Source organism: Oreochromis niloticus, linkage group LG18 (assembly GCF_001858045.2).
Source record: "Oreochromis niloticus isolate F11D_XX linkage group LG18, O_niloticus_UMD_NMBU, whole genome shotgun sequence".
NCBI classification, from domain to species: Eukaryota; Metazoa; Chordata; class Actinopteri; order Cichliformes; family Cichlidae; genus Oreochromis; species Oreochromis niloticus.
In genome coordinates this window covers 870624-1158981 of record NC_031982.2, presented here as the reverse complement: position 1 = coordinate 1158981, position 288358 = coordinate 870624, and the positions used below count along the sequence as shown (strand labels likewise).

General features: G+C 41.4%; 5 protein-coding genes and 1 long non-coding RNA gene across 18 annotated transcripts; 3 read left to right on the top strand and 3 right to left on the bottom strand.

The window, feature by feature from the left end:
- Window positions 1-16602: 16602 nt before the first annotated feature.
- LOC102077612 (uncharacterized) lies at window positions 16603-67933 on the top strand. 7 transcript variants are annotated; one of them, XM_025899999.1, is made up of 11 exons: window positions 16603-16727; window positions 21750-21807; window positions 24499-24660; window positions 40738-40935; window positions 41294-41452; window positions 50645-50722; window positions 50975-51131; window positions 51978-52022; window positions 52168-52635; window positions 64251-65710; window positions 66909-67933. In XM_025899999.1, exons 1-11 carry the CDS (start codon window positions 16666-16668, stop codon window positions 66954-66956), a joined length of 2895 nt encoding a protein of 964 aa, XP_025755784.1. In that variant the 5' UTR covers window positions 16603-16665; the 3' UTR covers window positions 66957-67933. The 7 variants fall into 7 exon arrangements, with proteins under 7 accessions (XP_025755784.1, XP_025755783.1, XP_025755786.1 ...); XM_025899998.1 differs by having other exon boundaries at window positions 21750-21834; XM_025900001.1 differs by lacking the exon at window positions 16603-16727 and adding an exon at window positions 17644-17688.
- LOC109194895 (uncharacterized) lies at window positions 33340-39444 on the bottom strand. The gene is made up of 4 exons (XM_025900004.1): window positions 36307-39444; window positions 35972-36139; window positions 35755-35850; window positions 33340-33740 (listed from the first exon to the last, which is right to left on the bottom strand). The coding sequence occupies exons 1-4, from the start codon at window positions 36406-36408 to the stop codon at window positions 33423-33425; spliced, it is 684 nt and encodes a 227-aa protein (XP_025755789.1). The 5' UTR covers window positions 36409-39444; the 3' UTR covers window positions 33340-33422.
- Window positions 67934-73806: 5873 nt separating the features above from the next.
- LOC100709933 (tissue factor) lies at window positions 73807-87541 on the bottom strand. Its single transcript, XM_003459502.5, has 7 exons — window positions 87365-87541; window positions 85734-85848; window positions 80408-80497; window positions 78115-78206; window positions 77714-77892; window positions 77211-77376; window positions 73807-76302 (listed from the first exon to the last, which is right to left on the bottom strand). The coding sequence occupies exons 1-7, from the start codon at window positions 87429-87431 to the stop codon at window positions 76178-76180; spliced, it is 834 nt and encodes a 277-aa protein (XP_003459550.1). The 5' UTR covers window positions 87432-87541; the 3' UTR covers window positions 73807-76177.
- Window positions 87542-117128: 29587 nt separating this feature from the next.
- On the top strand, window positions 117129-119670 carry LOC102077976 (uncharacterized). Its single transcript, XR_268197.2, has 3 exons — window positions 117129-117264; window positions 117459-117600; window positions 117694-119670. It is a non-coding gene; the product is annotated as an uncharacterized LOC102077976 (long non-coding RNA).
- Window positions 119671-124806: 5136 nt separating this feature from the next.
- fam110b (family with sequence similarity 110 member B) lies at window positions 124807-266267 on the top strand. Of its 7 annotated transcripts, none has more exons than XM_019345845.2 (11): window positions 124819-124953; window positions 155054-155162; window positions 223498-224087; window positions 231515-231918; window positions 245123-245210; window positions 252023-252127; window positions 252213-252365; window positions 252441-252615; window positions 253066-253163; window positions 253218-253335; window positions 266215-266235. In XM_019345845.2, exons 3-10 carry the CDS (start codon window positions 223965-223967, stop codon window positions 253299-253301), a joined length of 1230 nt encoding a protein of 409 aa, XP_019201390.1. In that variant the 5' UTR covers window positions 124819-124953; window positions 155054-155162; window positions 223498-223964; the 3' UTR covers window positions 253302-253335; window positions 266215-266235. The 7 variants fall into 7 exon arrangements, with proteins under 7 accessions (XP_019201386.1, XP_019201390.1, XP_025755788.1 ...); XM_025900003.1 differs by lacking the exon at window positions 266215-266235 and adding an exon at window positions 266015-266036; XM_019345843.2 differs by having other exon boundaries at window positions 124820-124953; window positions 253238-253335; window positions 266215-266267.
- Window positions 244079-251714, bottom strand: LOC102081911 (THAP domain-containing protein 6). Its single transcript, XM_005464507.4, has 4 exons — window positions 249668-251714; window positions 245624-245816; window positions 245458-245544; window positions 244079-245376 (listed from the first exon to the last, which is right to left on the bottom strand). Exons 1-4 carry the CDS (start codon window positions 249745-249747, stop codon window positions 245164-245166), a joined length of 573 nt encoding a protein of 190 aa, XP_005464564.1. The 5' UTR covers window positions 249748-251714; the 3' UTR covers window positions 244079-245163.
- Window positions 266268-288358: the final 22091 nt, after the last annotated feature.

Here is a 288358-nt window from a genome sequence, read left to right as displayed (position 1 = left end):
AATTATTAGGCAACTTAACAAAAAACAAATATATACACATTTCAATTATTTATTTTTACCAGTGAAACCAATATAACATCTCCACATTCACAAATATACATTTCTGACATTCAAAAACAAAACAAAAACAAATCAGCGACCAATATAGCCACCTTTCTTTGCAAGGACACTCAAAAGCCTGCCATCCATGGATTCTGTCAGTGTTTTGATCTGTTCACCATCAACATTGCGTGCAGCAGCAACCACAGCCTCCCAGACACTGTTCAGAGAGGTGTACTGTTTTCCCTCCTTGTAAATCTCACATTTGATGATGGACCACAGGTTCTCAATGGGGTTCAGATCAGGTGAACAAGGAGGCCATGTCATTAGTTTTTCTTCTTTTATACCCTTTCTTGCCAGCCACGCTGTGGAGTACTTGGACGCGTGTGATGGAGCATTGTCCTGCATGAAAATCATGTTTTTCTTGAAGGATGCAGACTTCTTCCTGTACCACTGCTTGAAGAAGGTGTCTTCCAGAAACTGGCAGTAGGACTGGGAGTTGAGCTTGACTCCATCCTCAACCCGAAAAGGCCCCACAAGCTCATCTTTGATGATACCAGCCCAAACCAGTACTCCACCTCCACCTTGCTGGCGTCTGAGTGGGACTGGAGCTCTCTGCCCTTTACCAATCCAGCCACGGGCCCATCCATCTGGCCCATCAAGACTCACTCTCATTTCATCAGTCCATAAAACCTTAGAAAAATCAGTCTTGAGATATTTCTTGGCCCAGTCTTGACGTTTCAGCTTGTGTGTCTTGTTCAGTGGTGGTCGTCTTTCAGCCTTTCTTACCTTGGCCATGTCTCTGAGTATTGCACACCTTGTGCTTTTGGGCACTCCAGTGATGTTGCAGCTCTGAAATATGGCCAAACTGGTGGCAAGTGGCATCTTGGCAGCTGCACGCTTGACTTTTCTCAGTTCATGGGCAGTTATTTTGCGCCTTGGTTTTTCCACACGCTTCTTGCGACCCTGTTGACTATTTTGAATGAAACGCTTGATTGTTCGATGATCACGCTTCAGAAGCTTTGCAATTTTAAGACTGCTGCATCCCTCTGCAAGATATCTCACTATTTTTGACTTTTCTGAGCCTGTCAAGTCCTTCTTTTGACCCATTTTGCCAAAGGAAAGGAAGTTGCCTAATAATTATGCACACCTGATATAGGGTGTTGATGCCATTAGACCACACCCCTTCTCATTACAGAGATGCACATCACCTAATATGCTTAATTGGTAGTAGGCTTTCGAGCCTATACAGCTTGGAGTAAGACAACATGCATGAAGAGGATGATGTGGACAAAATACTCATTTGCCTAATAATTCTGCACTCCCTGTATATATATTAAAACCAAATTATATCAACTTCACTAAACCACCACTGGCGTGTCTGAAGGATCTCAAGGGATGGATGATTTTCAATGTTTGAAATTTCAATGAGAGTAAGGCTGAGGTTATTGTTTCCAGACCCACTGGTGTGTGTCCTGCTCCTTTCTTGGACCATATGTTAAACGTACTGTGACTAACCCTTGGTGTCAAACTGGACTGTGATTTTATACTAAGCAGATAAATTGTATTATTCTTTTTCTCTATTCTTTTATCTTTGGTCAAATTTGCTTTGTCTTTTAAAATTTTGAATGTCTCATTCAACTCTACGACTACTCTAATCTGCTCTATATTGGCCTTAACAAAGCTTGCCTTGCTTGCCTGCAGTTAGTTCAATGACCTGTCTTCCTCATGTGATGTTTGTGTAATGTATGTATGGTCGGAAGGGTAAGACGGCGCTGGCACGGCTGGCAGCCTTAACCCAATTTCCCCTGGGATGAATAAAGTATAATCAATCAATCAATCAATCAATCAATCAATCAATCAATAAATATGCCTTAGCTCAGCTTTTAACCAGTACTCACAAACACAAGCATATTTCACTCAACCTGGCCTCCCTCCACTGGCTCCCTTATTTTAAGATCCATCTTAAGATTGTTTAATTTGTTTTTAAAACCACTAATGAGGGAAACCTGCAGTTTTACAGGTATATCAATGGATTACAACAAGAATATCTAAAAAATTGAGGACTGTATACAAAACAAGAAGGAAGGGACAAAGTAGAAAGGCACACATTAGAAGAACAGGTTGCAAAGTGCTTGAAAGTAGTGCAATGGACTTGACATGTGTATAGTGTCCATGTGTGAGTGGCCTGAGTGATGAGGGTTCCTCAGACCATGATCAGATTGGTGAGGTGAGTGGGCAGGGGTGGGGTTTGTGGGTGTTTGTTAACAGCCCAAATGGCCCAGGTGGCGGGTGGGATGCAAGGATAGGTTAAGGTTACTTTATTTATACCCATAGGTAAATTTGCTTTACAGAAAAATGATAGCATTTGGCACCCCTTCACAAACACACACCTAATGAAGGATCTGGCGATTGAGGCCAGGGTTGGCAGCGGGCAGCCAATGATTCCTCCTGCCACCAGGAGCAGGTGGCAGGAGGAATGTGAAGGTGGTCCAGGATTGTCTGATTGGGGTTTTCTCTGTATTATTGTAGGGTCTTTACCTTACGATATAACGTGCCTTTAGGCAACTGTTGTTCTGGTTTGCTGCTATATAACTATAAATTGAATTGAATTAGAATTTTTGAAAGCTTTTAGCCTGGCAGCAGTGTAAGGGGAGGGATTCCCAACAAGATACAGAGTGATGTAGATATCACTGAACCGGAGCTCTGGGATTGATGTCACCACTTTCAGTGATTTAAATAAAGTTAAGTATAATGGGAGGCAGACACTTCAGCTTTCAGGCCTCTCTTCTGTGGAACAATCTGGCCGTTTGGATTTGAGAGACAGACACTATCTTTTAAGACTAGACTTCAAACTTTCCTATTTCAATTCAATTCAGTTTTATCCATTTAGCGCCAAATCACAACAGCTGTTGGTTTAATGTGTTTGACCAAGCATATAGTTAGAGATGGATTAAGGTGACCCTGAATCCTCATTTACTTATGGTGCAATAGGTCAAGGCTGCTGGGGGTTTCCCATGATCGCTGCGTGTCTTTTCTTCATGTGTTTATACACCACTGATTAGCAATGAGCATTAGTAAATGCCCCACAGTAATAAATGCAATTGATATTAAATGTAATGGCATTCATTTATGAGGAAGAATATGTCAGGTAAATTAAACGGGACTCAGTGAATTCCTCTACTAAAGAATAGGAAAATACAAACCACAAAACTATACTTCCAGAATATACTTCCAGGTTCCAGAAACCCAGCCGACTCCTACTTTCCAACATCCACTGTAGACTGCGAATACGTTTGGAGATTTGAGGCTCTGCTGTGTTTTGTAACAACGTGTGGGTGTGTATGTTTGAAGACTAAACTAATGCCCCATTATGATTTCTCTGAGTCTGCCTCAAGCCTAGCCTTTCACCCTGTTCTCTGCAGCATTTTCTGAGCTCTGTGTTGAATGAATGAGGAATGAATGAGGACCACAGTGTCTGGAACTGGCTGCCATTAGCCTGCCAATCAATTTGTTTAACTCCCCAGGCGAGGGCAGTGATTGGTGGACCCTGCGCACACACTCCCTTCCTGCCAACAAAGCAACCCATATGCCCTCCCAGCAGGGGCCAGCCCTGATATGGGGCCCATGCATTTACAGAGCCAGTTATTGGAATCTGAAGCTAACAGGATGAAAGGACAACCATCAGTGAATTGAATCTCTGAGCAAATCAAGTGGAATGCACATTCAGGGTGTCACTCATGCTCCAAGTCTGAACCTCTATTCCACAACTCACAGCCACACCAGTCTGCTGACAGGAAATAAAACACTCTCAGCAGCGTGGTGGGTCACATAATTTCCACAAAACTATTTGAATTAAACGAGGTAAATAATGAGGTCAGCATTGTAGCTGTATTACACAGTCTTATATATAATATAGTTTTTGAATAATTATAAGAACAAAGATGTACTTTGTGAGGTTGTTGTGATTAGTTACTGATTGGGTGGTGATTTTTAACAAGAACATTTTAGAAGAGCATTTTACAAATAAATATACAGGTACATATAAATGCAGGGTTTTTAGAGAAAACTACCAAAACATTCAACATTGGACATGAAAAAAATGCACGAGGGTTCAGAAAACAAACCATCAACGTGTGATATTGTGGTGGGACAGGCTTCCAGACTGATTCATAATAAGGCCATAATATTGCTAAACTACAGGAAACTAAAACCAGTTTTAAGCTTCACAGCTTCAAAAAGGCTTCTGTCTTCATAAATGAAGTGTGTACTTTTACTTCCTATCTATTGCACATTAAAAAAAAAACAGGAACTCCAGCAACACTTGAGGAAAGAAGAACAACTTTAATAATTGACCAACGCGTTTCGGCTTGTGGCCTTCATCAGGGGCATCTAGCCGAAACGCGTTGGTCAATTATTAAAGTTGTTCTTCTTTCCTCAAGTGTTGCTGGAGTTCCTGTTTTTTTTAATTCTCTCATCTTCTCCATGCACCTTGGAAGCAGGTGAAGTTGTGCCAGGATTTTTTGCTGTGATATATCTATTGCACATTGGCAATTTTGGGGGGATTCGAAACATACACACAACTGTCAGTAATCAAAAAATATTTTTTTTGATGAAAGTTTAAAAGGAAATGACAAAAAGAAATGTATATTTTCAAATGAAAACTTAAACTGACCCCATGCATTTCTACAAGTTATTCCTTACATAGCTTATATTGTAATATTTGGCCTTTTGTTGTCTCAGATCTGGTAATCCTGAAAAGTCTGTATCTGAATCAGAGTAATCCAATCCAATGGACCTTTGGAAAAATTGGCATAAAAGTAAGATAGACTTACTTTTATGCCAGTTTTTCTGGACAGCAAAAACTCTAATTCCCAAATCTACTATTATGATTATTATATTATTTTTAAGCTTAAAATGGTGTTCCTTAAATCTGTGTAACCTGTTTCCATTTGTTTTAAATTCTAACCTCAATTTACTTTTATATAGCAGGAAAATTGGGCTCTTGAGATTCAGGCTTTTTTCTAGAGTCCTGACTGAAACAAATATTAGTTCAAATCAGTATTGACTGGATAACAATTTACAATTTATACACACAAATACAAGATAAATATACACATATACATAAGGATGACAGACGATGAAAGAAATAGAGTAAGTAATTTCCACATTCCCTTTAAAACAGACCATAATATTTCTGTAACCACACCAAAACATAAACATAAAAGTTAAGTTTCTACATGTCGATATTATGGCAGAAAACAAACAGTAAAGTGGGAAAAGTGTTGACTGGCATTTTCAACTGACACTTCAGTGGTGTATTTACCTTTGTTGTGACTTTCGATATAGAATGTCTTTCTTTTGTTGTATATAATTTTTTTTTAAAATTTGAACAAATTTAGGTATACATATACAAAATGAAGATTTCAAATTGAAGATAAATGTATAAGCCTGAGATTAAGAGATGCTGAAAAGCTTGTTCATTTACAGATTCAATACACCTTGGAGGCCATCAGCTTGTGGCTCTGCTAAGTTGTCATTGAAGCCCAGGTTGTGTTGAAAGCATCCTTCACCTTGTCTGTATTTTTGGGTCACGTGTTTCTCATCTTCCACCTGACTAAAAAGAAACTTAACCCTTATCTAAGCTCCTTTGGGGGAAAAAATCTATATAAGTTAACACTATAAAAGTCCTGGGTTGAGCTTCCTTGTCATTTGGGACTTTTCTGTGTGTAGTCTGCATGTTCTCCCCATCTCTGTGTTGGCCACCTCCCCAGTCTATGCTTTGGGAGAAGACATGCTTGTTAGCTTAATCAATAACTGATTAATCTAAACTTGCAGAGTGTGAATTTCAGCAGAAATGACTGTCTATAAATCTTTCTAGTACACAACTAGAGGTTAACAAATCAGCGAAAAAAGACAAGGAGAAATAGACATAACTGAGGAACAGAGACTGCTGAAACTATTCAAGACAATGAGACAACATAAGCAACACTAAATGCAATAAAACGGGAAACAAATGACTACCAAAATAAAACAGTAAGTGAGAAACAATCATTTGAAACAGGCAAGAACTTTTCAAGGGGAACAGTGAGGGAATAACCTAAACTCTATAATTACAACTACATTAACTTTAACCAAATTTTCATGTGGGTCCTTAAAGTACTGAATCAACTTCTTTACTCAAGTAAAACTTAAATTGCCTGCTTTAAAATGTACTCAAAGTGAGAAAGTAAAATAAGTCCTTGAAGAACGTTTCTACGTTTATGTAAGGTGAAATTAACATTGTGCTATATTCAAGTAATAACAAAATAATATTAGTAGCTAGGAATACAAACTTTATTGTAGTCTAATATTTAATTCTAATTGTACTCAGCTTGAACCAGTTAACTAGAACATGACCGGAGAAAAAGGAAGGAAAAAATAGCTCTATTTTCCGTTGCCTACATTTTAAATACAAAAATGAGTAAAGTCAGGGGTTTAAGTGGGATTCAGCAGGTGGAGGAACCCTAAAATCAGTTGCAGTGGCTCAGCGAGGGAAAAAGAATCACAACTAAACATAATTACTATTGAGTGGCCTAGTAGATTTTCTTAATTCAGTCTGTGATCAGCTGACCTGTGCTACTGAGGTTTACTGCTCTTTGTGGATTTACTAGACTTGTAGTCAAGACCGCCTAAACCAAGACCAAGACAATACCAAGACCAGAGGGTACCGAGACCAAGACAAGACCAAGACCAAGACAGACCGAGTCAAGACCAAGACAAAGTCGAGATGAGACCAAGACCGAGACCGAGACCAAGACAAAAAAGTCTTTAAACTGCAGCCAGATGCTGCTACGTTTACGGGTGTCAGGCATATTTATGTGTTTTTGCTTTCGCACAGCCCTCCTCACCGCTGTCTACTGTCTCACTCACGTACTGAGAGGACAGACGCACGCTCCACTTGACTGTCGCGTCTCTCACCCTCTCTGTTTTTCACATAATGATATTATCCTAGCTGAGCCACTGTGTGAGAGCTGAGCAGTGAAAGGAAATTAAGTGAGGAGCCGGCTCTCGCTCAATGGGAGTCGACTCTTCTGATTCACTACAAAGCACTCTCTAAGCACGGCTCTTAGAGCTGATGCTTTGCACATGACACATTATCAAACGTTACGTTGTGTGTCATGGATACTGTTGACTCCAAATCTCCCGACCACTATGTTGATCTGAGACAGCAAGACCGAGACAGCGAGACCAAGACAAGACCGCAACCAAAGTCCGTCAAGACCAAGACAAGACCAAGACCACGTAAAAGTGTCTCGAGACATCCAACTCTAGGATTTACACAACTGAATTCAATAAGATATAAGCAGATGATTTATGAATTGTCCTGGCTGATTTCCATCCTCTACGCTATATTTTTCATGCTGTCTTTATACTAGACTGAATAAAGTTGGTATGAATGTGGAATTCAGTGAATGAATCATCAGTTTCATTTCAAATTCATCTTTGCTACACTTGATGTAACCTCACTCTGACCATGAAGCCACAGCCACTGTGCACCACACACTGTTCTTCACTTTAAATCCATCACAGTGCAGCAAACTAACCTGTTTATCCTGCACTAACTTGAGGGTTTTTTATGCAACCTTCGAATAACATGGTTAGTCTGCCTCAGTTTGTTTTGCAGAAGGTTTCACAATATGAAAAAAAAACATAGTGTCACATGTTCAAAACCAATATTTGATTTAAAAAACCCAAGGGCTTACATGCAAGCTTTACATTAACAGTTTATCAAGTGTCACTGAACAGTCCTTACCTTTAAATATAAACTCTGTTCTTCCTCTCCTGGCCTGTCCTTCTTATCTTTCTCCATCTCTGAGTGAAGTTATCTTGCATTTTTCTCTCCCTGTAAAATACAGCAGCTTGGCCTTTAGCTAGCAACACACTGTGCGACAAACTGCACACAGTTTGTTTGTTTGTTTGCTGATGTTTGCTGAGCTGATAAAAACACTGAATTTAAAATTACCTGCCACAAAATGTTACTCCCTTCATGTTTGCTCTTCTTCTATATCACTGGCTAAATGCTGAAGTATGAAGACCACAACTTATCGACACCACATCTCTTATTATGCGACATCACCTGGTGATTAATACAGCAAACAGGCTTGGCTTTCATGTGTTACTATTTAGGCTCAAATCAGTTTGATCATGTTATGTCTATGTGTTCTCTTTAACCTAATAAATTAAAAAGTACTTTGATATTTTTAGTGTTACAAGTTTCATTTACAAAGTATTTATATTTAAAAGATTATGAATGATAAGGATTGTCTTTTGATTGAAAAGCCTATAATTATAGACATATTTAACATTTGTTTTTCAGACTTATTAAATAAGTTGTGGATATGTAGTATATAATGTGCATTTTTTTAATTTATTGTTACATTTTTGTAATTTTACCAATTTTGGTCAATAATTTTAAAAGAAATGTAATAAACATAAGAAACACCATCTGTCATTATACCAGTTTTTTTAAACAGTTTTAACAGTTTATTAATACTTGTTATATAACAAGTATAATGTTATATACCTATACTAAAAATAATATTTATTTATTTATATTTATACCATTTTTTGCCATTTTAGTAGGGAACACTTTCGTAACAAATCCACGTAAAATTACAGTCTATTTTTTTCCTGTCATTTTTGTGTCCTTTTTACTCAGTGCATCAAGTTTTATCTTTTAAATGGACATTGTATATTTTTTATGTTAAATTTGATTTTTACAAGCTTTTTATGTCAAAAAAACATTTTCCTAATACAAAATTTTATTTTCATGTTTTTCTCACAGTTACATGCTTTTTTGTCATTAATTAGTTAATTGTAATTCACCGGCTATTTTTGGATTATTTTCTTGATAGCTCATTCATTTCAAAATTAAAAAAAAAAAATCTTTTAAATCACTTTTCTTTTCTTCATATAATGAACTTCACAGCTGATACTGTCAAAGTGACAACAATACAGTATTGTTATTAATTCAGCAATTATTTTGTTAATGCCATACAATTTTTTTTAATCTATGCATTAGGAATAATCTCATCATTTGGTCAGTTCAGCTTGGATTAGGGTTCATGATACTGTTAGGATTTCTAATTATACCCCACAGACATATTTTCAGCCATGCTAATTGGGTGCTGAAAGCTTTCCAATAATATTTTTTGGATTAGTAAAGTCAAGCCAATTACAATCTAACCTCCGAAACATATTGAAACCAATGGATCTAAGGGGATTTACAGGGCAGATTTATCTTCCAGTACCGTCGCTTTTACATCTGTGTGCCATTTAATGCCTGTACCTCATCACAAAGCTGATTGTTTTCACCCAACAAAACTATTTGGAAATAGTTATTAATCTCCCTCCACAGTGGAGTCTGTTTTGCTGAGACATAATCTGCCAGAGTCTGATTGAGCTACATAATCCCAGCCCCTCGAGTCTCTATTGGATGTCTCTGATGGTGGCTGGAGATGTGACCCCACCCCCGCGTCCTCTGGCGTAGCTTCTCTACTGTATGAGTCTGCCCTGGGGGCTAAACAATATGCTCCTATGTTTTTTTTCTTTTTTTAATTAATCAGAACCTAAATCTGTGTGTCTGAGAACAGAGCTGCACCATCTGACTAATGATGATTCTCACACATTCTGTTAGCTTTTCTACATTGATTTCCTACCTTCTTCTTTCTCCCTTCTTCCTCTCGTTCTTTCCTTCTTTATCATTAACCACCTCACCCCGTGTTTGTTTCTTTTTCTGTCTCGCTTTTTCATCCTGCAAATCCACACTGCTATCTTTCCCCCTTTGGCCTGACCCTCACCACCAGTTCATTGCTCCTTCCTCAACTCACACCCGTACCTTCTTTCACCCTTGTTGCCCTGTCTACCTCCTTTTCTGCAACCAAGTTTTCCAACAGGAGCAGATTCAGGGTCAGTAGTTTTTATCCTGGATCATTTGTATCAGTGAGCGTGCAAAGTGCATAAGTGAGCTTAAATCATCACTTGCTGTGACACTGCGCAGCCGTTGGAGATGCACTGACGTGGAAGTGAGTGACAGCTGGGCTGGTCTAGGAATGAATGGAGGATCAATGACACATATCAACAGACAACTCTGAGCTGTGGGAGGGGAGGAGGTCTGTGTGTGTGTGTGTGTGTGTGTGTGTGTGTGTGTGTGTGTGTGCATGCGTGTCTGTGTGTGAGAGGGAGACAGAGAGAGAGAAACATTTGTACACACTTCCATTACACAGTTAAAATATTACTGATGACAAAACTTCCTAATATCACCTTTTTATGATCTAAGAAGGGCAAGTTGAAAGTTAGAGTGAATATAAAATGCAGGACCTATGCTGCTATATGACATAAACTATTAAATGCAAAGAAGAAGATATTAATTGATAAAGTATGTATTTGTGTTGTGTCAAAATTCAAATTTACCTTTAATGTGCCTTGTTTCAAAATCAGGATATACATTATATATTGTTAATATTTATTCTCCAACCAGCGGTCAAAAACAAATAGTGTTTAAATTGCAAAACAACCAAAAACTAAATATATGATCAAATTAAAGCTAACAACTTTCTTTGTTTTGTTTTGGATGAAAGTTTCTTTTTCTGTTACTGGACACACTGATTATTGTACAGCTTCTATATTTAAAGAGTTATTTTTTTTTTATTTAAAAAAAAAACCCTGCATACTGCACACTAGTATATTGCAAAAGCTCACTCTCGCATGAACGTTGTATCCTTTTACAAATGTGATCACCTAGTAACAGCAGTTCTTCATTCTGTGAGTCTATTATAGCCAATCGATGAGCTCCCTCTGCTGGTAAGAGTGGAGCAGCACTCCTTGGTCATATGACCAAGGAGCCCACAAAGTGAGTGGTATGTCAGAGACTTTGTCTTAGTAACCACTCTGTTCATTTATCTTTTGGTTTATATTTTTGAACCAGTGGAGAAGTATCTTTTTAAGATCAACTGGTTTTTGAGTAGTTTCTGTTGACATTATGATTTAAAAAGGGCAAACACAATTGTTTGATAATAATTCTGAACCTCGTCAACCATAGCTGAAAACTCAAACAGTTTGATTTGTTCTTATCTATCATCCAAAACGGGCCTTACTCAGAGTTTCTGTCTAAATTCTTCAGACTTTTTATCTGATTTAATGCCCACCTCAAATAAAATAATTATTCTGGATAATTGTGATATCCATGTAGATAATGAAAATGACAGCTTCAATGTTAATCTATTATTAGACTCAACTGGCTCATCAAAATGTGAAAAACCCACCCACCACTTTAATTATTGACAATATTCCCTGAAATCCCCTCTCATTTCCTAACAACATTTAAAATTACAATAATGGATTACACAACAGTGGGGAATACCTTTCATTACAGTAGGTGTCTTTCTGAAAGTGCCGTAACTAAATTTAAGAATATAGTTCATCCACTGTTGTCTTTTTCAATGCCATATGCCATCATAGTGCAGAGCAGCTACCTGAACTCAACTCGATTATTGAGATAGATTATTTTGTTAATAATTTTACAGCTTCACTGTGTATGACTCTGGAGACTGTAGCTCCTCTAAAAAACTTCAGTGTAACCCTCAAATGCAGATAATGCATAAGCTGGAGAGGAAATGGCATCTTGCTCATTTAGAAGATAATCATTTAGCCTGGAAAAATAATTTGTTGTTCTATTAAAAAGTCCTCTGTAAAGCTAGAACATTTTATTATTATCACTCATTAAAAAAAGTTTTTTCTTCAGCACTGTAGCCAGACTTACAAAAGGTCACAGCACTGTTGAGCATAGCATTACTTTAAATTTAACTAGTAAAGACTTCATGAATTTCTTCACAAATAAAATTTTAACCATTACAGAAAAAAATGCTCATATCCACCTCACAGACATAACATTTTGTACAACTACTTTCAATACCATTTATTATTTTAAAGAGTCCTTCTCCGATTGATTTTTCCAAATTTTTCCCATGGTTCAGTTTGTTTTCACGCAGAGAAAAATCCAAGTAAACTCCAAGCAAACCAAAATGCTTCACTACAAAGCACATGAGAATGTTTAGTCCGCTCATTAGCCAATTGTGTCTGAGGCAGGAGCAACCAAAGCAAATACAGGAAGAAGGTGCTGTGTGAGAAAATTGAGACTTTACAGTTTGTGAAAGTGTTCACATCTTCCTGATTTCATTTTTTTTGCATGTTTGACTTAAATGTTTCAGATCATCAAACAAATTTAAATAATACACAAAGATAACATGAGTAAACACAAAATGCAGTTTCTACATGAAACTGCAAGACAACACTAAACCACATGCAGGTCTAGTGTTGATCCAGTCTGATAAATGAACCAAATGCAAATTGATGTTGAACTGCTTATGAAGACTTTCAGTTTACTTGGTCAAATGCTTTGCCTGCATCTAAAGAGACAACTTCTAATTTGTTGATAGAGCAACTATTATATTTATTAGTCTATGTGCATTATTGGCTGAGTATCTAAAACCTGTCTGATCAGGATGTATTATAAATGGAATGATTTTTATTTTTGTTATCTTATGATAAGGAGGTTGATTACATTTTTTGTTCTATTTCCAATAGATTTTCACCAAAATACTACCGTAAAATAACAGAAAATAACTTCCTCATAAAAATACAGTTACTTTCAGTAATGAAAATAGAGTTTGTTGCTCTAATTTTACATGGGATTCTGCCTTTTCCAAGTGCTTTTAGACACTAAATTAGGAACATTGTAACGTGATTAAACAATGAAATTACCTATAAACAAGGTCAATGAATGTGGCAATAGAATAGACTAGAATAGAATAGAACAGCTTTTTATTGTCACTGTTACAAGAACAGTGAAAGGCAGTTTGGCATCTCTCCATGTGTGTGGAGGACACAATAGCGTAAGTATTTACATAATAACAGACAAATTTACATTTACACAAGAAAAGATATGTACAAGTTATACATACACCTGCAAACATACACGCACATACATACATATATGTATATATACATATTTGCATCCGTACATGCATACACACACATATTTCCACATACACACTTACATATATATACATACACATACATGCCATCTAACTAGCAGGTGCATTGAGAGGTGCAGTGTGTGTGTGTGTGTGTGTGTGGGGGGGGGGGGGGGGGTGCTGTTGGAACTATACTGAATAATGTTATAATAAATACAGTTTAAAGAGGTAAAGGTCTTGGTTGCATTGAAGTATCAACAGAAATACGATTTATAAATAAGGTGTAATATGAATAATATGAATAATAATACATAAATGTACAGAAATATACAGTTTACATAATAATGGATTGCGTGCCCTGGGACAGAGGAGAGGCTGCCATATCGCACCATTGGCCCCTCTGGCCATCACCAGTAGGCGGTAGGTGAAGAGTCTTGACCAAGGACACAACGACCGAGAGTGTCCGAGCCAGGGCTCGAACCGGCAACCTTCTGATCACAAGGCGAACTGCCAACTCTTGAGCCACGATCGCCCTCAATTAAATAAATTGTGTTTTACTATATTTACAGTGATTTTACATGATGTTGACATGTAAAATCACTGTGTAAATTTAATGATATTCTAGAAAAACAGTACAAAACTGTAAAATATACAGTAAGATACTTTGACATTACTATTTTTTGGAACAGTGCAGAACTTCACCACTCTGGTCCTCCAGACTGAAGTTGGTTGGAATGTAAGTATAATTCCTATTGTTGTAACCGTAAAAGCTGTCAAGGAATAAACTGGCAGATAAAAATAGTGGCCGAAATGTTTTCAGTGGGGCGCAATGTTACCTGTTAATAAGATTTTGCTATGTCTCACATTACTCCAGCAAAGCTCTCCTCACTTACCTAACACTTCCTCTGCAGCCTGCTCACTTGGCCCGGTTCTCCCGGATCCACCTCTGTCTGCCTTTGGCTCCTGGGGGGGTTATTTCGACTTCCGCCTTCATTTTCAAAGACAAAGACACTCACACTCACACCCAACATTCTCACTCTTTCTCACACTCACACACTCCACAAGAAGATTGTTGATTTATGTATCTGTGCATTTTCAAATTTGTGTGTTCCAGGTGTTGTATGTTTGCTTTTCTTACAGGTGCGGCAGTTCACAAAAGCTGACAGATAGGACAGGATTTAAAAAAATAAATAAATAAAAATGCTGATGATGACGATGAAGCTGTGATGGATTATTAGAGATCCTTCCGGACTGTGTGACCTCTGTGTGTCTGATTCAGCAGTTGTGCTAGTCTCATCTGTCACACACCCCGTCTTCTGAATTTTGCTGGCTGTCCACCTCATTCATGATTCATGATTATAAAAAGAGTTGAATGAATTTTGTAATTCATTCAAATATTCAAGCATGATATACTGGACTGTAAAATCACTTTTACTGTAAATGACCATTCTAATATTACTGAAGAAATTCAATTATTATACATATTGATGATATAATCACACAAAATTATTCATAAAAACTCAGTTTCATCTCAACATGAGTTCGCAGAAATTAAAGGATGTTTCGGCTCAAATTAACAAGCTCAATGGAATATGATTACAGCATATAACAAATTCATAAAAAATCATGTTTTACAGTTGACAGGAAAATCTTAGTGGAGTCATCTTTTTGCTCACCTACTCTACGTGTCTGTATAGCTTCATTTCAAACAACTGCAAGGTTCCAGAGAAATGAAGGGGCAATTCTGCTGAAACTGAAAAACGTCACAAGAATGCAATAACCTCATATTAAAATATTTTTTAAAAATCATGGGTGATGGCTGACATGGAATTCTCAATTGATTCCTCTTCTCAGCCACTTGCACTACATGTCTGCGACTGTTTCAGCTTCAACCACTGCTGTATTCTTCAGAAAATAAAGGACAGTTATGCTCATATTTCATTAGGTTATTCTGATCAAAAATTAATTAAAAATGTTCCTTATTACAATATTCATTTCTCTTATTTAAGATGATTTATCTTGCTCATACTAATGTAATATGCTTTATTTTTCACTTACAGGGAGTGACAAAGGACAGCAGAATACAGACAATAATACACACTGGATAAACTAAACTAACCCAACTAAACGGGGAACCAGGGTTAACTTACATAGAGGAGAACAGGGGGACTAGACAGCGGAAGATGGAGATGAGACTGGGCCACTGGGGAACACACAAGTGGACAAATCAGGATTATCGAGATGCGCGAATTAAACTCAATACCAAACACGCAAGACATGAGACCATCAAAATAAAATGGTAACTAAGACAAACACACACACACAATTTCACATCAACTATCAAGGATTATTTTTACTGAGTTTTTGATATACTTTTGTTGTATTCCATTAAATGTCTTAAATTTGAGCAAAATTGTCCATCATTTTCTGTGGAATAAAGGACAATTTTGCTCATTTGAGTTTAAACCGTGCACAACTGTGGTGTAGGTGAGCCAGAGGAAGAAAAATGTAACCGAAAATTTAATGTCAGCTTTAAAATAAATTTTGCTAGATTCAATTCAATTCAATTCAATTCAGTTTTATTTATACAGCACCAAATCACAACAACAGTCACCTCAAGGTGCTTTATATTGTAAGGTAGACCTACAATAATACATACAGAGAAAAACCCAACAATCACATGACCCCCTATGAGCAAGTGCTTTGGCGACAGTGGGAAGGAAAAACTCCCATTTAACAGGAAGAAACCACAGGAGAACCAGGCTCGGGGAGGGGCGGGGCCATCTGCTGCGACCGGTTTGGGTGAGGAGAGGAAGACAGGACAAAAGACACATTGCGGAAGAGAGCCAGAGATTGATAATAGCTAATGATTAAATGCAGAAAGGTCTATACACACAGTGGTAAAGGTGAGTGAAGAAGAAATACTCAGTGCATCGTGGGAATCCCCCAGAAGCCTACACCTATTGCAACTACAGGAGGATTCAGGGTCACCTGATCCACCCCTAACTATATGCTTTATCGAAAGGAAAAGTTTTAAGCCTAAAAAGCAGAGAGTGTGTCTGTCTGCTGAATCCAAACTGGAAGCTGGTTCCAAAGAAGAAGGGTCTGAAAGCCAAAGGCTCTGCCTCCCATTCTGCTTTTAAATACTCTAGGAACAACAAGTAAGCCTGCAGTATGAGAGTGATGAAAATGACAGTTCGCTTGACAGCATTGTTGATCCTGCGTCAGTGAGACACAAAGGTTGCTCTAAAACCACCGTGGAGACTTCTGTGGACCCAACAAGACTAAAGAAAAATTCTCATATGAGAGACGTTTTGTAACTCTCCACAGCTGTGGGTCAGGGTCAAAGAGCATGAACTGGAATCAGTACAATAGGTGGGCTGCTTGGGAGGACAGTCATGGCAGCCAAATGTCAAACTCTACACTTAAGTGCTGTTTTATCAAGCCAAAATCCAGCTCAGGTTTGTCACGGCCTGGTCTTATTTTGAAAGGTCAGACAGGAAGTCCTGTTTATTTCCTTAAGTGTCTGCTGCTGACGCAGGAGTGACCGCTCAGTCAAGGAGTGAGGAGGCTGGGCTGACGCTCGGCCAGTAACACTGCTGCTGCAGCAATGATGCGATTTATTGTGGAGTGTCGGAGGACGCTGCGAGCGAGAACCCCCGAGGATGGAGGGTAAAACAGCAATACTTACTCTCTGCGGCTCAGTGCTCATTTCCATTTCTGTCTTTAATGTAGACTCCAGAAGACTGACACATATTTCTCCAGTCCTTAGGCAAGTAGTTTGTAGTACGCTTTTATAATATTACATATATAACTATAACTATGTATATGGCATATCCTGACATACTTACCCAGAGGTACAGAATGTGAATATGCTAACACGTAATGAGAAATGCTCTTTGTTTTTGCACATGTAACAGCGGAGCGAAGAAATGGGACAAACAGCTGACAGTTGACAGTGGGGATGTGGAGGCGACTTTGGCAGATCAAAGTGAAATTAATTGTACTAATTTAATGTTCTTGGTGATAAATAACCCACTAATGCAACTGATCAGTTTTCTAGTAGCTGGTAGTAGCTACAACAACAAATAACAGCATTGTAATAGTTTTAGCAGCAGATTTAGATTGAGAATAAAAAGATTTAGATCTTTTTTTTGCAACATGTGTTTTATTATCAAGTAAAAACTAATTTATATCTAATTTTGACATACTCACAAATGTGTGTTTGAATCCACATGAAAACAAAGCAACTGGAACACTTACAAGTATTTATGAAATGGGTATATAAAACCCCTTTTTAAAAAATATGGTTATGTTTAAATGAGATGATGAGATAGCCTTTATTTGTCAGTTGCAAGTCTTTTGCCCACAACCAAGATGACAGACCTTGTCAACTGTACATACAATACAAACATCACATTGGGGAGACAGGTCAGGCCAGGTAGCGAGGAAAAAAACATCGAAATATGTAACACAAAAGGATAATACAGGAATGCACAGATATCAACACACCATAACACAATAAACACAGACAAGCAACATGGGAAAGAGTTCCAGTGTGTACATCTGATCTGGGACCGCTGTAATCTTCGACTGCGCCTCCAACTGACCCGATGTCCACATCAGAGGGGAGGTAAGCGTTGGAGGTGGCGTTGGGTAGGGAGGGTGATGCGTCAGTGAGTGCTTATCAGTATCAGTATATGTATGTGTGTGCGTGTCCATAGTTCAGCTGAGACAGTGTCCTTCGCCCTGCCAGGCTAAGTAAACAGTCTTCCAGCCAACCCAGGTGGCCTTGCATGGGATGGGAAGGAACAGACTCAACACAGTCGTTATCAGGGTGTTTTGTTCAGCTCCGGCCTTGAGCCCACAGCTGGCGCCGAAGGGGTAGCCACATTACGATGGTGATTTTTCTTTTTGCAAACAACTCATGAGAATTTCAAGCTGTTTTTAACACTCTGTCACTGGTCTCTCAATCTCCCGTTGGATAGCTGCAAGTTTCTCCATGATGTTATTAGCCGTCGATTCCGTGATCTTGTCACTCTTTTGCTCACAGAGCAGATTCTGAGATCTCACGACTGCAGCCAACTGATCCGTGATGTAAATTGTTAACATCTCAGATAAAACACAAAAGTATTCACTCATCTGCCTTCACACACATATGAACTTGAGTGACATTCTTAATCCATAGGGTTTAATATGATGGCGGGCCACCCTTGCAGCTATAACAGTTTCTACTCTTGTCTGTGAAGGTTCTCAGTCATCCAGGTCATCGTAGTCAAAGGAGTTTGCAAAGAAAAGCGTCTGGACTTCTTTGAGTTGCTTGAAGACGTTTCACCTCTCATCCGAGAAGCTTCTTCAGTTCTAAGGTCAAATGGCCGAGAGTCCCAGATTTAAACCCAGTGGGAGTATCCCCCCAAGGAGGGACAAAGGACCCCCTGGTGATCCTCTAATCACATGCGCCAAGGTGTGAAAGCGGGTGTGGGACCTAATCAGCCAGGGTTTCGGGTGAGCTCATTGTCAAACCTGGCCCCACCCTATCATGTGATTTCCTGAGGTCAGATGGCCCAGGATGTGAGTGGGTGTTAAGGCGTCTGGGGAGGGAACTCAAAACTGGATTATAGATGGCAGACAGTTGGTGTCGTAAACCACCACCTCTGTTCAAAGATGGTCGCTCACAGTGGACATAGATGGCCTCTTTCACTCCTCTTTCAAACCATCTGTCCTCTCTGTCCAATATGTGAACATTGGCATCCTCGAAAGAGTGACCTTTATCCTTAAGATGCAGATGGACTGCTGAGTCTTGTCCTGTGGAGGTGGCTCTTCTATGTTGTGCCATGCGCTTGTGAAGTGGCTGTTTGGTCTCTCCAATGTAGAGGTCTGGGCATTCCTCACTGCACTGTACAGCATACACCACGTTGTTCAGTCTGTGTTTTGGAGTTTTGTCTTTCGGGTGAACCAGTTTGTGTCTGAGTGTGTTGCTGGGTCTGAAGTACACTGGGATGTCGTGCTTGGAGAAAACTCTCCCGAGTTTCTCTGATACACCGGCTACATAGGGGATGACAACGTTGTTGCGTCTGTCTTTCTTATCCTCCCTCGCTGGTGTCTGATCTTCTTTTCTGTGCCTCTTTGCTGACTTTATGAACGCCCAGTTAGGATAACCACATGTTTTCAGTGCTTTCTTTACATGTGTGTGTTCCTTCTTTTTCCCTTCAGGCTTAGAGGGAACAAGTTCTGCCCGGTGGTGTAGGGTCCTAATTACTCCAAGTTTGTGTTCCTTGTGTTTCTACTCTTCTGGGAAAGCTTTCCACAAGGTTTAGGAGTGTGTGGGAATTTTTGTCCATTCTTTTAGAAGTGTTTCTAGAACTGAGGTCAGGCATTGATGTTGGACAAGAAAGCCTGGCTCACAGTCTCTAATTCATACCAAAGGTGGTCTGTCGGGTTGAGATGAGCACTCTGTGAGGCCAGGCAAGTTCTTCCACACTGAACTCGCTCATCTTTATGCAACCTACTACGCCCAAATTACTCTCCAATATATCGATCAGAATATGTGTGAATATTAGATAGACCACTTTAGTTGCAGTCATGGACAGCAGCACAAATCATAGTAGATAGTGGATAGCTGTACATTAGAAATTCCTCACACAGTGAAACTTCTTCTCAAATGAATAAGTGCTGATGAATTGACAAGTAAACTATAACTTACAGTCACTTACACATTTTACATCACATTTGATTAGGCTTGTACCACAAAGGGTTTAATTATTTATGGAGAAAACACCATGGAAGACTCATAAGAACTAAAAACCATCAGTCAAAGTGATTAAGCTGCAGTGACTGTAGCCTAGCTAGTTAAAGTCAGTTGCTGAGATAGCCTTGGCTATAATTTCAGGAATTAGGAGAATGTGAAGGAAAGGAACATTGTATTTTTACGCTACACAAAGTAAAAGGACAATACAAGAAATTATGTTCTCTCGCGTTAATGACATCAGGTTGTGGTTGGGTTAGCAGCAGGGTTGGAGTAGAGGTGAGCAACAAAAATTAAATTAAATCATGTTCCAAAACAATTAAAGTGTTTTAAGTGGAAGGAAACAACATTAGAAGCTTCCTTTCACTTCCCGGGGTGTCACTGTGATGATGCGTGACTACTTAGAGTAGCAAAGCTAGAAAAAATGATTTGTCCTCTATAACTAGTACACTGAAAATACAGGACAACACTACCACACTACATGCTTATGAATGCTGTGTCAAGAATGTCAAATGACATAGTTGTTGTTGGGAACATAATTATCATGACACAGGATTCCTAAGCATGTAGTGTGGGTGCAGCTGAGCAGCTGACATGAAGGGAGCAAATGTTCCAGGATGGCACTATCTGTTGTTAATAAAAGCACCTCTGCTTTTTATCGTGCACTTTTCAGTTTTCTGCCTGAACCATCTGCAAGCCTCTGATGGTAACAGTGAGAGTACTGTCCTATGGCTTTATCTCCCCTCCTCCATCTGTGTCTCTGATGTGGTCCTATCTCTTTTCTGTCACCTCATTGTTTCTCTACATGTGAAATGGCTGCGATTTTCATTCTGGTCAGAAGGCAACACAGTTGATTCAAAGTAATCAAAAAAGCACAAATCAGTTACTAAATCTTAGCTTGAACTGAGAGAAAAGGAGTTCCAGGTTAACCTAATCCCGAAACATGCTAATCACACAAAGTAAAGTTATTTACTCCAAATACGGTGACATTTTATTGGCTGATAAACTGTTTTACCCTACCTGTTTCTGCTTGTAGAGGAGCAGCATCCAAACTGTACATACTTGAACAATTTTGCATTTCTACTTTGATAGCACATTACAGTGCTTCGTTCTAGCTCTATTTTGATTAAGTGCACAAACAATGTGGGAGATAAAGCCACCATTCTATTGAAACTTTAGCTGTTCAGGAGTAACTACACAGAAATACATGAGAGGTAGCTGATGATCTGAGTAGTACCTACAAAATGGCAATGCACCTATTCTCAGAGTACCCCTTCACCCAAGAACATTGGTTTTGCTTGTATAGTTGTATTTGTGCTCTTGAAAACTATTTGATGAAAACGCCAATGCGGTTGGCTAATGAAGTAGGGCAGAATGAATATTGAGTGATATTGATTGCCGGTGCAGACTGCTGCTGCTGTGCTCTAGGATTTTTATGGATGGCTCTCTCTCACACACACACCCACACACTGTGTGTTGTGTATGAACCGATCATACTGCAGAGGCCAGTGGTGATGGAGAGGGGGAGAGTATAGAGAAGGACATGAAGGAAACAGTGGTATGGGAGGAAAATGAGGAGGAGGAAAAACATGAAGAATGGAGACTTGTACAGGAATGGGCGTTCTTCCATGGATGCATAAGTCTGCTCTACCCTTTTCTTCTCTGGTCTGACTCATCTTCCACACTGGTGCAGTCTGCCTGTGTGCATTTTCCAGCACACACACACACGTGCGTGCAGGCGATGACACGTTAACAGAGGGAGCTCCGCCTCCTCTGCAGTGTAGCGACAGCTAGAGAGGGGCAGCAATGGAGGAGCCAGCAGTACAGCAGGAAAAAATAGAGGGATCGTGGGAAGGAGGGCATGATGAAGGAAAAGCAGACTGGAAAAACGAATGCTCTCTCTCATCCCTCCTTAAACATTCCTGTCTTCTTTGCTGGTCATCTCCCAGGGACACCGACATCACGGAGACTGATGAGAGAATCCTTGCCAAGACGGCCGAGATCAGAGTAAGAAGACCACAGCACCTAGCACTGGTGTGTGTGTGTGTTTGAATCTGTGTGTGTCTGTGTTTTTTGTCGAAATCATATTTTCTGTTATTTGTGAGATAATTTGGACAGTACCTATATCATTTTTATGTATGTGTGTGGCTGTAAGGTTTCCAGTTTGGGACCCTTCCATCACTGCATTTCCCATGATGCTATCATGTGATGTCATGATGCTGTAGGACTAGTCTCACAAAGATGAAGCTGTAAACACCCACGTGTTCAGCGGAAGTCTGGATTGCCAGACTGTCCTGGTCCTTGAAATGTTCACATTTTTATGGGCTCAAATTGTGGTCATAAATATTTTGTACTTGTAAATCAGGATTTGTATGTGTAAAAAGAATTTGTGTGTGTGTAAAAAAGATTTGTGTGTGGACTTAGCCAAAAAATACCTCTGAAACTCTGCACTCATTTTTGAAGTTACAAGTACGAATTTTGACCCTATTTTTCTTGCTTTCATCTGATTGGCCAATGTCATGTCAATCACAAATTTAACTATCCAATCAGAGAACAGATGGGTTTGGCTATTGGAGGGGTGCTTTATGGAGCTTCAGGTCCTTGAAGGGAATAAATGCCCTTTTACATGCCAGCCCAGCGCAGTGTTGCCAACTTAGCGACTTTGTCGCTATATTTAGCGAGTTTTCAAACCCCCTTAGCGACTTTTTTTCTAAAAAGTGACTACCGACAAATCTGGCGACTTTTTCTGGTGTTATTGGAGACTTATTTATGACGACTTTTTGACGTGAAAGCGCGTATTGCTTTTACTCTCAACAAGCAGCGGGTGCTGCCGTGGGCACCTCGCCCGTTCCAAAGCGCTCACAGGTGGAGGATAGTCCTCCCCCAGCTGCTATCAGGGCAGGAGATGTTCACACCTACAGTATGCGTCCAAACTGCAAATGAATCGCGCATGAGCGAAGCCGCTGCTCCCGCACTGACTGTAACGCAGTCAGTTCTTCTTTTACTCTTATGCTGTTTTGTGGATCACAAGGTTTAAAACTACTTATAAACACACACACACACAAAGTAACTCCACCAGAGTGCCTATTTCGGGTCACTTTTGCCGGTCCAAGCCCGGGTGAAGGAGCAGGGTTGGAATTGTGACATTAAAAAAACAATAATTGCTAAAAGAAATTTAATTTGTAGTTCTAAATAAACTCTAAATGCATTTAGGACGTTTTTTACTCAATTTATGTCTCTTCCGCGATGTTATTTCTCTCTCCAGCAACATAGGTTACAATTACATTAGCATGACCAATTATGCAATTAGGCGATGACGTCATTTAGCGACTTCTAGCGACTTTTAGGACAGCCAATAGCGATTTTCCTTACTGAGGAGTTGGCAACACTGGCCCAGCGTTTTCCTTCATCACCACGAAGAAATAACAGTCTGTGGTGGTCCGAGTTTTGTGATTTTTGTGTCACAGGTTTACGTGCTTAATACAGGGACCTCCAGAGCCTTTTCAACAGCGCTGCGGACCTCGGGGGAGGGGGGGTATTGTGGAAATGACAGTCTTCAATAGTGGGGATAGTTACAAAGCTTTCTTCGTTATGAATTAGCATACATGTTTTTATTGAACATTTGAAGAACTAGCAAAAAAAAACAGAAACTGTTGTAGAGGACATAAAGTCAGAGATAGAAACGACAAGGAGCAGGTGCATCTAGTACAGGTAGAGCTGCTGCAAAAACCCACAGAGCTCAGCAGCCAGCGTAACAAATTCTGGATCCTTGGCTTTTAGTTAGCATTAGCAGCACATGCTGCGTCCAATGTGAAAGGACCTTTATGCTGCGCACTGTGACTCACAGCAATGGTCCCGGGTCAGCCCTGACTTTGTGTTAAACTAATCCTAAAGTAATAATGGTATTTCTAACCACTGATATACCAAAACTTTATCCTTTCAACAGCTGCTGAAAGTTAGGGGACCTAGCTGCTATCGGATATTTATATAGAGATCCCCCAGCTTCAAACTGTATTACCCTTCAAGGACCTGCAGTTCAAAAAAGCGCCCCTCCGACAGCCAAACCCATCTATTCTCTGATTGGATAGTTAAATTTGTGATTGAGATGACATTGGCCAATCAGATAAAAGGAAGAAAAATAGGGTCAAAATTTGTACTTGTAACTTGAAATTTGAGTGCAGAGTTTCAGAGGTATTTTTTGGCTAAGTCCACACACAAATCTTTTTTTACACACACACAAATTCTTTTTACACATACAAATCCTGATTTACAATTACAAAACTGATTTACAAGCACAAAATATTTATGACCACAATTTGAGCCCATACATTTTGGTGACTTCTCTATGAACTTTAAAAAAGGGGAAGTGTGTTCACACCCAGGTAACATTTCTGATACCAGACCAAAAACCAACCAAGCAAAGGGAAAATCTCTGTACAGTAATTGGAGCTAAATAAGACCTTTTGTCTTTCTTTTTTTTTTGTCCCTAAAAATCAAAACTCTCAATTATTTTGTTGGATTTTCAGTTTGTTGGATCTCTCTCTAAACACACAAAATTAAACCCACTGATGGATAACTTGGGCTGATGTATTTTCGGAATTGTGTTTTTTCACCTGCACTTTGTGTGTGTAAATGTTTCATCATCCCAGCGTTTATATCGTTCTGCAGAGTTTAACTGTGTCTTTGTGTGTGATGTAGGAGCTGGAGAGCGCAGTGGCAGTGGAAAACTTGGAACTTCAGGAGCAGAGGTCAGACCGCAAAGAGCTGGAGGAGACCCTAGTTAAATTAGAGAAACACAAAGAGAAACTGATACAGCAAATAAAGGCAACCAGACAGCTCTGCTATGAAGAAAGTCAGCAGGTAATGATGCACAGTACTGCTGCTCGGGCAGCGTGTGCTCTGTATTTTTTCAGCATTCACGTGATGCACAGCTGTGTGAGTGGGTATCTCGTCTCCTCGACTGACACGCCGCCTTGAAAAGTACAGTTTGAGGGATAAGTTGATGTTAACTGTAGAGTTTTTTAGAGGTGGGTGAAACTGTTGAGCGCACAGTGGAAGTGTTTAGAACCTGCCCAGAGAAGATGACTTTGAATAACCCAAAGTTTTTCAAAATTCCAGACTGTGTCATGGTTTGGGGTTTGTGACACAGCTTTTTTGAGTTTTCCTTTAGGTTTATGACGTTTGCTTTATTGGGATGTTTTAGGGTTGAGTTGTGCTCCACAAATGTTTTGAGTTATTTTGTATTCATGTTTCCTGAGTCTGTTTTGTTCCTGTGTGCGTTCCTTCATCCCGGCCCCTGTGTCAAGCTGCATGTCTTAGTCTGCATCTTGGTGTGTTTTCTGTTTTATTTTGACAGTCTCTTGTCCCATGTTCAGTGTGTTCAGTTTTGCTTCCCCCTTCTCGTCTGTTAGATTATGATCTGCTGTGTTCCCCAGGTCTCTCCTCTTTGCCGTGATTTCCCCTTTTGTATATATTGTTTATGTTTTACTCTGTCCATCATTGTGATCTCTCTCTTGCTGTGCGTCCTGTGTGCGTGGTAAATCTCTGTACTGCTATGTCTGTTTAGTTTCTGTCAGTTATTCAATTCAATTCAATTCAATTCAATTTTATTTATATAGCGCCAAATCACAACAAAAGTTGCCTCAAGGCGCTTTATATTGTACAGTAGATAGCACAATAATAAATACAGAGAAAAACCCAACAATCATATGACCCCCTATGAGCAAGCACTTTGGCGACAGTGGGAAGGAAAAACTCCCTTTTAACAGGAAGAAACCTCCGGCAGAACCAGGCTCAGGGAGGGGCGGCCAGGGCGGCCAGGGAGCCTCCCTAGTTTTTTTATTTCTCAGTAGATCCAACAATAAAACTAAATTCAATCCTGCCTGCATGTATGCACTTTGGGTCAGAAACTCTGCCTGTCTGAGACATAATTTACAGTAAAAAATGTGATGAACTGCAATATACGTTATTGCAGTTGTATTGTTATAATATCGTAACATGGGGTGTCTGTTGATTTCAACCTCTTTTTATATATTTTTATATATACATTTAAAAAATTCCCTTTCCCCCCCGTGGGTGGTCTATCATTCAAGCTCTGGTCCTCTACCAGAGGCCTGGGAGCTTGAGGGTCCTGCACAGTATCTTAGCTGTTCCAAGTCCCAAGCTAGCCACTCGCCTAGCTTGGGACTTGCTCCACCTAGTGCTCTGATTACCACTGGGACCACTGTTACTAGGGCTGCTCGATTATGGCAAAAATGATAATCACAATCATTTTCACTGAAATTTAGATCTCGATTATTTGACGATATTTATTTAACAATAACAATGTATTGAATAATGGCTTTAAAGATTGTCAAAAAATAGTATAAAATAGTGTGCAAATACTGATTACAGTGAAAATGTTTGCAATATAAAAAATAAATGAAAAATGTAAACATCTATGTTTAGTGAACTTCAAAATACTGCACAATATTTGATCCACCTCTGACTCCGCGAACCCATAATGTTTCCACACCACTGAAGTCGTTTTACCTCTCTTTTCAACCAACGGCATTCTTTCTTCAGCAGCCATTATCCTCTCCTCTCCAAATAACTTCTGCTTAGCTTCCTGAGCTTTCCGAGCTTCCCTCGGGTCCTCTTAATTGTTGTGACGTGTATTCGAAACGCAGAGAGGTGCGCTCGATTTGCCACACGGAGCAGCGCGAGAGTAAAGCACGAGGGAGGTGCTAATAATTGGCTCAGTCATTTTTAATGATCGTTGAAAGCCCAGATCGTAATCGAGATTAAAATTCGATTAATTGAGCAGCCCTAACTGTTACCTTCACCCTCCACATCTTCTTGAGCTCTTCTCGGAGCCCTTGGTACTTCTCTAGCTTCTTGTGTTCCTTCTTCCTGATGTTGCTGTCATTTGGAACCGCTACATCTATGCACTTGTCTACCACTACTATGTCCAGTTGGTTAGCCACCACCATTTTGTCCGTCTGTATCTGGAAGTCCCACAGGATCTTAGCTCGGTCATTCTCCACCACCCTTGGGGGCGTCTCGCATTTTGACCTCGGGACTTCAAGCGCATATTCGGCACAGATGTTTCTGTATACTATGCCGGCCACTTGGTTATGGCGTTCCCTTTATGCCCTGCCTGCTAGCATATTGACCCTGCTGTTATGTGCTGGATTGTCTCAGGAGCATCTTTACACAGCCTGCACCTGGGGTCTTACCTGGTGTGATAGACCCCAGCCTCTATGGATTTTGTGCTCAGAGCTTGTTCCTGTGCTGCCATGATTAGTGCCTCTGTGCGGTCTTTCAGTCCAGCTTTGTCCAGCCACTGGTAGGATTTCTGGATATCAGCCACTTCCTCTGTCTGCCGGTGGTACATACCGTGCAGGGGCCTGTCCTTCCATGATGGTTCCTCCTCTTTCTTGGGTTTCTGTTGGCTCAAGTATTCACTGAGCAGGCAGTCAGTTTGAGCCATCATCCTAATGTAGTTCGTTGTCTCATCCTGGACTGTGGTACTGACACTCACCAGTCCCCAACCTCCTTCCTTCCGCTTACCATACAGCCTAAGGGTGCTGGACTTGGGGTGAAACCCTCCATGCATGGTCAGGAGCTTCCTGATCTTCATGTCAGTGGCTTCTAACTCCTCCTTTGGCCAGCTTATTATTCTACCAGGGTACCTGATCGCGGGTAGGGCATAGGAGTTGATAGCCCGGATCTTGTTCTTAACATTCTTACCTAACGGCCTCTTCAGGTACTTGTAGCTGTCCTCTATGTCTGCATTGTTGCTTTCTGGTAGTTCAATCCCCTCAGTTCTGACTACCTTCCCTCTCTTTGTTATTATCCGACTACACTTTTCCAGCCCGAACGACATTTCGATGCCATTGCTGTATATCCTGGTGGTTTGGATCAGTGAATCGATGTCTCGTTCACTCTCGGCATATAGCTTGATGTTATCCATGTAGAGGAGGTGGCTGACAACTGCTCCATTCCATAGTCAGTATCCATAGCCAGTCTTATCAATGATCTCACTGAGGGGTTCAGAGCAGCAGTGAGGACAGAGCATCTCCTTGGTAGATCCCGCACTTGATGATGGCTTGTGCTATGAGCTTGAAGTTGGACTCTAGCATTGTCTGCCACATCCCCATTGAGTTCCTGATGAAGGCCCTTAGGGTCATGTTGATCTTGTACAGTTCTAAGCATTCCAGGATCCAGGTTTGGGGCATCAAGTCATGGGCCTTCTTGTAATCAATCCAGGCAGTGCACAGGTTGGTCAGCCCAGTCCTGCAGTCTCAGGCGACTGCTTGGTCTACCAGTAGCTGGTGTTTTGCGCCTCTGGTATTCTTTTCTGTAACCCACTCATGTATTGACCCATGTGCCTGTTCATCTTAGCCGCTATGCTTCCATGTGGTGCTGAGGACGTTATTGGCTGGTAGTTGGACGTGACCAATTCCATCTGTGGGCCTTCAGTTAGCCATTCTGGGTGTCTCTCATTGACTAGCAGCTGGTTCATCTGCGCTGCCAGATGCTCATGTAGTGCAGTCAGCTTCTTCAGCCAGTAGGTGTGAACCATGTCAGGACCTGGTGCTGTCCAATTCTTCATACTGGTGACCTTTTCTTGGCTGTCTGCCACTGTAAAGTTACTGGATCCTGTTCAGAGAGGTTGCTGTGGTCTGTTCCTAGATCCACTAGCCAATGAGCATTGCTGTTTTGGGTTGCGTCTGTCACGGGGTGGAAATGGACGAGTTACTTTGGTTTTTTGTGCATGTTTTGCTGTGTTTTACATTTTAATATTTTAATACTGTACAGTGGTTTATTTTTATGAGTTTTACTGCATGTTTATTGTATTTATTGGTGACTTGTCCGGAAAGACTCCGCCCCTCCCTGATTATGAACCATATACACCTGCGAGGTTCCCGGAGGCCAATAAGAGGGCCTACCAGCCGACAAACAGAAAGGCCTGAGAGAGAAGCAGCAGTGATGGCGATCTAGAAGTGGCAGCTGACGGCCACAAGCGGCGGCGGCGCCGGAGTTGGCGTCAGTGCGGGGCTGGGAGAGCTTGGCGTGAAGCGAGCCAGGAGGATACAGCGCCGATACGCAAGGACGCAGGTCAAGGTGTCCGACTGCTTCAGCAACTGGAGGCCAGATTTCGCGTCTGCGGAAACTAGAGGTGGCGAGGCGGGCCGGTGCCGATTGGCAATTACAAAGAAGCAGCGGGCAGAGTTAAGAGCTCTGCCCACTCGGGCGCACCGGGGCGCAGAACGCGAAGAAGGAGACGAGGACGCCGCCGGGTTTCCCTCCTGCACCGCTTCACTGGATTTTTAAATTTTTAGTGACTTCTATACCGTGGCGATCGCCACTGGACTTTTAATCTTGTGTTATTGATGTTTATGGTGTGTTCTCCCCTGGCCAGGGCTGTTTTAATCTATTTTACATTTTTTTTTACTGTTTAAATGTAATAAATTATATTTTATCTTTATGGTTTTTAAATTTGTTGTGCATTCCCTTGGCTGCCCCACTGCTCTGTCCGTTTTAGGAGGGTTTCTCTCTTTTTAATATCTGTGCAAAGAAACGCCTTCCCTCCCTAGGTTACATAATTGGCGTTGTCGACAGGATACGGTGTTAAGAGCAGTTGGGTTAGTCAGGGGAATAGTAAAATGATGTATGTGTATTCTGGTGCCCCAGTTTTGCTGTAGTTTAAAAGTGATAGGCCAAATAAGAAGATGGAGGATGGACTGTTGGAGCCAAAGCCAGGGACCACTGAGCAGATGGGTATGGACAGTGTGCGCAGGTATGAGTGTTTGGCCACAAGAAGCGCGAATAAGGAACGTCCAACGTAGGTTGTCATGGGAGGTCGACTGCAAGTTTGCGGGACGTGGGCAGCAGTGCTTGGGATTAAGCACGAAACCTAGGTTAGGCCTGGAAGTATTCCCACAGTAGCAGCTAGGTGCAGTTTAGGACCTAATGACTCAAGGGTAGCTATGCTATGGGGACATGAAAGGGATTGCTCGTTGTGGCATTTGACTGTATGGCGCACTTTGTTATATTTTCGCTTGGCGGTAGGAGAAGGAACTAGACTCCAAGAAGGTCATGGCTGGGAGATGGAGCATTAGCAGGGACTGCTAATATTTCAGTGTGGGGGGGATGTCACGGGGTGGAAATGGACGAGTTACTTTGGTTTTTTGTGCATGTTTTGCTGTGTTTTACATTTTAATATTTTAATACTGTACAGTGGTTTATTTTAATGAGTTTTACTGCATGTTTATTGTATTTATTGGTGACTTGTCCGGAAAGACTCCGCCCCTCCCTGATTATGAACCATATACACCTGCGAGGTTCCCGGAGGCCAATAAGAGGGCCTACCAGCCAACAAACAGAAAGGCCTGAGAGAGAAGCAGCAGTGATGGTGATCTAGAAGTGGCAGCTGACGGCCGCAAGCGGCGGCGGCGCCGGAGTTGGCGTCAGTGCGAGGCTGGGAGAGCTTGGCGTGAAGCGAGCCAGGAGGATACAGCGCCGATACGCAAGGACGCAGGTCGAGGTGTCCGACTGCTTCAGCAACTGGAGGCCAGATTTCGCGTCTGCGGAAACTAGAGGCGGCGAGGCGGGCCGGTGCCGATTGGCAATTACAAAGAAGCAGCGGGCAGAGTTAAGAGCTCTGCCCACTCGGGCGCACCGGGGCGCAGAACGCGAAGAAGGAGACGAGGACGCCGCCGGGTTTCCCTCCTGCACCGCTTCACTGGATTTTTAAATTTTTAGTGACTTCTATACCGTGGCGATCGCCACTGGACTTTTAATCTTGTGTTATTGATGTTTATGGTGTGTTCTCCCCTGGCCAGGGCTGTTTTAATCTATTTTACATTTTTTTTTACTGTTTAAATGTAATAAATTATATTTTATCTTTATGGTTTTTAAATTTGTTGTGCATTCCCTTGGCTGCCCCACTGCTCTGTCCGTTTTAGGAGGGTTTCTCTCTTTTTAATATCTGTGCAAAGAAACGCCTTCCCTCCCTACGTTACACGTCCTTCTCCCATATGCTCTTCCAGTATTGCTCTGTCTTCCAGCCTTGGTGGTGCTATTCTTACGATAGCACAGTGGTCCCCTTTGGAACTTCACATTGGGGGTTCAACTCCCAACCAGGCGTGTATCCAGTAAGGGTCAGCAGGCTAGGCACCCATGCTAACCAAGCCTATCTTGGAATATTTGCGATATATTTAACTGAAGACATATCGGCTCAGACTTCACCGGGTCAGGTGTTGAGGAACCTGGACTGTCAGGAGTAATGAGAAATGGACCAAGATGGTAGATAGTTGTTAACGAATAAGTTCAACTGGTTTGGTTTGGTGAGTGATGGAGGGAAGTGACTGACCATTGAGAGCATTTACAGCTACCAGAACCTCAAGAGCCCTAACCGCAGTCACAAGTTGTCACACCGAATCTCTGTTAATCAGACTCTCCTCGGCACCTGCCTTCAAAAGCACTTGTAATGAATAGGTCCTGGTCTTGCCACACAGGGTGGTAGGGAGTTGCATACGGGGACCCTCAACATCTGGAGAGGCACTGCCCACTTAGTATCCCCACAGTTACTGGTAGGCACTGTCTTTTGGCCAGGCAGGGCAAGAGGCCAGAAAGTGGCCCAACAAACCGCAATACATACACAATCGCTCCTCAAACCTCCTCCAGCATTTCTCTGATGTCAACCTTGTGCATCCCAGTTGCATTGCCTCAGCGGGAGTCAAAGCAAATGCCAACAAGGAAGACCGGTCCCATCTGGGGGTCCTTGAGGATCAGGACTGTTCAGCCTTCAGTTAGCCATTCTGGGTGTCTCTCATCGACTAGCAGCTGTTTCGTCTGTGCTGCCAGACACTCGAGGAGCTAGTAAGAAAGGTCCGAGGAGCAAAACGAGTGGAGAAGTGCCCACCCTGGTCACTGTAACCTCTAACCCCCTTCTCTCTCTTTCACGCAACCGATTGTCAACCTGATTGCAAAATCTGCTAGGCTTTCAAAACACCTGGGTTCATCCCGAGCAGCGAGCTCATCCTTTTAAAGTGGAACACAAAGTGTTTTCTTACCCCCCTGTGTCTGTGCCCTTAACACGAAAATTAATGGAGAACTCGGCTACAGACAGGGTACTGTCAGAGGCTGAGTAACTGATGGGCTGCTTTATCAGTGCACAAAGGATATTGGAATAAAACCTTGAAATCTTGGAGGAACTGTGCATAAGTAAGTATTTCTAAAGAATGTCAGCAGGAGGTAAGATTTGGCCCATTACCAGTCAGGGTCCTGAAAGGAACCAACAATTATTTATTCCCTTGAATTAACATTAGGAAAGGCCCTGGGAGAGTGCTGGAATAGCAGAGCAGAATGAAGAAGAAGCCTCTGACCTGGCCCACCTCCCCTACACTGTAAAACCCAATAAGTTAATTTAACTCAAAACTTTTGGTGAAACTGATTACATAAAATATTTTAAGTAACTAAAACTTAAAAATAAAAGTTAAATAAACACACTTTATTTATTAGCTTTAGATAAATAGTTTTAAGTACCACTGATAAATGTTTTTTATGTTATATCCACATTTTTGGTTTAGTACTCTCTACTTGATATTTTGAGTTTCAAGTACAAATCTAGCTCAAGTAACTTTTAGGAATTAATATTTAATTTCAAAATGTTAACCATTTTAAGCTAATACAACTCAAAAATTTAAAATACAAACGCTTATAATATCCAAATCTATTGTGTTTTGAATTTGATATATATATAAATGTGCCCAAAATAATTACACTTGTAAAAACACAAGACAGAAAATATAAATTTAAGTTACAAATTTACTGAGTTACTTTAACACATAGCCTTTCTAACAAAAAGCCCAAAGACATAAATCCACCACATTTTATAGGGAATAATGTCAGAAATGTCCAGTTTTGGCACAAGGTTACAATATTAGAAATAGAGAATTTCACAACATGTTTTAAGAGTATTCAGATTTGATTAACACATGAGTATGGCCTTTTTATTAAAAAACAAACTAACAAAAGGAAAAGAAAATCCTGCATTATTAGGTGGGAAAACCGAATGAAAGTATAGTGCAGCTAATACACTGAAATATAATTGGTAACCTTTTTAATATGCCAATACTGTGGTTATGCAAAATGCACATTTGTAGAGTGCAATCACAGTCTCAACAACAAAGCAATAAAACTTTAAATAGAAAAATACAAGAGACATAAAACAAAGTGTTATAAACCTCCTTAGCACCTTATGTCAGTTATCAGTAGTTCAGGAGGAACGTTCCTTAAGTGACATTGAAGATCCCACCTAGAAGCCAGAAATGTAGTGAGACTGTCCTTTATTTTCTCTATGGATTTACAGTTATCTGACTAAAAACACAATCAAAATCAATTAAAACACAAGTGATGATGGGGGAAAAAATAAAAAATAAAATAAAATCACCCCTTTTACTTTGGATGTGGCTTTTAGATAATGAAGTATGAAACAGAGTCTGCAAAGATTTCTTTATTCTATTCTCTCTTTAAAAAAAAAAAAAAAAAAAAACTTATCCAGATTTGGAAACATGATAAACTGAATTACTTGCTTTAACAGGCACGCGAGGGCTGTGTAGGAATCCTGGACATTATTCTGCTGCCAAAAGATCATTTTTAAGACTCAGCACTTTGGGCTTCAACTTCCCACCCTGCAGACCCATCAAAACTTTCTGAATAAAGTCAAAAATGTTGGCCAAACATTTTGGGTAGCTTAGGTGCAGGCCGTAGGTCAGTCCAAATATTACTAGAAATGCATCAGCCAGGGTGGTGAAAACAATGATCATGTTACCCTCGACCAAAACTGCAGTCTTCTCAGGGCAGAAGAATGTTGCATCACTGGAATTGTCTCTGATCAGGAGGAGTCCAAGTGGCACTTCACTAATATCTGGTCTATCAGAATGCATCATCTACAGAAAACAAAATTACTACATGTTAGTGCATTCCTATTTCTCTTAGTTTCATCTATACAAGTCACATTTCTGGATTATTACTAGCTCAGAAATCAATTGTTTGAACAACAAAAAAGCCACAACACAACAAAGATTTGAGAAAACAAACTGACAAAAATAGTACTTTTAGTAAAGCAAAGTCATACCTCTTCGTAGCAATAACAACAGAAAGTCAATAGGAGTTATATATTTTTTTCATTTGTACAGTGATGTATGGTTGGGCTAGGAACATTATAGAAGGTCTACACACATTAAAAACATGTAGTGTTTCCCATTATGTAACATGGACACTGTTGTAGACAGATCCAAGCATGGAGATGCTTCTCACACTGTCAAAGTGTCATACAGGGAGTGCAGAATTATTAGGCAAGTTGTATTTTTGAGGAATAATTTTATTATTGAACAACAACCATGTTCTCAATGAACCCAAAAAACTCATTAATATCAAAGCTGAATGTTTTTGGAAGTAGTTTTTAGTTTGTTCTTAGTTTTAGCTATTTTAGGGGGATATCTGTGTGTGCAGGTGACTATTACTGTGCATAATTATTAGGCAACTTAACAAAAAACAAATATATACCCATTTCAATTATTTATTTTTACCAGTGAAACCAATATAACATCTCCACATTCACAAATATACATTTCTGACATTCAAAAACAAAACAAAAACAAATCAGCGACCAATATAGCCACCTTTCTTTGCAAGGACACTCAAAAGCCTGCCATCCATGGATTCTGTCAGTGTTTTGATCTGTTCACCATCAACATTGCGTGCAGCAGCAACCACAGCCTCCCAGACACTGTTCAGAGAGGTGTACTGTTTTCCCTCCTTGTAAATCTCACATTTGATGATGGACCACAGGTTCTCAATGGGGTTCAGATCAGGTGAACAAGGAGGCCATGTCATTAGTTTTTCTTCTTTTATACCCTTTCTTGCCAGCCACGCTGTGGAGTACTTGGACGCGTGTGATGGAGCATTGTCCTGCATGAAAATCATGTTTTTCTTGAAGGATGCAGACTTCTTCCTGTACCACTGCTTGAAGGTGTCTTCCAGAAACTGGCAGTAGGACTGGGAGTTGAGCTTGACTCCATCCTCAACCCGAAAAGGCCCCACAAGCTCATCTGTGATGATACCAGCCCAAACCAGTACTCCACCTCTACCTTGCTGGCGTCTGAGTCGGACTGGAGCTCTCTGCCCTTTACCAATCCAGCCACGGGCCCATCCATCTGGCCCATCAAGACTCACTCTCATTTCATCAGTCCATAAAACCTTAGAAAAATCAGTCTTGAGATATTTCTTGGCCCAGTCTTGACGTTTCAGCTTGTGTGTCTTGTTCAGTGGTGGTCGTCTTTCAGCCTTTCTTACCTTGGCCATGTCTCTGAGTATTGCACACCTTGTGCTTTTGGGCACTCCAGTGATGTTGCAGCTCTGAAATATGGCCAAACTGGTGGCAAGTGGCATCTTGGCAGCTGCACGCTTGACTTTTCTCAGTTCATGGGCAGTTATTTTGCGCCTTGGTTTTTCCACACGCTTCTTGTGACCCTGTTGACTATTTTGAATGAAACGCTTGATTGTTCGATGATCACGCTTCAGAAGCTTTGCAATTTTAAGACTGCTGCATCCCTCTGCAAGATATCTCACTATTTTTGACTTTTCTGAGCCTGTCAAGTCCTTCTTTTGACCCATTTTGCCAAAGGAAAGGAAGTTGCCTAATAATTATGCACACCTGATATAGGGTGTTGATGCCATTAGACCACACCCCTTCTCATTACAGAGATGCACATCACCTAATATGCTTAATTGGTAGTAGGCTTTCGAGCCTATACAGCTTGGAGTAAGACAACATGCATGAAGGGGATGATGTGGACAAAATACTCATTTGCCTAATAATTCTGCACTCCCTGTAATGTTTTGTGAAATCTAAACAAGGATGCTACTAAGATATTGTTCACAACTTTGTCCAAAACGTACATCCCACGTTTTGATGAAGGTAGAGGTGTCTTCGTACAAATAGGCAGGGAGGGCATGAAGCACACCAGCACGTTGGGCATGGATATCAGCTTGTTCCTACATCACAAGAAAATTTTTCTTTTAAATTATTGGCTTACCTAGTCAAGAATGGTAGTTAAAATTGAAAAATTGATCAAATTAAATAAAGCTCAAAAAACAAGACAAAACCCCCACTAACCTGGAGATTATAGCTTCTGAAGAGCTGAGACAGGACATCAGACACGTTCCCTGTGCAAACAGCTTTCTTTCTGAATAAGCTCTCGAGCCGGGGAGCATGTTGGTCCAACACAGCATAAAAGTGGTTCTTCGGGTGGAGGTTTGTAATCCTGTGGCATTCTGCACAGATCTGAACACACAGGATAAATTTATCTTTACAAGTTTCAATTAGTCTATAAATCTTTGCAAAATACATCAAAATCCTTACACTCCAAAGGCATAATTTGTTCAGACAGGCCAGATAACAGGAGTTGATATAAAATACATCTTGTTAGATACATCTATATACATTCTTACCTGGGACTGGGATTTCAGAGTAGGCCAGCAATCCAAGATCTGACCTACTGGTAGGTCATCATTGATGATCTCTTTGCATCGCAAGGCCAAAGTTGTGTGCATCAGCTTTGTAATCAGGACAGGATTCTTTTCACTTTTCTCGACTTCATCTACAATCTGTAGTCTTAGCTGGTCAAGGTGAAGAGCATCTTCACCCTAGAAAATTTACTTCTGCCCTGGCATGGACATAACAGTAAAACACAGAAGACAAGACAGACTACACAGAGAACAGAAAAGACACATAACCAAGGAGACACAGATGAAACATAACTAGCCCAGAACTCAACTAAACCTTAACTAATATTAACAACAATACAAGAACTTCACCTCATTTCAATATAACATAAGAAAGCAAAAATACAAAATAAACTCAAAATGCTGGGTCACAGACCCAGCCCCTGACAGAAAAAAACCTAAGTCTTTCACTAATGAACACTGGGCATCAGAATAAAATAAAACGAAAAAATAACTGTTTGGTAAATATATTATTGATGGATTCACCCTTAAGCTAACCTAAAATAGACCAGGCACAACAATTTTACAGTTCAGAAGCTTCTACATTTCAACTTAGTATACATAACTATTTGCAATTTAAACCAAGTTCTACAGCCTAATTATGTAATGATTAATAACTGCTTTTGTAAGTATGTCCTGTGCCTACAATTTTGCTGCCCCAGTTTTAATATGTACAACTCCAGAGAACTAAACGTAAGTTTCAAGTTCCACCAGTTAGCAAACGGGTTAGCCAAAGTCAATATCCATGTATGCGCTAAGTGTGAAGCAGCGCAGCAGTGCATATTGATTCAACAATTTAACCACAAGGCAGTTTATAATCTGCAAATCCAGAAACACCTTCTAAAGACTTCTTTTAAAATAGTAAGAGATTAGAAAAGTTATTAACACATTATTAGTCCCAGCCTCTGCTGGGACTAATAATGTGTTATACTAAATATAAGCTTATTACCATAATTCATGCAAAACACTTTGGGGCCAAGGCGACATGGATAAAACAACGCATGCATGTAATTCTTAAATACCTGCTACAGTTGTACATTTATGACGATAAAAACCCATATTACAACGGAGAACTATAGTTTCAGAAAAAATAAAACTTACCGCAAAAGCGCTCCTGAAGATGCTGCAAAGGCGGTAAATGCAGCTAGCCAAGTGCAGAGCGTTATCTGTTACGGTTCAAAAGTCCGTAACATACCATAGCACGTCCTCCTTTATCCAGCGTCAAAAGCAATGCCGCAAAAAAACCCCTTCACAAATGTTTTTATTTCTGTTCGGATATTAACGCTCCACAAGGTTCTTTTGGAGTAATGAGCGGGCATTCGCACTCGAAGCGAGGAATCCAAGATGGTTGCCAGCACTTCATAAAGAAACAGGTGGCGCACGTACGTACGTACGTAGGCACGTAAGTGACGTCAGTGTTAAAACTCAAATTATTTGAGGGCAATGTCAGAAACCAATCAATATATTCAAGTACTGATAACTTGAAAAAACAAACTTGTTCAAACTACTCAAAAAAGTAAAGGTGTATATGAACTTATAACAGGTTTTTAAGTAGTTGGAACTCATTTCATTTATCAAACTATTACTATTCGGTCTTACAGTGTATAAATGGTTCAGGAGAGGGGAGCGCAGAGAAGCGGAAGCTAAGAGTGTGGGTACACTAGCCAGGGACAGGAACTCATTGCAAAAAGGTTTCTCGGGTGGTCGACAGGGTGTTTTTCACCCTGCCTGCCCATTGCTCGGACTCACAGAACTGTCTAACTAGACTGGAAAGCATTTCTTCATGGTGATCAGAGTGTTGGAGTGTGTGGCTGAGTCATCTGCCGGGTCAGTGTTTTGTGGCCGGATCGTTCTGTCAGGAGTAACAAGAAATGCACAGACAGAGCATCTCCTTGGTAGATCCCACACTTGATGTTTACTTGTGCTATTGGCTTGAAGTTGGCCTCCAATGTTGAGTTCCTGGTGAAGGTTCTTAGGGTATTGTTGATCTTGTACAGTTCTAGGCATTCCAGGATACAGGCATAATCAATACAGGCAGTGCACAGGTCGGTCAGCCTAGTCTTGGCAGTTTCCAAGGCCAGTATAGAAAGCTGCCTTTGGACAGCTTTCTGTTCTGGCTTTCTTCTTCGGCACCTTCCTAATTGCACCTTTTTGCAGCTCCAATTGTTAGCTATCCTCCCTCTGTGCTACCTTTATCGTGGCCTGTAGTCTCCTTCTCCATGGAGGGTACTGCTCCTTGTGGCTGTTCAACTTGTAGCCAAGATTCTCACTGATCAGTGCTGCCGTGGTGTAGATCAGCTTGTTAGTCTCAGTAATCAGCTATGAAGGATCCAGGTTTCAAGCTTCGCGATGATCCTATCTTTCACTCAACAATCCTCCTTCTATTTCACATAGGCTTGGTACCCAATTTCGGGTGGGGGTAGTGGTATCTGCCCCCTGACCTGTCGTCCTGGCTCCCCCTAGCTATAGCATGTGTGTTGTACCTCTTCAATGAGCTACTAGTTGTTTTGCCATCAATGTGGATGCTGGGTACTGAAGATTCCATAAGAATCTTAATCCTATTCGTGTAACCCCTTCTACTGGGGTTACTTGTGTAGTAGCATTCCAACAACGCCCTATTTTTGTCTCTTGCCCACTGATGCCTTCTTGTTCCTGTAGCCCACTTCTCATCAGGGTGCCCTGGTTTCTTAACACCTGATGCGGGCCTTGTTAATCCAGGCGATGTCCGAGCCAGTATGGCTTCATATTTATCTCCCTCGCTCATGTCTGCAGTAGGCTTGGTTAGCATGGGGGTCTAGCCTAGGACTCTTATTGGAGATAGACGCTCCAGGCGGAAATCAAACTTGCGACTCCTGTTCCAAAGCAGTGCAGTCTTACCATTACACTTGTAACCTTCACTAAAGCTGCTTCTTAATTAATGCTTATTTAAATAATTAGTTACTGCTAAACGTTCCTCCAGGTGTTTCTTTTTCATACCACTTAAGCTTGATTTGGACTTCTGCAGGAAAACTCTTCTTTGCAAAACAGCTCCAGCTCAGTCAGATTAGATGGACAGCGTTTGTGAACAGCAGTTTTCAGATCTTGCCACAGATTCTCGATTGGATTTAGATCTGGACTTTGACTGGGCCATTCTAACACATGGATATGTTTTGTTTTAAACCATTCCATTGTTGCCCTGGCTTTATGTTTAGGGTCGTTGTCCTGCTGGAAGGTGAACCTCCGCCCCAGTCTCAAGTCTTTTGCAGACTCCAAGAGGTTTTCTTCCAAGATTGCCCTGTATTTGGCTCCATCCATCTTCCCATCAACTCTGACCAGCTTCCCTGTCCCTGCTGAAGAGAAGCACCCCCAGAGCATGATGCTGCCACCACCATATTTGACAGTGGGGATGGTGTGTTCAGAGTGATGTGCAGTGGTAGTTTTCCGCCACACATAGCGTTTTGCATTTAGGCCAAAAAGTTCCGTTTTGGTCTCATCTGACCAGAGCACCTTCTTCCACATGTTTGCTGTGTCCCCCACATGGCTTGTGGCAAACTGCAAACGGGACTTCTTATGGTTTTCTGTTAACAATGGCTTTCTTCTTGCCACTCTTCCATAAAGGCCAACTTTGTGCAGTGCACGACTAATAGTTGTCCTATGGACAGATTCCCCCACCTGAGGCTGTAGATCTCTGCAGCTCGTGCAGAGTCACCATGGGCCTCTTGGCTGCATTTCTGATCAGCGCTCTCCTTGTTCAGCCTGTGAGTTTAGGTGGACGGCCTTGTCTTGGTAGGTTTACAGTTGTGCCATACTCCTTCCATTTCTGAATGATGGCTTGAACAGTGCTCCGTGGGATGTTCAAGGCTTGGGAAATCTTTTTGTAGCCTAAGCCTGCTTTAAATTTCTCAATAACTTTATCCCTGACCTGTCTGGTGTGTTCTTTGGACTTCATGGTGTTGTTGCTCCCAATATTCTCTTAGACAACTTCTGAGGCCGTCACAGGGCAGTTGTGGAGCTGTTTTGCAAAGAAGAATGGGCAAGAATTTCAGTCTCTAGATGTGCAAAGCTGGTAGAGACATACCCTAAAAGACTGGCAGCTGGAATTGCAGCAAAAGGTGGTTCTACAAAGTATTGACTCAGGGGGCTGAATAATTACGCACACCCCACTTTTCAGTTATTTATTCGTAAAAAATGTTTGGAATCATGTATGATTTTCGTTCCACTTCTCACGTGTACACCACTTTGTATTGGTCTTTCACGTGGAATTCCAATAAAATTGATTCATGTTTGTGGCTGTAATGTGACAAAATGTGGGAAAGTTCAAGGGGGCCGAATACTTTTGCAAGCCACTGTACATTTGTTGTTGTAGCCAATTGGACTGACTGAGTCCTGTCTTGCCAGATCCTGTCTCTGCAGGCAGAGGAGGCACAGAAGGAGAGCCAAGTGGAAGAGTATGAGAGGGAGCTTTCCAGAGCCAGATGGAGGCTGAGGAAGCTAAGAGAAGAGGTGAAACAGGCCAAGAGGAAAGTGGAAGAGGCTGGAGAGCGGAACAGTCCTCTACAAGACTCAATCAGACAGTCTTATGAAGAGATCCTGCAGGTACAACAATCACTACAAGGATGTTTGAGTGCATCTGTCCATAAAGTGTTCATATCAATGATTTCTATTTTATTAATATCACTTATCCCTTAATACTTTAAAAAATTGACCATTTTTTTCATTCAACCATTTTCATCTGTCCATGACTGCACTAAGAAAGTGAATGAAGTAAATAACTATTCACTTTCTTGGTAGGAATACAGGTTTTTTTTCTGATATCAGAGAAACACAAAAAACCACAATTTTTGCATTTAATTATCTCGATTAAAATATGTGTTGTGAAAAGAGGAAAACATGTATCTGGTTTAACAATACCAGCTTTTCATGTTCACCCCACACCTGTGTGTGTTTCTTGCAGGAGGAGCACACGCTGTATTCTCTGTCAGGAGGTGCAGTCACTCCAGAAAGCCATCTGGATGAATCAGCTTCTCCTGCAGACACCACTGAAGATAATCTGCCTTCTCTGAGGCCATGGGGAAGGAGCCAATCACTGCCTGCCTATGCTGACCTCATAATGGTAAATGGCAATGATGATGGCGAGTACAACTTACTGAATATGAATGAAATTTTTGGAGGAAAATAAATATTTAGTCTTCTTTGACAAACAGATGTCATTAGTCCAACAAAACTATAATAAATTGAATATTCTTGTATGGGAAACATAAATACACCTGTGGTCAGAGAAGCTACTGTTTGTACAGATTTACATGGCTGCCTCTAGCACAGGTCATACAGCTGTGACGTGTCTTTCTCCCTGGACACCATCTGTGAACTGTTTCAGATTATCTGCTCTAGGGCTGATTAGTCAAGTCCAGTTGTTTGATACACTTCAAATAATTAATTAGTATTTTTTTTTTATCTCTTTCCATACTCTCAGGGATCTACAGCCTTGTATTCTGTGGAATACAAGAGATGTTTTAGGCATGATAACATGACACACTTCAACAACAAAAAGAACAGCAGATCCTGAAAGTTTAAATAAGACATATGTTACCTGCCACTCCCTAAATCTTTGCAGGGAGCCATTTGCAGTGGTGTAATAACCAGAGACCAAAGAGAGTCAGTGACACTCTGATATGATATGATATATATTTTACACATATTCATAAATATTGCATTTGTCAAGACAAAAATCTGTCAAAAAGACTGTACAGAATGTCCTCTTTTGTCTTTGTAACAGCAAAATGAAATAATAATAATAATAATGATAACTGTGGGACTTCCAGTTTGGTGAGCTAGACCAGTGTTTCCCAACCACTGTGCAGCGGCACATAGGTGTGCCATCTGAAATGATCAGGTGTGCCGTGGAAGATTATCTGGTTCCACCTGATTAGTACTCTAAGCGATCGGCATGAATAACGGGCAGAACAATTAAGCTTTCCTCCACTAGAGGGCAGTACAACTACCTGCTCTAATTAAATGGGTTGCCAACTGCCAGTAAAACAGAAGAAGGCGAAGAAGAAATTACATAATAGTCATGCTGTGAGACGACACAGCGCGTAATAGCAATAGATAAATATTTGAAAAGATGAAGTAGTCAATCTGACCTGAGTCCTGGAGAAAACTCCAACCCAGATGAAGACCCTAGCATGAGTAGTGGTCAGAAGAAAGCAAAAAAGGTATACTGGGGACATTCCGCTATACCTGGTGTGTGGGGAAAAATTGTCAACATGCTTTTTGTGACAGTTTTGTTTGGTGGTGTGCCGTGTGATTTTTCTAATGTCAAATATGTGCCATGGCTCTAAAATGTTGGGAAACACTGAACTAGAAGATGGCAGGATAGAAGAGCACATTCCCGATGTTTGAGTTAAAAATAGCACAAGGCAACTTGATTCAGTAAAGTTTCTTTTGTGAAAATAAGAAATAAGAGTGAGGGCTTCAAAATGCCAAAAAATAGGGAAAAAAAGAGGAAAAATAGAAAGAACTCTATGCAACACAAGCTACATGAGGGAGACACAGATGACCAGATCTCACCTGCTAACAGCATCATAGAAGATAATGGCAAGCAAGCAGAGGCTAGTGAAGAACAATCAGAGAACTAAAGGAATTCAGAAAAGACAACTGTGCATAGCTGAAAGGAATCAGAGAGGATATAAGTAAAACAAACAAGAAAGTGGAAGAGGCTGAAGAAAGAATCATGAAACCCGAATACAACTTAAGGAGGAAGCAGTAACAGAGATGGTGAAACTGCAAATCGAAATGGACGACAAGCTGATAGACCTAAAGGGACGATCCAGAAGAGAAAATATTAGAATATATGGCTTATATATGGCAAGGATTGTAGGAGTCTCCATCACTAGTGGATTTGCCCGACTCCACTGACCTGCAGGTGGAAAGAGCACTAGGGCTGCCACAAATGATTATTTTGATAGTCGACTAGTCACCGATAATTTTTTCAATTAGTCAACTAATCAGATCATGCATCCATTGGATGTAAAATGTACAGCTTATTGCATCAGCACGTGTCTGCTCTTATATAACTATCATTAGCTTACAGCTTGAAGTGTTTCAGGTATGTGCTAACTAAAAATAAAGACAAGATGATAGTTTATTAAACTTTTAATGAAATTTGCAGATTGTTTTGGTGGAGTTTAATAAAGTCAGCCGTCTGCTCCTTGCCATCTAAAATATAACAGGACACTGGAGTATATTCTCGATCATCTCACACTTCTGTTTAATCAGTTGTCTGCTTGACGTTTATTCAGCTGTGTGACAACTATAACTTTAATCTCAGCCAAATCGATTTACTCAGGAACAAATAAAACACTGAAAAAAGCCAAACAATAACATTTTTAAGTTATCTAAGTGACTTATATATCATATTTAACCTGAGTAGCGAAAGACCGCGGGGATCTGAAAATGATGTGCCGGGAGTCTGGTGTTTTACGCCGGCTCTGGTGAGCCTTGAACCCCGGCTAGCTATCGAGCTGGTGGGTAACAGACGTCTCAGAAAATGTCGGGGCACTTTTACAAATATGTGATGTCTTGATAAACCGAACAGATATTTGAAGTTTACACAGTTACATTCTCGCCTGAAAATATGTTAAAAGTTTATTTTGTGACCCAGAAAGAATAATAAGAGTAATATTAAAACTAACTAGCTGCTGCCATTGTTGGAAACTGGAATTGGCTGAGCCGCGCTATGAATTCTGGGATAGGTTGGTCCACGAAGGACTCACCCAACCCATCCTTCAAATCTGGGAAAAAGGAGGATGCATTTGGAGGAATCTTCAAATTTGGAAAGCCTTCGTCGTGTCGCTGTAACGTAATCGGCCTACAAATGCGGCCTCCAAAGGATGCAGCCTGAAATTTGGATACAGCTACGATACCGGAGACTGCTTTTTCTTCGGGGTTTAATGGCAGCTGGCATCCTTGTACATGCAGTGCTGCCACCTACTGTTTCAGTCAGTTATTACACTCTTACACTCTTAAATCCTACTATTTATTCCTGCGTCTTTCTGAATCTTACAAAGCTTCAAACGACGCATCGACTATTAAATTTGTTGTCGACAATTTAGATAGTCGACGTAATCGTGACTAGTCGTCTAATCGTGGCAGCCCTAAAGAGCACACTGCGCTCTGGTGCCAAAGCCGCCACCAAACTTCAGATTGAAAGAAACAATACTGAAAGCAGCCTGGCAGAAACATGGATTTGGATAGATTTGAAATAGGATTAACCTAGATCATGATTATGCAGCTTAGGTTTTAAGTCGGCGAAGGGAATATGGAGAGGTGAAGTCTGTGCTAAGAGAGAGGAAAATTCAATTTCAAACCCCATTTCCAGCGAAGATGAAAGTTTTTCTGGTCATTAAACACCTGGAGACTTTATTGGATGTTATCGATGGTTAAAAACAAAAGCCCGAGGGAGTCGGGAACAGACTCAGGACGACAAGGAAAGACTCCAAGTATTTGGATGCCAAAGGTAGGGATGACCAAAGAGTAAGTTACATATATTAGTAAAGATTTCTATATTATAAAAGGTATAATGGGGGAGGCAATACAGAGAAAAAGAGAGAAAATTCAGGGGCTCTACCAATGCAGCTAAAAGAACGGTCATTGGCCGGATAATGGAAGAGGGCCCTTTCCCACCGGAGGGTGAGAGAGGCCCGCCTGAAGCCCCCCTTACACCAGGGCTTTCATAGGGTCGCTTTTTCTTGATGTTCATTTAAAATCAAGAGTTCGTTTTATGGCTGATGTTCTGGATAGCTGTAATATTTATGTATAATGTTTACATATGTAGGTTTAGGGAGTGGACCGATTATACTGGGTTCTACTACCTCAAGAAGAATCAGTCAAAGCATGATATCTACAGGAGACCCACCTAAACTACAAGGAACAAGAGAAATTAAAAAGAATGGGTTTTACAAATGTATTTTCATCATCTCATAATTCTGGATGAAGACGAGGAGTTGCCATCCTTTTATCAAGCAAACTGCATTTTGAAAAAACATTTGTGATAAGAGATAAGGAGGGGTGATTTATTTCAATAAGGGGAAACATTGAGAGGAATTCAATTACACTGCTAAATGTGTATGCACCACCTGACAGTGATATCCCTTTCCTCAAGAAAAATATTGGCATGATGGTATCAGAGACAGTAGGTCCTCTAATCTGTGGAGGCGATCTAACGATAAACTTAGAACCAGAACTGGATATCTCTAACAGAAATGTGCAACATACAAAATCAAGCAAAACTAAGAAAATAAAGATACTACTCAACAATAGATTTTTTTTTTTTAAATTTTTAATATTCGGAAAAGATGAAGATTGAATAAATACTTGTGAAATTGGGAGGCTAGATTTAAGCGGTCATGCACCTGTATACCTGTCAATTGACTTAAACTTATAACCAAAAATAAAAAATTGGAAATTGAATTCGAGCATACTCAAAGATCCCCACATTAAAGAGCAGACCCACTTTTATTTGGAAACCAATGACAATGGTGACATGCGCCCGATATTCCATGGGATGAAAAAAGCAGTTCTAAAAGGAAGAATCAGAGCAGTATCAAGAATCAAGTAAACAGCTGCTGGACATGTTTGCGAGGGAAGATAGCCCAAACAAATATAGAGGCATTATTTCTGGCTTATACAACTGGCTTAAAAACATGGAAACACACTCAACTCTATATATTAACGTAAAGTGGGAAATGGAGGGAGGAAAAACGGACAACATTATGGACATATCAATGGAAATGTAGCGGCTCACAGAAAGTATAGCAAAATATTTTATTACCCCTTACCAAATATCTTGCTGTGAGGGCAATTCACTGGGTAAATACTAAAGGAAATCATTGTCATGTCTTCTGGGATTGTCATGGTATTAAAACCTAGTGGCAGGAAATACACAATGCAATACAACTTTAGGAAGTCATCTGCCTTTGGAGAGCAAAATTTAACTTTTTGGACTAATGCCTGAAGGATGGCCAAAGAGAGACAAATATCTGTTTATTATTTTGTTGGTGGCAGCCAAGAGAGCCATTACAAAAAATGGCTCTCACAGAAAGCCCAACTCTTAGCATGTGGATGGACATCACTGTACACTGTAAAATGTAATATTGTGTTTAATTAAAAATATTAAATAGGCTGAACTCAATTTTTATCAATTTGTTATTAGAACTCAATTTAAATAAGTTACCAGTACTTTTTATGCAAAAATGCTGATAAACTCCATTTATTTGAGTTGTCTTAACTTAGAATAACTAAGTAAGCTGGAAGTTTTGCTTCTCAGTGCGGAAGGATGAAAGATGTGTTTTGAAAATGCCACGTGACTACCGTCCTCCTCCCTCTCGGATCAGTCCGCATGTTCACGGTGCATTTTTTATGGAATATGTTGAGCAAACCTGGAGAAGCGTCAGCTCAAGATATTATTGTTGTCATTGCTGTGGATCTTTACCTGATACACTGACTTGGTGAGTAAATGTTTACTCTTATTCAAACTGATTTTGTGGCTTCTCTTAGTTTAGCACCAGGTTTAAAATCTTGCTAGCTAGTTAGTGTTAGCCTAGCGTTGCTGCTGCCGCTGGGCTCATGTTACTTAAAAATTAACACCACAGCCTTAAAAACCTTACATAAAACTATGTGGTGAAATTTTCTGTTGATTGTTTGAAATAAATAAGTGAGATAAGAGCCCAGACAAAATTCTTCGGGAGGTGCAGCCGTTAGGGGTGGGGTAGGTGTGGGACGTGGGGGGGTGGATAACAGAGCTCTCCGAAAACGTGGAAGCACTTTTGCAAATATGTGATATTTTGATAAATTAAGTAGATATTTGAGCATTACATAGCTACATTGTCGCCTGAAAATATCTTAAAAGGTTATTTTGTGACCCAGAAAGGGTAGTCTGGGGAAAAGGAGGATGGCATTTGTCGCCGCGGTTGTCAGAGCCTGTGCTTACTTGTAAGCGCGGCAGTGGCGGAGGAGCGCCGCTGAAAAACTTATTACTTTTTCTGGGTCACAAAATAAATTTTTAAGATATTTTCAGGCGAGAATGTAGCTGTGTAAATTTCAAATATCTGCTCGATTTATCAAGACATCACATATTTGCAAAAATGCTCCGACGTTTTCGGAGACGTCTATTTTTTTTTCATGCTTTGTGGCAGCTTTAGAACATCTGTGGCATCTATTAATGTCAAATCTAGCCTTTATTTAACAACATAAGCAAACTCTATGTTACAATGATTGCACAGCCATTAAGGATCAAATCAGTTTCTGAAAAATGTTGTTTTTTCTCCCTCTGCTTGCTTCTTACTGTCTTTGAGGCTCGGGACCAGCACTCCTGTTGTTGGACAGAAAGACATCAACTCAGTGGTAAGTATTTTGGTTTTCCAATATATTAGCAACTGTCAGTGACATTTATATTAATCAGGCTGAACTTTAATCATACTTTAGATCAGCCTGTTTTACTTATTGTTTTGTTTGTGCTTTGGTTTGGGGAAGTTGTTTCTTTACTGATCTTTTCCTGTCTTCTGTTATTAGACTTGTGATATGACTGCACTGTGCTGTTGCTGGTGACTCCAGTTAATTCTACAAGACATGCTGTGTAAGTAAACAAACAACAACAACAGTTTGGTCTGCATTTCTTGAAAGATCACATCCCCCAAACTTAGTTTAGAGGGTCTACACTGTATATAGTGAAGTCTGCAAGTTTTCTAACAGCAAAATCTGTTTTGTGCCCAAAATCATTTTGCACATCATTAGAATGAAAGTTATTGGCCATGTTTGCATAGCCCTTTTTTAAAATGATGCTTTCATGACATTATTGTGTGTTGGGTGGTGGTCAGGGCTATGCAGACTGACAATTTGGGACATTGAATGTCACCTCTCCGGTGGGGAGGGAGCCTGAAATTGTCTAAATTGGAGTCTGTTCTATACCAAATGCAGAAAAAAATGTTTTAAGAAAGCAATTAAGTTCATGTTCCAAAAAATATGATTGTTTGCTTGCAGGACAACAGGAGAGATGAGTCCTCCGTCACAGATGGTGTGGTCAGTGAAGATGGTCGCCTGCAGGTTCAAGCTCATTGCATTTCCAACCCACATCCACTGCCACTGTACTGAAGGGAAGTTAAAGACTTTCTTCTGCACCTACATTTGGATCACCTCGATCCATGACAGTCATTCAGGCAGTAATGTCTGGACTGGAAACAAGCCATCCTTAAAATAATACAACATTCCAGCTCATGTGTTGGAATGGAAAACAAATGTGTTGTTTAAATTAGAGACTGCACTTGTGACAGAACAATAAATATTTTATTTTGATTATATAAGTAATGTAAGTACAAAACAAACTGTGGTAGACCTAAACTTATTTTCAGAATAATTACATCTGAGACTTTGTTTCATTGTAAAATTATAACAGTGATGGCAATATAATTGTTTGTTGTTCAGCAGAACAGTGTCCAGTATGTTGGCTGTTATACTTTGTTGTGTTTGAAAATAAAAGTTGGGCTCATTTTAACATCATTACAAAAATTGTTGTTAATTATTTTTAATCATATTCAGGTTACCACAAATTGTTTTTTCATTTAGTTGAACTTAACATGTTTGTCAGTAGGTAAACAATTAGTATTGTACAGTCAGAAATATCAAGTTATTGTTAATACTGCAGATTTGCAATGTATAAGTTGTCCTAACAGTCATCTTAAGTAAGCTTTACTTAGTTTTTTTGAGGCAACGAGTTTCCATAATTTTTTTGAGTTCTGGGAACTAACACGGCTGTACAGTGTACTCAAAATGAGTAAGTTGCCCTAACTTGGTCATCTTACGTAAACTTGATCCAATTTTTTTGAGTTCTGGGAACAAATGAGCTTGTACAGAGTACTCAAAGTAAATAAGTTGTCCTAACTTAGTCATTTTTAGCTAAGCTTTACTCAATTTTTTTGAGGCAACGAGTTTCCATAATTTTTTTGAGTTCTGGGAACTAATTAGATTTTACAGTGTAGACATTTACAGGATGGAGCAAATGACAGACGTCAAATATAAGAGGAACCTGTTTACTTGATGCTGGAAGAAATGGATGGACTGTCTGATACTACACAGACCGGACATTGACTTTGGATTGTACTAGTCTGGAATCGGATTTGGTGTAATAACAATTTTATGTCCATTAATGTTCCTGTTTTTGTTTTTTTGGGTTTTGGTTTGGGTTGCTTTTTTGTTTTTTAATTTTTAATTTTTAATTATTTTTTTTTGTGGGTCATGCATGTAAAAAAAAACCAGGACATTTAGGCTGTTACTTTGCAACTACTGATTAAAATGAAAGTGCACCGTATATTGATTGCTGAATGTCAATAAAAAGTAAATAACAAACACTCTTCTGTGTTATATTGCACTTTGACATGCCTAATGAGCATATATAGTTCAAGTGCTATATAACGATCAATTTATATAGCACTTTTCTGCACTTTCTGGCATGACTGTAGCTCCGGAGGCAGAACAGATCATCTATTAATTTGAACATTGGTGGTTCAATCCCTGGCTGCTCCAGTCATGCCAAATATCCCCTTTCAATATACTAACCCCAAGTTGATCACTAACACATTCATCGGAATGTAAATGTGTGTGGATGTTAAAAAGAAAATGTATGTAGAAAAAAGTGCTTCTGTGATTGAGGCAAGTTTTATAAAGCGCTTTGAGTGCTCAGGTAGAGAAGAAAAGCGCTATATAAGAACCAGTCCATTCACCATTTCACTCATTTACGCACACATTCATACTGCCATTTGTGCACTTATGCTATATCCGATCCAGTGGATGCACTGGGGGCTGTTTGGCATGAATTATCTTCTCCAGGGCATTTCCACATTTGGACTGGAGGAGCCAAGGCATTGAATATGAGACATTTTAAAAACACTGCTTAACAAAGTTATTAGACCATAAAAAGATATTTATAAAATCAAAACAAAAAACACAAATATTTTAGAAATCTATCAAAAATGAATTTAAAACTAATATCAGTATTTAGCAGGGAAATATAGATATGAATTCACATGTATTCTCTGGGGAGTCAAAAATGAATCAAGCTCACACATGTGGACTATTAGTGTGTGATCTAGAGTTGTTTGTGATATTTTTTCGTCAGTATATTATTCTATGTCTTTCATATTTATGCTACAGTTTTTGCAGGTTTTTATCATGGAGAATATTTATGTGTCTTGTGTTTTCTTTTCTGTGATATTTTAGTAACTATCTCTCTCTGTTCTTCCAACACCTCCAGGGGGGCAGTGGTTCACCTTTCTGCAATAATCTAGTCGGTACCAGAGAAGAAGATGACAGTGGGACCAGCTCACCAAAGGTAGCTTCGCTCTTTCAGAACATGTCGTGTCATGCATAGCACGAATTATGTGCAAAACATTTTAGGCTAAAATCCATCCAAAAACTTGACATTGTCATCAGTGCTGACTTTATTGATATGAAATCAGAATTAATTTAAAGACCTTTAACCAGTCTAACTTGGCAGCACCACCTGTCACTACTCAAAGACATCCTCCTTAGTTTTGGATAGAGCCATGGTGTTGTGACCTCTGGTTGTCACCCATGTCCACAGATGGATAGGTCTGACATAGAGGATGGCCTGGAGGAAGGGGAGCTCAACAACGAAGGGGAAAACGAAAGAGACCAGGAAGAGTTCACTATGAACCCCAACCCTCTCAGCCAGCTGGACTTCTACCAAGCCAACCCCTTCGCCCGCTGTCAGTGTGACCGTATGTAACAAATTCAGAGGCTGAGCTACTATTACTGTTGTGGATTTCAGACTTTGGCACTCTTTTTGCTCTACTTTACTTTGAAAGAGGTGACACACATTGCTGAATTGGAGTGGGTATCCGTTCACTTTGCATTGCAGTACTGAAAAGTTAAGAAAAGTTGCATTTCTCAAACATCAACCTAGCCCCCAGACAGTTAAATCTGAATTATTCAAATGCTGTGCCAATGCATCTTTCCAAGCAAATCACTGAAGAGTGTGACTTTGTTTGCTTGGGTAGTTTGGCATCAATTTGAAGAAGTGGTTGATCATTGCAATACCTAATCTTCCTGTTAGAATGTGAACACACTCAAGCACTACGGCTACACTCAAAAGTGATGTAATTTAATTGTTTGAGGGTTTAGTGATTTGGCCTTAAGGTGGTGATTGGAACTGGACATGAACTATGGCAGCCAGAGGACTGGGAATCAGACTTGTTAAAATCCAGCCTCTGGGTTTGATGAAGACTACAGCTTTTTTTCTGTCAGAAGGGACAACTTAATTCATGCACAAGTAGAACTTTTCCCACTAGGACACCAGGCAGCTCTGATCCTGGGGCTGTGTATGTGGTTTAAACTCTGGAGTAGGTGAGGACTCGAGTAGGGGTCAGAAAATAAACCAACCCAAGCTGGGCATCAAAACTCCTTCAACTCTAGGGACTGGAGGGAGCTAGGCTCTGACATGGTGTGATAAATGATGATTTTTCTCTTTGGCAAACTAATCATATATGCTTTTTTTACCTGTACTTTTTGTTGCAGTGGTATTAATAAAGTACACTGATTTCATTTCTTTTTCACATTATTTATAGATGACCTCTTCAATGAAGACCTATTCCTTAAAACAGACTCATCTGGTGAGTTATAATAGACCACTAATCTAAACAGTACTTCACTTGACATAAAGAGGCTCTTGTTCATTTCGTTGTTTTGTTACTCAATTTAAATACTGTTCTTAGCAAAATTTACAAGCATACACTCTTTAAATATTCTGATTTTCAGATGGCTTTGGTTCTGACCCTTTCAAAGGCAGCGACCCCTTCGCAGCAGATATTTTGTTTCCGTTGACGAATACTGTCACTGGTGAGGGCACAGGAAATGCCGGTGACGAAGCAGACACCAGTCTGTCTTGTGTTGAAAACAAAGCTTCAACGGGAACTCAGTGCTTTGAGTCAGAATTCCCAGATGAAGACAGTGACATAGAGATTAGCTACAGTCGAGAGGACCTGGACACCATTGCTATGGTAGATGATTCTCATGGATTTAAACCCATTCAGAGTTCGTCAGAAGAGCTGGGGCCAGAGCCTATCCGAGGCTGGCGTTCCCAGGGACAGTATTCTGTAGAATCGGACCCTAATGGGTATGAGCTTGATCTTGGTGCTGTCTCCCCACCCTCCGACATAGAAGAACATAGTCTGGGATCTCTGGCTGGAGAGGCTATTACTCAGTCATCAGCAGGATTAGAGCAAGGTAATTTATATTTTAGTCACATCCCCAGTTATCAAACATGACAGTTTTTCAGTTTTACTTTTTATTATTTTCATTTACAGTATCTCACAAAAGTGAGTATACCCCTCACATTTTTGTAAATATTTTGTTATATCTTTTCATGGGACAACAATGAAGATATGACACTTTGATACAATGTAAAGTAGTCAGTGTACAGCTTCTATAACAGTGTAAATTTGCTGTCCCCTCAAAATAATTCAACACACAGCCATTATTGCCTAAACTGCTGACAACAAAAGTGAGTACACCCCTAAGTGAAAATGTCAAATTTGTGCCCAATTAGCCATTTTCCCTCCCTGGTGTCATGTGACTCGTTAGTGTTACAAGAGCTGTGTCCCAAGACGTCGGCTGCATCCTTCGGAGGCCACATTTGAAGGCCAATTACGTCACAGCCAGGCGACGAAGGCTGTCCCAATTCGTCGACTCCTTCAAATGCGCCCGACAAATGCGTCCTTCATTTCTCTGAATTTGTAGAATGGGTCGGGTGTGTCCTTCGTGGCCCACCATATCCCAGAATTCATAGCGCGGCCCAGCCAATTCCAGTTTTCAACAATGGTGGCCGCTACTAAGTTTTAATATTACTCTTATTACTCTTTCTGGGTCACAAAATAAACTTTTAACATATTTTCAGGCGAGAAAGTAGCTGTGTAAACTTCAAATATCTGCTTGCTTTATCAAGACATCGTATATTTGCAAAAGTGCTCCTACATTTTCTGAGACGGGGATTTCAATGGTCACTCGAGCCAGCGAGAGCAGCAGACTCCCGGCTTCATCGTTTTCAGACCCCGCTGCCTTTCGCTACTCAGGTTAAACATGAACTATATAAGTCACTTGGATAACTTAAAAATATAATTGTTTGGCTTTTTTCGGTGTTTTATTTGTTCCGGAGTAAATCGGTTTGGCTGAGATCAAAGTCATTAGATTAGATTAAATAAAACTGTCCATCAGGTGGGTTCCTCCAGGATTTTCACACAGCTGAATAAACATCAAACAGAAAACTGACTAAACAGAAGTGTGAGACGGTCAAGAATTTACGCTAGTGTACTTTTATATTTTAGATAGCAAGGAGCAGACGGCTGAGTTTATTAAACTCCACCGAGACAGCGGTGACGCAAATCTGAAGGCTAGACCGTCCCATTTCACAGCCTCGCACTTCCGGCTTCTCGGTCTTCGAAGGACCCGGCCCACGTAGACCGCGAAGGCCAGGTCCTCCGAAGGATGCGGCCTACTTTTTGGGACACAGCTAAGGTCTCAGATGCAAATGGGTTGCAGGTGTGTTGAAATGTATGCATGTATTTTTATGTATGTATAAAAATGTATGCCATGGAAGAGTTGGGGTCTTAGGAGGTTAAATCTCAATTTCTGCATTATTCATTCGGTTATTACACACCAGTCTACCATTGTTTACAGCGCTGTCGGCCGCTATCTTTTGTTTTTTTATTTACTTAAGCCTAATTTTTGCTGTTCAATACTGAAAAAAATTAAACTTTTTAAAATTATGCAATTTTGCAGAATATTTTTAAGGTTATCTGCTATAAAAAGCCAGACCAGGAAAATCTGCTTCATGTTTTTCTGTGTTTTATTCTCAGTTACTTTGACACAAAGGCATCTGCTGTGATGTTCACAATTCTGATGTAGTCTCACATGTATCAGTGCTGATAAATGATCAGAATTATAATATTTCTGACTGTCTGAGGCAAAATTGAATCAAATCGGGACCTTGTGAATTGGAATCGAATGGATTATAGAAATCAGTGTTGATACCCTGCCCTAGTGAGCAGCCTAGGCCCAACAAAAGTGGATGTAGCTGTGGGTTTGTTAAGTTAAGCCCTGATCCGTCTGAAATTCATAGGCAGCTCTGACACGGAGCCATCAATCTCTGAACCCTGAAAAAGCACAGTGTATCCAGAAAACACATTATATGCTGCAATAAATGCACTGTCTCCCAGCAAACAGGTCGTCAGAGGAGGCCGATGTGATGATGAAGTTTAACATTGCCTACAGTATTGCCAAAGAGTGCCAACACACTTTAAGCACAAGCAGTTTTTCAGTAACTTATCTTTCTTGTAGAAATGTGCTCCAAATAAAGAACTTTGTGTTCACAAGATTTTTAATTAATCATTTATAAATTAATAGTATCTGTCTGAAAAATTTGGGTGCGCCTAACTTTTGTGCTGGTGCGCCTAACTTTTTTTCTTAGGCCCACCAGAACGGAGCAACCGTGGCAAAAAGTTAGTCTCGAGCCCTGCCGTACAGTGGTTTAATAGGACAGGTCCACTCAGAACAAATCTCGCCATAGTCGACCAAAGAAGTTGAGCGCACATGCTCAATGTCATATCCAGAGGATGTCTTTTGAAAATAGATGTATGAAAGCTGTCAGCATTGCTGCAGAGGTTGAAGGCATGGAGGGTGAGCCTGTCAGTGCTCAGACAATACGCCCACATACACACTGCATCACATGGCTGTCGTCCCAGAAGGAAGTCTCTTCTAAAGATAATGTATAACAAAGCCCACAAACATTTTGCTGAAGACAAGCAGACTAAGGACATGGATTACCTGTGGTCTAATGAGACCAAGACAAACTCCTCTATGATATCATCATGAAGGAGTGGAAGAGGATTCCAGTTAAGAGAGTTAAGGCAGTGCTGGAAAATAATGGTGGCCACACAAAATATTGACACTTTGGACACAGTTTGGACATTTTCACTTAGGGGCATATTCACTTTGTTGCCAGCAGTTTAAACATTAATGGCTGTATGTTGAGTTATTTTGAGGGGACAGCAAATTTACACTGTTATCCAAGCAGTACACTGACTACTTTACACTTTATCAAAGTGTCATATCTTCAATATTGTCCCTTGAAAGGATATACTGAAATATTTTTTTTGACATTTAAGCTTTTTATTGATTTTACAACATATACCTGTATAAAAGGGAGAAAAACAAAAAAACAAAACAAAAGAACAAAACAAAACTGCTGGTGTGCACCCCTGCCCTTACAAGTCTAAAAAAAAAAAGAGAAACTAACTAACAGTGGGTTCCAAGAGAAGAAACACAGAAATGGGCAAATGAAATTGATGGTAAAGTAACATTTGGACCGGGGGTCACAGTTAATAGTCCTTCAGATTATGATAATATGGTCATGATTTCCTGTTTGCTTCAGATAGCTCCAAAAGTAGTCCCAATGTTCATCTTTGTCTTCTGTATCATTTTTAAGTTTATTCAGCATGGACTCATAGGAAGTAGTCTCTGTCATTGCTTTGATCCAGTCTTTCAGTTCAGGACGTACTGTAGTCTTCCAGTGTCTAAGGATAATCCTCGATGCAGTTACCAGTCCAACCATAACTGTAAAAATATTATTATGAATTCTTGGAATATGAGAACGGTCTCCTAACAAGCACAATTCAGGAGTTAAGGGCACTTCTAATCCTGACCAAAGTGTGACGACTTCCTTCCAAAAAGGAGCTATAAGGGAACATTCCCAAAAACAATGTAGGAAAGTCCCCGCCTCAATTTTACATTTCCAACAAAGATAGTCAGGCACAAGCTTCATACGGTGTAATCTTCTTGGAGTATGATAATATCTATGCAGAATTTTATATTGTATGCATTTGCTCCTCGCCTCCTTAACATAAATCCCATTTTCCGCCAAAATGCCCATCCATTTTTCGTTTGGAATTGGTGCATTTAAATCTTTCTGCCACAAAGTTTTAATGTTCGAACATTCCCTACTTCTATTATCATTTACCAACCTATAAAAACAAGATGCTGTGTGGTGCTCCTGAGGCATATTAATAAAATTTAGAACAAGATTTTCATGTCCCCTTCTGAACTTTGACGTCACACAATGTCTAATTTGCAAATATCTCCAGAAATTTTCCTTCCCTTCCAATTTGTATGTTTGAACAAGGTCTCTACAGGACATAAATTCCCCATCTTTAAATAAGTCGCTAATAACATTTATGCCATGAGACTGCCACAATTTCCAAAACACAATTTTTTTCCCTATACGAATAGCTGGATTGTTCCAAAGAGATGAGTAAAACTGCACATGAGGTGATATTTTAAGAATTCTATGTATACTGAGCCATACCTGGCTAGAGTGAAGCAAAATTGGGTTCGTTGAAATGCAGCTTTAAGACAACATACCTTTTGGATCGAAAGGAGTATAAATCTCAGACTCTATACTTAGCCATTCCTGTCAGGCTTGATTTTTCCCCAGTAATTAACCAATTTTGCCACCTCGAATGAGACTGAATATAATTTTGGATCGGATAAACTTAAACCAGCCTTCTCTCTAGGAGAATATAATTTACTTAGCTTGATTGTTGCCCTTTTCCCATCCCATAGAAACTGCTTAATTAAGTCTTCATACTGTTTAAAGAAACCTGGCGGTATCGCAATTGGTAACATCAATACTACATAGTTAAATTGGGGAGCTATAATCATTTTTACAATATTTATTTTGCCCCACAATGAGATTTTTATTTGCCCCATTTTGCTATATTTGTTTTTATTTTTAGAAGGACTGGGTCAAAATTAAGTTGGGGTAGGTCCTGGGGTAGGTCCTCCATATCTTGGCTTAGCCTAATCCCGATCCTTAGCCTACGTCACGCCGCGGAGCACGGCGCCATTTTCGGGGTCTACGAATCAAAAGAGACACTGTGTTGGAACGACGTCGACAAGAATCATGTTTAAAAGCAGCTCCAAAGAAAACGGACGGTATAGAGACCGATTGCGTCCAGAGGCGAAGCGGCGGTACTTAAAAAAAATAGAGTGCATCGCAAACTTGAACCCATATGAAATACTGCAGTGGAGTAAAGACCCAGACGACTTTGGAGAATGGACTGTATAGAGACCGATTGCATCCAGAGGCGAAGCAGCGGTACTTGCAGAAAATAGCGTGCATTGGAAATGTGGACCCGTATGAAACACGGCCGTGGAGTAGAAACCCTGAAGACCAACCGCTACTGACATAGCCTGACATATTTTCGTACCTTATCTGTGCAGTCAGCGAGTACAAGTCGTCATTCAAACAAAGGTAAGTCAGCTCGAGTACTGCATGTGAAATGCGTTTGATTTTCCCCCAAACATTCAGATTAGTGCAGCATAAATTCATTCATGAGGGGAAATTACAGTGAGAACATGTGGAGGCTGTTAGGTGGATAACATAGTGAGTTCAGTGCATTGATGAGACATTGTCCTGAAGGATTTAGTTATTCTTTATGGTTAAAGAAATTGCAATGATTTATTCATATTTATTATAAATAATTTAAATATACATCTTGCTTCTGTGTTTGTATCCTGTGTCACTAAAAATACATTTTATTTTAGTTTTATACATTGATTAATGACCTGCAGAACTCCTTATCATATTAAGTGATTCATAATTGTCACTTTATGCTTTCTCCATCTCTAAAGTGATTACATCCTTGCATTACATACTTTAGGTTCATTTTCTGCAGGCAGGTTTCTGAGAGAGAACAGGCAGATTTACCCTATAAAATGCAGCGTTTTATAGATGGACACATAAAGAAATGAAAACTTACATGTATGTGCTAACTTTCTAAACACTGTCACATTTATGATAAAGTAGATAAAACACATTTATGTCGGCCTTGGCTCATAGTTCTTGTCTTTAAATGAACTTTGTCTGTGTGTGTTTCAGGTGCTGCACTCTCAAAGACTGAATGAACCAGCATTGCAGCCATGGGTCACTGTGAGCATCACAGGGAAGGTTGAAGCCGCCCACTGCACCTGTATGGCCGGAGTCGTGGAGACCTGCAGCTCTTCTGTTTAATGTAGAAGCAACAGTGCGGATCTGTGGCACGAGGACTGTTACAGATGAACCTGCATACTGGGTTTTGCCTGGTAATATGACCAAGATACAGCCAGAGGTTGGCCATAAGATAGACTTCTCCTCTTCAGCTGCCCAAAAAAAGGCTCTTGATCAAAACATAAACAGACCATCCGTATTGAAAGGTAAAAGGAGCCGTCCTCAAAAAAGAAAAATCCCACCTGCTACTGTGGAGGAGTTGTCACTGCTATAATGCCATAATGTTTTATATAGGGGTCTAGATTTATGCCTGAAGTGCACTGCCATGTAAATAATTTGCATTTACTGAATATGTACTGACTGAGTACCACTGTTCAAAAATTTAATAAAGAAACAAACTAAGTTTTGCCTCTTTTTTTATTATTAAAACCACTTTATAGAACATCACATCAGTTACAGTGTAGAATCCATGTCATTTATAGTTTATAAAAGACAAAATGTTTACATAAAATCATGACAGTGTTTACATGATATCACCCACTACTAACATTATTTACTGTATCTTTTGAAAAAAAATACCACTATTTATACAGCAAAAGAATTAAGAATATTTAACAGGAGCAAGTTTCATTTTCCCTGGTTTTACTACCACACTGTTCAACAAACGCAGCAAACCTTCACCATCTTATCCAGAAGGGTCACCTCTTCACCCTCACATGGAAGAAGTAATCTGATTGGCATGGTGGTAAGTTTGAAGCAGGTCCCTTGTGTAGCGCTGGAACCCAGTCACGATGTGTTTCATCCATTTCATAGGCTGGTTTGCTGCAATAATGCCAAATAATTAGAAACTCTATAAAGAGAAGGTAGTTCTGCAAAATCACTCAGTAGGATGTTTGTTCTAATTTGCTATGACCTCAGAGCGCATCGAAAATAAAACTAATAGGCTATAAAGAGTGATATGAACATATTTAGAACTTACCGGAATGAAAATGTCTGGAGCACCAACAGATATTTGGAGATGGAAGAGAGCTGGATATCAGCTCGTCTCACAGCTGCTATCCAGGCTAGACGCCTTCGTTTGGTAACATCGATACACGAGCTGCCTCATGTTGCTTCCAGGTTGGGAAAGAATGAAAAGATAAACCCTTTTCAATCTTATTCTCTTGCCGGTCGTGCGATCGAACATTGCAGCCGACCAGACAGCAAATACGAACCATGGCTGTTGTGTGTGCCTTCGCTCCCTTTTCACTTGCGCTAGACCCCCAAAATGGCGGATGGGGCCAAAATCCTTTCCACGCCCACCCCCGTGACATCACGCTCCAAAGCCCTATACTTCATCCCTCTAGGTACCCATTTAAAATTGAATTTTTCTACCATGTACAGATAGCATAGTGGGGATAGTGGCATTACTTCAGACTTTCCCCAGTTAATAGTATAACCTGACACCTCAGAGAACGCCTTTATGGTGTCCATTAAATGCGGCACTGATAAAAGTGGGTCTGTTATAATGGCAAGAATATCATCAGCATAGAGGAGGAGTTTGTGTTCCTGCTGCCCACCTATGATGCCTTTAATCTCCTTGTTTGATCTGATACTCACTGCCAATGTTTCTATAAAAATTAAGAACAAAAGGGGGCTTAAAGAACAGCCCTGACGAGTTCCACGTGACAAACTAAAGAAGGGTGAAACCATACCATTTGATATTACCGCCGCCTTTGGTTCTTTGTATAGCACTTTAACCCAGTTTAGAAAGTGTGGACCAAACCCAAACCGCAACAAGGTTGAAAAAAGAAAGCTCCATTCAACTTTGTCAAAAGCCTTCTCCGCATCTAAGGAGAAAGCTGCTATTGGAGTATCTTTAGACTGGCTCAGCCACATCAAATGGAGTAGCTTTCATTTGTTATCTGAGGAAGAGCGTGTTTTCATAAATCCAGTCTGATTTGGATGTATGATGACACCCAGAACCCGCTGTAACCTTAAGGCTAGAACTTTTGTAAGTATTTTGCAGTCCAAATTCAATAAGCTTATTGGTCTGTAATTTGATGGATCTGTATTGTCTTTATCTTTTTTTGGTATTAGTGATATCAGAGCCTCATTAAATGTAGCTGGGATCTGCCCATTTTCAAAAGCTTCTTTATACACTTTTTGTAGGTAAGAATGTCAATAAATGTTTTATAATACTCAGCTGGTAGGCCATCGTTACCTGGTGATTTCCCCGTTTTCATCAAAGTTACTGCCTTTCTGATTTCTGCCTCAGTAATCGGACCCTCGAGCCATTCCATTTGATCCCGTTGCAGTTTGGCGAGGTCCAGTTTAGACAGAAAAAGGTCTTCACCTGTTTGATTTCCTGAAACAGTAGATGTATATAAACCTTTGTAGTAATTCATGAATATCCTATTTATTTCTCTAATTGATGTGACCAAATTATTTTCATGTTTAATAGCTGGAATGAAGTTTAAGAAATCCTGTTTCTTAACCTGTCTTGCTAATACTTTACCTGTCTTTTCACCACCTTCATAAAATGTAGTATTCAGGCAAAGCATAGAATATGCAACTTTTTTGTTGTATATCTCATTCAACTGAAATTTTAATCCACATATATCCCTAATATAATTGCTCTGTGTAAACCCCCGAAAGCAGGTTTTCTTTATATTTGATTTCTTTTTCCAGTATTTGGATTTTATTTAAACTTTCTTTCTTCTTTTTAGAAGCATATGCTATTAGCTTCCCCCGAATGTATGCCTTAGAAGCTTCCCACACTGTTCCTATATGTTTAGTGCTTCCAATATTAATTTTGAAGAAATATTTGAGGTCTTCCTCAAGTAAGGTCTGGAAAGGCTTATCTAATAATAGGGAGACATTCATTCTCCATCTAGATCCTACTCTGTTCTCTGTACCTAATTTAATACACAATTCCACTGCTGCATGATCAGTTAACCCAATACTCTTAATATCACAACTTGTTAGACAATTAAGCAGAGTATTTGAGACCAGAAAAAAATCCAATCTAGAAAAGGATTTGTGAGAATGAAAATAGAAGGCGTACTCTCTTTTAGTTGGATTACTTAACCGCCATACATCCGTCAGCCCCATGTCGTCTTTTAACATGTGGACTGCCTCTCTGGTTTTATTACCAACAGAACTCCCGAAACTACTCCTGTCGAGGGCACCATCCATGACTTCATTAAAATCTCCAGCTAAAATTATTTGTCCTTCCATCTCCCCCACGATTTTATTAACATTGTGATAAAAAAGTGGGTCTCCCTTATTTGGGCCATAGATATTGCAAAGAATCATCATCACACCTTCAATCCGTGCCTGAACACATATTATTCTTCCCTTTGCATCTTTAAATTCCTTTACCAGTACAAAGTTAATATTTCTTCTGATGAGGATGATAACCCCATTGCGAGCACTTGAGAAGGAGCTGTAGAAAATGACCTGCCCACCCAGTTTTAAATTTTGACTCTTCACCTTGATTTAAATGTGTCTCCTGAAGAAATACTACGTCCGCTTGTGTTGTTTTTAAATAAGACCATATTTTACTACTTTTAACAGGACTACCACATCCATTTATATTCCACGTCATTATTCTAATAAATTTTCCTGTCATTTTGCGAGAAAATTAGCAGTAATTTGGAACCAGTGCTCCTGCATTTTGGAGTGATCATTCTCCCTTCCCAACTGACTAACCCCAGAAATTGCCACCAGCCAAAACCCCTGAACAGAGAAAACATTTTTATCAACTTGAAATGGGAAAGAAAAAAAACTTACAGTTTGCTGCGACGCAGTGTAAAAAACAGAAAACAAAAAACAAAACCTTATCGGGTCCGTGAGAGATGCAGACCAGCTTCGTAGCTTCGTCCCAGATGACAGGCAGCACAGACCCCTCTCCCACCGACTTATCAACTACACGACATCTGGTTCGTAGCTCAATTTAAGAGCTAGCCCGCCGTCCGCGTTTCCTCATTCCCGTTGTTGAAAAACTTCTCCGCCGCTGCTGCCGATGTGAAGCTCAGATTCCTTCCCTTCCATCTCACCTTCAGTGTGGCCGGGAACGCCAGGGTGTAACGCGCATTGTGTTGTTGTAGTTTTCGTTTCACCGTTGTAAAGGCCTTCCTCTTCTCCACCAACTCCTTTGTCATGTCGGGAAACACAGACACTCTGCTCCCTTCCCATTCAAAGCCGTGTTTTACTTTCGCGGCTGTAATAACTTTATCTCTTGCCAACTGACGCAGGAACCGGACGAGCACTGGCCTCGGAGGTTTTTCCGGGTCCGACATAGGAGCCAGGGCCTGGTGAGTGCGCTCAATCTCCAACTCGGGGTTATCCATATTTAATCCCATCCCCTCAACCATCATCTTGTGAACGCTATTAAGCAACGCCCTGTCAGCACCAACAGTTTCTCTTAGTCCAACTATTCTTATGTTATTCCTTTTGCCGTGGTTTTCGAGGGCTTGTATACGATCCCACATAACCTCACACCGTTTGCTCATTTTAGCTTCCTCCGTCTGTAGCCATGCTGTAACATCTCCCACACTGGAAATGCGTGACTCTGCCTCAGTCACCCGTTCTTGCACATCCGTGACTACGGTGGTTAATTCCATCAGTTTAGTCTTAATCGAAGTGATATCCGCCGCAACAGTCTGCAGCGCGCTTCCAATTTTTAATACTTCAGTCAGCATATTGTCTGCATATGGAGACTCCTGGCCTCGCTGTTCCACTTGCCCTTGTTGTTCACCACCATCTTGCAAGCCACTGTGGGTGCCGGGTTTCTCCCTATTTTGCTTGGAGCCATGGCTGTCTCGAGCTAGTTCTCTTTACGAAGGTGACAGCAGCACCTTACACGGCTTGCGTTGAAAAAACAAAGATCCAAAATATAAGCTACGAATTTGCAATATTCAATACATTATCATGTCGGAGGAAGGAGCACTTCTAACCAGCTGCCATCTTGCTTGCAATGCCCACGTGACTCAAGAACTCAAAACCTCAAGCGGATATACTGAAATATTTACAAAAATGTGTCTCACTTTGGTGAGATACTGTGCATGTGCATATACTGATGGTGGAAGTCGGTTTCCTGCTTAAGTGGTGTCTACTTTAATTGCTGACCTAGGAACACATTTCCATTACACAAAAAAGTTCCAGACTGAATTTCTTCTCTAAAATGGCAGCCATCAGTGCTACTCCTCAGCCTCCTAGACCTATGGTATAAATGTGAAAATCCTATGTGGCTTTGAGCTGACGGTAACCGGGATTCAAACTCATCTGAGATTTTTAGTAGATGCACCTATGGTATAAATTAGAACATTCTAGATAACGTCCTTTTTTGAGCTATCACATTCAGAAGATTTTCAGAAAACTTGACCTTGAGGTTGAGGTCACCGGGATACAAACTTTAGAGAATTTTAGATACCGATGGTTTCAGTTTGAAAATCCTACATCGCCTCGTTCTCAAGTTATTGCATTCACAAACTTGAGTGTCCACAGGGCCCACCCAGAGGCCTTAAGGGGAAAAAAATATGCCCCCTATTGTTTTACATGTTGCATGTGATGAAAATTTTAATTAGTATCGCAAATCTTTTTTCTATGAAAATGGATTGACAGCATTTCTGGACATTGACTGCCTTCAATTTTAGATGTGCAATTTTGAGCAATATAATCGTCTTTATAAACTTTTAAACCTTTGAATACTGTATTATTTCAGACTCTTTAGTCTGTAAGCTTAATGTCTTAAAATTGTGGTCTTGTAACTGGGTCATAATTCTATTCTTAATTACTCACTGTTTATTTCTGCTAGGTGAGTGTCTTGGTTTGACTCAAGCTGTTGGCGAACCTGTCCTGTTGGAGCCAGGTTGGACAGGCAACAGAGAGGAAACTTTGCCCCGTGATGTCACTTACAGTCAGCAAACAGAACAGGTTAGGAACATCAAAGAAGAAATCCAAATCCCTGCTGTTCCACAGAACTTGTCCCAGAACATTTTCACTCAGCCTGACTCACATCAGAACAGCCTTGAGTTGAACTATGAACCAACCAGTCAGTCTTCCTTTGACCCATATGGCTTTAAACTCAGCCCAGAGCATTCCAGTCACACTCTTTTAGACCCTGATGAAGATGAGTTGAGTCCAGAACCTGCTGATGATGATCTGACCTTTGACCCTGAACCCTGCTCTTCTCAACATCAGCTGAACTTTGATGCCTATGGGTTTGACGTTACCTCCTCCCAGATGATACGGGACTTTGACCCTTATGGCTTTAAGCTAAGCCCTCAAGAAGAGAACCAGGAAGTATTGGACCCCTGTGGCCATGACAACCATGATGCAATAGACCTTTGTACCTATGAAAACAATGAGCAAAGAAAGCTCTCAAGCTATAATAACCCAGAAATACTGAAACCTCATACCCATGAAAACCAAGAAGTGCTTGAAAATGATAGCCACAATAACCAGGAATTTCTAGATTTGTGTAATAATGGAAACCAAGAAGTGCTGGAACCATCTAGCCTCGAAAACAGGGAGGTGGTTAACCATAAAAACCAAGTCCTGGAACTCTGTAGTCACAACAATCAAGAAGTTGTGGACCTCTGTCGGAATAATAGCAGTGAGCAATTACTTGAACCTTGTGACTGTCATAACCAAGAAGTGCTGGAACCTCATAGCTTTGGCAGTCAGGACGTCCTGGACTTCTCCTATCCTAAAAATCAGGAAGTGTTAGATTTAGATAGCCATGGTAACCAAGAAGTTTTGGATTTTAATAGCAAGGAAAACCAGGGCGTGCTAGTTTCAGGTAGCTACAATAAGCAGGAACTTCAGGAAAATCAGGAGTTACCTGACCAGGAGGGATTGGACTTGTTGAGTACAGACATTTTGCCTGAAGCAAACAACAACCAGTGCATTCTGGAACCAGAACAGGATGTCAGTTCCGTTAATGACAGCTCAGACAGTGATGTGGCATCCGAAAATATGCTGGGACTGCAGCTCAGTAACCCCAGTATCTGCACCTCGAATACCACAAATACTAGTACTGCTGATACTTTAAACATGGCCATCAGTAGCATGTCTGCCAGCCAGGACCTTAATTCGTCTGCTGCCCTGATCCACCACAACCTTTTAGAAGGTGATCTGGGTTCAGTGTTTGGGGCTGGAGGATACATTGGATGTCCTGATGTAGCTGATGACCTAGAGCCATTGCAGAGAAGGCAGACAAACCCAGTACCAGAGCCAGTACGACCAGTTAGGCCTCCTCGACCATCTCTCGGGGTAAGTTGGACGTTATTTTTCTTAACTTGGTATAGCATTTAACTGATGGCCAGTTAGTTTGATATATCCTGTGTAATCCTAAATTTCAGGTTTACTGTCCTTACTTTATTTATTTTTTGCTTTTATTTGGCCCATGATTGTCAACATTTTGCAGAACTTGGAGATTAAGAATAAATACCCAACATTTAATATTAATATAATTCAAGCTATCATTACTGTGTTAGGGTTAGGGATTTGTTTTTTAAATATGTTATGTGTTAAATTTGAACTTTGAGTTGAAATAATTACAACTGTAAATATTTCTCAAGCTGTAGAACCAGGTATTTAGTAATTTTAGCAAAGTTAGAAGTAGAATAGCATCCATCCACATTTTTCTGATCCAATACTTTGTGACTATCTGCTAATACACATCAGTGTACCAGTGTTAATAAGACGTTTTCCTCATTGTGAGACTGGCCATAACTACTATATATCTGGCTCCATTTGAACACCTAACTTAATCCTAAGAGAAAACATTTACTGGATTGTTGGTGTTTATTTGTGAAATAATAAATGAGAATAGGATAAATACATGAAAAAAATATTTTTGGCTTGATTTATCCAATTTAACTGTCAGACAATGAATTGGCTCCCCAATATTCCATCCAGGTTTTGAACCAATATTTGATCCAAATCTCGCATCACTGCATCCATAGCTAGAATCATAGTTGTTCTGTTAGTCAGGTATTTCATTAAACTGCTCCACAGTCCAAAACCTTTAAAACTTCTTAAAAGGTTGAGATGAAAACCATTTCTTGTAGGGGGTGGACAATATGCCAAAAGTTTCCATCCAACAGCCAGACATTGCTGATATATTTATTGTTGGTTTGTGGTGCCATGCATACATGTTTTTCTTTGTACTGAACATTAATTCTGGTTTCTTTGGCTAATGGTTTGCACCACTACTAAAGCGCCTGCTGAACATCCCTGCAGAGCAGGTTAAATGGCCAGAAACCAAATTCCAGAACCTATCTTCAAGAAAATCTTTTTTCATTTTGTTTGAAGTTCAAATGATTATTTAACATAACTGTTAAAAGTCAGCGTGCCTCTCGAACAAGTGTAATTTAGATGAATATAATATCAGCTGCTTTGTGCATAGAAAATTATATTTTTTTTAAAAGCATATACTTAGGTTTTCATCTACCTTCATGTGTTTTAGGCCAAGGACAAGGCCCAGTCCCAGACTCAGGTCATCGATTTAAAGTGATCTCTCACCATGAAACATTCAAGTGAGGTTTACTGTGTCACCATGGTTCCTGTGATGACAACGAGGCAAGAAGTGAAGATGATAAGGAATAAAGTAAGACAAAGGGAAATGCAATGGAGGAAAAATGGCTAAAGAGCAAGAGCTCATTCTGTTGTTAATTATCACAGTAAATTAGTTCAGGTTAATCAGAGGAGAAACAATGGAAGGCAAGATGAAAAAACTACCAAGAACCAAATGATAAAAAAGATTTCCTGGTTGTTATATTAAGAAACATGATTTTATCCAGTTTATTTATTTACATCTGTCAAGGTTGCAAAAGACTGTCTGACCTACTATCTTGTCTTTTTATGATTTGATGAACTTAAGAAGATTTTGACAGACCTGACTGGTCTGAAGTGAAAATAATGTCCATGTTTGTGATGTGACATACAGTAAATATTAGGACATATGTTACAAGACTTCAAATAGATAAACTGTATATAAATGATACAATGTAACCTGCTGTTGTGGTTTTGAGATTATCTATTCAATTAGTAGTTTAGATCTAAGTTGCATATGAACTGTAGAGAGTTTATAGTCGGATTTACCAATGAGTGCATATCCACGCTCACAACAGTGTTTTCACACATCATTTAAGAGTGCTCCTTAAAGAGAAGCAGTGGTTCACTGCCATTCTAGGCTGGATTCTTCAGTTTCACCAGTGACAAAGCATGGCTGATGGCTGTGGTCAGGTGTGTGCTTTGTTACATGTGTAGCAGGCTCAGTAGTGATGTTGGAGTCTTGTGATGTGAACCTGTGCATCACTGCTGCAAGTCAAGGGTGAGTAAAACTATATTTTTAGTTAGTTTTAAGTTCCTGTTTAAAGTGCGATGCCACCCATGTTTGTAATTGGACTGTAACTGAAAAGATGGCCACTTCATTCTTTGTCCCAATTTCATACTGTACACTAATGCTGAAAATAAAAACTATGCAGTGATTTTGGTTGTGTACTGTTAGTTAGGTAGTTAGAGACTTAACTACCTAACCAACAGCGCAGGCTGTCAATTTTTTCTTTTGTTTGGTAGCAACAAACAAACAACAGCAAAGCTGTGTCCACCCAGGAAATGTGGGTGAGCAATGAAAGTCAGCGACGTTCTCTGACTTAAAGTGGCGATGGGCAAAAAGCCCAGGATGAACTTTTCTCATGTTGGAGGCCACTGAAGTGACTGACATTGGACAGGGTTGTAAATACATGAGGTCACCTAGGCAACCACAGCCTGGAATGTTTACTAGCGATCAGATCTCAGCTTCAAAGCGATGCATGAATGAAGCGCTGGGGTGGGGACACAACACCAAAATACAGATAGTCACATCTGAGTGGAAGAGCAGCGATGTGGAAAGACTATTGCCTTCTACCATTGTCATCAGTAGTAATTTAAAGACACCAATACAGAAGTACTGTATGTAACTTTAAGAAAGCAGTGTTTCTGTCCAGCAGTGAATAGAGACAAGTTTCTTTTTAAGCTTTAAAAAGAATACCTATTTTCTTTATTACACATATTTAACTTGTGTCATGAAAAACAAACTGCACAATATATACAGTGATCTTTTTTTAGACTCAAATGTTACTGCTAATAAATCCCCTGTTAGTACTCATCTTTTGATAGCACTGCCAGTGAAACTTTATGAAGTAATTAAGATATGTTTTCATTTGAGAATGGCGCACACAAAGTTGAGCAGATTTACAGTGGTAAGCATACTGACAGATCTGAGCATTTCATTGGTGTAAACACCTGCTTAGAAATGGTCTGAAGCGTGGAACCAGGACACAGCGAGGGTAAATGTGGAGTGGGTCTGGCACCGGTGCCGCTGTTACGCTGCCCATCCGGCAGTATCAGACCTGATAGGCCAGCAAGAAAAGTCTGTTCCAACAAGTTTACTGTGATCAGACTAAAGTAGTCAGAACCAACACAGCCAGAGTACAAAACAGAAATCCTTGAGCTGATCATTTTCTATAGGTTCATCACTCCCAGAGACCTCTTTGACACTGTTATATCATTTTCAGGTTATAATTAGATATCTAATTATATATAAAACACTGTTATTCCTTTTGATTGTACCCACACAAGGTCACACACACAACTGCTTTTTAACAAGTACATGATATTTACTGGTATGGTAGCAGAGCATCAGTGTAACCTGTTCAGAAATGGCACATAGCGCTTTATTCCTCTGAGCACCCAAAGCCTGTTCTACTGCAAGCATCATTTAACCAGTCGCACTCACATTCACGCAAGCATTTTTTTTCTACACCTAAGAGCTTTTCTCTAACAGTCACATGCACATGGACCTTGGGGTTCAGTGTTTTGCTCAATGTTATTTCAACTTGCAGACTGGAGGATGAAATCATCAGTCTACCTCCTGAGCCAACCTGAAGTACAATACCAATTCCAAAAAGTTTGCATGCTGTGTAAAATTTAAAATAAAACAGAATTCACGGATTCCCTCAGTGTTTAAACTGAGAAAACATATCATTTTAAGAGAAATATTTAATATCTGAATTTGATGGCAGCAGCACATCTCAGAAACAGTCATGCTTCCCACTCTGTAGACTTTGGGAGAGGAAAGCTGTCCCATTCTTGTCTGATAGAGATATTTTTCACTTTATGATGCTCCACCAGCTGGTAAAAGCAAGGACTCTTCTACTATTAAGGCTTTCCCTGAAACACATGTCATCTGGATGGGCGTATATGCTGCTCTAAAACTGCCAACTCCAGAAGCACTAATGCACTGCCACACCGTCAGAAATACAGGTTTTTGAACTGAGCACTGACAGCAAGTCGGATAGTCTAGAGGACACAGTGTCCATGTTTTGCAATTTCGAATTAAAATTTCTTCACTTTGCTTCAGTCCATTTTAAATGAGCTGTGGTCCAGAGATGATGGCACTGTGGTGTGTGTGGACAACACAGTGAGCTGTGTTCACAGACAGTGATGTCTGGAAGTGTTCCTAAGCCCATGCACTGATTTCATAACAGAATCGTGTCTGCTTGAGGACCTGAAGATCAGCTGCATCTAATGTTGATTTTCAGCCTGGTCCCTCATGCACAGAGATTTCTCAAGATTCTCTGAATCTTCTGAACTTATGACTTTGGATGATGAGATATTCACAGTCTTTGCAACTATTTGTTGAGGAACATTATTCTGAAATTGTTCTACAATTTTGTAGAAGCACTTTTTTGCAGATCTCTCTCTCTAAGATGTTCTTTTTTTTACCCAGTCCTGTTACTGACCTGTCATCAGTTAGCCTAATTACGTATAAAATGTTTCTTTTTCGTGTCACTTACATTTTCAGTCTTTTGCTGTCCCATCCCGGCTTCTTTGAAACATGCTGCTGCCATCAAATTCAAACTGATTGTTTTTACATGGTAGTATAAATATCGTGAGTATATTATTATATTATATTATTACATGGGACACTCAGCAGGCACTGATTGAACCTTTCAGTTCACACAAAGCTTCAGTTCAGCCTACCTCACTCTTTTACCATGATTTCATGACAGCAGCTAGAACTATTACAAGCAAGTATTCAGTGACTTTCATATTTGTAGATATGTACATGAACTCGCATTTTCTTTTGACTGTACAATGGTACACATGATATAGCAAAGACATTAAAGTGAAGTCCCACATTTTACCTGCTTCAAACGAGATGCTTCCACTGAATAATTAGAATGGTTCCATTGAAAATGGAAGAAAACACAAGCTGGTTCACAAGTTAACATCAAGGGTCTAATAATTTTAAACAGAACCAGATAAAGAACCAGAGCTAATTTAATATAAAAGAGTCAGTGAGACAGATCAGACCCTGAAGACCAGCAATTGTCACCCTTACCAAAGTGCTTACTTCCAGTTAAAAGATTATTGACGTGTCCAAAAAGGTTGATTCTGTTCACCTGAACGTGGCGTTTTCAGTGGGAGAAATATTTCGTCACTCATCCAGGTGACTTCTTCAGTCTCAGCTGACTGCAGGTTTCCCCAATCTTATAAACACTACATTTGCACAATGAGTGAAACTAGCACTACTGAATTAACAGTGGGCTGGGAGATGAGTTCCTGGATCATTAATATGCAAATTGTCATAACCATTTTTCAAAGCCCACTGATCAATGGCCATGAGTACCACTCACAGAGAGTTGGGGAATGGCATGCATCAAGACATTATTGATGTGCGTTTTGCAGTATACCTATGCATTTTGGTCTTTTGTCTACATGGAAACCATGTGGGTGCAGTGTAATGTGAGGGTACACACCTTTACAGGATATTTAGATCTAATGTGTGTTTCTGTATCATTTAGTATCAAGTTATTGGCAAAATCTAAACCGTGTTTGACAAATCTACGGTTCACTAGCGTGAATCACAACACTTCATATACAAGCACAGTGCTCCATGTATTAGCTTTGTTTTCAAATATACAATCATGTGTAAAGAAAACAGAACATTTAGAAGACTTATTTTGTTCATTTGTTGCATTTTGGAACATAATTAGTTACATACACAAAACTAAAATAACAGTTTGCACACTGCCAGCCTGTTACTACACCACAGAAACTATGACGTGTTGATCATGGTCTGCTGCAGAAAACTGGATTATCTTTTTCAGAAAGCAGGCTAAAACTATGGTGTCTCAAGCTAATAGACTGTAAATCTAACCTGCTCGCTGGAAGCTCAGCTTCAACAGCAGTTTCCTGTCTGACTCCCACCCCCGGACTCATCCACCAGTGGCTGTATTGGTGGATGAGAGTGCATTGTACCATGATGTGCTTACAGTTAAGCATATTCCATATAAAGTAGTCTCACACATACACAAGCATGCATCATTACAACCAGTAACATGTAATTTAAGATGGTGCTGCCTTGTATCTTATGTGATAAAGAGCAGGTTTGCTCAAAATGTCAGACTTTTTGTGGTGTAATAAAATAGCAAATCTGGAGCTCCACAGTGTGCCAGCTGTTAATTTGTTTTTCATTCATCTTTGGCCCAGAACCTGCCCTAATTCTGGTGTGGATGTGTGTAGATTTTTTTAGTTATGCATATAAACTTACCTCAAATCTTAGCAAAATATTTGTGTCACCCCCTTGAACTTTCCCACATTTTGTCACATTACAGCCACAAACATGAATCAATTTTACTGGAATTCCAGGTGAAAGACCAATACAAAGTGGTGTACACGTGAGAAGTGGAACGAAAATCATACATGATTCCAAACATTTTTTACAAATAAATAACTGAAAAGTGGGGTGTGCGTAATTATTCAGCCCCCTGAGTCAATACTTTGTAGAACCACCTTTTGCTACAATTACAGCTACCAGTCTTTTAGGGTATGTCTCTACAGGCTTTGCACATCTAGAGACTGAAATTCTTGCCCATTCTTCTTTGCAAAACCGCTCCACAACTGCCCTGTGACGGCCTCAGAGGTTGTCTAAGAGAATATTGGGAGCAACAACACCATGAAGTCCAAAGAACACACCAGACAGGTCAGGGATAAAGTTATTGAGAAATCTAAAGCAGGCTTAGGCTACAAAAAGATTTCCCAAGCCTTGAACATCCCACGGAGCACTGTTCAAGCCATCATTCAGAAATGGAAGGAGTATGGCACAACTGTAAACCTACCAAGACAAGGCCGTCCACCTAAACTCACAGGCCGAACAAGGAGAGCGCTGATCAGAAATGCAGCCAAGAGGCCCATGGTGACTCTGGACGAGCTGCAGAGATCTACAGCTCAGGTGGGGGAATCTGTCCATAGGACAACTATTAGTCGTGCACTGCACAAAGTTGGCCTTTATGGAAGAGTGGCAAGAAGAAAGCCATTGTTAACAGAAAACCATAAGAAGTCCCGTTTGCAGTTTGCCACAAGCCATGTGGGGGACACAGCAAACATGTGGAAGAAGGTGCTCTGGTCAGATGAGACCAAAATGGAACTTTTTGGCCTAAATGCAAAACGCTATGTGTGGCGGAAAACTACCACTGCACATCACTCTGAACACACCATCCCCTTCTTTGGACTTCATGGTGTTGTTGCTCCCAATATTCTCTTAGACAACTTCTGAGGCCGTCACAGGGCAGTTGTGGAGCTGTTTTGCAAAGAAGAATGGGCAAGGATTTCAGTCTGTAGATGTGCAAAGCTGGTAGAGACATACCCTAAAAGACTGGAAGCTGGAATTGCAGCAAAAGGTGGTTCTACAAAGTATTGACTCAGGGGGCTGAATAATTATGCACACCCCACTTTGCAGTTATTTATTTGTAAAAAATGTTTGGAATCATGTATGATTTTCGTTCCACTTCTCATGTGTACACCACTTTGTGTTGGTCTTTCACCTGGAATTCCAATAACATTGATTCATGTTTGTGGCTGTAATGTGACAAAATGTGGAAAAGTTCAAGGGGGCCGAATACTTTTGCAAGCCACTGTAAATCTCAAGGTGGCAGAAGCTTTACTGACCTCTTTGAACAGATCTCTCTTCAGTTTTCTTCTCCGCCTGGAGAATGGATCTCAGTTCTGATAGGCTCATGAATATACATATTAATATATATCTCCATGTTTGTACTATCTGTCAATAACATCATTTAGGAAGAAACATTTATCAGTAGAGTTTAAGAATCTTAAGTATCTGCAGGTGGAGCCGTCGTCCTGCTTAAACCATGTTTTGTTTTTTATTCTCGCAATATAAGCTACGACATCTTTCATTAAAAATTGCTACTGGTACAAATGAAGTGTAACAGACAGTTTCATAAACAGATGCTAAGGAGTAAGCAGAATTCCCCACAAATTATCCACATGTCAGGAGAATAATCTCAGCAGACTGCCACTCTCCAGGGCTAAAGTATGTTTTAATCGATTGCCAAGGTAACATCCAAAAAAAGCAAAAATGCATCACTGTACATAGACACATACAGCACACACTAAAAATGACAAGGTCTGCAATTAGTTGTATTATATACACAGAAAGCTGTTCATTTCTCTGATTTAAAATATCTATATGCTCATTTTACCGGCTGCCTTTACTTACCCACACAGGATAAGAATATTACCCAAAGCATTGGCAGAGCTGTTCTACTGTTCAGAGAGGCAGACATCAAGTTCCCTGTGGAGCTTTTCATTCTTTGAAGTGTGTGTGTTTTCTACGATGTATATGTATGTGCTCCAAAGCTATGGTCGAAGGACAGCATATTCAGAAGAAATTCTGTGTTTTGTCATGATGCAGCCATGGTTTATTGTGATGATGATTCATTTATGTCTAATGTACGATTTGGTGTCTTAAATGTGTGATGAAAAAACTAAGAAATAAAAGTCATCTGCAAGCCATAGTGCGGTCTGCTTTTCCATCTCTATTGTCTGTTCCTGCTGCCAATACAAAGCGAGAACTATCAGATGACCCCTGAGTGTCAGCACTTGGCAATGGTGGGAAAAAGGAACTCCCTTTTTAACAGGAGGAAACCTCCAACAAGACTGGGCTCTGGGAAGGGCAGTCATGAGCCACCACCAGCTGTGGGGTAAAGAGGTGCGTAGTGAAAGGATAAGATTGGATTGATAAGGAATTTGGAGATGTTTTATTAATTGTGCTTTGTAAGAAAGAATTGTTTCATATCTGAAACATTTTTACCTTCAGATAGTCATAAATCAAAGACTAGGTGTCTTTGATTACCTGTTCTTAGGCAATTCACAGACAATTTCAAAGACAAGGATGGAAAGCTTCTGTTCAGACAGGTAGGGGGCCAGTTCTGCTGTAGCGCCTTTGAATCTGGCCTGAATGTTACATAGTGAAAGCTGAAAAAATGATCTGTCAGCTGCATCTGCTGACACATGGCTCCAACTTAGGAAGCGCTGAATTCCTGGTGCTGGGGCAGGCCAGCTGGGCCCAAGACCAGCCTTTGTTTACTGAAAATGAGTACAATGGATACAAGAGGGCTCACCAGCAGTGGCTGTTGACAGAAGTATGAAATTGATGTTTCTGCTACATTTGGGATCTGAATTATCGATGAAAACAACAAGATGAGATAAAAGTAGTAAAGTAATCTTCAGCTTTTATTTAACGCTATTTATATACAAATAGAATAATTCATGGACCTTTTGTCTCCCCCCACTCGGGAGAAAATAGCTGCTAAAGAGTCCACTGTGTTCACTAGCCAGCAGTGGTGAATTATAAGACCTGAACATTCAAATTTGAAACATACTGGGTCCAAAAGAAGAAAAAGGCAAAAGATTTGGCTCAGACACACAAATATGTTGGAAAGTCTTCCTAAGTAACTCCTGACAAAACAGCACATCAAACTGATGCAGATATGACATCAAAACGAACTTGCAACAGCTTCAATTACCAGCTGTCCGTCCATCTTCTTCTGCTTAACCAGTTCAGGGTCACAGTGGGCAAGAGCCTGTCCAAGGTGCCATGGGGTGAAAGGCAGGGTACACCCTGGACAGGGTGCCAATGTTTTGCAAGGAGAAATGAGAGACAGACAGACAACTATTCACACGTATGGGCAATTTACATTCACCAAACTTAACCCCAGTAACTGCATGTCTTTAAACTGTGGGAGGAAGCCAGAGTACCCAGAGAGAACCCACGCAGACATGACGTGAAAGGAAAGGCTCCAGGCAGATGCTGGAACTAAACCCAGGACCCAGGTGCTAACTACCCCACCACTGTGCTGCACATTTACCAAAATACTTGTCAAACTATTTGCTTTTTCTATAATCTTAAACCATTTAAACATTTTTATAAATGAAGATTACAGATAAACTGTGATTGTGACTTAATAATATATTTCAGTTAATTTAGAAAAAGAAATGTTGTTTAATGAAAATGACTTTACAGTAAATGAGCTCCATGCAAACTAAAATTGAGTTGGACGCAGATTCCACCAAAAGACAGGCTAATAAATGATGCTGTACTTCAGGCATGAACATTCTAATAAGCTCACTCAGTTTGACAAAATCCAATCATTTAGACACAAATCATGACTTTGATGTAGCAGACTGGTTTTGGTTGCTGTTTTCCTGATGTACCCGATGATCGCACAAATGAAAGGACAAGCACGGGTAAACGTGAAAAACCAAATTCTTGATGAAGTCTTTTACTTTCAGTGTCAACTAAATAAAGAACTTGAATATGAAATAAAGAAATAATACCCATAATACAGTGTAAACTTGGCTTCAGAGAGCAAACTTAACCCAAGCACTTTACACTGGTGCTGATGACTGAGACGTTTGGAGAGTTTTGTTTCTCTGGCGACAGCAGAGGACGGTCACTGTGACGATGACGATGAGGACTGTTAACATGATGAAGCCTGCAACAACAATCAAACCTGCAGAAAGAATGAGGGTCACTGTTAAATGGACTGGTTCTACCTGAGCACTCAAAGTGCTTTATACAACATGCCTCATTCACACACACACACACACACACACACACACACACACACACACACACACACATAAGCACTCTTTTCTTTGTCTAAGTGCGTTCTATCTAACATTCGCAAGATACTAACCCCAAGCTGCTCTCCGATGCATCTATTGGAGTATGAATGTGTGTGAATCTTAGCTAGGAGGTGCTGAAAAGCATAGAAGTGAATGTGGCATGTTGTACAAAGCACTTTGAGTGCTCTGGGAGAGTACAAAAGCACTTCATATAAATCAGTCCATTATCTTGCCCGAGGATAGTTTGGTATGTATGCTGGAGCAGCTAGGGATCAAACCATGAACCTTCTAATTACTAGATGACCCGCTCTACCCCACAGGAAATGTAGACAATCAGTGTTACCACCTACACGCTTCTTAATGTTTAAGACTTCACATCACTTAAATCACATCCTTTCAGCCAGTCCCTTATGTCTGAGAAAGTTGTCACAGTGGATGACTCCACACATTTGGCACAGATGTTCAATGCCCTCCTATTTATACAGCACTCGGAGTACACTAGCTTATGACCCACTGAGGCTGGGTGTGCCTCCTCCTAATCTTGAGCTGTTGATTTTTCACACAAGGCTCCAAGTGTTAACCACTATACTATGAAGCCAATGGAATCAAATCAAATCTGACAAAATACCAAATTAAGGTGTCTTAATTTCCAGCAGAGGGCAGCACTCTCCCTCTTATGCTGATATACACTGGTTGTTTATTACTCCGGTGTTGAGTACTTAATGAGGAAGAAGCTGCAATTGTAACAACTAATGACAAATAGTTTACAGAGTTGCATGTAGAATATGTGTACCTAGGGGGATGCCCGAGGCTCTTTCTGTGCACTGTTGCATGCTCCAGGATCCCTGCTGAGTGGCTTTGGGTCTGGAGATGATGAACGCTGCCACCATGAAACAGTAACTCTCTCCTTCATCCAGCCCCTGTATCTGTGTCATACTTGAGTTTGATATCACATCTCTCTAAGGGGTAACAACAGGACAGATTACTGTCATTCATCTGTAAACATTTAACCAACTTACCAATCAGACATTGAATGGAAACAGCCATAGGCCCTAAATCTAAAGGTCCAGATGAACTTGTTACTAACTAACTAACCACTATGTAGGTGCCTATAGAATGGGCTGACCACACTAAGCAGAGAGGGACCCATAGTAAGGCCCATTGCTAGCCCATATTTTTCGTGTGAGCAAGCCTAATACAGAGCACTAACAGAATTACATGAAAAGAGTATAATTTTTTTCAGTTTAACAACATAATTTGCAGCTCATTTTACTTTTAGTGTTAACATCAGATTACCTTTCCTGTGCTTCCAGACTTGTAGTAGCTGATCTTATAATTAAGATCTTTTTTGAAAATGTCCCTGATGCTGAGCTGCTTCTGACGATCATAAATGGAGGTTAAAGGATCTGTGATGTTCACTATTACTCTTCTATGATCCAATGGCTCCACAGTGAATCCCACAGCACTGATGTTACCTGGGGACAGGAGTAGCCAACAGTTATGCTGAGACTGCCTGCAAAGGCTTATTCGCGCGCTAAAAGTCAATTCAGTTAGTTACAACATCATTACTAGAGTGAGTGAGTTGTTGAGTGGATGGGTACTCTACTAAACATTATGCAGAATGGAATGCCTGATTGGTGCAGGTATGGTAGCGCGTCGCGCGTGTGTGTGTGTGCGCGCGCGCATGTATAACCTACTCTCTCTATAGGGATTGAACTTGGAAGAATAAGTGTGAGGGAGTTCATAGTCCATGTCCGTGATTTCTGTTAGAACATCAGCAGAGTAGGCCCTGTGAAATAGGGACACAAAGAATACATATGCTTTGGAGGCACATTCATCTGTACTTATATAGTACATTACAAGTTAAATGTTTGGACACACCTTCTCATTTAGTCGTTTTTCTTTATTTTCATGACTATTTACATTGTAGATTCTCACTGAAGGCATCAAAACTATGAATGAACACATATAGAGTTATGTCTTGATGCATTCTCAATCATCCAGGAAAGTAAATCTCCAAAAGTTGAATCTGTTCATCTGGACGTAGCGTTTTGTGGGAGAAACGTTTCGTCACTCATCCAAGTGACTTCTTCAGTCTCAGCTGACTGCAGGTTTCCCCAAACCTTATAAACAGTACATTTGCATAATCTCAGGACGTACTACATTTCACGGATCACATAAACTCGGTGGACCGACACATCAAATTCACCAGGGAGGATATGAAAAGTGGCAGGTTGGCCATCTTAGACTGTGAGATTTCCATCAGTAATGGGGGACATCTAAAAGCTGACGTGTACCGTAAACCTACGCATACGGATCAGTATCTAAGGTTTGACTCTCATCATCCACTGGAGCACAAACTGGGTGTCATCAGGACGCTACAACACACAGCGAACACCATCCCCACTGACACAGCGGCCAGGGAGGCAGAAGAACAGCACATCAAGAAGGCCCTGAGTAAATGTGGTTATCCCAGCTGGACTTTTGTCAAAGCTGGGAAGGCACCTAAAGAAAGCTCCAGCCGATCCAGGAGAGAAGGACAACCGCTGCCCAGGCGAAAACCTGTAGTGATCCCATATGTGTCAGGAGTATCAGAACAGTTGAGATGCATTTTTTCTAAACACCGGGTCTCTGTGGCTTTTAAACCCCAAAACACGCTGTGCCAAAAACTGGTCCACCCCAAGGATCAGGTCCCCCGACACAAACAGAGTAACATAGTGTACGCTGTTAAGTGCCAGGAGGACTGCCAGGATTTATACATCGGGGAAACCAAACAACCTCTAGCGAAGCGGATGGCACAACACAGAAGAGCAACCTCGTCAGGCCAGGACTCTGCAGTCTATTTACACCTACAGGCCAGTGGACACTCTTTCAATGATGAGGATGTAACATCCTGGACAGGGAAGAACGCTGGTTTGAGCGCGGAGTCAAGGAGGCCATTTACGTGAAAAGGGAAAGACCATCTCTGAATCGAGGAGGGGGCCTAAGGGTACATCTGTCGCCATCTTACAATGCTGTGATTGCAGCCATTCCCCAACTCTCTGTGAATGGTACTCATGGCCATTGATCAGTGTTCTTTGATCAGTGGGTTTTGGTCAGTGATTGTTGATCAATGGTCATGGGAATTTGCATAATTATGAGTAAGGAACTGACCTCACAGCCCATTGTTCCTTCAGTGGGCTGGTTTCAGTCATTATGCAAATGTACTGTCTATAAAGTTTGGGGAAACCTGCAGTCAGCTGAGACTGAAGAAGTCACTTGGATGAGTGATGAAACATTTCTCCCACAAAACGCTACGTCCAGATGAACAGATTCAACTTTTGGAGACATATAGAGTTATGTAGTAAACAACAAAGTGTGAAGCAACTCAAAAAAATGTTACGTATTTTAAATTCTTCAAAGTAGCCACTCTTTGCTTTGATTACTGCTTCACACACACTTGCCATTCTATCGATGAGCTTCGTAAGGTCGTCACCTGAAATGGTTTTCCAACAGACTTGAAGGAGGAGATGATGAGAACTTGTTGACCTTTTTGCCCTCATTCTGCCAACCTGATTTCTGCACAACACAACTGATGGTCCCAATCCCATAAAGACGGCAAGAAATTCCCCCGACAAGTCACACCTGTGAAGTGAAACCATTTCAGGTGACTACTTCATGAAGCTCACTGAGAGAAGGCCGAGGGTTTGCAGCGCTGTCAACAAAGCAAAAGGTTATTTATCAATGTTTTTTTTCTTGCTAGATAATTCCATATATGTTGCTTCATATGATTTGATGTCTTCAATTTGTAAAGTAAAGATAAAGAAAAACAATTAAATGAGAAGGTGTGTCCAAACTTTTGACTGGTAGTGTACATATAACTTTTCTTGAGTAAAATCACAGAGCACAAATATTGCTGACAATAAGAAAAAAATCAAAAGTAAAAGTATAAAGTAAGCTTGATGTAAACCTACCAGATGTCTTTAAGGGTGATGGAAGTATTGTTCTTACCTATCCGAGGCTTTTAGGGACTGTGTCAGGTCACATTCTGATGCTGATATTTGGATACAATTAGGACTTTCTTCCCAGTTAGCTCCTTCACTGCAAGTCACACAGCAATTACTGTCATTCTGACATGCGCTTATGAATACAGTTTTTAAAACTCAATTGAAATGTTCAGCTTGACATGTCTGGATTGAGTTGTTTTTTTGGCAAGCAAATATTTCCTCCTGTAGACATAGTGATAATATATGCGAGCAATACATCTAGGTTAATTCACTTTTTCAGTTATTTATTTTAATCACTCTATCACTGTGACTGTCTGCCTGGAGGTGTGAACTCTTTCTTTAGGTTCTAGGTGTTCTTCCTTGATGACAGATGCAGGACACTTGAAATATTTGGGCTGGACCTATTTAAGTAGTCTTCCCAGCTCATGGGGCTCTCTGGCTCTCACCTGCCACCTTGACTTCCCATTGAACCCCATGAGTTGTATGATATTGTTAAAGATGTTCATTAGAAACTAACATAGTGTTGTGTTGCAGCCTTTCAAGCCAATTATAACATAATTGAAGCTTGTCTAAGGACACAGTTTATTAATAATTTAATTGTAGCCTTGGAGCTGTGTTGTTTTTTTGTTTGTTTGTTTATTTTTTGTTTATGTTTTTGTTTGTCTCTGGGCTTGGTGTGGCCTTAGTAGTTTGTTGGGTTTTTTGTGTAGCAACCCCGGGATGGCTCTGGCATGGGTTAGTTCATCGGAATTTCAATCTTTCAGATAGAGAGTAAATTAGGTCAGTTCTACAGTAGGTTAGGTGGCAATATAAATTTTTAATTGATCAGTATGTGTGAGGTGTCCTTCAGTGTTGGAGTCATTACTCAAAAAAAGTAATGTATTAGACATTATTCAACATATTATTCAAGAAATGAAATATGTCATTAATTAAGTTTTTCCCCTCACTCTTAACTAACCGAAGCCTTTCATTGAACTACCAAATAAACACATTGGTACTCTCTCTGTGGCCAGGACACGTGGCAGCACTTCTGCTATCATTTGCTCCTTGCTCCTTACATTGCACTTAAGTTATTTTATCTTCTTCTCCTATTCTAAAAGAATCTGAATGTAAATCTACATGCTGCCAATGGAGAGATGTCAAAATGTGTTTCATTGTTCTTGTAACAGTGACAATAAAGATCTATTCTATTCTATTCTTCTATAATTTTGTTCATATTTAACAAAATAAAAATGCAGACACAAGTTTGTACTCTCTGCTCATATTGCCTTCATATTAAATAATTTTTTGCATTTTAAAGAACTTAGTTTAACTTTGCACTGAACAACAAACAAATCCTCCCTAACAAAAAAGTAACTTCAAGAGCCATATTGCGTTATATTTCTTCATGTCAATATATGGGCCAGAAGTAGGGGTGAAGTGGGCTGAAAGTGACCCCCGGGCCGTGAGTTTGAGACCCATGTTCTAAACACTGTGTCTCTATGGCTTTCAAACCCCAAAACATAGTGCGCCAACAATTGGTCCGCCCCAACGATCTGGTCCCACAGCTCAAACAGAGTAATATAGTGTACACCAAACCTGTTTAAAGGGCCACATGCCCAGACGCAACCTCAGAGGGGCCCTGCCTGTGGCCATGGCAGAAACGCAGAGTAAAACAAACAAACCACACAACTGGCAAGATAATCTTTGAGAAAATGTCAGCTTTTTTTGAGGACAGTGGTCTGGATATGAAGCATGTCTCTGTGGCAGGAAAAGTGAGTGGTTTGGCTGTTGCACCTCAAATGAGAACCTTACATTGCATTGTGCAACAGATGGTGTTGTGCGCAAAACTAAGCACGGAGCTAAAAACAACAATGGACAGTGTGATGGCTACAATTAATTTTATTCGCTCAACATCAAGCCTCCAGCACTGCTTATTCCGCATGCTGCTCTCAGAAATGTCTGCTGAGCACCATGACCTGCTATTGCACAATGATGTCAGGTGGCTGTCCAAAGGCAGGGCACTGGAGTATTTCTGTAATCTCAAAGAGGAGATCACAACTTTCCTCTGCAACAGCAGGCGAAAAAAAGCAGAAACACATTTGAACTGCATAATGGACAACAGCTTTATGGCTAGTGTCTGTTTTCTGAGCGACATACTCAAAACATGAACGACCTTAATGTGGGACTACAAGGCACCGGCAAAACTGTCACTGAACTTGTGGAACAGATGCTTGCACTCCAAGCCAAGCTGAACCTTTTCGCCACTGACTTGAGCACAGGCGGGATGCTGCATTTTCCAGGACTCCGCAAATGCATCTCATCTCCGGCACAACTCATGGATGTGATGACTGATTTCATTGCGAGGTTGAAAGAGAACTTTTCTGGTTGATTGGATGGACTTGCTCTACGCACAAAGGTGATGAGTTTTGCCAGAGACCCATTTAGTGTTTTAATAGAAGGGGACTTATCCGTCAGAGCAAAGGAAGTGATCCCTTCCATTAATGAGGGGAAGAAGAGGTTGACATACAGTCATCTGTAGCCAGGGCACAGGATGTTTGCACCAACAGATCTTTGGAGTGATGTCAATACACACCAGTTCCCTAACATTAAGAAAGTAGCGGTCGTCATCCTCAGTATTTTTGGGTCAACGTAGACATGTGAATCAAGCTTTTCCCACATTAACACAATAAAAAGCAGCTCTCGTTGCTCACTGACTGACAACACGCTTCACCATTGCCTTCAAAGGTGCACTGACATCTTACGAGCCAAAAGTTGCCTCTCTTGTTCAGAAAAAAAATGTCGGGGTAACTGTAGCCTAATAAATCAACATAATGTGGAATGTCTAACAAGGTGTTTATTTATAACAAACCTGTATTCCCTCAGTGTGCAGCCGTAAATGTTGTATTCATATGTGTTACTGCTATGGGTTTGTGCACTGATAGCTTTGATAGGACTGATTGTTCTTTTTTAATTCTGTTAAATGCACTTTAAGATGTGTCTGGGTCACAAAAGCATGAACTTTATTTTGAAAGGGAATTGTCCAAATATATATTTTTTTTTTTATTTTAAATGTGAATTAAAAAAAGTATTGCTACCGCAGGCTCTCTTCAGCTATAGCTCATATGTATGTTTTTTTCGTGTGCATGCGTGAGATGTCGCCAGATTTAAAAGGGAAAAAATGAATAAACATCACTTTTTTTCAATACATTTGTGTTGGTTTGAAGCTTATCGTGGTCTACTGCTTACTGGCTGCTTAAAAATATCTGGCCCAGATATATTCCTTGGTTTGAAAATCTGACCTAACTAACTTTATAACCGCGGTGTACACTCTTGTGCCAGGAGGACTGCCATGATTTATACACTGGGGAAACCAAAAAAACATCTGGATCCATTTCAGTTCGCATACCCGTCAAACGGATCGACCAATAATGCAATTTCAACTGCCCTTCACTCAACCCTCACACACCTGGACACTAGAGACTCATGTATCAGAATGCTGTCCATAGACTTCAGTTCAACATTCAACAAGACCATTCCACAGGAACTCATATATAAACTGGATCTGCTGAGGATCAGCACCTCGCTGCTTCCTTAATGGTTGCTGGATTTCCTGACAGGAGACAGCAGGCAGTACAGGTCAGCAGCAACGCCTCCAGCATACGAACGCTGAATACGGGTAACGGAATACATGTACCGGCATTATGTATTTAAAATACAAAATATTAGTAGCTAACTGTATTCCGTTACAGTTACCACTTAAATATGTTATAATTAGAATACAGTTACTTTGTTGAAATAAATGGATTACACAGCGGTCTTTTCCTGTTTCATATGTTAGGCTATGCCCTCTCTATCCTTTCTCTAATTTTGGTAATTCCACGCATTGCCGGAAGCCCAAACAAAACACGGAATAAGAGGCTCTAATGTAAGTGTCCTGTTAATGTTGGTGGCGTCAGAAGACTCCAAGCTAAAAAGCGCCTTGAGGGAAATGTTGTTGTGATTTGGTGCTATATAAATAAAATTCAATTGAATTGAAAAAAAATTCCATCTGGAAGTAAGTTCTTCTTTTTAAAAAAACTAACATTAGCCTACTGCAGCTAGCTTGTTTTAGTTGTGGTAACTACCTGGATTATGTGCAACTTCAGTACCTTCAATGTACTATTGCTGTGTAATTTATTACTATTAATGAAGGCTGCATTACAACATGCTAGCTGCAAATAATCATGTGTAGTTCTGAAAGAAGACAGAAAGAAAACATATTACTGATAAAGAAATAGTTTTCTATGTGAGATCACTGCAAAAAGTGCAGCCTTACCTAATCTCCACCCTACTGTTACTCATTTTATATTAAGATTTAGAAATCTAGTTGGTATCGTTTTCAGAACTGCACATGATTATTTGCAGCTAGCAGGTTGTTAATGCAATCCATCAAGTCTAACAGTCTGCAGTCTGTGAACTAACCTCAGCTAACGCCAGCAAACAATGTTAACTTGGTGGCGAGTAGCCTTCAGTAATAGTAATAAATCACACAGCAATAGTACATACATGTAGTTTTAAATAGCATGAGAATATATCAAGTAATCCAAAGTATTCAGATTACATTACTGACATTGAGTAACTTAACAGAATACATTACAAACTACATTTTGGGCCATGTGCTCTGTAATCTGTAGTGGAATACATTTTAAAAGTAACCTTCCCAACGCTGCTCCCCAAGGATGTGTGTTGAGCCCACTTCTCTTCACTCTGCTGACCCACGACTGCACATCATCACACAGCTCCAACTTCTTCATCAAATTTGCAGAAAATATAACTGTGGTAGGTCACGTCAGCAACAACGATGAGACCTACTACAGGAGTGAAGTTACTAAAGGAGTTATTAGTGGTGCAGTGACAACAACCTTTCCCTGAACTTGGAGAAGACTAAGGAGATCATCATAGACTTCAGCTCAAACCATGTATGCTCCATTAACCATCAATGGTGCTGCTGTGGAGAGGGCAAGCAGCACTAAGTTCCTGGGCGTGCACATCTCAGAAGGTCTCTCTTGGTCAAAGAAAACAGCCTCACTGGTCAGTAAAGCCCAACAACGACTCTACTTCCTCCACAAACTCAGGAGGAAGAGCCTCAAAATGCCCATCCCCGCGAGTTTAAAGGCATTTTAGTGTCAGGGTTACAATTAGATTATGGTTAGGTTTATGCTGAGGGTCAGGATTAGGCATTCATTTCTGATGGTTAGGGTAAGTGGCTAAGGAGAGTCTATTGTCAATAGGATGTCCTCACAAAGATATGAAAACAAGTGTGTGTGTGTGTGTGTGTGTGTGTGTGTGTGTGTGTGTGTGTGACTCACCCAGAAAACCTGACAGTGTATGTGTAGTCAGAGGATGTCACACTCCAGCGAAGATGGGTGGTGAAGTCCAGAGACACCCAGTGGACATTTTGTGCTCTGGGGACTGAGTTCACATCTGTGAATAAAATAAAACATCGTCAGTATTTTCCAGTTTTCCATGACTCCTGCTTCCTGTTTTCTTTGGGTTTTTGTGTTTGTTTTACAATAACTGAATCAAATTAAGTATCTTAATAAACCATTTATTAAAGCTGGACAAAATGCTCACACTCCCTCCACATCTTCATGCTCGTAATCAGAACCAAATTAGAGTCAGATTGTGACTTTGATTTGGTTCAAATTAAAGTCACAAACAGAACAAACAAATTCAAACATAATTTTCAGGCTTTAAAGAGTGAGAGAATCAATATTTCAAACATGGTGTGGGAAAGAATTCTGAAGATGAGGGGCAAATCGGTTAAAAGCTCTAAAGTCCAGAGGTGGTCAGATGAGCAGATGGCATAATGACAGTAAAAGAGGAGGATCTCAGAGTACAGGAAGGAGAGGTGATGTGATGAAGATCACATTATTACACAACAGTATGTGTACCTACCAGACGAATCTCACTTTGTCACCGTTTGACTTGAGAAAATTAGCAAACAACTAGAAAAACTTGCATTTCCTGCGAAAATGCAGTGTGAATGCTATTTAGTGGAATCTGCTGAAAAGAGGTGAAGAAACTAAAAATTTTGCTGAAAAGAGGTGAAAAAGCTGAACTTTGCTAAAAAAAAAAGAGGTGAAGAAGCTATAATTTGTGCTGAAAAGAGGGGAAAATTTTGAGCTGTCTGGTGAAAAGAAATTTTGGCATGGACGAGATTCGAAACCAGCTCTCCGAGTCTCAAAATGGCTGCTCATCTCACTGAGGTAAAACACAGCTCACCCTGGCGATCTAAATCAGCGAACACACTTGTAATGTGGTCCTATTCATCAAAATAGGCCAAAAATGGCATAAAAAGCTTAACATTTCAAAAAGTATAAAAGTTATGAGCACCAAACGATATAGTAGGTATTAGCAGAAGGAGCAGAACAGTTTAAAGTTTGAATGGTGAAAATCGGATGGAAACTGAGGGAGTAGTTATAATATTACTTGCTCCGTTACTAATATTAGTTGCCTTACGGCATTCACACAATCAATATTTAATTTTGCATAAGCAGTCAATGAGAGCCAAACTTGGGTGGATGGAAAAGGTCTAGATGGACGGAGAAAGCTAGATGTCATCAGAATAAGAATAAAAATGCAAATGCAGTTATCTTTCAAATGTGATCAGAAACCAATAGGACCATACCACTGCTATTTTCTAAATACTTTTCCATCAGATTCTCTGCCATATTTCAGTGGATTTCTTAATCTATTAGTGTTGGACATTTTACTGTATCATAATACTAAGCATGAAACTTCTGTCTGTGTTCTCTATCAGATGAAGTAGAGCCTGGCGTGTTTTAAGGACAAAACTTTGATATGTCATATGCTAAACTGAAACAAGATATGACACTGGTGTCTAGGTAAAATGTCTAACACAGCCTCTGTCTGTCTGTCTGTCTGTCTATCTATCTGTCTATCTATCTGTCTGCCGATCATGTGCTGTGTGTTTTACCTGCAGTGGTTATGCCGAAGGCAGACAGAAAGAGTCCCAGCCAAAGCAGAGTTTTTACAGTTGCCATGTTAGTACCAGTGTGTCCTTTCTCTGTCCTGATCTGTTAGCTGAAGAGAGCAGAAGGAGCTGAAAAGGATTGGTGCCGCTTCCGTTCAGCTGCACACACAAGGGTAATGGGGTGGGGTATGCTGAGCCTTCCCACATGTTTGCCTCAACATTGGGGAATGGGGGAGGAGATGTTCTAAAACAATTTGCTCAATCCGAACTGTTTTCCTTCTTATTCATCCCCTTTACAACATTTACTGGAATTGAACTGTGATCATGCAGTGTGCAAACTTTCTACACAGCAAAAGAATACTTATATTTACAGTTAACCTGTCTTATCATGAAGTTCTTCTTTGTGGGAAGGAATTCGCCTGCACTCCACGGTCTGTCTGTTCAATGGTGTTTTTGTGCGTGCATGCAGTTTGATGCCCTGTTGCCTTGACAACCAATAGGCTTTGTGTGAGTGGTTCAGTTTTACTCACTTCTAGGTTTCCGGGAAACTTGTTTCCTTCTAGTCTCACTCAGCAGCAATGCATACTCAGTACATAGAAATACCACATTATTATTACATTGCATTATTACAATTTTTGCTCAGTCGCTTTGAAACATTTCCCAAAACACTTTTAAAGTTCTCAGCAGTGAAGAAATATTTCCATAAACAGCATGTATGAAATACACTGCAGCTCACCCAGAGCATCAATTCATATTTTAAAGTCACATGTTTGTGTCAGTGAAAAGGTAATTGCCAACAAAATTAAAGGTTTAGAAATGTTGTAATAATAATTTCTCATCTTCCAATTTCACAATCAGGTCCAAAACATTTGTGACAGTATACCTGAGCTTGAAAAAAACTGTTAGGAATGACTGGATGTTATTAGTGGGTCCAAACATTGCAGTAAATACTTCTCCTTACTATGGAACAGGTGAAGAACAAGCAAGTACACACTGAATCAGTCCACTGCAATGAGATTTATCTGGTGAGCACTCAAAAAGCACTTGATTCAATGCTATTTTTAAGAGCTTATGTATCTCACATCAGACAACCCTGGCTGATTAGGTCCCACACCCGCTTCCACACCTTGGCTCATGTGATTAGAGGATCACCAGGGGGTCCCTTGTCCCTCTTTGGGGGGGATACTCCCACTGGGTTTAAATCTGGGACTCTCGGCCATTTGACCTTAGAACTGAAGAAGCTTCTCGGATGAGAGGTGAAACGTCTTCAAGCAACTCAAAGAAGTCCAGACGCTTTTCTTTGCAAATTCCTTTGACTATGATGACCTGGATGACTGAGAACCTTCACAGACACAACATAGAATCACCAGGTGAATACCATGTTTACCAGTCCCATCAGGACAGAAGGTTTCTTGGCAGGATGAAGGAGATCCTGCTTTGAATCAACACATGAAATGTAAATTGTTAATTTGGTAGAAATGTTAATAATGTATATTATAATTCCAACAAAGCTTCATCTTGGAATATGACTGGCAGCTGTAAGTGTGACAAAATGTCAGCATATTTATGTGCATATAAATGCATGGTTATCATTTGATAATGATATTTAATCTATAAAAACATAAATTATTTAATATTTTAGGAAACTTGGGGGAAACTAAGCTATTGAAGTAACCGTGAGGAAGAACTGAGGCTTTTCGTTCGTTAAAAAACTAAAAATATATCACTTTGTTTTTCTAATGTTGGTTGTACAAATGCAACAAAAAAAACAAGACATTTATGAGAACTTTTGCAGACTCTACCTTCCCTTTGCTCTCTATCCATTAGTCCCTTGGGTGAGCAGAGCAGGGAAAAATGCCAAGGAATGTGGCTGTGAGGAAAACAGTAAGCTCTTTTATATGCTTGTGGGAATTCATGCTTCCCATGATTTCACCTATTTCAGATAATCTAAAAACCTCACTGGGAGCCAGTAACTATGTGGGAAAAGTTCAGCCGTCTCAGTCATTTCCATGAAACCTTCTGGTATCACGTAAGCATCAGAGAGACAAATGTTGGACCCCTCCTCCACATGTACACAGGAACACACACTTACTCCAAAAACCCACAAGCGTACAACGTATTTGTCTTTTTTGGTTAGTTTTACTCCAGGATTGTTTTGTACATTTCACTTTGTCTAGCTTTTTTAATTTATGTTCGAGCGGATTAAATATTGGAAACAGCTTTACGTGGTAACGCGTGTGTCGTTTCTACTAGGATTTCCTGCGTTAAAGTGTCTGAGTATCTGCTTTGTTTCTTCTCAGCACTGGTTAATAAACAAAGCATTGCTGTAAACAATGAGAGCCCACACACATGTTTCTGATCACTGCAGCACCAACACCAGCACACACATGCAACATGAAATCAGTGTGATGGTGCAGCCAGTCTTTTAAAATTCACTGCTCAACAACCAATTCAGTGTTTACATCAAGTAAACATAGTGATAGGTCCAAAAGTAGTTGAACCGCAATGGATTATTTTTCCTTTTGTAAGTGCAGTTTAACACTAAATGAAGGGTTTAACAGAAGTATTGCATTACCTTTTAAAGAATGAACACCATTTCTATGTGCAGTGCTTCATTTTCAGGGGCTAAAATGCATCATTAACTGGAAAGTATTTTCCTGGTGTGGTGATGCCTGCTTCAACATTATTTCATGAAAAATAAAGCAAATAAAACATATGCAGTTGATTCCAACTCTGGAATTTGCATCTGGTAACTTTTAAGGCTTTTAATTCTCAATGAGGCCCAAGGATGGTGATGCAAGACGAAGAGGCTGAAAAGCCCAAACAGAGAGAGAAAAACCTTTAGCAGTGGCCAAATCAACAATCTGGTACATTGTTAAAAGAAGGAATACTTTAGTAATCACAGCAACGCCGTATGTTGTGGGCTGTAGCCCACAACATACAGTGAGCTCTCAGTCTATTTGATGCAGTTCTTGTAAACAGAAAAATCACGTGGCACTGTAGAAAAGTGAGCTCCAAAGGTGCATGCCTGCCTGCGTAGTTGCAGTCACACTGATGCTGTTCTTCTCTTTTTAGAATAATAAACATCCACCAAAGCAAACTCTGAAAAAAAATCACCACTAATCTGTTCTGTGCTGTACTCAGCCAAGTGCTGTCCCGAGAGCTTTAAGTGGTGCCTTACTCTTAATTTGTAGACATAAGACAGAAAGGCTTGAATAACAAAAGTGTAATATTTCAGCAGTGTCCTCCCTATGCTGGAATGTCGAAATCTAATGAGTGATAGTCATGTAAGGAATGCCAGTTTCACGGAAGGAGTCAGCATGGTGTTCACAAGGTTACAAGGAAATTTAATGACTCACCCAGTCACTCTGACACATCTCACTCAAGTTCCCCGACTCACTTCGTAGCAGTGTACATGTCTGCCTGTGCTGTTTGTTCGCACCAGGCTGTTTTAAGTAACCCCAGAGTAAACATTCAGGTCTCCTGCTTTGCTGTGTGGATTCACAATGTTATGATCTCGCAGTCCTAAAATGGCTGTCAGCTGCATTGCAACATTCAAATCCCAGCTGGTGTCTTTCTGTTTTCAAAACACATGTACTCGTTAAATCCATGGAAAATTTTAAATAAAATGGACAATAAATACAGCACAGTGAGGAGTTTATCTCTTAAAACTGGGACTGTGTCAAATTAATCAACATATTAGCTGCTGCTTCGCCAACAGTAGAACCAGCAGGGTTGGGCAAGTTGTTTGGAAAAGTAATTAATTATAGTTACTAGTTACTTCTTCAAAAAAGTAACTGAGTTAGTAACTGAGTTACAAGATTCTAAAAGTAATTAATTAGTAGGAAAAGTAACTATTGTGTTACTTAAAAAAAATGTTTAACCCTCTGGGGTCCAGGGTATAATTGGCCATTTTTGACTACTTTTGATGTTTCCTCTACATTTCACCTTTAAAAACTATTTACTTTGTCTTGTTTGGTATCATTCTTTTCAGCACAACCTCACATATCTGAATTTACAGTTATGTTTTCATTTTGACATACTGTGTTAAAACAATCGATCTAAAATCCAAGAAGAAAAAGTTATATTTTTTGCTGTAACAACCACAAACACGTTTAATGAATCATATTGCATAACTTTAAATGTAAATATAATTTATAAATTTTAAAATCCTGTCACGGTCTGGGGAAGTGGGGAAGGAGGACCCAAATGCTGGACTCTGTGCAGTGAACAGTGCGTTTATTTACAGTGCAGAAAATGATAATAAATCCCCGCGTGCTCCCTTGACTTCTGTATCATGTCTTCTCCCAAAAATCCGTGTCTTTGTACTCCCTGTGCTTGGTGCCCTCCTGTTTCTACGCTCCTCATGGAGTCTTACGCAATAATACCACGTTGGAGGGAGCTCCATCACTCTCTTAAATCGCTCCCCCGACGAGCCTCATCAGCAGCAGGTGCGTGGCATGGTCTTCAGGTGTGGCCAGCTCTCCAGCGGGGCCACACCCACCAGGCCTGCAGGTGCTTGTCACCCAGCCTACAGGAAACAGCCACACATGCACACTGTTAGATTTGTATTGTGATTGTCATTTATGCTTAGAAATATCTACTTATATATTCTTAGAGTTTTATAATTAGGTGTAGATTGGTAGAGGTTTGATCCTTAATAGTCTGCAAGCTTTGTGTGCATTCCAGAGCTCTCTGACTTTCACACCCACATTTTAGGAGCATGGGAGAGGTCGTACCCTGTCTTATTGTTTTACGGTAGGATAAACTGTTTTAGTCTAAGTGCCTTTTGTTTAGATGGACGGCTCTGGGGAGTCTTCCTGGGGTCACAGTTTGACCCCCACACAGGGATACACACATACACACACACACACACACACACACACACAAGGTATTCTTTGTTCACATGTATACCTATAAGAGGTCATATGTTAATGAGCCTATGCATATTCATGGAACCACAATAAAAGAGCAGTGTTACGGGAGAGCGGATGAGAGCAACTGGGGTCAAGCGAAGGAACGGCGCCTGTCCAGTTCTCTCCCGTGCACGTGAAACATAAAGAATGTTGCCTACTCGTGTCTTGCTTGCTGTGTAATTACATTGTCGTCAACGTTCCAGCGAATAGGTTCAAGCTACAAACCTATCACACACACACCTGCGTATACATACAAATGTGGAACAAAGAATGGCAACACAGTGCAGCAAAAATACAAATCATAACAATAATAATAATGAGAGTCCACACTGCTCAAGGACACTGGGTCACTTAGACCCAGGTCCCTGACAAATTCTATGCACAAGTTTTGCAGCCATTTCCTACCTACCATTTTTTATAACCATTTCAAACAATTTACATAACAATCAGCTGTTCTGCATTAAATAAGATGCCACACAAATTATTTGTGCCACTCCAAAAAATATTTTTTGTCCACTATAAAGGAGAACATCACATGCCTAATATCTGCAGGGCTGACAACAGGAGATCTATCACTCCTCCTGTTTTCTACCTGGAGACACCGTTTATACTGTAATCTGCCTTTGGTGGCTTTTTGTGACATTCAGCAGTTGCCTCAATGTTCTGACACACAAAACAAAACTATCCACTACACAACACACTAACTGCACACTCACATCATGCTAAACGTCACAAATCTCTCACATCTCAAAACTCTCTCTCTCTCTCTCTCGCTCTCTTGCCGTCACTCCTAAAACTTCCCCCTCTACCTAAACAACCAAATGTCATGTTGCCATATCATTTTTTGATTGGTCAACATTGTACATTTTTCCACCAACACGAAAGGGCAGTTTTTTTGTTTTTTGTTTTTTTTATTTTTTAGTCATAAGCAGAGAGTGCTTGCTAGCGCTGTCCTTAGACAGTAAACGTGATGAAACTATTGAGGAAAAAATGCCGCGTATATATTGTTTATCATGACTCTGGTTTTACGTGGCCTATAACACAATTTATAAACTGGTATATATCACCTTGTTGCTTTGTCATCTTAAAGTGGTCATGTGATTGGCTTACCACGACTACTTTATTCTTCCTCAGTCAAACAGCAGCACTCATGCGATTGTTTTGCCCCCTGAGCTCCAGGTGTTGTGCCAAAAAGTGATCACAGCTGCTTAAAGCTGTAGCGCCCAGATTACTTATGTAGACAGCTACTTCCATGCACCTGATATAACTTACGGTAAGCTGAACACAGCTTCAATTGTCTGTTTGTTGAAAAATAGTAACACGACCGCACCGCATTTTCTTCTTAATAACGGTAACGGCGTTGTAACGATAGAAATAGTAATTAGTTAGATTACTCGTTACTGAAAAAAGTAACACCGTTACTTATAACGCTGTTATTCCCATCACTGAGAACCAGCAACAACTAATAACAAGCCCTCACAGTCACAGGGGGCTGCTGTTGTAAGCACCCTGCAGGAGGAGGGACAGCAATCCCAACAACAGAGTTAGGAAGTGACAGAGAACAGTGAAATTAAGGTGGTAAGAAAATAGTAATAATAAGGAAGGGAGATATTCAAAGTTAAGGTAAAATGAATCACTGTTTTGACCATAAGCCGCTCACACGCTAAAGTTTAGCTTATAATTGTCACATCCTGCACTGCTGCAAGTGTAGTCGGATGGTAACAAAGAGAGGGAAGGTACTCAGAACTAATGGGATCGCACTACGAGAAGGCAACATTGAAGACATTGAGGAAAGCTACAAGTGTCTTGGAATCCCACTGGTAAATGGGAAATACAAAGAGATGCTTGGAAACCTGGAATCTCCAAATGCTTTGTTATGATTTAATGTTGTCAGTGTTTTGTTTTATGTTATGTTTAAGGATTTGTTCTCGTTCCTGTTTTATTGTGAAGGTCTGCGTCTCATGTGAGTGTGTTCAGTTTTACCTCTGTCTCGTCTTGTTGATTATTCCCAGCTGTGTTCCCCACCTGTGTGTAATCTCCCTGTGTTTCCCTGTGTGTATTTAAGTCGCGTCCTCTGTCTTTGTAGTTTGGCTGGTCCGTCTGTGTATCCACCGTGTCTCATCCGTGTGTTTCCCTGCTGCCCAACCGTCATCTGTTTTCTGCTGGCTGTTATTCGTGTTCAGGTTTGTGTTTCTGTCATCAGGTCAGGGGGGTGATATCATCATCCCCACCCAAAGATAAGGTACCTTAAGCACAATTGTTCATATATATATATACTCTGAGGATCTAGATGATGTGAATGCAGCACTACGGACAATACCTACTGCCACCATTACCGAGACTAACAAGTAGGGCTGGGCATCATCACTGATTTCTAGAATATATTCGATCCATGATTCGATTCGATTCAATTCTATTTGAATGTGGGAAATTTTGCCTCAGACAGTCAGAAATATTATAATTCTAAACACTTATCAATACATATCCATATTTTTATATCTATAAAAAGACAGCTGACACTTGTGAGATTTTATCAAAGGTGTGAGCATCACAGCAGTTGCCTTTGTGTCAAAGTAACTGAGGATAAAACACAGAAAAACATGGAGATTTTCCTGGCCAGGCTTTTTATAGCAGATAACCTTAAAAATATTGTGCAGTAGAACAAAAACGAAAGAAAACCATTAATCAACACATGAACATTAGCTGATGCTGCTGAAGTGAAGCAGAGCAAAGTTACACAGGTTTTATTAGAGACACAGCTAAGCATTTTGCAATTTTGGAATTCACGAGGATGTTTACGTGAAGCAAAATGTGAAGCATAGTTTGGATCTTCTTTTGTTGATGGTTCAGTCAATATTGTTTGGAGAGAGATAAAACCTGCAGCTTCAGAATCTAGCGCAAAAAAGACATAATGAAAAATGATAAATAATGGCTGTAAGCTCATAAAGCTTATAGGTAATTTTGAACTAGAATATTTACTAATTTTCTTCATTTGCAGAAGGTAGCAATGACTACTGAGTAGATTTCATAATGAAAGAAGGTGATGAAGGCAGTTTTGGTACTGGTTGAATCCAGAAGGCTGATTAGAGGAGAACCACTTTCCACCTTGATATATCAGCTGTCCCGCTTGATAGTGGTTATCAAGCGGGACAGCTGATCATCACAGAAGATGATCCCATTTGAGATGCACATGGCCACTGAGTTCTATGCAGTTGTTGAATTTACGCACAAGGAATTTAATTGTATGAGTAGCACTGAATACCTGCGCGTGTGAAATGAAATGATTTGCTGCAATTATGAATTTTCCTACGCACAACTTTTGACAGAAAAACAATTCCATAGACATGTCTTTTCTTCTTCCTCTTCCTCTCCAATACTGCTGTCCACCAGCATCTTGACCTGATGGACTATGTTACATTGGATGAAGTAGATGGCACTGTGAGGCAGCTGTGGCTCAGCTGTCTACAAACTGGAAGTGCTGGAAGTACTGATTCCTGGCTTCTGTGATCCGCATCATTGGATGAATGAGATTTTTTCAGTGTTTAACTTGAGTAGAAAGGCACTACATAGTATATTTACATTTATAAGTACATTATTTTATTATGTTTTACCACATTCATTCAGTTATGCCAAAAAATGGTGTCTTTCAGATTGGTTGGCTTGCACTATAACATCATGTGGTGGTTTTCACATTACTACCTCAACACATTTGCTAACAGTAAAACTTTCTCACTGTTAAAGCTCAGATCCATACTAGTAAGGTAGACTGCTTTATAATATAATATAATATAATATAATATGATATAAACAATATAATATTTTTAAAAAGAAAACATCTCTGTAAAACTTCTGTCTTAATACTTTTCGAGGCGCAGTCTGTATTATGAAGTCACTTTATCTTGTCTTACTTCCAGGTATTTTACAGGGAAGGAGACAGATTACATTTTAAGTAACTTTAAGTACTTAAAATTTAAATTAATTATCAATGCAAATTGCTTACAATGTAGTTAAACACAGCAAATCCCGCATGTCCAAATTAACACTATCAGATTTGATTTCAACTCTATTAAAGTGTCTATATGGGTCCACACCAGAGAGAGTTAATTTAACTGTTTTTGGAGAGTTGGTACGTTAACTCTGACTCTAACCCGAACATGTTTGTTAAAATGGTGCTCTCTCAAACAACTGAAGAACTCAGACAACAGTTGATGCTGAACTAAATTTAAAACCTCAATCTTTTTCATTTTTACCTCAACCGTGTGTACAAAACTCTGGAGGGATCTAAATGTTAACATAGAACCCAGTCAGGACATCTACTACTGCTGTTTGCTTGTTTTTTTGTGGGAGATAGTTTTCAGGCTTCAAGTAGCACCATTATACCAACATTTCACGATCTAGACACTGTTTTGGGTGTATTTAAGTTAACCAAAAATTTGAGTCAAAATTCATATGCAAGCTTTTTTTCAAGGCTGTAGTATTTGCCTGCAAACAATACATTTCAGCTAGCTAAAACAGATTATTATGCTATCAGCGAGCAACATGGCTAATGCCTTTCACACAGCTTTGTCTCAACTCCAAAAAGCCACAGAAGTAAAAGCTAATAATAATAATTGAAACAATCTCAGACCAAACATGGCAAACAACTTAGAAATATGTAGAGGAAATTGTTCTGAAACGACTTCACTTCAGCTTCGATTGGAACCTGTGGTGCTGGGGGCGGAGTCTGTGACTTTACTCTATTAGTGTCATAGCCCCTCTAGGAGTTCAGAGTTAAGAGGTCAAGAGTTAATGTTTCCATTGTAACACCTCCAGATTTGACATAGAAACACTCATTTTTAACACTCGATTTTAACTAATATCATTTTACACCTTAGAGTTGCATTAAAAGAAGGTGACTCTACTTAGAGTAAAATTAACTCTACTTTTGCAAGAAGTCTACTAACACCAAAGCATTTAACGCTTTTGACTTTCCTGTGAAGTTACTTATGTTGTACTTTGTGGTGTGACTGAGACACGGCGGGACCACAGATTCGGTGTTAGAGCCATTTTATTTATTCTGGCTGCAGCTCTCGGCTGTCAGCCACAGATCACACCACAAAACTACTTGCAACTCTCACCCAAACCCTGATTCCCCATGTTTTAACATGGGGGGCGTGATTGCAGATGCCATGCAGGTGCCTCCGCATGGCACCGCAGACCACGCCCCACCACACACTTAAACTTACTTAAAATGCAATCTGTGGCTGTGTCCGAATTCAGGGGAAGGATGCTTAAAATGCCATATTTGGATGCAATGACGTCACAGCTACACGACGAGGACTGTCCGAATCCAAAGAGCACTCAAAATGTGGCGACAAATGCGTCCTACTTTTCTGCGAATTTGAGGCTTAGCTGTGTCCGAATTCAGAAGAAGGATGCTTTGATGCCATATTTGGAGGCAATGACGTCACGGCGATGCGACAAAGGCTGTCCGAATCCAAAGAGCACTCAAAATGTGGCGACAAATGCGTCCTACTTTGCCCTGAATTCTAAGGATGGTCCGATGTATCCTTCATGTCCTACTATATCCCAGGATTCATTGCGGGTCATAGAGGAGATTTGTTTCTGATAACGATGGTGGTCGAAGCAGGAGAGGAAAACACTTTCAAATGTAAGTATATGAAAATCTGGTTGTACAAAAGTTAAATTGTTATATCGGTCGTTTTGTTAAGCTTTGGGCATCTGCATAGACTGTCACGGCAGGGTGCACCGGTGTGAGGAAAGAGGTAGACCCAGGTGCAGACACGGTGGAGACAAAACGTAGTTTCAAAAAATAAAGCGAGCCTTTATTGGCTGATGCAGAAGAAAAACAGGCAACTAGGGAAACTAAGGAGGCTATGAACACTGTGTTACAAAAGGGCTGAGACACTCAGTGAAAAACTATGACAAACTATGAACACTGAGTAAACTAGAAAACACAGAGAAACAACGGAGTAAACCTATGACAATCGTGGTGGGGTTAACAGACGATCCGACACTGACTGAGGGGAACACGCAGACTAAATACACATGAGGAATAATCAAGGGGAGTCGGATCACATGGGAAACACGGCTGACAACAATTAACATAGGACACGTGAAACTAAATACAACACACCAGGCTCTTTCAAAATGAAACAGGAAACATAAGACACGGCCATGACTTGAATCTTACAACCAAGGAAAACTTAGACACAAAACATGGCAGAAATGAAACTAATTAAGCTGAAATGAAAACTAGACTAAAAAGAATAACAAAACACCAAAAAACTCAACATACTGGGTCGCATGACCCAGGGCCGTGACATAGACATGTTTCTTTTCTTTAAAATAACCATAAACCAGCTTGTATCGGGGGTCCCGCGATTTTTCATGTATTGCCGCTTACATACAGCTAATTTTGATTTTTTCGAATTGGTGATATGTTGTGGGGAACAAAGACCAAACGGCTTAATTTATTAAAACGAGGAGAAAACGATCACCTCTTCACTGGGGTGAAGAATTGGGCCGCTACGACGTGGATGTACAAGAATAAATCAATGTACACATCGTATTCATATGAGTGCGGTCCTATTAACCCTCATGCTGTACAGCAGCGGTCCCCGACCTTTTTGCGCCACAGACCGGTTCATGTCAGACACGGAGCCTTTAAGGTATCGCGGATAAATACAACCACATAAAATGATCCGACCAAGACAAAAACTGTGGTATTTTGTAAATATAATAATAAACGTGACTGTACTGTGTAACTGTGTAACTTCATTAGCAGCGTCCTCCTGAAAATGCGCCAATATTGACAGTAACATCCTCCTCTCTGCCGCTTAATGCTCTCTGGTCGCTATGGTAACGTGTAAATATTTCTTTCAAAATAAGACACACAACTACAACAAGGGAAAGACCCAGGGAAACCGAGTTAACGATAAAACCCCTGAAAACCATAAATTTCACACCGGAGCCTTAACTCTCGTGGCCCGGTACCAAACGACTCACGGACCGCTGCTGTACAGAACCTGTGATGTCCAGACGGTGTTCCTCTGGTGTTCTGCTGTGAAAACCTTTGGGTTTAGGGATTAACATAGTTGCCATGGTGTCTTATCTTCTCTTATTTGTTGTGTGTGATCAGGACAATTCTGGAGAGGATGGGCCTGCAGGGGAAAGTCACCCCCTTGCAGGCCAGAAGACATGAGATAACTTTAAAGAATACAAAGTACGTATGTGTGTTATCAAGAAGATAATTCTCAAGAACACAAGTTAATAAATGTGCAGTTACTAAGAGTTGTGGTGGTGTTTTTATTTGCCTGCTGTCATTTTTGATTTCCTCTGCCTTCAGGATTGCAAGTATCCAGGCTCAGGAGAGGGGGTCAGTGGGAAGCCCACTGCTGCTACTTGGCCCTGGTTTGCCCTCATGGATGAGGTGATAGGACAGATGCCTTCCATTAAGCCTCCTGTCCTAATTTCCTCTCTCCCTGAGGACACTCCAGGGCCAAGCGCAGCTGTGGGTGACCAAAACGACAGCGATGATGAAGCGGCTCAGCCACCTACGACAGGGAGAAAGAGGAAAAGAGACGGGGATGATGAGCTGTTAGACCTCATCAGAGAGGACATGAGGCAGCAAAGAGAGGCTGAGGAGAGGAGAGCAGGGAGAGGACGGACAGACTGTTTTCACTTCTAGAAAGATTAGTTCCCAAATGAGTTATGTATTGAGAAATTTATTTATTTGAATATATTTGTTACATTGTTATATGTGTTGCATTAGTTTAAAGGTTTTATGTTATTAATAAATTGATTCAAACAAACAGTAATTGTCACTGAACTTGTTAAGAGATTTTTTAGGATTTTGGGATTTTTATTATGTTATGCTTAAAAGTACGTTTCATTATCTAAATGTGTTTGCTCTTTTCAGTATTCAGCTTAAACTCTGCAACTCTGTGCAGACTCCTAAATGGGGAAGTTACACAGGAAGCCTGCAGTTCTATTTTCTCTCTTCCTGTATGTGCTCTCTGAATAAAGACTCTTTCTTTTTATTGCACGGTGCGAGTCTCCCTGAGTCTCACCCGTGTACACGTTAAACCTGTCTGAGCGTTTTTATTCCGACCTGAGTTGCAATACAGGAAAACTCCTGACATTTCTTGGTCCTTCGAGCCGGATGGGACACAGCACTTTTGTGTGACTCCACAGGAAAGCCTCATCGAGTCCTGCCGTCGTGAGAAGCCCGCGCTGAAGTCTGTCGACAGCTCCTGTCCAGGTACAGGATAAAGTCCAGAGACGTGAATTCGGGTTCTGGCCGGCGTTCTTATAAGTGGTCCACGGCGGTGGGGGTCGATGAGGTAAACCTGACAGACCGGCAGTGAATCAGCAACCAGGTGAATATTAACACTCAGACACCTCGCGTAAAACGTCTAGGCTCGGCTCGCCCAGAGGGGTTGGTAGCATTCCTAAAAGTAAACGCTCGCCTGAAAAAGGGGCTGGAAGCTATTTTAGATAAACCTGGTCCGTAAGACGCAGTACGCGTTGAAAAGGTATTGTTGTTGTTTTATTTTTGTTGGTGGAATAAGTTGATTTTACAGCACAATAAGGAGGCTGAACTATTCCACTATTTTGTTTGCTGTTGGCCACCCAAGTACTGGTGAAAAGAGAGAAACAGGTCGTGTTTCATCACGTAAAGATGACACCGCTTTCAAGAATAGCTTGAAAGTAGAAGGCTGTGTCAACTACCTCTCTCGATTCTCGTGCCAGAGAAGGTGCCGCAGTTGTGTAGTTGTAAAGTATTAAAATTAAGAGGATTAAAATGGGTAACTCACTGCTGACGAGCAGTGGTTAGAAAAGAAATGTCCAGGTGCCGGACAAATTAGTGCATATAGATGGAGAAATCCAAAGAAAACCTAAATGTCCCACGTGGGAGGGAAAATGCATTGACCAAATTATAAGTAACCCTCCAAGCAGAAATAAATACTGAAAAGCAAGCTAAAAAGAAAACAAAGCATACACAAGAGTTGTATTTTAAAGCATGGAAAGAGGAATGAAGTGGAATAAACAAAAGGTTAAGTTAAGGTTAACTTAAAGTAAAGTAGAGCTTATCTAATGTATTCAACATGATGATAGGACGGTTAACAACCTGTAAACTGGTATTAACAATGAAACATAGTTGGCATGACGACCGTGCCTAGAATGAATAGAATGCATGAAACCAGATAATTCACACGAAAATATATCAAATAAAAAAGAGAGATGCATAAGGTATATTAAGGCTGTGTCATTGTTCAGCCAAGGAAAATGTCTCCAGCTTGGGAAGGTGTGAAGCTGCAGATTCACACAGACCCGTGATGGATACATAATAAAATATAAACTAATATACTATTGTATATTAGTAGTGAAGTAGTGTATTGTAATATACTATTGCTGTTATAAAAAAGGAAAAACAATACAATGATAACATTAATAATGACATACTATTAATAAGAAGGGGCACCTCAGTCAGTTATGATGTGAGGTGGAAGATTGTTAAAAGTAGTCTGATTGTAGCTGCCGTCATAGGCAACTCTCGCATTTAAGTTCATTTTATTGGATTTGATGTTGAAACAATTAGTAGTTGAAATATTAAGAAATAATAAATAAATAGTAATTCATGTTTGTTGATTAGATTTATATGTTTAAATGTGTATTTGTGCTAACTCTGCAATTAGATAGGAACCTTTTCTATAGTTCCGTCTGTTGTTGCTAAGAGGGTATTTTTTGGCTGTCACACTCAGCAAGCTAATTAAGAGACGAGCCACGAGGTTTGCACGTCTACAGTAAGATAAATAAAAGAGTGCCTTTTTTGGACTACCCCACGACGTAAGGATTAAAGTTTTATTCCCTTTGAGTGAGGCCAATGAGGTAAATGTTTTCTTTTGTTTATTATTGTTGTATGTAAATATGCTAGTATTGCGTGATATTTCACTGCAATTACCGCAGTGTGAAGTGTAATGTGTATTTTATTGATCCTTTTGTTAGAATGTTTCGTTTTATATAATGCTTAAGGACTTTATTAAGAATATTCATTTAAGTTTGTATTTCTTTTTAGTTCTGACGGCATTGTATCGGCTATGGTTGGACATCATTACATGTTAAGGCATGTCGAAGAATCCTCCTGTCCGAAATAAATGTCAGTTTAAAAGCAAAGAACAAGTTGAGCTTTATTAAGACTCGAGGGGAGTAACACTGATTCAAGCTTAAGGTTTGCTCAAGCTCAGTACAATGATATATGAGATGAAGAAAATAAGGAATTAACTACTAATCAGGTGCATAGAGACACTTGACCTGCTTGTAAACCTGTCATCTTAGATGAGACTTTGTTAGGATGAAGAGCAAACCTATACTAACAACTAATGAGCCAAACCCTGTATACAACAGCTACAAGATTGAGAAGCTGAATTAAATAAATATGTGGACACTACCAAGCTAATGAGGAGCGGTGACGCGCATGGAGATGCTGGTTTTGCTCACTACAATTGTATAAATGGAGTTTGAATTCATTATAATATGAAAGCATATTTTGAGTGATTCTAACTGTGTAAATGCTGTGAGTGGTAGGTTTTGAGTGATTGGGTGTGATTTGTACAAAAATAATTTTAAAAAAGTAATAAAAGTAATAATAACACTACAAAGGTTCATAGTGGAGTGAGCGAACAAGTGGAAGTTTGAGAGAAAAGGCAGTGTGTGTGATGATTCCTGATGTCTGAAAGAGCTCCATTTAAAAGTGTGTGTGAAATAAAGGTGTATCGTTTTTAGATCAAGAGATTTAGATTGTTTTTAGTAGAATTAAAGAGGGTTTTTAGACTATAAATACAATGAAAGACAGAGTCTGCAGAAACAGGAAATGTGTGCCTGTCGGTGACAGGAAACTGTGTGTGTGTGAGGAGATAGGTTGAATTTAGAACTCAGTGATAAGATGCATGAATTAAACCGTATTGTAATAAATACTTGCAATGAAGAAAGCAGCTTACACTCAATTAATATGAACGCAAAGCCTTGATGATGCCATAGGCAATTTGTTTTGTTTTTGTTTGCTTGCTTAGTAAGTTTGACTAAGTTGGACTAAGTTTAAGTAAGTTGGACGCAGTGACACATAATGGTTTGGGCATATGATTTGCTGATGCCTAGTTTTAGAGCTGTGAGCTATGAGCTTACACTGTCACACATCAGAATTGCTGTATGCTGTATCACGCGCTGACCTTCACAGCACCCTACAGGCTGGTGTCGTTGATATCTTTGTAGATATCAACAAAGTAGCCTTGGGCGGAACTGTGTGGGTTATGCGGTAACCACAGTAGACACAATTTTAGAAGCAAAAGCACTAACTTCCTCACACTCTGCACAGGGTGCAGAACTCACAGCTGTCATACGTGCCTAACCCAACTGCAACATGGAAATCTTTTGAAGGCACTGTTGGAAGTGTTTATATTGCCAAACAGTTCAGAGGTCACTGAAGGCAATAACTTCGCAGACCAAAGCCGCAAAAGCAGCGGCACAACAAACTATAGACACATTAATGTCTGACTCCTCAATGCAAATACCACTTGATGTGCTTATAAACGAACAGAAAGCCGCACCAACTAGAGAACAAAAGAGGTGGTTAAAAGGTGGAGCACAGCCAGAAAATGATTTGATGACCTGTAATAGCAAACCAATACTACCAAAGTCCCTACACATATCAGCAGCATTATTGTCAACAGGAGGGGGGGTAGGAGTGGTAGATAAAATTTCGGAAATTTGTCGGACCATGCATGATTTGCCAAAAACATAATGCACATAATGCACACCACCTCATCCTTTTCATACAATCCACATGGGATTTATTGAGCTGAATGAATGCCAAGGCTCAGAATACGCTCTAGTGATCATAGACGTGATCTCAAAATGGCCAGAAATCTATCCAGTAAAAAAAGCAGATGCCAGTAGCAAAATGTTTGTGCAACCATTTTATTTCAATATATGGCATCCCCACTCTGATAAGATCAGACAATGGGACACATTTTGTTAATGAAGTAATCAGTAAGGTCTCTGAAGCACTAGGAAATAAAACAGAGACTGAGAAAATGCATGGAAGAAACAGGGAGACCATGGCCTGAGTGTATAGGCCTGGTAAAAATGTGGATGAGACTGACACAAAGTTCTCAGAAACTCACAACTTGAAATTACTTGAAAATAAAGAGATTGTTCTAAACAACTCTCCAGTATCTTGCAGGTTGAAACCAGGTGATTGGATCCTGATCAAAGTACTCCAAAGGAAAAATTGGAGTTCACCAAGGTGGGAAGGTCCTTATCAAGTGCTACTCACCACACCTACTGCCTGCAAAATAGCAGAAAGACCGTCCTGGATCCATCAAAGCCACTGCAAAAAAGTGAGTGACGACCTAAACGTTTAGACGCCGACATCCCTAACTCCTGTATGGTGATCTATTGGTGGAGGGAGGGCTGATCGGGTACACCCCGCCTTCTTCTTCTTGCCAGTAGTCTACTCATCAGAGGTCACAGGTGTGTCTGGTCATCATGAAGACACTCGTCCTCCTAGTGGCTAATGTTGCACTCCTGGTGAGTTTCTTAACACTCACCCGAAAGAAAGAAGATGAACAACGCATGGTATCGATATATACATGACAGCACACCCAGAAAGGACTGCTATGTTTGCTCCTATATGCCCCCAACGACACAGTACGCCACCTTGTATGCGAAGGGAATGGACATAATTCAGGCAAAGTGTGCCGCAAGCTACGCCAGCCGTGGGCATCAATTCCAGGGAATCGTGGTCAACCATGAGGAACCTCTCCAGATAGGATGAAATGGCACATGTGACGAATGGTTCTGGGTTGACCTGAAAGTGAAGCACAGAAGTAAGGCTAAATCATTCCCAGTCTTTCTTGGAAACAATGGGAATTTGAGCCACAGCCTATGCTACCGCCAAGAGAACGGATCCACGCCAATGGAAACACCACCACCAACTGCAAAGCAGTACAGACACACGCTCCTGGAGGGCCCGTGAAGAGCAGCAACATCTCAAATGGCACCTTCTGGGTGCAAGGGATGGCCTGGGATATCCTTCCTGGGAATTGGACAGGTCAGTGCGCTCCCATTTTCATATCTGACCACACTTTCAAGATAACCATGGACGCCACGTCAACTTCAACGTCAACAACAAGGAAAAGACGAAGCACCCCAGACCTCAAGCAGCATGATTCCATATGGGGTTCCGATGTCCCAGAGGAATTTAAACTTTGGACTGAAAGACAAAAGGTTCTGAATGCTTCATGTAAATTCAACGACGAACGGGATCAAGAGATTGACGCTCTGCGCATTGCAGTAATGCAACACAGGGTAGCATTGGACATGATTCTCGCCGAGAAAGGAGAAAGGTGTCCTCCTTAACAACACATGTTGCACATACATTCCAGATAATGTGCACTCACCGAACATGACTGATGCTCTGAAAACACTCAGACAACTTCGGGATGCACAACAACGAGACTATGCCGCAAACACAGAAGACTGGCTTACGTGGCTTTTAAGCGGCTCTTGGAAGTCCCTGCTGATTAAAGGACTTGGTTTTGTTGGTGTTATAATACTGTTATTGTGTCTTTACACTTCATGTGTCATACCTTGTTTGAAGAACATGGTATCAAAAATGGTAACTGCTTCAATTCATGCTTGCATCACCCTGTCACAGAATGAAGAAGGTGATAATGAGATAGACACTTGGATATAACATACTCACGAAACCCATTATTTTATGATGTCTTGGCTAAAAATGTTTACAAGTGGCCATAGACTGATACAATAAGCTATGAACTGTACATATACATATGTGCAACAGGAGGGAATGTTAAGAGATTTTTTAGGATTTTAGGATTTTTATTATGTTATGCTTAAAAGTATGTTTCATTATCTAAATGTGTTTGCTCTTTTCAGTATTAAGCTTAAACTCTGCAACTCTGTGCAGACTCCTAAATGGGGAAGTTACACAGGAAGCCTGCAGTTCTATTTTCTCTCTTTCTGTATGTGCTCTCTGAATAAAGACTCTTTCTTTTTATTGCACGGTGCGAGTCTCCCAGAGTCTCACCCGTGTACACGTTAAACCTGTCTGAGCGTTTTTATTCCGACCTGAGTTGCAATACAGGAAAACTCCTGACAGAACTCAATTTGATTTACAGGCATTTGTAACACGTATGAACACAACGCTAACTTTGAACAATATTACTTGGATATTTATTTGATAGCAATAAAGTAAATAACAATAATAATTAAACAAGAATATTTCAAATACACAGTATGTAAAGATGGAAAAACAATATTTTCAGTTGTTCACACAGGGTTAACCTGAGTGACCTGTTCCTGGACCGTTTCTTGAACAAATGTAATAGATTACAGGAAGTCTCTGGCAGTGTTGCTGAATCTGCCCGAGCAAGGTCAGACATGGATGAGCTGCTGCAACTGAGACCTGCGGTTTGTCTTTTCTGGTGGGCGAGTGGAGAATCACACAGGGTGGTCTGCAAAGAGAGCTTCAGGATGCTTCCTCCCACTGTCCACTGCATCGTCCATCCACAGGGTTTGCAGGGCTCACTCGTGGCTGCCACACCACTAAGATGTTTTCAGAAATATGCAAGCAGGAGATGGTGGATGCTATATTATTAGTATAATACTTGTAACTCTGTAGCAGACAACAGTTTGATAAAGTGCTATGTAAAAAAAACAAACAAACAAAAGATTAGATTCTATACGTTTCATAGATATTTAGTTTATATATTTTATATGATACAGTACATGTGTGAGAATGACCGATGTTGTGGCAAAAAATGATCGTCTGCCAAAAACTGATTTCCGGTTTTTGCCCTAAACTGATTGCTCGTATTTAACCTGCTATGAATAACTTGTTGGTCTATAATACGTGAAACATGTCAAATGTGTCCCTCATTAATGATATCAAGTCACTCTGAGCCACCAGCAACATTCCTGTAACAGGTAGAAGCTGCAATCAGTTTTTGGCAGTGACTTTTATATATCCTTTATTCATCCAGTTAAAAAAAAAATCTTATTGACATTAGAAATTTATTTTTAAAGAGTAATCTGGCCAAGAGGACAGCAGACAGCGCAACACATATATCAATTGTACCTACATTATAACCAGAGTTATAAAGATACTTGAACAACAGGTAATTATTGTATATATAAAACCCCTTAGTAAACCATGTTCATCAAAGTCTATTTACCAACATACATAAAGATATTACACATATTACACTGGGAAACATTGGAAATCAGTTTTGGCAGGCGAACACTTTTTTGGCACAATGCCGGCAATATTTCAATTATCCGTGTAATTAGCTACGTAATTCCTAAATGCGTGTAGATTAAAGGAAATGATTTTACCTGGATATGATTGTCTCTGATGAGCCTAAGGTACAAAATGTGCGGGCGGCGACGATAAGGTTTTTCTAGCTCCTCGAGAAATAAAATTGTCCAAACAACGAGCAACATTTCTGGGTCCATTTTAAAGTTTTCGCGCTGTGGCGCCAGCGACCAGAAAAACACGCAAGTAAGGGCGGAGTTGAAGGCTAGGAGGCTGTCCACAGCCCATCTGTTATGTTGGATACTCATTGTTTGTTCAATAAAGTTTCTATGGAGAAAAAAAGGGGGCTGTCCAAGCCGCTCACTTCCTGACTACCCGTCCGTCTAAGGACACTACCTTGTGACGTAGGTAGGTAGTGTCCTTATGAGCATCCTTCCCCTGAATTCGGACACAGCCTGTGTCTCCTTCCCTGTAAAATAACGTGGCCATTTTCCAGAAAACAAGCAATATTTATACATTTTACATTGTATGGGGCATAGGCTGCATTTATGGAGTCACTTACACATACACAACTTCAAGGTATTTTACAGAGAAAGAAACACTAAGATAGATTTCTGAAAACTGACTTAGTGTGAGGCTGTTCCTCCAGCACAGAGAGCTGCAAAGCCCCTCGGGAAACTCTGACTCTCCAGTCACAGACAAAAAACTCTAGCAGGGACCTGGAAAATGCTGTCTGGGTTGATGTTGGATGTTGCTGGTCTGAGTCCACATGTTAGCAGAGTGCTTCTGACCCATGTGGACAGTGACTGTGGAGAGCTGCCCTGGCAAACTGAAAAGAGACGTAAAATGAAAAACCCAAACAGGATTTTAATGAATGCCATCTTGGAATCAGTAATCAAACAACAAATATAAAGAAAATTATTCATTTATCTTTCAGTTAAATATGAATGTGTTCCTTAACTGAAAGCAGTTAAGATGTGGTTTGATTTACATCCTTCATGTACCCAGCACATTTGTCAGGGCCTCCAGGTAAATATAGGTATAATCTCAGGGGAAATGGCTTATTGTAGGGATTCTGTAAGAAAGATTGCTAGCTCTAATATTAATAGCACAAAATCCAAGGACACACCGACAGCTCAGATTTCTAGAACAATTTAAAAAAACATCCGTCTATCCATTCATTTTCTTCTACCCATTCAATTCAGGGTCACAACGGGTTCCAGTCTGTGGCAGGACTTACAGTGAGACAGACATTAGAGTAGCAAGTCTTTTTAAAATGACTGCAAGCTGGCTACAACTATATGTATGACCATGTGTTTCTGTGCCCACAGTCCACTTCTCAGGAACCTGCAGTTAATTTTTAGTCTACTTTAAACAGACCTCACAAAAGGCTGATTGGGCCAGTCCAGTATTTTGAATTGAGTATGATAACTTTGGTCATACATCTCCTCACCACCTTCATTTTAACAATTCTGAAATGCAACTTGAGTATTTTTGCCACACCTGAATAAAAAATACTGATATTTACACATGGGGCGATCATGGCTCAAGAGTTGGGAGCTCGCTTTGTAATCGGAAGATTGCCGGTTCGAGCCCCGGCTTGGACAGTCTTGGTCATTGTGTCCTTGGGCAAGACACTTCACCCGCTGCCTACTGGTGGTGGTCAGAGGGCCTGGTGGCGCCAGTGTCCGGCAGCCTTGCCTCTGTCAGTGCGCCCCAGGGTGGCTGTGGCTACAACGTAGCTTGCCATCACCAGTGTGTGAATGTGTGTGTGAATGGGTGGATGACTGGATGTATAAAATGCTTTGGGGTCCTTAGGGACTAGTAAAGCGCTATACAAATACAGGCCATTTACCATTTACCATTTAACAGATTCAGCTGATCCAGCCTGACTCCAACCTGATTATAAATGTTTCAGCACAGACAGACAGCCATTGTTTAAAGTTAAGGACAGCAAATGTTTGTATGGCAGTCTTTGCATGATGTAAACGTTACTGTAAGTTTCTAGCTCCAGTGTAACAGGTGTGCCAGCAGTTAAGAGGGACCTATACACCATAACGTTAAGCCAGCACCATAAAGACGGTAAAGCACGTGATAATAATACTCCATGCAACCATGTTAACATTACCGACACTAGCTGACTTATTATAGTCCCTATAAATGCTCTCCATTGTAATGGTCTTACCTGTAAACACTGCCATATCCAACAGAATCTAGGGAGTCTTCCCATCCTCCTGTTAGTGATCCTCCATCTGAATGGATGATAACAACCTTCTGAACAAACTAGGCGTAGAAGGCCCCTACTGGCCCATATCTAAGGGGCTGATTTCTGCCCATTGTATGGACTGATAACATGTGAAGCAGGTGCCCATTGCCTTTTATGGTTGACTCCAAGTATTTAAACTTATCTACTCCTTGCATCTTCAGTGTTATACAGTACCTATCTCCCTCTCATTCACACACATTGCAAAGAAGCTCTAATGTTTAATAGTAGTAATACTATTCAATTCTGTGTGTGATTTTCTACATCCTGGCAGAGCAGCAGCCTGTGCTCACAGATGGTGACGGTGTGAGAGACTGTGGTGTTTCCTCAGAAGAACTACCAGAGGGCACAAGTCCTGTGCTGTGTTATGAAATGTATATTCTACATCTTCTATGCTTACAGATATGTTTTTCTTGACAGAGGCTCTGTAGAGGTTAGACAAAGCAGAGAAAATGAAGATTCTCGTCTGACATCCCATCGGAGGCAGCAGATAAACCATCCACAGCTAGAAAAGAAATAGTTGTGAGTTGTAGAATTTATAGCTGTTAAAAGAAAATTGTACATAATGTGATCAGCTACATGAAATGTGCTCTTTTTTGGATCACTAAGCAAACCACATGTCTACGTGACTTTTCACCTAATAACTCTTGTGATGATGAACTTATTCAGCTACTAACCGCTTCCTGTTTTCAGAGAACATTCAGATGTAGAAAAGGGAAAAACGTGCTGCTCTGAGTGACGCTGTTATCTTTGTACACACACACACACAGACACACAGACAAGTATAAATAAACCACGCAGACAGTAATGAGACGCAGGTCTTGCGTTCCATGACTGCCCCTCGTGAGTGAAAGACAACTGCAGTGTTTGTGTTTTCTAACTCAGGTGTCTCAGCTGAAGAACTACGGGTGATTTTTAGAAATCCCCTGTCATTTAAATTGGTCCTTCGAGCCTAGCGATGGAAACAACAGACATGTTTCTGTGACTCCAAGGTCTGACTGCTGTATCCTGACGTCGTGGGAAGCCAGCACCGAAGTCTGTTGACAGCCTTCTCCAGGTAGAGGAGAAAGACCTGGGACGTTCAAATTCGGGTCCAGGCCGGTGAGCTATTTCTGGTCCACGACGCTGGGGTTCAGCCAGATGACCTGAACAACCAGCAAAAGACAACTGAGGGTGAGAAAACACTGTTTAGGTCTAACCTGCCGCAAGGGTCTAAGTTATGCGCAATAGGTCTAATACGCCGCAAGGGTCTAAGTAGGTCTAACCCACCGCAAGGGTCTAAGTAGGTCTAACCCACCGCAAGGGTCTAAGTAGGTCTAACCCGCCGCAAGGGTCCAAACAGGTCTAACCCGCCCCAAGGGTTTAAAGAAATAAACACGTGAAATAGGGTTTACATTCGCCGGAAGGAACTAAGTTTAGACTGGCTTCAGAAGTAGCGACAATTACTTCATGACAAATTTGCGCTCAAATGTCTATCTGTGTATGTGTATGTAAATGTGTTTGGAAGTAAGTTGATTTTACAGCACAAATAAACTGCTGAACTACTTCCATCTTTGTGTATCCTGCAAGAGCCCACGTACTGGTGACAAAAGGGAAAGGTTGAGTTCCGCCTCATAAAACTGACACCGCTCTGTGCGCGGAGTAGAAGGGCGTGTCAGCAACCACCCTGGAGTCTTGTATATCAAAGAAGGCTCTGCAGTTCTGTGATAATGGGAATCAGCCCACCAAACTCACTGCTGACGAGCAGTGGCCAGAAAAGAAATGTCCAGGCGCCGGACAAATCAGTGCTTGTAGATGGAGAAATCCTAAGAAAACAAAAAGGGCTGGATACAGACCCAACTGAATACATATAAATACAAGAGGAATAAAGTGGAATAAACAAAAGGCTAAATTAAATTAGAGCTTATCTTTAATGTACTCAAACTAATAATAGGAAGGATAACAACCTGTAAATTGGTATTAACAATGAAACATAGTTTGGATGACGACCATGCCCAGAATGAATAGAATGAATGAAAGCAGATAATTCACACGAAAACATATTAAATGAAATAGAGAGATGCATAGTGTGTGAAAAGGAAAATTTCTCCAGCTTGGGAAAGGGTGAAACTGCAGGTCACCCGCAGCCCTTGATGGATACATAATAAAATATAAATAAAATATTATAATAAACTGTTGTATATTAGTAATATTGTAATATACTAATTAAATATTGTAATATACTATTGCTGTTATATAAAAAAAAAGGTAATAACATTAATAATAAGAGGCACCTTAGTCAGTTATGATGTGAGGTGGATAATTGTTAAAAGTAGTCTGATTCAAGCTTAAGGTTTGCTCAAACTCAGTACAATGATATATGAGATGAAGAAAATAAAGGAATACCTAAACTAATCAGGTGCATAGAGACACTTGACCTGCTTGAAAACCTGTCATCCTAGATGAGACTTTGCTGAGAAGTAGAGCACTCCTATACTAACAACTAATAAGCCAAACCCTGTATACAACAGCTAAAGCTACTAGATTGAGAAGCTGAATTAAATATGTGGTCACTACCAAGCTAATAAGCAAGTTACACATTTATTATTTTTTATTTTTTAGAGCAGAAGCTGCATGATATTAAAGCTCACACATGCAGCTGTCTGTGAGCTCAGTTTTTTCCTCACACTTCTGCTTTGTTTCTGGCAGCAGCTTTTTTCTTTTTGTGTCCTGACTCATGTGTGTAAAGCGTTCATGCTATTAGCAACTTGTTTTTTGTTTTGTTTGTTTGTTTGTTTTGCTGAATTGAAATAAAAACAAATTTGTGATCATGCTTCTGGATCGCAGTGACACATAATGATTAGGCATATGATTTACTAATGCCTAGTTTTAGAGCTGTGAGACATGAGCTGTGAGTAATGCAAGGTTTTTTAAAAAAATCCTAACTTAAAAGTTTGAAATATGTAAGATGTGTGAGATTATGAATTCTTTGAAAAAATAGAAATGACCTAAAATACCTTAAGTAAAAATGTAGTGTTGCATTTACAAAGAAATAAAACAGAAGAAGCATTCAGTAACTTGAAACTAGCCTTTCTACTTACGTGTAGATGGAGGAGCAGGTTACATGAAAGCAGTTTTAACACAGGCATTTGAAGAAAAGCAACGCCCGCTTGCATTTTGCTCCTGACTCTGTTTCGTCAGGCCTGCCTGCATGTGCAGGCCTGTGCAGCCGCAGCAGAGGCAGTAAAAAAAAAGTCCGCTGACATTGTTTTAGGGCACACTTTGATCATCAGAGTACCACACGCGGTGACTTCAATTTTACTCCGAGCCACTTTGTACTTCCTCACACATGTGAGACAACTGTCGTATGTTGGAATCTTATTGTCGCAATCACACATTAGAATCGAGAAATGTTGTCAGTTGAACCCGAGCACACTTTTGGCCTCACCTGAAGAAGGTCATCGACACTGCTGTATGAAAAAATTAGATGAAGAGACAAAGCCACGTGGTGACATTCACAGCACACCACAAGCTGGTTTCACTGATGTTTTTGTAGACGGCTCAGCGTCTAAAAATGGCCCAAGGTATGCGGTAACTACAACAGACAGAGTTGTAGAAGCGAAACCGTTGACATCTTCACACTCGCAGGCCAAGATATAAATATATACACCGACAGCCAGCATGTTTTTTCAGCAGTACATCACTTTGCAAAAATTTGGCAGAACAGAGGAATGATTACATCTACTGGACACCCAGTACAACATGGAAATCTTTTGAAGACTATTAGAAGTAATAATGTTGCCAAAGCAGTTAGCATTATGTAAATGTGCTGCACATCAGAAAGATAACTCAGAATTAACTAAAGGCAATAACTTTGCAGATCAAGCAGCTAAGTTAGCCGTACAACAAACTGACCTTACCCTTGCTGCAAGTTAAACTGTGTGTTTCTCCTTTCTGACTCTCAGCTGAAGAAGTGTTATTTAGAATAAATCTCTTGACAGGGACACATTTTGTCAATGATGTGATTAGTAAAGTCTCTGAAGCACTAGGATTCAGCATAAGAAACCATTGTGCTTATCACCCACAAAGCGCAGGGTTAGTGGAGAGACCTAATGGCGCCATAAAACAGAGACTCAGAAAATGCATGGAAGAAACAGGAAGACCATGGCCTGAATGCACAGGCCTAGTAAAAATGTGGATGGGATTAACACAAGGCTCTCAAAAACTTACACCATTTGAGGTTGTTCATGGGAGACCTTTTCCACTACCAGTGACAAGTGAACCTCTAGACAAATCTGTCAGAGAAACAACTCTGGCAGAATGGATGGCAAAACTACTACAAAATAAGGATATTGTTTTGAACAATAAACTGCCGTACGACTCTTCTCCAGTCTCTTGCAGGTAGAAACCAGGCGATTGGGTCCTATTACGTGTGCTCCAGAGGAGAAATTGGAGTTCGCCTCACTGGGAGGGCCCATACCAAGTGTTATTGACCACACCCACAGCCTGTAAAATTGCAGAGAGACCCTCCTGGATACATCAGAGACACTGCAAAAAGGTTGAGGTCCCGGGAAGCCCCGACACCAAGGAGGAAGCACATTAGGGAAATCTCACCCATACTTGGTTGCTTCAGTGGTGAGGGGGAAGTGCTGATTGGGCGCCTGTAGGGAATTGCTCGCACTTCAACCTCTAAACTCTGATCATCTCTAGGGCAGCCAAGTGACCGGGTGGGACGGACCTATGTGCAACCATGGTTACCTTGACTACGAAGCTCACCCTTACAGGACCCCAGTTGATGCCAACAGCAGCTGAGCCACGAGGCAGACAGAGAAGATGGACACACGACAACCTCCACTTAATGGACATGACACAAGACTACATCCATTCTTGGATGAAAATGCCTGATACAGATACGTGTTTAACAGAACCACAGAGAAAGACTGTTACGTCTGCTCGCACATGCCGAGCATATTAACACACCCAACCATATATGAGAAACACCCTGGAACATGTGCACCAATTCTGATCTCCGACCACATCTTCAGAATGACTTGTGTAAAGTGCACAACAACATCGACATCCTCATCCAATGAACTGAATCATTTCTTCAACAGATTTGATTCAGCCATGAGGCAATCTCCAACATCGGCTGCAGACTCACCCACCCCCACTGCTGCTGTTCCACCTCAGACACTTCACACCTCCTCTACTCACCCTGCTCACTCCTCCCAACCCCCAACAACAGCATCCAATACACACTCAACACAAGGCTCCAGCCTGTCTCTCTCAACCACCCAGGTTAGGAGGGAACTGAGGAGGATTAAAGCCAAGAAGGCAGCGGGTCCAGATGGCATCAGCTCGAGGGTCGTCAGTTCCTGCGCGGACCAACTGTGTGGGGTGATGGAGCACCTCTTCAACCTGAGCCTGAGGCTGGGAAGAGTCCCACAGCTCTGGAAAACCTCCTGTGTTGTACCAGTGCCAAAGACTTCACGCCCCAAGGACCTCAACAGCTACAGGCCGGTGGCTCTGACATCCCACCTGATGAAGACCCTGGAGCGGTTGGTCCTGGCTCAGCTTCGGCGCCTTGTGAGCTCATCACTGGACCCACTTCAGTTTGCCTACCAGCCTGGCATTGGAGCGGATGATGCCGTCATTCACCTCCTACATCGTTCCCTCGCTCACCTGGAGACCGCTGGGAGCACTGTGAGAATCATGTTCTTTGATTTCTCCAGTGCCTTCAACACTATTCTTCCCTCGGTTCTGAAGGACAAGCTGGAGAACTCTGGAGTGGACCATCACCTCACTACTTGGATTTTGGACTACCTCACCGACCAACCACAGTATGTGAGGACTCAGGGCTGTGTGTCGGACAGGGTCGTCTGCAGTATGGGGGCCCCACAGGGAACGGTTCTGGCTCCGTTCCTCTTCACCATCTACACTGCAGACTTCTCCCACAACTCCACCCAGTGCTTCCTGCAGAAGTTCTCTGATGACTCTGCAATAGTCAGCCTCATCACTGATGGGGACGACAAGGAGTACAGAGGACTGACTCAGGACTTTGTGGACTGGTGCCAGCTGAACTACCTCCAGATCAATGCCAGTAAAACCAAGGAGCTGGTGGTAGACTTCCGCAGGCACAAACATCCTCCACTGCAACCACTGAACATCCAAGGTATGGACATTGAGGCTGTGGACAGCTACAGGTACCTGGGTGTTCATCTGAACAGCAAACTGGACTGGACTCATAACTCAGACGCCCTCTACAGGAAAGGGCAGAGCAGGCTGTACCTGCTGCGGAGACTCAGGTCGTTTGGAGTGGAGGGCCCACTCCTGAAGACCTTCTATGACTCTGTGGTGGCCTCAGCCATCTTTTATGGTGTGGTCTGCTGGGGTGGCAGCATCTCTGCTGGGGACAGGAAGAGACTGAACAGGCTGATCCGCAGGGCCAGTTCTGTTCTAGGATGCCCTCTGGACCCAGTGGAGGTGGTGAGTGACAGGAGAATGGCGGTTAAGCTGTCATCCCTGTTGGACAACATCTCCCACCCCATGCAGGAGACTGTGACAGCACTGAGCAGCTCCTTCAGTGGGAGACTGCGGCACCCATGGTGTGGGACGGAGAGATTTCGCAGGTCTTTCCTCCCCACTGCTGTCAGACTCCACAACAAAGACTTTAACTGATCAAACACACACATCCACACATGTGCAATAACACTAATGTGCAATAATCTTTTCTGGCATCGTTGTATTTTTTACTCAGTTGTATATAGCATTTGTATTCTATTTTTATCTTATTGTATATTTTATTCTATTTTATTCTACTGTATATAGTATTTTATTTTATTCTATTCTGTACAGTTGTGTACTGTATTTATTCTTATTTTATTTTATTCTAATTTTTGCTTCATAACTTTTGCACTGTCCACTTCCTGCTGTGACAAAACAAATTTCCCACGTGTGGGACTAATAAAGGTTATCTTATCTTATCTTATCTTATCCAGGAAGAAGCGCTCAACTTTAACAGGTTTTAAAGAAACTGTTGATCGGCGTTGGATTTTTCCTGGTTTTATTTTGCTTTTCTTTACTTGTGTTATTCCTTGTTTAAAAGCTGTAATACCAAAATCAGAATAACTAGAACAGAGGAAAATATTCATAAAACACAAAACACAAAACCCAGCACCATGACAGGAATAAGATGCAGATGTTTTCACAGTTGTGTAATGAAGTGTGTAAATCTTAAATAATATTTATTTGCTGGTCACTTTAGGAGTGTTTTTCTGAACATGGAGAATTTCCAGTCTCCTGCTGCAGATGATGGCTGTAACCCCAGAGCCAACTGGTCTGCAAATCTAGAACAGGACTGAGAGAGAGAGAGCAGTCTTCATCCAGCTTCAAAGAAAACATCCAGGTAAAGTGAGATCAGTGGATAAACTTGTCTCCACTTTCAAATGAGATACTCTTAGAGACAGACGATCTGAGCCATTTTAGCCTTAAATTCTAGTACTTTCAAATACACAAACATTTTTAAAGGACAAAAATTAACATCCAACTTTGACCATAACTCAGACAAATCATTGCATGTGTGTTTTCAAACTTCCACAGATGGGCAGGATATCGCTGTCAGGCTGTCCAACCAGCCAACTTCAACAAAAGAACACGGCAGCTCTTGGTGATCACCACAGACGAATGTGTTCCTGCAACATTCAGCATCTGATTCTTCTTGGTCTGTCTGCTTCTGCTATTGGTAAGTATAATTACCTAACTACAGTAACCATCATGCGGTCACTCTAAACACACACAATATCACTATTTCTTCTTGTTCCATTCAATCTTGAAGTGTCAAACAGCTGCAAAGGAAACCATCCCAGTGTGCTGTGATGTTTCCACAGCATGAGCCAGATGCTGTTCCTGCCATTCATAGTTACATCACCAGAGACAGCCCTGCCCACCTCAGGACCTCCCTGTGTCATGTATGATTATGAAGATGAAAACGAGCAGAACTAAGACTGTAAAAATCCATGAACAGAATGTTGAAATGCTTTTTAATTATTTATGAATCATTTGTATGTTTGTGTGTTTTGTCTTGTTTTTTGGCATTGTTACTAACAAAGTTCACCAAACTCAGACAGTTTACATTCTGTATGTGTTTTCATCTTTACCAGCCACACTCTAACTGCAATTAGGAAGAAAACTTTAGAAATTGTTGACTCAGTGACTTAGTGACAAATATTCAAGTAGTCCAGGTATTATCTTTCATGAGGTAAATTTGAAAGTCCAGTATTTCAAAGCAGATGGAATTAGGAACAGTACTTTCACTTATTTACAAAGTGTCATTGTTCTAGTTATGTTAAGAAATATGCTATCAATAATGCTGTTAGTCATGTATAAATTAGAGATGACTCTAACTTTACAGAAGCATACAAAACAAGTACACAACTCACAATCTAAGCCTTACTAGTCTAAGTCATCATAAATAGTGATCGTTCGCTATGAGAGTATGACAAGCATTTTTCTTGTTAGTTGGGAAGATAATGACCTCAAAATGTTAGGCTGTTTCTATTTTGCTTTTTCTTTTTTTTTTTTTTTTTGTTGTTGCTCCTTTTCCTTTTCTTTTACAATGGAAACTTTAATCAAAGTTACTCATGTTCACAACATGTAATAATATTATCAGTCCAGGGCATTGATGTTTATTAAGCTAGGGTTATGTAATCCATATTACTGTTAACAATAGGAATTTGTATTATAATTCAATTTGCATGTAATATTCATATTCAGTATCAGTCCTTTCATTTTATAACCACATATCCTCCCAGGCTCATGGTGGGGCAGGGCTCTGTCCTGGGATCCTTGAGTGAAAGGCAGTGTACATCCTTATCATAATTGTATTCAATATTTGGTTTAAAGAATATGAATGTAAACAAAAATCAAAGTAGGATTCTTGCAAATGAGAAAATGGCTGTGTGTATTCAAGTCTGTCTTTGACTGTATGGTCCGCCTGATCCATCAAACCTCCAGCCAGTAAACCTTAGTCATGACATTATTAAAGGTAACAATGTAAAAAATGACACAGTCTGAATATAAAGTGCATTCTAAACTCCACTTCAGTGAATTATATGAATGTCCAAGGAGTCATTCAGGCCTGTAAAACATTAACTAAAAAGCGTGGTCTTTATCATTAAACTTGTAGTTGCTTTATTTTTCTATTTTATATCTGGTACTCTAAAGGTTTTAGTAAAGTTGCATTGTTATGGTGAGGCAAAGTGACAGTATATATGTGTGTTAGTGTGTGTGTCACCAACAGCTATAAAAGGCCTTTTCTTAAGGGAGAAAGTGGGGTTTGAATCCGAGTTACGGCAGACTGTCGGCACTTTGAAATGGAACGCAGCCCTCCTACGGTGGACAGCTAACAACAGGAATCGGATGCGCCGTCCACCCAAAAACAGCAAACACCATAGCAACCGCCAAGCATGACCTTACAACATATCCAGTCTTCATAACTATCAAAAATATGAAAGAATTAGCAAACAGTGAAAGTGTTACAGCTGCTGAGAGCTATGGCGGTATCTTTGGAAGCTGCTAACATGTAATAATGTACAATGTGATGTAACCATGGAGACCATGACTCAGTCATGTTAGCTAGCACTGACTGAGGTGATCATGTGTACAGCCTCCACAGCACAGGATAAAGACATTTCTTGAATATAGTTTTGAGGTTATGGTCAACATAAAGTAAATATATATATATTTGCTTTCTGTTGACAGTTTCAGCCTACAGATGTACACTGTCTAAATATTAACAGTCGAAGAATAAAGTTTTGTCTCAGAAATAAACAGAGCTGTTCGTGTTTGCCATTACAGTTTTATTTGTTAAGAGAATAATGAATTTCACACTGCATATCTAATGAAAGACAGTTTGAATAGTCTGTTTCATTCCTTTGCCCTCTGAGAGCTGGGATAAACACTGACAATTATAGTTTAGCAAACTTCAGTTAAATCCTGAAACAGTAGATACAGGTAGAAACTGGGTCCGATTTTTGCATAGTCAAAAGCAGATACCTCAGAGTTCAGTCTGTCAAATTAAAAAAGAAACTATATGTTGCATGTACTGTTTGCATACACGGTCTCATAAATAGGCAACTAAAATGTCTCGAATGTAGACGTGTACCACAGTAAGCATTAAAAGATCACAAATGAAACAGCAACATTCATGTAAAACTAATTTATATGAAAATGATCAGACACTGAAAACAACATGTTTTAAAACAGTATTGTGGGGTGTAGGTGGTCATCAAAACAGAAAACAGAACAGGACAATGTTCAATATCAAACCCTTGCATGCACTGATATAACACATCTCTAAACAAAAATAAATATTTCACAGTTTTTGATCAGTATATTGATTGTTGTAAAACCACATGCAGTGTGTTACCATGATTGGCACACTGTGGATTGAGACAATGAATGTCACTTCTTTGAAGGATTCTCCTTCTTCTTGGCATCAGCATGGAAGCAGAAACAGCACAGAGTTGCTTTCATCTACCAAAAGGAAAAAGCAGAATATCTGAGCTGAAACCAGTCAGGTGGAATAATTAGGATATAAACAATAAATCAATCCAATGTCTCAGGTAGCTTAGTCTGTTACAACTGTTGATATAAGCTCAGTACAGTTAATAATTTGTATCAAGGAACTTATGTTTTTATTGTTTCAGTCATCTAACTTCCATCCATCCATTCATTTAACTTAGGAGGAAGAAATGTCAGGTTGGTGCAGGCCAGTTTGCTGCATTTAGTCCCCTCTTGTCTTTAAGTAAATGACTTGGTTCACTTTCTGACACAGCTGTATGTGAGTTTATATCATGTCAATTTGGGCAGGAGTACTTTGCTGTTAGGGTTAGTGAGTTTCTCCAAGGTGTTTAACTGGCAGTGAATGTGAGCAGGGCTTCTAGCTCGGAAGCACATCTGTGGCTTACCCCCACTGGTTATCTTTGGTTGCAGTTAACTTGGGAGGTAGGTGTGGTCTCCCATGTCAAGATGAAAAACAATTATCTAGGATACAAAAATTTCATAATGCGTGCATATATCAATTAAATCTGGCTTGAAGTCTGCTATATTTTAAATTCAGTCTCGTAGAAATTTGGGATCTTAATTGCAAACATGTTACAGTTAAATTGTCGCTGGTTAGTGCAAATGGCTCATTGGGACATAGAAAACTGATATCTATGTCAAAGAATATCCAACCTGTAAAAGCTGTTTACGGTCAGAATCTTTTCAAAAACTGTAATTGTTAAATCCAGAATTGAATTCAAAATCCTGCTCCTCACATGCATGGTCTTACATAATGAGGAGCCTTTTTTTTCTTAATGACCTTGTAGTACCATATCACCCTATCAGAGCACTTTGCTCTCACACTGCAGGCTTACTTGTTGTTCCTAGAGTATTTAAAAGTAGAATGGGAGGCAGAGCCTTCAGTTTTCAGGCCCCTCCTCCAGTTTGGATTCAGGAGACAGACACTATCTCTACTTTTAAGATTAGGCTTCAAACTTTCCTTTTTGCTAAAGCATATAGTTAGGGCTGGACCAGGTGACCCTGATCGCTGTATAAATAAATTGATTTGAAAAAAATTCAAACAAGTGAGCTTTTCTCTTTCTGTCGAATATCAACACCGGGACTTCTTAGACTGTAAGCTTTACTTAAGCACAACCAAAAACTAAGTTGTAGAAGCTGTCACTCCAAATGTCCAAAAATATATTTTCAGTACTCGGTCTTAAATATTTCTTTCCCAACTTCTTCTGAATTCTATCGACTTTGTCTGATGATTTGAAGAATCCACAAAAGAAGAGGATTAAGTGATTTTATCTGCATCATGCAGCTTCAGTGTGTCGTGTAATGATGTTGAATGGACACAGTTATCTCTCTCTTGTGTCAGTAGGATTGTACTGTGCAGCATCTGATCGATATGTGAGGGAATGCTAATGTAATATGATAACAGACATCTGGTCTTATGTCCATCATTGTGGACAACAACGTACATGGATGCAGGTTTATTGTTAACTTTTCTAAGGTTTATTTATTGAACATATCCAGCTGCAGTCCCACTGTAAGCCTGAACTGGATAAGCACTTAAGAAAATGTGTGAACAAATGGAAATAGACCAGCTTACCGGTACTGTATTCATCCAAACAGACTGGACCAATTATGGTTTACTGAATTAGAGACTTTAACAATCTCTTATGTAAAAATGTCTGGTGCTGATATACCAGCAAACTTGACAAAACTGCTGTTTTTCAGACTACATGTAGACATGCATGAACCAAGAACAAGCCCATTTGTGGACAAGTCCTCAAGACCCTCACAGTTCAAAGATTATTTTGATAGGAGTTATGGACTTGGATTTAGAAGTAGTTTTTCAGCAAGTGCAGCAAGACAAATTTGACAGGGATTTGTAACAGAGTAACAGTATGTCAGTTTTTACTGCTGTCTAACCTGAAGCTGTTGGCAGTTGGTGAATTTAAATGTATGGGAATAATAGAGCATTCTGATTGGCACCTTAACTTCAGGCTTATTTTTCATTGGTGGATTTGTCTTCATCAGACAGGTGGTTCAAATCTGGACTGGCACCATTTACCTGTTTGTGGTAAACTCATCTAACCTCATTTAATGTCTCTGTTTTAAGTCTGTATAGTTTATCTTCCCACTAACATACAGTGTGAAAATGAAATACACAAACCAGTTAAACATTAAAAACTATTTTACCTGCTGCCAGTTCCTCTGTTTCTCCTTATGCCACTCACTCGGTGGTATTCTCACACACATCAAATATTGTGCAAATATTCTGGTTTTTAGATATTTAAAATACATAATAGTACTCTTCAAGTGATTTAAAGAATATACGCTTTTAATATTCATTCAGATTATTTGTTGGTTCCAAATTTTCTTTTGTAAGTTTTTTTCTAATGTACACTTCAAAGATGTTCAGCTACTTTCAAACGTTTAACCTTATTGTAAGAAATAAGTATCTTCTGTGTGAACTTCAGCTTTCGACAGTTCTGCACTTTGGGTTTCATGTGAATGATCTGGCGTATTCAGTGTACACACCGTAAGATTAAGCAATTATAAAAATTCAAGTCGAACCATTCAGCTGTCAGCATTCACACCACATTTTCTTTAGGAAACACTTTCTCTAGTACTTGTTTTATTAGTCTTTCCGTATCCACCTGTATGCCATAAAAATAATACAAAAATCAATAGTTACATATGTTAACGGATTTTGTATTTATAAGGATTTCTTATTAAAATAGCACCTCTCTCAGCATGTTTATATTGTTTTCCTTTCAGAAATGTAGCATAAAGCAGAATTATAAACATTTATTATGAAGTAGCAGCTAAATGTTGTAAAATGTATTGTAAGGATGTTGCTAAAGTGTAAAAATAAATGTTTCACCAGGTATATTTACTTTAATTCAAAAATATTTGTGTGTTCATTTTTACATTCATGTATGTGACAAGCATTTTCTCTGCTAATCATTCTTTTAAGAAAATATCGCAATGCAGTAATTTGCTTGTTTTGTTTTTAATATACAATTTTCCACCTTTAAATTTTATAAAACAGTTATAAAAGTATTATGAAATTAATTTTACATTCACTTGGGTTCTATTTACATTTTATGAGACAGTTGAATGCAATACACCAAAATAATGTTTAGTGTAATGGACTTTTACTTGTGCACCTATTCTGTGAAGTACACTTGTGCCGTCTGGATAAACAGCACGTTTATTGAATACATTATTGCATGCATTAACTGCTGTTATGTAAAACAGTGACAATGGATTGAAACAGAGAAAAAAGCAAAAAAGAAATTGCAAGCACAAAAAGAAAAAAAACTGTAAATGTAAAAAGTTAGTGTCAGTGTTTGCTTTTTCAGTTTCTGTTTTGTTTTTTGTTTTTTGTTTTTTAATCTTTCAGTGACATTTTGTTTTCAGTATCAAAACCAGATGCTGTTCTGGCTTCATGTTACCCACCCAGGATACCAAAGTTGCCTGAAAATTCCTCTAGCTCTAATAAAAACCTTGCAACACTCCATTCCTGATAAAAACTTGAATAAGTGTTCATGTGTTTAATGGGACAGTTTACAATGAAATTGTTCAGCCAGTTTTGGGGTGCTGCTGCAAGAAATGCAAAACCCGCTTCTCATTTTAGTTGTTAGCACATGCATGTGATCCTCCCAGCTGTCAAAAATAAGATTCACACTGGCCCTTTAATGACTGGACCGCTCCATTCATACCACAGGGGAGAACTCACCAACAAAGAACTAGATATGCCAAAATCTAACATAAATACAAAGAGTCAAGGGGGAAAAGTGAAGGACACCACGTAGAAAATCGAGATAAAAGACTGTCTATGCTAAGAGTGGATTTAAAATTAAGTAAAGAAGCAGACAGTCCAAGGCTGCTTTCCCGTTCAGCCGCATCTATCTACTTTATTGCAGGGGCTGAACCCCCGTCAAGGTAGCCGTAGTAGTGGATCACTAAGCGGAAAACAAGGGTTTTTTTCCTTTCAAAATAAAAGTAAAAGTAGGCCAAGCTACAGTACATCAAAGCTATCTGTATATTAATTCATTCACTCATCACTCAGTTATATTTTCTTTAATATAGTACCCTCATGAAAATATAGTGCCCTCGTGAAAATGAGGGTACTATATGCTACATTATTTGTTACGACTAGTCTTTCTAAATTTTTTATGCTTTTACGTTCATTGTAGTTAACTGCTGTTTTTACGATTGGATGTATCTTATGATTGGATTTTATAAAATGCCAGTACGCCAACATAAACAAGTTATTAGAGGTTCACTAAAATATGTTAGGGTATAATGAATATCTTCTTTGTCCTTTATAAATAGACAACTATATAAACGTTAGCGAGGGTCAAAGTCGACCATAATGCTTGAAGTTGTGACCGGAAGCGGCCTTCGTGCTGCCGCGCAGCCTCACAGCGGTGCTGCTGACTGGAAACAGGATGCTGTCAGGCCGAAGAGACGCTCTGACCTAACGGAGAGAAACCGCAGCATCATCCTTTGTTTTCTGGAGCTGGATATCCAGGTAAGGACAACTAACTAGCTTAGTTGTGATGCTAACCTGTCTGCATTTCATAGCTGCAATGGCTGAAACGGCACTGACACTTCTGATGAAACGCAGAACCTGTCATTTTTCTTCATTAGCAGTCTTGTCGTAACTAAGGCTATTGTTCGGGATAATGCGATCCAGACAGGCGCTGAAGTCAAATCATATAACGTAACACTTATCCGTTGTACTGACGAAGCCGTATGAGAGGTGCTGGTGTGATTTCGTGTGAGGTTTGGGTGGTGGTGCAGAGCTAGCTTCCAGCGCAGGAGCACACAGGCATTCCGAGGTGTAACATCCATGGCTGTGCTGCTGTGACGGGGGGGTCGCATTGCATTGCATTGCATTGCACCGCACCACCCCCACCAGCAGCAGCAGTAGCAACGCGGGGACGCGGGCGCATGCAGGTGTAGTTGGTGTTGTCGCTTGTAAACAGCTCGTGACACATGGCATCACAGATAGGGACACCTCTGAAATGCTTTGGGGACGTTTGTCTTCCTCCTCCATGTCACAGTGGCTTTACATATATCTGCAGTATATGATGCTTATGCTAGCTTTGAGGGAAGAAAACATTGTTTGTTGGTATGCGCACACTCACTTCTCTCTCCCTCTCTCTCTTTCTTGCTCGCGCACACACACACACACACACACACACACACACACACACGCACGCACGCACGCACGCACACACATCTGCCTTTTCACTTACTTGTAGGCAGTTGCTTGTACCTGACCACTTTGTGCTTGTTCCACCGTTTAACCATAAGGAACACTGTCCACTTTCACTCTGTCTTTAGCAGTATGTGGTTCTTTGGCTAGCTGCAGTTACACGGGAAATTCCACCTGTTAGCTGTAATGTGGTGAAGGGCTTTCTAAATGACAACAGTGTGGAGCAGAGTCTGTTTGAATCACCAGACCAAAAAGCCGGACCAGTGTAATCAATGTAACCCAGGGATCATGCTGACGGTAGATGGCCCTAAGCTTTAAGCACTTGTTCTTAACTTCAGCCAAACAGACAGTGTTACATCTATGTCAGCTTTTGGGAGCATGGTGTAAATAAACCTTTATACATTTAGTGCTTCGTGTCCACTTTAATGAAAGGAAACAGGGAGAAAAGGCTGCTGTGGCAACAAGTCGCTGTCAATATCATTCCAGTTCAACGGGGTAGAAAAGTGCTATATAGGAACCAGTCCATTGACAATTTTTTAGTGTTGAATCAAAATTTACAATGTGTGCTTCATCATCAGTAAGTATGGAGGAGGTCAGGAAAGTGAGTGGCAAACACGTTAGAGGTTCTGCCATGGTTTAGGGTTGTATTTAATCCAGTAGTGTTAAAATTCATGGATTTACGAAAACTGAAAAGTACCATCAGATTTTAGCTACCATCTGATAGCATCTGAAAACTGATTTGTTACAACTTCATTCTTCAGCCTGACAATGATCCCAAACATGCTGCCACTGCGGTAAAAGCATTCATGGATTTAAAAACAAAATCAAACACAAGAAACTCAGTGGAACATCACCAGTCATGGTATCATTATTAGTAATACAAAGTATTAGCTTTCAAGCTTGTTAACATTGTGCAGACTCTGTTATGCAGCATATATAGAATAGAATAGAATAAAATAATCATTTAATCGCCCCCACAAGGGGAAATTTGGTTGTAACAGCAGCAGAAGAAAAGCACTTGTACAAACAGAACAGAAACACACAGTTTTTACAGAAAAAAAATATTTACATCATGGAATTGATTCAGTAAGTCACTGTTACCCATTTTCCTAGATAAATATAAAGAAATGAGGAGGGGCTGAAGAGGTTTGAACAGAAATGAAATCACTACTTTTACAATGTATGCTCTAGTACATGTGCTCAGCTTAAAAATCACAGCCAACAGTACAACAGTGCTTTTTACATTATTTGTAAGTTTACATTAAGTTCATTAAGCTTGTCACATAGAGCAGCAGCTCTTTGTAGAGCCTAGAAAACGCTGCTGGCCCACCGTCTGCTCTCTGGGCATAAGTCCTGCAGCTTATAGTCATTTAGGGCAGCAAATAAGCCCTGATCAGTTGCTTGGAGAACATAGTTTTGTGTGAAACTGTACACAGAATACAGTTTAGTATATAAGATATAGACCAAAAATAATGTCTCTGTATTTTAAGGCTGAATAGTAATTCATAGTACAGTGTTTCCCACACAGACATTACTGGGCAGGAACCCCAGGTATGCTTTATGATTTAATTTTTCAGCCTTCTGAGAAAACGGCACCATCAGTTTCCTTTTAGGCCAAATTTTTAAGCTCAGTCACTGCTGGACAGGCTCTCATCTTGCAGTCAGATGGACTCTGCTGCCATGGACTGATTCTGGCAGCAGTAGTCAGTGCTTGTACTTGGAAGGTCACTCTGTCCACAAGCTGCAGGTGGAAGACTGGTTCATGCATTGCTAAGCTGTAGTTCAGTGAGGCTAAAGAAAGTTCCTGCTAACTGCAGATCATGATGTTGAAGATTGAGTTTTTGTTTAAAAAAGTCCTTCAGATTAGACAAAGTTTAATCTGTGAAAATCCCAAGGCTCTTTAATCTCCAGCACTTTTCTGGTTTTAGTAACCAAAGTGTGAAAACTGCAGGGGTCAGCAATAACCAGCATGAGTGTGCATCACAGAACTGTTCGTGTTTTGAAGGTTCAAAGTATCTTTACATGAAATGTGAAACACTTTACTTTCAAAATGTCTGAATGTGAAGGACATGTCTTACCTTTGTAAATGATGCTGTGCCTGTAAGGACTGCCAGTTCTTCAGTCGTGTACTTTATTAATACCAGATGAAATTACAGTGGTGTGAAAAAGTGTTTGCAACCTTCCTGAATTCCTATTTTTTGTATGTTTGTCTAATATAAGTTCCATGTTTTCACCATTTGTGGATAAATGGCTCTTACTGTGTTTGGCTGAAGTCACACAGTTTTAGCCTTAATAACCTTTTCAGACTCAGAGACCTGAGGTTTGTTTCTCATTTGTTCCTGAATTTTCTTGGATCGTCTGGCTTTTGAGAATCTTTTGCTCTACTTCACTTTGCCAGGCATTCTTGATCGAGAACAGGTGTGGCAGTAATCAGCAGCAGCAATAGCCTTTATACATCTAGTGTTTCATGTCCACTTCAAGAATGGCTTCTTGACAGCCACACTTCCACTGAGTCCATTTCTGATGAGGCTTCAGTGAACACTGTGGTGCAGCTGAAGTACATCTTCATGTCATCTGTTGCTGGGTATTTTAGTCAGGACCACCATAGCCAATAGAAAAGGCTGACGTTTTCCATCTGCACCTTCACGCCTTTCCATGTGTATGTACATAGAAAACCAGTGAAAGGGAGAGCAACTATACTAAAGCAGCTATACCAGACAAGTGTTTTCATACACAGAAGGCTTAAGGTAGCAGTGAAACCACTGGACAACTATTCCAGGAAAACCTTCTGCCCTTTCGTGTGAATGGGAAACCTTGAGGGAGGCCAAGCAGCAGAAGACATGGCCACAGGGAAGCCACTAACTCCTTTGTATATCCCCAACCAGGAGGTCTGAGTCAGAAGTGAAAAATGTTGAATTTGACCAGCGGTTATTGAATCAAATTCTGGCTTACTCACAGAGTCTAGTTTTTTTTTTTTTTTCTCAATGAGCTAAAGTCTGCCTAAAAAAGCAAAAACATCTGTGAAGTGTGTTTGCGTGAAGACGATGCTATTTCCACTTTAAAAGTCAACATCAACATGACTGAAGCTGGTTTTACAGTGCTGTCATTAACAGTACTGCACCAGTATTAAGTTAGTTTTCTCACTGTGTGGTCAGCAGTTAACAAGTAGTGTAACTTCCACTCTTCATTCAGATCAATGCTACATTGAGCCAGCATCAAAGAAGCAAGAAGAAAGCTGGAAGAGCCCTTTATAAAACCTGACCTTTGCTTTGGTAACACTGCAGGGCTCTCACCTTGTTCTCCCTCTTCATTCTGTGCAAACTTAAGTGATACAATAACCTTTTACATTTGTCTGGGCAGTCAGTTGCACAGTCTTTCCTTTGTTGTACAAACAAGCCTAGAGTTTAGTGCTTCCAGCTTCGACTGAGATATAGTTTGAGGAAGTTTTACCTGACAGCCACAGGTATCCTTCCTCATAGTGCACAGCTTCTGTCTGTTGCCTTTATGAATTCTGCTGTGAATGATTTAGTCAGGCTGTTCCTCTGCTCTGGCTGGAGCTTTAGATTGCAGTTACCAGGAACAGCTGACAGAGATTTAATCAAATGCATGAGATGATGGGTTCCCAGGTATCTGTGATAAAACAAGTGAAGTTATAGACATCATGTATTAGCAGTTATTGAAAAGTGTTTTCTTTTTTCCAAAGACAGTGCTGCTTCTTCTTCTTCTTCTTCTTCTTTAGAATCAGTTCAGACAATCAGGCTACACCTACTGCAGCAATGACTTGACCCCTTTAGAAGGAGCACATTCAAATGATGGAGGTAAATGAAGCAAACTGCAGCGACCGCAGTGAAGGCAGGGCTAACTCAGGATGTGACACTACCCAATACTGGAGCGTGCATCGCTTTGCTAAGGGAGGTTTCCAATAAAGTTTACTGTACAACCAGATCCGCTATCAGTGGTGACATACAGAGAGCTGTGCAGAGTAACTGTGAAACAGCACTGACTCTGAATTTGTACTCACACATGTAAATGATCACCAGTGTCCAGTATTTTTACATTTCCAGTGAGACCCTGCTGCACTCTCAGATTAAATAATAAAAGCAGAGTGTGTGCTACATTGAGCCTCTCCTCCTTTACAGCTCGGCGTCTGTCTGCATTGTGTGTGTTCTGCAGTTTGAACTGAACATTATCAAGGTGTCTGACAGTGAATGAAGAGCTAATCATGGTCTCTGGAAAAGTTCTTTTTCTTTGCACTGGCACATTTTTGGCAGCACGGTCGTGAGTACTGTTGCCTCAAAGCAAGAAGGTCCTAGGTTCAATTCCACCATCAGGCCGGGGTCTTTCTGTGTGGAGTTTGCATGTTCTTCCCGGGTTTGCGTGGGTTCTTCCTCCCACAGTCCAAAGACATGCAGTTAGTGTGGTTAGGTTAATTGGAAACTCTAAATTGGCCATAGGTGTGAGTGCGAATGGTTGTCTGTGTCTGTGTGTTAGCCCTGCAACAGACTGGCGACCTGTCCAGGGTGGACCCTGCCTCTCGCCCTAAGACAGCTGGGATAGACTCCAGCCCCCCCGCGACCCTGAAAGGGATAAGCGGCAGAGAATGGATGGATGAAGGATTTTTGTTAGACAAAAGTTGTTTGTTGATGTCATAGATGATTCTGTTTGACTTTGAGTGGGTTTATGAGTAAATACTACAGACAGTGACTTTGTTGCTGACCTACAAGCATCGCATTTGGGGGTAAAGACAGCAAATCTCATGAACAGACCATAACAGGAAATGGAATATCTTTTATTAACAAACTTATTTGTGGATAGCCTGCGTGTTGTGCTCTCAAGCAGTAGTTCTCCAGCTTTCTGAGCCTCTGTCAAAGTTCTTCTTTGGACATCGGCTACTTTTACTCATTTTCTGTCTGGTCCTTGTACCTGAGATTTTCAGAGTATTGTTTCTTTTTATTTGCTTGTTCACACAGTATGAGGTAGAAAGGAGGGAGGCATTGTACCAACTTCTCCACAACGATGTAGATATCAGCTGGCTTATTATGAAAAATGTGTCAGGTTTTTGAAATAAATGTAATCCTTCACAAACGCTTCATCAAAAAAACTGCAACATTTAAGAACATTTTTGTTGACATCTGGTTATTTGTACATAATGGCTGTACTCACTATTTAATCTGAACAAGCCCCTAAAATAAAGTCGGAGATCACTGTCAGCCTCTCTCTTATGATGTAACTGCAGCTCAGCCCATGCAGCAATGTATGAATGACTAACTTCGTATTGTGGATGGATTATCTCAGTTGTAAGTTTGGTCTGTTTACAGGGTTCTGCTATGTGATTGCATTTGTCCCTAACCGTCAGGAACTTTTATCGGGTGGAAAAAAGTTAGCGTTCATCCTCCAGCTTCACTGTGTTTATATTATGCTAACCATAGCTGTGTAGCTAGCCACCACGTAGCACATCATTATATACCAGCTAGTCCAACTTCAGTAACCCTAGAAACGTCACTGAAGTGATAGCAGAGCTGTACATTTTAATTTCTCTGGCTGAGAAATCTCTCAGCCAGAACATGGTATATCATGTTAAGGTGGAAACTAGCGAGCTAACTTCCTGCTAACTTCTGTTTTCATGGATGCCTGGATGTTAAATTTAATTGTTACACCTGGTAAAGCAGCATCCCTGATCATTTTATTACAGATGAAAGAATTTAGACAGTTTTTAACTCTCAGTAAACCCACAGTGTTCGTTTGACTTTGGGACCTGAAGCGGAGTTTGGACCCAGAATCCTGTCTGTAAGTCTGACGTCATTGACTTACAGACAGGATAAGGTAAAGAAGACATTTCAGCATCTGCAGGTATATTTTCTAGAAATGGAAGCAAGATGAACATAGCAGTGTAAAGGCAGTATCCAATGAAACTAAAGGTTATATTCAGCATTTGTACAGAGGAAAAATAAGGGTTTTTTACATGTTTTAGGCCACCAAAAAAAGTACACAGAAACATTTGAAATAACAGTTGAACAGCATAACAAGCACCATCTGACAAGTTAATACACTCTCTCGGTGCCCACATATTCTTAGGTTATGTATGTCTTAGCATTGTTGACAAGTGCAACATGAGAGCTGTCTCAAGTACTTTTATTAAAACAGATCAAAATGAAGTGCAAAAAAGTTTAGTGCAACCATTTAGTCACCACAAGTTGTAATCTGTCACAGAATGTGAACAAATATCAAACAATCACCAGGCACCACAATTCTTTTTGTAAAAGCGCGGGCGTTGCTCTCCTTTTTACTGCTTATTCCGTATAAGGAGGTAGCTTTGTCATGCTCAGTGCGTCCAGTGTTCAGTGTTGGATGGTTTTTCAGCTAATGTTATGTCGAGATGGCGGTGCAGGAGATGAACCCTCTTGTTTGTAGTATTCCCAGAGTATTTTTTTTTCATAAAGTATTTGGAATAGGTTTTCTTAACCACTGCCTTGGTATGCTGAAAAAAAGGAGTAGGATAGAGAAAATGTGTTTAGTTATAATCATGGAGATGGTTTTAATACTTTTTAAAAAGGTGTTACAACCAGCCCCACTGTCAGCTGTTGTTTAACTAGCCATTGCACCATAGCAGCCTGAAATTAGAATCAGTTAAATGTGTCACATTTTACTGCAGACACTACTCTTTGAGATTCTACAGCAAAATATTTTTAATGTTTATTCACACCGTGTATGTGAATAATAATAATAATAATAATAATAATGATAATAATGATAAAAGTGATGATGTAACAACTGCTCCTTTGTCACAACCATCCCCGATCTCATGATATGATACAAACCAGCACAGTACCTGTAATACGTACAGCATGTTCTAATCGCTCTAATAGGATATTATGGTCGACAGTATCGAACGCTGCACTGAGGTCTAGCAGGACAAGCACAGAGATGAGTCCACTGTCAGAGGCCATAAGAAGATCATTTGTAACCTTCACTAAAGCTGTTTCTGTGCTGTGATGAGCTCTGAAACCTGACTGAAACTCTTCAAATAAGCCATTCCTCTGCAGATGATCTGTTAGCTGTTTGACAACTACTCTTTCAAGGATGTTTGATATGAAAGGAAGGTTGGAGATTGGCCTATAATTAGCTAAGACAGCTGGGTCTAGAGATGGCTTTTTAAGTAGGTTTAACTACAGCCAGCTTGAAGGCCTGTGGTACATAGCCGATTATTATAATAATCTTGGTTAGATCCACTGCCTTGTTCCATCTAGTTTTTAAAACACCTGATGGCTTAGCACTTAGCTTCACAGTGAGACATCAGAATATCACATAGCCATGTCTGACCGTTATATATGTCTGATAATTCAGATATACTCTTGATTTATTATAATGGTAAATGGGGTTATCATGATATTAGAATTTAAAACTTAATATGATACCCAGGAAAATACAAAATGCAAGGTTTTTATATAAAGAGTGAGTTAATAGTTGAGTAATATTTGAAAATGTAAGGGTGGGGGGGGTGGTATGTGTAGTTTTTTTCCTTATGTCTCTTTATGTACAGTGTAGCACGTGAAAGAATGGGGAAAACGCACACACACGCTTTCATATCTTCGTGAGGACATGGCATTGACATAATGCTTTCCCTAGCTGCCAACCCTGCCCCTAACCATCAAAAATGAATGCCTAATCCTAACCCTAACCCTAACCCGTACGCAGAGATTTGGATTCCTGTAATCAATTACTCGCCTGGTCTCCCCCTGATGGAACGGAGCACTCTGCAAATGTTGAATGCCCACCTGATCAGGAACCAGCCATTTATCCCAGCACTCAGGAACTCAGCGTTCCACACGGAGTCGGATAATGTGCATTGGACCAGGGAAACGGCTAGAGCCATGTTCCGGCATTGGGTCGCCTATTTAAACTTGGAAGCCCCGTAAGCCTTCCAGAGGAGGGGCATAGTGGGGTTAGACCCCAGTTGGTTAACAATGTGATGGTGTTGGCCAACAATTTCAACCTCACTAGCTCACAGGCGGACCTACTGAACCGCGGGTTGACCTTCATTCCCACGCTTGGCGTGAACAAAAAGCAAAAGGTACAACTTCTATTGGATATTCAAAATTATCACAGGCGGCTAAAATTGGCAGCATATTTTCGAAGGAGAAGATATCGAGACCCACCTCGGTTCACACCAACATCATATTGGGTACCACCCTTACACAAATTGCCCCCAGAAGTTATTTTCCTACTCAAACAAGATTTAAAACAATTCAATACACATTTCAAATCACAACAAGAAAAAACAAATTTATCACAAGCTGAACAACAAGCACTAAGGGAATTGGCAACATACAAACATATAGTCATCAAGCCGGCAGATAAAGGCAGTGCAGTCGTTATTTTAGACAGGGAGCAATACATATTTGAAGCGAATCAACAGTTGGAGGACAAAACATATTACAAAAGATTACAATGACCAATTTATTTACAGACAGTCCCAAAAGTATATGACATTGTGGAAGATTTACATAAAAACAAATTCATCAATTGGAAACAAAAACAATATTTAAAAGGGGAACTAGAACCCCGACCCAGGAGGTTTTACATGCTCCCAAAGATCCACAAGAATCCAGAACAATGGACAGTTCCATTCAGGATACCTCCCGGACGACCGATCGTCTCCGACTGTGGTAGCGAAACCTATCAAACGGCAGAATACATAGATTATTTTCTGAATCCTCTTTCGGTTAAACACCCATCATACATGAAGGATACTTACCATTTCATTGGCATGATTAAAAATTTAAAAGTTCCACGCAATTCATTATTCTTCACGATCGACATAGACAGTCTTTACACTAATATTGACACAAAAGCTGGATTGACAGCAGTTAAAAACATATTTCAGAAGTATCCCCAACAAGACAGACCGGATCGGCAATTATTAGCCCTATTGGAAATTAATTTAACTAGAAATGATTTTGAATTTAATAATCAATTTTTTCTCCAAATCAAAGGGGTGGCAATGGGCAAAAAGTTTGCCCCTGCCTACGCCAACATTTTTATGGCGGAGTGGGAGGAAGCTGCTCTAGGAAAGTGTCCCAAAAAACCCTTCCTTTATGTAAGATATCTGGATGACATATTTGGGATCTGGACCCACTCACAGGAAGAATTTGCGGAATTCATCCAGATATTAGACACTCACGATCCCTCCATCAGACTAAAACACAAGTTGGATCATCATTCCATTGATTTCTTAGACACCACCGTCTACAAAGGAGAATCGTTTCCACAAGATCAAAATTTAGACATCAAAGTCTTTTTCAAAGAAACGGACACACATTCACTGCTGTTCAAGACCAGCTTCCACCCCACTCACACTTACAAGGGACTAATTAAGTCACAATTGATTAGATTTCAACGAATCTGCACACAAGACTCTGATTTCATGGGGGCAGTAAAAACACTGTAAAAACAACGATTGGGAATAATACTTTCTGAAGGGATTTGGATAACAGAATTTTAAAAAAAAAAACACTGCTTGATTGTAGATTTTCATTTCTTTCTTTTTATGATTTTCTTTTATCGTTTATGTTGTTTAAATGTTTATTTTAATGGTTTCACCTTGTCCTTTAGTCACAGTGTAACAATGTTAGAGACAGTGTTTTACTTTGCAGTTATTTTTGTGTGTATCCATGGAAATAAATCCTCCATGAGCTATCTGTCACATGGTCTCCATGTTGCAGAGACTATGTATGTGCATGAGGCGCACTACCTGTCAAATGTGTGAGCTGATTTTACCTAGGAAGTAGGATCCACACACAGCCTCACTCTCTTTGTCTCTCACACACACACACACACACACACACACACACACACACACACACACTTGCAGTTGAAGAATACACTAACTTAGCTTCCTTCTTGTACTTGCTGGACTCTTTCAGGTAATTTAAGATTAGAATCTGATGGGTCACATCAGGGCGTCTGGGTGAAAATGAATGCAGGGATGTGTGGGCATCAGGCAGATGAAGTGGGGGAGGGGCTTTTACATATCTACTCCAATCAGATTAGAGATGTTAAACCTTTCTGCTTTGCCATCCTTGGAAAACACAGCAAGCACTGTCATCAGTCTGTGCTTCAGTTCAGACTGCAATTCATGAATGGATGCTGCAAGTATTCCCTGGTTCAGGGCAACAACAAGTACCACTCCTAGGGATGGTAATGGAGAACTGGTTCTCTACAAGAACGAGTAGTTCAATTTAAGGTTGGGCGACTGGACGAATATATTGACGATAGGCTGAGCCTTCTGCTGATTGTTTTTACAAGACTGATTTATTTATTTGCCCATGAGTAAGTTTGCTAATAATGTTGGTTGAAGCTAAGAGAAGCAGTCAACCGTAAAAATAATAGCGCTGTTTTAACGGCACCCTCTTCCAGCTGCGAACAAATGTAGCACTTCATTTACTCAGACTCATAACAGAAAGAAAGAAAGAAAGGCAGTAACCTCTGTTCAGAAAACATTTTATTAAAAAAACCAAAACACAATGGTGGGGAGGGAAACAAAGAAGAAATGGCTTTTTTCCACTATAACTGTGTTTACAGGCTGTTCCAGTGTTTATGTGTTTTACACACTCGACCAAACAACAAATACAAAATTAAACACAAAGTAGGTTAAAAATAAAAATGTCTCTGCCAGCGAACATAAAAAAAAATCTCTGACGTAAAGTTAAGTCTTGAGCTCTTCTCTGACCAAGGGCTCAGAGAAGAGCTCGAGAAAATGTGGAGGGTGAAGGTAACGGTGGTCCCAGTGGTAATCGGAGCACTAGGTGCGGTGACTCCCAAACTAGGCGAGTGGCTCCAGCAGATCATGGGAACAACATCGGAGATCTCTGTCCAGAAGAGCGCAGTCCTAGGAACAGCTAAGATACTGTGCAGTACCCTCAAGCTCCCAGGCCTCTGATAGAGGACCCGAGCTTGAAGGATAGACCGCCTGCAGGGGCGAGTGGGGAATTTTTTTTTTTTTTTATATATATATATTCTCATTCAGCAGTCAGTGTACAAGTTATTGAGCCTTGCATTGGCCTCTATGTTTATATAGTGACCATTGCAGGGAGAATTCCTCCGCATAGTGGAGGTGGAGCATCCCTACACTGACTCCTTTACTGAAATCTGACATGCATGTGTTCATCACGGTGTGTTAGTGCCATTCATTTGGTGAGTTAATAACATTACATAACAGCTTTTTTCAGCAGTGTCTGCAGTACTGTGAGGGAACTGAGGCTGCAGAGTTCATCTGTGTTTTCAGTTAGAGGCCCGTCACAGTATCTCTATAGGACCCACAGTATCTTAGCACATGTGTGCAGGAGATTCGAAATGTACTGTTTACCCTTTATCTACCTTATACCTTTATCTAATAAACTTAAACTAGTGCTAACACTCTGGTGAATATTGTGAGGATTGTTTTGTTCCAGCTGATGTCTATATTTCAGAGGAAGCTATACAGATTAACACTATTTATCTTTTTTAGAGGAATCTTAGGAAAACCATAATCAGTGCAGTTTTTTTGTTTGCTTGGTACTTATTACAGATCAAGGGATTTTTTTGTGTCCAAATTACAGTCCCTAGGGTTTCTCTGTGTGTGTTTCAATGTGTATGTGTAGCAACTAGATTGAGGCCATCAAAACCACAGAGTTCACAAGGCTGTCAGTTTATTTGTGGCACAAACCCTGCCTGAATTAACATGTGCTGCTTTGATTTGGCTCTTAGCACTCTAATGTCTCTGATCCCAGTCAGTCTGTATGTGCAGAATAGAATAGAAATATCCTTTATAAGTGACCAGCATGGAGCAAAAATAACGAATAAGAGACTGTACGGTCTCTTAAGTGAAATTTAAAACATAAGAAAAAAAAATACTGCACTGTTATTAAAAATAGCATACCGTAGTTTTCGGGTCATAAGCCGCTACTTTTTTCCCACACTGTGAACACTGCGGCTTATACTGACGTGCAGCTAATGCATATTTTTTTTCATGCGGCCAAAAACATTTCACCTGGTAACAGTAGACAAATCAAAATGATAAGTAGTATATATACGGTAAAATCCGGTGCAGCCTGTACAAGTACAAAATTGATTTTCTTTCTACAAGTAGAGCATGTGGCTTTTAATCAGGTGCGCTCTGTAGTCCGGGATTTACGGTACTTGGATTCAAAGAAATGTGCAATGAAGTAAGGTAATTGTTTTTAAAAAGAATGTACGAAATGTGCTGTATATTTGTGCTTAAAAAACCCAGACTTTTTACAGACAATGGAAAAACTGTGTAAGTAACAGCAGGGATGTAAACAACGTATTGTGTGAGCAGTGATGGCTATAAAGTCTAACAGCTGCTGGGAGAAAGGACCTGCAGCAACGTTCCTGTGTACACCTAGGATGCAGGAGTCTGTTACTGAAGTAGCTCTCCAGTTCTGCAGCAGCTTCATGCATGGGGTGGAGACATTGTCCAAGAGTGATGTTATTTTTGCCACCTGCACTCATGTGAGGGGCATCCTAGGACAGAGCTGGCCTTCTTGATTAGCTTATCCAGCTACTTCCTCTCAGCTGTAGATATGCTGCTGTTCCAACACACAACACCACAGAAGATAGCTGACGCTACCACAGAGTCAGAAAAGGTCTTCAGCAGCGCCCCTTGCACTCCAAAAGATCTCAGTCTCCTCAGGTAGAGTCTGCTCTGACTCTTTCTGTAAAGTGTGCATATATGTTTGCAAGTGTGGCAAAACACGGTCTTGTGAACGCTGTGGTGACTGTGGGTGAATAGTGGGCTTCTTCAGCCTTCTATTGCCACTCTTTGGGGTTGCTTTCTGCAGGTTTCTTGAAGTTTTCTTCAAGAACCTTGTTACATTTGCCTGAAAATTATAGTTTGCTCAAAGAGATGGTGCCAATTTTTGCCTAACTCGGGCAACAATTTGTACAGTAATTGTGTGCTTCATAATTCGCCAAGTCATCAAATGTGTGAAAACTGTGTGGAATTTAGCAGACTTATGGTAAGTCTGCTAAATTAAATGTTGGAGAATATTAATCTTTCATACAGTTCCACAATTTGTTGGCCAGCAACACAGTTTTGTCATGTTGCCTCTGTCCACCACCACAGTGGATTTTAAAGTGCAGACTTTAAGCTTTAATTTAAGATGTTCAACAAAAGATTTGGCTTAACTGTTTATAAATTGCAGCCATTTTTTTCACGGTCCCCCATATTTGGAGCCTCAATGGGACTTAGACAGTTGAGTGGCAAGTAGGGCTGCCACGATTAGTCGACTAATCACGATTACGTCGACTATCAAAATCGTCGACGACTGATTTAATAGTCGACGCGTCGTTTGAAGCGTTGTAAGATCACAAAAGACGCAGGAATAAGTAGTAGGATTTAAGAGTGTAATAACGGACTGAAACAGAAGATGGCAGCACTGCATGTACAAGGATGCCAGCTGCCGTTAAACCCCGAAGAAGAAGAAGAAGTAGCTCCGTCCCAGAATTCATAGCGCAGCCCAGCTCAGTTTCCAACAATGGCGGCAGCTAGTTAGTTTTAATATTACTGTTATTATTCTTTCTGGGTCACAAAATAACTTTAACATATTTAACATGTTTTCAGGCGAGAATGTAGCTGTGTAAACCGCAAATATCTGCTCAGTTTATCATGACACCACATATTTTCAAAAGCGCTCCGACGTTTTCGGAGACGTCTGTTACCCACTAGCTCGATAGCTAGCCGGGGGCAAGGCTCACTAGCGCCCGTGAGAACACCGGACTCCCGGCAAATCGTTTTCAAACCCACCGCGGTCTTTCGCTACTCAGGTTAAACGTATATGAGTCACTTAGATAACTTACAAATGTTATTGTTTGGCTTTTTTTTAGTATTTTATTTGTTCCTGAGTAAATCGGTTTGGCGGAGATTAAAGTTATAGGTTTTACACAGCAGCTAAATAAACGTCAAGCAGACAACTGATTATCAGAGGTGTGAGATGCTTGAGAATATACTCTGGGGTCCCGTTATATTTTAGATGGCAAGGAGCAGACAGCTGAGTTTATTAAACTCCACCGAAACAATCTGCAAATGTCATTAACATTTAATAAACTATCATCTTGTCTTTATTTTTACTTGGCACATACCTTAAACACTTAAAGCTGTAAGCTAATGATAGTTATATAAGAGCAGATGCATGCTGGTGCAATAAGCTGTACGTTTTACATCCAACGGATGCATGATCTGATTAGTTGACTAATCGCAAAAATAATCGGTGACTAGTCGACTATCAAAATAATCGTTTGTGGCAGCCCTAGTGGCAAGCATGTTCTGTCCCCTTTGTTATTATCTGAAGTTGAAGAGATATTGGTGCAAATGAGCAAAGCACTCATTGGGCTGAAACAAAAACTGTTAGAGAGAGAGAGCAAAAAATTTGTTAGATTTTACAAAAGAATGGATGAACTGTTGGCCAATGGCTTGGCCATTCTTCCATGGCCAAGCCACTCAGCTGATTTCAACCCAACAGAGCAGCTTCAGCTACTGAGGACAAAACTGAAGACGAAGACCCACAAATGGGCAGCAACTGAAGATGGCTGCAGTAAAAGTGTGACAGAACATCTCGAGGACAGCAGCATTTGGTGATGTCCATGAGTTTAAGACTTCGGGCAGTCAATTTTCATCTAAGTATGGAAAACAATCTTTATATTTGAAATGATCCTAGTTTGTCCAAATAGTTATCAGCCTCTAACAAGTGGAGAAAATCACTGAAAGACCTAAAAGATTAACCTAACATTTTTGTAAAACCCCTTGAATTAGGCTGCTCATATTGTTTATTTGATTTCCAGTCCACCGTGGTGGCGTTCAGAGGCGAAACTACAAAAGCTGGATTTGTGCCGCCTGACCTTTACCCTTCCAGTGCCCCTGGTTTGGGCCCTTCTTGTGGGAATGAGTATCTAAATAGTCTGAAGTTTCAGTATGACATTTAAACAATTTTTGTACTGTGGTTACATTTCCAGAAGAAACAAATGATTCTGATTTGTTTTTCATGTAGTGTAGCCTATATATTCTCCTTCCAGCCTCTCTCTCTATTATTAAAAGACTATGTTGCTGCACGTTGCCTCGACAGAGATCATAGTTATATGAAAATGTAAGAATGCTACCGCACACATACTCACGCTCTTCCTGGAAGAGCTGTAATAGGATTAGAGAGAACTGGAAGTGCAACTGGAACAGAGACAGAGAAACGGGGAGGTGACAGAGTGGGTCATCCACAGTGGAGCATATAGTAAGACATGTTATGTTTAGGCTCCAGTCTGGGTACACGCACACACGCGTGCGCGCGCACACACACACACACACACACACACACACACACACACACACACACACACAATACAACCTCAGTTCCAGCAAAGTTAGGTTTTTGTGTAAATGTAAATAAAAACAGAATGTAATGATTTGCAAATCAAATAAATCTTTATTTTATTTTATTTTATTTTATTTTATCAAATCTTCACTGAGAAAATATACAATTGCAAACAAGATGTTTTGAATTTGGCAGCAACATGTGCCAAAAAAAGTTGGGAGGGGGCAGCAAAAGGCTGGAAAAGTAAGTGGCAGAGTTTTATTTTGTATTTTATATGTAATTAGCCTAACAGATGACAGGTCAGTAACAGGACTGGCTAAAGGGGAAAAAAAAAAGAAAAAAGAACCTCTTAGAGCAAAAAAGTGCGTCTCCAAAACTGTGGAACAATTTCAGTGGAATGCAAATAGTTGCAAATACTGTGAATATCTCATCCTCCAAAGTCATACGTTCAGAAGATTCAGAGAATCTGGAGAAATCTCTGTGTGTGTGTGGGAGAAGGCTGAAAATCAACAGCCTTCTCCCATTGTAGATTCCAATGGTCTTCAAGCCCTCAGGCAGTATTGCATTCAACACAGACATGATTCTATGACTAAATCAGTACATGGGCTCAGGAACAGACAGAAATCACTGTCTATGAACACAGAAGCCATTTGTGGGTCCAGAAACAGTGCCATTATCTCTGGACCAAAGCCGGACCTCCAGACCAAAATGGATCGAAGCAAAGTGGAAAACTGAAGAAATTTAAATTAGGAATGGGAAAACATGGACACGACGTCCTCTAGACTAAAGAGGAGAAGGACCATCCAGCTTGCTTTCAGTGCTCACTTCAAGAACACCTGTATCTTTGGTGGTGTGGGGGTGCATTAGTGCCTCTGGAGTTGGCAGTTTTAGAGCAGCATATACTCCCACCCAGATAGCATGTGTTTCAGGGAGCACCTTGCTGAGCTGGCCTGTCTGCAGTGCAGACCTTTAACCACCTGAGAACATTTGGAGCATCATAAAGTGAAAAATGTGACAAAGATAAAGGACTACTGAGCAGCTAGAATCCTCTCAGACAAGAATGGGACAACATTCCTCTCCCAGAAGTCCAGCAGCTGCTCTCCTCGGTTCCCACAAGTTTGTGGACTGATTTGAAAGAAAAGGAGACGCTGCAGAGTGGGAAGCATGACCCTGCCCAGACTTTCTGAGATGTGCTGCTGCCATCAAATTCAAGTATTACATATTTTTCTTAAAATGATTTGTTTTCTCAGTTTAAACATTTGATATGTTTCCTATGTTGAACAGATTGAAAGAATTTGAATTTGAAAGATTTGTAAATCATTGCATTCAGTTTTATTCAGATTTTACACAGCATTCAAACCTTTTTGGAATTGGAGTTGGCTTACCTCTGTTTTCTCTCTTTTCTGTTGTGTGTCCTGGTCCACTTTTCCCCATCAGCTCACATCACTGTGTGCTTTGCTAATTTGAGCCTCTTTTCCTTTTCCTCCCACACACTCAGCAGGCACTGAGGTGGACAGGCTGCCACAGAGCAGGAGCCCACAGCATTCTTCTTCACATGTGACAGACACCGATCCTCTTTCTAATTCTACCAAATTCTATGTTCTCAACATACAGTGAAATCTTCAGGAGCATTTCCACCAGATCCAGTATTATTGGGCAAAACACTGGGTGGGGGTGGGGTTGGGCAAGCAGCTGAGATTAAACTCAAAACACAACTTGGATTTAAGAATTTTAACAGATTTGTTGCTAGTTTGCAAACTAATTTTACAGTACTCTGTTTTCCTTTTGGTCAGCTTCAGTAACATAGATGAGGAAAAAATTTTTTGTAGAAAACAGACTCTGTGGCATGTTGTGGAGGGGAGCATTTAAAGTCCAAGAGCTGATGAATTAATCATAAAATAAATTGTTGACGTGTTCACATCATTCACAGCATCATCATCACTGCTTTTGTGTTATAAGTCTTTAAAAAAAAAAACAATTAAAAAATGGGGTTGTTATTGTTATAAGTTTTATTCACTTTATATTGTAAGACAAAAACTCTATAATAAAGAGAAAACCCAACCATCAGATGACCCCCTATGAGCAAGCACTTGGCGACTGTGGGAAGGAAAAACTCCCTTTTAACAGGAAGAAACCTCCAGCAAAACCAAGGGAGGGGCAATTATCTGCCGTGACCAGTTTGGGGTAAGGAGAGGGAGACCGGACAAAGCTGTTGAAGAGAGCCAGATATTAATAATAACCAATGATTAAATGCAGAGCGGTGTATAAACACATAGTGAGTGAAAAAGAAACAGCATCATGGGAAACTCCCAGCAGGCTTAGACCTGTTGAAGTTCATGGTCAGCTAATGCAGCCTTAACTATAAGCTTTATGAAAATGAAACATTGTAACAAAGCTTTTAATAAAACTTTGACACAATTTGTAGTTTTATTACTAGTAGCTGGTTCCACAGTAGGGTCCTGATGGCTGAAGGTTCTGCCTCCCATTCTACCATAAGTACTTTAGTTAACCCACAACTTTCACTGCAACAGTTCAAACTTCTGTGGGTCAAGGTAACTTTAGTAATGGTAATGAATTTGCTGGGGGGGGGTTTTCTGGCCAAAATCTCTTTATGTCAAAGTGCTAAGATTATTTTGTTTTGTGCTCTCAGCTGGTGCTGATTACAAAGCCAGCCTGTTACTGGGACAACCTTTTTATTTCTCTGTGTGTATATCCATCGCTTTCAAGTAGCCTTAGTATCTTTGGGTGGATAGTATGTGCATCAAAAGTTCAGCGGTTTAATCCCCTGTTCCTCCAGCCTGTGTATCAACGTGTCTTTGAGTAAGAACCTAAACCCCAAATTGCCCCTCATGCATTGCATGCAGTGCAGCATGGTTATATATTAATATGCTGCCCAACAGCCTACCAGAAAACCCTGCTGCTGCAGTTCACTGCAGAATTAACAATGTTTTTGACAAATGTTTTTGAGTGTTGCTGACTTTAATGGTGTGGGTGTTCTGTTGTTTTTTTCTCCTTATGAATGTACAGAAGCACTACTGCTGTGTAGTTTTAGTATAGCTAGCAGGTTATTTGGTGGGACTCCAGCTCCCACTGAGTGACCATCTGGACCTCTGTGCTGGTGCATGTACGCCACATACCACTCACATACTCACCACTGTGAGTCACTGATGTAGAACCAATCAACACAGGCCCAGATGATGTCAGCGAGTAAATGAGGTAGGCTGGGACCAGGAAGAACTAAACTAAGATGACAGCTGGAAGTCAGTACTTACAGTAAGTGTAAACTGTAACGTTTTTACACAAACACAATACCTGTGTTTCAGCTCCTTTAGCCATGTTTAATTTGTTGTAATTAACAATACAAATATGAAGTCATACTGTAAAGACTGTTTGGCCTAGTCCAGGGGTCTGCAACCTTTTACACCCAAAGAGCCATTTGGACCTGGTTTCCACGCAAAAGAAAACACTGGGAGCCGCAAATACTTTTTGACATCTAAAATGAAGATAACACTGTATATATTGTTTTTTTTATCTTTATGCTTTGTGTGAACAACTAAGGTGTGCTGCTTATGAAATCCATGAAGTGCTACAGAGAAAATTAAATTATATTTATGTAATCAACACATTTTGAACTCTTAAAGAAATATAACAAAAGGAAAGACACCCAGCTGAACTAAAATGATCCATGTAGCAAACAAAAACTGTTGTCAGCCGCCACCCTTATATCGCCTTTGGGCTGTTGGAGCCTTGACCTGACTCTTAAAAAATAATTGGAAAAAAGCACTATGCTGCTGAAAATGAAAAATAGACATTTGCAAAATTCTGCCTAAATATGTATTTTACCTGGTTAATGCGTGCGGCGGGACGTGGTTTGCAGTGCCGCTGCAGGGGAGGCGGATGCACCTGAGCGACACCCGCAATCACGCCTCGCTGCCTTTACGTCTGCGTTATCTATGCTGTTGTGTTGTTGGTGGTGTATGTCGGACTGTGAGCTGAAAAGCTACAGCCGGCTGTATGCGTACAGCAACCGTGTGTGAAAAGTGGTCAATAAAGAGATTCTCAAAAGCCTGTTCATGGAAACATCGTCGGGTCTGCCGTGATTTGTTTACAATGGGACTTCTGCTCCTGAACCTCTGCGCACAGAGTCCGCAAATCGGGGCTGTACGAAGTCAGTTAACTCAGGACTGTAAGCTGTCATCTGTCAGGCGTGAACGGTGTTTGTCTTTAACATAGTTCACAGTGGAGAACAGCTGCTGACATAATGTGGATCCGAAGATCCATAATTGGCCTACCTGGGGTTGAAAGTCTCGATAAATGCACGGCGTTTTGGCGGGTATACCGGCTTCCGCGAGTGTGACTCTTATTTTGAGCGATGAAAAAATAATAGAATATAATTTTATTTTTATATTTCAATATCACAATAATCTTCCAACTTAGAACTACGAGTTAAAAAGAACTAACATAAATAAAATACACTTCAGCTAAATACTTCCAATGTATTTGCCCAGTCCAGGCGGAGCCGCAGTATAAGGACTAAAGAGCCGCATGCGGCTCCGGAGCCGCAGGTTGCCGACCCCTGGCCTAGTCTGACCTCATTGTGAGCTCTGGGTAGATTATCACAGATTATCACACAAAATAGAGCTGCAGCAGTGAGTCATACACTGCTGCATTCAGCTCTATTTTAAAGCTAGTTTAGAAAGGGGAGGATATGTGTATTGTATTGGGATCAGCAAAGCAGTATCAGTGTCAATATCTACACCAAAAAAATCCTAACAATAACTATACCGTCTGTCTTGAACTGTGGTCTATTTTTCTGTGCTCAGTAATTGTGACTCGTATTAGAAACGAACTCCTTTCACGTACGTGCATGGAGGCAGTGATGCGTTCCAGTCGAAGCCGAGTCGGGCTGAGGAAAAGCTGCAGTGTTCCTTTGCAGCTTTGCAGTTTTTCCTGACACTGAAGAGCCTAACAGAGATGTGATGATGTGAAGAAGAGACATTTTTTCAGTGTGTTGTCAGTCAGGCATCAGTGTTGACCTGAACTGATAGCCAACATTCAGCCAGTGGCTTCTCTACAAGTCTCTGCTTCACAGCTATGTCTCCACTAGAGCAGGGCGATATGGCCAAAAATATTTATCACGAGATATATATTTGAAAATTTGCGATAACGATATAACTAATGATATAATTGATGCGAGACAAAATACAAAATACAACTCCACAACTTTACTAGCGCAAAAAACACATCCATTTATTTTCACTTAAACAAGCAGCTGGTTTTTTTTTTATGTGCATTAAAGATATATAAAAATTTAACAGTGCAAATGCAAATTCCTTGCTGAAAATTTAACAAAAAGGCATTTCCAGTAGAAATGGGCTGACATATCCTGAGCATAACCATGTATAATATCCACTAAAGTTAAAGAGAGGTGCTTTGCAACATTAAACTGCAGTGTGCCAAATAAAAAAGTCAAATATGTATTTTTGGGACCATAAGGTGCACGGGATTATAAGGCAGATTAAGCGAAACAAAGCAGTCAGATAAATCAAACTTTATTCAACTCATTCTTCTTGCTTCCTCCACTTCTGTACCATTGATTCATTAATGCTGTTATTCTATCACGGCTGCTCTATTCCCATGTTGTTGCAGTATATTAATGACTAACCTCGTATTGTGGATGGATTATCTCAGTTGTTCTCCTGACTGAAGTTTGGTCCGTTTACAGCATCCTGCCATGCGATTGCATTTGTCCCTAACCATCGGGAACCCTCACGTTAACTTTTATTGAGTGGAAAAAACTTAGCATTCATCCTCCAGCTTCACTGTTTATGTTATGCTAACATAGCTGTGTCGCTAGCGATCACGTAGCACATCATTATATACCAGCTAGTCTAACTTCAGTAACCCTACAAACGTCACTGCTGTTTAGTTTTCTGTCTTCATTTATGTTGGAAGTGATAGCAGAGCTGTACGTTTGAATTTTTCAGAAATCTCTCAGTCAGAACATGCTATATCATGTTTAGGTAACTAGCGAAACTAGCGAGCTAACTTCCGCTAACTTCCTGCTAATTTCTAACTCTGTTAAATGTAAAAAAATTCTGTTTTCATGGATGCCTGGATGTTAAACTTAATTGTTACACCTGGTAAAGCAGAAATGCTGATCATTTTATTAAAGATGAAAGAATCTAGACAGTTTTGAACTCTCAGTGATGCCGCAGTGTTCGTTTGACTTTGGGACCTAAAGAGGACGGAGTTTTGGACCCAGATTACTCCCAGATTTAGGGGAGTGAAGTTGCACCATTTTTACCAACCAATTCTGGTTCACCCGATCCACTTTCCCCCTTCTCATTCTCCGTTGCCGCCATGCTTCTTCGGCCATATGAGTATGAAAACAAAGGCACTGTGCATGCGCGTTTTACCCATATTCTATCGCTATATTTTATTTTCTTATCATTTCCTTACATTGTACCGGTATTACCATGAATGGTATAGTATGGCCCAGCCCTAGGCTCCACTTTGAATTAATAGAATAGAATAGAATAATCCTTTAATTGTCCCACAAGGGGAAATTTGGTTGTAACAGCAGCCAAAAAGACACATATACAAACAAACAGTACACAGGACACAGAACAGAAACATACACAATTTTTCTTAAATATTGTTATGATTTAATGTTGTCAGTGTTTTGTTTTATGTCATGTTTAAGGATTTGTTCTCGGTTGTATCGCACGTTTAGTTTAGTTCAGGTTCCATGTATCATTCTGTCTGTCTCTCAGTGTCAGGTCTGCGTTTTGGTGTAGAGTTCTCGTTTTCTGTTTTATTGTGAAGGTCTGCGTCTCATGTGAGTGTGTTAAGTTTTACCTCTGTCTCGTCTGGTTGATTACTCCCAGCTGTGTTCCCCACCTGTGTGTAATCTCCCTGTGTTTCTCTGTGTGTATTTAAGTCGCGTCTTCTGTCTTTGTGGTGGCTGGTCTGTCTGTGTATCTGCCATGTTCCACTCGTGTGTCTGGTGTTAGTGTCTTAGTTTTGTTAATAGTTGTAAATAGTCTTGTCAAGTAGCGATCGTACATTTTGTTCACCTTGTATATATCCTTTACTGCAGCAGTCTAGTAGGCGTGAGAAGCCATTTTTGTTGATTAAGTTTTCTCCTGTTTTTTGTTAGAAAGTTAGGTAAGTGGATTGTCTTTTGGTTGGTTTTATTTTGTGTAGGAAAGCATAGGGACCAGTAGGGAGTTTTTTTTTTGTTTTTTTTTTGGCACTGCTCACAGCTGAAGCAAAATAAATGGCTGCTTAGCACTTTTAGAAGATATTGTTGTTTGTGTACTTAGTTGGGTGGTGTGTGAGTGGGCCAACTTCTTGTTGCGTTCATACACGCCTAGACAAAGAACGTAACAATGTTTACATTAAGGACAATGGTTACTATATACAGAGTACTGTACAGTTATTAAATTAAATAAAAATAACTACAAGTAAGAGGCAAACCAAGTTGTAGTGCGAATCGGTTGATTAACTTATTGCAGTTACAGCGCAGATGTAAACATCTATGATTGTTGGGAGCAGTTCTGATTGTACAGTCTGACAGCTGCAGGGAGGAAGGACCCGCGGAAACGCTCCTTCATGCATCGAGGATGCAGCAGTCTGTCACTGAAGGAGCTCTGCAGTTCAGCAACATTTACATGCATGGGGTGGGAGACTCTGTCCATCAGAGATGTTATTTTGGCCAGAGTCCTTCTGTCTCCCACCACCTGCACTGGGTCCAGGGTGCATCCCAGAACAGAGCTGGCCTTCCTGATGAGTTTATCCAACCTAGAGCTGGGCGATAAAACGATAACGATATGTATTGCGAAATAACTTTTTCTCGATAGAAAAATTAAACTATTGCGATAGGCCTCATCTCTCTTGTCCTCTTAAACAAAAAAAAAAAGAACAGCCAATCCAAATTAAGTGGCGCAGAGCCGAACCAATCACAGCCACAGCGTCACATCACGTGACTTGTTACATACAGCACAAGCGCCAAGGCGCACATGTGTATTTGTTTTTGCAGCCGTGCAGCCCGGGTAATGAAGGAAATGAGTTTGCCGACTAGAGAAAAATCAACCGAGAGCGTGAGCGAAGGTTACCGAAGAAAAAAACGATGATGGTTCCAATGCCGGAGAGCTTGTCGAACGGAAGGGCCACAGAAGTTCCGTAGTGTGAAGGTATTTCGGCTATTTCAAGTCTGAATAAAAAACAGAGTAGCGCGCACTGTAAATTGTGCCGAAAGCAAGTCTGGAAATACAATAAAGCGGTGCATGCTCAGTCTCTGACTGAAAGCGCTAATTCGTCATTCGGCTTTTGTCAGACTAAAGTAACTGTTAAAACTGTTTGAAAAGCTAAGCTATACAACAAGGAGAGATTGAGAATTTCCTTTTAGTTCTCAGTTTATTTGATATTGACAAAAGTTAGTCAATTTTGTCTGTTCTTCTGTAAAACAAACTAAGATTTATTTTTAGAATTAAAATTTTGTTTCTAAGTGGAATTGACAATTTAGTCTGTTTTGTTTGTTCTGTTTTGAAACTTAAACTCTTTAGCGGCTGCCTTTTGTGTAGTTTGCAATATTTGCCTTTATTTATCTGAAACTGAAGTCTCATGTTCCTTAAGTACATCTACCCTGTTGAACTTATTATGGGAAATAAATATTTTAATTAAAACAAGCTGCTGATTATTTCACATTTTACTTGTGAGCAACGGCACATTTAAATCTTACAAATATAGTTATTTGGCTTATATCGTGATATATATATCGTTATCGCCTGAAATGAAAAAAACATATCGTGATATGAAAAAATCTTATATCGCCCAGCTCTAATCCAACCTCTTCCTCTCAGCTGCCGATAAACTGCTGCTCCAACATACCACACTGTAAAAAATGACAGACGCCACCACAGAGTCATAGAAGGTCTTTAAAAGCGCTCCCTGTACTCCAAGTGACCTCAGCCGCCTCAGCAGGTAGAGTCTGCTCTGACCCTTCCTGTAAAGAGCATCAGTGTTCTGGCTCTAGTCCAGTTTATTATTCAGGTGAACACCCAGGTACCTATAAGAGTCCACTATCTCAATGTTCACTCCCTGGATGTTCACCGGTGTCAGTGTGGTGGGTCTGCGTCTCCGGAAGTCCACCACCAACTCCTTGGTTTTCCTGGTGTTGATCAGCAGGTGGTTCTGCTGACACCAGTCAACAAAGTCCAGAGTACACTGTCTGTACTCTGAGTCGTCCTCACCTGTGATGAGGCCGACTATGGCAGAGTCGTCAGAGAACTTCTGTAGGTGGCAGCGTGGGGAGTTGATGGAGAAGTCTGCAGTGTAGAGGGTGAAGAGGAACGGTGCCAGCACAGTTCTCTGTGGGCCCCCCGTACTGCAGACCAGTGTATCAGAGACACAGCCCTGTGACCTCACATACTGTGGGCGTTCTGTGAGGTAGTCCAGTATCCACTGGGACATGTGGTGGTCCACTCCCGATAACTCCAGCTTGTCTCTCAGAAGTTGTGGCTGGATGGTGTTGAAAGCACTGGAGAAATCAAGGAACATGATCCTCACAGTGCTTCCAGGCTTCTCCAGGTGAGTCAGAGCTCGGTGCAGGAGGTAGATGATGGCGTCCTCCACCCCGATGCCAGGCTGGTAAGCAAACTGCAGCGGATCCAATGAATGAAGCAACAGCTTATCCCTGCTGTAAACAATGGGAGGTCGGACCTCCACGCGCTCTCCGGACAAAGACGCCGTAAAAAATGTAATAAAGAACACCATTGTCCATAGAATTCTGAGCTCCATTGTGGGGGACAGCAGTCCACAATAGAAAAACAAAAACAAAAAACACAAAAACAACAGAGAAACATATATTAAAGAGAAAAAAGGACTCGGTCAGGTCGGAGCTGCTGATACTGGCTGCCAGCTCGGAGCGGCGCCGGAAGTAAAAAATTTTACTTCCGAATACTAATTTTAATATTCCTGTCAACTTTGTCACTGCAAAACTCTGCATGTGTCTACCAGGTTGTGCTTTCCACTGAGAGGAGCCTGAGAGTGTCCATGTGGACTGGAGAGACAGATATGTCTTAATCCAGGAGAAAACATTTAAAATTGCTGATACAAAATGGCCAGCAGAGACAGACTCAAATGGAAAAGCATGATGAATCTGGTCTCACTCAGACCGTGGATGGTGGGCACCTACTGTGCGTATTTTGTGGGTATTTGTTGAAGTGTGGAGCTTTAACGCCATCTGCAGAGGAGAAGAATAATCTCTGCTGCGCTGTCTGTGTCCACACAGAAAGCGTTGAACCACAGCTTCAGGTCACCCATAGTTTGGCCTCAGAGTTCAACATACAGTCACAGTAAAATGCAAGAAAACAGAAATGTAAAAATACCTGTCAGCTTGTGTTTTTAGGTATAGATGGTGAGTAAAACGGTTTCCCTGGGTTTTTTCCCGTGTTGTAGTTGTGTGTCTTATTTTGAAAGAAATATTTACGCATTACCATAGCGATCAGAGAGCATTAATAGGCAGAGAGGAGGATGTTACTCTCAGTGTTGTTGGCGCATTTCAGGAGGACGCTGCTAATAAAGTTACACAATTACACAGTGAATTTGTGTTAATTATTACATTTACAAAATCCCACAGTTTTTGTCTTGGTCGTATCATTTTATTTTGTTGTATTTATCCACGACACCTTAAAGGCCAGTCCGTGAAAATATTGTCTGACATTAAACCGGTCCGTGGCCCAAAAAATGGTTGGGGACCGCTGAACTACAGTGTGTAAGAGCTGAGGCGAGAGGTTGATAGCAAATGTCTGAAATGTTTGAAGAAAGAAAATCACTTCAAAAGGGCCTTAAATTCTCATAATTCATCCTGATTAGAAGCAAAGATAAATAAGCTTTTGTTAATTTATTCGACTACTGAAAGTCATTCATTCAGTCATTCATTCAGACGGTTGCCTGAGGACACCTTTTGAGTACACAGCAGCATGCGCTATGCATATAGTTCAGTTATCATCACATCAATAGGGCTTTGGAGTTGACGTCACGCTGCGGAGCGCGGCGCCATTTTCGGGGTCTACGAATCAAAAGAGACACTGTGTTGGAACGACGTCGACAAGAATCATGCTTAAAAGCAGCTCCAAAGAAAACGGACGGTATAGAGACCGATTGCGTCCAGAGGCGAAGCAGCGGTACTTGCAGAAAATAGCGTGCATTGGAAATGTGGACCCGTATGAAACACGGCCGTGGAGTAGAAACCCTGAAGACCAACCGCTACTGACATAGCCTGACATATTTTCGTACCTTATCTGTGCAGTCAGCGAGTACAAGTCGTCATTCAAACAAAGGTAAGTCAGTTCGAGTACTGCGTGTGAAATGCGTTTGATTTTCCCCCAAACATTCAGATTAGTGCAGCATAAATTCATTCATGAGGGGAAATTACAGTGAGAACATGTGGAGGCTGTTAGGTGGATAACATAGTGAGTTCAGTGCATTGATGAGACATTGTCCTGAAGGATTTAGTTATTCTTTATGGTTAAAGAAATTGCAATGATTTATTCATATTTATTATAAATAATTTAAATATACATCTTGCTTCTGTGTTTGTATCCTGTGTCACTAAAAATACATTTTATTTTAGTTTTATACATTGATTAATGACCTGCAGAACTCCTTATCATATTAAGTGATTCATAATTGTCACTTTATGCTTTCTCCATCTCTAAAGTGATTACATCCTTGCATTACATACTTTAGGTTCATTTTCTGCAGGCAGGTTTCTGACAGAGAACAGGCAGATTTACCCTATAAAATGCAGCGTTTTATAGATGGACACATAAAGAAATGAAAAATTACATGTATGTGCTAACTTTCTAAACACTGTCACATTTATGATAAAGTAGATAAAACACATTTATGTCGGCCTTGGCTCATAGTTCTTGTCTTTAAATTAACTTTGTGTGTGTTTCAGGTGCTGCACTCTCAAAGACTGAATGAACCAGCATTGCAGCCATGGGTCACTGTGAGCATCACAGGGAAGGTTGAAGCCGCCCACTGCACCTGTATGGCTGGAGTCGTGGAGACCTGCAGCTCTTCTGTTTAATGTAGAAGCAACAGTGCGGATCTGTGGCACGAGGACTGTTACAGATGAACCTGCATACTGGGTTTTGCCTGGTAATATGACCAAGATACAGCCAGAGGTTGGCCATAAGATAGACTTCTCCTCTTCAGCTGCCCAAAAAAAGGCTCTTGATCAAAACATAAACAGACCATCCGTATTGAAAGGTAAAAGGAGCCGTCCTCAAAAAAGAAAAATCCCACCTGCTACTGTGGAGGAGTTGTCACTGCTATAATGCCATAATGTTTTATATAGGGGTCTAGATTTATGCCTGAAGTGCACTGCCATGTAAATAATTTGCATTTACTGAATATGTACTGACTGAGTACCACTGTTCAAAAATTTAATAAAGAAACAAACTAAGTTTTGCCTCTTTTTTTATTATTAAAACCACTTTATAGAACATCACATCAGTTACAGTGTAGAATCCATGTCATTTATAGTTTATAAAAGACAAAATGTTTACATAAAATCATGACAGTGTTTACATGATATCACCCACTACTAACATTATTTACTGTATCTTTTGAAAAAAAATACCACTATTTATACAGCAAAAGACTTAAGAATATTTAACAGGAGCAAGTTTCATTTTCCCTGGTTTTACTACCACACTGTTCAACAAACGCAGCAAACCTTCACCATCTTATCCAGAAGGGTCGCCTCTTCACCCTCACATGGAAGAAGCAATCTGATTGGCATGGTGGTAAGTTTGAAGCAGGTCCCTTGTGTAGCGCTGGAACCCAGTCACGATGTGTTTCATCCATTTCATAGGCTGGTTTGCTGCAATAATGCCAAATAATTAGAAACTCTATAAAGAGAAGGTAGTTCTGCAAAATCACTCAGTAGGATGTTTGTTCTAATTTGCTATGACCTCAGAGCGCATCGAAAATAAAACTAATAGGCTATAAAGAGTGATATGAACATATTTAGAACTTACCGGAATGAAAATGTCTGGAGCACCAACAGATATTTGGAGATGGAAGAGAGCTGGATATCAGCTCGTCTCACAGCTGCTGTCCAGGCTAGACGCCTTCATTTGGTAACATCGATACACGAGCTGCCTCATGTTGCTTCCAGGTTGGGAAAGAATGAAAAGATAAACCCTTTTCAATCTTATTCTCTTGCCGGTTGTGCGATCGAACATTGCAGCCGACCAGACAGCAAATACGAACCATGGCTGTTGTGTGTGCCTTCGCTCCCTTTTCACTTGCGCTAGACCCCCAAAATGGCGGATGGGGCCAAAATCCTTTCCACGCCCACCCCCGTGACATCACGCTCCAAAGCCCTATCAGCTGAAGCATCAGTACCACTGAAAGGTTGAGGAGAAGAGGCTGTACCTGCATCTGGTTCAAATGGAGGTCAGCCAGCTTGGCAGGAAGCAGAAACTGACCAGACTGTTCTAGCTGTTGTGGTCAAACTCCTTTTAGATCACAGTTTTCTGTTTCTGGGACATATGGCTGAATTGGCTGCGATGGATGGGTGGATATGGGTAACATATCAGTAGTCTGAATCATGGGACAAACAGCAGGACTGGTCCCATTAAGCACTGGTCTCCCACTCTACCTGTCTGTTTTTATAATGTTTTATAATAATGACACCGCTACAATAATAATAATAATAATAATAATAATAATAATAATAATAATAATAATAATAATAATAATGACTTTCTGTGATACTAACATGCATCAAGAAATCCTTTTCTCTGATATTTTTCTCTCTGGATTGTTTTGCAACATGTGCTTAAATGGATTTATTCCTAGATCTTGGAATATAGCGAGCTTCTCGATTTGCTTATATTGCTCGCTGCTTATGTTTGGAGTAAAAGTAGCACCAGTGATGTGAGGTGCTCTATTTCAATGTCAGTAATGTCACTCATCATGATCAAATCATGATCTTTTATTTTCTAATGTGTGCTTCTTTTCTTTAGGCACTGTGACACCAACTGATAATCTGGAGCAACTGACAGAGAAGGAGGAGTCGTCCAGTTCTGACAGCCAATAGCAAAAGCTTAAAGCATCCAGGGAGGCTCCAAACAAGTAAAAAAACTCAGTTTATGTAATGACATTTTTTTGTGTGTTATCTAAAACTGATTTCTTTTAAAAAGACATTATTAGTTAAAAAAACAAACAAAAAAAAAAACACCTGAGACATGCAGCTTAAAGATCCAACAGCTTACCAAAATGATTTTATGAATAAACAAAACCCAAGTGACCACAATTCCTGGTCTGTGTTGTATTAGTGTAGAAATTTTAATTCATTAAGTTGCAATATCATGTATCATATCATATAAAATGCTATTTTGGAATTTGAATAGCAGCTCCCCAGGCTGTAGTATCACTGATGTTATAACCAAATGGCCGCGTGCAGATGAGGGCAAAATTATTTTCCCTCCTGCAAAAATAAAATAAAAAGTGCATTTCTAAACATACTAGTTATTTTTTCAGAAACTAGAAATTATCTTTATTTTATTGAGCCAAGGCACAAATCACTGCTGTGCAATGATGTGCTTTACTTTGTGTTGGGTCTGTTCCCACAAACCCCGATAGTTCTAGAGACTTATTCATCATGAATGAAAACAAGACAGTCAGCGATCGATCGATTACTTGCGCAAGGGAGGCCTCCTCTGTGTCCAGCACGAAAATGACCCCGATGAGGGCCTCCTCTCGCTGGCTTTTATTGACAAACTTCAAACAATAGTTTACAAAACACCTCCCCTCGCAACCCGAATTGGTTACAAAGACAAGGCACTGTATGTATGTATATGCAGGTATGTGTGTGTGTGTGTGTGTCTGTGTTTGTGAGACCTCCTGCTGACCAAAGGGTCGTAAACGCAGGAAGCTTACATCAAAGGAAGTAGATCTTCCAGATAGGATGTATCTGCAATAAACATTCCAGCCCCTCATCCAGAACCCCGAGAATCTGGGGAGGGGTCTGTGGAATTCCTTTCATCCCACAGTTAAACAATGTAGAAATGGATGGTAAGCATAAAAATGACAAACATTTAACGATTCACTCTAACATTCTCTCCTGTTTTGTGATTTTTTATGCTCCAAATTATTCCTATGTAGTATATCGTTAGCCATGCACCTCTTGCTTGACAATTTCAGTGCAGGCGTCATTCATACACAGGCTTCTGTCATATCATTCATGTCAGTCAATTCATACCGTTGTAAAAGTACATAATTAACAAATGTATTAGAAATCATCTTAGTTCCCATTGATCTTATACACGGTAAAATGCATCCTATACATAAGCAAATCAAATGTCAACAGTCCAAAAACAAGAGTTAATATTTTCAAAAGAAGATGCCACCAAGGACCAGACATTCACCAAGCTATCCAGCCTTGTGGTGCATCTACTCCTATCGTGCGATTCATTATGTATTCCTGCAAATAAACAACTGAATGTCACAGTCAAACAAGAATAATCAACAAACTCAAAAATCAAATGTCACTACAATCCAACTGTATACAGACATAGACATTCAAACACATCAGTTGACTTTATTTTTTTTTTGTCCATGTGGCTCTCAGCTAACTTCAAAGCTGTAGCCTGGTCAACACCCTTCTTCATGACTCCTATCAACCCCCAAATCTTCTCACTGTAGGCATCCTGTGGGGGTTAGAGTCAACTGGTAAATTATCCGCATTTACAACTTCTCCTGTCCTGTTGTCACCACAGGAAAACCTTTGTAAAGGAAATTGGATCAAGGTGTTTTGATCTTCTTGGCTCAAAACCTCAACCAGCTTAGAAGTGTTCATGATGTAAATGTAGACAAAAGGCTTCTCTGTTTGCATCCTTCTTGCAGAGGACACAAAGAATAGGTGACGTTGCTCAGATTTCATGGTAAATCTCCAACTTGGACTAATCCATTGCTCTTCATACACATAGGCAACTGGCCTATTTCCAGTTCATTTAGCTGTTCAATGTCCTGCAGCAAGTCTGATACTTGGAGTCGGACTAGCAGGTCTGTCATACCAGAGCAGTTCACCTTCCCGGCTACTGGTGAATCAACCGTCAGGTTCAGAAGTTGAAAAGTTGGCAGTGTTCCAAGTATGTTTACTCCTGGATGTGTTGCTACGGCAACCAACAAACTGTCTCGCTCTCAGTGATGCTATATGGCCACAGTCCAGAAGAATGTGTAGACAGTGGCTTCACAAGCATAACCATTGGTCTCGTTCTTTATGTGAGCGGTTGTGTTCACAAACTGCCACCAATAGTTGGTTGAAAACCCCATGTGGGTACTGGGTGTGGTTTGCTCTGTCCCAGTGCGCTCCTGTCATCCCACTCTGGGTCCACAGGCACAAGAAGGCGCACAGCACATTCCCAGCCATCTGATGAGTACCTGTGGCTCAGTTGGTTTCTTCACCGGATTGAGACGAGGGCCCTGGAGGCTTTCCCCCCCCTTTGTACCCGGTCTTCCTGCCACTTACCCCGAGCTGGCCTGAATGTGCGTCACCTTCTTGCAGTGCGCTTGATGTATCCAAGTGTTTCTTCCAGCAATCTTCACTGCTGTGGTCGTCGTCAGCAGCATCCGATATGGACCTTCCCACCGTGGTCTGGACCAGCACTTCCTCTCCATGGCCTTGTCAACATCCAATTTCCAGACTTCAGACTCTGCTCCTGCGGAGAAACAGAACCATCTGGCAGATCATTTGTTCTCAAGACTTCTTTACTTTTAAACATTTTAAGCATCTAATCTGCTAATATGCTCTCTCTTCTGCTCTCCTATCATCACTACAGAAGACTAGACTCTAAATGCTCTAACATATATAATCTCAACGAGTCAGACCATTCTCTGTTGGAGTAATCCTCATGTACATTCGTATACCTCCTAACTAATTCTATACAGTCTAACCATGTCCTGCGTGTCTCTTCCAAAGTCTTAACATTACTATTCCATTAGTTCTCTCTACCAACCCTGCACTTTGTGGGTGATATGAACAATGATGTTTTTAGTGTTATCCCTAGATGTTGTGCCATCAATCTAATCACTTCATTTTCAAAATGTGGACCATTATCACTATAAATGGTCTCAGGAATCCCATGTCCCAAATGATATTCTTACATATTGCTTTGGCAACCGAAATGGCATCTGCTTCCCTAGTTGGTACAATTTCTACCCACTTTGAAAAAGGACACACTATCACTAAACAGTACTCATAGTTATTACAGTTGGACAGCTCTATAGTCCATGTGAGTAACTTGAAATGGGTGACTGGGTCTGGGGAATTTCCCTCTCTTAGGTCTGAAATTACCCCGAGAATTATGCTTGCAACATATCATACATGACCAGCAAAAAATTTTTTTTTAAAGGGTATTTAATCTTAAAGTATAAACTACTCATTATCTCCCTCCTGTTGCGACATGGCAAAGCCCATGGCGCAAAATAGCAGCAGTCTTATACAAATTCTAAGGCAGTATTGGTTTATCACACAGATAACAAACACCATCCTGCAAGCTCGCTCCTACTGTAAATCACAACTATTTCCCTGCAGTAGATGAGTGGCCCTGCATGTCTACCAGTGCATCCCGCATAATAGCCAACGTCTGCTGGCGTTGCACTGCTAAAACGTTAACACCATATTCTCCTAAAGTTGCCTCTTTCGCAATCTTATCTGCAAAAGCACTCCCTAATGCATCTGGATCTTTCCCTCACATGTGTGCTACACATTTACAAACGGCAATTCTACTGGGTAAAAACTCTGCCTCCAGCAGATTTTGCAAGAGTTTGGCATGTTCTACAGGTTCCCCTGTAGAGGCTGTCACACCTCATCTCACCCACTGTACCACGAAGAAATGTAATGTAGCAAATGCATACTGGCTATCAGTGTATATCGTCACATCTTATTTCTCTGCAGAATTAGACACTTCCGTTAAAGCTAGCATCTCTGCTACTCAAGCAAATATAAAACATGCTAGTTGTCCTGCATAAATAACTTTCTCACCATCTACTACAGTAAACCCGTTTTAGTCTGTCCCTCTACTGTTGTAAAACTCAACCACCAACAAACCAAACCTTTCCCTCACCAAGTGGCACATCTATTAAGTCATCCCTCGGCTTACACTCCTTCTCTACGTGGTCTTTACACTCATGAGAAGTGCCCTCTTCTTTCGTTGGCAAAAGGTTTGACGGATTCAGAATTGTGCATCACTTTATGGTTATATGTGGTTGTGAGAGTAACAGTAACATTAAAGACAAGTGTCTTGTAGGTGACAGAAATGTAATTTTAGTCTGCAGTAGTAGACATCTACCTCGTGTGAAACTAACAATGTCAAAAGGTGAAATAAACTATTTCCTGAAACATTGTACAGCTTAGGCTGCTGCACATACTGATCTCACGCATGGAGGTAAAGCACAAGCAACTAGAGCTAATCTTTTAGGATAGTAAGTTACTGGCTTCACTTGTGGAAAAAAAAGTGCTGTTAGTTATATCACAGTCACCTGGCATTTATGCTGTTCACAGAACCACAAGTCCATCGCTGGACCTCCTCTGCGCTGTCACTTTTTGGAGCTTGGCACGCTCCCTCAAATCCTCATGATTCAACGTTGCTGAAGATTTTAAAGGCAGAGCACGTCGTACACCTTAGTTGTCTTCCTCAACGTCAACGTCGAAACTCTTTCATTTTATTTTAAGATTTTGCTGTGCAGAGTCTCCTCATGACGATCTCCTGGAAGCTCAGTAGCACAGCTCTCTGTGCTGAAGGCGATCTCTGATCCTCCTGAAGACTCTCTCCAGGCCTCAGCTTCCGTCTTGTGGACGATCCTCTCAGTCACTTCTCTCGTCATGGCATCTCACGACATCTGCAAATTAAAATGACACTCCTCTTGCCACATGGCTTCCGCCACGTGTCAACTCCCCACTGAGACATGTACAAGAATGTTGCACATTCTCCCTAAAACAATCTCCAGGGTTTGTCCCTTGGAGCAGCTTCACTCCAAGCTGTAACCCTGTGTAAAAACATTAGTCAGCAATTAAATGTTTAGCTTGTCTAACTCTCAGCTCCACCTGGAGCCTGTATCCTGGAAGACAAATCTGTTAAATCAAACTTCACATTTTCAACCGGCTATAGATCATATGAGTAATAAGGTATTCAGCATAAAAGACAAATATCATGTGCAGGTTCTCTCCAATCATTAAATCACTATTATTATTCTCATAATTTGTCCCAAATCATGAATCATCCCAATTTATTCCACAATTTAATCGGTGACTTTCCTTAAGCAACGTCACTCCACTCATTTTATCACTATGAGCTCAGTAGTGGCCAGCTAATGAGCCCCATATTCAACTATTCTGTAACCACTGCACATTTGTTCAATTGTCACTTGTCTGTCTGTGCTGAATCCTTTACAAGCACTCTTAAAGTTAGTCAGTTAGTTAGTTCACCATTTATTTTAAAATTCTCACTCATTCACACAGTCATCCATTCTTTCTTTTTGCTGATTGTGGAATTTTATCGTCGCATTTTCATTTTCACCCACAGCAAAATAACGTCATTTCAAAAGGAAAAAGAAAAACTCCAAATTGGATTCCCTCTCTGAATCCTTTTTGACAGGGACTTGTTTTCTGATTGTCCCAAATAAGTGGCTTTCTCCTGAGCTCATTTTAATTTTTGGAGAAGCTCACTTTGCAACAGTTTTCGACGACGAGTCGTATAGCTCTTTTATTCTAATCGTGGATATCTGCTCAAACAGAGATCATCAAATGAAACTTTCAGTGCACCATGAAAGTAACAAAATAAAAATAAAATAAAGAAAATAAAGGAAAGCAAAGGAAAGAAAGACCTTGTTAAGTCATGACACGTGTTCTTCATGCCAGGGGGATAAATCGTAACAACCCATTTGGCAGACTCAACTTAGTAACAAAAGACAAATCAACAGCTAGATCAATCTCAAACATTCATCCAATCAGTCACACACAACATACAGCATAACCCTGTTGTCTCATCACATAATAAGTTTCTTCTCATGTAACCAAATGTGTGCCATGGTAAAACTTCTTCACACACCAGAAACTCACAATCAGCTCACTCATTTAAAACCCCTCATCAGCATTCTGTTTTCCTCTATGATGCAGTCATCTGTCCTCCTATAATATTCAGTCCACTAGTCTATGTATCACTTTCATCGTACTAGTGACTTGGACAAGATGACAAACAGAATCTCATGCTTAAGATGCTGTCTGGTCTTCATGAGTATCATTTATTGTGTATATGCATGTAGGGTTAGTATGGTTGATGTATTTTCTGTATGTTTTTGTGTTCCTCTCATCACATTTCATTAATCTCATCACTGCTTAAAACAACACAGATCTCGATCTCTCTCTCTCTCTCTCTCTCTCTCTCTCTCTCTCTCTCTCTCTCAAACAGAAAGTAGCATTACAGCTGTTTCAGGCTGAGAAACACCAAACACTCTTCGTGCTATCATTCACCACACAAATTATGTTATTTCTTTGTCCGCTGGGCAGGTGACCTGCAGAATCACGTCTGCCCCAGCTGGATACCTTTTCACACACACCGTGACGTCAGACACGCTCACACTCACTTCTGCTTAGAGCACAATTTCACTTCATTCATCAACGATCCACACACCACGTGCTGCCCAATAAAACTTTGCAGTGTATTTCATCCTCTTTCAAGGCAGACTTAAACACCATATGTTTTTTTTTTTTTTTTCTGTTGTGTCAGGGATGGATATGTGGTTGCAACGTTTATGTTCACTTTCTTTCCTTTCTGTCTCCTCTCCTGCCTAGTCTGTTTTGGACTCAACGCTGCTCCTAATGCCTCTCCATACTCAGCCTTTAGTCTCTCCTCCACCTCTGCCTCTCACGCTCTTCTCTGGCTCTTTTGAGCCTGCTCCAGCCACAACTTAGCGACTGCTAACTGCAATTCCTTCCTCTGCTTAGCTGTCCCTGTTTTACCTGCTGCACTTACAGTTATTCTTTCTACAAGCATTTTACACTGAACTTCCACTAATATCCCTTCAAATACACCAACAACCTACATACTGCATGCTGCCCGGTGAATATTTCTCCATAAATTTTACATCCCCTTCTAACTCAGCCTTACACATTTTATTCTCACACAAGACAACAATCAGCCACACTCACGCAGACCACGTCTGGCCCGCACACACACAACATAGGCCTATCGCTTGCGTCTACACGCACAGCTAGCGCGCTCTGTTGAAAACTCTCAAACGCCCCAAATGGCGGAGAATTCAACCGTCGGACACTCTCCAAACGCCCCAAATGGCGGAGATTCCAACTGTCGGACACTCTCCAAACGCCCCAAATGGCGGAGATTCCGAACACTCCTCACGGCGGAGCTACCGAACCTAGGTTATCTCCACGCCCCACACGGCGGAGAAGCCTGCGTCTCTCTCACGCGGCTAGCGCGCTCCCGTACCTGCGATCAACGCAGGGTCACGTAGCCGCTCTCTAAGGCCTTCTGTACTCACTGTTCGTGTTGTTTCCGTTCATGGGAAGAGTCTCTGTATCCCGTCAATCGCCATCCATCCCGAGGGGAGTTCAGACGCAAATTATCCGGCCTGGTGACAAACAAAGCACCAGGACTTTCCGTCCATCATCCCAGACGTTGCGGTGGCGTCCTCTCCCTCTCCCCGCGGTGGATGCGATGTGTTAGGCTCCGGCTCCGAAGGACCAAATAAATGTTGGGTCTGTTCCCACAAACCCCGATAGTTCTAGAGACTTATTCATCATGAATGAAAACAAGACAGTCAGCGATCGATCGATTACTTGCGCAAGGGAGGCCTCCTCTGTGTCCAGCACGAAAATGACCCCGATGAGGGCCTCCTCTCGCTGGCTTTTATTGACAAACTTCAAACAATAGTTTACAAAACACCTCCCCTCGCAACCCGAATTGGTTACAAAGACAAGGCACTGTATGTATGTATATGCAGGTATGTGTGTGTGTGTGTGTGTCTGTGTTTGTGAGACCTCCTGCTGACCAAAGGGTCGTAAACGCAGGAAGCTTACATCAAAGGAAGTAGATCTTCCAGATAGGATGTATCTGCAATAAACATTCCAGCCCCTCATCCAGAACCCCGAGAATCTGGGGAGGGGTCTGTGGAATTCCTTTCATCCCACAGTTAAACAATGTAGAAATGGATGGTAAGCATAAAAATGACAAACATTTAACGATTCACTCTAACACTTTGCAATGCTCAAAGCTTATAAAATCAAGTTTAAACTGAGGGTTAGCTCCAAATTTCTACAGAGTAACTATAGAAAGACTCTAATGCAGGGGTAGGCAACCTTTCTGATGATGAGTGCCATCTAAAATTTCCTCAGAAGTCAATGTGCCTTAAGATTGCATTTGCAATAAATTTAATAACGCGCTATATTAGCAGTTACACACTATATAGAACAACTTTATAGAATTATATTTGTTCGCAGATGTTGGCAGCTATCAGCGAATAGTTATCAGCTATTTTGAAACAAAAAAAAGACACTTTTTATCCATAACAAGAACAGCAAATGAACTCTACAACAGAAAATGCAAATGCTATTTATGGTCTCCTCACAACAATGATAAGAAAAATAAACTGGGCAAATAGGGCATGTTTGTTAATACAGAGATACACATGTTAATGTGATCTCTGGTCTCCCACTCAGAGACACAGGTCTCCAAGTGTCCAGCATTCAGACGGTTGCCTTAGGACACCTTTTGTGTAAGAGAAAATCTGCTCACACAGAGCCAAATACTGTCAATAAGGCCTCTGCAATGTTCTGAAGACAGTTAACCTTGTCAGGTAGTGATGTCCAGCAAGTGAAAATGCAAGCTCAATGAACACGCACAGCTGTGGATTCCAGCTGCGTTCGTAGTTTTGCAAACTTTGACCCCACAGAGTCGAGCTTTTCAGTTCAATCAGCTGCATTTCGATGTCCTCTGTGTTCAGCCAGTTAATGCGAGACAAATCCAGCTGCTCATTAAAGCTTTCTGGTTTGATCAGAAAAGAAAATGTTGGTCCATACACCTGAAAGTTCTGAAAACCCATTGTGAATTCTGTCTCGAGTCTACGGATGTATCCGTGTATTTCCGTGGTGCTGTTGCTGTGCTGAGCGGGCAGCTCCTGAAGCATTTGAAGCGTTGGAATGTGGAAATTTCAACATCGCTTGAAAAAACTGCCAGTTAGCAACGTCCCTCTCACCGGTAGCCGAAATGATTTTTAGCCAATTACAAGTTGAATCTGGGAGTTGGGGTTGTTTGCTAAGATACCGTCATTAAGAAGCGGCACAACTAATGTGTCTATGCGAGCTAATTTGCGATGTGCAGCGCTGGCCCGGCCATTTATTTTTTAATGCACCTTCTCAGATTAATTCACTGCGTGTCGTGCCCAGGGCTGGACTGGGACAAAAAATCGTCCTGGGCATTTTGACTAGAGATTGACCCACCAGGTATTATAGGAAAAGCCATAAAGCATTTGAATGAAAACAAACGCTTTTGTGACAGTGATGTGCACTGTCTTGTTGGTATATGTATGATTTCTATATATTTTACATCAGATAAAAACTTTGGTTGTAAGATTCAGATAATTATTTATTAAAAGCGAGACATTTTAAATGAGAATAAGAAAGAAAAGTATTTTTTTGTGCCCCCCTTTCCCTGTTAATGCCCTACCTGGCCCCCTGGCAAAACTTTGCTAGATCCGCCCCTGCACAGTTACCAGCTGTCAGCTACTCAGAAAAGGATCCTGGTGTTATTTATCTCTCAGAAACAGTTCATAACTTCCCTTCAGCTCATTCATGTCACCTAAAAGGTAAACCTGTTTCTCCATTACCTGTTCAGCTCTGATAATTCAGTAAGGACATCTCCTGGTTTCATCTTCATGTTTCCCTCTCACCACATATCCAAACCGATATCATGACCAGCAGCTTTACAGCTGTGGCTCCAGCAAACATCAGCTGATACTAGAAATTAATATTAAATAAATTCTAACAACAGCTGATCAAGCTTAAACGTGCTGCTGTTGTTTAGCGTGACATCCGCCGGTTTCCGCTTTCTGGCGCAAAGTGGGTGATAAACAAGAGAGACAGGACTTGCGTCAGAAAAGACGATCAGCTGATCATTGATCAGTTTCATGATTGAAGTAGCAACAGGAGAGGGAGGGGGAGAGAATGAGAGAAGAAGAGGCAGCTGTGCAGCGTAAAGATGCAGAATAACTCCAGCTTTGTGTCTTTTTCCATTCTAGCTGAAGTCCGGGACAAACTGTGTTCCTTTTCAGCTCAATACGAAACGCGTAATATTTTCTCTGAATACGGGACGATTCAGTTTTTTACAGGACGGTTGGCAACTCTACTAACTAACCTTATGAATAAAATAAAGTTCACTATCAGTAACATCATAGCACCCACCAGTAACTCCGTCGTGCTAGCTAGTACGCAGTACGAGTTATTGTAACTGACGGTAAAAAGTCAGCACAACGAAAATAAACTCCACCTAAACTTGGTTTATATCTGACCCAGATAGACTGCAGGTCATAACTTCTTACCTGAAGTTCAGTTCACCTGACACTCTGACCGGTGGCCGCCTCGGGTCTCTCCTCCTCCTGCCTCCCCTTTCCCTCATCCACCTGCTGGCCTCTGTGCAAGCTCCGCCATAGCCACCACCAAACAGTTATTTTTACACATCTGCCAGCATCTGGCCAATCCACCACCTTTCATTGTTTATACCATTACAAAAGAAAAAAAAAATCATCGGCCGATAAAAACGAAAAATCACCATTGGGCATACCGGGCCAGTCCTGCTATGGTCGTGCCATCAGTTAACCCTGCCCAGGGTTGCCGACCCCTGCTCTAATGGATGAGTTTGTCAAGTCGGCCATCATAGTCTGAAAGAAGAAAAGATGAGATGAGATGATGAGATAGCCTTTATTTGTCAGTTGCAAGTCTTTTGCCCACAACCGAGATGACAGACCTTGCCGACCGTACATACAATACAAACATCACATTGGGGAGACAGGTCAGGCCAGGTAGCGAGGAAATAAACATTGAAATATGTAACACAAAAGGATAATACAGGAGTGCACAGATATCAACACACCATAACACAATAAACACAGACAAGCAACATGGGAAAGTGTTCCAGTGTGTACATCTGATCTGGGACCGCTGCAATCTTCCGCTGCGCCTCCAACTGACCCGATGTCCACATCAGAGGGGAGGTAAGCGTTGGAGGTGGCGTTGGGTAGGGAGGGTGATGCGTCAGTGAGTGCTTATCAATTCAATTCAATTCAATTCAATTTTATTTATATAGCGCCAAATCACAACAAAAGTCGCTTCAAGGCGCTTTATATTGTACAGTAGATAGCACAATAATAAATACAGAGAAAAACCCAACAATCATATGACCCCCTATGAGCAAGCACTTTGGCGACAGTGGGAAGGAAAAACTCCCTTTTAACAGGAAGAAACCTCCGGCAGAACCAGGCTCAGGGAGGGGCGGCCATGATCGACTTATCAGTATCAGTATATGTATGTGTGTGCGTGTCCATAGTTCAGCTGAGACAGTGTCCTTCGCCCTGCCAGGCTAAGTAAACAGTCTTCCAGCCAACCCAGGTGGCCTTGTATGGAATGGGAAGGAGCAGACTCAACACAGTCGTTATCAGGGAGTTTTTGTTCAGCTCCAGCCTTGAGCCCACAGCTGGCGCCCAAGGGGTAGCTGCATTATGATGGTGATTTTTCTTTTTGCAAACAACTCATGAGAATTTCAAGCTGTTTTTAACACTCTGACACTGGTCTCTCAATCTCCCGTTGGATAGCTGCGAGTTTCTCCATGATGTTATTAGCCGTCGATTCCGTGATCTTGTCACTGTTTTGCTCACAGAGCAGATTCTGAGACCTCACGACCGCAGCCAACTGATCCGTGATGTATTCCAGCTTCCACCCATAGGTGTTGTTCTGAGCGGATTCTTCCCTGATGTATCCCAATATCCACTCAGAGATGTTATTCTGAGTATTCACTGCAGCCGCTAGCGCCTCCAAGCTCTTAACCATGCTGCCTTCCATGAGCCCTTTCTGAGAAGTCGCACCTCGTCCCATCGATTCAATCCCAGCGGGCAGCCTTGTGGGGGTTTGAACAGCCGGTTCCGCTTTGTTAATTCTCCGATAAGCCAGGGCCAGGCCAGCTCCGATCAGCAAGAACCCTGTTATCATGGTTCCGAATAGGTAGATATCTTCAGCGTCCTCGATCGACAGTCCTGCCAGGTACACGATCCTCCATTTCTGCCACCCGTCCATCGTGTATCCGGCAGGGAAAGTCCCTCCAGGGCACTCGGGCTCTCCCAAGCCCAGACTTCTCGTTGAGAAAAGGGTGTCAATAGCATTCAGAGACCGGTTGATCAAATCCATAATTCTCTTTAAGGTTTTAGACACAGACTGTGACAGAGTGTTCCAGGGAAAGTAATACAAATTAAAGCTGCAAGCAGCGTTATGAGGGCCCTCGCACCCCCGGCGCGTCGAGCCACGCCCAACTCCTACAACCAGCACGTCCGATCTGTTGTCAGATTGATGGAATTCATGCATTTAACCACCAGCTAACATTTCATCTCATTCAATCATGATTATAGTCCTCCCACTAGGTGGCGCTCTAACCATTACTGACAAATAGCATAACAAACATTTCCGAGCTCGAGTCTCATCATGCCTGCGACCTTTGGGAGAGATTGGACATTGTATTTTTGAGTGACAGAAGATTACTGCTTTTTGGCGAGTGATTGAAACTCCACACGCCACCATGACCACCCCGTTTCCCTGAACGTAAAAAGCTTAGCAATTTAATATCACAAAGGTCTTTAGATTCCACACATTGGAGATCGCATCAATCTGATGAAATCCCTTGGAGGAGTTCGTCAAAGTATGAGGCCTGAAAAGAGGGGAAAGTGTCGCCAAAATTACACATTAATTTTAAAATGGCTGACTTTCTGTTGGATTTGGGATATTGCTCCAGGAGACTTTTTTGTACATCTGATATCTTCCATAAGCTTACCAGGTTTCAGACTCATACATAAAACACAGAGCAGGGGCTGATGTTTTGAAATTTTTCAGGGGCGCTGTGGAGCCATTTTGTGCTATTCAATGAAAATGATAACATAACAAGATAGCCCTCATCACATTGAATCTGTGGGCCAAATTTCAAGACTTCTTAAACTTTCCAAGCCCCTCAAAAGCCACTTCATTTTTCATGGTGAACCGCGTTGCCACCAGGGTGCGCCATTCAGTTTAAAGTCACAATTTTCTCACTGAAGCATCATGAGGGACTGATGGTGATATTCACCGCTTTTCAGGTGGCCACGATGAACCTGTGAAAATCATTACAACAAAATGAAAGACATGACATTTCCTGTTCCCACTAGGTGGCGCTCTACGTATTCCTGACAATGGGCATATCAATCTGTTCAGGGCGGGTCTGACATCATGCCTGTAAAGTCTGGTTCTGATCAGACTGGATTCCATTGAGTTATACTAATTTGTTTCTTCATGGCGAGACATCAAAGTTCGCCATGCTGCTGGGGTCACACCCTTTCGCGAAAACTCACAGTTTTCACTGTAACCCAAGACCAACTCCTTAAGGCTTTCCTGGAGACATTTGAGGCTGCAGATGTCACCCATCACAATACTGTACCCCAAAGTGTAAAACATGACATTTCCTGTTCCCACTAGGTGGCGCTGTCCTTATTGTCAAATAAGGCAGTTGAAATATGTTCAGGGGTGGAGCCTTATCGTATGTGTGCTCTTTGGTCCAGATCGGACCATGTATGACAGAATGAGAGGCAATAAGATTTTGATGGGGAATCATCGAAATTCGCCATGGCGCCACGGCCTCACCGTATTGTGAAAACTCAAAAGCTCCGCAATTTCACATGGCCCAGGTGTGTAGTTGACACTGACCAAAGATGACACTTATACAACCAAATGCCAAGGAGGAGTTCGAAAAAGTTCGAGGCATGGAAATGGCAAAATTAGAGCCAAAATGTCATATTCACGTCCAAATGGCAGACTTCCTGTTGGGTTTAGGACATGGCCATAACAGACTTTTTTGTGCGTCTCCTAACGTTAGATATGTGTTCCGAGTTTCATGCATGTAGGTCATACCCACACCGGGGGCTCGCGTTTTTCATTTTTCTAGGTGGCGCTACTGAGCCAATTTTCCCTTGACATTTCTGAGGACATTAAAATGCGTAAATTTTCACCAGACCTGACGCGTGTGCAAAATTTCATGAGTTTTTGGGCATGTTTAGGCCCTCAAAAGGCCGATTCATTTGCCGTAATAATAATAATAATGATAATAATAATAATGATAATAATAATAATAATGATAATAATAATAATAATTAAAGCTGCAAGCAGCGATATGAGGGCCCTCGCACCCCCGGCGCGTCGAGCCAAGCCCAACACCTAAAACCAGCGCTTCCGATCTGATGTCACATTGACGGAATTCATGCATTTAACCACCAGCTAAAATTTCATCTCATTCAACCATTATTATAGTCGTCCCACTAGGTGGCGCTCTAACCATTACTGACAAATGGCATAACAAACATTTCCGAGCTCGAGTCTCATCACGCCTGTGACCTTTGGGAGAGATTGGACATTGTGTTTTTGAGCGACAGCAGGTTACTGCTTTTTGGCGAGTGATTGAAACTCCACGTGCCGCCATGACCACCCCGTTTCCCTGAACGTAAAAAGCTTCGCAATTTAACATCACAAAGGTCTTTAGATTCCACACACAGGAGATCGCGTAAATCTAATGAAATCCCTTGGAGGAGTTCGTCAAAGTATGAGGCCTGAAAAGAGGGGAAAATGTCGCCAAATTTACACATTAACTTTAAAATGGCTGACTTCCTGTTGGATTTGGGATATTGCTCCAAAAGACTTTTTTGTACATCTTGATATCTCCAATAAGCTTGCCAGGTTTCAAACTCATACATAAAACACAGAGCAGGGGCTGTTGTTTTGAAATTTTGTAGGGGGCGCTGTGGAGCCATTTTGCGCTCTTCAAGGAAAATGAACATATAAAAAGAAATCCCTCATCACATTAGAGCTGTGCGCCAAATTTCAAGACTTTTTAAACTTTTCAAGCCCCTCAAAAGCCACTTCATCTTTCATGGTGAACTGCGCTGCCACCAGGGTGCGCCGTTCAGTTTATAGTCACAATGTTCTCACTGAAGCATCAAGAGGGACTGATGGTGATATTCACCGCTTTTGAGGTGGCCACGATGAACCTGTGAAAATCAGTACAACAAAATGAAAGACATGACATTTCCTGGTGCCACTAGGTGGCGCTCTACGTATTCCTGACAATGGGCATATCAATCTGTTCAGGGCGGGTCTGACATCATCCCTGTAAAATCTGGTACTGATCACATTGGATTTCATTGAGTTACACTAATTTGTTTCTTCATGGCGAGACCTCAATGTTCGCCATGCTGCTGGGGTCACACCCTTCAGCGAAAACTCACAGTTTTCTCTGTAACCCAAGACCAACTCCTTAAAGCTTTTCTGGAGAAATTTGAGGCTGCAGATGTCACCCATTACAATACTGTACCCCAAAGTGTAAAACATGACATTTCCTGTTCCCACTAGGTGGCGCTGTCCCTGGTGTCAAATATGGCAGTTGAAATATGTTCAGGGGTGGAGCCTTATCATATGTGTCCACTTTGGTCAAGGTCGGACAATGTATGACAGAACGAGAGGCAATAAGATTTTCATGGCGAGTCATCGAAATTCGCCGTGGCGCCACGGCCTCACAGTAACCCGAAAACTCAAAAGCTCCGCAATTTAACATGGCCCAGGTGTGTAGTTGACACTGACCAAATATGAAGCTTGTACGATGAAATTCCAATGAGGAGTTCGCAAAAGTTCGAGGCATGGAAATGGCAAAATTAGAGCCAAAATGTCACGTTCACTTCCAAATGGCGGACTTCCTGTTGGGTTTAGGACATGGCCATAATAGACTTTTATGTGCGTCTCCGAACGTTAGATATGTGTTCCGAGTTTTATACATGTAGGTCATACCCATCTCGGGGGCTCGCGTTTCTCATTTTTCTAGGTGGCGCTACTGAGCCAATTTTCCCTGGACATGTCTACGGACATTAAAATACGTAAATTTTCACCAGACCTGACGCGTGTGCAAAATTTCATGAGTTTTCGAGCATGTTTAGGCCCTCAAAAGGCCGATTCATTTGCCGAAATAATAATAATAATAATAATAATAATTAAAGCTGCAAGCAGCGATAGGAGGGCCCTCGCACCCCCGGCACGTCGAGCCAAGCCCAACACCTAAAACCAGCGCTTCCGATCTGATGTCACATTGATGGAATTCATGCATTTAACCACCAGCTAAAATTTCATCTCATTCAACCATTATTATAGTCGTCCCACTAGGTGGCGCTCTAACCATTACTGACAAATGGCATAACAAACATTTCCGAACTCGAGTCTCATCACGCCTGCGACCTTTGGGAGAGATTGGACATTGTGTTTTTGAGCGACAGCAGGTTACTGCTTTGTGGCGAGTGATTGAAATTCCACGTGCCGCCATGACCACCCCGTTTCCCTGAACGTAAAAAGCTTCGCAATTTAACATCACAAAGGTCTTTAGATTCCACACACAGGAGATCGCGTAAATCTAATGAAATCCCTTGGAGGAGTTCGTCAAAGTATGAGGCCTGAAAAGAGGGGAAAATGTCGCCAAATTTACACATTAATTTTAAAATGGCTGACTTCCTGTTGGATTTGGGATATTGCTCCAAGAGACTTTTTTGTACATCTTGATATCTCCAATAAGCTTGCCAGGTTTCAAACTCATACATAAAACACAGAGCAGGGGCTGTTGTTTTGAAATTTTGTAGGGGGCGCTGTGGAGCCATTTTGCGCTCTTAAAGGAAAATGAACATATAAAAAGAAATCCCTCATCACATTAGAGGTGTGCGCCAAATTTCAAGACTTTTTAAACTTTTCAAGCCCCTCAAAAGCCACTTCATCTTTCATGGTGAACTGCGCTGCCACCAGGGTGCGCCGTTCAGTTTATAGTCACAATTTTCTCACTGAAGCATCAAGAGGGACTGATGGTGATATTCACCACTTTTGAGGTGGCCACGATGAACCTGTGAAAATCAGTACAACAAAATGAAAGACATGACATTTCCTGGTGCCACTAGGTGGCGCTCTACGTATTCCTGACAATGGGCATACCAATCTGTTCAGGGCGGGTCTGACATCATCCCTGTAAAATCTGGTACTGATCACATTGGATTTCATTGAGTTACACTAATTTGTTTCTTCATGGCGAGACCTCAATGTTCGCCATGCTGCTGGGGTCACACCCTTCAGCGAAAACTCACAGTTTTCTCTGTTACCCAAGACCAACTCCTTAAGGCTTTCCTGGAGAAATTTGAGGCTGCAGATGTCACCCATTACAATACTGTACCCCAAAGTGTAAAACATGACATTTCCTGTTCCCACTAGGTGGCGCTGTCCCTGGTGTCAAATATGGCAGTTGAAATATGTTCAGGGGTGGAGCCTTATCATATGTGTCCACTTTGGTCAAGGTCGGACAATGTATGACAGAACGAGAGGCAATAAGATTTTCATGGCGAGTCATCGAAATTCGCCGTGGCGCCACGGCCTCACAGTAACCCGAAAACTCAAAAGCTCCGCAATTTAACATGGCCCAGGTGTGTAGTTGACACTGACCAAATATGAAGCTTGTACGATGAAATTCCAATGAGGAGTTCGCAAAAGTTCGAGGCATGGAAATGGCAAAATTAGAGCCAAAATGTCACCTTCACTTCCAAATGGCGGACTTCCTGTTGGGTTTAGGACATGGCCATAATAGACTTTTATGTGCGTCTCCGAACGTTAGATATGTGTTCCGAGTTTTATACATGTAGGTCATACCCATCTCGGGGGCTCGCGTTTCTCATTTTTCTAGGTGGCGCTACTGAGCCAATTTTCCCTGGACATGTCTACGGACATTAAAATACGTAAATTTTCACCAGACCTGACGCGTCTGCAAAATTTCATGAGTTTTCGAGCATGTTTAGGCCCTCAAAAGGCCGATTCATTTGCCGAAATAATAATAATAATAATAATAATAATAATAATAATAATAATAATAATAATAAGAAACAGAGCAGATACAATAGGGCCTTCGCACTTTTGTGCTCGGGCCCTAATAATAATGATAATTAAAGCTGCAAGCAGCGTTATGAGGGCCCTCGCACCCCAGCACGTCGAGCCAAGCCCAACACCTAAAACCAGCGCTTCCGATCTGATGTCACATTGATGGAATTCATGCATTTAACCACCAGCTAACATTTCATCTAATTCAACCATTATTTTAGTCGTCCCACTAGGTGGCGCTCTAACCATTACTGACAAATGGCATAACAAACATTTCCGAGCTCGAGTCTCATCACGCCTGCGACCTTTGGGAGAGATTGGACATTGTGTTTTTGAGTGACAGCAGATTACTGCGTTTTGGCGAGTGATTGAAACTCCATGTGCCGCCATGACCACCCCGTTTCCCTGAACGTAAAAAGCTTCGCAATTTAACATCACAAAGGACTTTGGATTCCACGCACTGGAGATCGAGTAAATCTGATGAAATCCCTTGGAGGAGTTCGTCAAAGAAAGGTACCTGAAAAGAGGGGAAATTGTCGCCAAAATTACACATTAATTTCAAAATGGCTGACTTCCTGTTGGATTTGGGATATTGCTCCAAGAGACTTTTTTGTACATCTTGATATCTTCCATAAGCTTACCAGGTTTCAGACTCATACATAAAACACAGAGCAGGGGCTGTTGTTTTGAAATTTTTTAGGGGGCGCTGTGGAGCCATTTTGCGCTATTCAAGGAAAATGGTAAAATAACAAGAAAGCGCTCATCCCATTGGAGGTGTGTGCCAAATTTCAAGACATTTTAAACTTCCCAAGCCCCTCAAAAGCAACTTCATTGTTCATGGTGAACCGCGTTGCCACCAGGGTGCGCCGTTCAGTTTAAAGTCACAATTATCTCACTGAAGCATCATGAGGGACTGATGGTGATATTCACCGCTTTTGAAGTGGCCACGATGAACCTGTGAAAATCAGTGCAACAAAATATAAGACATGACATTTCCTGTTCCCAGTAGGTGGCGCTCTATGTATTCCTGACAATGGGCACATCAATCTGTTCAGGGCGGGTCTGACATCATGACTGTCAAGCCTGGTACTGATCAGACTGGATTCCATTGAGTTATACTAATTTGTTTCTTCATGGCGAGACATCAAAGTTCGCCATGCTGCTGGGGTCACACCCTTTCGCGAAAACTCACAGTTTTCACTGTAACCCAAGACCAACTCCTTAAGGCTTTCTTGGAGAAATTTGAGGCTGCAGATGTCACCCATCACAATACTGTACCCCAAAGTGTAAAACATGACATTTCCTGTTGCCACTAGGTGGCGCTGTCCCTGATGTCAAATAAGGCAGTTGAAATCTGTTCAGGGGTGGAGCCTTATCATATGTGTGCTCTTTGGTCCAGGTCAGACCATGTATGACAGAATGAGAGGCAATAAGATTTTCATGGCGAGTCATCGAAATTCGCCGTGTCGCCACGGCCTCACCGTATTGTGAAAACTCAAAAGCTCCGCAATTTAACATGGCCCAGGTGTGTAGTTGACATTGACCAAAGATGAAGCTTATACGACCAAATCCCAAGGAGGAGTTCGAAAAAGTTCGAGGCATGGAAATGGCAAAATTAGAGCCAAAATGTCACCTTCACTTCTAAATTGCGGACTTCCTGTTGGGATTGCGTCAATGGTCCCACTGACTTTTTTGTCCATCTTGGCATGTTACACGTGTGTGCCAGTTTTCATACATGTAGCTCAAACGATATGTTCGTAGGGCTGCATTTAACAACACATAGGTGGCGCTACAGAGCCATTTCCCAGTGCTCATATGTAAAACTATTAAAATACAAAATTTTTCACCAGACCTGGCATGTGTGCAAAATTTCAAGAGTTTTTGAGCATGTTAAAGCCCTCAAAAAGGCCCTTGTTTTGCCTGAATAATAATAATAATAATAAGAAGAAACGGAGCAGATACAATAGGGCCTTCGCACTCTCAGTGCTCGGGCCCTAATAATAATAATAATAATAATAATAATAATAATAAACGGAGCAGATACAATAGGGCCTTCGCACTCTCAGTGCTCGGGCCCTAATAATAAACGGAGCAGATACAATAGGGCCTTCGCACTCTCAGTGCTCGGGCCCTAAAAACCCCCACGAGACTAGACAAGGACATAAGAACTAGAGATGGACCGATCCGATATTACGTATCGGTATCGGTCCGATACTGACCTAAATTACTGGATCGGATATCGGCGAGAAACAAAAAATGTAATCCGATCCATTAAATAAAAAAAAAAACACCTCACAAAACTTGCCACACGGCGTAACTCGGCTCATAACCGTAGCACGTCGGAGCAGTATGCATCACGTGATAGAGCGGCTGTGTGTATTTGTAGCCTCGCTACCAAACCGGCATTTCATCTCTGAGGAAGTTATCCCAGAGAGAAGTAAAGCAAGTGTGTAAGTTCATCTCTGAATGTTTGTAAAGCGTTCCCATGTTAAGCTTAACAACCGATATATGGAGCGACTGCCTCTCTCTCTCTCCCTCTGCTGCTGCTACTTCAATCCTGAAACTGATCAATGATCAGCTGATCGGCTTTTCTGTCGCGAGTCCGTCTCTCTTCTTTGTTTTTGGCCCACTTTGCACCAGAAAGAGGAAACCAGCAGCTGAACAACAGCAGCACGTTTAAGCTTGATAAGCTGTTGTTAGAATTTATTTAATATTACTTTCTACACCAGGATCCTTTTCGACGTAGCTGACGGCTGGTAACTGTGCAGGGGCGGATCTAGCAAAGTTTAGCCAGGGGGGCCGATAGGGCATTAACAGGGAAAAGGGGGCACAAAGACATACTTTTCTTTCTTATTCTCATTTAAAATGTCTAGCTTGTAATAAATAATTATCTGAATCTTACACCCAAAGTTTTAATCTGATGTAAAATGTATAGAAGTCCATTACTGTATATAGTAACTGTTAAGTCTAATATACCCTAGTAAGCTATAGTACTTTTTCCTTTGGGAAGGTACGATCTGTGAATTCTGCAATTCTGTAGAAGAAAGATGTTGAATCTATCTAATTATTCTTGAAAAATAATTTATTTCTGTGCATTTTTTTTCACCCTGCATCAAATTAAAGTTGATTACATCGATTAAGGATCATGAGGTGGAGGGTGGGGGGTGGTTCCCTGTTTTTTTTTGCTGGGAGTTTGCAACCCTATTAGTTAGGTTGCTTAATATTTCTGCTAAGTACTCTTTAAAATACCAGAATAGGGAGGATGGAGCAGGTTTAACTTTATTAGATTGATCAGTGTTGCTGAACTATGAAATATTTTGGGTGCAGTGTATTTTTTACATGCAGGTATAACAGAATAGCTTTAGTGTTGTTGTTTATTTAAACTTGAGTATGAACTTATACAAAATGCAGCAAGATATTAAAAAAACAGTTTTATTGATTAAAAAACACACTATATCGGATTCATATCGGTATCGGCAGATATCCAAATTTATGGTATCGGTATCGGATATAAAAAAGTGGTATCGTGCCATCTCTAATAAGAACTAAGCAGGGAAGATAAGGGAGAGGAGAAAAAGTGCGTCCACCTCCTCCGAGAGCCAAAGCAAAAGCACTAAAACCCTGGACAAGAATGGACTGCCTCCACTTTTGCAGAGGAGACACAGTCCACACTGTGAGTGAAACATGGTGTTTGGAGTAATATGCTGCAGGGAAGCTTCAGTGAGTCTGGAAGTGGGAATCTCATCTAGGTGGAAGTGATCATAAAGAAACAAGGATATGTACATATGCAAGAAACATCTCCTAGGATGCACTGGTATGCATCATCATTGATATTGTGTTGTTGCGTAAAGCACTTGGAATGCTCAGAGTAGAGAGCGCTATATAAGCACTAGTATATTTATCATTTATAACCAGTCCACGTTTCCTGGGGTCATGGAGTGTTTTGGGTCTCAGCTGACTCACCCAAGTGACCTGGTCGGGGTTGATCAGGCCTCGACTTATGTCCCACGAGCAGTCCACTGATCAGCCCTCTTAATCTAAAGCCACCTTGTCTCTATGGCTTGAATGGGCTTCTTCTTGGCGACTCCTTTAATACCCAACCATGTGTCTGCCTGCATTGAGTTTGGTAATCCTAAACTGGAGTGTACCCACCCATCTTGTTCATGCTTCTTGCTGCTAGAGCCCACTGCTCTGCTCACTCTTTCTTTCTCTTTGTACTGATGTTAAGGTCATCCATGTAGACTCTTAGGTGGGGCTGCCATACTTGAGACTTGGACAGGGCCTTCTGCACACAACCTCAGCTGACTCAGCTATAGAGATGGTACAACCTGTTATTTTTCCTTCTCTAGGCAATGCCAATCTGATTTTTCTGACCCCCATCCTGAAATTTTTTTGTTTGTTTGTTTGTTTGGTTGGTTTTTGCCTGTCCCGTTTGGCTCTTTTGCCATCAGAATTATTGTCTAAAGGCGAAGAAAAATGCCCAACGGATATTGGGCATATCTGATAGCCCGATATTCTAAGTGTCACATGTCTAGCTGTTGAGTTTGAAGATGAGTTGAAGATTTTGGAGATTGTCCTCCATTATTCAGTCTACTTTGAGCGATGTACCACTGTCAGCAAAACCGTCCCAGAGCATCATGCTGCCGCCACCACCATGCTTGGCATCTGGCACAGTGTTCTTAGGTTTGAAAGCTTTTGAAGAAGAAGGCTTTTGGCTGGTTCATGTGGGCAGCTGAAAATTTCAGTCAAACTTGAAGGTGTCAATTTTAGAGCAGGGCCTTCTTTCTTGGTTGGTACCCTCTATAGTCTATAGTCTAGAGCAGGGGTCAGCAACCCGCGGCTCCGGAGCCGCATGCGGCTCTTTAGTCCTTATTTTGCGGCTCCGCTTGGTTTGGGAAAATAGAAGTATTTAGCTGAAGTGCATTATACTTGTGTTTAGTTCTTTTCTTTTTTTAACTTGTAGTTCTAAATTGGAAGATTATTGTGATTTTGAAATATAAAAATAAAATGATATCTTATTATTTTCTTTTCATCGCTCAAAATAAGCGTCACACTTGCGGAAGCCGGTGTACCCGCCGAAACGCCGTACATTTATCGAGACTTTCAACCCCAGATAGGCCAATTATGGATCTTCGGATCCACATTATGTCGGCAGCTGTTCTCCACCATGAACTATGTTAAAAACAAACACCGCTCACGCCTCACAGATGACAGCTTACAGTCCTCCGTAAAGATGAAAGCCCCGATTTGCAGACGCTGTGCGCAGAGGTTCGGGACCAGAAGTCTCATTGTAAACATATCACGGCAGACCCGACGATGTTTGCATGAACATGCTTTTTAGCATCTCTTTATTGACCGCTTTTCAAACACGGTTGCTGTACACATACAGCCGGCTGTAGCGTCTCAGCTCACAGCCCAACAACACAACAGCAGAGAGAGCACAGGCTTTAAGGCGGCGAGGCGTGATTGCGGGTGCCGCTCAGGTGCGTCCGACTCCCATGCAGCGGCACTGCAGACCACGCCCCGCCACACACATTAACAAGGTAAAATAGATATTTAGGCAGAATTTTGCAAATATCTATTTTTTTTTTTTTTTAGCAGCATAGTGCTTTTTTTCCAATTACTTTTTAAAAGTCAGCTCAAGGCTCCAAAAGCCCAAAGGCGATATGAGGGTGGCGGCTCACAACAGTTTTTGTTTGCTACATGGATCATTTTAGTTCAGCTGGGTGTCTTTCCTTTCGTTATATTTCTTTAAGAGTTCAAAATGTGTTAATTACATAAATAAAATGTAATTTTCTCTGTAGCACTTCATGGATTACATAAGCAACACACCTTAGTTGCTCTGTGGATTCTTTTAAAAAGCAGTTAAAAGCCTTTCTTTTCAAACAAGCCTTTTGTTGATCTACACATTTTATATTCTTTACATTATTTAGATTTGATCTTTTACATTGTGTATAATGTCTATTGATTGTATTGTTTATTTTAAAATTTGTGTACAGCGCTTTGTGACTGCCTGTCTGTGAAAAGCACTTAATAAATAAATTTTACTTACTTACTTTAGTTGTCCGCACAAAGCACAAAAAACAATATATACAGTGTTATCTTCATTTTAGATTTCAAAAAGTATTTGCGGCTTCCAGTGTTTTCTTTTGCGTGGAAACCGGGTCCAAGTGGCTCTTTGGGTGTTAAAGGTTGCAGATCCCTGGTCTAGAGAGAGCACAGAGGTCCAGAAACAATCATATAAAAAGAAAATGTTGCATCTGAATGTTGATGTGAGATAGTTGTTGGGTGTCAGATTGTTTTTTTCCTCACTACCTGTCTGTTGGTAAAAATACAGCTTGGAGGTCATGTAAATCAATATTTGTGCTCATCCAGGTCATTATGAACCAAAAGCTAATTTCTGAAAGAGACGCTGAAGTATGATGAATACTGGTGGGAATGTGGAGCGTAGTGCCTCTGCTCACCATGCTGCTAACTCAGGAAACAGAAAGAGCTAGGGGCTATGTGAGCATGTGTGTGTTTGCTTGTGTTCCTTGGCTCTATGCCTAGAAGTAACAGAGAGAGAGAGAGAAATGAGAATAAAGAGAGGAGGTGGAGTTGAGTCATCACATACAGTTTCTTGATGCCGACTCAGTCAGAAGACCCTTCATTTCCCAACCTGCTGGTGTGAACCATGCTAACACTGAGATCCCAACACGGTCAAAGTGCTACAGGCGTCTGTTTTACTTTTGCCTAAATGTAGGAGACAAGAACAAATAAATAAAGAAGAACCAGGCTGTGCCCATACAGTTTTAGATTACTAAAAACCCAATAAATCTTCCAAAGTGAATTCCAGTTGACTTCCTGATTGAGTGCCTGTAGCTCAAGAGGTAGAGCAGCTCATGTACTAATCAGAAGGCTGGTTTTTCAGTCTGGCTGCTCCAGTTTCCATGCCTAAATATCTTTGGGCAAAATACTATCCCCAAGTTCTGATACATCTATCAGTATTAGGCATGTTGTATAAAGCACTTTGAGTGCTCCGGTAGAGTAGAGAAGCACTATATAAGAACCATTTCATTTCACTTTACTAGTGGTGCAACGGATCACTGTTGATCTGTAATCCGAACCGATCCCACTCCACGGTTCGGCACGCACGTGATCTGAAGATTCGAAAAAGAAGAAAAAAAGTATGTGTATGGTGCGCATGGTCAGTCTGTCAAGCCATAGTTATGGCCAGCGCTGGCGGTCCAAGTGGAGGAGCAGAGGAGTTTGCGGTGTTTAAGCAGCCATTTGCTGCCCAATCCGACCGGGCTAAAGTAGGGCTGGGCGATATGGCCTAAAATCCATATCACGGTATAATTTGAAGCATGTGCGGTAACGATATATATCGCGATATATTTTTTTCTTCTGTATAACGTATTTTACACACTATAAGCCACACTTAAAATCCTTTTATTTTCTCAAAAATCGACAGTGTGCCTTATGTATGAATTCTGGTTGTGCTTACTGACCTCGAACCGATTTTATGTAGTACACGGCACGCAGAAATCTGTCAAAAAATGTTTTAGTACGACTTTGGTAAGCTATCAAGGTGCACCGCTTGATGGATTGCCGGAGCATTACGGCTGGCGTAGTCAGGAGCCTTGCGGAGTAATCCAAAACTGGGTCCAAAACTCCGTCTGCTACAGGTCCCAAAGTCAAACGAAGACTGCGGCATCACTGAGAGTTAAAAACTGTCTAAATTCTTTCATCTTTAATAAAATGATCAGCATTGCTGCTTTACCAGGTGTAACAATTAAGTTTAACATCCAGGCATCCATGAAAACAGAATTTATTAAATTCAGCGGAGTTAGAAGTTAGCAGGAAGTCAGCTCGCTAGTTTCCACCTAAGCATATACCATGTTCTGACTGAGAGATTTCTGAAAAAATTAAAACGTACAGCTCTGCTATCACTTCCAACAAAACAGCTACGTTAGCATAACATTAGCACAATGAAGCTGAAGGATGAACGCTAACGTTTTCCCACTCAATAAAAGTTAACGTGAGGGTTTCTGGTGGTTAGGGACAAATGCAATCGCATGGAAGGATGCTATAAACGGACCAAACTTAAGTTAGGAGAACAACTGAGATAATCCATCCATGGGAATAGAGCAGCTGCGAGAGAATTCAGCATTAATGAATCAATGGTACGGAAGTGGAGGGAGCATAGTTTTTGGCCTTCCCCATATTCCAAAAGTGCTTAGTCTCTTTGCTATTACTGTCACCCGGCATAATTTGCAGATGATGTTGTTTGCAGCCGCTGCAATGCTTTCGACCAAAACAGGCGCAGCTTGATGACACCATCAACATGCGCTATCGCGGTAGAGCGGTACAGTCAAAATCTCTACCGTTGGCCAAATTTATATTGTTTCTACCGTATACCGTTTATACCGCCCACCCCTAGGCTAAAGCTATTACAAAAGCTATTGGGGTGTTTAGCTGCAGACGTGAGGCCGTATTCCGTTGTGCAAAACGAGGGGTTTAAACTATGATGAACGTGCTTGAGCCACGCTATGATATCCTGTTGCGCGTCCACTTCAGTGACAAGATCGTCGATCCGTGACTTAAAACCGTGATGCGATCCGAACCGTGAGATTTTAGATCCGTTGCACCACTACCATTTACCATCAGTCCTGTCCCCCTGTAAACTCCCCATTGGGCTCTAAAACAAAGTAACCAATGCATTTTTATCTGTTATATGACTGGTTCTCTGAGAAATGTTTAAAGCGGGGAATGTTTTCGTTTTAGCACAGCTTTAGTATTTGGCCATGTTGTTATGTTTGTTGTTGCAGAGCTTTTTTAAATTTTTATTTCACCTTTATTCATACAGGTAAATGTCAGACACGTGACCTGTTTTAAATATCCATACAACACTACAATATAACCAAATAACTCAGAAAAGAATTAAAAATAAAATAAAAAACAGTAGCAATAACACATTAAGAGCAGAAACAGCCATCCAATTATGCTTTTTCCATTGCCCTTAGAATTTGAACCCTTCAGTTCAATTATGCTGCACAGTTTCAGATCCTTTTGTAGTTTTACTGTTCAATCAAATTAGTTTACTGAACTTAAAAAATTCTGCAAACTCGTTGCCTTGAAAAAATTAAGTAAAGCTAATTTACTACATTTGGACAACTTATTTATTGCAATTACACAATACTAAGAATAACTTGATTTTTCTGAGTGTGCAGTACTTATTGTTTAGCCACTGACAAACATTTCAAGTTCTACTACATTTTAAAAAAATCATTGTAACTTACCACTGCAGCTTGTGTTACTTACATTTTAAATATTATCAAATTTAAATTTTACATTTATTTGATGGACAATTTAATCCTTACAATGAAACAAAGTCTCAGATTTAATTATTCTGAAATTAGTCTGAAGGTTAGACTTTCCATAACTTTGTATTGGAAGTTACATTACTGATATAATCAACATAAAATGTATTTATTGTTCAGTCACAAGTGCAGTCTCTAGGTCAAACAACACATTTGTTTTGCATTCAATCACAGAAGCTGGTATGTTGTAATATTTTATAGATGGTTTGTTTCCAGTCCAGGCATTACTGCCTGAACGACTGTCATGGATTTAGGTGATCCAAATGTATGTGCAGAAGAACTTCCCTTAAGTACAGTGGCAGTGGATGTGGATTGGAGATGCAATGACCTTGAACCTGCAGGTGACCATCCTCACTGACCACACCATCTGTGACGGAGGAATCATCTCTCCTGGTGTTCTGCAAGGAAACGTCATATTCTTTAGAACACCAACTTATTTGCTTTCCTAAAACATGTTTTTTCTGCATTTGCTATTGAACAGACCACAATTGTCTCAGGCTCCCTCCCCACCAGAGAGGTGAAATTCAATGTCCCACTTGTCAGTCTGGATAGCGATGACCACCACCTGACACACATTAATGTCACAAAAGCATATTTTTAAAAAGGGCTATGCAAACACGTCGAGTAACTTTTCATTGTGATGATCTGCAGAATAATTTGGGCACAAAACCAATTTTACTGTTTGAAAACTTGGAGACTTCACTATATACAGTGCAGACAGTGTGGACCCTCTAAACCAAGTTTGTGGGAGATGATCTTTTAAGCAATGCAGACCACACTGTTGTTGTGTGTATTTACTTCCACAGCATGTTATGTAGAATTTACTGGAGTCAACAGCAACAGCATAGTGCAGTCATAACTCAAGTCTAATAACAGAAGACAGGAAAAGATCAGGAAAGAAACAACTTCCCCAAACCAAAGCACAAATCAAACGAGAAGTAAAACAGGTTGGTCAAAGTATGATTAAAGTTCAGCATGATTAATATAAACGACACTGACAATTACTAATATATTGGATAATCAAAATATTTACCACTCTTTTGATGTCTTTCTGTCCAAAAGTTCCTTTTCTAGATTTGCAAGAGTTTGATATAATGTGTGGAGTGCTGGCGCAGAGCCTCAAATACAGTAAAAACCAAGCAGAGGGGAAAAAAAACAGAAGATTGTTTAGAAGCTTGTTTGATCCTTAATGGCTGTACAACCAAATTAGACTAGCAGGTGTAGTACTTACTAATAAAAGCAGTCATTTGTGCCACGTGCACTTATGGACACTCTTATGTTCGAACCTGGTGTTCGTCCAATAACAAAACACCGCTCGGGTTCAGATCTGGGAGGCCGTTCCTCCAAATCACAGCCCTCCAGGTCTCACTGTCATTGCCCACATGAGCATTGAAGTCTCCCAGTAAGACAACAGAGTCCTCAGGTGGAGCACCCTCAAGCACCCCACCCAGGGACCCGCTGTTTGGCGCATAAGCACAGACGACAGTCAGGACACGTTCCCTGACCCAAAGGCGCAGGGAACAAACCGTCTCGTCCACTGGGAGAAACCCCAATGTACAGGCAGCATGCCGAGGGGATACTCGGCATGCTGGAGTCCAGCCTCTCTCCAGGAGACTTGTTCCAAAGCCCAAGCCGTGCATTGAGGTGAACCCGATTATATCTTGCAGTACCTCTCAACCTTGAATACTAAGTCAGGCTCCTTCCCCACCACAGAGGTGAAATTCCATGTCCAAATCACTAGTTTTACTAGTCGGGGATCGGTCTGCCAGGGCCTCCGCTCCTGGCTGCCACCCAACACACATTGCACCCAGTGGAATATTTGTGCAGCATATTGGTGAATAAAAACATTAGGAGGAGATGTTTTGTGTGGATATTTTGAGTTAAGACAAGTAGGACTGTCAATAATCTGAATAAAATTACAAGACAAATTAAAGCTGCAAGCAGCGTTATGAGGGCCCTCGCACCCCATCGTGTCGAACCACGCCCAACACCTAAAACCAGCACATCCGATCTGATGTCACATTGATGGAAGTCATGCATTTAACCACCAGCTAACATTTCATCTCATTCAATCATGATTATAGTCGTCCCACTAGGTGGCACTATAACCATTATTGACAAATGGCATAACAAACATTTCCGAGCTCGAATGTCATCGTACCTGTGAATTTTCCGAAGAGATTGGACATTGTGTTTTTGAGTGACAGCAGATTACTGCTTTTTGGCGAGTGATTGAAACTCTACGTGGCGCCATGACCACCCCGTTTCCCTGAACGTAAAAAGCTTCGCAATTTAACATCACAAAGGTGTTTAGATTCCATGCACTGGAGATCGCATTAATCTGATGAAATCCGTTGGCTGAGTTCGTCAAAGAACAGTGCCTGAAAAGAGGGGAAAATGGCGACAAAATTACACATTAATTTTAAAATGGCTGACTTCCTCTTGGATTTGGTCTATTGCTCCAAGAGACTTTTTTGTACATCTTGATATCGCCTATAAGCTTACCAGGTTTCAGACTCATACATAAAACAAAGAGCAGGGGCTGATGTTTTGAAATTTTGTAGGGGGCGCTGTGGAGCCATTTTGCGCTAATTAATGAAAATGATCACATAGCCAGATAGCACTCATCACATTGGAGGTGTGCGCCAAATTTCAAGACTTTTTAAACTTTCCAAGCCCCTCAAAAGCCACTTCATCTTTCATGGTGAACTGCGTTGCCACCAGGGTGCGCCGTTCAGTTTAAACTCACAATTTTCACACTAAAGCATCATGAGGGACTGATGGTGATATTCACCGCTTTTGAGGTGGCCATGATGAACCTGTGAAAATCAGTGCAACAAAGTGAAATATATGACATTTCCTGTTCCCACTAGGTGGCGCTCTGCGTACTCCTGACAATGGGCACATCAATCTGTTCAGGGCGGGTCTGACATCATTCCTGTAAAGTCTGGTACTGATCAGACTGGATTTCATTGAGTTATACTAATTTGTTTCTTCATGGCGAGACATCAATGTTCGCCATGCTGCTGGGGTCACACCCTCTGACGAAAAGTCACAGTTTTCACTGTAACCCAAGACCAACTCCTTAAGGCTTTCCTGGAGAAATTTGAGGCTGCAGATGTCATCGATCAGAATACTGTACCCTAAAGTGTAAAACATAACATTTCCTGTTGCCACTAGGTGGCGCTTTCCCTGATGTCAAACATGGCAGTTGAAATATGTTCAGGGCCGGAGCCTTATCATATGTGTGCTCTTTGGTCCACGTCGGACCATGTATAAGGGAATGAGAGACAATAAGATTTTCATGGCGAGTCATCGAAATTCGCCGTGGCGCCACGTCCTCACCGTATCACGAAAACTCAAAAGCTCCGCAATTTAACATGGCCCAGGTGTGTAGTTGGCACTGTCCAAATATGAAGTTTGTATGACCAAATCCCAAGGAGGAGTTCGCGAAAGTACAAGGCATGGAAATGGTAAAATCAGAGCCAAAATGTGACCTTCAATCCAAAATGGCGGACTTCCTGTTGGGTTTGCGTCAATGGTCCCACTGACTTTTTTGTTCGTCTTGGCATGATACATACGTGTCCCAGATTTCATACATGTAGCTCAAACCATGTGGTCGTAGGGCTGCATTTTATAAGGCATAGGTGGCGCTCTAGAGCAATTTTCCAATGCTCATATGTAAAACCATTAAAATACGAAATTTTTCACCAGACCTGGCATGTGTGCAAAATTTCATGAGTTTTTGAGCATGTTAAAGCCCTCAAAAAGGCAATTCATTTCAATGAAAAACAGTAGTAATAATAATAATAATAATAATAATTAAAGCTGCAAGCAGCGATATGAGGGCCCTCGCACCCCAGCACGTCGAGCCAAGCCCAACACCTAAAACCAGCGCTTCCGATCTGATGTCACATTGATGGAATTCATGCATTTAACCACCAGCTAAAATTTCATCTCATTCAACCATTATTATAGTCGTCCCACTAGGTGGCGCTCTAACCATTACTGACAAATGGCATAACAAACATTTCCGAGCTCGAGTCTCATCACGCCTGCGACCTTTGGGAGAGATTGGACATTGTGTTTTTGAGCGACAGCAGATTACTGCTTTTTGGCGAGTGATTGAAACTCCACGTGCCGCCATGACCACCCCGTTTCCCTGAACGTAAAAAGCTTCGCAATTTAACATCACAAAGGTCTTTAGATTCCACACACAGGAGATCGCGTAAATCTAATGAAATCCCTTGGAGGAGTTCGTCAAAGTATGAGGCCTGAAAAGAGGGGAAAATGTCGCCAAATTTACACATTAATTTTAAAATGGCTGACTTCCTGTTGGATTTGGGATATTGCTCCAAGAGACTTTTTTGTACATCTTGATATCTCCAATAAGCTTGCCAGGTTTCAAACTCATACATAAAACACAGAGCAGGGGCTGTTGTTTTGAAATTTTGTAGGGGGCGCTGTGGAGCCATTTTGCGCTCTTCAAGGAAAATGAACATATAAAAAGAAATCCCTCATCACATTAGATGTGTGCGCCAAATTTCAAGACTTTTTAAACTTTTCAAGCCCCTCAAAAGCCACTTCATCTTTCATGGTGAACTGCGCTGCCACCAGGGTGCGCCGTTCAGTTTATAGTCACAATTTTCTCACTGAAGCATCAAGAGGGACTGATGGTGATATTCACCGCTTTTGAGGTGGCCACGATGAACCTGTGAAAATCAGTACAACAAAATGAAAGACATGACATTTCCTGGTGCCACTAGGTGACGCTCTACGTATTCCTGACAATGGGCATATCAATCTGTTCAGGGCGGGTCTGACATCATCCCTGTAAAATCTGGTACTGATCACATTGGATTTCATTGAGTTACACTAATTTGTTTCTTCATGGCGAGACCTCAATGTTCGCCATGCTGCTGGGGTCACACCCTTCAGCGAAAACTCACAGTTTTCTCTGTAACCCAAGACCAACTCCTTAAGGCTTTCCTGGAGAAATTTGAAGCTGCAGATGTCACCCATTACAATACTGTACCCCAAAGTGTAAAACATGACATTTCCTGTTCCCACTAGGTGGCGCTGTCCCTGGTGTCAAATATGGCAGTTGAAATATGTTCAGGGGTGGAGCCTTATCATATGTGTCCACTTTGGTCAAGGTCGGACAATGTATGACAGAACGAGAGGCAATAAGATTTTCATGGCGAGTCATCGAAATTCGCCGTGGCGCCACGGCCTCACAGTAACCCGAAAACTCAAAAGCTCCGCAATTTAACATGGCCCAGGTGTGTAGTTGACACTGACCAAATATGAAGCTTGTACGATGAAATTCCAATGAGGAGTTCGCAAAAGTTCGAGGCATGGAAATGGCAAAATTAGAGCCAAAATGTCACCTTCACTTCCAAATGGCGGACTTCCTGTTGGGTTTAGGACATGGCCATAATAGACTTTTATGTGCGTCTCCGAACGTTAGATATGTGTTCCGAGTTTTATACATGTAGGTCATACCCATCTCGGGGGCTCGTGTTTCTCATTTTTCTAGGTGGCGCTACTGAGCCAATTTTCCCTGGACATGTCTACGGACATTAAAATACGTAAATTTTCACCAGACCTGACGCGTGTGCAAAATTTCATGAGTTTTCGAGCATGTTTAGGCCCTCAAAAGGCCGATTCATTTGCCGAAATAATAATAATAATAATAATTAAAGCTGCAAGCAGCGATATGAGGGCCCTCGCACCCCCGGCGCGTCGAGCCAAGCCCAACCCCTAAAACCGGCGCTTCCGATCTGATGTCACATTGATGGAATTCATGCATTTAACCACCAGCTAAAATTTCATCTCATTCAACCATTATTATAGTCGTCCCACTAGGTGGCGCTCTAACCATTACTGACAAATGGCATAACAAACATTTCCGAGCTCGAGTCTCATCACGCCTGCGACCTTTGGGAGAGATTGGACATTGTGTTTTTGAGCGACAGGAGGTTACTGCTTTTTGGCGAGTGATTGAAACTCCACGTGCCGCCATGACCACCCCGTTTCCCTGAACGTAAAAAGCTTCGCAATTTAACATCACAAAGGTCTTTAGATTCCACACACAGGAGATCGCGTAAATCTAATGAAATCCCTTGGAGGAGTTCGTCAAAGTATGAGGCCTGAAAAGAGGGGAAAATGTCGCCAAATTTACACATTAATTTTAAAATGGCTTACTTCCTGTTGGATTTGGGATATTGCTCCAAGAGACTTTTTTGTACATCTTGATATCTCCAATAAGCTTGCCAGGTTTCAAACTCATACATAAAACACAGAGCAGGGGCTGTTGTTTTGAAATTTTGTAGGGGGCGCTGTGGAGCCATTTTGCGCTGTTCAAGGAAAATGAACATATAAAAAGAAATCCCTCATCACATTAGAGGTGTGCGCCAAATTTCAAGACTTTTTAAACTTTTCAAGCCCCTCAAAAGCCACTTCATCTTTCATGGTGAACTGCGTTGCCACCAGGGTGCGCCGTTCAGTTTATAGTCACAATTTTCTCACTGAAGCATCAACAGGGACTGATGGTGATATTCACTGCTTTTGAGGTGGCCACGATGAACCTGTGAAAATCAGTACAACAAAATGAAAGACATGACATTTCCTGGTGCCAGTAGGTGGCGCTCTACGTATTCCTGACAATGGGCATATCAATCTGTTCAGGGCGGGTCTGACATCATCCCTGTAAAATCTGGTACTGATCAGATTGGATTTCATTGAGTTACACTAATTTGTTTCTTCATGGCGAGACCTCAATGTTCGCCATGCTGCTGGGGTCACACCCTTCAGCGAAAACTCACAGTTTTGTCTGTAACCCAAGACCAACTCCTTAAGGCTTTCCTGGAGAAATTTGAGGCTGCAGATGTCACCCATTACAATACTGTACCCTAAAGTGTAAAACATGACATTTCCTGTTACTACTAGGTGGCGCTGTCCCTGATGTCAAATATGGCAGTTGAAATATGTTCAGGGGTGGAGCCTTATCATATGTGTCCACTTTGGTCAAGGTCGGACAATGTATGACAGAACGAGAGGCAATAAGATTTTCATGGCGAGTCATCGAAATTCGCCGTGGCGCCACGGCCTCACAGTAACCCGAAAACTCAAAAGCTCCGCAATTTAACATGGCCCAGGTGTGTAGTTGACACTGACCAAATATGAAGCTTGTACGATGAAATTCCAATGAGGAGTTCGCAAAAGTTCGAGGCATGGAAATGGCAAAATTAGAGCCAAAATGTCACCTTCACTTCCAAATGGCGGACTTCCTGTTGGGTTTAGGACATGGCCATAATAGACTTTTTTGTGCGTCTCCGAACGTTAGATATGTGTTCCGAGTTTTATACATGTAGGTGATACCCATCTCGGGGGCTCGCGTTTCTCATTTTTCTAGGTGGCGCTACTGAGCCAATTTTCCCTGGACATGTCTACAGACATTAAAATACGTAAATTTTCACCAGACCTGACGCGTGTGCAAAATTTCATGAGTTTTTGAGCATGTTTAGGCCCTCAAAAGGCCGATTCATTTGCCGAAATAATAATAATAATAATAATTAAAGCTGCAAGCAGCGTTATGAGGGCCCTCGCACCCCGGCACGTCGGGCCACGCCCAACACCTACAACCAGCACGTCCGATCTGATGTCACATTGATGGAATTCATGCCTAGAACCACCAGCTAACGATTCATCTCATTCAATCATTATTATAGTTGTCCCACTAGGTGGCGCTCTAACCATTACTGACAAATGGATAACAAACATTTCCGACCTTGAGTCTCATCACGCCTGCGAACTTTGGGAGAGATTGGACATTGTGTTTTGAGTGACAGCAGATTACTGCTTTTTGGCGAGGGATTGAAACTCCACGTGCCGCCATGGCCACCCCGTTTCCCTGAACGTAAAAAGCTTCGCAATTTAACATCACAAAGGTCTTTAGATTCCACACACAGGAGATCGGGTTAATCTGATGAAATCCCTTGGAGGAGTTCGTCAAAGTATGAGGCCTGAAAAGAGGCGAAAAAGTGGCAAAATTACACCTTAATTTTAAAATGGCTGACTTCCTGTTGGATTTGGGATATTGCTCCAAGAGACTTTTTGTACATCTTGATATCCTCCATAAGCTTACCAGGTTTCAGACTTATAAATAAAACACAGAGCAGGGGCTGATGTTTTGAAATTTTGTAGGGGGCGCTGTGGAGCCATTTTGCACTATTCAAGGAAAATGCTCACATAACAACAAAGCCCTCATCACATTGGAGGTTTGGGCAAAATTCCAAGACTTTTTAAAATTTCCAAGCCCCTCAAAAGCCACTTCGTCTTTCATGGTGAACCGCGTTGCCACCAGGGTGCGCCGTTCAGGTTAAAGTCACAATTTTCTCACTGAAGCATCATGAGGGACTGATGGTGATATTCACCGCTTTTGAGGTGGCCACGATGAACCTGTGAAAATCAGTACAACAAAATGAAAGACATGACATTTCCTGGTGCCACTAGGTGGCGCTCTACGTATTCCTGACAATGGGCATATCAATCTGTTCAGGGCGGATCTGACATCATCCCTGTAAAATCTGGTACTGATCAGATTGGATTTCATTGAGTTACACTAATTTGTTTCTTCATGGCGAGACCTCAATGTTCGCCATGCTGCTGGGGTCACACCCTTCAGCGAAAACTCACAGTTTTCTCTGTAACCCAAGACCAACTCCTTAAGGCTTTCCTGGAGAAATTTGAGGCTGCAGATGTCACCCATTACAATACTGTACCCCAAAGTGTAAAACATGACATTTCCTGTTCCCACTAGGTGGCGCTGTCCCTGATGTCAAATATGGCAGTTGAAATATGTTCAGGGGTGGAGCCTTATCATATGTGTCCACTTTGGTCAAGGTCGGACAATGTATGACAGAACGAGAGGCAATAAGATTTTCATGGCGAGTCATCGAAATTCGCCGTGGCGCCACGGCCTCACCGTATCCTGAAAACTCAAAAGCTCCGCAATTTAACATGGCCCAGGTGTGTAGTTGAGACTGACCAAATATGAAGCTTGTACGATGAAATTCCAATGAGGAGTTCGCAAAAGTTCGAGGCATGGAAATGGCAAAATTAGAGCCAAAATGTCACCTTCACTCCAAATGGCGGACTTCCTGTTGGGTTTGCATCAATGGTCCCACTGACTTTTTTGTTCATCTTGGCATGATACACATGTGTGCCAAATTTCATACATGTAGCTAAAACGATGTGTTCGTAGGGCTGCATTTAACAAGGCATAGGTGGCGCTCTAGAGCCATTTCCCAGTGCTCATATGTAAAACCATTAAAATACAAAATTTTCACCAGACCTGGCATGTGTGCAAAATTCCAAGAGTTTTCGAGCATGTTAAAGCCCTCAAAAAGGCCCTTCTTTTGCCTGAATAATAATAATAATAAGAAACGGAGCAGATACAATAGGGCCTTCGCACTCTCAGTGCTCGGGCCCTAATAATAATAATAATAATAATAATTAAAGCTGCAAGCAGCGTTATGAGGGCCCTCGCACCCCCGGCACGTCGAGCCATGCCCAACTCCTACAACCAGCACGTCCGATCTGATGTCACATTGATTGAATTCATGCATTTAACCACCAGCTAACATTTCATCTCATTCGATCATGATTATAGTCCTCCCACTAGGTGGCGCTCTAACCATTACTGACAAATGGCATAACAAACATTTCCGAGCTCGAGTCTCATCACGCCTGCGACCTTTGGGAGAGATTGGACATTGTGTTTTTGAGCGACAGCAGATTACTGCTTTTTGGCGAGGGATTGAAACTCCACGTGCCGCCATAGCCACCCCGTTTCCCTGAACGTAAAAAGCTTCGCAATTTAACATCACAAAGGTCTTTAGATTCCACACACAGGAGATCAGGTTAATCTGATGAAATCCCTTGGAGGAGTTCGTCAAAGTATGAGGCCTGAAAAGAGGCGAAAAAGTGGCAAAAATTACACATTAATTTTAAAATGGCTGACTTCCTGTTGGATTTGGGATATTGCTCCAAGAGACTTTTTGTACATTTGATATCCTCCATAAGTTACCAGGTTTCAGACTTATAATAAAACACAGAGCAGGGGCTGATGTTTTGAAATTTTGTAGGGGGCGCTGTGGAGCCATTTTGCACTATTCAAGGAAAATGATCACATAACACAAAGCCCTCATCACATTGGAGGTGTGCGCCAAATTCCAAGACTTTTTAAAATTTCCAAGCCCCTCAAAAGCCACTTCGTCTTTCATGGTGAACTGCGTTGCCACCAGGGTGCGCCGTTCAGTTTAAAGTCCCAATTTTCGCACAGAAGCATCATGAAGGACTGATGGTGATACTCACCGCTTTTGAGGTGGCCACGATGAACCTGTGAAAATCAGTACAACAAAATGAAAGACATGACATTTCCTGGTGCCACTAGGTGGCGCTCTACGTATTCCTGACAATGGGCATATCAATCTGTTCAGGGCGGGTCTGACATCATCCCTGTAAAATCTGGTTCTGGTCAGATTGGATTTCATTGAGTTACACTAATTTGTTTCTTCATGGCGAGACCTCAATGTTCGCCATGCTGCTGGGTCACACCCTTCAGCGAAAACTCACAGTTTTCTCTGTAACCCAAGACCAACTCCTTAAGGCTTTCCTGGAGAAATTTGAGGCTGCAGATGTCACCCATTACAATACTGTACCCCAAAGTGTAAAACATGACATTTCCTGTTCCCACTAGGTGGCGCTGTACCTGATGTCAAATATGGCAGTTGAAATATGTTCAGGGTGGAGCCTTATCATATGTGTCCACTTTGGTCAAGGTCGGACAATGTATGACAGAACGAGAGGCAGTAAGATTTTCATGGCGAGTCATCGAAATTCGCCGTGGCGCCACGGCCTCACCGTATCCTGAAAACTCAAAAGCTCCGCAATTTAACATGGCCCAGGTGTGTAGTTGACACTGACCAAATATGAAGCTTGTACGATGAAATTCCAATGAGGAGTTCGCAAAAGTTCGAGGCATGGAAATGGCAAAATTAAGCCAAAATGTCACCTTCACTTCCAAATGGCGGACTTCCTGTTGGGTTTGCGTCAATGGTCCCACTGACTTTTTGTTCGTCTTGGCATGATACACATGTGTGCCAAATTTCATACATGTAGCTAAACGATGTGTTGTAGGGCTGCATTTAACAAGGCATAGGTGGCGCTACAGAGCCATTTCCCAGTGCTCATATGTAAAACCACTAAAATACAAAATTTTTCACCAGACCTGGCATGTGTGCAAAATTCCAAGAGTTTTCGAGCATGTTAAAGCCCTCAAAAACGCCCTTCTTTTGCCTGAATAATAATAATAATAATAATAATAATAATAATTAAAGCTGCAAGCAGCGATATGAGGGCCCTCGCACCCCCGGCGCGTCGAGCCAAGCCCAACACCTAAAACCAGCGCTTCCGATCTGATGTCACATTGATGGAATTCATGCATTTAACCACCAGCTAAAATTTCATCTCATTCAACCATTATTATAGTCGTCCCACTAGGTGGCGCTCTAACCATTACTGACAAATGGCATAACAAACATTTCCGAGCTCGAGTCTCATCACGCCTGCGACCTTTGGGAGAGATTGGACATTGTGTTTTGAGCGACAGCAGGTTACTGCTTTTTGGCGAGTGATTGAAACTCCACGTGCCGCCATGACCACCCCGTTTCCCTGAACGTAAAAAGCTTCGCAATTTAACATCACAAAGGTCTTTAGATTCCACACACAGGAGATCGCGTAAATCTAATGAAATCCCTTGGAGGAGTTCGTCAAAGTATGAGGCCTGAAAAGACGGGAAAATGTCGCCAAATTTACACATTAATTTTAAAATGGCTGACTTCCTGTTGGATTTGGGATATTGCTCCAAGAGACTTTTTTGTACATCTTGATATCTCCAATAAGCTTGCCAGGTTTCAAACTCATACATAAAACACAGAGCAGGGGCTGTTGTTTTGAAATTTTGTAGGGGGCGCTGTGGAGCCATTTTGCGCTGTTCAAGGAAAATGAACATATAAAAAGAAATCCCTCATCACATTAGAGGTGTGCGCCAAATTTCAAGACTTTTAAACTTTTCAAGCCCCTCAAAAGCCACTTCATCTTTCATGGTGAACTGCGTTGCCACCAGGGTGCGCCGTTCAGTTTATAGTCACAATTTTCTCACTGAAGCATCAAGAGGGACTGATGGTGATATTCACCGCTTTTGAGGTGGCCACGATGAACCTGTGAAAATCAGTACAACAAAATGAAAGACATGACATTTCCTGGTGCCACTAGGTGGCGCTCTACGTATTCCTGACAATGGGCATATCAATCTGTTCAGGGCGGGTCTGACATCATCCCTGTAAAATCTGGTACTGATCAGATTGGATTTCATTGAGTTACACTAATTTGTTTCTTCATGGCGAGACCTCAATGTTCGCCATGCTGCTGGGGTCACACCCTTCAGCGAAAACTCACAGTTTTCTCTGTAACCCAAGACCAACTCCTTAAGGCTTTCCTGGAGAAATTTGAGGCTGCAGATGTCACCCATTACAATACTGTACCCCAAAGTGTAAAACATGACATTTCCTGTTCCCACTAGGTGGCGCTGTCCCTGATGTCAAATATGGCAGTTGAAATATGTTCAGGGGTGGAGCCTTATCATATGTGTCCACTTTGGTCAAGGTCGGACAATGTATGACAGAACGAGAGGCAATAAGATTTTCATGGCGAGTCATCGAAATTCGCCGTGGCGCCACGGCCTCACAGTAACCCGAAAACTCAAAAGCTCCGCAATTTAACATGGCCCAGGTGTGTAGTTGACACTGACCAAATATGAAGCTTGTACGATGAAATTCCAATGAGGAGTTCGAAAAGTTCGAGGCATGGAAATGGCAAAATTAGAGCCAAAATGTCACCTTCACTTCCAAATGGCGGACTTCCTGTTGGGTTTAGGACATGGCCATAATAGACTTTTTTGTGCGTCTCCGAACGTTAGATATGTGTTCCGAGTTTTATACATGTAGGTCATACCCATCTCGGGGGCTCGCGTTTCTCATTTTTCTAGGTGGCGCTATTGAGCCAATTTTCCCTGGACATGTCTACGGACATTAAAATACGTAAATTTTCATCGAGTCTCATCACGCCTGCGACCTTTGGAAGAGATTGGACATTGTGTTTTTGAGCGACAGCAGGTTACTGCTTTTTGGCGAGTGATTGAAACTCCACGTGCCGCCATGACCACCCCGTTTCCCTGAACGTAAAAAGCTTCGCAATTAACATCACAAAGGTCTTTAGATTCCACACACAGGAGATCGCGTAAATCTAATGAAATCCCTTGGAGGAGTTCGTCAAAGTATGAGGCCTGAAAAGAGGGGAAAATGTCGCCAAATTTACACATTAACTTTAAAATGGCTGACTTCCTGTTTGATTTGGGATATTGCTCCAAGAGACTTTTTGTACATCTTGATATCTCCAATAAGCTTGCCAGGTTTCAAACTCATACATAAAACACAGAGCAGGGGCTGTTGTTTTGAAATTTTGTAGGGGCGCTGTGGAGCCATTTTGCGCTCTTCAAGGAAAATGAACATATAAAAAGAAATCCCTCATCACATTAGAGGTGTGCGCCAAATTTCAAGACTTTTTAAACTTTTCAAGCCCCTCAAAAGCCACTTCATCTTTCATGGTGAACTGCGCTGCCACCAGGGTGCGCCGTTCAGTTTATAGTCACAATTTTCTCACTGAAGCATCAAGAGGGACTGATGGTGATATTCACCGCTTTTGAGGTGGCCACGATGAACCTGTGAAAATCAGTACAACAAAATGAAAGACATGACATTTCCTGGTGCCACTAGGTGGCGCTCTACGTATTCCTGACAATGGGCATATCAATCTGTTCAGGGCGGGTCTGACATCATCCCTGTAAAATCTGGTACTGATCAGATTGGATTTCATTGAGTTACACTAATTTGTTTCTTCATGGCGAGACCTCAATGTTCGCCATGCTGCTGGGGTCACACCCTTCAGCGAAAACTCACAGTTTTCTCTGTAACCCAAGACCAACTCCTTAAGGCTTTCCTGGAGAAATTTGAGGCTGCAGATGTCACCCATTACAATACTGTACCCCAAAGTGTAAAACATGACATTTCCTGTTCCCACTAGGTGGCGCTGTCCCTGGTGTCAAATATGACAGTTGAAATCTTTTCAGGGGTGGAGCCTTATCATATGTGTCCACTTTGGTCAAGGTCGGACAATGTATGACAGAACGAGAGGCAATAAGATTTTCATGGCGAGTCATCGAAATTCGCCGTGGCGCCACGGCCTCACAGTAACCCGAAAACTCAAAAGCTCCGCAATTTAACATGGCCCAGGTGTGTAGTTGACACTGACCAAATATGAAGCTTGTACGATGAAATTCCAATGAGGAGTTCGCAAAAGTTCGAGGCATGGAAATGGCAAAATTAGAGCCAAAATGTCACCTTCACTTCCAAATGGCGGACTTCCTGTTGGGTTTAGGACATGGCCATAATAGACTTTTATGTGCGTCTCCGAACGTTAGATATGTGTTCCGAGTTTTATACATGTAGGTCATACCCATCTCGGGGGCTCGCGTTTCTCATTTTTCTAGGTGGCGCTACTGAGCCAATTTTCCCTGGACATGTCTACGGACATTAAAATACGTAAATTTTCACCAGACCTGACGCGTCTGCAAAATTTCATGAGTTTTCGAGCATGTTTAGGCCCTCAAAAGGCCGATTCATTTGCCGAAATAATAATAATAATAATAATAATAATAATAATAATAATAATTAAAGCTGCAAGCAGCGTTATGAGGGCCCTCGCACGCCATCGTTTCGAGCCACGCCCAACACCTAAAACCAGCACGTCCGATCTGATGTCACATTGATGGAATTTATGCATTTAACCACCAGCTAACATTTCAGCTAATTCAACCATGATTATAGTCATCCCACTAGGTGGCGCTCTAACCATTACTGACAAATGGCATAACAAACATTTCTGAGCTTAAGTCTCATCATGCCTGTGACCTTTGGGAGAGATTGGACATTGTGTTTTTGAGTGACAGCAGATTACTGCTTTTTGGCGAGTGATTGAAACTCCACGTGCCGCCATGGCCACCCCGTTTCCCTGAACGTAAAAAGCTTCGCAATTTAACATCACAAAGGTCTTTAGATTCCACACACAGGAGATCGCGTAAATCTAATGAAATCCCTTGGAGGAGTTCGTCAAAGTATGAGGCCTGAAAAGAGGGGAAAATGTCGCCAAATTTACACATTAATTTTAAAATGGCTGACTTCCTGTTGGATTTGGGATATTGCTCCAAGAGACTTTTTTGTACATCTTGATATCTCCAATAAGCTTGCCAGGTTTCAAACTCATACATAAAACACAGAGCAGGGCTGTTGTTTTGAAATTTTGTAGGGGCGCTGTGGAGCCATTTTGCGCTGTTCAAGGAAAATGAACATATAAAAGAAATCCCTCATCACATTAGAGCTGTGCGCCAAATTTCAAGACTTTTTAAACTTTTCAAGCCCTCAAAAGCCACTTCATCTTTCATGGTGAACTGCGTTGCCACCAGGGTGCGCCGTTCAGTTTATAGTCACAATTTTCTCACTGAAGCATCAACAGGGACTGATGGTGATATTCACCGCTTTTGAGGTGGCCACGATGAACCTGTGAAAATCAGTACAACAAAATGAAAGACATGACATTTCCTGGTGCCACTAGGTGGCGCTCTACGTATTCCTGACAATGGGCATATCAATCTGTTCAGGGCGGGTCTGACATCATCCCTGTAAAATCTGGTACTGATCAGATTGGATTTCATTGAGTTACACTAATTTGTTTCTTCATGGCGAGACCTCAATGTTCGCCATGCTGCTGGGGTCACACCCTTCAGCGAAAACTCACAGTTTTCTCTGTAACCCAAGACCAACTCCTTAAGACTTTCCTGGACAAATTTGAGGCTGCAGATGTCACCCATTACAATACTGTACCCCAAAGTGTAAAACATGACATTTCCTGTTCCCACTAGGTGGCGCTGTCTCTGATGTCAAATATGGCAGTTGAAATATGTTCAGGGGTGGAGCCTTATCATATGTGTCCACTTTGGTCAAGGTCGGACAATGTATGACAGAACGAGAGGCAATAAGATTTTCATGGCGAGTCATCGAAATTCGCCGTGGCGCCACGGCCTCACTGTAACCCGAAAACTCAAAAGCTCCGCAATTTAACATGGCCCAGGTGTGTAGTTGACACTGACCAAATATGAAGCTTGTACGATGAAATTCCAATGAGGAGTTCGCAAAAGTTCGAGGCATGGAAATGGCAAAATTAGAGCCAAAATGTCACCTTCACTTCCAAATGGCGGACTTCCTGTTGGGTTTAGGACATGGCCATAATAGACTTTTTTGTGCGTCTCTGAACGTTAGATATGTGTTCCGAGTTTTATACATGTAGGTCATACCCATCTCGGGGGCTCGCGTTTCTCATTTTTCTAGGTGGCGCTACTGAGCCAATTTTCCCTGGACATGTCTACGGACATTAAAATACGTAAATTTTCATCGAGTCTCATCACGCCTGCGACCTTTGGGAGAGATTGGACATTGTGTTTTTGAGCGACAGCAGGTTACTGCTTTTTGGCGAGTGATTGAAACTCCACGTGCCGCCATGACCACCCCGTTTCCCTGAACGTAAAAAGCTTCGCAATTTAACATCACAAAGGTCTTTAGATTCCACACACTGGAGATCGCGTAAATCTAATGAAATCCCTTGGAGGAGTTCGTCAAAGTATGAGGCCTGAAAAGAGGGGAAAATGTCGCCAAATTTACACATTAATTTTAAAATGGCTGACTTCCTGTTGGATTTGGGATATTGCTCCAAGAGACTTTTTTGTACATCTTGATATCTCCAATAAGCTTGCCAGGTTTCAAACTCATACATAAAACACAGAGCAGGGGCTGTTGTTTTGAAATTTTGTAGGGGGCGCTGTGGAGCCATTTTGCGCTCTTCAAGGAAAATGAACATATAAAAAGAAATCCCTCATCACATTAGAGGTGTGCGCCAAATTTCAAGACTTTTTAAACTTTTCAAGCCCCTCAAAAGCCACTTCATCTTTCATGGTGAACTGCGCTGCCACCAGGGTGCGCCGTTCAGTTTATAGACACAATTTTCTCACTGAAGCATCAAGAGGGACTGATGGTGATATTCACCGCTTTTGAGGTGGCCACGATGAACCTGTGAAAATCAGTACAACAAAATGAAAGACATGACATTTCCTGGTGCCACTAGGTGGCGCTCTACGTATTCCTGACAATGGGCATATCAATCTGTTCAGGGCGGGTCTGACATCATCCCTGTAAAATCTGGTACTGATCAGATTGGATTTCATTGAGTTACACTAATTTGTTTCTTCATGGCGAGACCTCAATGTTCGCCATGCTGCTGGGGTCACACCCTTCAGCGAAAACTCACAGTTTTCTCTGTAACCCAAGACCAACTCCTTAAGGCTTTCCTGGAGAAATTTGAGGCTGCAGATGTCACCCATTACAATACTGTACCCTAAAGTGTAAAACATGACATTTCCTGTTCCCACTAGGTGGCGCTGTCCCTGGTGTCAAATATGGCAGTTGAAATATGTTCAGGGGTGGAGCCTTATCATATGTGTCCACTTTGGTCAAGGTCGGACAATGTATGACAGAACGAGAGGCAATAAGATTTTCATGGCGAGTCATCGAAATTCGCCGTGGCGCCACGGCCTCACAGTAACCCGAAAACTCAAAAACTCCGCAATTTAACATGGCCCAGGTGTGTAGTTGACACTGACCAAATATGAAGCTTGTACGATGAAATTCCAATGAGGAGTTCGCAAAAGTTCGAGGCATGGAAATGGCAAAATTAGAGCCAAAATGTCACCTTCACTTCCAAATGGCGGACTTCCTGTTGGGTTTAGGACATGGCCATAATAGACTTTTATGTGCGTCTCCGAACGTTAGATATGTGTTCCGAGTTTTATACATGTAGGTCATACCCATCTCGGGGGCTCGCGTTTCTCATTTTTCTAGGTGGCGCTACTGAGCCAATTTTCCCTGGACATGTCTACGGACATTAAAATACGTAAATTTTCACCAGACCTGATGCGTGTGCAAAATTTCATGAGTTTTCGAGCATGTTTAGGCCCTCAAAAGGCCGATTCATTTGCCGAAATAATAATAATAATAATAATAATAATAATAATAATAATAATAATAATAATAATAATAATAAGAACAGAGCAGATACAATAGGGCCTTCGCACTTTTGTGCTCGGGCCCTAATAATAATAATAATAATAAGAAACAGAGCAGATACAATAGGGCCTTCGCACTTTTGTGCTCGGGCCCTAATAATAATAAGAAACGGAGCAGATACAATAGGGCCTTCGCACTCTCGGTGCTCGGGCCCTAATAAGAAACAGAGCAGATACAATAGGGCCTTCGCACTTTTGTGCTCGGGCCCTAATAATAATAATAATAATAAACAGAGCAGATACAATAGGGCCTTCGCACTCTCAGTGCTCGGGCCCTAAATAGTGTGCTTAAAAATCATTGGACACAGGTGAGAGCCAGTCCCAATTAAGATCTCCAGTAAGGATTATTTCCATGTAATGTGATTGGGTTAAAAGCTGCTGTAATGAAACAAAAGGATCATGAGTGGCAGTGGGGGGTCTATAACACCCAACAACAGTTACAGAATAACACCAGAAAATGTTACTTTTAAAGTTAAAATGTTAACATTTTTTAGCAGAAGCTCTTCAAAACTGTTTCAAAAGAGCAGACATTAAGGGCCCAAAGGCAGCACAGCCAGCTGTGATAGTCACATTGAGCCATATTGACATGCAAAAAATGTCCGGAATTGTCATTTTCCAGTGACAATGTTACACAAGTGATGATTAGCATTGGTGGATGGACGGTTTCCAAACAGCTCAAAGCATGAATCCTAAGACTCCATGACGTGATAAGGTAAAATACCACAGAGAGAGTAATTGTTGTTCATCCCATCAACAATCAACTTAGCCGTGTAGGGGATAAGATGTCTCTCATCATATCTCCAAGACTTGTTCTGGTAGTTGGTTTTAGCTACTGCTGCTGCTGCTGTTGGGGAATGACCTGGATGGGCTTGAGCCCCACCTTGGTCAGATGCTGCTGCTGCTGGTGAATGCTGTAGATAGGCTCGAGCTTTCCCCTGGTTAGCTCTGTGGTGGGGTAGGCATTTGTTGTGCAGGTTGGCTGATGAGGAGCTCGTGTTAACTGGAAAGTTGTCAGAAACGGGTTCAGAGTTCAGCACAGAGCCAGGGCAGCGTCTCCCACCTCTCCAGTTCTCACTCAGACTGCACTGAGTATAACATGAGAGTATTTGGAAGCCAAACCTCATCCACCTGAAATTTCTTCTAAAGTGTTATGTTAACTACTTCAGTTGTTAGTAGGTAGGAGCTGTGTACTTGTGTGTCAGCTGGAGGAGGCAAAGACAGCAGTGTAGGTATAGATATTGTTGCAATTCAATATTAATTTTAGTATTGATTAATGTTGGAGTGCTGCTTTTTTCTTTTTTTTCTTTTGTCAGCTGATTTTTTTTTGGTGACAGATGCAGAAATATAAAGTAATCACTTCAGTGCTGTTTCACATAAGTTCTCTTTGCCATCTGAAGGAACGTTTAATATAATTCAGTTCAGTTTTATTTATATATCACCAAATCACAACAACAGTTGCCTCGAAGAGCTTTATATTGTAGGATAAAGACCCTACGATAATAGAGAGAAAACCCCAACAATCAAATGACCCCCTTTGAGCAAGGACTTGGTGACAGTGGGAAGGAAAAACCTCCAGCAGAACCAGACTCGGGGAGGGACAAGGTTCTGCCGCGAACGGTTGGGGGTAAGAGGAGAGAGACGGGACAGAGACATGCTGTGGAAGAGATTACCGTGTCACCCTTATAGAGCACTTCACTCTCAGACTGCAGGCTTACTTATGGTTCAGAGGATATTTAAAAGTAGAATGGGAGGCAGAACCTTCAGTTTTCAGGCCCCTCTTCTGTGGAACTATTTGGAATAGCATGGGGAGCAGCTGTACTGCTTGCCTTTCAAATATAGAACACATTTAATATTGATCTAATCTGGTTTGATAGCATTGTTTAAATGATACTGTGCACAATATTTATTCATACTGATCACTGTTAGAATATTGTCTGTAGCCCATTGTCAAACTTCATACAAACTGTATTTATCAGTAAAATACAACCTGGACCATCTTCAAACATGTCAAAGGAACATGTTCATGTTGGCCAGCTAATTCTGCAGCTGGTACTGACTACATTTGGGGCTACATCCTCACAATAAAGGCCTCTGACTACAGAGGTGAGCAAAGGTGCCACGGCCTGCTGATTGGTGCTTGCAGCTTAATTCAAATTGGGGAATAAGAAAATCTGGATTTTTTTTTTTTTTTTTTTTTAACTTCAGTTTTAAATAAGAGAACCATATTTGCCACCAAAAGAAAATCAGACTTCTTTTTTTTTCTCTACTCTGTATTTTGTCTCTTTGACAGCATAAAAGATAACAGGAATGGGACAGAGACATTGGGGTGACAGTTCTCCAACATTTAAGTCTGGGACATTATGGCCTTTATATAGTCTCCATTCCCACCAGTTCCGTTAGAAGGATTCCGTTTGGATTCGTAATAGAAATGTCAGTTTCTCCATTTTATAAATGTTCTCCCTTATTTCCATCCATTGTTTTACTTCCGGTGATTCCTTTTTCAGACAGTTCTTTGTAATAACTTTCTTAACAGCCATAGTCATTATTTTAAAGATATAGATGTCCATACCTTCTGGGATCAGGCCAAGGTATAAAACCTGTGGAAGTTCACACTGAAGAAGCCCATCTATCAGCTCGCCAACATCTGACCAGAATGGTTGTAGTCTATCACATGACCAAAAGACGTGTGGGTGATTGGCATTAATGTGACCACATTCTCTCCAACATTGTTGTTTTGCTTTACCTTCTTTGCTTTTAATATGAGGTGCAATAAAATATCAAATTCTTTCATCCAAATTCTCTCCAGCGTCTGGAGCTGGTGTGACTGGCATTTGATGTACAAAACAGACTTCAATCACTCTCTGAAATTTTCCTTTGCATTTCTCTTTCCTGTTTGATTTTTGCATAGTATGAATTGTTCCCATTGCATTTTTGAATACAATTGTTAAGTCTAGAAACTGCTGTAGATGGCATCTGTCTAATAGAATTCCACATCATCTTCACCAGCATACTACAGTTAACTGGTAGCTGTGGTTTCACCTGAGTGTCATAGAAGTGTCTGCAGATGCTGGAACAAGTCTTTATTTTCTATTTAAAAAATTTTTTAAAATCTTTTTTCCAATAACTTAAAGGTATTTCCATCAGCCACGCTGCCTATTGCTGTTATGCCTCTGTCGGTCCACTTGTAAAAGTCTGGACAGTCTCTCCTGGTGTGTGAAGGCCACAGCAGCAGATGGCACTCTTCCTCCAGTTCATATCTCTTTACTATCTCTGTCCATACTGCCAGTGTTTCTGTTACAGTTATGTTATCCTCTTCCTGGGGTCTGACATATTTCTCTCATAGTCTGGCCTGAGGTGGAACTCTGCTCTGAGTCGTATCTACCTGCTTCCATTTAGCAGTGTAGTCTGAAGAGCACCAACACACTGTTTTACCTCATTTGGGCGGACTAAAAACGTTATCTTAAATTCGGTAAAGAGAGTCCTCCGTGCTCCTTCTCTAACTGCAAAGTTTTAAATTTGACCCTTGGCCTCCTGCCTGCCTGATATTTATATAATATATAATATGCACATCCGCTGCATCTGCTGAAAAGCTGCAGCTGCGTGTGTAAATCGAAAGTGCGAACATGTGGTCGGGTGTCGCACGAGACACCCGACCACATGTTCGCACTTTTCAGTACACTTCTTATTGCGGCTGTCGACTTACACACACGCGGCTGCAGCTTTTCAGCGGATGCAGCGGACGCGCATATTATTAAAGTGCCGCAAATTTCTTTGTTGCACCGTAAAAGTGATTCCGATGTTCAACATTAGTTCTGCATGACTTTTCTTCAAGGTTCACAAGTGTGTGGTGGGGCGCGCCACACACTTTGAGAACCACTGCTCTAATGTCACTGTTTTGCCTGATTTCTTGGGCCAAGGGTTCAGTGAACAAGACAAACAACGAGGGGCTTAAACAGCAAGTGTAGCGCCTCTATAGCGTCTCAATCTGCCTGAAAGGGTGCCGTTGGTTCTCTGTATAGGGATTGTATATTCCTACTAAAACTCATCCTCTCCATAACAGAGAACAGAAAGAGCCAGCTCACTCACTCAAAGCCCTTTTCAGCATCAAGGCCAACTAAGACAGTACCTGTTTTTGTTTGTTGATTGTATCTATAACTTAGTATGTAGTATTGTCCTCCTGATATTAACCTGGGTCTGACATCATTTTATAAAGCCTGTCTGATCCTCATTTATCAACTGCTTTCCATTGTCTTAGCTATTATAAAAGAATACAGTTTATTATCAACATTGAGTACTGAAATTGGTCGATATGACTGACAGTAATCTTTGTTTCTGCCTTCTTTTGGGATTACGGAGATGACAGCGTCCCTCCATGAGGGCGGGATAGTAGCCTTAAGTGTCCAGTTAAAGGAATCCAACAGAAAAGAGGAAATTTCCTGTCTAAAGACCACTCGTTTGGGAAGCCTTCATTCCCGGGGCTTTTGTTTGCCTTCAGTTTGCTACTGTTGTCCAATTTCTTCGTAGATGTTAATGCTTCGCTCAGGTTTGTGTCTGTTGTTGGAAGGTCCAATTTGAACAAGTAGTTTTGGATTTCAGTCATATTTGAATCATAGGCATTTTTAAAGATTGTTTGAATCATCTGAGGGTCGAATGTAAATTCATTAGTAGATGGGTCTCTAATTTTATGTATTGAGTGTTTAATTCTTTGTGTTCTAAGGCGCCGCGCTAGAATTTTTGTTGCCTTTGATCCCGATTCATAAAATGTTTGTTTAGCATTTTCTTTCCCAGTTCTTCACATGTGTTTTTTGTCCAGGGTATGTTTTATTTTTCTTATTTCTTTTGATAATTCCTCACTCCAGTCAGTTTGGTGTTGCCTAGTTCCTAGTTCCCTAGTTCCCTTTTTTAAAATTGTCATATTCGACTCTAGAAATCAGTTTACCTCTAGTAATCGAAATTCCTTTATTTAATGTATTGATCACTTTGGTAATAGTAATATCACTTTCACACTTAGTTATATACATATAGTTTAGCATCACATGTGTTCTACACACACACACACAGTGGGGCATTGTAAGTTCATTGGAGATGTTAAACAGATGGTGAGGCTCCTTCCCTTATCAGGGAGGATTCGAGAGGTAAATCTCTGGGTGACGGCTAAGTGAAAAACAAGGGCGCCTCTCTCTGTTTAAAGGAAAGGTTTCAAGGAGGGAGCTGAGGGTACAGGCTCATGTGATGGGACAATATGTAAGAGGTGTGGAATGTTTTTGTCCACCCCAGTATTTAAAAAAGCGCTGTGTTTTTCATCATTAGAGAGCACTTTGGCGTTTGACCATGTGGTTAAACCAGATGCTCATCGGTGTTTGCAGTTTATGTTAAAACTTCCACAGCACTCTCATTACACCCTTAACCCAGACTATTGTGGATTCCACTTCATTATCTTTGTTTAAATTATTACACTCTCGAATTTCTTGCACTGTTTTTTTTTTTTGTTCAAAATTCCAATGTTTAGTCTCTGTTGGGTCTTTCGTTTTAAGTCTTCCAGGTTAACAGTCAGGTGAATGGTGTTATGATCTGATGTGTCAGCTGTCCCAATTGTACAATCTGAGACCCTCTGTCTGTAGTGTTCATCAGGAAATAGTCAATTCTGGAATAGACCTTGTGAGTTGCAGAGTAATGTGTAAAGTCTTTTTCCTCTTAAAACATTTCCACATTTTTAGACACAGTATGTTGTGTGTATGCTGTCCAGTGCTTGTTGTAGTTTGATATAATATTCCAGTCTCCTGCCCAGACCAAAATACCTTCACTCAAGGAGATTATTTGATCAAAAACAAGCCTGAGACATTTCAGGTCACTCTCTGGAGGTGTGTCTATATTGACTAGGGTGACCACAGTGCTGTTGATTCTGCCTTTAACAATGACATATCTACCATCTTTATTGGCTTCCACTTTCATCACTTCAAAATTGACGCGGTTAGATATTAGTGTAATTAGTGTAATAATCCCCCTCCTTCTGCTATTCTTACATGAACTGCAGAAAGAGTTTATATAACCTAGCTTTTTCATCTTCTCATGTTCGTTTTTCATCTGTGTTTCTAGGAGAAACTGCTCTCGCCTTTTTCAGTTTTGCAGTGACTTTACTCCTTTTTATAGGATTGCCAAGACCATTAACATTCCAACAGTCAGCCCTATAAACAAAAATGAAACTCTATAAAGAGTCCAGAACTGTAATAGAACACCTAACATGGAAGAAGACCAAATAATACTGTGAACTCCACTGGTGGGGCAGATAACTGTCCTCCTCCATAACCCTGCTGGTGGGTCATGTCGTAAAGACAGGGCCCTACGCTGGAGGCTAGTGATGAAACAAGCACCATCCTATGTGTCCAGCGCTATTAATTTTGAAAGCTGCTCCCAGCTATAAGCATCTGAAGCAAATTTACATCTGACCCGTTGTTGTTCCCACACCTGCTCTCGTAGTCATTCCGAGGTACTCCTTTTGAATATCCAGAGTTTTTCTTTGGCTCTCCCTGCAGCTGTAGATCGGCCTTCCTTCTGGCTCTTTTCCAGGCGTTGCAATTCTAGTAGCTCCTTCAGTCTGGTCGCAGCCGAGGCATCCTCCTCCCTCGGAGCGGATACCACCATGCTGAAGCTGCGTCTCTTTAGTTTCAGCCCTGCTTCTTGTGCGTTGCTGTAGGTTCGGATTCTGTTGTCCCAGTGGATTCCGTTATTAGTGTAGGGGGTCTGTAAATGAATGCCTTTCTCCTTTAGTGCCTTCTTTATCCCATTGTAGTCTCTACGTTTATGAATAATCTCTGCTGCATAATCATGGTCGAAGAACAGCGTTTGATTTCCAAGCTCTATTTTTCCCCTTTTTCCAAGCCTCCCTAAGCACCAGTTCTTTAGTTGCAAATTCCTGAAAGTTGATTATAAGGGCACGCCGAGAGGTCTTGGTTTAGAGGCAAGAGAGCAGTGGGGCCACTGAACATTTAGATCGACATCCGCAGTCATTGGTAATTCACGCTTTACGAAAGTGCACAGCAGAGCTTCCCTCTTCGCCCTTAGCCACTCCAAAGATGTAGATGCTATTCCTCTTAGACCTGGACTCCAAGTCCATAAGTTTCTGCTGCATTTTGTTCTCCCCCTGTATGGCTGTTGTCAGAGTTTTAGAAGGCTCAACTGCCCATTCCTCCACCTGCGCCAAGTGAACCTCCGTCTCTTCTGCTTGCTCCTTCAGCCCCTGTACTTCCTCAGAGGATATCCAGCTTGCTCGATGAATGGGATCCATAGTCTTTCTGAGTTGGTCATTATCCCCTTTTAGGTCAGACTTGATTTTTTTTATGGCTTCCAGAAGGTCGCTCAATGTCAGTCCTGGTTAGCCTATTTGTTTCAGGTGGTGGCGCTACTTTGCTGGTTTTCAAAGTCAGGCTACTTTTTCTTGATATTTTGGCATGATTTGTTTATAATATTTGCCTCTTGCACTTCTGTTTCCCTTTTTTCCCTTTTACATCAGTAATGGGTTTTTAATATAAAACAATCTAATTTAAGCTATCTACTCAATCTGCTAACCGGTAGTCCCCAAACTCAGATTTTCCTCCAAATGGTATGGGTTTAAGCCACTTGCACATTAGCTTCCTCATCAAGTCCAGCCCTGCAAGCTGTGACCTCTTTTATATTGAGTCTAGAGTACAGCAGTGCTCGAGGATGACTCGGCAGAACAACAGAAATGTAGCAGAAAATACAACCGTCCATTTTTCCGTGATAGATGTAGAACCTGTTTTCAAAAGCTCTGACCTGTAAAATATTAGCTAAACAGAAAGATTCAACTAGCAATTCAATAAAAATAAATAGAGAAGAAATTCTGAAAACAGAAAGCTTTTTGGAAGGCAAAGGTTTTCCCATTGGTGCTTGATAGAGGATTTCAGCTGCTCAGTCATCCAGGACTGTTGTTGTGTTACAGTGCTCCCAATGTGTTCAGTGGGTGACAGTTAAACCAGCTATCGAGTAATATGGAGCCATGCTGCTGTATATGGGCAGAAATCTGTGCCATCAGAAACTGAATTTGAATAAGTTAAATTTGAATTTGAATTACTCAGATTGAATCTGAATTGTAACTTGAATAAATGCTTTTGAAAACTGAATTTGAATTAGTCTAATTTGAAATTGAATTTATGGTTTGAAAATGATCATCACTAAATTGAAATTGAATTTTATATATTGAAAATGAATTCATTTGCTTTGAAACTGCATTTTATCCTTTAAAAATTCAGCTCTCGAATAATTTCAGTTTCACTCTCACCATTTGGTTTCAGTTCTACAATTCAATTTCAGTTCCAAAATTCAGTTTTTTGGAACTTACATCCGGTTCCGGTTCAAGAGTAAACGAGCGCAGATTAATAGAACTACGTTTTACTAGCGGACCGAAAGTGTTACTGACAGGATTCTACAGCGTCTTGAGCTGAATTAAGACTTCAGAAGTCATTCGTCATGTCGAATGACCAGCGGATAAACTCTCAGGTTGGTAATAAATGTATTACATGTATAAGAACAAGCGTCATGTTAACAATTGATAGCCGTACAGTAACTTTTATGCTTATTGTAGCTGTTAGCTAAAAACGCTAATTTAGCCTAGTTTGCCCTGGATTTAGCTTTGACAAACAAATATGATCGACTGTTTCTAGTAGAATTCCAAAGTTGTCATCTTGTACCCTGTCAGAGCCCTGTATGCTTGCAGAGACCCCTACAGTAGGGAAACATGCAAAACAGTGTCCAAACCTTTGTATTTTAGCTTTATTTATGTCTTACACAGCATCCCAACTCTTTAGCTAACTTAATAACTTTAGCTAAAGTGAATAGTTAGTCTAATTCATTAGTGCAGCATTACTGGATCACCTCTGTTTGAAGTGATATAATATGATATACAACTATCACTGAAACAGCAAACTTTGTAAATAAACAACACTTCTCATTCTCTAAACATTTGGCCACAGCTGTAGATTACACTATCAGTGCTTTTTCACTCTTGACAATAATTACATTTCTAAATTCTCTTTGTGCATTTACAGGTAAACAAAAGGGTCTCAAACTCCAGTCCTCGAGGGCCGGTGTCACACTTGTCCATGTGTCCCTGGTGCAACACACCTGAATACAATTAGGTCATTAGCAAGAGTATAGAACTTGACTGCATGCTGAGGTGGCAACCCCTAACCCTACCTACTCAAGTAAATTTAAGTAAATATATGTATTTGGAAACATATACTTCTAAAATGCTTTTATGGCACCATGTTCATTCACTCATGAGCTGCTGTAACGTGAATCAAATGGCTGAATTGCCAACTCAGCATGCATTCAAGTTCTATACTCTTGCTAATGACCTACTAGGTGTGTTGCAACAGGGACACATGGAAAAGTTGCAGGACAGCGGCCCTCGAGGACTGGAGTTTGAGACCCCTGCCGTATGGTGTTCATGCAGTTTTCTACCCCACAGTTACAGCATGTCTGACTGCCTGTTCAGCATATGCAAAAATATGAGTTTAAGCATGTGATGACAAAGGCCTTCCATTATGGTGTTTGTCATCACATGTCACAGACATCTGGATGATCATTTGGAATAAACTAAAAACTAAAAACTTGTTACTTCATCTTTTATCTTTATTATTATTATTAGGGCCCGAGCACTGAGAGTGCGAAGGCCCTATTGTATCTGCTCCGTTTATTATTATTAGGGCCCGAGCACTGAGAGTGCGAAGGCCCTATTGTATCTGCTCTGTTTATTATTATTATTGTTATTAGGGCCCGAGCACCGAGAGTGCGAAGGCCCTATTGTATCTGCTCTGTTTATTATTATTATTGTTATTAGGGCCCGAGCACCGAGAGTGCGAAGGCCCTATTGTATCTGCTCTGTTTATTATTATTATTGTTAGGGCCCGAGCACCGAGAGTGCGAAGGCCCTATTGTATCTGCTCTGTTTATTATTATTATTAGGGCCCGAGCACCGAGAGTGCGAAGGCCCTATTGTATCTGCTCTGTTTATTATTATTATTAGGGCCCGAGCACCGAGAGTGCGAAGGCCCTATTGTATCTGCTCTGTTTATTATTATTATTAGGGCCCGAGCACTGAGAGTGCGAAGGCCCTATTGTATCTGCTCCGTTTATTATTATTAGGGCCCGAGCACTGAGAGTGCGAAGGCCCTATTGTATCTGCTCTGTTTATTATTATTATTAGGGCCCGAGCACCGAGAGTGCGAAGGCCCTATTGTATCTGCTCTGTTTATTATTATTAGGGCCCGAGCACCGAGAGTGCGAAGGCCCTATTGTATCTGCTCCGTTTCTTCTTCTTATCATTATTATTATTCAGGCAAAACAAGGGCCTTTTTGAGGGCTTTAACATGCTCAAAAACTCATGAAATTTTGCACACATGCCAGGTCTGGTGAAAAATTTAGTATTTTAATGGTTTTACATATGAGCACTGGGAAATGGCTCTAGAGCGCCACCTATGCCTTGTTAAATGCAGCCCTACGAACACATCGTTTGAGCTACATGTATGAAATCTGGCACACATGTGTATCATGCCAAGACGAACAAAAAAGTCAGTGGGACCATTGATGCAAACCCAACAGGAAGTCCGCCATTCGGAAGTGAAGGTGACATTTTGGTTCTAATTTTGCCATTTCCATGCCTCGAACTTTTGCGAACTCCTCATTGGAATTTCATCGTACAAGCTTCATATTTGGTCAGTGTCAACTACACACCTGGGCCATGTTAAATTGCGGAGCTTTTGAGTTTTCGGGATACGGTGAGGCCATGGCGCCACGGCGAATTTCGATGACTCGCCATGAAAATCTTATTGCCTCTCGTTCTGTCATACATTGTCCGACCTGGACCAAAGAGCACACATATGATAAGGCTCCACCCCTGAACATATTTCAACTGCCATATTTGACATCAGGTACAGCGCCACCTAGTGGGAACAGGAAATGTCATGTTTTACACTTTGGTGTACAGTATTGTAATGGGTGACATCTGCAGCCTCAAATTTCTTCAGGAAAGCCTTAAGGAGTTGGTCTTGGGTTCCAGAGAAAACTGTGAGTTTTCGCTGAAGGGTGTGACCCCAGCAGCATGGCGAACATTGAGGTCTCGCCATGAAGAAACAAATTAGTATAACTCAATGAAATCCAGTCTGATCAGTACCAGATTTTACAGGGATGATGTCAGACCCGCCCTGAACAGATTGATGTGCCCATTGTCAGGAATACATAGAGCGCCACCTAGTGGCAACAGGAAATGTCATGGCTTACATTTTGTTGTACTGATTTTCACAGGTTCATCATGGCCGCCTCAAAAGCGGTGAATATCACGATCAGTCCCTCGTGATGCTTCAGTGATAAAATTGTGACTTTAAACTGAACGGCGCACCCTCGTGGCAACGCAGTTCACCATGAAAGATGAAGCGGATTTTGAGGGGCTTGGAAAGTTTAAGAAGTCTTGAAATTTGGCGCACACCTCCAATGTGATGAGGGCTTTCTGGTTATGTGATCATTTTCATTGAATAGTGCAAAATGGCTCCACAGCGCCCCCTACAAAATTTCAAAACAACAGCCCCTGCTCTGTGGTTTATGTATGAGTCTGAAACCTGGTAAGCTTATAGGAGATATCAAGATGTACAAAAAAGTCTCTTGGAGCAATATCCCAAATCCAACAGGAAGTCAGCCATTTTAAAATTAATGTGTAAATTTGGCAACATTTTCCCCTCCTTTCAGGCCTAATACTTTGACGAACTCCTCCAAGGAATTTCATCAGATTGACCCGATCTCAAGTGCGTGTAATCTAAAGACCTTTGTGATGTTAAATTGCGAAGCTTTTTACGTTCAGGGAAACGGGGTGGTCATGGCGGCACGTGGAGTTTCAATCACTCGCCAAAAAGCAGTAATCTGCTGTCACTCAAAAACACAATGTTCAATCTCTCCCAAAGGTTGCAGGTGTGATGAGACTCGAGCTCGGAAATGTTTGTTATGCCATTTGTCAGTACTGGTTAGTGCGCCACCTAGCGGGACGACTATTTTCATGATTGAATGAGATGAGATGTTAGCTGCTGGTTAAATGCAGGAATTCCATCAATTTGACATCAGATCGGACGTGCTGGTTTTAGGTGTTGGGCATAGCTCGACGCGATGGGGTGCGAGGGCCCTCATAACGCTGCTTGCAGCTTTAATTAGGGCCCGAGCACAAAAGTGCGAAGGCCCTATTGTATCTGCTCTGTTTCTTAATATTATTATTATTATTATTATTAGGGCCCGAGCACCGAGAGTGCGAAGGCCCTATTGTATCTGCTCCGTTTCTTCTTCTTCTTATTATTATTATTATTATTGTTCAGGCAAAACAAGGGCCTTTTTGAGGGCTTTAACATGCTCGAAAACTCAGGAAATTTTGCACACATGCCAGGTCTGGTGAAAAATTTCGTATTTTAATGGTTTTACATATGAGCACTGGGAAATGGCTCTAGAGCGCCACCTATGCGCTGTTAAATGCAGCCTTACGACCACATCGTTTGGGCTACATCTATGAAATCTGGCACACATGTGTATCATGCCGAGACAAACAAAAAAGTCTGTGGCCACATATGACGCAAACCCAACAGGAAGTCCGCAATTTAGAAGTGAAGGTGACATTTTGGCTCTAATTTTGCCATTTCCATGCCTCGAACTTTTGCGAACTCCTCATTGGAATTTCATCGTACAAGCTTCATATTTGGTCAGTGTCAACTACACACCTGGGCCATGTTAAATTGCGGAGCTTTTGAGTTTTCGGGATACGGTGAGGCCGTGGCGCCACGGCGAATTTCGATGACTCGCCATGAAAATCTTATTGCCTCTCACTGTCATACATTGTCCGACCTTGACCAAAGTGGACACATATGATAAGGCTCCACCCCTGAACATATTTCAACTGCCATATTTGACATCAGGTACAGCGCCACCTAGTGGGAACAGGAAATGTCATGTTTTACACTTTGGGGTACAGTATTGTAATGGGTGACATCTGCAGCCTCAAATTTCTCCAGGAAAGCCTTAAGGAGTTGGTCTTGGGTAACAGAGAAAACTGTGAGTTTTCGCTGAAGGGTGTGACCCCAGCAGCATGGCGAACATTGAGGTCTCGCCATGAAGAAACAAATTAGTGTAACTCAATGAAATCCAATGTGATCAGTACCAGATTTTACAGGGATGATATCAGACCCGCCCTGAACAGATTGATATGCCCATTGTCAGGAATACGTAGAGCGCCACCTAGTGGCACCAGGAAATGTCATGTCTTTCATTTTGTTGTACTGATTTTCACAGGTTCATCGTGGCCACCTCAAAAGCGGTGAGTATCACCATCAGTCCTTCATGATGCTTCTGTGAGAAAATTGTGACTTTAAACTGAACGGCGCACCCTGGTGGCAACGCGGTTCACCATGAAAGACGAACTGGCTTTTGAGGGGCTTGGAAAGTTTAAAAAGTCTTGGAATTTGGCCCAAACCTCCATTGTGATGAGGGCTTTGTTGTTATGTGATCATTTTCCTTGAATAGTGCAAAATGGCTCCACAGCGCCCCCTACAATATTTCAAAACATCAGCCCCTGCTCTGTGTTTTATTTATAAGTCTGAAACCTGGTAAGCTTATGGAGGACATCAAGATGTACAAAAAAGTCTCTTGGAGCAATATCCCAAATCCAACAGGAAGTCAGCCATTTTAAAATTAAGGTGTAATTTTAGCCACTTTTTTGCCTCTTTTCAGGCCTCATACTTTGACGAACTCCTCTAAGGGATTTCATCAGATTAACCCGATCTCCTGTGTGTGGAATCTAAAGACCTTTGTGATGTTAAATTGCGAAGCTTTTTACGTTCAGGGAAACGGGGTGGCCATGGCGGCACGTGGAGTTTCAATCCCTCGCCAAAAAGCAGTAATCTGCTGTCACTCAAAAACACAATGTCCAATCTCTCCCAAAGTTCGCAAGCCTGATGAGACTCAAGGTCGGAAATGTTTGTTATCCCATTTGTCAGTAATGGTTAGAGCGCCACCTAGTGGGACGACTATAATAATGATTGAATGAGATGAATCGTTAGCTGGTGGTTCTAGGCATGAATTCCATCAATGTGACATCAGATCGGACGTGCTGGTTGTAGGTGTTGGGCGTGGCCCGACGTGCCGGGGTGCGAGGGCCCTCATAACGCTGCTTGCAGCTTTAATTAGGGCCCGAGCACCGAGAGTGCGAAGGCCCTATTGTATCTGCTCTGTTTCTTATTATTATTATTATTATTATTATTATTATTATTATTATTCAGGCAAAAGAAGGGCCTTTTTGAGGGCTTTAATATGCTCGAAAACTCTTGGAATTTTGCACACATGCCAGGTCTGGTGAAAAATTTTGTATTTTAATGGTTTTACATATGAGCACTGGGTAATGGCTCTGTAGCGCCACCTATGCCTTGTTAAATGCAGCCCTACGAACACATCGTTTTAGCTACATGTATGAAATTTGGCACACATGTGTATCATGCCATGACGAACAAAAAAGTCTGTGGGCCCATTGACGTAAACCCAACCGGAAGTCCGCCATTTGGAAGGGAAGGTGACATTTTGGCTCTAATTTTGCCATTTCCATGCCTCGAACTTTTGCGAACTCCTCATTGGAATTTCATCGTACAAGCTTCATATTTGTTCAGTGTCAACTACACACCTGGGCCATGTTAAATTGCGGAGCTTTTGAGTTTTCGGGATACGGTGAGGCCATGGCGCCACGGCGAATTTCGATGACTCGCCATGAAAATCTTATTGCCTCTCGTTCTGTCATACATTGTCCGACCTTGACCAAAGTGGACACATATGATAAGGCTCCACCCCTGAACATATTTCAACTGCCATATTTGACATCAGGGACAGCGCCACCTAGTGGGAACAGGAAATGTCATGTTTTACACTTTGGGGTACAGTATTGTAATGGGTGACATCTGCAGCCTCAAATTTCTCCAGGAAAGCCTTAAGGAGTTGGTCTTGGGTTACAGAGAAAACTGTGAGTTTTCGCTCAAGGGTGTGACCCCAGCAGCATGGCGAACATTGAGGTCTCGCCATGAAGAAACAAATTACTGTAACTCAATGAAATCCAATGTGATCAGTACCAGATTTTACAGGGATGATGTCAGACCCGCCCTGAACAGATTGATGTGCCCATTGTCAGGAATACGTAGAGCGCCACCTAGTGGCACCAGGAAATGTCATGTCTTTCATTTTGTTGTACTGATTTTCACAGGTTCATCGTGGCCACCTCAAAAGCGGTGAATATCACCATCAGTCCCTCTTGATGCTTCAGTGAGAAAATTATGACTATAAACTGAACGGCGCACCCTGGTGGCAACGCAGTTCACCATGAAAGATGAAGTGGCTTTTGAGGGGCTTGAAAAGTTTAAAAAGTCTTGAAATTTGGCGCACACCTCTAATGTGATGAGGGATTTCTTTTTATATGTTCATTTTCCTTGAAGAGCGCAAAATGGCTCCACAGCGCCCCCTACAAAATTTCAAAACAACAGCCCCTGCTCTGTGTTTTATGTATGAGTTTGAAACCTGGCAAGCTTATTGGAGATATCAAGATGTACAAAAAAGTCTCTTGGAGCAATATCCCAAATCCAACAGGAAGTCAGCCATTTTAAAATTAATGTGTAAATTTGGCGACATTTTCCCCTCTTTTCAGGCCTCATACTTTGACGAACTCCTCCCAGGGATTTCATTAGATTTACGCGATCTCCTGTGTGTGGAATCTAAAGACCTTTGTGATGTTAAATTGCGAAGCTTTTTACGTTCAGGGAAACGGGGTGGTCATGGCGGCACGTGGAGTTTCAATCACTCGCCAAAAAGCAGTAACCTGCTGTCGCTCAAAAACACAATGTCCAATCTCTCCCAAAGGTCGCAGGCGTGATGAGACTCAAGGTCGGAAATGTTTGTTATGCCATTTGTCAGTAATGGTTAGAGCACCACCTAGTGGGACGACTATAATAATGGTTGAATGAGATGAAATTTTAGCTGGTGGTTAAATGCATGAATTCCATCAATGTGACATCAGATCGGAAGCGCTGGTTTTAGGTGTTGGGCTTGGCTCGACGCGCCGGGGTGCGAGGGCCCTCATATCGCTGCTTGCAGCTTTAATTAGGGCCCGAGCACTTCGAGTGCGAAGGCCCTATTGTATCTGCTCTGTTTCTTATTATTATTATTATTAGGGCCCGAGCACTTCGAGTGCGAAGGCCCTATTGTATCTGCTCTGTTTATTATTAGGGCCCGAGCACAAAAGTGCGAAGGCCCTATTGTATCTGCTCTGTTTCTTATTATTATTATTATTATTATTATTATTATTATTATTATTATTATTATTATTTCGGCAAATGAATCGGCCTTTTGAGGGCCTAAACATGCTCGAAAACTCATGAAATTTTGCAGACGCGTCAGGTCTGGTGAAAATTTACGTATTTTAATGTCCGTAGACATGTCCAGGGAAAATTGGCTCAGTAGCGCCACCTAGAAAATTGAGAAACGCGAGCCCCCGAGATGGGTATGACCTACATGTATAAAACTCGGAACACATATCTAACGTTCGGAGACGCACATAAAAGTCTATTATGGCCATGTCCTAAACCCAACAGGAAGTCCGCCATTTGGAAGTGAAGGTGACATTTTGGCTCTAATTTTGCCATTTCCATGCCTCGAACTTTTGCGAACTCCTCATTGGAATTTCATCGTACAAGCTTCATATTTGGTCAGTGTCAACTACACACCTGGGCCATGTTAAATTGCGGAGCTTTTGAGTTTTCGGGTTACTGTGAGGCTGTGGCGCCACGGCGAATTTCGATGACTCGCCATGAAAATCTTATTGCCTCTCGTTCTGTCATACATTGTCCGACCTTGACCAAAGTGGACACATATGATAAGGCTCCACCCCTGAACATATTTCAACTGTCATATTTGACACCAGGGACAGCGCCACCTAGTGGGAACAGGAAATGTCATGTTTTACACTTTGGGGTACAGTATTGTAATGGGTGACATCTGCAGCCTCAAATTTCTCCAGGAAAGCCTTAAGGAGTTGGTCTTGGGTTACAGAGAAAACTGTGAGTTTTCGCTGAAGGGTGTGACCCCAGCAGCATGGCGAACATTGAGGTCTCGCCATGAAGAAACAAATTAGTGTAACTCAATGAAATCCAATCTGATCAGTACCAGATTTTACAGGGATGATGTCAGACCCGCCCTGAACAGATTGATATGCCCATTGTCAGGAATACGTAGAGCGCCACCTAGTGGCACCAGGAAATGTCATGTCTTTCATTTTGTTGTACTGATTTTCACAGGTTCATCGTGGCCACCTCAAAAGCGGTGAATATCACCATCAGTCCCTCTTGATGCTTCAGTGAGAAAATTGTGACTATAAACTGAACGGCGCACCCTGGTGGCAGCGCAGTTCACCATGAAAGATGAAGTGGCTTTTGAGGGGCTTGAAAAGTTTAAAAAGTCTTGAAATTTGGCGCACACCTCTAATGTGATGAGGGATTTCTTTTTATATGTTCATTTTCCTTGAAGAGCGCAAAATGGCTCCACAGCGCCCCCTACAAAATTTCAAAACAACAGCCCCTGCTCTGTGTTTTATGTATGAGTTTGAAACCTGGCAAGCTTATTGGAGATATCAAGATGTACAAAAAAGTCTCTTGGAGCAATATCCCAAATCCAACAGGAAGTCAGCCATTTTAAAATTAATGTGTAAATTTGGCGACATTTTCCCCTCTTTTCAGGCCTCATACTTTGACGAACTCCTCCAAGGGATTTCATTAGATTTACGCGATCTCCTGTGTGTGGAATCTAAAGACCTTTGTGATGTTAAATTGCGAAGCTTTTTACGTTCAGGGAAACGGGGTGGTCATGGCGGCACGTGGAGTTTCAATCACTCGCCAAAAAGCAGTAACCTGCTGTCGCTCAAAAACACAATGTCCAATCTCTCCCAAAGGTCGCAGGCGTGATGAGACTCGAGCTCGGAAATGTTTGTTATGCCATTTGTCAGTAATGGTTAGAGCGCCACCTAGTGGGACGACTATAATAATGGTTGAATGAGATGAAATTTTAGCTGGTGGTTAAATGCATGAATTCCATCAATGTGACATCAGATCGGAAGCGCTGGTTTTAGGTGTTGGGCTTGGCTCGACGCGCCGGGGGTGCGAGGGCCCTCATATCGCTGCTTGCAGCTTTAATTATTATTATTATTATTATTATTATTATTATCATTTTTTACCGAAATGAATTGCCTTTTTGAGGGCTTTAACATGCTCAAAAACTCATGAAATTTTGCACACATGCCAGGTCTCGTGAAAAATTTTGTATTTTAATGGTTTTACATATGAGCACTGGGAAATGGCTCTGTAGCGCCACCTATGCCTTGTTAAATGCAGCCCTACGAACACATCGTTTTAGCTACATGTATGAAATTTGACACACATGTGTATCATGCCAAGACGAACAAAAAAGTCAGTGGGACCATTGACGCAAACCCAACAGGAAGTCCGCCATTTGGAAGTGAAGGTGACATTTTGGCTCTAATTTTGCCATTTCCATGCCTCGAACTTTTGCGAACTCCTCATTGGAATTTCATCGTACAAGCTTCATATTTGGTCAGTGTCAACTACACACCTGGGCCATGTTAAATTGCGGAGCTTTTGAGTTTTCGGGTTACTGTGAGGCCGTGGCGCCACGGCGAATTTCGATGACTCGCCATGAAAATCTTATTGCCTCTCGTTCTGTCATACATTGTCCGACCTTGACCAAAGTGGACACATATGATAAGGCTCCACCCCTGAACATATTTCAACTGCCATATTTGACATCAGGTACAGCGCCACCTAGTGGGAACAGGAAATGTCATGTTTTACACTTTGGGGTACAGTATTGTAATGGGTGACATCTGCAGCCTCAAATTTCTCCAGGAAAGCCTTAAGGAGTTGTTCTTGGGTTACAGAGAAAACTGTGAGTTTTCGCTGAAGGGTGTGACCCCAGCAGCATGGCGAACATTGAGGTCTCGCCATGAAGAAACAAATTAGTGTAACTCAATGAAATCCAATGTGATCAGTACCAGATTTTACAGGGATGATGTCAGACCCGCCCTGAACAGATTGATATGCCCATTGTCAGGAATACGTAGAGCGCCACCTAGTGGCACCAGGAAATATCATGTCTTTCATTTTGTTGTACTGATTTTCACAGGTTCATCGTGGCCACCTCAAAAGCGGTGAATATCACCATCAGTCCCTCTTGATGCTTCAGTGAGAAAATTGTGACTATAAACTGAACGGCGCACCCTGGTGGCAACGCAGTTCACCATGAAAGATGAAGTGGCTTTTGAGGGGCTTGAAAAGTTTAAAAAGTCTTGAAATTTGGCGCACAGCTCTAATGTGATGAGGGATTTCTTTTTATATGTTCATTTTCCTTGAACAGCGCAAAATGGCTCCACAGCGCCCCCTACAAAATTTCAAAACAACAGCCCCTGCTCTGTGTTTTATGTATGAGTTTGAAACCTGGCAAGCTTATTGGAGATATCAAGATGTACAAAAAAGTCTCTTGGAGCAATATCCCAAATCCAACAGGAAGTCAGCCATTTTAAAATTAATGTGTAAATTTGGCGACATTTTCCCCTCTTTTCAGGCCTCATACTTTGACGAACTCCTCCAAGGGATTTCATTAGATTTACGCGATCTCCTGTGTGTGGAATCTAAAGACCTTTGTGATGTTAAATTGCGAAGCTTTTTACGTTCAGGGAAACGGGGTGGTCATGGCGGCACGTGGAGTTTCAATCACTCGCCAAAAAGCAGTAACCTGCTGTCGCTCAAAAACACAATGTCCAATCTCTCCCAAAGGTCGCAGGCGTGATGAGACTCGAGCTCGGAAATGTTTGTTATGCCATTTGTCAGTAATGGTTAGAGCGCCACCTAGTGGGACGACTATAATAATGGTTGAATGAGATGAAATGTTAGCTGGTAGTTAAATGCATGAATTCCATCAATGTGACATCAGATCGGACGTGATGGTTGTAGGTGTTGGGCGTGGCCCGACGCAATGGGGTGCGAGGGCCCTCATAACGCTGCTTGCACCTTTAATTGTTCTTATTTTACATTTTTCATTGTTAGGCATTAGGTTTATTTATAGTAGTCCTTTCCAACTTCTTTCCTTCTTCCATGTTACTGTGTCAGCATCTATTTGGGGTTGGAAGTGGAACAGAAAGTAAGGAAATCCAAAGTGCCATTAAAACCAGGAGAGGTTCTTATATTTCAGAAGAAGGGATTAATTCAAAAGAAATGACCTCAATGCCATATTTTATTTAGGAACCCTAGAGAACACTTTGCAAAATAACACATTCTTATAATTTCACCCTCAGATGAGCCAAGCTACGACTGTCAGGGAAGGTGATGTAGGTACAGAGCATGTGAGAGTGGTTAAGTTGATGTCTCTTGTCTAGATGAAGGCACAAGAGGGATCAATGGCAAGGCGTAGAGATTCAGTATCTTCAGTCTTCAGTGGACACTCCATTTCTGGCACAAAACACCTGTAAAAGATGGTCGATTTAGGAGGTGACCCGACAACTTCAGCCTGTCAAACATAGCAATGGAGTAGCATGTAAAAAAAAAAAAAAAAACCTAATTAAGCATGCACTCAGTACCCTAAGAATTATTATGGTAGTTAAACACAGTGATAGTCACATATATCACTTCAAACGGAGGTGATCCAGTAATGCTGCACTAATGAATTAGACTAACTATTCACTTTAGCTAAAGTTATTAAGTTAGCTAAAGAGTTGGGATGCTGTGTAAGACATAAATAAAGCTAAAATACAAAGGTTTGGACACTGTTTTGCATGTTTCCCTACTGTAGGGGTCTCTGCAAGCATACAGGGCTCTGACAGGGTACAAGATGACAACTTTGGAATTCTACTAGAAACAGTCGATCATATTTGTTTGTCAAAGCTGAATCCAGGGCAAACTAGGCTAAATTAGCGTTTTTAGCTAACAGCTACAATAAGCATAAAAGTTACTGTACGGCTATCAGTTGTTAACATGACGCTTGTTCTTATACATGTAATACATTTATTACCAACCTGAGAGTTTATCCGCTGGTCATTCGACATGACGAATGACTTCTGAAGTCTTAATTCAGCTCAAGACGCTGTAGATTCCCGTCAGTAACGCTTTCGGTCCGCTAGTAAAACGTAGTTCTATTAATCTGCGCTCGTTTACTCTTGAACCGGAACCGGATGTAAGTTCCAAAAAACTGAATTTTGGAACTGAAATTGAATTGTAGAACTGAAACCGAATGGTGAGAGTGAAACTGAAATTATTCGAGAGCTGAATTTTTAAAGGATAAAATGCAGTTTCAAAGCAAATGAATTCATTTTCAATATATAAAATTCAATTTCAATTTAGTGATGATCATTTTCAAACCATAAATTCAATTTCAAATTAGACTAATTCAAATTCAGTTTTCAAAGGCATATTCAAGTTACAATTCAGATTCAATCTGAGCAATTCAAATTCAAATTTAACTTATTCAAATTCAGTTTCTGATGGCACAGATTTCTGCTCATAGCTGTACATCAGGAGTGTGGTCTGACACTGAATTTCTGAAGTAATCAAGACTTTTCCAGAAGAAGACATCTGGGTGCCAACATGTGTTGCTTTAACACCTAAGATCTTCTAAGCTACTCATGTGCAAATTCCCCCCAGGTCAGACCATGCAGCCTTCAGAGAAACTGCAAAAAGCCCACGAGCTACACGTTAGACTCTGCAGGCCTCGGTTAGCAGGTTAAATGTTACAGTTCATGTCGGTACAGCTAAAGAAACCTGAACAAGACAGCCTCATTTAATAATATGATGGGGGACCTCATTAATCCAGGCCATGTCCGAGCCGGTATGGCTTCGGTTATCTGTCCAAGGTAGGCTTGTATAGCATGGGGGGGTCTAGCCTAGGGACCCTTACTGGATACAGACGCCCTGGTCAGGAGTCGAACCCCCAACCTGAAGTTCCAAAGGCGTGTAGTATTTAAGCTAGTCATGCAAAATGCTAGCTTTGAACTGTGTGTGGACAGTGGGCCCACTGTGGCTCACAGCATGACAAGGTGTCCTTGACCAAGATATTGAATCCTACACTGTCCCTGGTGCAGCCATCAATTTGTGTGACTGATGAAATGCCCAAAATAAGCACCTTGTGTTTGAACAAATGTATTTTACAGATTGGATGAAGGCAACAACGTTTTAAGATGTTTATATAACTATTGTCATTTTTTAATGTTGTGTAGCTTGTTGTTGGTGTGATGACAAACCACTCGTGACACCTTGCAGGGACTTCCTCTGTGGTATGGTCCTGGCTATTCCTGCTATTGTTGCTAGGTGCATGTCAGTGTGTCACCCTAATCTGATTGGCTGTTGTCTTTCTTGTTTTTGTCTGTTTCAGATCGTGTGGTGAGCTGAAAGGAACACTGAACCAAAGCAGGACTTTGGTCTCCTGCCATCCTGTGTTTTTTCCTTTGAAAACCCCCATCCACTTCTCTCACTGCCCAGTAACACAGTCCTACTGTTCTTTCTGTTCGTTCACTCTCCTTCTATCATCTATCTGCCCATCTTGCACCACAAATAGGTTAACAGAATCCAAGTGCCAAAAACTAGGAGACCATCTCAGCTGTTTCTGTAGAAGCACTGCTAATAGAAAGAACACAAGTGGATGTAACTGCCCCCACCCAAGTCCAGAGTTTGGTTCAGTCCCACGGGCGATGAGACGAGCCAGGAGCTTCATCTTTCTCTAGACACTTTCTTCTACACCTTCTGTCTTCATGCTTTGGGGGTCCTCAGGTGCCCCCACCCCGTGTCGACCCCCCAACACCCGTTGCCACCACGGCAGACCACCCCAATCGCCTTGTTGCCATGCCGACAGAGACACTGACTCCAGCCCTGCCAGATAGCAAGGCTGCTGGCCCTGCAACGCCCTTCAGTTCCACTGTACCCCTCCGCATCCTCAACAAGGGCCCCGAGTACTTCAGGAGACAGGTACTGTGTGTGTTAGGATGTACATAGATCTGTTCAGGTAAATGTTGGTTCTCTTTCATAGCATTCGTTTCGTGTCTCACTATGGGAATGCCTCCTGCGTGACCTCATCAGAAGCTCAAATACCATTACGCCAGCCCTTACAGGCTGGCTAAGTGACGCCCATGTCAGGAGGGGCTAGCACCTCCCTATATAATAGGCTGACATAGCGTCAGATGTCATTCAAAAACCTCTTCTCGCTTCTCACGGAAGCCTGTAGACAACTGTGCTATTGGGTGCTAAGCTAAACTGTCCACAGATTCGAGTGAACAACTTGGTCACCAGGCGCTTTGTTCCCCGCATTTCAGTTGTCCACTAGCATACAAGCAGTAGCAATACTGTTCTGTAGCTAGTGCTGGTGTCAAGTAGCAATACTTTCACCCTGGGAAGTAGCAATATTTTCCCAAAAGTGAAGTAGCAACACTTTGCTAATAAAGGTACCACTAGCTTCACCATCAGGTAGCAATACCCTTCGGCGCTAGCGGTTTTTACACATTAGGTAGCAATACCTGTAGAAAAGTAGCATTACTTTTCACCCCACGTTAGCTGAGGAATAGCAATATTTTCCACACTCAGTGTCGGTCTCGCTAACGTGCGCAACCCTCTAGCTAACCATGGCTACGACTGACAACGAAGTTGCAAAACTTTGTCCTTGCGGCAAGAAGATTTCTGCCTGGGATACACACCTCGTGTGTGCGGCATGCCTGGGTTTATCTCACGCTCAGGCTGCCTTGACACCCGCACACGACTATCCACTGCGCGGCTTTCCCACGCAAACTACTCCGTCACAGGCTAGCTCACCAGGCTAACCTGTCGGGTGGCGACCCTTTGCTGTGTGAGGCTGCTGCGGCGCAAGGAGAAATTGAGATGCTTTGGCCGCAACGCCAGGGCCGAGCTGGGCAGAGGTAGACCCTCAGCCCATCGCGACTGCTTTCCCGTCGCTGGAGGCACACGGAGATTGTGAGTTTTTCCCCCATGCTGGAGTCACCTGGGGAGGAGATGCTAACGAGGACGAAGATGAGTCAGCTGACTCGGAGCTCTTGCTGTCTGACGAGGAGGAGGAAGATTCCGCCTCCTTGGCTAGCATCAGCTGGGCTGCAAAGCACTCGGCTACCGGCGAGGTTGAAAAACCGACACCGCCGTCTCTCCTGGATCTCGACATGCAGGACATGTGCAAGCGCGCAGCTGCTAGGCTCAACATCCCGTGGCCCGCCATACAAACAGAGGTTGTAAAATCTCGTTTTGACGGTAAGAAATTGCCGAAGGCGGAAAAGACGGGGAAGCATGTGTTGCCTGTTTTCCCGGAGCTACTCGATGAGATAGCGGTGACGTGGAAAGCAAAACCTTACAGCGAGAAACACCCCATCGCGGGGAGCTCTCTGCTGGATTGTGAGGGGATGGAGTCTATCGGCCTCCGCCAGATGCCACAAGTGGAGCCGTTGGTAGCGAGCCATCTTCACCTGAAGACGTCTCTGTCCTCATCAGCTCCATCTCTCTCCTCCAAGACAGACTGCTTCCAGTCTAGCCTTACAGATAAGTGCTACAAGGCAGCGGCTCTGTCGGTAAGAGCCCACAACGCCTCCTCTATGCTAATGGCTTACCAAGCTGAGCTAGAAGAGGACATGACAGCTGAACCAGATACCACAGTATGGGAAGAAATCTGCGTTATAACTGACCACGTCCTCCGCCTCCACAAGGTAGCCGTACAGGCTACTGGGAGAGCCATGGGCCTCATGGTTCTTCAGGAGCGAGCACGCTGGCTCGGGCTCACCGACCTGATGACTAAGGAAAAAGAGGAACTCCTCGACACCCCTGTCGTCCCTCAAGGTCTCTTCGGTGCGGCTGTTACATCCATGCAGAAGAGATGTGAGGAGAAAAAGAGAGATGATGAGGCTCTGAAACTCTGCCTGCCGAGGAGGGCCCAGCACGCCACCCAGCGGCACCGCGCCAGTCATTCGCGCAGGCAGCGTCTCACCCGGTCCCCGCTTTCAGGATCCCCAAAGTGCCTAAGACGCAGGCAGCCCCCAGGCTGCTGGGGCTCCTAAGAATCCTTGGACTCGGAAACAGTCTCCCCAGGCCAGACCTCGAGCGGCCCCTCCTCCTCCCCCCGCTTCCGTGACCGTGAGGAGGAAGAAGCGGCCGGCCTGACAGCGTCTCCTCTAGGCAAGAGCGAACCCAGTTTCCCCCCTTCATGGGCCGCTCTGCCGCCAACCAGCTCCGTTCCAGAGCAAGTTCAACGGGACATGCTCCACACAGAGTGCATAACTCTGGCCGGCGTTCCTGTCACTGGACCCGCCAGAGGGAAAGAGAGCCAAAGTTCGCAGTGTTGTTTCACAAGCACTTCTCTCATGCATTCTGTATTAAGAAAGCCCCGACACGCGCATCCAGGCAGTTTGCCGAGGGCGCTGTTGAGTGTTGTAAAACACATGAAAAAAAAATCAAACATGCTGAAAAACAGAGCAACGTCTGCCATAACGCAGCCCGTGGAGACTCGCGTTTCCACGGTTGTGATAATGCAGATGAGCCCGTCACCTCCCTCGCCTGCGACAGAGGTGACGGGACACCGAAATGGCGTATGTTTCGCGCTACAACCACAAGGGGGCGCCAAAACGCTATCTTCGGTGGAGTGGCCAGTGAGCCCTCTGTCTCTCCACATAAAGAGCTGGGCTACCTGCACTCAGTCAGCATGGGTGCTGAGGACATTGGAAACGGGCTACAGGCTGCAATTCAATGTCGCTCCGCCACATTTCAAAGAAATCATTTACTCTTGTGCTCTGGGCGAGTCTGCCGGCTTTCTCCTGGTGGAAATTTCCACCTTGAGAGACAAAGGAGCTATAAGAGTTGTCCCTCCCGAGGAAATGCACAGCGGATTTTATTCAAGGTATTTCCTTGTGCCAAAGAAAGGGGGGAGGGGGATGAGAGCCATTCTGGATCTCCGTGCCCTGAACCGGCATTTAAGGACATACAAGTTCAGGATGTTGACGCACGCCTCGCTGCTACGGTTTGTACAAGCGGGCGACTGGTTCACATCAATCGACCTGAGGGATTCTTATTTCCACACCCCCATATATCCCCCACACCGAAAGTATCTAAGATTTGCTTTCCAGGGGATAGCATATGAGTTTGTAGTCCTGCCTTTTGGTCTCTCATTGAGCCCAAGGGTGTTTGTAAAATGCACCGAGGCAGCAGTGGCCCCGCTCAGAGAAAAGGGCATTCGGGTGGCCACATACATCGACGACTGGCTGGTGGCAGCCCCAACCCGCCAGGAAGCGGCTTGTCACACAAATGCTCTCATACACCACCTAGAGAGTTTGGGTTTCCAGATAAACATGGAAAAGAGCACATTGAAGCCAACTCAGTGCATTACTTTCATAGAGCTCAGCCTAGACTCCCTCCGGGTGAGAGCTTTTCTGTCCCCAGAGAGAACAGCGACTATATGGTCATCCCTAGCACTGTTTCACAGAGGCAACACAGTGACCCTCAAACAGTGCCAGAGGCTGCTAGGTCTGATGGCTTCTTCTCTAGCGGCGATAACACTGGGACGCCTGCACATGAGAGGCTTTTAGCGCTGGGTGGGCTCGCGGGGACTAGACCCTCACCGAGACGGCCACCGTCACATGAGAGTCTCTGCAGACTGTTCACTCGCTCTCCGCGAGTGGAAGAAGCCAGGTTTCTTGTCTCAGGGCGTTGCCATGGGGGCAGTTTCAGCCAGGAAGGTGGTCTCCACAGATGCCTCTCTTTCGGGCTGGGGGGCCACCCACGAAGGCAGAACAGTGAATGGGGAATGGGGCCCTCACATGCGCTCCACCCACATAAACTGTCTGGAACTGCTGGCAGTTCACCTGTCGCTAAAACATTTTCTCCCTTGGCTGAGAGGTCATCATGTTTTAGTGAGGTCGGACAATTCCACTGTTGTGGCCTACATCAACAGACAGGGGGGTCTGGGGTCCCCCAAGTTACACACACTGGCACACAGACTGATAGTCTGGAGCAGTGTTCACCTGCTGTCACTGAGAGCAACTCACGTGCCGGGAATCTTGAACTTTGGAGCAGATCTTCTCTCCAGGGGCAACCCACTGTACGGAGACTGGAAGCTTCACCCAGAGGTGGTGAAGCAGATCTGGCTGCGATTCGGTCAGGCGACCGTGGACATTTATGCATCCAGGGAGAATGCTCAGTGTCCCCTGTTTTACTCGCTGCACGATCAGAGAGCTCCACTCGGGGTGGATTCTCTAGCTCACGAGTGGCCACGAGCTCACGAGAACCCTCTATGCTTTTCCCCCAGTGGCCCTCGTTTCTCCAACTCTGGCCAGAGTGAGAGAGAGAGGTCACTATATGATCCTGATAGCCCCGCACTGGCCAGGGAAGCACTGGCTGGCGGAGATTTTTCAGCTGCTGTGCGGCCCACCTTGGCCATTACCACTACGCAGAGACCTCCTGTCTCAGGCACGGGGGGAAATATTCCACCCCTACCCAGAGAGGCTAGCTCTACGGGCTTGGCCCGTGAGTGGTTTAACCTGAACACAGTGGGGCTCCCTCATAGTGTTATCGACACTATTCAGAGTTCTAGAGCATCGTCTACTAGGACGCTATATGAGCACAAGTGGCGTGTGTTTGAAAGCTGGTGCTTAGAATCACAGGCCATCCCTTTTCAGTGCTCTGTGGCTGTGATTTTGTCATTTCTTCAGGCCCTGATTGATGAAGGTAAAGCCTTCTCCACCATCAAGGTGTATTTGGCAGCAATTTCAGCCTGCCATATTGGTTTTGAGGGAAAGACTGTTGGTCAGCATCCCTTAATATGCCGTTTCATGAAGGGTGCACGGTGTAAATTGCCTACATCTAGGCCACTGGCTCCATCGTGGGACCTTCCCACAGTATTAGCTGCGCTCTCCTGTTGCCCATTTGAACCCCTGGAACAGGTTGAGTTAAAATTTCTGTCCTTGAAGACAGCTCTATTAATTGCTTTAGCGTCAGCTAAGCGTGTAGGAGAGATCCACGCTCTCTCAGTGCATCAGTCATGCATTCAGTTCTCCTCGGATAATACGAGTGTCAGTATGCGGCTCAACCCTGCCTTTATCCCAAAGGTTGTTGGCACATGTTCCCCTATAGAACTGCCGGCCTTTTACCCACCGCCTTTCTCCTCAGAGGAGCAACAGCGACTGCATACCTTGTGTCCAGGCCGTGCTCTGCGCATTTATATGGACAGAACCCAGAGTGTCAGACAAAGTGACCAGCTGTTCGTGTCCTGGGCTAAACCACACATGGGAAAGCCTGTGTCTAAACAGCGCCTCTCCCATTGGATAGTAGGAGCAATTGCCCTGGCCTATACTAGCAGGGGCCTTCAGCCTCCTGCTGGCTTGCGTGCGCATTCCACTAGAGGTCTGGCAACCTCATGGGCTCTTTTTAGGGGAGTTTCTATTCAGGAGGTGTGCAGCTGCATGCTGGGCCTCACCTCACACATTTGCTAGGTTTTACAGGTTAGATGTAACAGCACCTAACCTAGCGCATTCAGTCCTCAGTGCAGGTTCTTCCCAGGTGGGAGCTTCTCCCCTGTGAAGTGCTGTTGGGGACAGTTGTCTTCTTAACAGGCATGTCTGGCAATCCGGGAGTCAGTATTTCTTCCATAGTGAGACACGAAACGAATGCTATGAAAGAGAACTTAAGGTTATGTATATAACCCCGGTTCTCTGAGTAGCATGAGTGAGTGTCTCACCAGACCGCCCTCCTTGCTATGGAAGCGAGGAAGAGGTGGGCTTGTTTTGAATGACATCTGACGCTATGTCAGCCTATTATATAGGGAGGTGCTAGCCCCTCCTGACATGGGCGTCACTTAGCCAGCCTGTAAGGGCTGGCGTAATGGTATTTGAGCTTCTGATGAGGTCACGCAGGAGGCGTTCCCATAGTGAGACACTCACTCATGCTACTCAGAGAACCGGGGTTATATACATAACCTTAAGATTGAACTGAAGCGTCAAAGGTCATAACTTTAAGCCTTTTGCCCACGAAATTCCAGGGTCGAGCGCATTGGTATAACCAATGTAATTCCATAATAATTGGTCATTTGTGAGTCGTATAATACTGTGTGTTAATAACCACTAATCAAAATGCCTCTCACATTTGTGACTATATTGTACAGTGAAACTTGTCTTATAAAGAATGAGCTAGCTCTTAATCCATGTCACAGTTAGAGTTGTATGAAGTATTGCTGTGCTCCTGCTGACAGGGCTCCATCGTCTTTTGCTGATCATGTAGGCTGTCACTGTTGCAGTCAAGTTGCTCGTAGACTTTAATCAAGAATTTTAAGAGAAGCAACATTAGACATAATTAGATATATGCCTGTGGTGTTGTTGTAGTCATGGCTGTGGGCTGCTAACTTAATGATGACTTAACAGACAGATAATTGGATATTATCCAGGCTTGGGGCTGAAACTGGGAATACACTGCCTTGTGAACCCGTGAGGCTGTGTTTGTGGCTATCGGGTGTGCTCTGCTCAGGGATTGTTGTTGTGAACCATGCCACACAATTGCAACAACTTTTACATGACTTTAGAAGCCTTGTAGATATGCACTTAGCTGTAAATGTTTAAAGTGTGGGAGCTTGTTGCAAATTCGGGGGTTAGATTTAGGTGAAAAATTCAGAAAGTCCTAAATATAAATTAGCATAGAATAGAATTGTATAATGGCAAAGATGACAGTTGACCTGCCCCGACCACCAAAGAGCCATTATCTTGTTTCAGTTCCATACGCACAGCAGAGTTGGAGATGTGTGCTGTACATGTTGTTTTTCTTGTTCCTGTAATGTTCATCACCTCTGCACTCTTCCTTTAAAATGCAGAGGCGAGCCAGAGAATCTGTAAAGATGCAAAGCTGTGCATGCATATTACAAATATAACGTGCTGGGAAAAAACGCTTTTTAGAACTTTTTCTGAGGCAAAGTTGCTAAATGTTAAAGCATTTTTTTTATAACATTTGCTGATTCTTTACATACAGTGCTGCATAGGTGAGACATGCTTGTCTTTGGTAAAATTTAGTGTCTGTTTCTATAGTGTCCAAACTTTATGTGATGCAAATGGGAAAAAACATGAATGGATACATTTCCAATGCTCACTCGTTTGTATCCCAACATTAGGCAATGTAACACTTCCTGACTTTATGAACTCATGAATCTATTCTGAGATGATCTGCAGCTGCATAGGCAAATAAATGGGGTTGTATCATGTTTGTCTCCTATCACTTGTCTCAGACAAGGAGTGAGAAGAACACAATAACAGATTTTTAGAAAACACACAGAAATAACCCAAAACAACTCGATTCCTACCCCTGCTGCACGTATATAGAATAAGGTAAGGGATTTATTCAATGCCATCTCTCTTTTTTAACATGTGTCTCAGGTGGAACCAAACCCTAAGCGCCTCAGTGCTGTTGAAAGACTAGAAGCTGATAAGGCCAAGTATGTCAAGAGCCAGGAAGTCATCAATGCCAAGCAGGAGCCAATCAAACCACCTGTGCTTGTTAAACCTCCTGCTGGCCATCCCCTGCTATCCAAGAGAGGCTCGGGCATCGGTGGAGGAGGCAGTGGAGGCGGGTTACCTTTCAAAGCATCCAATAACAATGCCAAGTCAGACACTTGTGCAACAAGCTGTGGCAGCATCAAACGGGAGAATTTAAACCTAGAGATCCTAAAAAATCTGCTAAACTCATCGTCTTCTTCAGCAGCAGGATCTGGAGGTGGAGCTAAGAGTGCTGTGCAGATGAGGTCAACAGGTGGAATGCCCAGGAGTTGGACACCATCGGGGTAAAATAATATACTTTTATCTTGTGTACATATGTAATCAATAATTATGTAGTACTCAAATATCTCCATTCAAAAAGGTTTCTGTAAATGTGTTACTTTGAGCATAACTTGGTAATGTATGTTATATCTGGTACAGTCCTGTGAAAAGCTATATACAACCTCACTGCTGTCCAGTTAATCAAAAGCATTTGATTAACTGTGACCACAGCTGTAAAATCAGAGGTTTTGGCAGTTTGCTAGTCTGGAGCAGTCATGTGTGTTAACACAATTCAATTCAATTCAATTCAATTTTATTTATATAGCGCCAAATCACAACAAAAGTCGCCTCAAGGCGCTTTATATTGTACAGTAGATAGCACAATAATAAATACAGAGAAAAACCCAACAATCATATGACCCCCTATGAGCAAGCACTTTGGCGACAGTGGGAAGGAAAAACTCCCTTTTAACAGGAAGAAACCTCCGACAGAACCAGGCTCAGGGAGGGGCGGCCATCTGCTGCGACCGGTTGGGGTGAAAGAAGGAAAACAGGATGAAAGACATGCTGTGGAAGAGAGACAGAGATTAATAACAGATATGATTCGATGCAGAGAGGTCTATTAGCACATAGTGAGTGAGAAAGGTGACTGGAAGGGAAAAACTCAATGCATCATGGGAATCCCCGGCAGCCTACGTCTATTGCAGCATAACTAAGGGAGGATTCAGGGTCACCTGGTCCAGCCCTAACTATATGCTTTAGCAAAAAGGAAAGTTTTAAGCCTAATCTTGAAAGTAGAGATAGTGTCTGTCTCCCGAATCCAAACTGGAAGTTGGTTCCACAGAAGAGGGGCCTGAAAACTGAAGGCTCTGCCTCCCATTCTACTTTTAAATACTCTAGGAACAACAAGTAGGCCTGCAGTGCAAGAGCGAAGTGCTCTAATAGGGTGATATGGTACTACAAGGTCATTAAGATAAGATGGGGCCTGATTATTTAAGACCTTGTATGTGAGGAGCAGGATTTTGAATTCAATTCTGGATTTAACAGGAAGCCAATGAAGGGAAGCCAAAACAGGAGAAATATGCTTTCTCTTTCTAGTCCCTGTCAGTACTCTTGCTGCAGCATTTTGGATCAGCTGAAGACTTTTCAGCGAGTTTTTAGGACATCCTGATAATAGTGAATTACAGTAGTCCAGCCTGGAAGTAATAAATGCATGAACTAGTTTTTCAGCATCACTCTGAGACAGGATATTTCTAATTTTAGAGATGTTGCGCAAATGGAAGAAAGCAGTCTTACATATTTGTTTAATATGTGCGTTGAAGGACATGTCCTGGTCAAAAATGACTCCAAGGTTTCTCACAGTGTTACTGGAGGCCAAGGTAATGCCATCCAGAGTAAGAATCTGCTTAGATACCATATTTCTAAGATTTTCAGGGCCGAGTACAATAACCTCAGTTTTATCTGAATTAAGAAGCAGAAAGTTAGCGGCCATCCAGGTCTTTATGTCTTTAAGACATTCCTGCAGTTTAACTAATTGGTGTGTGTTACCTGGCTTCATGGATAGATAGAGCTGCGTGTCATCTGCATAGCAGTGAAAATTTATGCTATGTCTTCTAATGATGTTGCCTAGGGGAAGCATGTATAATGTAAATAGAATTGGTCCTAGCACTGAACCCTGTGGAACACCATAATTGACCTTAGTGTCTGAAGAGGACTCTCCATTTACATGTACAAATTGGAGTCTATTAGATAGATATGATACAAACCACTGCAGTGCAGTACCTGTAATACCTACAGCATGTTCTAATCGCTCTAATAGGATATTATGGTCAACAGTATCGAATGCAGCACTGAGGTCTAGCAGGACAAGCACAGAGATGAGTCCACTGTCAGAGGCCATAAGAAGATCATTTGTAACCTTCACTAAAGCTGTTTCTGTGCTGTGCTGAGCTCTGAAACCTGACTGAAACGCTTCAAATAAGCCATTCCTCTGCAGATGATCAGTTAGCTGTTTGACAACTACTCTTTCAAGGATTTTTGATATGAAAGGAAGGTTGGAGATACAATGTCACAGTCTTCCCAGGAGTGCACGTTCCAGCAAATTCCCCCCAGGTCAGACCATGCAGCCTTCAGAGAAACTGCAAAAAGCCCACGAGCTACACGTCAGACTCTGCAAGCCTCAGTTAGCAGGTTAAATGTTACAGTTCATGTCGGTACAGCTAAAGAAACCTGAACAAGACAGCCTCATTTAATAATATGATGGGGGACCTCATTAATCCAGGCCATGTCCAAGCCGGTATGGCTTCGGTTATCTGTCCAAGGTAGGCTTGTATAGCATGGGGGGTCTAGCCTAGGGACCCTTACTGGATACAGACGCTCTGGTCGGGAGTCGAACCCCCAGCCTGAAGTTCCAAAGGCGTGTAGTGTTTACCTCCAGGTGAAGCAGAGAAAGTGCTGATAGGGATAGATCTACCATCCTTCTGATTGGTAGATGACATGCTCTACTTCTTTCTGACTGAAAGAAGTAAAAGAGTTGTGGCCAAAGAGGAAGCCTGAAAAGGCACAGCTTTCCAAAGTGTTTCCACTGTTGTGAGGACAGTTTTAAATAATATTAATAATGAAAAATCAACGCTCCAGCTCGGAAAAGCTTCTGAAAATAATTTCTGCTAAGATGCTCACTGTGGCTAAGTTAAAAAAACAAGTCTGGAGGTCAATGTTGATATGTAAAAAGACAAAAAGATGACAAGCAAAATAAGAAAGCAGGTGGGTGACAAGCAGGAAGTGAATTGTCAGCCTGAGATGAGAGGCTCGCTGCAGTGAAGACAGATGTGGCTTCTGGTGTATTCGAGACCTATAAATAATGACCAAAAGACAGCCGGGCCATCATAACTTGTTTGTATGCACTTTAAAAATGTGTTCATGAAGCACAAACAAAGTCAGCTAGAAAAATATTGATAAATAACCAACATTTGTACGTGTAACGTTTGTATACACGATTTACGTACAGATTTTTGAGTACTTGCGATTCGCAAATTGGGTTCAATGTCCTATGAACAGATGAGACCAAAGTGGAGATGTACAGCAGCATCTCTACTTTGATTTAAGAGAAAACCAAACAGTACCTCTCATACCAACTGTCAGCATGGCAGTGGGGGGATGATGTGAGCGCCTCACACTCACTGAGCCCCACAGATATAGACGATGAAGTGCGATTTAGACCTGGCTGTCATAGGAAACTGATAGACAAGCCTTGAAACTGAAAACTGCTTTTGCCATTACTGATGATAATAAGAAGAATCATTTTAATTAATGAAATGATTTCTGTTGTTGCTGAATGTCTTACAGTTTCATTTCCCAGAGATGCTGGAGAATCTCAATTTTGTGAGTTTTTTTGTCTTGTTCTGATAGAAATGATACCTGGTTTCTGTTTTTATTAGCTCGAGCTTTGCTGCTTTCTTGGTGAATTACTTTTTTTTTTCCTGTCTCGTCACTGCAGTCATCACTACAACTTTCTGGCTTCCTCCTCTGATCGTTTCAGGTTCAGTCAAACTTTGTCCTTCTTTTTTCCCTCGGCGGTGCAGGCTTCTGTCTTACAGCATCATTACCTCTTTCTCCACTTTGCCCGTTGGTTTAGTTTAGTTGTAAGAACAAAATAGTTTGCTGGGCACGTTTCAAGAATCCTAATATTTCTTGGGAGATATTAGTGATAAGGCCCAGTTATCCCAATCACAGAACCAACTCTCCGGCAGAATGACTGGGCCAATGCAGATGCTTGATTCTTTTCCTTTTCAGCCAAAGTCCTCAACCTGACTGAAAAGCTGTGGACAGACCTTAAGCTAGCTGAGCACAAACAAATATCCAAAAACCTCAATGACTTGTAAAGAAGAGGGAGACAGCAATGTGAGAGACCGATAAAACCATAAAGAAAACGACTACTACAGTTATGGCTGCTCAAGGTGGTTCAGTTTAGTTTTCACAGGACTGCTGCTGAAAAAGGAAGTTTACTCAACTGACTACAAAAAAGATTTTTCCTTTTTCTTGCTCCTTGATATTACGATTGTTTCTTTTCTTTTTTTTAAAGGTATGTTATATTGTACACCAGAATAATGGTTTCACCACTTGCTTTAGAATCTTCTGGTTTGAAGTGTTTCTTCAGTATTTAAGTAATCCAGTGACAGTCGTCAGTATTTCTACTGCTACACAGTAAACAATAGTTGTTGATAATTACTTTATTTTCCAAATTGTAAACAAATCCGGTTTAAAATGGTGCTCATGTTGCTGCCATGATGTAACTCTGTTTAATACATTAACGCAAACGTTACATTATCACATCAGGGCGTCTCTTTCTTTGGCCTCCAAACAGTGAAAAGTCCGTTAATTTGGGCGAGCAGGATTTGGCTACGAGCACGTTCATGCGTGCGTGTGCTAAACTGCAGTAGCATGCACAAAGCAGACACTTTGAAATTATGTGACAGAAATTTAGATAATGTTTTTTCTTACTCTTTTGAAGGAAATATAGATCCATACTCCACTGTCAGTACTGATCCACATGGTGACATCAGCCCAGACTGACTCGGCTGCCCACAGATGGTACCTATTTAACGTAGCCAAATACTGTAAGAGCTGTCGGCGGTGATAACATTCAGCTGTGCGGTCACAGCGTCTCTTTAGTACCAGGAGGTTCCAACACCAAAAGTAGGGTTTGCTCTGGTGCACATCAAAAGTAAATGTAGCTCTGTGCTTAGCAGCAACCGCTCAGTTGGCTAGTGTTCATTAACTTGGCTGCTGATGGTGGTGGTTTATAAAGGCAAATTTTCAAAAGCTAAGCTACCATCCAAATACTTGTGTCTGTGGCTTTATTTAGTTTGTGCTGGACTCCTTGGATTTTAGCTTTCTGTTTTCCTCTCCTAGGATGCCGTTAACCTATCGGTCTACCATGACTCTTAACGAACAACCGCCCGACTCGACTCCCAGTCCCAGCACCTCACACTCCCTCCGATCCTTCTCCCATTCACTGAAGGTTCCCCCGATCAACAGCGGAGGGCGTCGCAGTCCGCAACAGGGAGGAAACCTGAATCTCAGCAGACGAGTCCAAGATGAGAGAAGCAGCGAAGGAGGTGTTATGGATCGTTCTTGTTCCCCGCTGCCACCTCTGCTTACTTCCCACTCATCTTCCGACCTCCTGCGGCTGTGCAACGGCAAGCCGCTCCGTACTGCACGATCCAGTAGCTCCTCAGCTCCGCCCCTCCCTCCAAAACCTAAACCTGCTTCCCTCCCTCCTCCTGCATTTTCTTTGTCACTGCCTCCCCCTCGTCCAGCCCCATCCCCCTCACCTTGTGACAACACCACCCCTCAGTCGCTACCTTGTGATCTTGGAGATCCTTCAAAAGTGTTAGCTGATCCTAACCTCGAGCTAGAGCCTGGTTCGTCAGTGGCACGTCGCTCCTCGCTGCACAGATCTAAATCAGACCTGTCAGACCGTTACGCCCGGGCTGGAGCTGACGTGGAACGCTTTTTTAACTACTGCGGACTTGACCCTGAGGAGCTGGAGGCGGTTGGTCCGGAGAACTTTGCACGGGCTAACTCGGATATCGTCAGTTTGAATTTCCGATCAGCTTCTATGATTTCCTCTGACTGCGACCATTCTCGGCGATCTTCCAATGATGGTCTGTCAGATGGGGATGAGGGTGAGGACGAAGAGGAGGAGGCTGGGGAGCGTGTGCCATATGGCATTTCGGCTGTGGAGCGAAATGCAAGGGTCATTAAATGGCTATATAGCATTAAGCAGGCAAGAGAGTCACACAAAGTGTCCCATGTTTAGAAGTGAAGGTTCTTTAGGCTAAAGACAAACTGTGCTAATCTCTGAAGGAATCATCGGAGCGGCATTTCTCACAGATAAAGAGGCTGTTGTCTTATTGCTGAACGAAAACTTTTTCAAATGTGTGTAGCTGAATTAAAGAGGGAGGACTGCACAGGTGTAACCCAAGCAAGGTAAGGAAAGAGACAAAATAGTGTCTGAAGATTATAGAAAAGACAAAGACTGCAGTCCTCCAAAGAACAAGAAAAACACCAAGAACAGAAAGAGAAAAAGCAAATTCAGCGCTTACTCTAGAGTGGCAGTTAATTGCTTCTCTGTTGACACTGTAGGAACTGTTGTGTAAGCAACAGGAACAAAAGTGAAATGCACTGCATTTGTCCAAGGATCCATAATGTGGCTATCTCAGTAGAAAGGATTCAAGAAGTTTCTCACAGAGGACATTTGGACTTGTCAGACATCAGTACGACTGACGCTCTGTTAAAGTGTCGCCTTTGACACCTGCACTCATCGCCCACGTCTTTAAAATGTTCCTCAGTACACTTTTGGGCTCTTTCATGGTCACTTCCTCAGTAGGAAATAGTCGGCCAGTTGTAAGTGGTTGAACATCATCTTACCTCACAAATGCTGTCTGTTAGAATAATAGCTACAGGTTAACTGTCTTTAGCTAGCACAGAAATATTTTATACAGGCCTCAGTCTTGCTTACATTTATCACTCATTACAGATACTTTGGATATGTTCTCCCTTTGGGACACTAAGAAACAAAAAAAACAAAACTCTAACCTCTGACCCTGTGACTAAGTTTGCATAGTAAATGTATACATGTGATAAACTGAAAGCTTAAACAACAAAAACCCTACTAAGTGGATTTGTGAATTTAGCATTAAATCAGCACTTTTCTTGGACGGAGGCAGCTATCTTTCACACAATCTGCCTAAATTTGCACTCAATGCAGCGCATGTAGCTTATTGCTAAACCATTGGTGAATGACATCACACTCGTTGTGGTTTGTCTAGCACCTCACAGAAGTGCTAAACAAATGGATTCTATATCAATGGTTTAAAATGCTAAGTTCTTCCTCACAGTACTTTTCTGATTGTTTGAGGTGATCAGCTCCCCAGTTTCCTGCTTTTTGCCTTATCAAAAACATCAGTAGCATCATTCACTCACAGTAATAGGGTTGCCAACTTTTTAGCTAACAAATACGGGACACTCTGGCATGCCAGAAGCACAATACACAACCAGCTGGGTGTGGTGCACATATGCACTGTATGTGGCATTGCAGGTAATGGTCAATAAATGGGACAATTCAATTCAATTTTATTTATATAGCGCCAAATCACAACAAAAGTCGCCTTAAGGCGCTTTACATTTAAGGTGGACTAAGGGACAAACCAATGTTTGCTCGTTATACAGCTAAAACAGGGCAGTTGGCAACCCTAGACAAACAAAACAGCACATGAATTTTAAATAAAAAGTGAAAATCCTTATTAAGTAGCACTTGTTGCCATAACTTGAGTTGGCATTGTTCATGAGTTGGTGGAACGGAGTCATCGTCTGTGCTTTCCTACAGTAACAAGTCCAAATGTCCACTGTGAGAACAACCTGCACGCGGTGCTGATGCGGCTGTTAAACACACCTTGTGAAAGGCGCTGCTGCAAACACGACTGAACTGTCAGAGCAAACTCGGTAAAATCACTTGATATTTGCGTAAAGTGACTGTTAAAGGATGGATTGATGACTTCATCACGAGCCTCAATGAAGTTGCTGCAAATTGTTGAAAAACTTTGAAATACAGACGGTGTTAGAGTTTCGAAATATAGACATCAGAGCGGGTGGTGAGTGAGACATGAAGGAAAGCAAGGAACATGAAACAAAAACTAACGTCACAAACTGAGCATATTTATGTGGTTACACCATCATATCATTACACTCTTTGGCCTTTATCACGAAATGTATCATTAAGCTGCCATGTCAGCCAACAGAGCATTTCAGCGGAGAGTTTGGGTGTCCTGTGGTGGGATATCTGTAGATGACATATTCATTTCAGGTGTATTTATTTAGCACCAGATCACAACAGCAGTCACCTCAAAGCACTTTACACTGTAAAGTGAAGAGCCTACAGTATTCTAGAGAAAACCATGACCCCTAGTTTTAATTTGAAAGCTTTTGATTGAAGAGCCGTGGTTTTAATGGGAATTTCCCAACTACTTCTCCAGCTTAAGGTCACAGAGGGTTGGAGCCTTTCCCTATTCAGACAGCCATTGTACCACTCAAGTCAGAATTAACTGTGGCAATGAACAGATTTCTTCAGTGAGGCTGCTCTCATGACGTAGGGTGACATAAACAGAAGTGTTAAAGTACCACACCTTGACTTCATGCTGCCGATTAGGGCTGCCACAAACGATTATTTTGATAGTCGACTAGTCACCGATTATTTTTGCGATTAGTCGACTAATCAGATCATGCATCCACTGAACGTAAAACGTACAGCTTATTGCGCCAGCATGCATCTGCTCTTATATAACTATCATTAGCTTACAGCTTTAAGTGTTTAAGATATGTGCTAACTAAAAATAAAGACAAGATGATAGTTTATTAAATGTTAATGAAATTTGCAGATTTTTTTGTTGAAGTTTAATAAACTCCTTGCTATCTAAAATATAACAGGACACCGGAGTATATTCTGGAGCATCTCACACTTCTGATAACCAGTTGTCTGCTTGACGTTTATTCAGCTGTGTAAAAACTATAACTTTAATCTCAGCCAAACCGATTTACTCAGGAACAAATTAAATACTAAAAAAGCCAAACAATAACATTTTTAAGTTATCTAAGTGACTTATGTATGTTAAACCTGAGTAGCGAAAGACGGCGGTGGGTTTGAAAACGATTTGCCGGGAGTCCGGTGTTCTCACGGGCTGTAGTGAGCCTTGCCCCCGGCTAGCTATTGAGCTAGTAGTTAACAGACGTCTCCAAAAATGTCGGAGCACTTTTGAAAATATGTGGTGTCTTGATAAACTGACCAGATATTTGAGGTTTACACAGTTACATTCTCGCCTGAAAATATGTTAAACGTTTATTTTGTGACCCAGAAAGAATAATAACAGTAATATTAAAACTAACTAGCTGCCGCCATTGTTGGAAACTGAGCTGGGCTGCGCTATGAACTCTGGGACAGAGCTACTTCTTCTTCTTCTTCGGGGTTTAATGGCAGCTGGCATCCTTGTAAATGCAGTGCTGCCATCTTCTGTTTCAGTCCGTTATTACACTCTTAAATCCTACTACTTATTCCTGCGTCTTTTGTGATCTTAGAAAGCTTCAAACGACGCGTCGACTATTAAATCAGTCGTCGACGTAATCGTGACTAGTCGACTAATCGTGGCAGCCCTACTGCCGATGTCAGTGGGACTATTAAACAGACCACAACTACTGACTTTTCTTTGGTGGCACCCAAATAAACCAAACGTCCGGTGTTGAAGAAGCTGAAACAATCAGACCTGTAGACGTATCCACAGACGGTTCAAACGTTTATGCAGTGGAAACTTCATGAGAATGTAAGTGAAGTTGCAGGACACCAAGACTCTCCTGTCGAAACAATGTTGGTACAAATCATCATGTGTCACCACGTGCAAAAACCTACACTGAAAGCAATATTATGCATACCGTATTGCAGTGCAGTACAGTGTATGAAGCTGTCAGACTGAAGTGTTGCTCACGCTGATTGCACCCTGCAGCCACACACAGCTCCAGCAGTGCGTCTGCCACCCTGCGCTGACTCTCCATCTCTCGCCTGTATTCAAACCCTCAGTCAGTCCGTCACAGGAGGAAAGTCTTTCACTCTGCCTTTGTGTGCTCCTAATAATGACGGTGGCCGATTACTGAGTTCCACACCACCCTTCACATCTGTCTGCAAGCCGCTGACATGTCTGAAGGCCTGAAGCCATATGGGTGTGAATGCAGTGCCTCAGCCAGCAGTTCCATCTACCCCACCACCACCTCCTTTTAGCTCACTTACAGGTCTGCAAAGGTCCAAGCACCCTGCTGGCTTCACTTCACTGCCCCTCATATTGCACTGCAGATGGTGTTGGTGCTGTGGAAGCGTAAACGTCTGAAACAGCTGGAGTCGGCTCTACAACGCTGAATTGAATTTGGGTTGGGAGTGGGGGTAAGATGACTCGCATGTTAGTTAAGCTCCTTATAAAGCCGTCCACTTTCAAATGCAACCAAAAACAAGGTGCTTGCTCAAAGCACCTTCATGCTTACTGTCAGTGTCAGAAAAGAAACGCTTCACCTAATGGACACACAGCTGCTGCCAGATGTTTTACAGCTTTGAATGTTTCATACTTACAGAACTCCAGGTGCAGCGTAGATGCAGTCATAAGTGAATGTAACTGATTTTCTTCACATATGAAACATTTCTAAATGTACCTGTACATCACTGGTTAGCTGTTCACATAGTGCTCTCAGGTACAGGAACAAGTTCCTGTTTCCTGAAATGATGCACAGGAACGTGTCTTTGCTGAGCTGTAGCAGTCAGGGTCAAAGTATAATGCTTGTTCTTCTAAGTATTTATGAACAAAGTGTATAGCTGTAATAATCTCAAAAACCTTCCAAACATCAAATTCTTGAAAATAGCACTTGCCTCGTGAAACACAAAAACTCAGTTCAGCTGCTAGGAAACAAGGAAACAAGTACCAAGAAAGCAGTGGTTTTCTCTGAGGACTGAACATCATTCTCCCAGCAGCCTCTGCACCTTATAGGAGACGCAATGAGTTGTGCCATGAGTCCAAGTGTCAGTATGCCTTAAAAGGTTCTCGTCAGATCCTGAACCAGCGATTGGTTAGATGCTTGATTCTTCAGTCAATGAGCAAACACTGCCAGCACAAGTGAAAATGGTAGAAAACATGAAACTGAAGATACCCACTTAACATTAGAGAGGTTATAGGGAATAATTAGATGATGCTGAACAGTGATACTGTCAGCATACTGAACATAAATATTACCTCTAAAAATGTCAAACTAGTGCTCTGAAAACACTAAAAAAGTCATGAAATTCATTGTTAAACTCTGAAACATACAAATGGACTGATTCTTATATAGCGCTTTTCTACTCTCCTGGAGTACTCAAATTCACCCAAGCACTTCCTTCTATACACTCCGATGGATGCATCGGAGAGCAACTTGGGGTTAGTATCTTGCCCAAAGATACTTGGCATGCAGACTGGGGAAGCCAAGGATCGAACCACAAACCTTCCAGTGAGTAGCTGATTTGCTCTACCACCTGAGCCTAAACCCTTTTTTTACTAAGTTTTTGGTCTCAGTCACTAGTTTGATGTTTTAGTGAACACAATGTGATGCTTCCTGTGTAAAGGATAATTAACAGTAAAACAGGACACTCGTTACCATAGTCATGCAGTGTCCGAGGGGCCAGGCTTCCAAAGATTTAGGTTAGCATAGACCCATTCACAATAGCAACAACCCCACCCCTAGCTCAGAGTTATTAGACAAAACACCAACCAAGTGATCCCAAAGTGTGTGGACACAGTTGTCATGAGTTGCGGGATGTTTAATGTTCCGAAGACAGCGGGTGTGAAGTGAAGCCAGCTGGAGGACTGGCCCTATTCCGAGTCTGAGCACGTTCCTGACCCTTCATTCGCCTCACGTCTTCCCAGCATCCCTTGTGGAATCAAGCAAACCCTGCTGCTTCTCCCTGACAGTATGGTATGGCAGCAGCAACATCGTGTGCCATTTTCACTTTTGTCGACATGATGTGCTTTTCCTTTGACTCCTAGACAGAAGGATCTAGAGTGGTAATTGTTTTACTTTTCATTCAGTGTAAATATTGTAAGAAAAATGTATATATTTGATTTTCAAAGGACAGTGTGTTGTGTTTCAGTTTTTTCAGTGTTATAAAAGACCGGGAACAAAGCTCTGCTGTTTTGCTGTTGCCCTCAAACAGAACTGTCTGATTGAGCTGGGCATGACTGTTTCAGTGTTGATCATGTTTTTTGATGTGGAAACTTACATTTTGCTTCATTGGGAGAAAAAAATTACAAAAATGTCTTCATGTTTAGTTTCTTTTCCATTATTTCAATAAATGTCTTCTTTTCCCATGTCTTGCCGCTCATGTTTGTAAGTGCTGACCTATTAAACTAAGATGGTGGAACCTGAACAGCGGCTGCTCTCTTCAGTCCAAACATGAACCTGGGCTGGCACAGACGACTGCTGTGATGTGATGCTACAGAAATAAACTGTACTTGTTCAAGGTGAAGGTTGTTAACTTTTCAAGTATTACAATGATTGGTTCAATACTAGCAACTCATAAATGATATAGCTGGGCTTTTTAACATAAATGGGAGTGACTACAAGAGATGAAATAATTTATTGTAAGAGTACTCGAGTAATCGAGGTCTGATTGGACAAGGAATACTCGTGAGATCAAAGGTGTGCTTAATGTTACTGCAGAGGAGCTGCAGGAAGGTTGAGCTCTATAACACGGATGAACCAAGTTGTGCTTAAAAGGACAGCTTGTTAATGCTTAAGAATTTGGGTTTGTGTAGCAGACAATAGAATAGTTCAACAAAAAAGGAAAGAATTGATAATAGTCACATAAAATCTAATGTCAAAGTAAAAAGCTGCGGGATTATACGAAACTGCCATGAGATACAAGATGAGCCTTCTGGAGTGGATCTTAGAGGCTCCTGACTAAGACATCGTTAGCATGCTGTGTCTGCAAGACTACTTAGATTACGTGCAATATCAGGCCTTAAAACCACAACACAGCAGGTCAGATTATTTGTCAGATAATTCCATTAAATTGCTCTAAAGCCTGGAACAGCAGCACACAGCGAGCTGTGCTGGTACGTTTGTCAGTCAAAGCAGCCCAACTCTCACTTGAAGTCTTCCAGAAGGATACTTTTTAACACTGAACAAAGTGGTCTTTGAGGAACCGCTTCCTGAGTGGCAGATAACATTGATCTGCTCTCAGGTGATGCACTGGGTCTGCTTGCTGACGAGCACTTAATGAAACATGAGTGAGAGGTTCCTTTGCTTCCAGTATAAATGTTTGATAAAATTCTACAGTGACTGTTTATCACTTCACTTGTTATGATTTTTTTTTAAAGTGTTATAGATTTTATTTTGAACATTTACAAAGGATCACACTAATATAACCCATATGGTGTTATGGAAACACTATTTTTTAAGAAGTCTTGATGCATTCTCAATCATCCAGGAAAGTAAATCTGTTCATCTGGACGTAGCGTTTTGTGGGAGAAACGGATGGATGAGTGACGAAACGTTTCTCCCACAAAACGCTACGTCCAGATGAACAGATTCAACTTTTGGAGATATTTTTTTAAGAACTTTAATATCAAATCTGAGCAACTTTTTTTTGGTTTTTTTTAGGAACACCTCAGGCCATTGGAGACACAAAGAGAGGCCACAGTTTACCCAAGCAGAATATCATCCAGTCTTTGCTGCAGTTCTTCTGAGAGTATGTGTTTGTGTTTCAAATCCTCCAGCAAGCTTTTTACTGTCTTTTTGTGCCTTCTTTCCCGATCCTTAGCATTTCTTAAGTCCCGACGCAATTCCTCCAACTTCTCCCGGGCCTCATTTAACCGCTTTTTTACTTGCACTGGGTCTAGAGCATACTGATGATCCTGAAAAATAGTATGACTGAATGAAAAATGGCTTTCTAATTGATGAAGGTCCAGAATGTTTAAACGGCAGCTGTCACTCACAGATGCTGTGGGCTCCACAGCCTGCACCTGTGGGGGTTGTTCTGCAGCTTTCTGAGAGGTCCTGCTTGTTCTGGTTGCAGTATGTGCCTGGAAAGGTTCAGAGTGCAAAAAGTTTTCCTCACAGTTATCACTCTGTTCAACACAGCCTGTGATATGTGATACTCACCTTGCCAAGATGTCTTGTAAATAGAAAAACTGATGGAATCACTCCTTCTCTTATACGAGTTGTCTGTCCAGTCCTGTCAAAGTCTTCTGCTTTGAAATGACAGCTGCAGACAACCGAGCGGTCATTTGGCTCAAAGTCTCTTCTCTTCAGGGCCATTTTCCATAACTGCCTTTTAACTTTGTCCTTCGGGAACCTACAGAGATAAGACCCTTATGAGGAAAACAGCATGTAGTCCTGTTGTCTCTGTAGCAACAAGTAAGGAACACTGTACACTACTGTGATCCCTCAGAACTCAGAGGTTTCCCCCCTCTGAGCTTCAAAGTCAACGCTGTATACACACAACCACATGTTGATGCACTCTGTCCTCCTTTTAATGAGCTATTCTCAGCTTTTCTTATTTCATGTTAGCACTGCTGATTCAACACAGCTGCTTGTTTTTGCGTTCATCTGGATCTACACACCATATCCCATTATGGAGCCTTAAGCCGTTTTTCCCTTGACTATGTGGAAGTGCTGGTTCTGACTGAGAAACAAAGGACGCTGTGCACTGACTGGCTGCAAGTCATTACCCAGTGGGCATACTCAGGAGAATTCTCTTTTCTGTCTCCTAGAATGACAGTAATGTGGAAAATGAGCTTCATGTTCACTTTAATATGATCTGAAATTCACCACATTCTCGTGACGAACTGTCTCTTGTATTCCCCCATCGAATCTGAACCTGTGGCTGTGAGTCACATCAACATCCAAGAGGCTACAAACCACTGCAAGGATAGGCATGCTCTAATGAACCACGACTCATAAACCCCCAGCCTCTTTCATGCTTCAGCAGGGGAACACAAAGCATGCCAGGGGCAGTCACAGACCCCCTGTCTGCACCACAGGGTGTCTCAGATGGACGCACTGTACAAAGTAACTAGCCCCTGGCCCATGCTTGCTTGTGCTGTTGTTGGTGCTTCAGTCAATAAGAAGAGTAAAGTTCAAAGATACAAAGCACTGAAGTTAGAAATTTTATCTCAAGTATTCAAGGAAGACTGGTGACAAAGATATAATCTCTAATAATTACAGTCAACATCTGAAGAAACTGAAATGATGAAAACAAACTGAATGAAACTATTCCAGCAGCTGAGACTCAAAGACAAAGATCTGGGTGTGAGCTGGATTGCCTGAAACAAACGAGCAGCATTTTCCTCTTGTTTAGGCGCACCGGGACAAAGTGGGCACTGTTATTTGAATAGGGAAATATCTCCATACAGGTACATGGAAACATCAGTTACCTGAACTTACTGGATTAAAAAAAACAGCTATTATTTTTTTCATTATCATTTTTAGAAGGCCATGCATTTCATTGTTCTTGTTGTCTGAACTCTAACTGTAGTCCCATCGACGTACTTTACAACGTAAACGTTAGAGGTGGGTGGATCGATCCAACTTTGCTTTTATCCTTCAAATTCAGTATGTAGCCCGCTGAACTGTGTTAATTATTTCTTTGAAAAAAATAAACCTCATGCACTACAAAAAATTTCCAAACCTTTTTGTGTGCTTTAGAGACAGAAACATTTACATTCCAGGGGCCCGTTCTTCGTACCTCGCTTACTACATCCAAGATCAAATCATCGCGCTAACTTTGAGCTCGCTAATCCGGTTCTCCGAACACACCTGTTGCTGACGATTAGTATAGCTGGATGAAGTAATCTGAGATCACTGGGTGGCTTAAAAGGGGCTACGCATCGATAGTAGAAACATTGATCGGCAACCCTGTGATTGGTCGGCGAAGATGTCGAAGGAGCGCGCTCAGTATTTCACGGCAGCAGACCAAGAACTCTTGATTGAGGGATATCAGGAGTTTCAGAGTTTAATTAAAACGCAGGGGAACACTGCAAAGGCTGCAAAAGCAAGGAGAGAGGGCTGGCAGAAAGTTGCTGACAAATTAAACTCGTAAGTGATCCATGATATTACATTATATCATGTGATATTATTTCATTCCACATTATATTATATTACATCATATCCTCTTTCACATTAGAGCCACAACAGGACCCACTAGAACATGGGGACAAGTAAAAGTGAAATATAAGAATATTCTACAGAATGGTAATATTTATCACTTATATTGCTTTTAGTCTATGACAAGAGACCCTGAAATAATCTGTTTGTTTGTTTATAACAGCAACCAAGAAAAGGGCAGAGCAAATAAAGACAGGTGGTGGTCCTGCACCCCCTCGTCACACCCCGGCTTTTTGTACTGTGACATTTATTGACATTGTGGGTTTTTTTGTGTGTAGTTTGACATAACACTCCATCACTTTTACCTGTTCCCATGCAAGGGGTGACTGAAGCACGCACAGTAAGTTGGGAGTAAGTATATACAGTACAGTAAGTATATATATATATATATATATATATATATATATACATATATATATATATATATATATATATATACATAGGGGGAGAGAGAGAGAGAGAGAGGAAGAAAGTAAATAATACCCTCACAGGAGAATCGATATCTCTCTATGAGCACACCGTCGCGCTGAGCTAAAGGATCCTGTCTATCCCGCAATATACGCTAAATTCTGTAAACTCTCCTTATCAATCTTGCACCTTCCTTGCTCGCGTACAAACGGACAGGACATGGCTGCGACAGACTTCCCAAATCCACCTTCGCTTTTATAGTCGTGGTCTGTCATCTTGATTGCACGTAGTAATTTACTATTACTACTCTAAAATATGAATTACATCTGACATAATCTACTACATGTAATAGAATGATTAATAGTACATTTCCCTTTTTTTCGGAAATGACATGTATGTATCTGTATGAAATCAATAAAAGAATCAAATACATTATCTTTAGTTACATTGATAATATTTATTTATGGGATTAAAACAGTGGCGAAATATCGCTCGTGCTTTCATATAACTGCAGCGGACATACCTGAGAGGCCGCGATCTAATCCTGTTTACATAAAGTAAACCTGCTCCCGAGCAGGTTTACGCTTACGGATCTGTTGCTATGGCAGCAAGTCCCAGATGAGCTTCGGAGAACCGAACGATCCAAGATCACGCGAAATCGTCAACATTCAAATCCGGCTAACTTACTTAGCGAGGTACGAAGAACAGGCCCCTGGTCTCCAAAAACCCAGTTTCAAAACACATGAAAAGCTGAAAGGTGTTTTGTTGTGTTAACTAATTATTGTGGAAAGTAACAATCACAGTGATATAGTGGTGAATAAAATGTGCTCAGAATTTGCAAATTGAGACTTCATCTCGTAAGTCATGGCACACTACTCTCCCCCAATCAGCTGCCTGAATAACTTACAATTATTGGTACGCATACGCCCTGTATTTACTTGGTATTGGATTGATACCAAAATTTGTAGTGTGGCACAGCACTACCGTGGATGAGGGAAAGTGTGCATGTAGAATGTTTTTGATGAAATGTCCAGGCAAGTACATACATGTTAAATGACACGATATACGTGTTCACATAACGTCAGTTAACACACAACTTCAGGTTTTTTATTTCTACATGATAATTCTTCATAATTAAACAATGAGGACAAGTTGTCTGATGTCCTGTGATCATTATGAAGCTAGAAATTGAAATCACACATTAAGTTTTTGTACAAAGTATCGCACGTCACTGTGGCATAAATAACCAAATACATGTTCGCTGCAACGCCACTCGGTGCCATGACAGAAAGCGGTAGGAACTGTCGTAAAACGGATGTGGGAGTTTTGTACCGGACCCATCGCGGAGTGCTGTGCTTGGTGAGTGCGAGATGAAATAAACTCTGTGGAGCCGTTTTCTACCCGCACACAGGAGCAACATTACCACAGATAACACATCCATCGCGTGCCGTGGGTCAGTACTACAGCACTCAGCTGACAGCTTCCATGTTCAGCCTCACTGACGCTTTAATAATTTTGGCAGCTTAAAGTTAAATAACTGTGTTAAAGCTGTTGACACTGCTCTGTGAAGAAACGCTTATAGTGGTATGACTAAATGCTTGCTCGTACAACAGTAGTATTGTAGCGGCTCACCTGTGAAAAGTTATTCCCTGCTGCTTGGTGTTGGCGTTTCTTTGATTAGAGCACCCGAGAGCGGCACAAAAGTCTGGCATATTCTATTATTTTGGGCTGACCCAAAGAACCCCGTTGCAATATGGCGGCGGTATTAACGCATCTCAGGAGCCGGATGAGGAACCCGCGTATGAATCGTCATGAAGGCAGTGGTCACGTGATCCGGAAAACAAACTTTATTTTTTTTATTGCGCAATTGCAAAAACAAACTCTGGAAGAGGGTAACACAGATAATAATACAAATGAAAATTAGAAACAGTACAACAGTACAAGAAATACAGCATTAGGGGAATAATAGAAAATTAAATAAATAAACGAATAAAAAATACAATAAAAAAACAGAAAAGATACATGGCAGGCATTTAAATTGTGCATAAAAGGGAGCAGTGAAAAAAAAAAAGTCAAAATTTAGAATAGCAGGAGATGGGCAATACCCTGGTAATTTTTTTGGCATATTTGCTCTTTACCTTTTTAAGCGAAGAAAAAAACAACTTAAAATCATTAACAAAACCAGGGAAAGAAGGCTTAGAGTTCCTCCATTTAGCACAATGGATATAATATTTACCCAATACTATGATGATGTTAATATGTCAGAGACATCCAAAGTTAGATGATCCACATAAAAACAATATGATATAGTTCAAATGGTGGCACATCATTAATTTTTAGAGAAATCCAATTTTTTGTCACACCAAAAACACTGTGTGATAGGGCATAGAAAAAAAAAAAGATGTTTTAGGGTTTCATTTTCATCAGTACAAAAAGAACACTGATCCACCTCAAAGCCAAATCTCTTTTTTAGAAATTCTGCCCTGGAATCGAAACTGACTGGACCTGCACGCACTCTGATGAAGAGTCAGGCTACGTTAGTCTTGGCACAGTTTAGTTCTTGTCTGTTCTCGCTCACTTTTCAACAAAACGGATGATTTGAGACTGTAGTTTGTCAGTGACAGGTGTGTAACAATAAATTCCGACACATGGCTGTATTAAAAACATCCCAGATGCAGCTGTGGAAACACAGGGGCACAGTGTCTACAGAGTGGATTGCACACCAGAGGCTGAGAAGAACAAAGGAAGAGGTGTGTGTATTTGTTGAAAGACAACTCTGGACTGATGTCACTGTTAGAGAAAGACATTTTCGACAGACTTGGAGTTCACATTGCTAAAATGGACACCTTTTCATCTCAGCAATGAACGTAGCGCACTGTTTGTCTTTGCTGTGTAAAGTCATCTACGGACCAGTGCAAAATTAGCTGTGAGTAGACTGCACAATGCCATCAGTAAACAACAAGGCTGTTTGAGTTGTTTGAGCATGCATAAAGATATGTAGCACTTAGCTTTGCTTTAACTATGAACAATTTGTGGGTCTTCACCTCCCATGTGGAATCCCTGAAAATAAGGGGTAATATCAATCAAGACGATGCTTTACATTACTGTAAGTGTAATAAAAGTGTCCCAACAACTGTTACATCAACCATCCTTCGTTATGTCCTTGTGCCTGGAGCTGATTTGAGGTGTGGTGCTTGCATTTGGAGATTTTGCTGTGAACAGACAACATGTGGTCAAAGGAGCTGTCCATGCAGGTGAAACAAGCAATCCTTAAGCTGCAAAAACAAACAAAAACAAACCCATCTGAGAAATTTCTTTACAATATGGCAAAATCTACAGTTTGGTACATCCTGAGAAAGAAAGCAAGCACTGGTGAAATCAGAAACGCAAAAAGACCTGGAAATCTACGGATGATTGCAGAATCATTACCATGGTGACGAGAAAAGACTTCACAACAGCCAATCAAGTGAACAACACTCTCCATGAGTAAGGCGTGTCCATATCCAGTGTTCCATAAAGAACACTGGACAGCTTGCAGTGCAAGAGTTTATTAAAGCAAAGAGGTAGAATATTCTTGAATGATCAAGTCAGTCAGCTGATTTTAACCCAGTTGAGCATTTCACGTGTTTAAGACAGACAGGCCCACAAACAAACAGCAACTGAAAGCTGCTGCAGTAAAGGCCTGGGGTTGAGGATTTTCAACCAAGTATTAGAAATGAACATTTTATTTTCAGTTATTTGATTTATCCAATTACTTTTGAGCCCCTGAAATGATGGGATTGTGTTAAATAAATACTTTAGTTACTAATATTTTTATGCAAACTTTTAGTTCAACTTGCTAAATGAAAGCTGAAAGGCTGCACTTCAACTGCATCTGAGTTGTCTCGGTCCTAATATTTATGGACCTAACTTATATCGGCACACGTGCACCCACAGTCTGACTATACATGAAATAGTGTTTCATTTTTGTGTGTGTCCTCTGCATAGATGAGTGGGTGTGCGTTGAATGAAAAGGAGTTCTTTTCCTGCTGTCAGCTCCTCCTGCAGCAGTCTGAGCATCTGAGAGATGGCTGGAGCTGGGAGGCAGTCCAGGTGAGGAGGCCCTGTGCTCTCAATCTTCTTAATCTTGATGAGCAGCCTGGAGCTGTGCTTTAAAGGGAACCTGATTTTGGTACAGGGCTCAGAAGAGGGCTACCTCAGGAAGACTGTTCTCAGGTCAGTCCTAGCTGACTGCTATGATGCACAGAAACAGACGGAAACTGCTTCAGACTCAGTGTCACCCGTTTCCGCTCACCCCATCCAAGAACTGCAGCAACAGGAAAGGACGCAGGTGAAACTTTAACAGCGCTTCATTTTCCAGCTGTCTCTCCACTAAATATCACTAAATGTGTCTCTTCCTCCACAGCCTGTTGTTGCTACCTGTTTTCATTCTGACGGCATCATAGGCGACGACGGTGATGAGGACGATGCGGTCTGCGTGCTGTCTGAAGGCAGCAGCCACGTGCTTCAATACGAGTATCACATCCTGTACTCCTGCAGCTACAGTGCTCCTGTGCTGTATTTCAGAGCTTTCACCCTGGGTTAGTTACACATAAGGCAGCCACTGCACACACACACCTACCCCCGTGTCCTCCTGTTTCAGGATGATACCGAAGCGTTTGCCTTTGCTGGCACTCGGCACCAACATGATATTAGCTGTGTTTCACCGCAGCAGCTTTCTCAACAACTACTGTTTAGCTCTTTCAAGGGACTCTGTATTTTGTGTAAATCAAGTAGACAGGTGGAAGTGATGATGTTTGGTTAAACTCGAATTACACAACCACAAAAAAATAAACAGCAGAACAAAGGGCAGAAGAATAAAAACTAAAGTCATCAGCATGAAGGCGACTCAGACTTAATGTTGGTGATGATGCACTAAAGATCCCAGACTGGGGTAGGAGTTAGTTCCTCAGCAGATCCCTGTGGTATAAACTCACCCGTTTTACACTGCTAATCAGATCTCAGCCTCGTTGCCTCTGCTTCTTTCTCAGAGGGTCGGAGTCTGACGTTAGAGGACGTGTGGAGCTCTGTTCATCCAAACTTCAGACACTGCCTTCAGAACAGTCCTTTGACTGCAATCACTCAACAGGTAATGGAAGTCTCGGCATCGTTATCTTTACTTTTCTCCTGACAATCCACTTAGCTCTTGTGTCTGTGTACCAGGAGCATCCTCTGCTGGGTCAGCCTTTCTTTATGCTCCACCCCTGTAGAACGGAGGAGTTCATGAGGCCTGTGCTGCAGGAGGCTCAGGAACAGCCCAGGTAGGGTCGCTGAACCACAGCACTGTTAATGTAAAACTCTGAGATAGCTCAGTGACCGGCTGAACGTGTTCAGTGTTGCTTTGTTGATCAGGCTGGAGTGGCTCTGGAACATTGACTCCTGTATTAAAATATTTCTCAGGCTTTTGTGGCATGTTTGTAATTTTATATTTTTAGCCTGGTTGGATTTGGATTGCATTTCAAAGAACAAACAAATTTATTTTTAGGTCCACATTAGTGAAAGCTGGACACTTTTTCAAGACCAACGCTGCTGCTGCAAAATCAGATCACATCATGGTGGTGTCACACTGACACATAGACCGTGTTGTTGCTTTCCGATTTCAAAGAAATAATACTAACTGAATTTCAGTTTGGTTCAAAGTATTAACTTGGGAACCGTAGGACTCTGCAGCTATCCACTAGTAGCTTTGGTTAATCTGTGACTGTGGATGTAAACTTAAACAGGATTGAACGTGCAGCTTTCAGGAGATCTAGTCTACACCCTCTGATGGTTTACATATGAAGATGCTATTTAAGGAAATCAGCTGATCCTAAACAGTTTCTGAAATGATTTAAATATAAAGTCAGATCAACAACAAGACATATTGAAACTAACAAAACTAAGCGGAAATACAAAAATACAGAAAACCCAACAACTATATCTCAGACTCTACTCTTCATTAGAAAACGACTGAATGTGTGTGTGTGTGTGTGTGTGTGTGTGTGCTGTAAATATCAACACTTCACTGAGTTCTTTTGATTCTTCAGAGGCATCCGATGGAAGACAAAACACTGCTCAGTAGACCATTTAACACTTTATTAGTTCTAGAAGGGAGATGCGTCCTGCATGACACGCTGCCGCGGATCTCAAAATGGTGGTGTGCCCCTAACAGTTTTATCACAGAAGCTCTCTCATTCTAGTCTAAACAACAGTGTCTCAGTAACCTTCCACTAGAGATGGTCCCCTCTTATCTACATTTTCCCAGGCAAGCGTGAGCGAGAGTCTGCAGCTTTCTACTCCCCAAGGACACAGAAAGCTGTCATCCACTCCTCCAACGGATTATCAATTCCAAAATATTCATGCATTTATTATTTTCTTAAATGATGTTCTGAGTCTTCCCAGGGCTCTAGTTACAGAACCATCTTGAGAATAAAAGTGCAGCACATCTCTCCAAACATTACACACACCCCCTTTTTACCCCCTAGATGTCAGTTCTCTATGCTTCTTTTCCCTCTTTGGCCCTCTGTCCCCCTTTAACGGGTGGACCATATATGGGATGCCACAGACTACTACTAAAACTAATTCTCAGATCTCCCATTACTTTTCAGCTTCCCCAACCCCCATTCTGGTTGTTTCCTGCTTCTACCTTTGTGCTCAGACTAGAACCTCTGTCTGAGGGGCTTTTGATGTTTATTTCTGCAGCTAAACAACTAATCTTCCGGGACAGGTGATTCTCTACGCTCTTCTCCTCTTCTTTCTTCTACGTCAGGGGTTAGACTACTTCAGTTCGTTGCATAGATCAGGGAATTTATTCTACCCCGGCTGGCCAAGATCTATGTGTTCTGGGGTCACAGCCGAGTCCCCTTTTTTGGCCAGACCCTCCTTGGTGTGGTGCTTCTGGATTTCCGCCAACCCCTTCGCGGTTATTGCTGTGGTTCTGGGATCCTTTCGAGGTAACTAGCAGGAGCCCAAACGGCGTGACCCTTGACCCCAATTGCTGTCTTGGCAGTCTCTGTGTCTGTCTCTGCTGCGAAGGATCCTCATATCTCCGTGACCTTGTCGGATGTCTGCTCCTTCCTCTGTAAAAAACAGAAAACCAAAACACCTCTCTGCCTAGCCTTGATAATCTAATGTTATTATCCATTGTTCTTCTAGTGATTCAGAGTTGGTTTAGAATATCCTGTTCGGGACTCTCTGACCTAGAGACATATTCTAATCATTATCTATGTGTGTAAGCATGTTTGCATTTACCCCTCTGCACTCTAAGTCATTTTCTACAATATATCAGTCCGGACAGTCACGCCGAACAAAGCTTATGACCTTCAGAAGACTGAGTGCCAACTCTCATGAGCACATTTGCAATGTGTGTATGAAAATGATTATAACCACTTATTATAGTAAAAGAAATCAAAAAGAAATCAAACATTTTCAATCCTAACATTTTCCCTCCTTTCACAAAAAGCATGTGTTTCATTGGTCAGATTAGCCAATCTCTGCACACTAGAATAAACATAATCAACATGGTCAACATTATATTGAGTGTTATTTCAAAATATTATAGATTCCCACCCTCAATCCCTATGGGGTTTGCTGAATTATGTTTATCTAGAACTCCTCTCGGTCTCTAAATTTTGGAGAATTTTATGCTTGGTGTCACGGTTTAGGAATTTGTCCCTAAGTGACATTTATGGTGTTATCACCTCCATCGGGGCTTACCTTTCCCACTTTTTGATGATATTCCTCCCTCGAACATTTGCAATTACCCTCCTTTGGCGGCGAAAAACCAGTGGTGTGGCCAAGTGGGTGCTATAAAAAACAAAAGCTCAGGACAGAACAGTTATCAGTCATGTGCTTCATACAAAGTTTGCATATATTTTAATTTCATATTGATCCTCTGAGTGTAATGGCACATTTTAATTTGAGTGTATCGAAGCTAAACACGATGGGTTTTTCTTTATTTACTTTGCTCTTGTTGTTTTGCAGTACCACATCCCCAGCATATGCCTCTGTCGGTTGTATTCTACTTTTAATAATTGACTATTTTAAGAGGGAACCTAAGTCACGTGGACCAGTGTTTCTTATTCCATAACTCTATTTTGAACCATTCCCCTTTCATTCATAAATATTGTTTTGGTTTTGGCTATTTTCCTCTATAAAATTTAATTGACTTTTTACAGTGGCCGGCTATGGTTAATAGTAAGCCATAAGTCTAAAACATAAGTGATATCAAAAAGTTTTCTCCACTGTAGCGTTTGGCATTCCCAACAATATAATGTGATACCGTAATCAAAACAGGGAGGGAACAGTAACATGAAATACAATCCTGTTGTCTACATCTCTGCTTCTGCATTTTGGATTTGCTTTTGTTAAATAAGTAACAGCATGGTATAATACCTTGTGTTTTATTGTTTATCCGAGTCTGTATTTAAATCATTTTAAAACCTGGTAAAGATCTGATTCCTTTTTTGTCCCAATATATAAAACGTTTGAACTGACAGAGGGTGTCGACTCTTTACATCGTGACTCTTTGCAGTTGTTTTTTTTTTTTAGATGCAGTTGTTGCTTCCTCTGTTTTTTGAAAAGCTGGATTCATACGTGTGTGTGTGTGTGTGTGTGTGTGTGTGTGTGTGTGTGTGTGTGTGTGGGCAGGCCAGTGAACTATGTGTTGTTGTGGCTCAGTGTGGTGGGTCCTGTGGTGGGTCTGGACGTCCCTCTGAAGTACTGCACCCAGCTCCATCTGTCCTCACTACAGCACTCTGCTTCAGATTTGATGAGCAGCACCGTGGAGACTGGAGTGAGACGTTTTGCAAGGAAGACTTGCAAATGAGTGACATCTCCCCCGTCCGGGGAGATTTTGGACCAGTGTTAGATAACGCTCTCCACTTCCATCATCAAAAATGGAATATCTTACAGAAGAATCGCAGTCCATCTCTCCACTACATTTCCATAGACATGGAGAATCAGTGCCGCTGCACATGGCGGCTCAAACTCATAGTGAGATGCTCTTTTCCTTAAATTTGACCACTGTCAAAATCAGAGTTTTTATTAGATATCAACTCCATGCTTTGGAGAGATGCCCTGTGCTATTAATACATTAAATATTTGTGTTGATGTAATGTATGCAATACATATTGTGCTAGAATTTAGACTTGTGTAAAATGTAATAAAAACATAATCCTGGGATTTGCAGACCTCATTGAGATGATACAAAAACAAAATGAAATCAATCAAGACCATTTTGAAATGCATTTTGTACATTTTATACCAGCAAAACATTTCAAAAGAAGTTGGAGGAGAGGCAAGAGAAGTTGTAATATGCTTAAATTTAAGTTTTTTTTTGTTTGCAGCTTAGTGTTCCGGAAGTAATAACACTTTCAAGCCATGATCACGGTTTTCTCAAATGCACAGTCAAGCATGGACCATATAGAGTTAATATTACTGATGATGACGTAGGTGGTAGGCAGTGGTTCTGCTTACAGTCTGACTTGAGGGATGACTGGAATACTGCCAATGATAATGCCGCATTTTTTACTGTAAAGCAAACGAGTACTTTGAGGGACAGGCAGGTTAAAATGGTGTACACTGAAGTATAAAGCATAAAAAGCATTTTTAAAAAGTGTCGGACTTTGAAGTGAGTAGCATACACCGATTTGCTGACTCAATATTAAAGTAAACCCCCTGCAATCTCCTGCTTTCTTTGAGCCAGTTCATGACATAAGAAACCGGTAATGATGAATAAATAAGGCGTCATAATTAGAAAGTGTATGTCAGGCTAAAGCCCACTGTGAAAGGACAGACAACCACAAATGGGATCTCACTGGAAATTTCCATCTGGTTGTGCACTAAACAGTGCCGCTTTCAGGTCTCTGGATGGCATAGTATATAAAATTTGTATTGATAATTGATGTTTACCAAAATTTGAATGTATTTAGAATAGTTTTTATATAGTGCTTTTCTACTCTGAGCACTCAAAGCGCTTTACTAGAAGAGCCTGTGATTAATCCAGTAACATTCCGATCAGTAAATGACCTGCCCAGCCTCCTGAGCTACAGCCTTGCTCTGTTTGTCACAGACCATCAATATTGCTTTGGAAAGCAGCCAGTTCAGGTGCTCCATGTCTGAAACCAAAGGTAAGTGTCATCATAAGGTCACAATCACACGCATACATGCTGAGATGTCCATCAGCCTGTATTAACTGAGTCTGTGGATATTGTGCCTCTGGAAGTAGGTAGGTTAGGTCACTTAAGATATTAAACTAAGATATCCAGCTTCAGTTGAGTAAAGCTTTTAAATAATGCTATCAGTTAGCTGCATTGTGTGTATGGTGCATGTCTGGCAGGGAAGTTGGACAGAAGGGCACCTTAGGTAAGATGCGTCACCCTTGCCTAACTCCCAGTGGCGCTAAGTGTTTAGGAAAATAACACTACACACTGTATAGGTGGATGCCATTTGAACATGAAGGAATTCGAATCCTTGTCAAAGGAGTTTGCGAAGAAAAGCGTCTGGACTTCTTTAAGTTGCTTGAAGACGTTTCACCTCTCATCCGAGAAGCTTCTTCAGTTCTAAAGTCAAATGGCCGAGAGTCCCAGATTTAAACCCAGTGGGAGTATCCCCCCAAAGAGGGACAAAGGACCCCCTGGTGATCCTCTAATCACATGAGCCAAGGTGTGAAAGCGGGTGTGGGACCTAATCAGCCAGGGTTTCGGGTGAGCTCATTGTGAAACCTGGCCCCACCTTGTCATGTGAATTCCTGAGGTCAGATGGCCCAGGATGTGAGTGGGCGTTAAGGCGTCTGGGGAGGGAACTCAAAACTGGATTATAGATGGCAGACAGTTGGTGTCGTAAACCACCGCCTCTGTTCAAAGATGGTCGGAGAAAACTCTCCTGAAAACTCTCCGTGCTTCTCCAAGCACGACATCCCAGTATACTTCAGACCCAGCAACACACTCAGACAGAAACTGGTTCACCCGAAAGACAAAACTCCAAAACACAGACTTAACAACGTGGTGTATGCTGTACAGTGCAGCGAGGAATGCCCAGACCTCTACATCGGAGAGACCAAACAGCCACTTCACAAGCGCATGGCACAACATAGAAGAGCCACCTCCACAGGACAAGACTCAGCAGTCCATCTGCATCTTAAGGATAAAGGTCACTCTTTCGAGGATGCCAATGTTCACATTTTGGACAGAGAGGACAGATGGTTTGAAAGAGGAGTGAAAGAGGCCATCTATGTCCACTGTGAGCGACCATCTTTGAACAGAGGCGGTGGTTTACGACACCAACTGTCTGCCATCTATAATCCAGTTTTGAGTTCCCTCCCCAGACGCCTTAACACTAGAATTACTGAGCCTTTTTTCCCTGGTGCAACTCCCTACTACTAGATTTACTAGCCTGCGCAAATGTGCGTAAATTCCCCCCGACCTTAACACCTCTTGGCACCCCGCTGAGATTTTCACAGGTCTTCAGCTCCATTGTTCTCCTGCTTTTGTTGTGCAAACACACCCTCCCCCAACCCCTAACCATGAGAGATTCAGGTCTTTCCTTCCCTGCAAGGCTAATTTCCTTCCTTACCTGCAGCGTACTATACACCATGGTAGTTCTTGTCAATCCTTGTCACTACATTGGATGCCTGGCCATAAACATATATACACAGAGTTGTACATATATTTATATATTTATATAGCCACACCTTATATAATATGCATAAAGTCTAGTTATACACACAGACACATCTATATCATTCATAGATAGATAGATAGATAAATAGACAGATAGATCTGTGTGTGTGTATACATACACCAATATTTTTGAATACTCGTGTCCATATATATGTTTCCAGATTGTTTGTACAGGGAGTGCAGAATTATTAGGCAAGTTGTATTTTTGAGGAATAATTTTATTATTGAACAACAACCATGTTCTCAATGAACCCAAAAAACTCATTAATATCAAAGCTGAATGTTTTTGGAAGTAATTTTTAGTTTGTTTTTAGTTTTAGCTATTTTAGGGGGATATCTGTGTGTGCAGGTGACTATTACTGTGCATAATTATTAGGCAACTTAACAAAAAACAAATATATACCCATTTCAATTATTTATTTTTACCAGTGAAACCAATATAACATCTCCACATTCACAAATATACATTTCTGACATTCAAAAACAAAACAAAAACAAATCAGCGACCAATATAGCCACCTTTCTTTGCAAGGACACTCAAAAGCCTGCCATCCATGGATTCTGTCAGTGTTTTGATCTGTTCACCATCAACATTGCGTGCAGCAGCAACCACAGCCTCCCAGACACTGTTCAGAGAGGTGTACTGTTTTCCCTCCTTGTAAATCTCACATTTGATGATGGACCACAGGTTCTCAATGGGGTTCAGATCAGGTGAACAAGGAGGCCATGTCATTAGTTTTTCTTCTTTTATACCCTTTCTTGCCAGCCACGCTGTGGAGTACTTGGACGTGTGTGATGGAGCATTGTCCTGCATGAAAATCATGTTTTTCTTGAAGGATGCAGACTTCTTCCTGTACCACTGCTTGAAGAAGGTGTCTTCCAGAAACTGGCAGTAGGACTGGGAGTTGAGCTTGACTCCATCCTCAACCCGAAAAGGCCCCACAAGCTCATCTTTGATGATACCAGCCCAAACCAGTACTCCACCTCCACCTTGCTGGCGTCTGAGTCGGACTGGAGCTCTCTGCCCTTTACCAATCCAGCCACGGGCCCATCCATCTGGCCCATCAAGACTCACTCTCATTTCATCAGTCCATAAAACCTTAGAAAAATCAGTCTTGAGATATTTCTTGGCCCAGTCTTGACGTTTCAGCTTGTGTGTCTTGTTCAGTGGTGGTCGTCTTTCAGCCTTTCTTACCTTGGCCATGTCTCTGAGTATTGCACACCTTGTGCTTTTGGGCACTCCAGTGATGTTGCAGCTCTGAAATATGGCCAAACTGGTGGCAAGTGGCATCTTGGCAGCTGCACGCTTGACTTTTCTCAGTTCATGGGCAGTTATTTTGCGCCTTGGTTTTTCCACACGCTTCTTGCGACCCTGTTGACTATTTTGAATGAAACGCTTGATTGTTCGATGATCACGCTTCAGAAGCTTTGCAATTTTAAGACTGCTGCATCCCTCTGCAAGATATCTCACTATTTTTGACTTTTCTGAGCCTGTCAAGTCCTTCTTTTGACCCATTTTGCCAAAGGAAAGGAAGTTGCCTAATAATTATGCACACCTGATATAGGGTGTTGATGTCATTAGACCACACCCCTTCTCATTACAGAGATGCACATCACCTAATATGCTTAATTGGTAGTAGGCTTTCGAGCCTATACAGCTTGGAGTAAGACAACATGCATGAAGAGGATGATGTGGACAAAATACTCATTTGCCTAATAATTCTGCACTCCCTGTATAGTGCACTTTCTATACCGTGCTCTGTCCACTTTTTTGCAATGACAATGCAGATTTTCCACTTGTGGGACAAATAAATGCAGATTTGCTGTGTGTGTGTGTGTGTGTGTGTGTGTGTGTGTGTGTGTTTGTGCAACATTGGCATTTGTTTACTCAGATCCAAGGCAGGCCAAACCTCTGTGTTACAACCTACATACAAAAGACACACATTCACAATATATGGGTACACAAGTCTGTTTTATTTCAAAGTGTTTCAAACTTTACAGCGTTTGCAGACCCAGTGTCCATCATCCCTGCATTTGGCACAGGTGAATTTCTGACATGTTGCACAGGTAAACCTGCTGCGATTGCTGTTGCAGCTCTCTTGCACCTGGCACTGCGTTGTCTTTACAGTCCCTGGCACAGCAGCTGCAGCAGCCTGCCTCTGTGCCAATATTTCCTTGTGCTGCATGAATCGGCAACGAAGTTGCTGAGCTAGAAGACTCAGAAACAATCTTCTTTTGCCTGTCCACCCTGTACATGCCTTGTACAAAATGTAGGCATTCACTGCCGCCAGGTCCAGCATATTGTAGAAAACCGCTACTGGCCACCTGCGTGTTGCTGATCTTACGGAATACATCCGTGCCATTTGGTCCAACACGTCTACACCACACTGTAAAAGCAGAGAGAGAGAGTCATGAGTATATGTTTTTTTCTATAGGCCTGTATAGCACACATCAGAAAACATTGTAGCACTAGTGTAAAATTGTACACACATTCACATACCTTCATGTGGTTATAGTCTGTTATCGTGTTGGGTTTCCTCTTTCTGCCGTCACCGATCGTCACGTCTTGGTGCATGGAACTTAGAACACACACAGTCTTATATGTCTGTGAAGGTTCTCAGTCATCCAGGTCATCGTAGTCAAAGGAATTTGCAAAGAAAAGCGTCTGGACTTCTTTGAGTTGCTTGAAGACGTTTCACCTCTCATCCGAGAAGCTTCTTCAGTTCTAAGGTCAAATGGCCGAGAGTCCCAGATTACTCCCACTGGGTTTAAATCTGGGACTCTCGGCCATTTGACCTTAGAACTTGTTACGGCCTCTGGCCTCAGGTGGCCCCGCCTTCCTCTATAGAAATCACAGTGTTCCAGGACTCATGGGGGATTGGCTGGCCCCGGACCTATGCCCGCCTCAACTACATGCAGATCAGAGTGTGCCAGACCACTCACACCATTAGCTGCTGCAGGAGCCTTGAACACGATGGACCAATGACACGGCTGCCTGCATTTACCGGGGAATACAAAAGGCTGGAGGTCCTTCACTCAGTGGCAGCTGCTTAGGACTGAACATGCAGTTTGCCCTTCGTGCCTCTCTCGTCAACCTTTGTTGAACTTGTTCATATTTCTGAACTTTGTTAAACCCTGGTGTATGCTTGAACTTAGCCTGACTAGAGCTTTGAGCTGCTAGCTGGCTGTGAGTAGAATATTGTGATGCTGGCTCGCCTTAGTTTACTCTTAGCGTTTATTTTGTGTGCCGCCAGCTTTCCTTAGTTAACCTTTAGCTTTTACTCTTGTCTTTTCTTTTGTCTTTATATAATAATTGTTTGCCCAGCGGTCTGTTGAACAGCCCTGTCGGTTTTCTGTTTAAAGTTTGTTATTAAAACCCTTCTTTACTCAGTTTTGTGTTCGGGGCTTGTGTATGTTACTCCTCCCCTGACGCCTAGCAGAGAGGGTCGTAACAGAACTGAAGAAGCTTCTCGGATGAGAGGTGAAACGTCTTCAAGCAACTTAAAGAAGTCCAGGCGCTTTTCTTCACAAACTCCTTTGACTACGATGACCTGGATGACTGAGAACCTTCACAGACAATTGGAATCCTTATTTTAAAAAAACCAAAAAAAACCCTAAGATTTATACTTGAGCTTAAGGTATTTTTAGACAGTGTACTAATACTCAACAATCACTTCATTAGGTATACCTATTTATTACTGCACAGTTATACTATGGATAGTTAAATTGCAGGAAGTGTATTTAGGCATCCAGATGTATTCAAGATAACCTGCTCAGAGTACTCTCTGTGTTCAATATTTCTGAACCCAGTTCGAAATATTTTCCAAAGCCGAATGATCTAGTTTTGGTACCTAAACTCAAACAAATCAAAATGAACCTCATACTAAAGACTAAATGTAAAAATCCTGGTCAGATGTCATCTGTGTTTTCATTATTATGGGCTGGGAGGTCAGTTAAAGGAACTGACCTCCCAGCCAGTTGTTCCTTCAGTGGTGCTAGTTTAAGTCATTATGCAAATATACTGTTTATAAGATTGGGGAAACCTGCAGTCAGCTGAGACTGAAGAAGTCACTTGGATGAGTGACGAAACGTTTCTCCCACTGAAAAGGCTACGTCCAGATGAACGGAATCAACCTTTGGGGAAGGTTTAAAGCTCATTTTAAATTCTTTTATATTCTGTTTAATCTACGGGTAATGCACATTTTGCCAGGAATGGACATCCCAGTAAATTTATCCCAAGGTTATGCTGCAGTGTTCACAAATACAAACTGTGACTGTGGATGTAAACTTAAACAGGACTGAACGTGCAGCTTTCAGGAGATCTAGTCTACACCCCTTGATGACACCCAACCACCTTTAATGGTTTGCAGATGAGGATGCTATTTAAAACAAATTAAGCTGGTCCTAAACAGTTTCTAAAATGATTTAAATACAAAGTCAGATCAACAACAAGACATATTAAACCAGGTCACTGTTTATTTAACAAAACTAAGTGGAAATCCAAAAATACAGAAAACCCACAACTATATCTCAGATTCTACTCTTCATGACAGTACAATTAGAAAACGACCAAATGTGTGTGTGTGTAGAACTACTTTGATTTTGTACTTGAGTAGAATTTTCAGGTATCTGTACTTTTTTGGTCTTCAAACAACTTTTTACTGAATTACAGTAAAAAGTTGTTATTACATGAATATTTGTACTACCGAATCCGTGCATTTTCAAAACAGGTTCGTTACTTTTTAATGTTTAATGCACATGATGGAGGTTTTCATTTCGTATTAAGTGGCTTCAAACATCAAACCAGTGCGAGTCCAACTGGAGGGAATGGTAACATAAATACAATCCTATTGTCTAAATTTCACACTCTATAGGCTTCAGATCGGATGATAAAAGTTCATGAGAATCAGAAAAAAAAAAGAAGTATAGCTCGTTTGGAAGCACTGGCAGGAGAAAGTCTTTTTTCTTTAAAAGAATAAAGCACAAGTTAGGTTTGCAAAGTTGCATTTGAACAAAGCACAAGACTTTCAGAACAATCTCCTTTAGACAGATGAAAGTGATGTTTGTCCAGAAACACAGTATATCAGCCAAAACACCTCACAGCAGCTGTCAGCACATCACTGTGGCTGTAGATCAGGAGATAGAGTGGGTCATTTACTAATCACAGGAGTTTATGGTTTGACGTCTGGATGCTTTACTTCCAAAATAGCCTTGGGCAACACATTAATCCCAAATTGCTTTCCAATGCGTCCATCGGGGTATGAATGTGTGTGAATATTAGAAAAAGCATAGAATGAAGTGCTTGTGTGAACAGGTGAATTAGTAAAGTTCAAGTTTTCTAAAGCACTAAGAGTGTATATATATATATATATGTATATATATATATATATGTGTATATATGTGTGTGTGTGTATACAATAAAGGTGAAATAAAAAGAGTGTTACAACCAATGAAATAGTTTTTTGGGTTTTTGGGTTTCACCTTTGTAGAGCAGGCTATTCTAATGCCCTGAGGTTTAAGTTATGCTCCAAGTAAACAGAAGGTGGCCTGAAACCTTGAACAAATCTAACTTTCTTAAAGAAAAGCTTCTGATAATTCAGAAGACTGGAAAAAAAATCAAATGCACAGTTTTCATTCTATTAACTAGGGAAAAACAAAAGGACAAACGGAACAACATCGTCATTTGTTATGTAGCAGGTTTATCAGAGAACGGGTTAGTCAGCATCTCTTTCATGATGCCAAGTCAAAAGATGACTTGAACGAGTGCTTGTGCCACACTCAAGTTTTGTTGTGAAAGCTATAATCCAGATTAGTGGCCTGTTAAATGGTTAAAGTCTAGGTTGGCTTTATACTTGAGAATAAAGTAATATAGGTTGTCCTTCTAAAGAATTAAGTTAAATTCCACAGTTGAATCATAAGAAACATTATGTTACATATAAACCCTGCCATATGTTAGATCTGGTCATTTTGCTTATTAGAAACTTTATATATTGGAAGTTAACTTTTAACAAGCATGTAATGATTATATTTAAATTAGGTGGTCTTTTTTTAAACATATCTCTTTAGGCCAAAACTGACAGTGCCAATACCACACATTCAGACACAGTAGTAGATGGTGTTTTTAATACTATATGTGTTAGTCTAATTTGGTTGTATGGGGTCTACATTGACCTTCTGTGTTGTAAGTTATAATGATTGCACAGCCATTAAGGATCAAATCTAAAAGCTTCTAAAAATATTCTGTTTTTTCTCCCTCTGCTTGCTTCTTACTGTCTTTGAGGCTCGGGACCAGCACTCCTGTTGTTCAACTCAGTGGTATTTTGGTTTTCCAATATATTAGCAACTGTCAGTGACATTTATATTAATCAGGCTGAACTTTAATCATACTTTAGATCAGCCTGTTTTACTTATTGTTTTATTTGTGCTTTGGTTTGGGGGAAGTTGTTTGTTTACTGATCTTTTCCTGTCTTCTGTTATTAGACTTGAGATATGACTGCACTATGCTGTTGCTGGTGACCACAGTTAATTCTACAAGACATGCTGTGTAAGTAAACAAACAACAACAGTTTGGTCTGCATTTCTTGAAAGATCACATCCCCCAAACTTAGTTTAGAGGGTCTACACTGTATATAGTGAAGTCTGCAAGTTTTCTAACAGCAAAATCTGTTTTGTGCCCAAAATCATTTTGCACATCATTAGAATGAAAGTTATTGGCCATGTTTGCATAGCCCTTTTTAAAATGATGCTTTCATGACATTATTGTGTGTTGGGTGGTGGTCAGGGCTATGCAGACTGACAGTTGGGACATTGAATGTCACCTCTCCGGTGGGGAGGGAGCCTGAGATCGTCTAAATTGGGGTCTGTTTTATACCAAATGCAGAAAAAAATGTTTTAAGAAAGCAATTAAGTTCATGTTCCAAAAAATATGATTGTTTGCTTGCAGGACACCAGGAGAGATGAGTCCTCCGTCACAGATGGTGTGGTCAGTGAAGATGGTCGCCTGCAGGTTCAAGTTCATTGCATCTCCAACCCACATCCACTGCCACTGTACTTAAGGGAAGTTAAAGACTTTCTTCTGCACCTACATTTGGATCACCTCGATCCATGACAGTCATTCAGGCAGTAATGCCTGGACTGGAAACAAGCATCCTTAAAATATTACAACATTCCAGCTCATGTGTTGGAATGGAAAACAAATGTGTTGTTTAAATTAGAGACTGCACTTGTGACAGAACAATAAATATTTTATTCTGATTATATAAGTAATGTAAGTACAAAACAAACTGTGGTAGACCTAAACTTATTTTCAGAATAATTACATCTGAGACTTTGTTTCATTGTAAGATTATAACAGTGATGGCAATATAATTGTTTGTTGTTCAGCAGAACAGTGTCCAGTATGTTGGCTGTTATACTTTGTGTTTGAAAATAAAAGTTGGGCTGATTTTAACATCATTACAAAAAGTGTTGTTAATTATTTTTAATCATATTCAGGTTACCACAAATTGTTTTTTCATTTAGTTGAACTTGAAATGTTTGTCAGTAGGTAAACAATTAGTATTGTACAGTCAGAAATATCAAGTTATTCTTAATACTGCAGACTTGCAATGAATAAGTTGTCCTAACAGTCGTCTTAAGTAAGCTTTACTTAGTTTTTTTGAGGCAACAAGTTTACATATTTTTTTGAGTTCTGGAAACTAAATAGGTTTTTACTCTGTACTCAAAGTGAAGAAGTTGCCTTAACTTAGTCATCTTAAGTAAACTTTACTCAATTGCTTTGAGGCAACGAGTTTGCATAGTTTTTTTTTTAGTTCTGGGAACTAATTAGATTTTACAGTCCAGATATGTCATGGTACCTGGGTTGTTTACCCAGTGTTTTGAGTTTGGACTTTTTGTCAAAGATCAATGTTTTTGTGCAATAACAAATAATAAAAATGAAAAAGTAAATACTCCTTGTTTCTTAATTTTATGCATTCATTCAAGTAAGAGGAATTTTGAGAGCCACCAAAATCCCAGGAGCGTCCCTGACCAGAACAGCACTTTCTGCTATAACTGTTAGCTCAGCAGCCATACACATAAAATTCCAAAATGTATGAATAAAATGTTACATTTGTCAAGTGATTCATTCTAGTCACTTAAAAAACTCCACTTTTAAAACACTAGATTCTTGATGCTTTTTGTTTGCAAATAGCCCATATTAACCTCCTAGGACCTGGCGTCCACATATGTGGACAGCACATTTTGGGTTGTCTAGACCAAAATACAACATTTTGCTCTACATGGGCCTGATATCCACTTACGAGGACATTATACTGCCACTGTTTTATCAAAATTTAAAACAAATGTCCTGATATGAGGATCTCATTTTTCTCAGAAACAAAAATCAGGTTAAAAAAATAAAAATAAAATCAGGTAATTCTTTGTTTTTACATTCATCAGGTCCCAATCAGCCCAAATAGCAAAGAGAAATTAAAAATGCATGCCATGAAAGAATTCGAATCTTTGGAGGTTAAAGCTGGAATTTGGCTGTAACATCTTCAGATTTTCTTGATGGCTGATCTAACGTGAAAGCCCCAAGTACAAATCCATGACCTTCCCACAGTCAGCTTGTAGTGCCTCTTGATAGCTTATTTGTCAAGAATATGTAGTTCAAGTAGTTGCTTGCTGCTGTGGATCTCGATGTCACTGATATGGATTATTGCCAAACATTCAACTTAGAAAGGTATCAGAGCAAGAGAGGCATCAGTGATGGTACTCCATTGCCACTACATTTGATTTAGCGTTATTGAAAAGTGACCAGCAAATTTACATGCTGTTTGAAGAAGAGCTTTGACCTGTTCTCCCACGTGTTAGGGCAGAGTGAAGGCCACAAAGTGAGCACATAAGACTATTAACATAGTTTAATGATAAGGAGTATAATAAATACTAATTCTAATTCCAAAAGGTGATAAATGTAACGCTTGGACCCAGTGTATTTGTTGTTAACTGATGTAGGGATCAGTTTGATTCAGCAACAGATGGACACCAGCCAGAGATAGTGATAAAGTTGAGTACTGAAACTGAAAGTCTTGATAATTCAGCTTTTCTTTTACTTACATTAATTTTTACTTACCTCTACAGAGTATTCATGAAATCCTGTTTGACAGGATGTTAAAATGACAGTGACATGCCATGTCCTATCAAAGACATGCATGCTATGCAGACAGACTCCCTCTCAGTTTGAAGGGCTGGGTGGAGCTCAGGTGGTACAGCAGGTCATCTACTGTTTGGAAGGTTGGTGGGTCGATCCCTGGATCTGCATGCCAAGTGTCCTTGGGCAAAATATTAACCCCAAGTGAATGGTAATTAGAATGCACCTTTAAGTATAGAAAAAGTGTTATATAGAGTGCTTTGAGTCCTCTGCCAGCACAACTCGGCACTTTAGTAGATGTTAGCCAGACTAGTGGGTTTCATGTATACGAGCTTCAGGTTCTGTTCCAGCAGGAAGGTGTTTTTTTTTTCCTCATCCATCATCTAATAGCACAAGCACATCTAACATTTTATATAGTGCGAATCATGAAACATTAGGTGTGAGCTCCACTGAGTCCTTATCTGAACTTTGAAGAATCACTGAGAGATAACATTTAGTAACAGAAGACAATGAAACACCCTGCAAAGAACTGTGCAAAGTTCTTCAGTGTGTTGAACAACTTACCTTCCTATCCTGAAGAACCGTGGGCAACTGTGTGCAAGTATACCAAAGAGAACAGGCTCTGTTTTAAAGGTGAAAGCTGCTCACACAACAAATGTTGATTTAATCTAGCTTCTTTTTTTCTTTTTAATGTGCCTTTGTCTTTTAAATTCCTGATAAAAACAGCAGCAGGCAGTTAGACATTGGAGAGAGAGTGCATATGGGAGAGAGCTACAGTAGGTATGACACCTGCACTGCTCCCTTGTAGTGCAAATAAAATCATTTAAACAAAAAAAAAGACCATAAATAGATCATACACCAAGCCCAGTCCAAGGAATCATCACATATAACCACCAGAGATGGTCGTAATGAGAGCGATGCTGTCAGCGTTCCTCTGCTTGCTGATGGCGTCCCCTGGGTCTGCCTGTGGACCCGGCAGGGGATAAGGGAAGCGTAGGAAGTTCATTCCAAGTGTGGCTGAGAAAACCCTGGAGCCAGCAGGAAGTGTGATGCGAGATCACCCACAACTACAAGTAAAGTTAGGTTTAAGCTTGGTCTCACAAGTGCAACATTTTCATTTTATCAGGTTCATCTACAAGGTGATGGAAGAAAAAGAAAAAAAGAATGTGACGCAGTTATAATAATATTTAATGCTGCAAACTTGATTCAGGTAGGAACTGTGGTAGACAGGCACAATACTGCAATCAAAAAGGGACAAATACAGGAAAACTGGAACCATTGGCAGCTGCTGTGTATTAGTATTTATTATAGCTCACAGGAGAGTCTGATCATGATGAAAATGAATCATTTACTTTGGTCTTGTGGACTTTTCATGTTGTGTTCATTTCTGTAGAAATGTTTCCAGTATTTCCTGTGTTTTCTTGATCACTTAAGGAAATTAGTAGGGTAGATTGAGGTTGTGACACTTTTTACTCTTGTATAATTTGCTAATTATTGAAACATCCTTCAATAACTATTCCTTCCTTACATCAAAGCTCAAGGTGATATCTTTCCTGGTAATTGTTACAATAGGTGTGGTTTCACCTTACTACCTGGTCACTCCTCAAGTGGCAGGCAAAGGGAGAGGGTGAGTAGAGCTCAGATTTGTTCCACTGACCGTCTCATCTGGTCCTATTCTCATCACTCTTGCATTGATTGCAATGCAACTTTTGCTGCCATTCCTGTTAAACCAAACATTCCTGTTTGCTTTAATAAAATCAGCATCCGTCAAAGGCAAGTGGTTTTTAGAATGGACTCCCTGTGCATTATTCTCTGTATGGTAAATGAACTGATTGTTATACAGCACAGGCTTGGTTGTTTGATAACCAAGCCTCTAAGTTTAAGATTAGCCTTAAAACTTTCTTTTTGTTAGGGCTGGATCTGGTGACCCTGAATCCTCCCTTAGTTATGCTGCAATAGGCGTAGGCTCCTGGGGGAGTCCTATGGTGTGAGTGATTTTCCACTCACCTTTTTTCACTTACTATGTGTTTATACGCCACTCTGCATTTAATCATTACCTTCTATTTTTTCTTGCTCTATTCCACAGTGTGTCATTGTTCTTTCTCCCTCCCCTCACCCCCAACCAATTATGGCAGATGGCCCCGCCCCTCCCTGAGCCTGGTTCTGATGGAGGTTTCTTCCTGTTAAAAGGCAGTTTTTCCACGGTCACAGGGGGTCATCTGATTGTTAGTTTTTTTTGTTGTCTGTATTATTATTTTCAGTATTATTGTAGGATCTTTATCCTACAGTATAACGCATATTGAGGTGACTGTTGTTGTCATTTGGCACTATATAAATAAAACGGAATTGAAATGAACTGAAAAAATTTACTTTGCATGTGAGTTTTCTCTGATACTTCCTCACTTTGAGTCTTTCCCTCCACTTTGCTCGTCTGCCCTGCACTGGTTGCACTAAAGCACCCTGTCACACATTCACCCATGAAAATGAGTGGATTTTTCTGTGCTCTGCTGCTTGCCATCTCAGAAAGTTATGATGTGGTTTCACTGGATTAAAACCTCATGCCTGGAGTTCAACAACACTGACATTTACCAGCAACAATGCATAACTTGAAATGTATGCGGACCAGTGGTTTGTTTGTTGAGCATTATGTTATTTTCCATTTTATCTTCTAATTTTTAAACCAAAATGATTAAAATGTGGGCTGGAAACCAAAAATGATAAGCTTAAATAAGAAACAAGGAGCTCATTTCATTTTTCCCTTTTGGTCTGTTTGCTTTGGTCTCTACTCTCTCACAGTGGTGATTGTATTCCCCAACCTCGGCAATTAACTTGCTGCAATTAACACCCACTCGAGCAGTGGATATCACCACCTCAGACCGGAATAAGAGCAAGTATGGCATGCTGTGCAGGCTTGCTGTGGAGGCAGGCTTTGACTGTGTCTACTGTGAGTCCAAAGCCCATATCCACTGGTCTGTGAAAGCAGGTAGGTGAATGCTATCAAACACAAGGCAAGCTGAACTACAAAAATCAACTACAAAAAAGCCAGGACAATTAAGTGACGACCTTAACCTTTAAGTCCTTTAAGTTGTAAGCTGAGAAACTGCAATGCACTGTGTATTCTGACATCTTTCTATCAGAACCATCATGAACCATTTTCCCAGTTTGAGCTCATCTATTGGATTGGACCACGTGGGCTTAAGTGGTGCTTGGCCTCTGGTTCACCACCCTTCCTTCCTTGGACCACTTTTGTTAGACAGACCACTGCAGACCAGGAAAACCCCACGAGAGTTTCAGTTTTGGAGATGTTCTGATCCAGTCATCTAGCCATCACAGTTTGGCCTTTGTTTTCTTAAACCCCTCTACTTGCACATTTTCTTGCTTCTAACACATCATTTGAGGACTAAATGTTCACTACTCACTAATATATTCCACCCACTCACAGCTGCCATGATGAAGAGATAATTACTGTTATTCGATTTACCTGTCAGTAGTCAGAATGTTATGCTGGATTTGGACAACGACACCACAATCACTTATCTGTTTAGTGTAACGAATGAGATTGTAGATACAAGCAGCTGAAAAAGCTTTCTTCCAAGGGTAGCTGGGCTCTCCCTTAGAAATAGTGGGGTGGCTGTAGAGGTAGTGCTTGTGAGAATGGGTGTGACTGGGTGAATGTGGTGTGTTGTATAGAGCACTTTGAGTACTTCGGGAGAGTAGAAAAGCGCTATATAAGAATCAGTCCGTTTACCATTTACCAAATAGGGTGAGGTGTTCAGCAATCTGAGAGAGGCCACATCGAAAGGAGGTGGTTTGGACATCTGACTGAGGTGTTTCAGGCATTACCTACCAGAAGAAGGCCCCTGGGACAGGCCCAGGACCAGAGATGGGCAGTAACGCGTTACTGTAATCTGATTACTTTTTTCGAGTAATGTAAGGGATTACTATTGCAAAAACGGTAATTAGATTACCGTTACTTTCACGTAGGAACGCTGCGTTACTGCGTTACTAAAACCGTGATTTTTTGCAAGAATGTCTCATGACAGTGACGTAAGCGAGTGCCACGTTCGTGACAACAGCTGTCTGCAGATCAACTACGGATAATATATCGAGTGCGGGAGAGAGTATGAGCGTGCAGCGTTTAAGTACTGACCTTACTTTGAGTTTGATTCCATAAAAAGTGACAAAAACATTAGTGTCCACTGTTCACTGCGTGGGAAAAAAACTTCTTTTTAAACCCCTAAACTTCCAAGCAAGCACTGAGTGCGCTATGACGTAATGTGAAATTCACAGAGAAACTCGCGGATTCTTCCACTGACCGCTGTGGCACATCTGCACCAGGGTAAACCTCCGCCTGCCCCACTCCTGCTTTACAGGTGAAAATAGAGCAACAGGACCGCTAGTCTTTGATTTTATTTATTTTCTGCTGTGTTTTACTTGCATCTATTTGAAAGACTGAGTGTAAACACAAAAACATATTTTATTTTATGTGCTGGAATGTGCAGAAAATAGGTTTAAATGTTAAACAAATTTCTTCCAGTCAGAGAATGTTGCATATAATTAAGTTTTTGCTTGATGCATAAAGTTAAAAGATTAAAACTAATAAAACAAGTTTTAAAAAGAGACGTTTCCATTTGATTACATTTTGTATGATGGATTATGCAGAAAAAGTAGAATTGGGCTGAAAGATCTATCGCTTTATCACCTATTCAGGTTGTAAATCGTGTTTTAAAAAAGTAACTAAGTAACTAAGTAATTAATTACTTTTGAAAATAAGTCATCAGTAAAGTAACGGGATTACTTTTTTGGGGAAGTAATCAGTAATTAGTTACTGATTACTTTTTTCAAGTAACTTGACCAACACTGCCCAGGACACACTAGAGCGATTACGGCTCTCAGCTGGCCTCGATATGCCTTGGTGTTCCCTCAGATAAGCTGGAGGACGTGGCTGGGGAGTGGGAGACCTGGACTTCTCTGTTTAGGTTGCTGCCCCTGCGACCCAGCCACAGGCAATCAAAAGAAAATGGATGGATGGATGGATAGAAAATGGATTGTATAGTTCAGGGGTCGGCAACCCGCGGCTCTTTAGTCCTTATTTTGCGGCTCCGCTTGGTTTGGGAAAATAGAAGAAGTATTTAGCTGAAGTGCATTTTATTTGTGTTTAGTTCTTTTTTTTTAACTTGTAGTTCTAAATTGGAAGATTATTGTGATTTTGAAATATAAAAATAAAATGATATCTTGTTATTTTTTTCATTGCTCAGAATAAGCGTCACACTCGCGGAAGCCGGTGTACCCGCCGAAACGCCGTGCATTTATCGAGACTTTCAACCCCAGATAGGCCAATTATGGATCTTCGGATCCACATTATGTCGGCAGCTGTTCTCCACCGTGAACTATGTTAAAAACAAACACCGCTCACGCCTCACAGCTGACAGCTTACAGTCCTGCGTAAAGATGAAAGCCCCGATTTGCAGACGCTGTGCGCAGAGGTTTGGGACCAGAAGTCTCATTGTAAACATATCACGGCAGACCCGACGATGTTTCCATGAACACGCTTTTCAGCATCTCTTTATTGACCACTTTTCACACACGGTTGCTGTACACATACAGCCGGCTGTAGCGTCTCAGCTCACAGCCCAACAACACAACAGCAGAGAGAGCACAGGCTTTAAGGCGGCGAGGCGTGATTGCGGGTGCCGCTCAGGTGCGTCCGACTCCCATGCAGCGGCACTGCAGACCACGCCCCGCCACACACATTAACAAGGTAAAATAGATATTTAGGCAGAATTTTGCAAATATCTATTTTTTTTTTTTTTTTAGCAGCATAGAGCTTTTTTTCCAATTACTTTTTAAAAGTCAGCTCAAGGCTCCAAAAGCCCAAAGGTGATATGAGGGTGGCGGCTCACAACAGTTTTTGTTTGCTACATGGATCATTTTAGTTCAGCTGGGTGTCTTTCCTTTTGTTATATTTCTTTAAGAGTTCAAAATATGTTAATTACATGAATAAAATGTAATTTTCTCTGTAGCACTTCATGGATTACATAAGCAACACACCTTAGTTGCTCTGTGGATTCTTAAAAAGCAGTTAAAAACCTTTGTTCAAACAAGCCTTTTGTTGATCTACGTATTTTATATTCTTTGCATTATTTACATTTGATCTTTTACATTGTGTATAATGTCTATTGATTGTATTGTTTATTTTAATATTTGTGTACAGCGCTTTGTGACTGCCTGTCTGTGAAAAGCGCTTAATAAATAAACTTTACTTACTTACTTTAGTTGTCCGCACAAAGCACAAAAAACAATATATACAGTGTTATCTTCATTTTAGATTTCAAAAAGTATTTGCGGCTCCCAGTGTTTTCTTTTGCGTGGAAACCGGGTCCAAGTGGCTCTTTGGGTGTTAAAGGTTGCTGACCCCTGGTATAGTTTAAGATTGTATAGGTGAGATTTTTTTCAAACTTTTGAGGCGGTTGGAAATTACCTGAAAAATCAAGAGGCTGCAGAGGTACCATGTAGTTTGCTAGGATACCCAGCAGATGGGGCTGTTTACTGGCCTCAGAAGTTGTGTGCTAATACTTCTCTGATTCTCATGTCAATGCAGACAGCTAATGTTACATAGTTTAGGTGCCATGCACCAACAAAAACAGAAAAATAAAATTACTGCATTTTTATGCTTTTAAGTTAACCAACACACGTAATTCACATACACACTTGACACTACAAATTCTACACAGTAACAAAATTTTATCTTAAAGAATATCTAAAGTACATAAACTCATTCTAGGTCATTTCATGTGGAAGGAGGAGGATACAAAAGAGAGGTCTGCAACATCTGAGGAGTAGCCATTGGACTGATTTTATTGTTAATCACAAGAATGTGATTTTAAACTGCAAACTACACACAAGACAGAAATACCTTGGCTGACAATGAACACCTGAAGTACTTGCATGCTCATTTTCAGCTATGCTGTTGGCTTTGTGTTAAAACGTAAACACTCAAAGGGAGCGTGTCCTCATTAGATAGGGATTTAGGTAAGTGTGTGAGACTGTAGGCATGTTACACATGATCCAGTATATGAGAGTAATGCATAGTAATGAGAAATGAATGAATTTGTCATGGGGTGTGGTTGGTGGCTCAGCTGCAGAGGAGGGGTGGAGCAGTGGGTTTAGGGCATGGTGTCTGGGGGAGGCTGATTGTCACAGCTGGTGAACATCATCTAATCATGCCTTCCACATTTTAGTAGCCGCTGGGAAGAGGAGAGAGTCCGAAGAAGCTGATGGAGCGACGACTGGAATGGTGCGAGGTCTTGGGAAAAACAGACATGTGTGAAAGAATTAAGCACAAAGAACACAGGCTTAACACTGAGTTGTGCCGGTCCTTTTACAGCGGTGCCAAAACCCGGCCGGCATGTCGGAGCCTCGTCCCGCGCAGCTGTCGGAGTCACTGGCACAAATGGTGATGTAACTTGCGGTAATGCAACAGGTGCAGGCGCCGGTGCATCGTAAACAACTGGAGGCGGTGCAGGGCCAGGCCGAGCGGCAGACAGAGGTATTGGAAAACTCCCTGTGATGTTTCACCGGATGGTGGAGGGAGATGACACCTAGGAGAAGGAGGTCTTTGCGCCCATGGTGGAGGTGTGCTGGTGGCCGGAGGAGGAGTGGGCCCTACCCCTTCTTGCCGCTCCTGTGGGGAGAGGCCCGACTGCCGGCCATGAGCCTCCCTGTCATGGAGAGGACCTTCAGGGATGTGGAACGAGTGGTTGTGGAGAGGCTTCCGGCTGGAACGGCGGAGTGGGTCCACTTTCACCGTTTTCTCCTGGAAATTGCTGTAGAATTGGCCGAGGACCACCTGTCAGTGCGGCTAGAAGGCTCACAGGGCAGCTGAGGGTGGCGATCGGATCAGTTCCTGATGGAGGTGGGACAAGTGTTCTGCGTTGCTGGCCCTCTGACACCCTCCCCCAGAGAGACGTACTGGGTTCTGATAAGGTGCCAAAGGGTATACGCCAGGCGTTGGTGGACTTGGGCTGCATGCAGACCCTGGTACACAAAATCCTGGGTTGTCTAGGGGCATTGTTGGAGGCAGAGTGGGTGGAGGGAAAAACACATAGATTGAAGGCTGCCCTTATCCTGTGGTTGATGCACTCCTTATTTTTGGGAACATATTGTTCCAGATTTGGTAGATTAATAGGGCAGTGCATGGTAGTGCGTTTGCAATTGGTAGGGACGTGCAGGGTTTGTGCTGTGCTCAGCAGTGACGCAGTCGTCCGACACTGAGGAGTGAGGAGGCAGTGAAGACAACTCACTTCATGGAAGATTTTCCACTAGAACAGACTTGTGACGACACCCTATGCTCAGCTCAGCCTAGTTAACTAGTTGGTAATTCCAAAAGCGCATTTGCGCCCGTTACCATTAATGTAAGTCCCATTTGAGCACATTGGCATGGACCTTATCGAGCAAAATGTAGCACAGGCGCTGTTTCAGGTCATCTCCCTACTTGGCATCCTGAAAGAGCTATTGACTGACCAGAGCACAATGTTCATGTCTCACAAAGTAAACGAACTGTATGAATTACTGGACATTAAATCTGTTTGGACCAGCATCTACCAACCTCTGACATGTCCATGATTCATAAATTCACTCACGAAGATGAACGCAACTGGGATTGCTGGTTAGACCCTTTGTTGTTTGCAGTGCTGGAGGTGCCCCAGGCCTCCACAGGATTTTCTCCCTTTGAATTACTGTTTGGCAGAAAGCTGTGGGGGGTGTTGGACCTGATGAAAGAAAGGAGGAAGGCCAAACCTACCGAAAAATGAAATTCGGTAGGTTGTGGATCTGAGAGCAAAGTAGCAAATTTTGGGGAGGCTTTATGTATGAAAACAGACCCGTTCATTGACAGTGCGCCTTATAATCCGGTGTGCCTTATGGTCCGAAAAATACAGTACATTAGTCGGAAATTGTCAGAGCGAGAAGCCCAGTATAGCAACGTGAAGAAAGAGTGCCTTGTGATTTGGTGGCAGGTCAACTCTGTTGTTACCTCCTGGGGTGCCCTTTCACCCTCTGTTCAGATCCTCTGTGCAGCCCTGCTGCAGTGGCTCCATTGCATGAAGGATGCCATCACCCAGATCACACGGTGATATCTGGCTCTGCAGCCTTTTAAGTTCATGGTGGTCCATAGACCACGATGAAAAGAGGGAAGCCACATGCAAACTTCACAGACAAAGGTCCCGCTGACCAGGAGGTTTGAACTGGGGATCTTCTTGCTGCAAGGCCACATAATAATAATATAGAAAGATGCTTTTCAGAATCGTACATGACATTAATAAACTGGTTTGGGTCCTTAGGGTTCGCTAGAATTTACTAATAAACAGCAATGCCAAGTCCTGTTTCTCCTCGGCATACCTCATCAGGTACATGTACACAAGCTTCTTGAGTTCAATATTTTCACTGGCAACATTCTTTACCACAGCAGAAAACAACTTGGAGGCCCTTTTGCCCTTGGCAGTGAGACCGAGAATTCCCTTCATGGCCTCCAGTGTGAACGATTCCTTGTTGCTCTCCAACATCTCTTAATTTCTTCATTCTTTTTAAAGTTGGTGCTGAACAGCTGAAGGCAGCTCCGGTGCTCAAGGAGGTCGGGGTGCTCTCTTGACCCGCTTCCACTGCAGCCTCCTCTCCTCCTTGGTCGTTGTATGAGTACAAAGTCAAATATTGCATCCAAAATATAATGAGGTTGAAGTAGAAAGCAGCAAAATGCAGAAACAGAAATACACTAAAACTCTGCTTCAGTAAAGTTCTTAAATATAAATGTACTGAGTGAATGTACACAGTTACATACCACTTACATAGATACGACTTATCTATGCTTTCATGCCATTTTGACAAAACATATAGTTAGGACTATATGACTATATGAATCCTAGGTCTAGACTGCTGGAGGCCTCTCATGATTCTTTTTCACACCTTTTTCACTTAATAGGTGTTTACACACCACCCTGCATTTAATCACGAGTTATTATTAATCTTTGGCTCTCTTCCACAGCGAGTCTTTGTCCTGTCTCCCTCACTTCACCCCGAAATGACTGCCCCTCTCTGAGCCCGGTTCTGCCAGAGGCCTTTTCCTGTTAAAAGGGAACTTTTTTCTTCCCAATGTCACCAAGTGCTTGCTCATAGACCATCATATGATTGCTTGTGTTTTCTCTGTGTTATTGCAGGGTTTTTACCTTACAATATAACGCGATTTGAGGAAGCTGTTGTTGTGATTTGGTGCTGTATGAGTAAAACTGAATTAAATGAATTGAATTGTGGTGGTGGGATCCCATCTTTACAGCAGAGAGCCTTAAGAGCCCTGTGTTAACTCTGGATTTTGTCAGCCATTAGGGCTCCTCGCAGTCTTTAACAGACTGACACAGCCTCCAAGAAACATATGGAGGAGACTGACCCAGCTGAGAGGATCTTCCTGCCATCAGCAGGTTTCTCTCTACAGGAAACTGACAGATGATGGAAAAAGCCCTTCAACTGACATGGAAAAGCACAGTGTCCAGATCCCATCTCAGTACTCTTCACTCTCCCTTATGCCCCCAGATCATCACTTTCCCTGACTTTCTTCTTTTACTTCCTCAGCTGTTTGGCTCTGTTCCCTGTCATGAACAGCAGTGCAGAGGTGAATATAACGTGAATAAGGAAATTAGCGGCTAGACAAAAGAAACAAACAACTTATTATACTGAAGTGTTCAGTATAACACTTAATTGGAGTGTTATACTGAACACTTAATTGGACTGAAATGATTTTTTGTCAGCAGTCTGTGTTTGCCCTATGACCATGCCACAGTGCATTAAGCCAGCTCCCAGAATAAAGGCTTTTTTCAGGGCATGAGCAGAAGGATACATCCTCATTTTTGTTGGTATTCCATAAAAGGGTCCACTGACATTCATTCTCACTGTAACCTCTCCCAGCATGCACAGCACCCTTAAGCTGCAGTATTCTGGAAAGGTGGTTTCACATGATCACATTAGCTGTTTAGAGTCTCCAGACCATTTGAAAAGCTCGTCCTTGGACTGGGGGAGGAAGCATGTATGTATAAGAGATGCAAAACTGCTGACAGACCTCTGGAACCAAGGCCAGATATAAGTCTCCTTTTGTTCCCCAAACACATATGTTTTAAAGCTACGGACAGTTTTAAAAACGCAAATATTTTTCTTATTAATTTATGATTCATTCAGGACCAGTGATTGCGATCAACAGAAAAAAGCTGTAAATGAGCTTGAGTAATGCCTAAACATTAGGTTAAAAGAGAAATGACTGTAGTGGCAAACAAGTATTATAAAACTTAAACATAAAATCAATAAAATAGACAAAAAGAAATGACATTTTCCTGATGATGAATAATATAATTGCAGAATACACAGAGCGCTTTTCATTCCCACTTCTGTTGGTTAGATCTCGTTAGCTAAGGCACTCTGTGGCCGAAGCACCACACTGAGCTTAAATGTGTACGTGTGTGTGTTGGGCTTGGTGTATCTCTGTAACCTTGATGAGCAGCATATGGCCTGATATTTTTATATGGTAAGCCCTCAGTACACAGGCTTAATGAGCAACCTGCAGAATGGACCCCCCCCCCACATATGTAGATTACAGATATGGCTACCAAAGAAAAGCACTCTGTGGACCACTCACTCTGTGCTAGGCTCCTGACAGCAACAGAGCTTGATGGAAACTGGCAGCCTTAAAAAGCTCGCCACTGGGGCTGACAGTGCCCACTACCTCAATGTTAAAAAGGTCACCCAGCAAAGTGGAAAGGGACTGGTATCTAGCTCTTCTGAGACAGACTCCACACTACAAGCAGAGCTGGACTGGTAATATGACAGGTTATGAGCTACTGTGCACCCACCCTAAAAACCGTGTGGAAGAAGTGGTTGATAAAGTTGGGCAGGCAAAAGTAAAAAGGTGGTGCTGAAAAGCTAAGAGAGAGAAAATAAAAAGAAACTAGAAATAGGTTTAATAAGGAAATAGATGAATGGACATAATTAGAAAAGGATAAGTAAAATGAATGGCTACTTAAACCTATTTATTCAGTTTCACTTGTTTGCATGCACTACTCAGCTTTATCATTGTGTTAGAGAATTAAGAAATATTCGCACATATTAAACTTGACCATCTTCTCTGTTCTGACTATTCTTGGTGGGTCATCTGGACCAAAAATGCCAGGGCTAATATTTTTGTCCCAGTCCTGATTAAGTTGCACCTTACAAGTGACCTTCATACACAAATTTACTGCTAGACATATACACTTATACATTTTATTCTTTACATCTTTCACATCCACATCAGAATCGCCAGTTAATCTCACATGCACACCTTTGCTCTGAAAAACATTTGGGCATTTGGGAGCTTACTGCATTAGGAAATTCACTGCATGTATATCCTATATCCTCTAGTTTGTATTTCTCACCTAAACACATTCTGTTCTTGTGCTTTTCACATATTCTTGAAGGATATTCAAAAGTCTTGTTTTTTCCTGAAGCTCCGCCCCTGGGAGCCTTCTGGAGAGAAAATAACTGCAACTCCTCCATTTTGTCTCATTGGAAACTTCAGTTATTCAGTCAAACTAATATAAAGATATATATATATATATGTGTGTGTGTGTTAATCAGTGTTGGGTAAGTTACTTTAAATTAGTAACTTAGTTACATTACTAGTTACTTCTCTAAAAAAGTAACTCAGTTACTTCAAGTTACTCGTTACTTTCAAAGTAACTAGTTACTAGGGAAAGTAACTTTGGTTTTACTCAGAATTCTCTTGTTAATGTGTTGCTTCTGTAACTGGATACCCAGCAAGTTTGCCAGTCTTCTAGCTTGCTTACTTGCCACAAGTGCACTGTGCCACCTACCAACAGAAAGGAAAAAATAATGTGCACATTTCCACGAGAGAAATCCCACGCCTGGACCGTCGTTGACCGCCGCCATGATTCTAGCCTGCTTTTTACATCCAACACAAAAACTGCAGTCGTGGTGCTTTTGATTGTACTCAGAACTTGGAAATTCTGCCTTCTGAATAGGAAGATGTAGGTAACACCAGACTGCAGATGAGCTGCATACAGAGCTGGACTGGGACAAAAAAATCGTCCCGGGCATTTTGACTAGAGACCGGCCCACCATTATAGGAAAAATCATAAAGCCTTTGAATGAAAATAAACACTGTTGTGACAGTGATGCACACTGTTCTGATGGTATATATGTATCAATCTATCAATTGTTTGTTGTAAGACTCAGATAATTATTTTTTTAAAAGCGAGACATTTTAAATGAGAATAATAAAGAAAAGTATTTCCTTGTGCCCCCCTTTCTCTGTTAATGCCCTACCTGGCCCCCTGGCAAAACTTTGCTAGACCCGCCCCTGCACAGTTACCAGCTGTCAGCTACACAGAAACAGATCCTGGTGTTATTTGTCTCTCAGAAACAGCTCATAACTTCCCTTCAACTCATCCATGTCACCTAAAAGGTAAACCTGTTTCTCCATCACCTGTTCAGCTCTGATGATTCAGTAAGGACATCTCCTGGCATGTTTCCCTCTCACCAGATAACCAAACCGATATCATGACCAGCAGCTTTACAGCTGTGGCTCCAGCAAACATCAGCTGATACTAGAAATTAATATTAAATAAATTCTAACAACAGCTGATCAAGCTTAAACGTGCTGCTGTTGTTTAACGCGACATCCGCTGGTTTCCTCTTTCTGGCGCAAAGTGAGCGATAAATAAACAAGAGAGAAAAGCCGATCAGCTGATCATTGATCAGTTTCGTGATTGAAGTAGAAACGGGAGAGGAGAGAATGAGAGAAGAAGAGGCAGCTGTGCAGCTTCAGCTTTGTGTCTTTTTCATTGTAGCTGAAGTCCGGGACAAACTGTGTTCCTTTTCACCTCAGTACGAAACGCGTAATATTTTCTCTGAATACCAGACGATTCTGTTTTTTACGGGACGGTTGGCAACTCTAATAATTAACCGTATGAACAAAATAAAGTTCAACATCAGTAACATAGCACCCACCCAGCTGTATAGAAACTCCGTCATGCTAGCTAGCACGCAGTATGAAAATGTCAGCATACCGAAAATAAACTCCACCTAAACTTGGTTTATATCTGACCCAGATAGACTGCAGGTCATAACTTCTTACCTGAAGTTCAGTTCACCTGACACGCGGACCGGCGGCCGCTTCGGGTCTCTCCTCTTGCCTCCCTTTTCCGTCATCCACCTGCTGGCCTCCACCACTTGCTAATGTTATTGAATCTGTGGAAGCTCCACGATAGCCACCACACGAAGTAACGAGTAACGAGTCTATCTAAATCCCAGTAACGAGTAACGCGTTCCTGGTTTTGGCATAATAACTAGTTACCGTGCTCGTTACCACAATAATAACGTAGTTACTGTAACGCGTTACTTAATAACGCGTTAGTCCCAACACTGGTGTTAATGCAGTTATAGCGTTAACGTTAACGTCATTTTAACCAGATTAACGCTGACATTAATTTGGTTAAAATGACCGCATTAATGCCGGAAATCTCCGTTAGCGACTTCGCGGGGTTAGCTCGTTAACACGCTGTCCAGACTGTGTCTGCTTCTGCAGACTGTGACACTTCAAACCAACCACAAGACTTCTCAAAGAAGTCCTACCATTAATTAATGCTTCAATCTTAAATATGATCATGTACCACAGGCCTTCAAGCTAGCACTAGTTAAACCTTTACTTAAAAAGCCATCTCTAGACCCAGCAGTCTTAGCTAATTATAGGCCAATCTCCAACCTTCCTTTCATATCAAAAATCCTTGAAAGAGTAGTTGTCAAACAGCTAACAGATCATCTGCAGAGGAATGGCTTATTTGAAGAGTTTCAGTCAGGTTTCAGAGCTCATCACAGCACAGAAACAGCTTTAGTGAAGGTTACAAATAAGCAATTACAGTTTAAAAAAAGAAATGATGCAATCAATTTATAGACCAAAATATTTTCTAAACTTTTGACTCATCAAAGTAGCCACCTTTGGCAGATATAACAGCTGAACGATTGAGCCCGACTGGAGTGTCTGCATCATATTATGAGCTATGTTTAGAGCAGAAAAGGTAAGACACAACCTGACATTTATTCTCTGAGATGATCTGTTATGTTTTTAAAACACATTTTGGCACATTCACTGATGTTATTTCCAAATGTGAATGCACAACACATGTTACTGTGGTGGTGGTGCGCATCATTCCTCTGTATTGGGCTGAGTAGAGTTTTTTAAATTATTATTTTTGATATTATCTACCGTGACTGTGGTCAGATTAAAACATGACAAATTACCACCTATTGATAAATCAATTCTCGAGAAAATAACATCAGCATTTCTGGAAGACACTGTGGGTCTCAGCACAGACACAGAAAGATGAGCTGTAACTTTTTTTTTAAGAGTCCAAGTTTTTTTGTGTCGACCAGATAAGCAAAGAAATATCCATTCTTAGGAGCACATTTATTCTTTGCTTGTTTTCTGTCAGGTGCAAGCAGAATTATAAACCCCAATAAAGTAAAACATTCCTGAAAGAGGTGCCCTTAAGCTTGTACTTGTTGATGTGGTATAAAATTTGCAAGTTTATGTCTTTTTATTTATATGTTTATTTGTAATGCACTGTGTGGGGCAGGCAGGCCAGCTTTACTGCTGGATTTACCAAAAAAAAAAAAAAACAGGAAACACAAGAAACACACTGAAACACACACTGACTAAATACAGGCAACAGGAAGACAGAGAAACTCACAGAGACATGACTGGGGAACAAGTGAATAAACTTGGAGACAGCGACAAGACTAGGAAGACACAGAACAAGGGCGAGAGAACGTGGGACAGAGAGAGAGAGCGCGGGGGACAGAACTTACCAACTTACCATACATGACAGACTACACAGAGACATGACTGTGGGACAGACAAATTAGCACAGGGAGAAGACTGGCTTCACTGAGAGACACCAAATACTAACACGGGAAACTCGGCACAAGAGGACAGGGACACAGAGGCAAGACCAAGAGACTTGACACAAAAGGGAACTCTAAACTGAACATCAGAATCTCAATATTCTGCAAAAAATAAACAACAAGCTTAACAAATTCAAAGCCCTGGGTCAAACACCCAGGATTGTGACATTATAAGTCCTTTACTTGGTTCCAGACCATGTTTGCAGGTGAAAGAATGAGACAAAAATGTTGATCAAACAGAATACAAAACTATGATAATTATTGTCAAATCTTCCCATGTCCTAATGTGATACTACTAAGTCTGATAACAGCACTGCTAGCATGTTTCTCATCTTATTGACATTTCAAAGTACTTACAGTGACATGTCTCTTTGAGCTTTTGCTTGTTCTGTTAGGCCACTGTCACACTGGGATTGAATGTATCAGTCCTTACACACTGAGGATCATCTGCTGGGGATCTCTAGCTAATATTGTAGGTTCTTATATGTACCTGAGATGACAGAAGATAAAGCCAGTGGGGATGTGTTTTTAAATCTCCTTTCTTTCAGATGCCCATTAGGAGGAAACAAGAAGTCAATAAAAACACCCATCTGCTTCTTTCCTTAGATGAGTTAATTTTCTCAATTCCTAGTTTTATGTCTTATTAACTAATAAGACTAAAAATAGTCTTATTCTAAAACATGTCTTATTAACACCACTAAGTGATGTCCACTTAGTAAATTATGTAAACATGTAAACAACAATGTAAACATACATTTGTACTACCCTCAGTGGCATACTTCACTCCCCAAACCTACCTCTTAACTCAAACCCAAATTTAAGCCGTCAAAAATGATACTTTCTTTTCCAGTGTGTGCTCACTCTTATCATCTAAAGCTCAGTTCAGTTCTGTTCACACAAAGATGTATTTATGAATACACACACACATCTCTACAGATTTTTGCTGTGGCAAAGCTGTTCATGAAAAGATTAGCAGGAGTTTTGAGCACCTGCAGGATTGAAAGCATGCTGATGACCGTGACAGGATACTGTCCCTATGCCACATGCAACGCACAGTATACTCACTCATACACGCACGCAGACGCACACATGTGTGCAGGCTTCAGTGAAAGGTGAAGGAGTGTATCAGATTATTGCGACAGGCAGTGAATGAAGATGTTGGGCTGTTCAGCCATGGTGAACTTTCACACACAGACACACACACAGACACACACACACACACACACAGTCAGCAGATTGCAGTGATCTGACTGCTAAGTCTGGAACAGTGTACAGAACGTGGAGAATGTGGGACATGTAGTGTTAAATACTCCATGAAGGAGATGATTTCCCTTTGAGCCTATAGTTGGTTATAAGCTCAGAGATGCAGATGGTAAGACTATCATGACCTGCTGTGCTCTCAGGGATCCAACGCCAGAGCAACAACACAGAAACACAGAAATGTGATTATTAACTCTTAAACACAGTGCTTGCAGTCAACTCCAGTATCTCCAGCCAACAGACAGAGATGTCTCTTTAACATATCTAAGAGTGGATAATAGTATTCTGATAACCATACTCAGATTAATGCCAGATAAGGCTGAAAGTAACTGTGTTTGTTTGAGATCACTGTGGTCAGATCAGTTGATCATAGAGAAGTTGTGGCTGCTTTTTGCACCCGAACAATGAAAGCACAGAGAATATTAGCATTTCATCATAATCTGGTTAATGTACTGCATTGTTGATTATCAAAAGGAGAAGCCCAATGCAAATGGTCTAATAAAAGGTTAGTTTTGATTAAGCTTTTTAAAACTTACAAGAACGCAAATGTCCAAAAATCTAATGCAAACAAAACAGGAACCAAAGAAAAAGTGGAAATGGGACATGGGAAAGAATAAAGGAAGGGAGACGAGTAAAAAACATAAGACACGATTTGCTTAGCACTTTTCTAGTCCTACTGAAAAGTGAGCACCAAGGCCACATTTAACCGTGCAAACATACAGTGTTTTATTTTATACTTTCTAGGTATTTTTTCTACCTCACATCAATAGCCAATTTAGAATTACCCAACTTGTCTTTGGACTATGGGAAATAGAGTATGCAGAGGTCATCCACAGAGCCACAGGGAGAACTTGCAAACTTCACATAGGTGCACTATTCTGCTGGTTACAAAAGCCACTTATAAAATAAGACTGGAAGTAACAACAAAGACAGGGACATAGGTAAAGACAGGGAAGATAAAAAAAAAACTTGGAAAAAACACCAGAAATTAGCCTAGGAGAAAACATGCCACAGACAAGCCAACATGCATGAAACAGTAGAGCACATTGCATAAACAAGTAGCGTTGTGAAGCCTGCTTTAAAAATGTAACAGTTCATAGTATACTACCCCATAAAAATATTTAAATTAACTTTTAATATTTGATTACTTTTGAATTTTGAATGTAAGACTTGAAAGTGAATAGTAAAGCAGACGTGTCCTCTAAATTCGGGACATATTTACCAATGAAAACAAGCTGTATTGTCTACACAGTGTCATGCTACATCAGCTTTCTGAATTCACAAGGATACTGACTTTATATAGCACAGTAACTGAGAACTGACCCATGAAATTTGGTGGCAATTCTTGAAATTTTTATATTTTTCCATTTTCAAAATAGTGCAGGGAGTTAGTCAGCAAATGTAAAGGCTTTGGAAACAGCATTTACCCCTTAATCTAATCTAACAGTGGCATCAACATGATTCATAAGAAGAACATACTGATTAAATGTTTGCATTCAGTGCTGGAGTCCAGTATCTTACATTCCTATCAGAAGAAATGAAACCAACTGCATATCAATGGTGCATATTTGAAATGTTATGCTGTAAAATCTGCCAACAGCAGCCGGGCCAAGTCATCTGCTATGTAATCCTCTATACACACAGTACACATATTCAATTCAATTCAATTCAATTCAATTCAATTTTATTTATATAGCGCCAAATCACAACAAAAGTCGCCTCAAGGCGCTTTATATTGTACAGTAGATAGCACAATAATAAATACAGAGAAAAGCCCAACAATCATATGACCCCCTATGAGCAAGCACTTTGGCGACAGTGGGAAGGAAAAACTCCCTTTTAACAGGAAGAAACCTCCGGCAGAACCAGGCTCAGGGAGGGGCGGCCATCTGCTGCGACCGGTTGGGGTGAAGAAGGAAAACAGGATAAAGACATGCTGTGGAAGAGAGACAGAGATTAATAACAGATATGATTCGATGCAGAGAGGTCTATTAACACATAGTGAGTGAGAAAGGTGAGTGGAAGGGAAAAACTCAATGCATCATGGGAATCCCCGGCAGCCTACGTCTATTGCAGCATAACTAAGGGAGGATTCAGGGTCACCTGGTCCAGCCCTAACTATATGCTTTAGCGAAAAGGAAAGTTTTAAGCCTAATCTTGAAAGTAGAGATAGTGTCTGTCTCCCGAATCCAAACTGGAAGCTGGTTCCACAGAAGAGGGGCCTGAAAACTGAAGGCT

What these genes read in the sequence shown, in the direction of transcription:
- LOC102077612 (XM_019346256.2), top strand. Translation starts at nt 21,607, where the DNA reads ATGGAGGAGCCAGCAGTACAGCAGGAAAAAATAGAGGGATCGTGGGAA. An exon ending in GACCACAGCACCTAGCACTG is followed by an intron (nt 21,835 to 24,498) that starts GTGTGTGTGTGT and finishes TGTGTGATGTAG; the next exon opens with GAGCTGGAGAGCGCAGTGGC. An exon ending in CCTTAAAACAGACTCATCTG is followed by an intron (nt 52,023 to 52,167) that starts GTGAGTTATAAT and finishes TCTGATTTTCAG; the next exon opens with ATGGCTTTGGTTCTGACCCT.
- LOC109194895 (XM_025900004.1), bottom strand. Translation starts at nt 36,408, where the DNA reads ATGCACACAACTTTGGCCTTGCGATGCAAAGAGATCATCAATGATGAC. An exon ending in CTCTGAAATCCCAGTCCCAG is followed by an intron (nt 36,140 to 36,306) that starts GTAAGAATGTAT and finishes CTGTGTGTTCAG; the next exon opens with ATCTGTGCAGAATGCCACAG. An exon ending in CCTTCATCAAAACGTGGGAT is followed by an intron (nt 33,741 to 35,754) that starts GTACGTTTTGGA and finishes TGTTTTCTGTAG; the next exon opens with ATGATGCATTCTGATAGACC.
- LOC100709933 (XM_003459502.5), bottom strand. Translation starts at nt 87,431, where the DNA reads ATGGCAACTGTAAAAACTCTGCTTTGGCTGGGACTCTTTCTGTCTGCC. An exon ending in TCCCTAAAAGCCTCGGATAG is followed by an intron (nt 78,207 to 80,407) that starts GTAAGAACAATA and finishes CCTATTTCACAG; the next exon opens with GGCCTACTCTGCTGATGTTC. An exon ending in GTTCAATCCCTATAGAGAGA is followed by an intron (nt 77,893 to 78,114) that starts GTAGGTTATACA and finishes TCCTGTCCCCAG; the next exon opens with GTAACATCAGTGCTGTGGGA.
- fam110b (XM_019345841.2), top strand. Translation starts at nt 223,965, where the DNA reads ATGCCGACAGAGACACTGACTCCAGCCCTGCCAGATAGCAAGGCTGCT. An exon ending in CCGAGTACTTCAGGAGACAG is followed by an intron (nt 224,088 to 231,514) that starts GTACTGTGTGTG and finishes CATGTGTCTCAG; the next exon opens with GTGGAACCAAACCCTAAGCG. An exon ending in AGGAGTTGGACACCATCGGG is followed by an intron (nt 231,919 to 236,806) that starts GTAAAATAATAT and finishes TTCCTCTCCTAG; the next exon opens with GATGCCGTTAACCTATCGGT.
- LOC102081911 (XM_005464507.4), bottom strand. Translation starts at nt 249,747, where the DNA reads ATGCCAGACTTTTGTGCCGCTCTCGGGTGCTCTAATCAAAGAAACGCC. An exon ending in CAGGGAATAACTTTTCACAG is followed by an intron (nt 245,817 to 249,667) that starts GTGAGCCGCTAC and finishes TTATCTCTGTAG; the next exon opens with GTTCCCGAAGGACAAAGTTA. An exon ending in TTACAAGACATCTTGGCAAG is followed by an intron (nt 245,545 to 245,623) that starts GTGAGTATCACA and finishes GAACCTTTCCAG; the next exon opens with GCACATACTGCAACCAGAAC.